We start from the raw sequence: 270,222 nt of genomic DNA on the forward strand, positions 1-270,222 counted from the left end.
ATGAGCATTTATTCCAATAATGCTGGCAATATAGGAAAGCAGCAGGTCATTCACAAAAATCTGCTCTGCACCCCTCCAGAAGCCAGCTGCTAATATTGGGACGAAGATTACATGGGGAAGTAGGCAAAAGAGTATGCCAAATGGGCAGTTTACAGGTAATGTGGGCTAGGATTTGCAAAGGCCTGCAGTTTTACAAAGGGCTGGGGGCCTTCAAAGGACTGGTGGCTCTGGTTTCTGCAAGGTTGTTAATCTTTCCATGGTAATAAGCAGCTTCCAGGTGTGGAGGATGGGCCACATTTCCAGTTGAGCTCCCAGGTCCCATGTGCAACTCCCAGCCAGGTTGGAATGTGCTTTCTTTACTCAGAACAAAATAATCACAGTTAACAAAGCATGTTTAATATTTATTTTATTTTTTTTTAAATATATTTTATTGATTTTACACAGAGAGGAATTGAGAGAGACAGAGAGTTAGAAACATCGATGAGAGAGAATCATCGATCAGCTGCCTCTTGCACACCCCCCACTGGGGATGTGCCCGCAACCAACGTACATGCCCTTGACCGGAATCGAACCCGGGACCTTTTAGTCCGCAGGCCGACGCTCTATCCACTGAGCTAAATCGGTCCCGGCTAATATTTCTTTTAATTAAAGCTGGTCCCCAATATTCTATTTCTGTCCCTAATAGAATCAGAGGCTTTATTTACATCTATTTTCTTCTGCCAATCATCCTTCATGGTAGCCAAATTTCAAGATGTTACTTGAGTGGAGTTAAATTGGAATAGCTTACACTATCTGATTAATTAGAGTTGGCTTTGACTACAGTGACTAATAGGTCCAATCCTGTTAGAGTAATATTCTGTCCATCAGGCTGTGGTTATGTAACACTGTGAAGGCCTGTTAGAGACTGTTGGTCTGTTTGTTACAGGAAAGCCACCAAGTCAGAGGGATCTCTCCCCACCTCAGCTCTTGTCACACTTGAGAGAAAGAAGTTAGACAAGTGACAGAAAGCAGTGTTGAAGCAAAGCAAGGGAATTTATTAAGAATAGACTTGGCATAAAGCATATGTAGGCAACTTAGCTAGTCCAAGTGCCCTGCCTGGTCGGGGTTCAAAGGTTTTATACTCCTCCTGTCCCCCATAGGTTTCAAGGTTCCCCTTTTATATTGCTGCAGCTTTTCCTAGAATTTATGAGAACATCCAGGAATTTTATATTGGCAAGTCCCAATATAAATGCTGACTTCTTTGTTCATTGGGTGAGATAAATTCCCCTTTTTTTTCCCTTCCCTTCCTCCTGCCCTTGCAGCTATCTTTCCTGTCTAACACATTTGTTCCCAGATAGCAAGTAATTAAATTTAATATTGTTTTAAAAATATTAGGAGGACAACACAATGGAATATTATTCAGCCATGAAAAGAAACTAAGTACTGATATATCCTACAATATGGATGAACCTTGAAACACTGACAAGTGAAAAGAAGCCAAATACAAAAGGTCATATCAATTGATGCAGAAAAAACATTTGATAAAATCCAACATCCTTTCTTGATAAAAATTCTTAGTAAAGTGGGAATGGAAGGATCATCCCTCAACATAATAAAAGCCTTATATGACAAACCTATAGTCAACATCATACTCAATGGGCAAATTCTAAAACCATTTCCCCTAAGAACAGTAACAAGACAGGGATGCCCACTTTCACCACTCCTGTTTGGCATAGTACTGGAAGTGCTAGCCATAGCAATCAGACAAGAAGAAGAAATAAAAGGCATCCAAATTGGAAAAGAAGTAAAACTGTCATTATTCTCAAATGACATGATAGAAAAATCCTAAATAATCCACCAAAAAAACTGTTAGACTGAATAAATGAATTTGGCAATGTAACAGGATATAAAATGAACACCCAGAAATCAATGGCTTTTTTTGTACACCAACAATGACTCACAGAAGGAGAAACTAAAAATACAATCCCATTTACCATTGCTACAAAAAAAATTAAGATACCTAGGAATAAACTTAACTAACGAGGTAAAAGACCTGAATTTGGAAAATTACAGAATGATGAAAAAAGCAATAGAAGACATAAACAAATGAAAGAATATACCATGCTCATGGATTGATAGAATCAACATCATTAAAATATCTATACTACCCAAAGCAGTCTATAGATTCAATGCACTCCCCATTAAAATACCAATGGCATATTTCACAGATCTAGAAAAAACTCTCTGAAAATTCATATGGAATAAAAAAAAAATTTTTTTAAATCCCTGAATAACCGCAGCAATCCTAAAAAGAAGAACAAAGTTAGAAGAGTCACAATACCAGATATCAAGCTGTATTACAAAGCCACTGTTCTCAAAACTTCCTCGTACTGACACAAAAACAGACATATAGACCAATGGAAGAGAACAAAAAACAAAAACCTAGAAATCAACCCAAGCCATTATGCATAATTAATATTTGACAAAGGAGGCAAGAGCATACAGTGGAGTCAAGACAGTCTCTTCAAAAAATGGTGTTAGGGAAATTAGGTCAGATACATGCAAAAAAAAAAAAAATGAAACTAGAACTCCAACTTACACCATTCACAAAAATAAACTCAAAATGGAAAAGGACTTAAACGTAAGACAGAAAACCATAAAAATCTTAGAAGAATCCATAGGCAGCAAAATATCAGACATATGTCGTAGCACTATTTTTACTAATACAGCTCCAAGGACAATGGAAACTAAGGAGAAAATAAACAAATGGGACTACATCTGGTGTACAAAATAAAAAGCTTCTGCACAGCAAAAGAAACCATCAACAAAACAACAAGAAAGCCCACTGCATGGGAGAACATATTTGCCAATGTTATCTCCAATAAGGGTTTAATCTCCAAAATTTACAGGGAACTCATACAACTTAACAAAAGGCAGATAAACAATCCAATAAAAAAAAAAAAAATGGGCATGCCAAAACCAGTTTGGCTCACTAGTAGAGCATCAGTCTTCGGACTGAAAGGTCCCAGGTTCGATTCCGGTCAAGGGCATGTACATTGGTTGTGGGCACATCCCCAGTAGGGGGTGTGCAAGAGGCAGCTGGTCGATGTTTCTCTCTCATCGACATTTCTAGCTCTCTATCTCTCTCTCTTCCTTCTCTCTGTAAAATATCAATAAAATATTTTTTTTAAATGGGCAAAGGACCTAAATAGACCCCTTATGAAAGAAGATATACAGAAGGTTAAGAGACATATTAAAACATGTCAAAGTCACTAGTCATCCAAAGATGCAAATCAAAACAACAATGAGGAACCATCTCACACCTGTCAGAATGGCTATCATCAACATATCAACAAATGACAAGTGCTGGAGAGGATGCGGAGAAAAAGGAACCCTCTTGTACTGCTGGTGGGAATGCAGACTGGTACAGCTACTGAGGAGAACAGTATGGAGTTTCCTAAAAAAAAATAAAAATGGAACTCCCATTTGATCCAGTAATCCCACTTCTAGGAATATATTCCAAGAAATCAGAAACATCAATCAGAAAAGATATTTGCACCCCTATGTTCATAGCAGCACAATATACAATAGTTAAGATTGAAAACAGCCTAAGTGCCCATCAGCAGACAAATGGATAAAGAAGATGTGGTACAGCTACACAATGGAATACTATGCTGCTGCAAAAAAGAAGGAACTCTTACCATTTGCAGCAGCATGGATGGAACTGTAGTGCATTATGCTAAGCAAAATATACCAGTCAGAAAAAGACAAATATCATGAGATCTCACTCATATCTATAATAATAAAAGTGCGATATGTTAATTAGACTGAACAGCCAGATGACCTTCTGGATGAAGCTGTGGCTGCAAGGGCAGAGGCAAGCCGCCACAGCTTCGAGAGCTGAGCCCCGAATTTCATGCATTGGGCCTCTAGTGTAGAATATAAGGAACAACATAAACTAATGAACTAAAATAGATCCAGAGATATAGAAGCATTGAACATTCCATCCAACCTCCGAGGAAAGGTAGGGTTGGGGGGTCTGGGGGTTGAGAAATCAACTAACGGTCTTGGATGCATGCATATAAGCATAACCCATGGACACGGTCAGTAGCGGGGGTGAGGGCATGGGATGCGGGGGGTGGGGTAGGGAGGGGAATGAGAGGAGAAAGGTCAATGGGGAAAAAAGATTCATATGTAATACTTCAAACAATAAAATTTTTTTTTAAAGTTTAACATTGAGTTACCATATGACCCGAAATTCCATTCCAAAAGAAACAAAACACAAAAAGCTGTAAAGGAATGTTCACAACAGCATTATTCATAATAGCTAACAGGTGGGAATAGCACAAGTGTTCATTAACTGATGTATGAATGAACAAAATGAGGTACATACAGACAATGCAGTATTTGTCAGCCATAAAAGGGACTGAGTACTGATTCATACTACAACATGGATGAACCCTAAAAACTGTATTCTAAGTAAAAGAAGCCAGACACACTGATCACATGTCGTCTTATTCCTTTTATAGAACATATCTAGAACAGGTAAAGCTCTATAGACAGAAAGTAGATAATGCTGAGGGAGAAGCAAACGGAGAGTAACTACTAGTAGACATGGAGTTTATTTTGGGGTGATGAAAACGTTCTGGAATTAGATAGTGGTAATGGTTGCACAATTTTGGAATATACTTAAAAAGCACATTAAAGGGGTGAATTTTATGATATATGTATTGTATCTTTAAAAAAATCTTAAGGTATAAATAACCTTTATCAGCTTCTGAGAGTAAATATTAACCGAGAGGAGAGTAAAGTTGAAAGAGCAAGAAGTCACAGGAGGCCCAAGTGGCAGTGCCGACAGGCCCCGACAGGAGCGTTAGGGCACCTTGCCCTAAACTCCTCTCCCTCTCTGTTTATGAGCTGTTTAACCTGCCTACCTTCCTTCTCCCGCTGTAGAAGGAAAGTAACCTCAACCACAGGAGGGAAAGGCACCAAAGTCAACATTCTTTGCCTTACAAGTTGTTTTGTTACCAAAAACGGTTCAAGTAACTTTCAAAAAGTGCAATCAAAATACATGTAGGTACTTTTTTTTTTTTCACAGCTAAGTCAGGGAAAGGATAATAAGGAATCCTGGCTTAACAAAGTGCTTCCTCTCCAAAAGATTTATCAAACACAGTGGTCCCAACTCAAAGCCGGGATCTATAGACACGGCTCAGGATGGTGGAGTGAGCTGTGCACGTTTACCTAAAACAGGTTCCTCTGAGCCCAGCAGATGCTGGTGCCTCCAAGAGGAGCAATCAGATAGCGGCTTAGTGGCACAGCACTGCCCCTTGGAAAGGTGACTTGGGAGGTTAGTGCTTCAGGATCATCCTCAGGAAAGTCCACCTTGGATCAGGTGTCTGAACCTGGTCCAACAAACTACACACCTTTCACAACAAAAGGAGATACCCATTAGGTAACCCTAGAGGAGGATCTGCCTTTTAAATTGTTAACAGACTTTAGACCAAGGAGGAAAAAGCAAGCATCCTTTGGGAGACTTTTGAGGTAGGCTAGATACTTTCCTGAAAGAGTCCTAGTCTAATTAAACTTCCGCCAACTTCCTTCCTACACAGCCATCTGGAGCAACCACTAGAGAAAGGCTGAGTGAAGGTCTTTGACCTACGATTCGGGTTCATGGTACATGAACTGATAAAGAACCACATGGATCATAAAATGATTTCACAGAGGCATGTGAGAGGCAGTATTTCTGAGCAGGCTAGGAGGAACTAAATATTTCAAGTTTGTTGCCTTTTCTGGCTGGGGGAGGAAAGCTGGCCCAAGGAGGAGACAGATGGGGGAGTTGGGACGGGGAGAGAAGAGAATGTCAGCACGCAGCCACCGTTGGGCACCAAAGAATTAGAATGAGACAGCAGCCAAAACGGTCTCTTGCTGAAGAGCTTGAGAAGTAGTTGCTGTTCATATACCTGATTTTTAAATTAAAAAAAAAATCGCCTAACACTTAATAGCCTCAACCAATAGTTATCCAGGAGCAGATAAACACAAGACAAAACTAGAATTGAAAGCAAGAATAAAAACAAAACAATACCAGCACCTGGCCTCGCCAATTTGGGGGGGAGGAGGTTTAGAGAAATGCTGAGAGTGGTCATCAACATTCAACAAGTTTTTAATCCTAACGTATTGTCATTAAGCCTCTTCCTGGACAAGTTCTATTCTGAGATCTAATAATTCACCTTGTATTCTTTTTCAATATTTCCCCTTTAACTTTTTCATGACTTTTCAAGTTCCATTTGGGGCTCCTTCCAGGGCACAGATTCGCTGAGCCCCAGCCATCCTCTTGAGATGTAGTTAATTCAAACTGGGATATAGGCCGTATTTAAAATATTTAGTAACTAGGGGCCCATTGCACAAGTTTGTGCTCCTTCAAAGGAACTGTGGGCCATGAGGCTGTGGTGGGCACAGCGGTGGGTCTTGGCCCATCCTCTGCGCACCCACCCAGCCCCTCCCACTGCAACCTCGGTCCCCTCTCTGCTGGCAGCCCCACTCCCATTGCCACCACTCCCACACACTGATGGTGCCAGCCCCACTCACCCCCCCGCACCCACTGATGGCATGGAGCAATTGGGGCCAGCACCAGCAGCGGGTGTGAGAAGCAGCAGCCGGCCCAGATCACACCTCAGGAGCAGGGGGAGTGGAGATCAGGGCTGGCAGCCGCCGCTGGCACCTGCTGATGGCACTGAGCAATCAGGGCCCGTGCGAGCAGCAGCTCCGGTGCTGGCAGCAGGTGTGAGTGCCAGGTGGGACCGCGGCATACATGAGCAAAGAATTTTCAGTAACCACCAGAGGCTTGCCCTAATGACGGCAACCATTGCCCCGCCTTGGTCTAGCTCCCCCGCTCACTTCCTCCACCATCCTGCTGTGACCTATGCCCGCCATGTCTCTGCTGCCTACTGCTGATGCCCCCCATGTTCCGTGTGTGCCACCTGGTGGTCAGCATGTGTCATAGCGACCAGTTGTTTGGTTGTTCCGCTTTTTGTTTGGTCTATTTGCATATTGGGGTTATATATATATATACACACACACACACACACACACACATATACAGATAAATATGTTTTTTTAAAATGTTTTAAATATCAGTTATACATTTAAATGACACCATTTGAGGTATATTGGGCTCAATAAATTATTAATTTAATCTGTTCCCTTTTTTGCTTTAATGTGGCTGCTAGACAATTTAAAATTGCATCTGTAGTTTGCATTATATTTCTATGGGATAGAGGTACACTGAGCTTTTAATACACAAAAGCACCTTATGACTAAGAAGAGACTGTAGTAGGCCTGCTTTCCAAACACATACAACCACACAATCATTTTACACATAACATCTTTTTTTATTATTGATTATGGTCTCACATAATTGTCCTTATTCCCCCATTCCCATCCCAAACTCGTCCCCCCGAATCCCCGTTTATACATAACATCTTGCTCTAGTTATATACTCTGTCACCTTTGTGGGTCCAAACTCAGAAGCCAGTCCACTAATTCCTTCAGCTGCCTGGAGTCTGTTTGGTGCTTGGCAGTCGTTTCGGTGCTCTGGCGAGAAGCATGCCTCCCAAAGAGACCAATTCATGGAAACAAAGCAGCTGAGGCCCTTTGAGGATGTACCTCATTATTCCGGCAGCTCCAACATGGTCAAGATCAGCAGGAGCAATGTCCGTGTAGGTGTTCAATGTGTGAGCAGTCTTAGCAAACAACAAAACGAAAGTACATTTTATCATTTCACCAAATCTCAAAGAATCACAGAATTGACATTTGGAAGGTATCTAATTCAATACCCTAGGTCGTATTCCAGATTAGAGGCCAAACATCCAGCTGCTGATAATTCACCAAATATTTATTCAGTGTCCACTGAGCGTTAGGCACTCACTTCATCCTCACCAACAAGCTTACCAGGTATTGGTATGGCCAGTCCCATTTCATAGGTGCCGGGAAATCAGAGAGGTTGGACCACTTCTCTGATGTTACACACAGGGCGGGGCTGGTATACTTCACTTACTCTGCTTCCTCTGGCAAGTGGAGAGACAAAGTGTTGCAGAAACTGGTTTGACTCAGTGGATAGAGCATCAGCCTTTGGACTGAAAGGTCCCAGGTTCGATCCCGGTCAAGGGCATGTACCTTGGTTGCGGGCACATCCCCAGTAGGAGATGGTACATCCCAAGAGGCAGCTGATCGATGTTTCTAACTCTATCCCTTTCTCTTCCTCTCTGTAAAAAAAAAAAAAAAAAACTCCTACAGGTGGGAGTTTGCTGCCATATTTATTACAGTTACACACACTGACTTACTGGAGATCTATCAGGCATCTTTCCCTAACCTAGATTTCATGTCTCTTTTGAATTTACATACTAGAGTTTCTATTTGCAGGAATGGGAACAAGACTTGCCTGGAGAAAGCTTTGAGCTTTTCAGATTTCAGGCCCCAGTCAGAGCACAGCCCAGTCAGAGAATGGTGTTCTGTTCAGCTGTGCTTTCTGCAGTGGTGCTGGCACACACCCTCCCCGCCCCCCACCCCCACCCCTGAGAAGTTAGTGCTTGAAGATGTTAGGCTTTTAGTTAATTCTTACCTTTTTCAGGATAAAGAGAAGGAAACAGGCGCAGAACTGATGAGCAGGACTCCTTCCTGGCCCAGAGCTGACTCTAGCAAGGATCCTGACTCACTCAGAGCATTAGGTTCTGCTGCCTCCTGCTGGCCAGAGTGAGACTTTGCACAAAACCCACAGGCAGGAAAATTAATTCCGTGCTTCTCAACTTGATTAATACACGGACTCTTTTTAGAGGGAGAAAAAAAACCCTCTTAAATAGATGTGCAATCCCCAAATTGAAAAACACCATTCTAAATCCTGAAAATAGCAACCAAGCCTCACATTCTAAGAGGTGCTTTAAATGCCTGTGGGAGATCCTGCAGGGCCCAGAGGTTACCCATCCTCAGAATTAGGTACCCATGTAGTTCCCACAAACCTTGCAGTAATGTCGACCCTTCGTCAGGGCACCTCTCTACTTAATTTTGGTGTTTATAACTCCATTTTTACAGAAACATACTTTTCTCTTAGTTTCTGTGAAACTACTTCTTTCTCTTCCTTGCCTTATATGCATTTGTCTCCCCAGCCCTCTCCCCAAAGACAGGGATGTTTCTGCCTGCCATCCCAGCATTCTGTCCTTGGATGCTCCTTGTTATGAGTTATCCTTACTCCACAGCTTCCAGGATCACCTTATTCGAAAACTCCTCCGCCTCCACCCTTCCACCTCTTCACAAGCAAACTCCGCCCTTTCTCCTCCAGGTGACCACCATCACCCTGTCCTTAGCTTGATAGCTGCTGTCACCTTCATACCATAGGTGTCTGTCTCAACCACCAGACCTCCAGCAATTTAAAAACAGAGGTCAGGTCTTAGACATTTTTAAGTAATACACTTGTTTGTATCAGTTGAATTTGAAAATATGCTCAGCATTGACTAAGGTGTTTGAATCAGAGCTTTATGAGTTAATAAAACATAGACATACACAACTGGAACACAAGACACAATGGGAGAGATAAATGACAGGTTACGGAGCTGATAAATCCACAAAACACAAAGAAACAGAAAGAAGCAGTTGCCTCTCCCAAGAAGAGGAAGTAGAGTTTGAGAATGATCTGAAATGATGTTATATGTATACTTGGGACTGGAGGGAGGCGGCTGTCATATATGGAAACTATTCCAGAGAGAAGAAATCCAAATAAGATAATATACATGCCTTGAGGCAGAGTGTATTTTCTCTGAGCTAGGAGAAGTGCTATTTTTTCCAGAGTCCAAGGTGCTTTTAGGGAAGAGAGAAAGACAGACGGTTAGGTCACTGAGGGCCTTAAAGGCCAAATAAGAAGATTGTCTGATGTTCTGACTAGGCAGAGACTGGGTGGAGTGTCTGTGGGCCAGCAGAGCACAGGCTCCCTGCATCCAGGTATCCTGCTGAATCCCCCTCTTCCATGAGAGCTGTAGTACTTCTGGGGGAAAGACATTCTGTTCCTCTCTTACCCTTTGAGACAGCATGGAGAGACCTGGAGAGAATGATGCTAACTGAAATAAGCCAGGCAGAGAAAGACAAGAATCACATGACCTCTCACATGTGGAATCTTATGAACAAAATAAATCCAGAGGCATGGATACAGGGAGCAGACTGACAGAAGTCAGAGGGGAGGGAGGATGGGGGACTGGATGCAAGAAAGTGAAGAGATTGGCCAACGAACATATATGCATAGCTCATGGACACAGACAACAGAGGAGTGACGGCCAGGGGAAGGGTGAGGGGGCTGGGTGGAGGTGAGCAAAGGGGGTGGAAATGAGGGGCACCTGTAATAGTGTCAACAATAACTGTTCCTGGAGTTGGGACATACACAGACATGGTCTTGGTGGGCAGCTTTGAGGGAGGGTCCATGGAGCTGAGCCTACTTGGTAAACCAGGCAGAGCCCCAAGATTGTGCATGAGAGGGGCTCCACGCGCCCCAGGACAACATGCACCCCAACAGGACCCACTGTGAGGTGGCATGTGCAGCCATGATGGAAGTGCTGCACACAGGATTCCAAAGAGCATTCTCTTCCCTCTGGACACTTCAAGAAACAGAAAACTTTTGGAGGGACACCCCTCCCCACCCCACCTTGGACTGGGTGTAGGGAGGAGGCAGCATTCTCTTTTCCATAAGAGCAGCGGTTCCCAAATGTGAGAGTGTACCCAAATCACCTGGAGGGCTTGTCACACAGATTGTCCCAACCCAATAGTGTCTAAGTTTAACAGGTCTGGGGTGGGGCCCCAACTTTTGCATTTCCACCAAGTTACTGGGTGAGGCTGATACCTGATGTGCTGGCCCAAGGACCACCTCTGAAAACTATTATACAGGAACATCAATGAGAGGAAAATGCTAGTAGAACCCATGCCTGTTCTGTTCCTCATAGATTCCCCAGCACTTCCCAAAGGACCCGAGACTGAGACAGCTCCCAGAAACATATGGGTATTTAAAAACAACTGCACACAGAGAGCATATGACTATAGATAAAGTCCCACATTACATGCATTCACAGGAGATTGTTCCAGACTAGTGTAGCAAACACCTATTTTGTTTTAAGATTTTATTATTTTTATTATTTTTTTTAATTGATTTCAGAGAGGAAGGGAGGAGAGATAGAAACATCAAGGATGAGAGGGAATCATTGATTGGCTGCCTCCTGTATGCCCCACACTGGGAATTCAGCCAGGAACCTGGGCATGTGCCCTGATTGGGAACTGAACCATGACCTCCTGGTTCATAGGTTGGATGTTCCATCACTGAGCAACACCGGCTGGGCTGGTTTAACATTTTAATGAATTTTTTTAGATTTATTTTTAAACAAGAAACTGTCATAGAGTTAAACCAAAGCTTCACCTCAGACAGTCCTCCTCTCCCGCCCAGAAGTCAGCATGTCTTGCATTTGGTGTGATTCCTTCTCATTCTTTTTTTTTTTTTTTTAATATATTTTATTGATTTTGTACAGAGAGGAAGGGAGAGAGATAGAGAGTTAGAAACATTGATGAGAGAGAGTCATCGATCAGCTGCCTCTTGCACACCCCCTACTGGGGATATGCCCGCAACCAAGGTACATGCCCTTGACCGGAATCGAACCCGGGACCCTTCAGTCCCCAAGCCGACGCTCTATCCATTGAGACTAACCCGTCTCGGCTCCTTCTCATTCTTGTCTTTTTATATTAACATATATATATATATATATATATATATATATATATATATATATATATATATGTGTGTGTGTGTGTGTGTGTGTGTGTGTGTGTGTGTGTGTGTGTGTATAGTGTGTAGAAATATTATTTAATGTTTGTAACTATTATGTGTACTTATTCTGTTTAATATGGATTTATTGTGGTAAAATATACATAAAATTTATCATTTTAACCATATATATATATAACTTCCCTTCCCTCCCCCCAACTGCCCTTCCCTACAGGCCTGGTCCCCCCACAACTGCCCTCCCCTGCACACCTGGGTCTCCTCCCTAACTGTCCTCCCCTGCAGGCCTGGTCATCCCCAACTGCCCTCCCCTGCAGGCCATCTTGTGACAGCCACCTTTGACCACATGGGGCAGCCATCTTTTGTGTTGGAGTGATGGTCAATTTGCATATTACATCTTTATTTTATAGGAATACTTTCTATTCCTGAAACACAAAAACCTCAATATTTCTAACATTTGGTCTCACTGAACTTTTATTTTGGCCAATCTAGTAGACAGGTTGAGCATCAACATATGAACCAGGAGATCATGGTTCAATTCTCGATCAGGGCACAAGTATGGGTTGCAGGCTTGCTCCCCAATGGGGAGTTGTGCAGGATGTAGCCATTCAGTTTCTATCTCTCCCTTGAGCTCTCCCTTCCTCTCTGAAATCAATAAGTATATATATTTTTAAATGACCTCTTGTTTTAATTTTAATTTTCCTGACTACCGGTAAGTTGAACATCCTCTCCTTTATTTATAAGCAACTCAGAGGTCTTATTTTGTGAATTCCTGTTCAGTTCTTTCCCCTGTTTTCTATTGGAATGGTTTTATTGTAGTTTTTTACATATTCTAGAGAACATTCCTTTGTTGATTATGAGTTACAAATATCTATTCCCAGTCTGTGGCTTGTCTTTTTTTATTTTTGTGGTTATTGCTAATCCTTACCTGAGGATATTTTTCTCCATTGATTAGAGCAGTGTTTTTCAACCTTTTTTGGGCAAAGGCACACTTGTTTCATGAAAAAAATCACGAGGCACACCACCATTAGAAAATGTTAAAAAAAATTTAACTCTGTGCCTATATTGACTATATATAAAGTAATTCTCTTGAATAGGAATCAAATAAACACAAAGAAAGTATTTTATAATCACTTTATTATGAAATATTAAGTAAACAAAATAGTCAAAAATTATAAAATTCTTGTCTTGTCTGCACCTACGGCACACCAGGCAACATCTCGCGGCACACTAGTGTGCCGCGGAACAGCGGTTGAAAAACGCTGGATTAGAGAAAGTGGAATGGAAGGTGGGAGCGGATGAGAGAGAAACATCAATTTAATCCCTACCAACTGGGGCTGGGAATTGAACCTGAAACGTAGGAATGTGCCCTTGACTGAAATCAAACCTGCCACCCTTTGGTACTTGGGCTGATGCTCCAAACACTGAGCCACTGGCCAGGGCAGTGGCTTGTCTTTTGACTTGGTTTACATGCACTTTTTATTACACAGAAGTTTTAATATAGCCCAATTGGTAATTTCCTTTTTTATTTGTGCTTTTTGCATTGTTTAAAGAAATCCTTTTTGTTCTGAGGATATAAATATACTCCTATACTTTATTTTATGAATATATTTACTTTTCCTCTATAAAACCTGCCGTTATCTCATAACTAGCACAATTATATCACATTGATATTTGAATGTGAAAATTATTTTTCTAATTCATACACTTTAATTATCCCATTTCTATTTATAATTTTTGGCATTTCTAATTTTTTAACTTAAAGCTCAAAGAATGTAAGATACACTGGTCAATCTTGACCTCAATGGGTCACTGACACTCACTTTTCACACCCAAGAGTGAGGACAAGTATCTGGCACTGTCTGTGTAATGGGAACAGTTTGATAACTAGGCTTGATTTGGGAGACATTTAAGACCTTGGACATATGCAGGAGCTTCAGAGAGGGAGACACTGCAAAGGGCAGGATTTTCTTTTATTGGCCAGCTGGGGTCTTGGAATATTGATACTGGCTATTAATAATAATGGGCTAATGAGTGCTTTACCACTGGTCAAGCATGGCCACTTGGGTTAAAAGATGTGTGCCTTGGCTCCATAGGCAGTGAGGGACCCTCAGGTTTGCAGGCAGGCTGGGGTGTGTTCCGGATGGATGTTGGGGGATATGTATAGAGGTGTGAGAGGGTTGGGACAAAACTGGATATAGAGAAATTAGAGACTGTCTTAGTCAGCTCAGGCTGCTATAACAAAATACCAGAGTCCTAGCAGATTTGGTTCAGTGGATAGAGCACTGAACTATGGACCAAAGGGTCCCAGGTTTGATTCTGGTCAAGGGCACATACCTTGGTTGCAGGCTCCTCTCCAGCCTGGGCCCTGATTAGGGTGCATGCAGGAGGCAACCAGTCAGTGTGCTTCTCTCACATCATTATTTCTCTTTCCCTCTCTCTTCCACTCTCTCTAAAAATCAATCAAAAAATATCCTCGGGTGAGGATTAAAAATAATAATAATAATAAAATACCGTAGACCAGTGGCTTAAACAAATATTTACTTCTCTAGGTTCTGGAGGCTCAAAGTCCAAGATGAAGGTGCTGGCAGATTTGGTGTCTAGTAAAAACCTTCTTCTTACTTATAGATGGCCACCTTCTTGCTGCATCCTCACATGGCAGAGAATGCACGAGCTCTGGTCTCTTCCTTCTGCATAGTGACACTCATCCCATCATGGGATGGGATGGGTTCAAGACCTCAGCTGAATCTAATCACCTTTAAAGTTCCATCTCCTAATATCCTCACATTGGGAACTTATGTTTTAACATATTAATTTTAGGGAGTCACAAACATTTAGTCCAGAGCAGAGATCATTGTGAGTAGAGATCATTGCAAGCCATTCAGGCAAATGAAATGTGAACTTAGGAAGAACCAGTGGAGGACCAAAGTGGATGAATGTGAGCAATATCCAGAAAAGTAAAATCAACTGAAAAACCAGACTGAGCAGAGGAAATTGTCACCAACAAATTGTCAGGTGTCCCTCCCCTCAAATGAATCCCAGAATCTTCAGGCGGAAAAGAATCCATGTGTTGCTTGCAGCTGTCTGCCAAGCATGGAAATGGAAATAGTCCTGCTCATTCTCAGAGTCCCAAGGACAGAGGATTGGCTGTAGGCAGAGGAATTTGAGCCAAGGAGCACCTAACCTGAACAAGACCAGAGATGTCCTGTGTTCCAGATGTCTGTGCTCTGAGTTAAAATAAGCCCTGTTTTTTGCCTCTGCATTTTTTCTTATTCCTCATTGTGTATCCTGTCTCTGGTTTTGAGTCTAGATGCTGAGGTTGGTCACTCCTAAACCATTCTCAGCATATGCCGAGCACCATGCTAACGCAGAACCAGTTCCAGACAAGGACAGCACCATTGGATAGGATGAACTCAATTTATCATCCTTCTCTAAGTGGCCTCTGACCAGAGGAGAAAATTAAGAAATATGGTGTATTTTGGGAACAAAGGGATTGAGAATTGAGAACAAAGACTGAATAAATAGCTGCTACTTTGCTTGGAGAACAGTAAACTCTAGTTAACTTAGGGCTAGTTCTGGAACCACTTTTATTTAACAAATTAGAGGCCCAGTGCATGAAATTCATGCAGGGTGGTGGGGGAAGGGGGAGTCCCTAAGCCCGGCCTGCACCCTCTTGCAATCTGGGATCCTTCAGGGGATGCCGGCAGTTGGACATCCCTCTCAAAATCCAGGACTGCTGATTCCAAACCGCTTGCCTGCCTGCCTGATCACCCTTAGCAATTCTGCCTGCCTGCCTGCCTGATCGCTCCTAATCCCTCTTCCTACCTGATTACCCCTAACTACTCGCCTGCCTGCCTGATCGCCCCCAACTGCTCACCTGCCTGCCTGATGGCTCCTACCCACTTCTGCTTGCCTGCCTGCCTGATCGCCTCTAACCATTCTGTCTGCCTGCCTGATGCCCCTAAACACTCTGCCTGCCTGATGCTCCTAACCACTTCTGCCTCGGCCCCCACACCCGGGACCCAGGATTCCCTCCTCCGGCCAGCTGCAGGCAACTGAGACCTGGGCTTCCCTCCCTCTGGCTGGCTGTAGGCACCTGGGACCCCTGGCCAGCTATGCCCAGGCCCTGGCTTTGTCAGGAAGGATGTCTGGAATGGCATCTAATCTATCTGGTCTAATTAGCATATTACCCTTTTATTAGTATAGATTCTTTTCTGAAACCACTTTTATTTAATGAATTCTTAGAGCAAGAAATAGTCACTAAGCCTGAAACATACAACCACACATACATGTCTCCTCAACTTACCTTTTCTGTATCTCTCCCTTCCTCATTCCCGTCTCTTTTTTCCTCCCCTCACTAAATGCTAGGGAGAATTTGCTTCTAACAATCATGATTCATTCATTACAATGTGACCATGTGCAGAGGGTCTTAAACACTGGGGGACAGGGAGCCAGTTACATGTAATTCAGAAAAAATGTAAAGAATGTACCAGAACCAAGGTACTCAAGACTCTTCATTTATTATATTGTAGAATTCATGAAGGACGGGCAGCTGGACACAGTTGGGATAGGATCTCCGGCTACAAGGCAAGAACAGCTTTTCTGAAGAGAGGAGGACATGGAATGTAATTGTGAAGAACTGGATAAATAATCAGGAGTGAATGGATATCAAGGTCTCAGGATTTGGGAGGGGGTAGTGTTCATATTTTTTTTTTTAATTATGTGCAAAACTTCACTCATTTTAATCAGTAGAGATAAGAAGAGTAAGAAATGTGAAAATGCAATAAGAAAATAAACCAGGTTTTTCCCCTTAATATATCAAAAAGGTAAAGAAAGCCCTGGCCATTGTGGCTCAGTTGGTTGGAGCATCGTCCCTTGCACTGAAAGGTCATCAGTTCAATTCCCTGTCAGGGCACATCCCCAGGTTGCAGATTCAATCCCTGGTCAGGGTGCATGCAGGTTGCAACAAATAGATGTTTCTCTTTCTCTCCCTCTCCCTTTCTCTCTCTCAAGAAAATCAATAAAAAACATAAAAGACAAAAAAAAAAAAAAAAAAGACAAAGGGAAATACTAATGTTGTAGCCTTTGATACTCTCTGGCTGCAAACAATGAAATCTTCAATGAAATTAATAACTTTTGTGTAAAAAAAAAAAAAAAGTGGGGATTTACCAGGGAAAACACTACAGTATGGTGGGATCTTGTGAAATGTAGCTACGTTTTGAGAGGTACAGAGCCAGAATTGTGGTCAGCAGCTCATTGTTAATTGTATTTCAATGAAGAATATCCCCTCAACTGGCAAGGGAGAGAGCGTCTGTCCATCTTCATCAGCACAGATGACCCCTTGGTGTTAGTGCTTTGACTGAGTTGGAACCCTTCATCCTGCCGCCAACCTCAGAGCCACACTTGGGGGATGCTGCAAGAAGCAGGTCTCAGAGGGAGCCTAGATTTGGTGGGGAAGAGGAACACTCTTGGAGAGACCTGGAGGGGACTTTTTAACTACTGTAGACTCCAGTAAGTGTCCTTCATTCAGAAAAATCAGTTTGATGCCATTGTAACTAGGAAAGGAGCAAAAGGGAGGCCAGACGTTATAGGCATGTCCTTTGGGCAGCATCACCAGGAAGCTGCAACTCTGCACTCCCTGGGGAGCCACCAGTCCGTTAACCGCAGAGCACAGGGGGAAGACGGGCACATGAGCAATGAGTCAGAGTGATACAGAAAAAGTGCCTCAGTCAAGCCTTGGCTAGAGTAGGCAGGGCCACTGCAAGCCTGTAAAAAAATGGGAATACCTAATCCCCTAGACAAAGGAGCTTTCTCTCTTGGCTCTGGTTCCTTTGGTTTTGCTCTTGCTTCCTTGCATTCCCACATGTTCCCTCCGTGGCCATGTGACCATGTGGACCCCACACACAATGGACTAATGGACTGCAGCTGGGAACACAAGCTAAGCTAGCCTGGTGCTGAATTAGACTGTGTCCCAACATGGAACAGAAACTCTGGACACTGGCTTTGATTTTAGTTCTGCTGAAAGCAAAATTGGACTTCTATGACAGGACTGAGGGAAATGGGACCTTGGAAACTCAGAGGTTTGATTCCACACAAATAAAGCTTCCTACAATGTCTCATCCTCCCGGGGAGTCTCAGAAAGTTCCTTTTCTCGGGATCTTGTAAGAAGCCCACAACCACGAGCAACCAGGGGAGCCGAAGATTTCTCCCAACTGAAACAAACTCACCCCTTCCAAAATCAAACACGGAAGTGCCAAAGCCACAACTTGAGTTTCTTGTAACCTTTTTTCCTTTCTAAAAACTATGGTTTTTATCCAAGGTTATAAAACACCACTAATAAAAGCGACTAATTATTGAAATTACTGAAGCATTAATAAATTAATGGAATAATAATGTACTCCCTGTATTTCAAATTTCTCTTCCAAATTCAAATTCTGTTCTCATACAGCATTTGCCATTGTATCTATCACTGACTCTGGGGTCACAGAACCCCATTGAGGAGCTGGTGAAACCTAGGAACTCTCTTCCCAGAACATACAAGTAGACACAATTTTGCACATGACTTTAGAAGGTTCATAGACACTCCTCATCTTCTAAAGAAAAAAAAAAGAAAAGAAAGAAAAAAAAAAATCTCTAAGACCTTGACCTTGCACTTGGTATTATACCAATTTCCTTTCAGTGATTGGATTTTTTACCCGTTTACATGGCCCCTATACTAAGCACAGTACCAACAAACTATAGATGCTCAAAGGTAAGGTTTGCTGTTGACCCAACTTTTTAGGCGACATTGGTGGCATGAAGAAAATGATACTTAGAAGTAGGGAGAAAGTGTGTTTATGTTGTTCAAGAAAAAAAAAAAAAAAAAAAAAATTTTAAAAAGGCCTTTCCAGCTGTTTCCTTTTTTTTTTTTTTTTTTTTTTTTTTTAAATGCTTTCCTAAGGATATGTTTTTATTGATTTTTAGAGAGATGAAAGAAGATACATTAATGTGAGAGACATCAATCGGCTGCCCCAATGGGGGATTAGACCAGCAACCTAGGTATCCAGTGCCCTGACTAGGAATCAAACCTGCAACCTTTTTAGTGTATGGGATGATGCTCCAACCAAATGAGCCACCCAGTCAGGGCCAGCTGTTTCCATTTTTACTGGCATATGGATCAGTTGGAGATTTCACAGCATGAAAATAGAAAAGTTTCTCTTGTAGGAACAAAATCCCTAATGCAATCTTAGGCTGCATCTAAATCACTTGGGGCACTCTCTATTTTTCCTCTAAGGTTATTCTTGTAGCCACACATCTTTTCCAAAAACTAAGGTTCCAGTAGACAGCTACTCTTTCATATATATATATATATATATATATATATATATATATATATACACACACACACACACATACCTTAACACATCTGCAAAGTCCCTTTCGCCAAGTAAGGTAACACTTTCACAGGTGATTAGGATGTGGGTGTCTTTGGGAGCCATTATTCTGGCTACCACAGATGGGTGGTTGTTTGCTCCCAGAGCAAAGAATTTTTCAGAGAGAATACTTTTTAAAAATTGATTTGCTGCCCTGACTGCTTTGGCTCAGAGAATAGAGCATCGGCCTGCGGACTCAGGGGTCCCAGGTTCGATTCCGGTCAAGGGCACGTACCTTGGTTGTGGACGCAACCCCAGTGGGGAGTGTGCAGGAGGCAACCGATCGATGTTTCTCTCTCATCGATGTTTCTAACTCTCTATCCCTCTCCCTTCCTCTCTATAAGAAATAAATAAAATAAAAATAAATGAAAAATAAAAATAAATAAATAAATAAATAAATAAAAGTTGATTTGCTTTCTTTTTTATTATTGATTTTTGGAGAGAGAGAGAAAGGAGTAAGAAACATTGATGTGAACGGGAAATAACAGGCTGCCTCCTGCACGAGCCTCCCAGGGATTGAACCTGCAGCCTGAGCTTGTGCCCTGACCAGGAATGGATCCTGCAAAGTTTGGGTGCACAGGACAACGTCCAGCTGAGCCACACAGCCAGGACTGGCTGAAGAGAAGTGACCTGACCCGCGGGGCAACAACGGGGGTACGCAGGAACCACCTAAGAGAATGAAACAAACAAGGAACGTGGAAGAATGGAGGCAAGACAAGGTTCTGATCAAGCCTCAACTTTATTCTTTGAAATGGCAGTATATATACAGCAGAAACAAAGGGGGGCAGGGTTGCCTACGCAGAGGGGTCTTTGGCAGTGTATAATTGGTTTAGGCACTGAGTGGCAAGGTGGTAAGGTATCTGGCAACACAGGATTGGCTAACTGCCAGGGCGGCGTAACATTCCAAGGTGTAACATTCCAAGGCTGGGCTATCTATCGGGGAGGATCAGGAAGGGGAAGTTTGCAAAGATGCTAACTGGCAGGTTAATCTTATCTTCTGCCCAAACCCTCAGGGCACCGCATAACTTCTGCTAGAAGGAACTTAATTCTATTTCCTTAAGACGGAGTTGCTTGTCTCAACTCTGATGGCTCCCAACAGAGAAGACTCTTTAAAATATATACATAGGCCGAGACCAGTTTAGCTCAATGGATAGAGCATTGGCCTGTGGACTGAAAGGTCCCAGGTTCAATTCCAGTCAAGAGCATGTACTTTGGCTGCAGGCACATCCCCAGTGGGGGGTGTTCAAGAGGCAGCTGATCGATGATTCTCTCTCATTGATGTTTCTGACTCTCTATCCCTCTCTCTTCCTCTCTGTAAAAAACCAATAAAATATATATATTTTTTAAAATCCTTTTAAAAAAAATACACACACACACACACACACACACACACACATAGATAGGGTTCCTGGGCCTGGCCTGCAGGGATCGGGCCAAAACTGGCTCTCCAACATCCCCCAAGGGGTCCCAGATTGTGAGAGGGCAGTTCTCGGGTGATGCACCCCAGAATCAGGCTCCCTCCTCTCTGGCTCTGGGTGTGTCACCCAAGAACTGCAGCTGCCAAGTCATCACAGCTCGGCAGCTCCTGCATTGAGCATCTGCTCCCTAGTGGTCATTGCATGTCATAGCTACCAGACCATCCACCAATCGCTTAGGCTTTTATATCTATAGATATACTAGAGGCCCAGTGCACGAAATTCATGCACTTGGGGGGTCCCTCGGCCTGGCCTGCACCCTCTCAGTCTGAAAGCCTTCGGGGGATGTCCTACTGATGGGCCTAAACTGTCAGTCGGACATCCTTAGTGCTGCTGCAGAGGTGGGAAAGCTCCTGCCACCGCCCTGCGCTCACCAGCCGTGAACCCAGCTCAGGGCTTCTGGCTGAGTGACGCTCTCCCAATGGGAGCGCACTGACCACCAGGGGGCAGCTCCCACATTGAGCGTCTGTCCCCTGGTGTGTGGCATAGTGACTAGTCATTCCACTGTTCGGTCGGTTTGCATATTAGCCTGTTATTATATAGGATATTTATTGATTTTTGGAGAGGAAAAGAGAGGGAGATAGAAACATCAATGATGAGAATCATTGATCAGATGCTTCCTGCACACCCAATACTTAGGATCAAGCCTGCAACCCAGGCATATACCCTGACTGAGAATTAAACTATGACTGCCTGGTTCATAGGTTGATGCTCAAACACTAGGCCACACCAGCCAGGCTGACGAGAAGACTCTCAATTGGAGTCTTAAATAGGTTTACTTATAATTTCCCAGAAACAGCGTTAAAGTGGTACAAGCAAAGGAATTGTGCTTGCAGAGCTGCTAAGCAGAAAAACAGGTGAGCCTGGAAATCTGTAAGTAGCTCAGTATGGCTTTATGGCTAATGATTAGAAAGAGGGCACTTTCTAGAGATTAAATCAGAGAGAAAAAGTAGAAACTGGATCATGAAAGTTTATTTTTTTCAAACCATATTAAGAAGTCTGAAATTTATTTACTTGACCTATGCTATAACTTTAGCTCGTGCTACTGTTTCTTTAAAATTTTGACTCACTTTTTGTCCAACAGAATATTATTGATTAAATCACAGGTCTAAGATGTTAGTTAAATCTTTATGATTTGTGTTGAAATGAACACATAAGTATCAAAATAAAATGTTCTTCCATGGACTCCTTAAAGTCACCTGTGCATAACCATAAGTGTATGCCATATTTTGAGAAACAGAATCAGAAGCAATGAAAGCCACGTAAAGATTTTAAGCAGCCAAAGAACTCCATCAGGTTTGCCTTGGATAGACATTTTGGCAGTTAATTACTTTGGACTGAATGGAAACAAGTCAACATCACACAAAAGAAGACCACAAACTAGGATACTTCCACAACTGTCAAGGTGAGCAATGGGACAAGGAACAAAGACAGGAACAGGGGGAGGGAGAGGAGGGTCTGATAGAAAAACATGCAGGGAGATACAACTTATGATAATGACTGGGAAAAGGAAGGAATTGGGGACAAACTCCAGGGTTCTAGAATGGACAGTGCAGCAGATAACTGTGTATGCACCAGGACAGTAAATGGAGAGAGAGTCGATGGGGAGAGCAGGACAGAGTTGAAAGGAAAATGATTATTTTGGTCTGCAACATGCTGCATTTGAAGTGTTTGTGGAACACTCATGGAAGTGCTTGAATGCCTGAGTGTAGGGTTTGGGGCATCTCTAGAGCAGTGCTGCCCAGTAGCAATATACAGTGAGCCACCATGTACAATAAATGTTCAAGTGGACATGTTTAACAAAGGTTAAAATGATGTGGATGGAAAAAAAAAAAAAAGACAAATGAAATCTATAATGTATTTTATATAATCCAACATATATAAAATATTACACTTCAAGATGAATCAATATAAATGCTATTGATTTTTTTTTTTTAGGTCTTCATAATCCAGTGCATTTTTTCCCACTGAGAGAACATCTCAGTTGACATTCTGAGCATTTGGTAGCCACCAGTGGGGAGTGGCTTACCGTATTTATTGGACAGCATGGCTCCAGAAGGAAGAGCATGAGAAAGTCAAAGACAACCTGATGAACATCAGTGCTGGGGTGGGTGAATAGGAGTGAGACACTTAAAGAGGACATATCAAAACAGATTAAGATGTAGCCTAAAGGTCTACAGAGAGAGAAGAGCTAACATCAAACCGGAGAATTTCACAAAGAGGGACACAGAATGGCCTCGAGTGTTGCAGGGAAGTCCTCTGGGTTAGGCACCTGGGCTCCAAGGAGACTTAGCCCCGTTTAAATCCTGGCTTGGCTGCTTTCAGCTGGGTGCTGAGGCAGAGGCTGATGCCTGGTCCACCTATAAGTTCACCTGAAGCTATGGGAACCAGTTCCAGCCCACTGACAGCATCCCACTTCCACCAACTGCCTTTCTGGCATTCGGGGCTGCTCCATTGGCCAGGAAGTCCTGTGAGAGACAGGGGCAATCCTCTGCCACAGAAGGATGGGTCAATGGATAAACACCTCCACCTCCTTGTCTGCCAATGGTACCATTTTAAGGGAGTGTACATGCTCTGTTGCTGCTGTGAAAAATTACCACACACTCTGGTTTGAAACAACACACATTTATGATCTGACAGTTTTGTGAACCCAAAGACTGATATGGACTTCACTCAGCTACATCAGGATGCCAGCAGGGTGCATTCCTTTCTGGAAGCTCTAGAAGAAAATCTTGTTTTCTTACTTTTTCCAGCTTCCAGAAGGCTCCTGTTTCCCCTGATTTGTGGCCCCATCTTCAGAGCCAGCAACATTGGGCTGAATTCTTCTCACACCACCATCTCTCTGGTTCTCTCTCGACCCCATCTTTCACTAAGAAGGACCCTTGTGATTACATTGGGTCCTCCCAGATATTCTAGGACGGTGGTTGGCAAACTCACTAGTCAACAGAGCCAAATATCAACAGTACAACAACTGAAATTTTTTTTGAGAGCCAAGTTTTTTAAACTTAAACTTCTTCAAAATAGACTTGCCCAGGCCGTGGTATTTTGTGGAAGAGCCACATTCAAGGGGCTGCAGTTTGCCGACCATGGTTCTAGGATAATCTCTTTTAATCAAATAATTAGCAAACTTAATTGCATATGCAACCTGAATTCCTCTTTTCTTTGAAGATAACATGTTCACAGGTTCCAGAAATTGGGACAGACACCTTTGGGGTGAGAATGGGAGGGTGGGGATGGAGTGTGGTTCCATTATTCTGCCCATCAAAGGGGGTTCCATACAGTATCTCAGAAGTGCCAACTGAACCTGCTGCCCCTAGAAGAAACCCACTCACTTACATTCTCTCTGGCTTTCTCCCTCCTGGTCTCATTTTGTCCACTTCTTTTTTCTTTTTAATATATTTTATTGATTTTTTTTATAGAGAGGAAGACAGAGGAATAGAGAGTTAGAAACATGGATGAGAGAGAAACATCGATCAGCTGCCTCTTGCACACCCCCTACTGGGGATGTGTCCGCAACCAAGGTACATGCCCTTGACCAGAATTGAACCCGGGACCCCTCAGTCCACAGGCCGAAGCTCTATCCACTGAGCCAAACCGGTTTCGTGACTTGTGCTTCCTGAGAACTCCTCCCAAATAAACTCTCTTCCCCCAAAACCTCATCTCAAGATGTACCTTGGAGGGACCCAAAGAGTAACATTGGGTAAGTTAGTCAGTCTAAGCCTCAGTTCCCTCCACTACGAAAGTAAAAAGCATAATAGTATTTTATCTTATCCTGATGCTGTTGGGAGGATTCTGAGATGACCATAAAACACTGTGGGGTGCATCGTAAGTCAGGAAGTCAGCTATTGTTGGAGGGGTGGCCGCTGGAGCACAGCAGGCACCAGACTTGCACAGACAGAGGTGGCCCTCCCTCCAGGACACTGGCCCTGATGACCAGAGGGCTGGGCTGGGGCCAGGGTGGGAGAACTGGAGGGTTTCCTCTGAGACCATCCATTTTCTACTCGAAGTGCATCTGCTACTGAGGGCAGTCAAGTGTGGTACAGACTTTGGGAGAATAAGGAACACTAGGAATACGTACCTAAAGATTTTTGAGCTTCCAGAAAAGTCCAGTGGGCCTGAAGGCTGACGGGGGCAAGGACTGAGAGGAGCTCTCGGGAATGAGCATTTTCCGATGATGCTAGCCTCTGACTCAGCAGGGACCAGCTTCCAGCTCATCCAGCTATTCCATTTGTGGAATCTCCGCTGGGTTCCATCCAAGGTCTCACTGTCTCCTCCTCCCCTCCACCCCCACTCCCCACTGGTTAATCTCACCTTTTTCCAGGCAGCAAAATACATTTACATGTTGATGGACCTACATTTGCATCTCAAATACAGAGCACACCCCCACCCTATTTTACCGATTGCCTTATGCTTAGACTATCTGGCAGGCACCTGAAACATTTCCAAAGCTGAACTCACCCCAAAACTCGTTTGCCTTCCAACAGTTTCTGTTTCAATTCATAGCATCAATAACCACCCAGTCTTCGAAAAATAGAAACCTAAGGATCATCTTCTGCTCCATCCTCCAACTACACATGCAATCCCTTCAAATCCCCTCCCTTTTCTGCATTCCTGCTGCTTCAGTGCAAATACCCTGGACTGCATGTTTGACTAGTAAGTACCATTACCTCCTCATTAGAGATGTGGCCCCATTTTTCCCTCTGGGAGAGGGCATCCCCCCAGATGTGATACAACCTCCTTATAAATTAAACTTGTAAAATAGAAACTGACAAACTCTGCTGACTGCAGCCTAAAAACCGAACTCCTCAGCATGCCACATGCACCTTCACACGGGGCCCTAGTCACCTCTGCAGCCACCCCCTCCCCTAAGCCCAGATTCCTGTTTTTCTAGTGTGACTTTTGTTGTTGTTGTTGTCCATTTTTCTTAAATTTTATTTATTTATTTATTTTGCTAAAAAACAAACAGAACTAAAACCCCACAATACCCCACAAAATCAATTTTGAAAGGGAGGGACCAGGGAAGAAAGATGCCTGATTCTGGAGTGGTGCCTGGGGACTGTATATCTGAGACTTCACGGTGATCCCGGTTTGCCAACCACAAATCACATCCAAGAACCCAGAGAAAGGACACAAAACAGAGGAGCCTGTTTCTCATCTTGTCATCCGCATCACTTCTGCATCCTCACCTAGACGAAAACCCTAATTGTCAAAGCAATTTTAAGAATGAAAAGGGCACCAAAACCGGTTTGGCTCAGTGGATGGAGCGTCAGCCTGCGGACTGAGAGGGTCCCAGGTTCGATTCAGACCAGGGACACATCCCCAGTTGGGGGGAGGGGGGGGGTGTGCAGGAGGCAGCTGATCCGTTTCTCTCATCGATGTTTCTAGCTCGCTATCCCTCTCCTTCCTCTCTGTAGAAAATCAATAAAATGTATTTTAAAAAGAGAATGAAAAGGGCATCCATCTGTAATACCTTAATCAATAAAGAAAAAAAGAAAAGGGCACCTGCATAGCCTACAAACCTGACTGGCAGCCTAAAGCACCTATCAGCATCTTTCTGGTACCCTACACACTCCTGCCCCAAATACATTCGGAAAATGCTGAACCAGCTACTCCAGAAGTCTGGTTCTCCGCACTCCTTGGTTTCAGGGGAAGCCCTAAAATACATAGTCTGAGCCCACTGCGCTTGGTGCTTGGTTTTAGTCAGCAATGCAACAGAAAGTCGAAAACGTGGAGAAGTTAACTTCACAACCTGAAGCTCTCGTACCGCTGTTAGCTCACACACACACCATCAGCCTGCCGTGTGTACTTGGATGTGTGAAGAGCAGACAATATAACTGGGGAGCCTTAAGCTCGGATTCCCTCCCACCCCATCACAAGTTCAGGAAACTTGGCGGGACGCTTCCGTGTTCACTGAGGCTCACACTAACACCTGAGACGGGCTAAACAATACAAGGGAGAGCCGCTGAGGTCGGTGATTGTAAGCGACTCTTGGCTCTGCAGAGGCACCTTCTCCTCTGCTCCCACGTTTTTCAAAGTGTCTCCGCAGTCATTGTCTTCCCGCGCCACGCGACGTGCCGCGCGGGGAGCAGCCCGGGCGCCCCGCACCGCGCCGCGCGGCCGAGCCCTCCCCGCGGGTCTAAGACAAGTCCGTGGCCTGGGCGCCAAAGGCTGCTGCCGATGCAAGTCGCAACTTTTGAAGCCAATCCCCTTTGCATCATGCAACGGATGCCACCGCTCCTCGCCTCTGCAACCCCCCACCCCTCCCCCGAGACCAATCATTGCCGCGCTCCGGCCTGCACGGCGCCCCCGCCCCCTTCCCGGGCCGCACGCCGCCACGGAGCCGCTCCGGCCGCGGCCCGCCGCCCCTTAAAGGGAGGGAGACGGCCCTTCGAGGCCGCCGGGGGCGGCGCACGGCGGAGCGCGGCGGCCCGTTTCCCGCAGGGGGCCCGCGGCGCCGGGCCGAGCCTCCGCGGCGCCCAGCGCGGCCCGGGCTCTCCCGCCCTCCGCCCTCCGCCGGGAGCGGCATTTCTATTCAGGCGACGCTTAAGGGAGCCCGGCGCGCCCGGTGCATTGTGGGAGCGGCGGCGGCCCGTTCTCGGGAGGAGGCGGAGGGCGCGAAGCGCACCGGTGAGTGCCCGGCTCGGGGAGGGGGGGCGCGACGCCAGGCTTAAAGGGGAATATCGGCCCGCAGGCCCCGGGCGGCCGTGCGGATCCCCCTCCGGGCCGCCCGGGCCGCCGGGAGCCGTGCACGGCGGCGCGCGCGAGCGCTGCCTGCAGAGGGGCCGCGCCGGGGCTTGGTGGGGCCGCTTTAAAAAAGAAGCGCCGCCCGCGCCGCCGCCGCCGCGCGGGCCGGGGAAGGAGGGAGGGAGAGGGCGGGGGAGGAGTGGAGGGGGAGGGCGGCGGCGGCGACGCAGGGGTTAATTTTTTCGCCCGCCGACATTTTTGTGCGGCGGCGGCCCGCGCGCGCGGCGGGAGAGCCTAGGCCGGTCCCCCGGCGCGGCGCCTCCCCGCCCCCCCTCCTCCCGCGTGCGCCCTCCGGCCCGCGGCCGCCGGCCTAACCTGGGCGCCCCGGCCGGGCGCGGGCGGCCCGCCGGGCGGGGTCCCGCCGCGCGCGCTCCGCCGTGGCCAGTGGGCCGCGCGGTGCCCGCCGTCGCCGCGGCCGGGAGGACGGGGTGTGGGCATGGCCCCGCCAGCGGCACCGCGCCGCCAGCCCCGGCCGCGGCCAGCCCGCCGCGCCGCACAAAGAGCCCGGGCCCGGCCGGCCTTGCAGAGCAGCAGCCTGAGGTCCGAGGCGCCCCGGGGTTCCGCGCCCCGTGCTCCGGCGGCTTCCCTGTGTGCTTCGTGGCGAGCGCCCGGCCGGGGCGCCCCCGTCGCCGCGCCCCCTCCGTTGTCGGGGTCCCGGGCGTAGGCCTGCAGGTAGGTGGGCGCCGGGCAGGGCCGCACCCTCTCCCCGCCCTGCCGCGGCCCCTCAGCCCGCTGCCCGCCTCGCCGTCTGGTTGGGAGAAGTGTAGACGTGGCCCGGGAAGGGAAGAGTTAACCGTTACTTTAAATATTCATGTTATTGTTTTAAAGGTGTAAACAGGCGGCTTTGGGACTGGAGCTGACTGACGGCGATTTTGCACGTGTGCACAGCCCCTCTCCCCCGGCCTCCATTAATGGCTTATTTTCCCAAGCAGCCCGCCTCCCTCAGGCCCTCCCCACCGTGCAAGACTGTGTCTCTTTAAGGTTCTGATGTGGGTGTGATTGGAGTCCCTAAGTGCCAAATTTAAAACTCCTGAGTGCCTTATGTTTTAGACTTTTTCACTTTAAAAATATTGCAAGGTATAAGTCATGTTGTAAAGGAACTTGGGTCCCCCAAATTCCAAATTCCTCTCCCCGCCTGTTTTTTTTCTTTTTTCTTTTTTTTTCTATTCTTCTTTGAATAGGGATTAGAGTAGGAAAATAACTGGATGTCTCGTGAGTTGGTTTTTGTTGTTCTTGGTAGGCGTGAGGCGGTGTTACATGCGAGGCATTTTGAGAGGAAAGGACTTGTTTTTGTTCCAGACTCTTTTCCAAGTCCACGTGCTGTTGGACTTTTCTAACTCAGATGGCTTCAAAATTCCATCTCCGTCACTTGCTTTTTGCTCTCCTGCCGGCTGCCTTTTGGACAGGTTGTGTTCTTGGAAAGTTGCACAGTTGTAGCTTTTCAAACCACACTTCTTGCTCCCCCAAATGTTTTTTGTAGAGATGGTTTGGATTACTGCCCAAACTCGGGCTTTGTGAGATTTATTTAAATGTGATGTCCTTCCCAGGGGGTTGAAAACTCTTATAAATGGGAATTGTGTTCTTGATCATACATTTTATAAGGGAAACTGACCCTATAACTTTGGATGTCTGTAATTCTATGCCCAATAAAATATCAGTCGGGAGGTTTCAAACTTGGAAGTGCTTGTTCCAGAAACTTCCAATGGTACCGAATAACTAGTGATTTAGTACAGCATAAGTTATCATTTTAGTTCTGCAGTGAAAATATGCAGTAGCATATTTTGTCAATGATGTGTGTGTACAAGTTAGTTGAGCAGATGTTTGCTTTCTAGGAACTAGCACTGCAGTAAAACTTTACGCCACTCTTCAACCCTGTTGTGTTAAACAGCCATTCCAGTTTTCAAGTTGTGTTCTTTAGTGAGATTACCTGTTAGTTTTGTATACTTCTGGCTCAGTTTTCTAAAATTGAATTTACCATCATGAAGAATTTCATCAAATGCCTTTTCATCAGTGTCCTTTTCCTGCAAAGTATTTAGTAGGTACTTTATTTTTCTATGTGATATAGCAAAGATATCAGAAAAGTCACTTTAACAGAACATCTAATTTCTAAATCACAGTGCTTCTGGGTTGACAGATGAAGTGACTAGATGTTTTCTCATAATGCTTCCCACTAGAAGCATTTGTGACTTTTCAAGATGGCACTGTCATGTTAACCAGCTGCCCCGTAGTTCCATCTTCAGAAGGACTAGAGGCCCAGTGCTTGAAATTCGTGTGCGGGTGTGTGTGTGTGTGTGTGTGTGTGTGTTGTCCCTCAACCCAGCCTGCACCCTCTTCAATCTGGGATCCTTCTCACAATCCAGGACTGCTTGCCTGCCTGCCTTCTTGATTGCCCCTAACCACTTCTGCCTGCCAGCCAGATCACCCCCTAACCACTCCCCTGCTGGTCTGATTGATGCCTGACTGCTCTCCTGCCAGCCTGTTTGCCCCTAACTGCCCTCCCCTATAGGTAGGCCTGGTCACCCCTAACTGCCCTCTCCTGCAGATCCCCCCGAACTACTCTTCCCAGCTGCCCTTCCCTGCAGGCCTTGTTCCCCCCAGCTTCCTCCTTTGCTGCCCTGGTCACCCTCTAACTGCCCTCCCCTGCAGGCCTGGTCCCTCCCAACTGCCCTCCCCTGCTGTCCATCTTGTGTGTTGGAATAATGGTCAATCTGCATTTTACTCCTTTATTAGATAGGAGAGAGGCCTGGTGCATGGGTGGGGGCCGGCTGGTTTGCCCTGCAGGTTGTCCCAGATCAAGGTGGGGGTTCCCTTGGGGCATGGGGCGGCCTGAACAAGGGACCTATGGGGGTTTGCAGGCCAGTCACACCCCCCTCTCGCGCGCCCCCCCCCCCCCCCGCGACCCAAGCGGAGGCCCTGGTATTTGGGGTTTATTTATTCTACAATTAAAACTTTAGTCTGGAGCAGAGCCAAGCTTTCTGCTTGCTCCATGGCGGCAGCCATTTCTGTTGGGATTTCTTTATCTTCTGTAATTGAAACTTTGTAGCCTTAAGCAGAGGCCTGGGCTGGCCAGGGTTTGTGGAAAACTTGGCTTCCTCCATCGCGGGGGCAACCCTAGCCTCCTGCTCTCTTTATCCGTGGCTGCCACCATTTCTGTTGGGATTTATCTTCTATAATTAAATGTTGTAGCCTTGAGTGGAGGCCTCAGCCAGCCAGGGTGTGTGGAAAGTTTGGCTTTCTCCATCTCCAGGGAAACCCAAGCCTCTCTCCTGCTCGCTCAGTGGCTGTAGCCATCTTGGTTAGGGTTAATTTGCATAATCACTCCTGATTGCACAGTGGGTGTGGCTGGTGGCCTTGGCTTGTGGGTGTAGTGGAGTGATGGTTAATTTGCATATTACTCTTTTATTAGACAGGATGCTTGTGATGGTATAGTCACTTAAAAAAATAAGTTTATGCCTCACTGTGACTGAACTGTTATAGCCTCAGATCATCATTTCCCAGTGGTCTTATTGATTTCAGTCCTTTTCACATTTACTTTTCACTTTCATGTATTCATTTGATTCTTGGCAGATACTAGTGAGAAACCTTTTAATGGTGTCTTTGTGTTTTGATGATACTCAGGTCTATCTGTGAAGAAACCAGTGGACTAAGAGAGGAAGGAGAGGAAGCCCAGCTGTGAGGTGTGTACACCTAAGAATCATGTCTACACGGGAGTCTTTTAACCCGGAAAGTTACGAATTGGATAAGAGCTTCCGATTAACGAGGTTTACTGAACTGAAGGGCACTGGCTGCAAAGTGCCCCAAGATGTCCTGCAGAAATTGCTGGAATCCTTACAAGAGAACCACTTCCAAGAAGATGAGCAGTTCCTGGGAGCAGTTATGCCAAGGCTTGGTATGTGAACCATTGTTTCTCTGTTTCTGTGAGTAAAGCATCTTGGCTGCAATATAGTCAGAGTGAAAAACCAGACATCTCTTCTTTCATGTTGCCTTTAAAATAATTTTAAGAAAGTTTCAGAGGCCCTAGCTGGTTTGGCTAAATGGATAGATAGAGCATCAGCCTGCAGACTGAAGGGTCCCAGGTTTGACTCTAGACATGGGCCCATGCCCAGGTTGTGGGCTTGATCCCTAGTAGGGCATGCAGGAGGCAGCCAGTCAATGATTCTCTTTTACTGATGTTCCTCCCTTTCTCTCTCTCTCCCTCTCTCTGTCTCTCCTCCTCCTGAAATAAAAAAATAATAATTAAAAAAAAGAAAGATTCAAAGGATGAAGCAATGATACTTACGTTATTATAATTTTTAGAGGAGTAAGTACTTGAAAATCATCAAGAAATGTGCCTTAACCATTTATAAACTATTAAATACACGATTGAGACATATTACAGTAAAAGCATTTTTTATTAAATTGATTTTACTGGTTAGCTGAGTACGGTATTAAGCAGAAACTCCTTGAGAGTTTTGACTGGATTGAGGAGGGTGGGTTAGGGTATTTCTCCTCAGTGTGCATTGCTTAAAAAGTCCCTGCAGGCAGGAGGGAGAAGAAAGCTGTCCCAGACACAGAAGGGAAGAAGACAGGCCTGAATCTTTACTTGTCCCCAGATGTCATCTGGAATTGAGAGCCATGTTGTTTCTTTATTGAATTCCCAATGTCATCAGTGGTTTGCCTTTCCCAAACGTAGGTATTAAAAAGAAATTCTGAGTTATTGAGGTATTGTTTGTTAGCTTTTGTTGTGTGGTTTGTCAGTACCACACAAAGTGATGCAAGACTGATCACTTTGCTATTTGAATGTTTGGTGTATATTCTAGGAATCTGGATGTTTTGTAGTTCTAGTGTGTGACTTGATCCGCTTTCTTATTTTCTTATCATATTTATTTGTTTTATTTATTTTGTTAATCCTCATCTGAGGATATTTTTTCCTTTGGTTTTTCAGAGCATGAAAGAGAGGGAGAGAGAAACATTGATGTGAGCAAGAGGCATATCGATTTATTGCCTCTGGCACTTGCCCTGGGGACGGGGAGCAAACCACAATTTGGGTACTTGCACTTGACTGGAATCAAACCTGAGGTCTGCTGCTCTAACCACTGACAAACACTGGGCCAGCTTTCTTTTTTATTTTATTTATTTTTTTAAAGCTGCTGAGAGCCCAAGTAAAATGAAGTCTTGAAGAGAGATATTTGCCAGTGTTTTTACTGCATTTTACATATCTTTATTGATTTTGACAGATGGGGGGAAGAGGAGAGAGAGAAATCGATGCGAGAGCAACACATCAACCAGCTGCCTCTTGCATGTACCCTACTGAGGATCGAGCATGCAACCGGCAGGTGCCCTCACCGGGAATCGAATTGGTCATCCAACCAACTGAGCCACAACGGCCAGGGCTGATCAGCTTTCTTGCATAAGGTCGTGTGTGTGTGTGTTTTAGATATATTTTTATTGATTTCCGAGAGGAAGGGGGAGAGAGAGAGAGAGAGAAATATCAATGACAAGAGAAAACCATCATTCACCTGCCCCGTGCACGCCTCCCCACTGGGGTTCGAGCCCATAACCCGAGCATGCGTTCTTGACCAAAATCACACCCAGAACCCTCCAGTCCACAGGCCGACACTGTCCACTGAGAAACCCAGCCAGGGCCTTAAATAAGGTTTTTATTTCACCTATTATCATATTGTGAGTACAACATTGGTTTCAACCGAGGGTACTCCTTTCTTCCCTAATATACAAAGTAGATAAAAGCAGAGTGACTTAGATTAGGAGAGGAAAGCTCACAGCCCAAACTCTAGGGACCTCAGGACTCCCAGGAGCTCAATTTGAAACATCCTCAACTAGCTGATGTCTGAGTGTGTAGAAATACCACATGAGTGAATTGGATTGGATAATAGTTTACTTTACAAGAAGTAAGAATACAAATAGTTCCTGATTTATGATGGTTCATTTCATGACTTTTTATTTTATGATGGTACAAAAGCAGTACACGTTCAAGTAGAAACTGTACTTGGAATTTAAATCTTTTCAAAACCAGGCTAGCAATGTGCTGTATGATGCTCTCGTGATGCTAGGCAGTGAGCCACAGTCACAGTCAGCCAAGATATCACACAGGGACACAACTGATACTCTACATTGTATTCATTGTGTATGTTCTAAGCATATTTAAGGTAGGCTAGACTAAGCTATGATGTTCTGCATTTTTGACAGGATGTTTTCAAGTTACAATGGGTTTATTGGGATGTAGCAACATCATAAATTGAGAAGCATCTGTATACTGAAAAAACTCTTAAATAACTTTGTCAAGAAAAACAAGTTGCTGAATGGGGCAAAAACAATGCAATTAAAAACCTTGTGGATAAAGTAATAATTTCTTCTTATAACTTCCCTCTGTTGATAAGTGCTTTGATAATGAGTAGGGGTAGGATCATTTGCTCTGTTCAGCAGCCTCATGATGCTTGGCCACGGTCCAGATCCGAAATCCACATCTTCCCATTCCCCTGCCCTCTGTCATCTGGTTTCTAAGTCCAAACGTGTTCAAAGTGGGCAGAGGAGCTGCACCATCTATAATCCTTAGCAGAGGCAAAAGGGGACAGATGACACCAGCAAGGGAAGGGGCAGGGAAAAGAACACAAAGGCGATGAGCTTTGGTCACATAGGGATTTTGAGAAGTAAATGAAAGCTATCCCCTTCCCAGAAAAATGCACAATCACAAAATTTGCCTTTATGGCATTTGGTAGGTGTAGCTGTGGGCCCTAGGTTACAAGCAAATAGATGCTAAAGGAAGCATAGTATTAAAATTGAGTATATCTTGTGGTATATCTTGATGGCATAACTTTCCTTTGGAATCATATCTAGATTTATATCCTGACACAGTCACTTAATAGTCACTAATGTTACTCTGCATGTTTTTAATCCTCCTGATGCCTCAGTTTCCTGATCTATACATTGGGATAATAAATTACTGTACCAGAACTTGTTTGTACATGCACCATGTATTTTATATATATATATATATATATATATATATATATATTTATGTATGTATGTTTGTTTATAATTTCATGCATGTATGAATGTTTGTCCATAAGTTCATCCACACAAATGTGCCTGTTTGTTTTTAAATTTTTTCCTAAAAGTGGTCATATTTCCTGTATTCTAAGATGCTATTAATTGAAGGACAAACCATACATTGTTGTTAAATGTATGCATGTTAAATGTATTCTAACTAAAGAAATGTTAAAGTAAGTGTATCTGAGAACCTGGTACATCTATTGTCTGGTACTTAAGAGATGTCAAATATTCATTCTTGGTGACGGTAGGATGATTTGGGTTTTCTTGATGGATGTTTTCAGACTTACTGAAAAACTAGAGTTCCCTGTTCCCCACTGATAATTGAACATACACTGCTCAGATTGGTACTTGAGAAGCTTCCTCCACTCCTGGCATTTCCCTTTGTCCCCACTTGCCCTCATCCTGAATTGTCCCTCTCTCTTTCACCTTGATATTCTATCTAGTTCTTTCAGGCTCACACTTTCTTCCTTCCTAGAATTTGATAGGTGGTTTGTAAACCAGTTACTGTCCGAAAGAAACATGTAAATGTAAACTATATGTGTAATTTTAAATTCTCTAGTAGTCACATTAAAAAAAAAAAAAACAGAATTAGGTGAAATTCATTTTGATATATTTCATTTAATCATATAAAAATACTATTTCAACAATTAATATAAAACATGAGATTTTGGGTTTTTGATACTAAGTGTGTAAAATCTGATAAGTATGTTACACTTACTATGCAACTCTTATTTAGAATAAACACATTTCACATGCACCATGACCACATGCAGTTAGTAGCTTATGAAAGAAGAAATGGGGATAATGTGAACTTCTATTCAACTCTCAGAAAATGCTCATGAGTCATCAGTTAAAATGTTCTGATGCTAGTTATAAATAGGAATTTAAAACTTTACAAATTAAATATATATGTAATTCAAATTTAAGATTACTGAAATTAGAAACATTTAAAGCTAACATTCAGCGACTTTTTATAAAAGAATGTAAATTCTGTAATGCTTTGAATAAATTATATCTTTATTTTCTGTGAGGTTTTTTTTTTTTTTTAATTTATTGATTTTTTACAGAGAGGAAGGGAGAGAGATAGAGAGCTAGAAACATCGATGAGAGAGAAACATCGACCAGCTGCCCCTTGTACACCCCCTACCGGGGACAGGCCGGCAGCCAAAGTACATGCCCTTGACCGGAATCGAACCTGGGACCCTTCAGTCCGCAGACCGACGCTCTACCGCTGAGCCAAACCGATTTCGGCTGTGAGGGTTTTTTTAAATACATTTTTATTGAGTTCGGGGGGGGGGGGGGGGGGATCAGTCTGTCTTCAGTGTTTGTGACTTTTTAATAAAATTTATTTTATTTTTGCATTAGTAATGATGGACCAAGATCTCGGGGGGGGAATGTGCTCCTCTATCCTGCGCTCTGTTAGGTATATTGCTGTGGTGATGCTGAAATAGTTGTGCTTCAGCATTTTATTTATGCAAAATATGAATGGTACAGAAGTCCTGGTTTCATTTGGTTCAGTGTGAGTTATTCTTGTTTCCTTCGGAATTCTGAGTGGAGAGGCTGGCATCCCCTTGCTACCTTTTGTCCTTCATCCTGCCTTTTTCTCTGCCTTTGGTTGGTGGGCTTCATCCTGCCTTTTTCTCTGCCTTTGGTTGGTGGGCTTCATCCTGCCTTTTTCTCTGCCTTTGGTTGGTGGGCTTCATCCTGCCTTTTTCTCTGCCTTTGGTTGATGGGCTTCATCCTGCCTTTTTCTCTGCCTTTGGTTGGTGGGCTTCATCCTGCCTTTTTCTCTGCCTTTGGTTGGTGGACTTCATCCTGCCTTTTTCTCTGCCTTTGGTTGGTGGGCTTCATCCTGCCTTTTTCTCTGCCTTTGGTTGGTGGGCTGCACAGGCGAAGTCAGAGCAGGCAGTATCCTTTTGAGAGAGGTGTAGGAAAGTTCTGTTCAGCCTTCTTGGTGGGAAGGCCAAATTGAATTTGTAAAATGCCTGCATTACAGATGATTTTTAAAGAAATATAACTTATAGGAGCTGGTCTTGGTGGTTTCTAAACTAATTTCAGGAAAAGAGAATTATACCTTAGCCTATCAGTTATTTATATTTTATTCTAAATGTTTAGCAACAATTTTAATAAATTGAAATACTTCCGACAGGCTTTTTAGCGCACACACCCCTCCCCCTTCATATTATAAATTAATAGAAGTGACATATGTAAGGTTTCCTCTTTAACCCTACCAGACCGCTGTACTGATTTTTCAGTAATTTCTGAATCTACTGCTATACTGCTGTACCTAATTTTCTGTACTTTGCCCAGTACGTGAAAAAAATGCATCACAAACTAAATATAACCAACCAATCGTGGTCAAACCTCATGGTTAGCCATTGCAAATGTCTGCCCCCGTGTGTTTAAATTGACTTTGTGTGGTTTGACATGAAAAAATTCTGAAAATTCACAATGAAACGAGCGGCTGATGAACCAAGCACTTCAACAAGAAAGCGAAGTAGGTCTAGGTTTATCACCGTCCAATAAGTGATCAATACTTTGGTTGATTCAGACTCTGAGGAGTCAGAATTTCATCAAGAATATGTTTCCAGTTCAAGTGACACAGACAGTGAGAGCTTGAATCTTGAACCTGATAGATCTAGAGCTAGATTGATAGTAAGAGAAGGGGGCGTGTCCCTCAAACTGCTGATGGGGGAGATCTAGGTGGTGATGAAGGTTGGACAAGGAATTTTGTATCACCAAATGCAGATCTGAATTTCATTGAGGATGGAAAAGGCCCAGTGAACATTCCTGGATCTATCACAGAGGAGAGTGAATCAATTGACTTTTTATCCTTGTTTTTGGATGATACTTTCTGGCAAAATTTGACAGAAAACCAGCTTCCGGGCCCACCAATTGCATATAGCAAAGCTCAACTCCAAAAATTTCAAGGATGCTACATTAGAAGAAATGAAGGCTTTTCTTGGACTGAGGATCTATATGGAATACTCATGTATAAGGCCCAGCTATCAGGGTTATTGGACAAATGAGGGCTCTGTCTTCCTTGGGTTTACTCCCGGATTTTGAAATGTTATGACTTGAGACAGGTTCTTGGCCCTTTGGAGTTTTTTACACATAATTGATGAGGAAGACAAAGATATCGATAAGACAGATAGAATATATAAAGTTAGGCCTTTCTTGCAAAGTCTGCTCCCCAAGTTTCTCCACTTCTATCTGCCACAGCAACATTTGAGCCTAGATGAGGGGATGGTCCCGACAACTGCTTGGCCATCAAGCAGTATATCAAGGATAAGCCCACAAAGTGGGGCATCAAGTCTTTCCTTCTCTGTGAAGGTGAGACTGGCTACATTTTGAATGCAGAAATCTACACTGGTGCTGCACCAATGCCTATGAAAGACTTGGGCCCAGTAGAAATACAGTCATTCATCTCCTGACCTCATGTGCAATGGAAAATAAATCGCATGTGCTTGTCATGCACCGGTTCTACAGCTCTGTAACCCTTGCTAAATATGCACTGTCAGAATTACACACAGGAATTGTGGGAACCCTGCAGCAAAACAGGAAAAGTTTCCTAAGACGCTGAAAAGTGTAAAAAAAAAACTTGCTAGGGGTGACAGTCACTATCTATGTCAAGAAAGTGTAACATGTTCAGTTTTGCAGGATAGAAAGCCCATCACATTTATTTCGAACTATCACGATCCAGCCCAAATGTAGTAATAAACAGAAGAAATAAAGATGGCAGTGTGCAAGAAATACAGATGCCACAGCTGGTGAAGGACTATCATAAATATATGGGTGGCTGTGACAAAAATGACCAGATGATCCGCCTTCACCGGTCTCGTCATTACTGCTGGCCCCGGTGGCTTTTCATAAAATATTTTATGTGGGCCAGTTATAATTCTTATATTCTTCAAAGCAGCAAGCTGCTTCAAAAAAAAGCCAGTTTATTTCACCAAATATATTCAGAAACTGTGCCGGCAACTTATTGGTGGATACTTGACATCAGCCCCCTGCCACCCACAAAAGGAACCCTGCCCTCAATGGATTTCCCAGGCAATCATTTTCCAGAGATTCTCCCTGGGATATCGTCTGATCATATCTGTGTTGTGTGCATGGCAAAGCACTCCAGGTACAACAAGCAAAATCCTGGAGTGTCTTACAAAGACAATCCATGCAAGAAGGTGAAGAGCAACATCTGGTGCTCACTTTGCAAGAAGTACCTCTGCGTGAAACAAGGCTCATCCTGCTGTGTGGATTGGCACACAAAGGTGGAATATTGGCGCTAGATGGAAGGTAGACCTATTTTCTACAATGTCTCCAAGTTCCATCTTATTCTAACCACTTGTTTGCTTATAACTAACATTTTTCTATATCATGTTGATTTTTCTCTTTAATGCTCAGGAGCCCAGGTTAGGTTCAGGGCCTCAGGTCTGGTAAGGTTAAACATGCTTTTAGGTGCTGCAGTGTTTACCTACTTGCTTGGTTGGAAATGATGGATTCCTATTCTGGCTTTGTCTTCCTTTTTTCTAATTGTTTTCATGCTTGACTAAAATGGGGAAGTAATATTTTATGTGGGTAATATATTTTACCGATTTTCTGTTGGGAAAACAATAAAGCCTAAACTAAAATCAACTATAGATAAAACAACCCAAGCTCCATTTATGCTATTCGAATCTTTAAAGAAATTCTATATGGTGCCTGTCACATGATATAGTAATACAAAGGAAAGAGTCTGTTCAAGGCACAGTTCAGGGCTAAAATTAGAGCATATTGAACGTGAGTCTTCAAGTCTAACAAATTTTACTCTTCTATCTTTAGCTAGTTATGTTTCACATTAGTTTCAGTTATCCTTCTTGATAGGAAACACATTGCTGTATTGGCAGCATGCTGTAAGTATCTCATACAAAACTCTCCTATTCAGAACACTGATGGCATAAGATGAAATGGCGTTTCCTATTGACGTGTGGATTATAATGACTTCCATCTTTGCAGGCATTGGGATGGATACTTGTGTCATTCCTTTGAGGCATGGTGGACTTTCCTTGGTGCAAACCACAGATTACATTTATCCTATCGTCGATGACCCTTACATGATGGTAAGTTTGACCTAATATGTTTTTACATCTCGAACTGCTGTTCAATTTGTTTTGGGTTGTGGCTGGGGTTCTCTCTCTCTCTCTCTCTCTCTCTCTCTCTGTGTGTGTGTGTGTGTGTGTGTGTGTGTGTGTGTGTGTGTTCTTATTTTTGTTAAAATCAAATTGTTCTTATCCCACCACTGATGTGACTCCTGCAGTTGCAACCATTTGATCTATTTCCTGTTCACCCTTTGTACTGCACATGAGCAATTAGGCAGAAATCCCTCTGCTGCTTTTGTGCAAGAACACCTGCTGTCTACTAACAGTGTCTATTGACTGGCAATGTTTGTAATTTTTTTCTTTCTTTGATATTTGTAAACCCCTCATTCCTGTGTTTCAGGCCAGAGATGTGCCATACCCTGTATAGGTCTAATCCTAGATGTTTCCATCCAGAATAGAGCTCATCACAATTTAACTTCTTGACTATTTATTTTGATTCTAGGCATTCTCCTCACCCCCAATTGTGTTTTATACTCACTGTGTAGATTTGTCTGAACTGCTGGATCCAAGTTCCTGTGTGCCAAGGGCACTGGGATCAAGCTGCACACATAGAGACTTGGGCCATGAGGCAGCTAAAAGTGGGTGGGGATGTGGTGCCAGTGACAGGCACACAGGTTAATAGAAACCTGTTTTCCCTCCACACATCCATCTGTTCTCTCCTCTAAAGCAGTGTTCCTGAGAGACTGAGGTATGCCACAGCCCAGGTGTCCCACCTGACCAGATGGCAAAAGTAGTTAGAACCAGAATTCATCCCATTTCCCGCATCTGCTAAAAGCATCTGAGAGAACCCAGAACAGAAGGGGCAGTAAGTCACTGTAGCCCTAACCAGCACTTGGCACCCAAGCTGTAAACCACTTGTTGCCTCAGTTAAAAGAAGGTACAAAAATTTCTCCATCCAAGTGTATAGAAATTATCTTCTCTATAATCAGTAAAGTTCACTTTTCTTTAGGATAAGTGGCTGTTTCCAAGTTTTCTTTCAGGCACTTGTTTTTACTCCACAGTTCTTCCTCCCAGATTGTCCCTCCAACCTTGCTCCCCCTGACATCTTCCCACTCCCTGTTTTCCATCTAAATAAACTGTAGGCTTCTCCCAGTATTTAGAATGGAAAGTGTCTGAAAAAGAAAGGTGGGAACTTGAATAACTTGGAAAAATGAATGGCTTAGCCGAAACTGGTTTGGCTCAGTGGATAGAGTGTCGGCTTGCGGACTGAAAGGTCCCAGGTTCCATTCTGGTCAAGGGCATGTACCTTGGTTGCGGGCACATCTACGGTGGGGTGGGGTGGGGTGGGGTGAGTGTGCAGGAGGCAGCTAATCGATGTTTCTCATCAATGTTTCTAACTCTATTCCTCTTCCTTCCTCTCTGTAAAAAATCAATTAAAAATATATTTTTTAAAAATGAATGGCATAGTTGTTCTATAATTGAGGATAGTAACCGGACTGCAAGTCACAGAAACAGGACCCCATACCAATAGCTGCTATTCCTGGAAAGTACCTGGGTTCTCTTGGGAAGTATTCCTTCCGTAGCTCCCTTTGTTTCAGCAAATGGAAAGTCCCCGTCCTCCTCTTGCCCTTTTTCATGTTTCTGCTTTCTTCCAGGGCAGGATAGCCTGTGCCAATGTACTCAGTGACCTCTATGCAATGGGAGTCACAGAATGTGACAATATGCTGATGCTCCTTGGAATCAGTAATAAAATGACCGATAGGGTAAGTAGGAGATGGGCCAGCTGCTTATTCTCTGTTGTCTTGGTCACTTCGCTTGGGTGGTCAGCCCTTCTTTTCCCATCTGTAAAGTGAAAAGCCCAGGCTGCATGGCTTCCATATTTCATCCTGTTCTCCACTTTTTGGCAGTTATTAGTAAATTAAAGTAGTCTGGCCTATTCATATTTTCATTTCCACCACCTGCTTCCCTTCTGGGTAAACTAAAGCCAAGACATTTAGGTTTGTTTTAAAATCTAGGCCACAGTAATAGCACCTTCATGCCAGGCCTGTAGACTGGACCAGCTTTATAGAGCCAGGGCATGCGGCCCCCCAGGGGCCAGGCCCTTTGGTTGCTAGTTGGGCATTGATGTAAGACAGTGAAGGGGCTAAGGTGTCACGTGTGTTCCCGTGCTTACCTGGCAGTATCTATAGCCTTGCTACCTGTACCTGTTCTCTAACCCAGAGATGAATTCTCTCAGATTATTTTTGAAAGGTACTTGATTTTGTCCCCCAAAAGAAGTTTGTCCTGCCTCTTAGAGAGTTTTCTGTAGGCCCTTTTCTGCCAGCACAAATGTGCATTTGAGCCATTGTTTGCACACACCCCTCTGGGGGTGGGTGGTGGGTACATATTAAAATGAGTCTTGGAGTTCTTAAGGACCATTTAAAGAGTTGGCTTAGATTTTGGGTAGCCCTGTTGCACCCAGTCACATTCCAGTTTTTATTTCTCTGTTGTCCAGGCTTCATTCACATTGTAATCTAGAATATCTTCCAGCTCTTGATAAAACGGCTAGTGTAAACTATTCCATCTCCCTTATTCCCTGTATAGTCTGTGAACTTTAAGAACATCCATTAGGGTTTTATGATCCTCTTTATAACTACAGTGTACTCTTTTCTTGGTTTTGAACTGAATTATGTGACTTTTACTTTGTGTCCTTTTAAACCCTAGGAAAGGGATAAAGTGATGCCCCTAATTATACAGGGTTTTAAAGATGCAGCAGAGGAGGCAGGAACATCTGTAACGGGCGGACAAACAGTGTTAAACCCTTGGATTGTTTTGGGAGGAGTGGCTACAACTGTCTGCCAGCCCAATGAATTCATCATGTAAGTTGGTTTTGTTCCATGTCACCTGACCTGGTTCTCTTTCTTTTCTTAAGATAGATTCATTGAGATATAATTTGCATGCTATAAAATTCACCCATTTCAAAATATAGTTCAATGGTCTTTGGTAATATTCACAGTTTTCCAACCAACACCAGAGATTTTAGAACATTTTCATCACCCCAACGGGAAACCCCTGTCCTGGCTTCTTTTACTTTACATAATGTAAGCATAATATTTTTAAGGTTCATCCATTTTGTGGCATGTATCAGTACTGTGTTTCTGTTTTTGAAAGTTATTAGTATTTTTAATTGAAATATACATATAGCAAAATTTTATATAATATAAAACCCAATATTTTAAAGTATAGAATTCATTTTTGTGTGTGTATGTGTGTTCACAAGATTGTGCAACCATTATCACTATCCAATTCCAGAATATACCAATCAATTTTCCCCCCCAACCCCATAAAGAAAATCCCATATCCATAAGCAGTCTCTCCCAATTCCCTCCTTCCTCCATTCTCTGGAACCACTAATCTACTTCTTGTCTTTGCGTTTGTCTATTCTAGGCATTTCATATAGATAGAATCATATAACATGTAGTGTTTTGTGTCTGGCTTCTTTAGGCATACATGTTTTCAAGTTTCATCTATGTTTTAGTATATATCAGTATTTCATCCATTTTTATGGCTGAACTAGAGGCCTGGTGCACAAAATTCGTGCATAGGAGGGGGTGTTCCTCAGCCTGGCCTGCACCGTCTCCAATCTGGGACCCCTCGGGGGTGTCCCTGCGAGATTGGGCTTAAACTGGCAGTCTGACATCCCTCTCACAATCCAGGACCACTGGCTCCTAACCACTCGCTTGCCTGTCTGCCTGATCACCCCTAACCACTTCTGCCAGCATGATTGCCACATAACTGCTCCCCTGCTGGCCTGAGAGCCCCTAACTGCCCTGCCCTGCCCATCTGATGCCCCCAACTGCCTTCCCCTGCCGGCCTCATGGCCCCCAACTGCCCTCCCCTGCCAGCCTGATTGCCCCTACCCACCTCTGCCTCAGACCCCACCACCGTGGCTTTGTCCAGAGGAAGGAAGTCAGACATCTGGAAGATGACCACATCTGGTCATCTGATCTAATTAGCATATTACCCTTTTATAAGTATAGATAATGTTCCATTGTATGGACATACCACAGTTTATTCATAGGTGATAGATCTTTGGGTTATTTCTACTTATAAATGATGCTGCTATGAATATATATATATATATATATATATATATATATATATAAAATATATTTTATTGATTTTTTTACAGAGAGGAAGGGAGAGAAATAGAGAGCCAGAAACATCGATGAGAGAGAAACATCGACCAGCTGCCTCCTGCACATCCCCTACTGGGGATGTGCCCGCAACCAATGTACATGCCCTTGACCGGAATCGAACCCGGGACACTTCAGTCCGCAGACCGAAGCTCTACCACTGAGCCAAACCAGTTTTGGCTATGAACATATATTTTGATTCTCTTCGGTATATATACCTAAGAATTACTAGGTCATGTGGCAACTGTTTAACTTAAGCAACCATCAAACTGGTTCCCAGCAGCAATGTAGGAGGATTCCAATGTCTCTACATTCTCTCCAGTATTTGTTGCTATTTTTATTTTATTTTTTAATAATAGTTATCCTAGTGGGTTGAGGTGATACCCACGGTGGTTTGATTTGCATTTCCCTGGTGGTTAATGATTTTGAGCACCTTTTAATGTGTTTTTTAGGCATTTCTAGGTCTTTGGAGAAGTTTCTCTTTTTTTTTTTTTTTTTTTTTTTTTTTATAAATATATTTTATTGATTTTTTACAGAGAGGAAGAGAGAGAGAGAGAGAGAGAGAGAGAGAGAGAGTGTTAGAAACATCAATGAGAGAGAAACATCGATCAGCTGGCTCCTGCACACCCCCTACTGGGGATGTGCCCGCAACCAAGGTACATACCCTTGACCGGAATCGAACCTGGGACCTTTCAGTCCGCCGGCTGACACTCTATCCACTGAGCCAAACTGGTTTCGGCGGAGAAGTTTCTCTTAACACCAGTCATCACTTCCCATATTTCATGTTCTTGTTAAGAAAAGCCACCCTATTCTATTTTCTGAAGGAAGTACAAACTCCGTTTGTTTCTCTGATTTTGTGAATAGGTACTGTGTTCACATGGCTCAGAATTCAAAAGGTATAAAAGGCTTTACATGTAGTACCTCACTCATCTGGCATCACCAGTTTCCTTTCCTGGAGACAACCATTTGACCAATCTTCAGTAATCTGAGTGCCACGTATGAAACTTACTACTTGTCAGTCTGAGTTTGAAACTTTGATGCTGAAATCACCATAACATTAGACTCACAATTTGAGCCAAATCCCTCACCCTGAGAAACAATCTGTTTCTGAAGTCTTTTTTTTTATTATTATTATTTTTTTAATACACATTTTATTGATTTTTTACAGAGGTAGGGGGGAGAGATAGAGAGTTAGAAACATAGATGAGAGAGAAACATCGACCAGCTGCCTCTTGCACATCCCCTACCGGGGATGTGCCCACAACCAACGTACATGCCCTTGACCGGAATCGAACCCGGGACCTTTCAGTCCCGCAGACCGATGCTCTACCACTGAGCCAAACCGGTTTCAGCATGTTTCTGAAGTCTTATTGCCTCTGAAGCATGGGTCTGTATTGAAAATTTCACAGCAGCATGGCTGAATCAGGCCCTGATCAGGCCTTTTGCCTTTGAAGGCTAAGTGATTTGCTTCTTTATATATTTTTTGGAGGGCTGGATCTAATATATAATTGGCAGACTCTTCTATTCTCTTTCAATGTTTTTGTTCCCAAAGTAGTAGTAGCTTCAGAAGCAAGTTGCAAGGCTGCAACACTTGGTTGTGGTGGCTTAAATGTAAGTGCTTGCAAATGTACTGTTTTTTTTACCAGCCTTTTCTTGCTCCTTTTTAACTGATGATGAGTTTACCTCCTTGGTTAATTTGGCCATACCATGCCCTTGTTCTTTTTTTCAGGCCAGATAACGCAGTGCCTGGGGACGTGCTGGTTCTGACCAAACCCCTGGGGACTCAAGTGGCCGTGGCTGTGCACCAGTGGTTGGATATTGTGAGTAGCCATTCCTGCAGGGGGCGAGGGGAGCTGAATATAAGTTTTTGGGATTGTGGTAGTTTTCCTTGTGGGATTTGGAGAAAAGGGTTTTCATTTGCATTCAGATCAGGTGTCTCTTTTAAGATGTATCTGCTCCTGGAGTAAGTGTCACTTCTTATCCATACAGGAAGCCCTTGTTTCAGGTCTAGCGCTTCTAAATGTCACCAGTTTGTCGTCTAAAAAGGAACTCCTTTAGTGTCACTACCAGGGAGTTTGGTATCAGTCACGCCCTTATGGAAATACTAGGAATTGTCCATGGTTTTGTTTTTTATTAAATCAGAGTATCGTGTACTGAATACTTAAAGGAGGTAAGCCCCAGCTTGGGGCTTTAACGAAGCTTCATAAAAAGAATTTGTGAGACAGAGTTTAGTTTATTTGGTGCTGAAATAGTAACTCAGAACATTAATAAATAATTATCTTGTAGAGAGAACATCTAGAATACATAGATATTTATCTTGAGTCACTTTTCCACTGAGCTAGAATCATACTTCATTTAATATTTTTCCCATTGTGATTACAACTCAAAAATTAATATGATTTGTGGTATATCTCACATATCTTGGTGCTTTTAATTTCTACAACTATCATCTGAAATTACCAGTCCTTGTAAACAGTTAAAAAAGAAAAATAATTTTATGTTATTCATAACTAAGTATATGTTGGGTTGATAGGAAGAATAGAGAAAATCTCGAAGGCTGCCACCGTCCAGTCATTTTTCTGTTCTCATCCAGTGATGATGGGGAGATTTCCCATCAAGTATGATCACCTGTAAATCTAATTGGAAGGCCATTACAGGGCAGTGACCCACAGAGTTGCTTTGCAATTCAACTACTCAGTAACTCAGCAAAGCAATCAGAAACAGGTGTGGCAGAAGGGCATAAAAAATGAGGGGTTTGGGATTTCACCCCCAACTGACACCTCCTTTGCTTTTATACCTTGTTTTTTTTTCAATTTTGAGCATTAAAAAAAGGTTCCAAAGACTATGTATCGGCACAATACCCTTTTCATAAAAATCGGAAGCAACCAAAGAGCATATTGTAGGCTTCTGTATGTATGAGAATACTATTTTTTGAAAGAAAGGGGAATGACGAGTATAAAATTTATAATAGTTGTTACCTCTGAGGAAGAGTTGAGGAGCAGTGGGATTGGGGAACAACACATAAATAGACTTGTTACTGCATTTAGTGGTAGATTGTTGGGTATCATTAAAAATAAATGAATGCATGCATGAATTATGTCCATTAATGGACCACCATGACAATCTATCAAGAACCCGTAATCATGCCCTTGCCAATTTGGGTCAGTGATTGGAGTATCGGCCCACGGGCCTAAGGATCAAAGGTTCAATTCCTGGTCTAGGGCACGTACCTTGGTTGCGAGTTCTCCAGCCCTGGTAGGGACGTGTGTGGGAGGCAACCAATCTATGTATCTCTCTTATGTTGATGTTTTTCTCTCTCCCGCTTCTCCCTTCCTTTTTCTCTAAAAAATCAATGGGGGGAAAAAAGCCTCTGGTGAAGATTAAAAAAAAAAAAAAAAAAAAAAGAATCCATAATCATGATGCTGACTTCTTTGTAAATCAACTGGAAAAAGGGAACGCCATTTTCTCCTTCCTTTTATGATCTATCCTTTGTGGTCACGACAACTGTCTTTAGTGCTAATGCAGTCGAAGTTGCTTTCCCTATTCATTTGTCTATAAGATGCCTTGATCCAGAATTAGGTAAAGTCAACAACAGGATAATTACATGAAAAATAAAGCCATCAGATTTATAAGAGAGATGGAGAGGCAAATCAAAGGGCATTCAAAGCTATTCATGTGAGATCTACACCCTACCACAGAGAACCTGCCCATGCAATACCTTTTATTGCATGTGTACTGCAGCCATATGTCCTACTGCTTTTACTAGCTAATAAATTGCAGTATAGTATTTGACTAGAGAAATGTGGGTCAAGAACACAAAAGATACCTCAATGATATGGCTATTGGACACCTAAAATAGTAGTTATTGGGGGGTTGGGGGGGACTGTTAGAAAATTTAATTTTGCACACAAAATTAGAAAAATAAAATTCCCTATAGGTTGACTAGAGAAAAATGGGCTTTTTCTTTCAGTCCTTAGAAGTAAAGGTTAATCACATTCTTCTGCCCCCCTCTTTTCTCCCTCACCTATGTTCCTATATTAGCCTGAAAAGTGGAATAAAATTAAACTAGTGGTAACTCAAGAAGATGTGGAGTTGGCATACCAGGAGGCGATGATGAATATGGCAAGGCTCAACAGAACAGGTATTGGGGCGGAAGGTTGTCTGTTGCAGGGGTTGGCAAGTTTTCAGAACAGAGTCAAGATGGGAAATATTTAGGCTTTACAGGCCACATACAGTCTCAGAAGACCATTCTTAGCTGGAGGAACAGATAATGGTCTAGATTGGGCCAGTTACTGCAAATCCTCCTGTGTTGGTGCCTGGTTTTTGACACATTTGGGTTTGAGAGTAGGTTATATGTGTTTGAGTTTGAGTGTTTGTTATATGTGTTTCCTTTCAGCCAAAGGGGTAAGACAGGATCCTATTCAGAGGATTATTAAAAAGAAAAAATGTCAATGAAGTATCAAAAAGAGTGACTAGCATGTGGTGTACAAAGTTCACTCAATTTCTATTTCATGAGTACCTATAATGTGTCCTTCACTCCTCCTAGTGCTAGGGAGACTGCAATGAACAGACAGACAAAAGTCGCTGCTGTCTTAGAGCTTACATTCTAAAGGCTGGTTTGAGCCTGGCCGGTGTGGCTCAGTTGGTTAAATGTCCCATGCACCAAGAGGTTGCTAGTTTGCCCTAGCTGATGTGGCTCAATTTCTGGAGCATCAGCCTCCACACTGAAGGGTTGCAGGTTCGAATCCTGGTCAATGGCATGTACCTGGGTTGCGGGTTTGATCACTGCTACCTCCAGGGGCAACCAATCCTTGTGTCTCTTACATCAATGTTTCTCTTTATCTTCTCGCCCCCCCCCCCCCTTTCACTTTCATCATTTCTACAAAGCAATGGGAAAAAAATATCAGATGTGGACTAACCAGAAAAGGTTGCCAGTTTGATTTCCGGTCAGGGTACATGCCTGAGTTTCTCTCTCATCAATGTTCCTGTCTTCCTCTCACTTCCTCTCTCCCTAAAAAAAGCAATAAAACATTAAATTTAATTTTTTATTTTAAATATGTTTTGTTTATTTGAGAGAAAGGAAAGGAGAGGGTGGGGAGAGATAGAAACATTGATGAGAGAAAAACTGATAGGCTTCCTCCTGCATGCCCACTACTGGGTGTGGAGCCTGCAACCCCAGCATGTGCCCTGATCGGGAATCAAACCAGTGACTGCCTGGTGCATGGATTGATGCTCAACCATTGAGCCACACTGGTTGGGCTCAATAAAACATTAAAAAAACATTTTTTAAGGCTGGTTTGTTTCCTAATTATCTGCACAGAGCAACCCACACATGTGTTTCTCTGAGAGTAAAATATGCTTAAGGAACAGTAATGTAATACCCATGTGCCCACCCTCTCATATGAGAAACACAGTGTGGCCTTGGAAGCCCATAGGTGCCCCTCACATCCAGTTTGTAGGTTCCTGCTTAGGGGTAACCACTGTTCTGAATCTAATGTTTATTCTCATCCGTTTAAAGTTTTTATCACATAGACTTGTATTCTTAAGCAATATATTAGTTTTGCATTTTTTGCTTCATTGAATCATACCTGTATCTGTTTTTCTTGCGTTCAATGTTTAATGTGCCTGAGCATCATTCTTGGTGTGTATACCTGTATTTCCTTCATTTTCCCACTGTGTAGTTTTCCACTCTGGCTTGGCTCTGCTCCAGGCTACAAAGTTTCAATTATAGAAGGTAAATAAATCCCAGATACCAGAACCTCCGCTCAGGTTGTCGGGGGCATGGCCGGCCTGCAAACCATCACAGGCCCCTCACCCAGGCTGCCCCACACCCCAGGGGAACTCCCACCCTGATCCAGGACACCCTTCAGGGCAAACCAGCTGGCCTCCACCCATGCACCAGGCCTCTATCCTATCTAATAAAAGAGTAATATGCAGATTGACCATCACTCCAACACAAGATGGCTGTCCCCATATGGTCAAATATCCTGTCCCCATGTGGACACAAGATGATCAGCAGGGGAGGGCAGTTGGGGGCAAACAGGCTGGCAGGGGAGCAGTTAAACATCAATCAGGTTGGCAGGCAGAAGCAGTTAGGAGAAATCAGGAAGGCAGGCAGGCAAGCAGTTGGGAGCCAGCAGTCCTGGATTGTGAGAAGGATGTCCCAGATTGGAGAGAGTACAGGCTGGGCTGAGGGACACCTCTCCCATCCCCTGCACAAATTTTGTGCACTGGGCCTCTAGTTGTTTTGTAAGTGTGACTGAAATTTTTTATGTGATTTTCTATAGGTTAGAAATTTTAACTAGAAGAAGAGTACATCTTACAAATCCAAACCACTTCTTTTATATAAGTCGCCTAATATATATATATATATATATATATATATCAACTTAATGACAAAACCACATGGAGAGGAATTATATGAGAGAATCTAAGTAAAAACTATAATCTTTAATTTGGAATTATCAGTATAAACTCAGCATTCTTTCCCCCTTTAAAACGCTTATTGCTCTAGCTCAGTGGTCAGCACACTACGGTTCGAGAGCCACATGTGGTACTTTGGCCCCTTGAGTGTGGCTCTTCCATAAAATACCACGTGTGGGTGTGCATGTACAGTGCAATTGAAACTTCATGGCCCATGTGCAGAAGTAGGTTTTCGGCTCTCAAAAGAAATTTCAATCATTGTACTGTTGTATTTGGCTCTGTTGACTGATTTGCCGACCACTGCCCTAGCTGGTTTGGCTCAATGGATAGAGTATCAACCTGGGGACTGAAGGGTTCTGTGTTTGATCCCAGTTAAGGGCACGTACCTCGATGGCAGGCTCAATCCTAAGGCCTGGTCAGGACTGGTGCTGGAGGCAACCAATCGATGTGTCTCTCTCACATCAATGTTTCTCTGTCTCTCCGCCTCCCTTCTGCTCTTTCAGAGTCAATGGAAAAATATTCTTGGGGTAAGGATTAACCAAAACAAGCAAACAAACAAAAACAACAACTTATTTCCAAGTCTTATCAAAAAGGACTAAAGTGATGATAACCCATTAGTAATGAATACCTACTGCTATCATTCTGATCTGAAAATTATCATTTCCCCTAAAAAATGCCAGGACTCCTTGGGGAAATGGCTGATTCTAATGGAAGTACAAAAGATAAGCCTAGGGCAGCATTTTTCAACCGCTGTTCCACGGCACACTAGTGTGCCACGAGATGTTGCCTGGTGTGCTAGGTGCAGACAAGACAAGAATTTTATAATTTTTCACTATTTTGTTTACTTAATATTTCATAATAAAGTAATTATAAAATACTTTCTTTGTGTTTATTTGATTCCTATTCAAGAGAATTACTTTATACATAATCAATATAGGCACAGAGTTAAATTTTTTAACATTTTCTAATGGTGGTGTGCCTCGTGATTTTTTTCATGAAACAAGTGTGCCTTTGCCCAAAAAAGGTTGAAAAACACTGGCCTAGGGCATCCTGTGCCTGGAAGTAATAGTGTTATCAACAGCTGTTGTTATCATGTCACTTCACATAACTCAAAGAGGCTCCACCAATCAAATTGGAGGGGCTGGACAATGAGTATTAAGAAGAGTGACATAGTTAAGTATATCAAGGATCTAAAAATCAATGCCAGCCAAAACCGGCTTGGCTCAGTGGTAGAACGTCGGTTTGCGGACTGAAGGGTCCCAGGTTCGATTCCGGTCAAGGGCATGTACATTGGTTGCGTGCAACCCTGGTAGGGAGTGTGTAAGAGGCAGCTGGTTGATGTTTCTCTTTCATCAATGTTTCTAGCTCTCTATCTCTCTCCCTTCCTCCTCTCTGTAAAATATCAATAAAATAAATAATAAATAAGTAAATAAATAAATATCAATGCCATAGAGATGAAAATGTTTTTGGTCACATTTGGGCACCAACTTGTTCTGAAAACAAAAGGAATCAACAACACATTTTACTGTTCTTGTATAGGCTGTGCTTTGGGGAAAAGCAAATACATTTTTTTAAAAAATTCTTTATAGAAGATTCACATCTAATAAGTGCAAGAAGAATGATTGAATTACATATTTGCTTTTTTGTTGTTGTTGTTATCCCTTTGATGTGTTAAACATCAGTGGCAGCTAAAACTGCAGTCATCAAGACAGTGTGATATTGGTGAAAGAACAGAAAAACATATCTAGCCCTAGCTGGTTTGGCTCAGTGGATAGAGTGATGGCTTTTGGACCAAAGAGACTTGGGTTCGAGTCTGGTCAAAGCCACGTTCCTTGGTTGCAGGCTCTTCCCTGGCTGGGCCCCTGGTCAGCGTGCGTTCAGGAGGCAGCCAATTAATACGTTTCTCCCACATCGATATTTCTCTTTCCTCTTTCTTCCACACTCTCTAAAAATGGAAAAATATCCTCAGGTGAGGATTAAAACACACACACACACACACACACACACATATATATATAATCTATAGAACAGACTAGAGTCCAGAAATAGACTTCCATAAGTATAGTTAACTAATCCTTGACAAAAGAGCAAAGGTAATTCAATGGAGAAAGGATCATCTTTTCAACAAATGGTGCTGAAACAATTGGACATCTACAGGCAAAAAATGATTATAGACACTGGATTATAGACCTAAATGTAAAATGCAAAACTGTTGAACTCCTAGAAGATAAGAAAACCTGGGGTTTGATGATGCCTTTTAGATACAACACCAAAAGTACTATTTATAAAAGAAAAAAACTGAAGTTGAATTTCATTCATACTAAGAACTTCTGCTCTGTGAATGACACTAAGAGAATAAAAAGACAATCCACAGACTAGAAGAAAATCTTTGCAAAACATAATTCTGACAAAGGACTGGTATTCTTTGTCATTGGGGAAATTGCAGTTTAAAACAATACTACTACGTGCCTACTTAAAAGTCTAACACTGACAATACCAAATCTGACAGCGATATGGAGCAATAGAAACTCTTATTCCTTGCTGATGGGAATGCAAAGTGAAGTAGCCAGTTTGGTGGTTTGTTACAAAGCTAAATATACTATTATCCAGTAGTTGTGCTCCTTAGTATTTACCCAAATGAATGGAAAATTTCCACTCAGAAATCTGCACAAGTTGTCTGTCACAGCTTTATTTATAATTATTAAAACTTTGCCCTTGTGGGTTTGGCTCAGTGACTAGCCTAGTCACTAGAGTGTCGGCCTGCGAACTGAAAGATCCCAGGTTCGATTTCAGTCAAGGACACATGCCTGGGCTGCGATCTCAATCCCCAGTGGGTGACTCGCAGGAGGCAGCCAATCTATGATTCTCTCTCATCAAGGATGTTTCTATCCCTCTTCCTTCCTCTCTAAAAATAATTAAAAATAAAATGAAATCTTGAAAGCAGATCCTTCATTAAGTGAAGGGATAAACTGGCGCATCCAAAAAATGGAATATTATTGATAGCTAAAAAGAAATGAGCTGTTACATCATGAAAAGATTTGGAAGAACCCTACGCGTATTACTAAATGATAGAAGACAATCTGAAAAGACCAAGCACCATAGTTTCAACTAGATGCCATTCTGGAAAAGGTAAAACTACAGACAGTAACAAGATCAATGGTTAGCAAGAGTAAGAGAGGGATGAACAGGTGGAACACAGGATTTTTAGGGCAGTGAAACTTCTCTAAATGATAATATAATGATGTATGCAGTTTATATATGCATTTATCAACACCTGTAGACATCAAGAGAACCCCAGTGTGAACTATGAACTTTAGTGAATGTATTAGTATTGGCTCATCACATAGCAAATTTATCACACTAAAGGTGAATATTAATAATAGAAGAAAGGGGATATATGGAAACTTCCTGCACTTTCCACTCAATTTCCTATAAACCTAAAACTCCAAAAACAGAATTTTTTTAAATTAAAAAAAAAATTTTAAAAATTGGCCTGGCTGCTGTGGCTCAGTTGGTTGGGCATTGTCCTGTGCACCAAAAGGTTGCCTGTCTGATTCCTGGGTTGCTGGGTTGATCCCCAGTAGGAGGCATGCAAGAGGCAGTTGATTGATGTACTCTTGCACCAATGTTTCTTTCTCTCTCTAAAAATTAATTGTGCTTTTAAAAAGTCCTCTTCTTTGATTTTAGGGTGGCTTAGACGGGCTTACCTTTTGTTGTGATTGTAATTTTTCCGTACAGATTTTTTAGCTTACTAAGAAGTTACTGTTAATTGAAGCAGCTGCCAGTCCTAAGTGGTTGAAATTGAAATAAACTAGCTTTCACAGTTTCACTGTGGGTTTTGTTGCTATTTAAAAATTACATTTTTATTTTGATATACCATCTTCCTGACAAGAATTTTGAGGTCAAAGTGTATTTAAGATTTTTCAATTGAGGAATGGTAGAGTGATTTTTGTTGTTTGCTTGTTTTCTCAGAAAGTCTCCATTTATTACACCAGATAATAAATTTCTTTTCTGGTCTCTTAGCTGCTGGACTCATGCACACGTTCAATGCCCATGCTGCCACTGACATCACTGGCTTTGGAATTCTGGGCCACGCACAGAATCTGGCTAAGCAGCAGAGGAACGAAGTGTCCTTTGTAATTCACAACCTCCCTGTCCTGGCCAAGATGGCTGCTGTGAGCAAGGCCTGCGGGAACATGTTTGGCCTCATGCATGGGACCTGCCCGGAGACATCAGGTACAAGGATCCTGGGCCCAAATCTGAGGATAAACTAGTGAGGCTAGTGGAAAGTTTCATGAAAAAGAAGAAGCCAAATACATGAGCATGACCCTATTTTGTGTGAGGTCAGTGCTGATTACCTTGGTGGTCTTGGCAACAAATGTTCTCAGCCCCTTTGGGCTGTGTGTCTGTACGTTACCAGTCTCTGCCATCCGGGGTGTGGTGGAGCAGTCTTGTTTACGTCCATTGTTTCCTGTGTTTGGTGACAGAAAGTCACTATTCAATTTTCATTGGAAACCTAGCATTTACAATAACATTTATAACAATCATAGGTTACACTGAGCAGGCTGTTTTTTTTCCTTGGGGGGGAAAAAGTCTAAAATTGCTTTAACAGTGAAATAGTATAGTATGTTTCCACAATGCCATTTTTCTTTGACCCATTTTCCCCCCTTTCCCTTTCACTCTTGTATTTTATTCTTTAAGTCATCCTTTTTTTTTCCCCAGTCTCCTGTTTTTATTTTCTTTCCTTGATAATAGTAAAGTAGGTTTTCTAAATGCATGTGTTAAAAATTGACAAATTTTAGTTTACCTGTTTTTACAGATTTTTGTAATTAAAAGTATATATGTAAAGTTTAACATCAAAGTTTTCTATATGTATTACAGTAATTTTTAATTTGTACTATGTCTAGTGAACATATACATTGACCAGTCACTGCGAGTAAACAAATGCTCATGGCTGGAGCATATCTTAGCACACGTGGGAACGTTGGCTCCAACATGTTAAAACTGTCGGGCTGCATAAATGAGTCAGGAGTTCACAGTTTGCTTCCAGGTCAGGGCGCATAGGTTGTAGGCTCGATCTCCCGTAGGGAGGTATACAGATGGCAGCCATTTGATGATTATCTCTGAACATTGATGTTTCTATCCCTTTTTTTCTCTCTAAAAATTAATAAAACCATATATTTTAAAAACTGCGGTATAAAGTCATGCTACGTGCTATGCAGTGTGATCACATGCTAATCATTCACCAAGTGTTTATGAACTATGACTCTTGGATTTCAATATGTAGACTATAGTTGTAGACATGTAATATTTATGTTAGTGTTTTTCCAACATAAGACCTCACAAAAATGTGTTTAAAATAGATAATAGTGAATTGCCCTAGATGGCTTAGCTCAGTGGATAGATCATAGGCCTGAGGACTGAAGGGTCCAGGGTACCATTATGGTCAAGGGCACATGCCCGGGCTGCAAGCTTCGATCCCCAATAGGGGGCATGCAGGAGGCAGCCGATCAGTGATTCTCTCTCATCATTAATGTTTCCCTCTCTCCCTTTCAAAATATTTTTAAAAATGAAATAAAATAATAGTGAATAACACACACACACAAATGTTAACTTAGTTATAAGCAAATCTTGGTTTTAAAGCATTTTAAAGTTAACAGAATGTTAATTTTCACTTTTGATATATGGACCAGAAATTTTGTCCCTTAAATCCAAAGTCTGTTAAGTCAAGGTCTACAAAATGGAGGGTTTATTATACCTCAGTAATTTCCCTCTCCTGGCAAGAGTTGAATTATTCTAGGGATTGCGTGTGCCCAGCCATAGCTGGTGTGGCTCAGTTTGTTAGAGCATCATCCCATTTACCAAAGGTGGCGAGTTCGATTCCAGATCAGGGTCCTTACCCAGTTTGTGGATTCCATTCCCCAGTCAGGGCAGATGTAGGAGGCAGCCAGTTAGTATTTTTTACTTTGGTGTCTCTCTGTCTCCCCCCACTCTTTCTCCCTCTTCGACTCTCTCCCTCCCCACCTTTCTAAAATCACTTTTAAAAAATTAAAATATGCCGAAACCGGTTTGGCTCAATGGATAGAGCGTCGGCTTGGGGACTGAAGGGTCCCGGGTTCGATTCCGGTCAAGGGCATGTACCTTGGTTGCGGGCACATCCCCAGTAGGGGGTGTGCAAGAGGTAGCTGATCGATGACTCTCTCTTATCGATGTTTCTAAGTCGCTCTCTCTCTCCCTTCCTCTCTATACAAAATCAATAAAACATATATTTTTTTAAAATTAAAATATTGATGCATACCTAGAACCAATCCCTAGGAAACCCAGTTCAGTCAGATAGGGGTGGGCCTGGTCATCAATAATTATAACAGCTTCTCAAAAGATTCTGGAGTGCAGCCAGAGGCAATGACCACAAAGTCCTACTCACACGTCAGTCCTGTAGAAGAGTTGTGGTTCTCTGGTAAGTCTCTCAGCTGAATAGAAGATCCTGTCTTAAAGAAAAAAGCAAAGTCTGCCTCTTCCCATAAGTGGCCTAAGGTGACCTCTAAAAATGGTTCACTATCCACTTCTCCCAGAAAAACCCACAAAGTCATGCAAATTAAGAGATTCGAATCTTCATGTTCACTTTCCATAAAGAGTGCTGAATTTTTGCCACACATACTTGAAAGTGCAGAGAGTAATGCTGAACTTAACGGGTGTAGATGTGGATTCCAGATGAACAAAACTCGCAAGGTGGGGTGCAGAGCTTACAGAGCAGATGGTTCCCAAACCGGAAGAGGAGGGTGCACGGGAGGAAAGATATCCCATAATATCTGAGGAGACAAAGAGTTAGGGCCCGGCCCTGGCTGGATGGCTAACATGGTTGGATCAGAGTTCCGTACACCAAAAGGTGGTGGGTTCAACTCTGGGGAAGGCACACACCTAGGTTGTGGGTTCCATTCCCAGTCATACCGAAGGTAACATTGATGTTTCTCCCTCCCTCTCTAAAAGACAGTAAAACATACTCAAGTGAGGACTTTTTTTTTTTTTTAAATATATATTTCATTGATTTTTTACAGAGAGGAGGAGAGAGGGATAGAGAGCTAGAAACGTCAATGAGAGAGAAACATCGACGAGCTGCCTCTTGCACACCCCCTACTGGGGATGTGCCTGCAACCAATGTACATGCCCTTGACCAGAATCGAACCCGGGACCTTTCAGTCCGCAGACTGACGCTCTACCACTGAGCCAAACTGGTTTCGGCAGGATTTTTTTTTTTTTAAAGGAAACTTGTTTTTAATACATTTTTATTGATTTCTGAGAAGAAGAAAGGAGGAGAGAGAAATACAAGCATCAATGATGACAGAATCATGCATCAGCTACCTCCTGCACACCTCCTACTGAGGATTGAGCCCGCAGCCTGGGCATGTGCCCTGACCTGGAGTTGAACCGTGACCGCTTGGTTCCACCGGCCAGGTGGAAGCTTATGTTTTTAAATATTTCTTTCTATGTGGTAGGAAAAAATAGCTACCACATAATATGTTATTGAGGCCTCAAACACCTACTCCTACACAGCAGTGGTTCACAAGTGATTTTTACAATGTTTGTTATTGTGTATATCTTTTTTACTATAGTAGAAGTTTTCCAAGAAATGGTTTAATTACAGTTTAATCTGGAATAGATGAAGGCAGAACTGTACAGGCTTCATTGGAAGGGGCAACTTGAAGATAGAAGTTCTTGGTTGAGCATAGATCTGTGCAAGTTTTTTTTTAGAAAGATAGTGACGGAGAAACTGCCCACAGAGCATCACAACTAATGATAATCATTTTTTCTTTGCCAGGAGGCCTTCTAATCTGTTTACCACGTGAGCAAGCAGCTCGGTTCTGTGCAGAGATAAAGTCTCCCAAATATGGTGAAGGTCACCAAGCATGGATTATTGGGATCGTAGAGAAGGGCAACCGTACAGCCAGAATCATAGACAAACCCCGGATCATCGAAGTCGCACCACAGGTGGCCACTCAAAATGTGAATCCCACACCTGGTGCCACCTCTTAATCTAGACCGAAATAGCTATTTGGTTTTGTTTTTAAATAGATCTATTTCCTTTATCATCATTTCAATTAAAGACTATAAACAACGACAAAAAAATCTCATTGTGTCTACACATCTGGTGACCTGAGGTCTCTTTGTGAATGGATGCAATTAATAAGATAAAATCCATTGCCTTTTTTTCCTGTTACATTAACTGAAGATGCACCTAATCGTGAGGCAGCTTCTGAGTTGAGAATTATATTGTTATCCAATACTGTTGATTCATTTTGAATCTTTAGACACTTCTCTTGCCGCATAGGCTCTTTTTAAAGGTGCTTTCCCATAGCACAGGCATTACCAGTCGTGGTGTCAAACTGCAGTTTGTGTCTTTGATTTCGTGTATATTTATCATCAGTTTGATCTTTTTTAAGTGTCTTGAAAGGTATTTGGGAAGATGGAATTGGTGGCACAGTGGTATCCCAGTAGGAAGAAGGTTGCATGATTCCTTTGAGTTTTTGATTTGTAAAGCCTCGTCTCCTAATTCAAGAGCATCTCTTTGACCCAGGATATTTCCCAATATGTATTCAGTGAATCAAGGCGGGTGCTTGCCTCTGCATGGAAAGCACTTAGAAGATAAAAAGGAAATTGTTTTTCTTTTTTCTTTTTTGTAGCCTTCCTAATATTTACAGTAATATCACTAACTGCATTCTTTATCAATAGCAAAAACGGGATACTTTTTGCAATGTAATTAGATGTTCTATAGTGCAGCAAGAAATTGCCTTCTAAAAGGGGGGAGGGTTCCTGTATAATATTCATTTACAATTCAATATATAATTACACAAATAATTTTTAAATAGAATCAATAATAAAGACTGTTCTGTGGATGGTAGTGCTTAATACATTTTATATTTTGTATAGTGATTTCAGGCCTCTTGTTTTCTTAAAATCAGCAGCTATTTAACCTAATTCTGAGCATTACTTTGTCCTTTGCGCCAGAACTATTTGTGCACGCTTTTTGTGATCTGTTAAAAATCTGCATTGCCAACATTGCAGCTCGAACTTAAACTTGTTATTCAAGTAAATATTTAATTTTTGTAATTGCTCTTGTATAATCAGATTCCCCTTTTAGTATTATTTTAGAAGCATTGGGAGGGTTTTGGCTAAAGTACAATTTATTGGGGAAAACTAGATTTTAGTTTTATAAAACTTTTAAGTCTTTCATGGGACCTATATTTTCTTGAATTAAATTTTGTAGTTCTAGAAAAAATAGGCAACCTAAAAAGGTGTTTATCTGTGTTACCTAGAAGCATAGGCTTCCTTATATTGTAACCTACTAAGCGATCTGGAGGGATTCCTGTCATTAAGCACAAGTGCACTGACCCCTCAAGTGTCTGCATAAGAGAACAAGCACCACATCACTGCAAGTTTCCAAATGCTTCCTACATACAGGCCCCAGAGCCCTGGAACCCATCAACTTCTTGCCAAAGGAAACCGCCACTGGGGAGAGAAAGCCTGGAAGAGGCTTCACCATGGACACTCCCCCCTTTCGGGAGCCCAAGAGCAGCCTGGCTGGCATGTGTCGCTGGAGCTCAAGCCATAGAACGGTGTGCAGTACCTGAGAGGCTGCTACAGAACTGAAGTTAATTGGACATTTTATAGGGATTTATACAGATGTTGGTCCTCAAAAACTACAAACCAGTAGTCTGCAAAATAAAATGTGTTGGGAACCTCTGAGATGAACATGCTGTCGATTTTTTTTTTTTTAATTACACTAGTGATGCCTAAGTCTGAACAACTGTCAATGTAGATGATGATTTCCTTGATGGCAGGCCTGCTGAAATCAAGATATGCTTGAGGAAATCATCTTTGAGAAGATTTACATATATATATAATAAAATGTTGGGTACTTAGAGGTTGGTGTCATTCACCTGTGTTAGAATCACTTGGGATTCTTGTCAAAGGCAAAATCTTGGGCTCCACCCCAGATCTGCAATCAATATGGGGAGCATGAGACTAGGGACTCTCTTAAGCACCCCAAGTGGCTATGTGCACTAAAATTAGAACCACAGGACTAACGGAATGGTGCAGAGGGCTGGGAAAGGCAAGGGAAGGAAGGAAAGTGAACTTGTTCTTAAAATAACTTCCAGGAATTTTTCTTTTTCATCTTGACCATTTTGTTTGCTGACATCTGGGCCCAACAAAACTAAAAAGCCCAAGTGTCTTAAAAGATCTTTGAAGAATCAGGTGATTGTCATTGAGTATTTGTGGTCATAGTATTTGATAAAATCTATGTAGAATATCTTTACGTTAAGTGAGCTATTAATCAATAGATAATTATCTGGCTTCCTGGATGCACTTTTACACTTTACATTGAGATGTGTTTATCTTGGTGTAGAGATAGATTTCCTTTAAGCTCCATGATAGTTGCATCTAAAAGTACAGTTTGGCCGAAACCGGTTTGGCTCAGTGGATAGAGCGTCGGCCTGTGGACTGAAAGGTCCCAGGTTCGATTCTGGTCAAGGGCATGTACCTTGGTGTGGGCACATCCCCGGTGAGGAGTGTGCAGGAGGCAGCTGGTCGATGATTCTCATCGATGTTTCTAGCTCTCTATCCCTCTCCCTTCCTCTCTGTAAAAAAATCAATAAAATATATTAACAAAAAAAAAAAAAAGTTCAGTTTGTTAGAATGCAGAGAATAAGTGAATGCAGCCTGAAGAGGCTGGGCCCTGGTAAGGTCAATTTCTTAGGCAACAGGAGTTATTTACCAAGGAACATCAAAGTTAAACTTATTTGCTATGTAAGAGCATTTATTGTGATTCATTTCAGGAAAAGAAACAAATACTGTACAAGCAATATGTATTTTTTCTTATTTTTTTTATCCTTGGGAGAGTTTATGTTTATTGGTTTTTGTTTGTTTTTTAGAGAGAGTAAAGGAGAGAGGAACATCAGTTAATTGCCTCCAGTATGTTCCCCGAACCAGCAACCTGGGTATATGACCTAATCAGGAATTGAACCTGCCATCTCTATGTGTATGGTAATACACTCCAAACCATAGCCACACCAGCCAGGGCAGCCCAAGAGCATAATTGGCTAAAACTTTAAAATAGATCAAATCCACAGTTTTCTTAACAATGCTCATGATTATTGTCAAGTGGTTGAAAAACAATTTAAAAAATTAAGTTAACTGTATCTGTAAATGGAGAGTAGAGATAGTTGCCATTGGCTGGGGTTGGGGGGAAAATAAATGTTGGTCAAAGGCTATAAACTTTATTGTAAAAGATGAGTAAATTCGGTACAGCATGGCAACTGTAATAACAACTTATACTTGAAATTTGCTAAGGGGGTGGATCTTAAAGAGTTCTCACCACACAGTTAACAGATGGCATGTTAATGTGATTATAATTTTACAATGCATACATATGTCAAATTATCCCCTTGTACACTTTATATATAATTTTGGCAATTACACCTCAGTAAAGCTAGGGAGGAGAAGATATATATATATAGCCTACTACTCAGAAAATTGTGTTTTTGAAGAATATTAATGGTAAAATTCTTATGCTATAATACAAGGCAAAAAAAAGATACCAATTTTATAAAATATATATATCTGTGTATTCCAATTATATATGAATGGAGAAAAATACATGAAAATTTAAATTTTTCCTAGAGACTAGGAGCATGAGTGAATTTGTTAAAATTCTGTATTTTGTTTTTCCACAACATATGTATTGTTTGATCACAAAACACTGAGCCATTTAAATATTGGTTATATATTTAAATATATTAATATGATTAATGGAAAAATGAAATATACATGAAGGGCCATGGAAGCACAAAATTTTCTTGGGAGACTGATAGGTCCCTTCCTTCATTCTTGGGCAGTTTAGCTTTAGGACAGAAAGCCTTCTTTCCCCAGCAGGGTCCCTGGTTCCACCTCCCTCCCCTCTGTGCACACACTGCCTGTGGAGGAATTCTTTGTGCAGATTGTTAAGCTCTCACCAGCTACTTACTGCCTTTCTCCAACTAGCTGTGAACCCTCTGCTACCACGAATGCTTGCCTGCACCCCCTCTATTTTCCCTGGTAGACAGCCTTGCACAAATTAGGTCCTTAAGAAGCATCTAAGGTTTGTTGGTTGACTTCATGTGGTGCTAGATAATTTACCTGAGTCCTCTTGACATTTCTCAATCCGGACAATTCATTTTATCTTTTCATCTCTCATATTCATACATATCTCTTAGTTCCTAGTTCAGGCTGAAAGATTAAAAGTCTTTTTGTACCATACATTATCTCAGATTTCCACCTTTGTTTTAATTATGGCTGACACCAGATAGGGGCTTGGAGAAAATAAGCTTTCATCTCTTTGAAAATAATTTACGTAAAGTTTGTCTAATAGCTACAACATACAGCTTATAATTGCGTCCTTATATCCTGCTTTTCTTAAATTATTTTCATTAGAGACTGATCTTTATGGGACATTCTAAATTCTAATTCAGATATAAAGAAATGATAGTGGAGTGCACACTGTGTGTGTGTGATTTTTTTTATTGTTTCCATTACCACAAAATACCAGAAATGGGGGTTGTCGGAGGATGAGAGTGGAGTTAGTGATATGTCAAAGTCACCTGGAAAAACTTCATTGGGGTTAGTTCTCACCTGGGTAATCTAGAATGAGCTCATCTAGAGATTCTTAATCATATCTATCAATACCCTTTTTCAAAACGGGGTCACACCCTTTCCAAGGGCTAGGACATGGACATATCTTTTTTTTAGGATAGGACATGCTCGTTAGGGGGAAAGATCAGGAATTTTTGTTTTGAGATGTCTGTTAGAAATCCAGAAATCCTAATGACAATGTGAAGAAGGCAGCTGGATGCAAACAGTCTGGAGTTTATTGGATAGTAAGGGCAGATACAGATTTGGGATACAGTTTACAGAAAGAACTTAGAGTCATGACACTGGAGGAGATTCCGAGGAAAGTAGTGTTTATAGAGTTATCAAAGTACTGAATTAGGAGCCCCGTGAATAAGGAAGCACCAGCAAATGAGGCTGAAAAGAAGCAGAAAGTGAAGTTGTTTCATTGTTTCACTAAGTCAACTAAGTTTTTTTTATAATATTTTATTGATTTTTTTTTAATTTATTGATATTTTACAGAGAGGAGGAAGGGAGAGAGAGAGCTAGAAATGTCGATGAGAGAGAAACATCGACCAGCTGCCTCTTGCACACCCCCTACCGGGGATGTGACCACAACCAATGTACATGCCCTTGACCGGAATTGAACCTGGGACCTTTCAGTCCGCAGACCGATGCTCTACCACAGCCAAATGGGTTTCGGCTATTTTATTGATTTTTTACAGAGAGAGGGAGGGAGGGAGGGAGAGAGTGCTAGAAATATCCATCAGCCACCCGAAACCAAGGTATATGCCCTTGACTGGAATCGAACCTGGGACCTTTCAGCCCACAGGCCAACGCTCTATCCCCTAAGCCAATCCGGTTTTGGCAAGTTTTGAAATGAGAATCAGCCATTGGATGCTCGACATGGTGGTCACTGGTGAATTTGATGAAAACAGTTGCAATGAAATGATGAGTGTAAAATATTGACTGACAAAATTAGAGGAGAAAAAATGGAGACTGAGTTTATGCAAATGTTTTCAAGTTTTGCTGCAAAAAGATGGATAAATGTGAGTGATAATTAGAAAAAATTGAATCAATAGGAGGCTTATATGAGACAGGAAATAACAGCATGCTTGTATGTTGATTGTAGGTAGGGCATAACCAACTTAGAGAAGAATTGCTGAAACAAGGTTCGCCAACAGTCCAGGCAGGGGATGGGAGTTAATGCCGTACAGGAGGCCTGGCTTTCCTCGGAGCAATGAATGGTCCTGTAGTTGCAGAGAACACTGAGAATGGGCAGAGTTGCAGGAAGATGGCAAGTATGCTTGCTTCTTTTTGGTGTATGAATGGATTAAATGAACTTTAAAACCTGCTACCAAATTACTTGACCTACAGTCATATCTACTCTTCTTAGGAGGGAATGAATGGCATTTGGGGGCAGGGAGGAGTGAGGGTGCATTTTTCAATCTGGAATTGATGACAATTTCTCATTTTTTTTCTTTTTTTTTTAATAAATTTTTATTGTTCATATTATTACAAGTGTTCCTTTCCCCCCCCCTTCCCACCCCACCCTCTGCCCTTTCCCCACTCCCCATTGTCCTCATCCATAGGTGCACAGTTTATGTTCAGTCTCTTCCCACACCCCCCTCTCCTCTTTTCCCCAAGAATCATCAGTTCACTCCCCTTCCATACCTCTGATTCTATTATATTCCACAGTTAATATTGTTCATCAGATTTTTTTTTTAATTTCCTTGGTTTTTAGATTCACTTGTTGATAGTTACATATTTGTTGTTCATAATTTTTATCTTTATTTACTTTCTCTTCTGAAAGAACCCCCTTCAGCAATTCATATAATTCTGGTTTGGTGGTGATGAACTCCTTTAGCTTTTTTTTATTAGTAAAGCTCTTTATCTGACCTTCGATTCTGAGTGATAGCTTTGCTGGGTAGAGTATTTTTGGCTGTAGGTTCTTGCTATTCATCACCTTGAATATTTCTTGCCATTCCCGTCATATGATGACATTTTCTTAAGTGTGAACAATACTTGAACAATTTCATCCAAGGTTTTCTTAGCTCATACTCCTTTTTCATAGCTGCTCAAATACGGCTATTTTAAAAAATTATTTTCTGCCCGGCCAGCATGACTCAGTGGTTGAGTGTTGACCTATGAACCAGGAGGTCACAGGTTTGGGCTGGATCCCCTACATGAAGTATGCAGGAGGCAGCTGGTTAATGATTCTCATCATTGATGTTTCTATCTCTCCCTCTCCCTTCCAATCTGAAATCAATAAAAATATATTTTGGTGGGGGTGGGGGGGTCATTTTCTTTAACTTACACGTTTGGGGGAAACTTGAAAATTCTGTTTCAACATCTTCAAGGTCACTTTCAATATTTAGATAAACTAAGCACATTACTTGAAGAGGTAAATTTGAAACAATATTCAAAATTCCAACTTTAATAAGAAATGAGTAAATACCAAACTCTGAAGGAGAAATGATCATTCTTGTGATAATGTTTACATTCCATTAATAATTCTGTTTCAATAGTTCTAAAAATATTTTTATATTCACACAATTACTAAATATAACTACTTAAGGCATTTCCAAATCCTAATTGCTATTTAAAAAACCTATTAAAATTCATCAAATTGCCTCTTTACCTAAGAAAAAATTACTGTTTTAATTCCCCATGGGATCTTAAATAAAAAAATCTTAAACCAATTTTAAAAACGCAGATAACAATTGGAAGTATTCAAGGATTTCCTTCATCTCTTTTAATAATCATAAACTTAAACACATCCTTTGTATAAATGCCTTAAGGTAGGGAGGGCAGGGATTTTCACACACTTGTGAAATGAGGGTATTTTAAGGGAACATTAAAATTACAGGTGTAGACCCGCCAGCTCAGCTCAGTGGTTGAGTGTTGACCAGGAGGTCACCTTTCAATTCCTGGTCAAGGCATGTGCCCAGTTTGCTGGCTCAATCCCCAGTGTGGGGCGTGCAGATGGCAGCCAATCAATGATTTTCTTTTAGCATTGATGTTTTTATCTTTTCCCTTTCCCTTCCTCTATGAAATCAGTAAAAATATATATATATTTTTTAAATTACAGATGTAGATAGCTTCATCTCGCTTGTATTTCTCATTGGTCAGGAAGGCCATAACTTTCAGGGCCTGTGAGGATAAACGTCCAGATTTTTAAATGATTCAGGTAGGTGTGAATTGAATTTACATTTTTAGTTTTTATATTTCTCCCAGCACTCCCCACTTTTACCAGGTGGGGGCAGTAAGGAGACACCTAATGGTCTGTTCCCAGTACCTTTAGGATTTTTCCTCAGAAGCAGTCTATTTCCTATACCTGCCCAAGGCCAGATACCTCATTTTAAACCTAAGGGCTTCTCCTTGTCCTGTTGACAAGTTCAGGGTCAGGTTCAGCCAAGGGATGATCAGTCTGGGGACATGAAGTTAAAGGCTAATAAGAGAAGGCCCCGGGCATTTAAGGAATCTGGGAGTGTGGCAGGGAGGAATCATGGAAAAAGAATCAAGAACCCAAAGGTGAAGGCCAAAGGACAGGACTTGCTCAGATGCTGACTTTCCCCTTTCTGCCTTAGAAAACAGGCAGTAGCTAATAATTCAGAGCTCTGGACTGCTTCTCTCCTTAACTATGGCAGTTTCATCATATTGGATAAGCTCACCACTTAAGAAATGATGACATGTTTATGAGGAGGAACATTCTGGAAGTAACTCTTTAAGCTAAAGAAACAATGGGGGGAAAAGAAACAATGAGATTCTGAGTGCAACATCTGTAGATACTGGAGGAAAAGGGATCTCAAAGAAAGAACTTACAGTTCTTACAGCTACTATGGAAAACAGTATGAAGGTTTCTCAAAAATTTTAAAAATAGAACTGCCATATGATCCAGCAATCCCACTTCTGGGTATTTATCCAAAGATAGTGAAATCAGGATCTCAAAGACATATCTGCACTCCCATATAATAGCCAAGCTACGCAAATAACCTACATGTCTATTGACAGATGAATGGGTAAAGAAAACGTGGTATATACACAAAATGGAATGTTTTTCAGCTTTAGTAAAGAGGGAGGGCCCTGGCATGGCAGGTCAGCTCAGTTGGTTAAAGCGTCATCCTGATAACCCAGGTGTGATCCCTGGTCAGGACACAAACAGGAATCAACTAATGAGTGCGTAAGTAAGAAACAACAAATCAATGTTTTTCTCCCTCCCTTTCTCTCTAAAATCAATAGAAGTAGTAGTAGTAGTAGTAATAATAGGGGCGAGAGGTAAGAGAGCAACCAAAGGACTTGTATGCATGCATATAAGCATGACCCATGGACACAGATAGTAACGGGGTGAGGGCATGTGCTGGGGGGGGGGGGGAGGAATAGCCGGGAGAGATCAATGGGGGGGGAAAAGGAAACGTATGTAATACTTTAAACAATAAAGAATTAAAAAAATAAATAAAGGGGGAAATCCTGCAATTGCCTCAACATGGATGGATCTTGAGGACTTTATGCTAAGTGAGAAAAACTAGTCACAAAAGGACACATACTAGTTATCTGTGGAATCTAAGAGTCAAACTCATTGAAGCAAAGAGTGAAGTGGTGTTTGCCAGGGGCCGTTGGGAGGGGAAAATGGAGAGGTGTTAATCCAAGGGTACAAAGTTTCAGTTATGCAAGATGAATAGTTCTAGATATCTACAATGCAGTCTAGTGCTGAAAATTTGCTGAGAGTAGATTGTATCTATTACCATAAGCACAAAAATGATGATAAAGCATGTGAGGAAAATTTGAGAGATCTCCTCTCACATGGATGTTCATGGCCTTGATGGTCTGGATGAGTTTCACCAGTGTATATGTACTTATCCCCAAATCAGAATTGAAAAAAAAAAAATTCTAGTTCTTTTTAAAAATATATATTTTATTGATTTTTTTTTACAGAAAATAAGGGAGAAGGATAAGAGAGTTAGAAACATCAATCAGCTGCCTCCTGCACACTCCCCACTGGGAATGTGCCTGCAACTAAGGTATATGCCCTTGACCAGAATCAAACCTTCAGTGGACGCTCTATCCACTGAGCCAAACCACCCAGGGCAAAAAATTCTAGTTCTTTAGGAAATTTAAAATTATACTAGACTGTGTGGATCAGACATTTCAGTGTGTCATTTATTTCATGCTCTTCCTTTTTAAGGACCAGGTTCTAACATTTGGGACTGGACCCCCCCCCCAAAAAAAAAAAATTAAATGCGTTCTTAACAGCATGTTACTTGTAGAGCTGAACATACACATTTTTATTCTTTCAGCAGCTTAGTGGAAGGAGCAGTCACGTGGAACAACATATCCGAAACTACGCAGTTAAGAATGTGGGTCACGTTGCGGTTCACTTTCTTACTGGGTGACCTTGGTCCCGTAGCCCTCCAAGCGGAGGAGGCGGGGCCCGCACAGGCCACGCCCCTCATGGCGGGGCGGGGCAGGGGCGGGGCCGCTCGCAGGACCAAGTAGCGGCGCGCCCGGCCGCCGTCCTTCCCTCTGCCGCCATGGACGGGGCCCGCGCCGCCTCCCGCCTGCGCGTCGTGCTGGGCCACCTCGGCTGCCCCTCGGCCGGGGCCGTCGTATCCTTTGGGCTGCGCGGGGCGCGGGCTGGGAGGGTGGGGGCCTCAGGGCGATCGCAGATCCGCCGCGGAGGTTCTCCCCCTCCCTCCGCGCCCGGTCCGTGAGATGGGCACTGCCCTTCCGGCGCGAGGGGCCGGGGAAGGGCGCACCCCCAGGCGCCGTGCCCGCTGCCGGGGGCGACGGGGCGTCCCTCCGGCCTCCCGCGCGTGGCCGCGGTCCCCTGCTGGCCACCTGGGGGGGTTCTCTGGGTGGACCTCCGCGGCGCCCGGACACCACACGTCCCCGCGCAGCGCCCGGGGCCGGCGCACAGCGGCTGGAGGAGGCGGGCGGCAGGGCCTCCGCGGGGACCCCTGCCCTCCGCGCTGGGGAGGGAGCTGCCTGTCGGTCGCGCCCTCAGCTCTTCCCGCCGAGCTCCGGGCTGGACCCCCAGGCCAGGCGCTCTCACTGCCCCCAGGAAGGACTTGGCCTCTGGACTCGGCTTCGGGAGGAACCCGGGAGGGAATGGGGCGCAGCAGGGTTGGGTCCGGAAAGCTGTCCTACAGCATACCGCACGCAAATCAAACCCCGTTTTAGAGCTGTACCTGCTGCTCAGATGAAGCGTTCTCTTTCGGGGCGCACTTTCGGAAGCTCCCTGTAAAACTCTGCCTGGGGCTGCTCCCTAAGACCGCCTGGACACGGGATCCTGAAACCTCATGACTGGACCAGCTGTTTCTTTTACTTTCATTCTTGCTTTCCAGCTGAGTGCCAAGCGGCGATGCATCCGAGCCCCTTTGCATTTACTATCGCGTCCATAGCCGGGTGAAGGGAAGCAGGGTATTACATAATCTCGTTTTCCAGGTGAGAAAGTTGAAGCTGGGCGACATGAAAACTCTGGACCAAGGTCGTTTAACTAACGCAGTGTTTGACAGCGTGTGGTCCTGGGACATCAACACTCCATGGAAGCTGGTTAGAAGTGTAGATTTTCAAGCTCATCTCAGACCTAGGGAATCAAAATCCTTGCCGTTTCTGACACATGCTCAACTGAGAGAATCACTGCTGTGTTGAGACTAGATATAATCAATTGAGGTTCCTCTCCACTCTGTAACTACTTTGAAATTTGATATCCTGATCTTGCTGTTTCTTGCTATAATTGCGTCAAGGTCAGAACTCAGTGTTTTCACATTAATTCCTTTTTTTTTTTTTTTTTTTGGCACTGGAATGTTGACCTTTGAACTGTCCTGGCAATCATGTTTGTTTGTTTGTTTGTTTTCCCTGAGAATAGTTGACAAAGGTCATGAACTCTGCCACATGAAAAACAGTAGCTAGTAATTCTGACTCCTGACCTGTCTTTCTTTTGGACTATAACATTGTTCCAGTTATATAAGATGTCATTTAAAAATAACATGTTTACGAGAAGGGGCATTCTGAAAATAACTCTTTAAACTAAAGATATGATTTTTTAAAATGAAGAAAAGCAACAATAGATGCTAAATCAACAATCTATAGTTACTGGAGAAAAAAAATTAGAACAAATTACTAGTCCTTTAAAATTATATTTGACTGCGTGGATTATACTTTTCTTGGAATCATTGTTTATTTTATAGGTTTTTTAATTGACCAGCCAAATTGTTTCTAATACTTTGGCCTGGACTCCAAGTAAATTAAATACCTCTTTTGACTAGCACGTGTTTCTCCTTCTAGAATTGACCCTTTAATTTTTATTCACTCAGTTTAGTGGAAGGAATAGTCATGTGGAATAAAATAGATGGAAGCTATGAAGGAAAGGTTGTGGGTCAAGTCTTGGCTCAGCCACTTTCTGTTGGGTGACCTTGGACCAGCTGCTGAGCCCTTCAGGCCGAGGTTTCCTGCTCTGAGTGGCAGGACTGATCTCAGCTTCCGGCTCCCTCCTCAGTGGGTGGGAGTGAAATGAAGAGAGGAAGCAGCAGTATGTAACAGTCAGAGGTTCTCTGCATAAACAGTTTGCTTGATATCTGTTTGGGATCAGTCTTCCCATGTGAGAGCCAATCCAGTTTTTCTAGAAACTCGTTTCTAGAAAAGTCTGACGCCTACATTTTTATTTGCCTTAATTCGCATCCTAGATAGCTCACCCCACTGCAGGAGCTGTTTCTTCTGCCAGTTTCCATCCTCAATTCCAGTAAGTAGATCTAATTTTAATTTTTAACCATACAATGCATATAAAGGCTCTTCTAGTGGTAACTAGGACATAAAACCCAATATATCCTGTTGCCTGGTAACAATTCATTCTGCAAAGCCTCCATTTCCAGGACTTGTTCTAATTAGAACACTTGTGGAAATTTGTGAGGATCCTGACTTTAATTTTCTATATTTGTATTTTAAAATTCAGAAAGGAAAAAAATATCAGAAAAGGCACAATCTGGTGTTTAAAATTCAGGCATGCTATATCGTATTTAAATTCACCTGTCATATGCTCATAGGATACATCAGCTAACATCTTTAGTTTATCTCAAGTTACCTTTAAAGAAAAAAAATCTGATCTCCAGGAGTATTCTCACAAAGCCACAATTCCAACTAGAGGAATGGACTGGGTGATTTGAGTGTGTGTGTATGCTGTACACATATGTGCATTTTTAAAAATATATATATATTTTATTGATTTTTTACAGAGAGGAAGGGCGATAGAGAGTTAGAAACATTGATGAGAGAGAATCATCGATCAGCTGCCTCTTGCACACCCCCTACTGGGGATTTGCCCAGAGTCAAGGTACATGCCCTTGACTGGAATGGAACCTGGGACCTTTCAGTACGCAGGACGACACTCTATCCACTGAGCCAAATCGGTTTGGGTCATATGTGCATTTTTTTTATTTGATTTCTTTGGAGAATCCATGCACTAGACAATTAAAAATATAAAATCTGCCCTGGCCACAGTTGCTCAGTGGTCAGAGCATAGGCCTGCACACTGGAGGGTCTCGGGTTTGATTCCCCATCCAGGACAAGTACCTGAGTTGCAGGTCCCATCCCTCCCCAAGTCCCCCGGTTGGGACTCATGTGGGAGGCAACCAATCAATGTTTCTCTCTCCTACACTTCCTCCTCCCTTCCATTCTTTCTAACAATCAATCGGAAAAAGTATCCTCACTCCTTGGGTGAAGATTAAATATAATATATATAACCAGATTGTGCTCTTTTTGATATTTTTTTCTCCTTTCTGAATATATATGTGTGTGTGTGTGTGTGTGTGTGTGTGTGTGTATGTATTTCCAATCTTTTCATTACAAAACAAAATTTAAAGTCAGAGAAATAGAATCTTAAAAATCATATACATGTCAAAACCAGTTTGGCTCAGTGGATAGAGCGTCGGTCTGCGGACTGAAAGGTCCCAGGTTCCGGTCACAGGCATGTACATTGGTTGTGGGCACATCCCCAGTAGGGGGTGTGCAGGAGGCAGCTGGTCGATGATTCTCTCTCATCCACGTTTCTAACTCTCTATCCCTCTCCCTTCCTCTCTGTAAAAAATCAATAAAATATATCAAAAAAATTTTAACTCTTAAAAAAAAAATACAATTTCATTACATAAAGGTGTAGTCACTGTTAAAATTATTTTTGTACTTTTTAATAAATAGTAGCTTTATAAATTATAATAATATTTTATTATAATAAGCATTGTCCCTGCTATTTTATGCTGCTATTTTTAATGCCTGAGTCATATCCCATTGAATGGAGATATAATTCATTAATTCTTTCATTTCTTTGTGACAGTAGTTAATGCTTTGGACTTAAAGCTTTTTTTTTTTTTTTTTTTTCATATTACTTCCTTAAAGTCTTGGAAATAGAAATGCTGGATGGAAGGGTATCAGCATTTCTTGGGTTCTTGATACATATTGTTAGGTTGTGATTTGTGATTATTTAAGATGCATTTTTCTCCTTTAGGTATACTCTGGATAATAATGTTCTAAGCCTAGAACAGAGAAAATTTTATGAAGAAAATGGGTTTCTTGTCATTAAAAATTTGGTTTCTGATGCTGATATCGAACGCTTTAGGTATGGTAACTATTTGTTATTTTACAGAAGTGTATGTTTTATGCATGTGATGGGAATGTAATAAGATTAGCTTGTGCTCGTTTGGTGATTTGGCTCCTTAGGAAACTGGGCTCTGGAGCCAGACTGGCTGGCTTTAATATTAGCCTTACCAGGTAACGTTGTGTGTCCTGGGCATTTGCTCACCGTTCCCATAGTCTCTGTTCCCACATCTGTAAAATGGGGATAGTTATGTACTTATGACCTAGAGTTGTTGTTAAGGTAAACATATTGAGAGAGGACTTGGAACAGGGCCTGAAGTGCTGCTAGTGCTACAGAGGTGTTTGCTGTTCTTCAGGTGTAACCAAGTCACATGGATGTCCTCAGATGGGCTTCTAAGCTAAGGAGTATGTGAATTCTGGTAGTGAATTCCAGCCTCACAGTTAGGAGGCAGGGACTTCTGGCCATTTTCTCCTCCTTTGCTTCAGAATCATTCAACCTGGGGCTGGAGGCCAACTTAGTGCAGAGGCAATGCCCCCACCCACGCTGTGGATTTTTCCCAGAACAAGGTCAGGCAGGTGCTTGGAGCCAGCAGTGAGGACATTATTTGCCAACTTAATTTTCTAGGAATGAGTTTGAAAGACTCTGCAGACAAGAGGTAAAACCAGCTGGATTGATGTTAATGAAAGATGTGACCATTGCGAAGACAGACCTTGCTCCAAGTGAAAGAGTGATTACCAAGGCCCAAGATTTCCAGGAAGATGAGGAACTCTTCAGATACTGCACTCTCCCTGAGGTTCAAGACCTTGAATATTTTTTCCTCTGAGCTAACAGCCCATTTGCATGCTTGCCTCCGAAATCTGTTCTTTTTACTTCACTTAGCTCCTTTCTGCTGTGGTCCTAGAACAGTGGTTCTCCATGAGAGATGAGGGTATTTGCAATGTCTGGAGACATGCTTGGCCGTCACACATGGACAAGGAGGGATGGTGTGCTGCTGGCTTCTAAGGTGTAGAACCCAGGATGATGCTAATGGGGCTCCAGGATCCTATGCACAAAACAACCCCCTCCCCGAGGCAAATGATTATTCAGTCCCAGCTGTCAGTAATGCCCTGATTGAGAAACCGCACTGTAGAGTTTGTTAATTACCTTTGGTTGAGAAGGGAAGGAATTCTGTGTTAAAGAGAGAGTCTTTCTTACACTTGGTACAAGCGTATCAAAGGGTGAAATTGCTGAAGCTATTCAGTGTAAAGCCATTTCTTTTTTGTTTGGTTTTGTTTTATGAGTCTGGTCAGCTGAACTGTGAGTTTGATTTTAAATTTAGTTTTTAAAATAATTATTATTCTTTAAGAGCAATTCATGCTTATGAAAATATCCAGGTAGTCCAGAGGGGCATAAAGTGAAAAGTAAAGTCTCCCACCCATAGCCTTCTTCACTGCTCAGCTTTTATGTACTCATCTGGAATTATTTTGTGTATATGCCCCCACCTTGTACCATGGGAACATACTGGTTGTCACCCTGTTTTTTCCATTTCTGGGAGATCTTAGATATCTTTCCATTAGTATCTCTGGATCTACTTACATTTTTAAAACTACTGTGCCTTATTCCACTGCACACGTGTACCACAGTTCATGAACCACCCATTTAGAATGGTTTTAAAGGAGACATTACATATAGTACAATACTTATTAGAAATTATAACCCAAGGGCTGTTAGAGAATTTGACTCATAAAGAAAGACCGTACAGGTCTGTGGGGTCCAGCCCTAGGCATTGGTGGCTGAGGGGAAGTGGTCCTTCTGGACCATCCACTCATCTCAACCTCATGTTATGTGATGGACGTGGTAGCTCTGTGGGTGGTTCAGGGATGAGAAGCTCGAGATTGGAGGCCACGTGTGGTACATGAATTATCGGGATTTTCAGGTTTCCTACATTTCTAAAGTATGAACCATGTCTCTGGTGGTTCATGCAATAATGTTTAGAAGTTATGCAATATTTTAATAGCTATCTAGTTTAATGTGTATTGAAAACTAACCAGCACATCTAACCCATGATCTCAAGGATATTATTAATCAGGATAAGGCTAAGTTAAAACGAGTTAAAGAATCGTTAGCTAACTATATTGGAAAGTATGGCAAAAATGATGAGATGGCTTTTGAATGATTGAGGTTTAGGAAATACTGACCTAAGTGAAAAATAAACAAAAATGACAGGCTTTATAAAAAGCAACTATCAGGCCTGACTCCTCAGGCTTATTCCTCATACTCAAAATAATTCCAAATGAGTACAAAATTTGTGCACAGGTGACTAGGCCTGGCTGGCGATCATGAACGATCAGGTTCCCCACCTTCCTGCCTCCTCACCTCCTTCCCTTGCTGCCTGTGTTCTCCACCACCCACCCCCAGTTCCCAAGCCCCCAGCTCAGGCCCGGCCCTGATGGGGCATAATCGGGACCTGCCAGCCAGGGGGGTGACTGGGAGGCTGGCTGGCAGGCCCCAATCTTGATCAGGGCCTGCTGGGCCAAGGGGAGGGGCCATTGTGGTGGGCAGTCAGTGGGGAGGGACAGGGGAAGGGACCCAGGAGCTTGGCCACTGGCCATGAGGCGGGAATTAGCCCTCGGCCCCCCTGGGAAAGGGCCGCATCCACCGCCACCCACCCCTGGTTCCCCAGCCCAGCCCAGGGGCTTGGCCCTGACTGGGTGATTGGGGCCTGCCGCTGGGAATAGGAACCAGGAAGTTGGCCCACAAGCCCCACTGGTGATGGGGCCTGTGGCTGGGGGCAGCTCCTGCATTGAGCGTCTTCCCCCTGGTGGGCAGTGTATGCCATAGCGACCAGTTGTTCTGTTATAAAGGTTGTATAGGCTTTTTTATATATAGATTGCTTATACCCAAGATACCAAATAGCGAGAAAGCAGTAAAATGTGCTTCATTTTTTGGAGTCAGAATTGGAGTTTGAATATCAACTTTTTCATGTAGTTGACTCTGCCAGCTTGGGCAATTTATCGGCCTCAGACTTATTCATGGGGAATATTTGTTTTAAAGGGACATTAATTTTCAGGGATTACTCTGAGACTTAATTGGGCTGATTTCATAAAGCCCTGACAAGTAGTAGGCATTCAATGTTGAGTCCTTTCTGTACTTCACACTTCCCCAGGGGGATAGGTGCTGGAGGCAACACCCCAGCTGCTGGAGCCTGTGACCAATTCAGCCCGCCCTGTCACATGCTCTCATTGCGGCTTATTCTTCAACACCCTTCTTCCCACCAGACTGTGATGTAAACTCTGTGGGGTGTCCCGTTTCCTGTCCCTCTGCCTGGCTCACAGACCTCAGTAAAGAGCCGAGTGAACGGTCACACTGACTGTGCGGGTCCTCTGAGCTGCTGTTCCCCTTCCTTCGGGCTCCTCATGACAGCTGCGTGTGGGTTGGGTCCTGTCATGGTCCCTCCCCATGAGCAGTCTCCATGGAGGAGGAGGAAGCTAGCTTCTCACTGGGCAGCTGTCGTCAGCTCTGATTGAAAGAAGGGAATACCTGTCCTTCCCAGTCGGTCTCTCATAGAAACTTCTATCTCTCTTGTAGAAAAAGTGGTTAAGTTTCCAATAGGCTCTGAAAAGCCTATTAATTCAGAGTGTTAGAAATTTCCAATTCTTTCCAGGTCTCACTTTTTCAGGCTTTGTTGGCAATGTTGTGAGACTGGCTTTTTTAAACTGTTTGTCATCTTGGTTCTCATAAAGATATTTGTACTTTGTGCCACTTGCTTGTGCATCTGATTTCTCATGAACTCTCCCCCTCCCCCACCTTTCCTTTAGATTCTGAAATATGTGGAGTGCTTCACTGGACCCAACATCATGGCCATGCATACCATGCTGATAAACAAACCTCCCGACTCTGGTAAAGGCCTCTTATTTGTTCAGGGGAAGGAAAGCATGTTTTATTAAATACATCAGGTTGATGTTCTCACTATAGCCATGTCTGTAATAAGTGCTACACTTTGCATAAGTGAGCATGTGTACTGTTAAAAGAGCGACATCAGGCCTAAAATGCAATCCCTTGTGCTCGCCCACTCAGCACGCTGAGCCTTAATACCCAACCACGTTGCATTTCAGTTCCTCCCAGGAATGAAATCTTAACCAGTCAGTCTGGGTTTTCCCGGTCAGCACTAATGAGGTCATCTGCCCACCGGTCCCCCGCCCCTCCCCTAAAGGGACTGCCTGAACAGTCCTCTGGTCTAGTAACTTCCTTCTCCTCCACCATCCGCCTACCAAAGCCTTCCATTTGGCACAGCTCCTCCTGTCTGCTGCATTGAATGCTGCTCAATGCGGAAGTCATTCAATACAGCCAATTTAAATTTACCCACTTGAATTCTGTGTTTTACAGTACTTTAATTCAAAATAGCTTACATCATAACAACAGTTAGTATACGTAATAGTGATTTCATATATTAACTAGGGTTATTACTGCTGGATTTTCAGATGACAAGGTTCTTAAAAATTCAAGTTAAACAACAGTTTATATCACATAAGCTCCTATTATTCAACATCTCTAAGCTTTATTAACCATCCTCACCTGTGATAGTGTGAATTCTGCCTTTATTATTGTCATTAACAAAATTTAAACTATTTTTATAAATCATATACTACAGTTGTTCTTAAAATTTATTTTGCTTTCTAAAATATAGCTTCTGAAACCCTACTTCCTGAGAAACTAATTTGGATGGTAGTACTCAGGAATCTGCATTTTATTTACCGTCCCCTGATAATCTTATGCAGATGGCGGTAGGGCCACGCGGAGAAATGTTGCTATACCAGCGGTAGTAAATTTGCCATCAGAGTTCTTTTCATCTTTTCCACTTTTTCTTCCTCGAGAGCCAGGAGAGGCTTATGTGGCAGGCCTGTAGCTCAACATCACCAAGTCTCTCTCCCTGGATGACTGTTTGTCATCTTGGTTCTCATAAAGATAGTTGCAAGAGCCTGGAGAGATCAGGGGGCCTGGGAGTCAGAATCAGAGAGCAAAACCAGGGCGAAATGTAAATGTAAATGTGGTCGTGGCATCTCTGACTCTGCACAGTGATTATATACCAAATGCTTCTAGCTTGGTGAGGAAACCTCTTAGGGGCTTTTTTATTTATTAGGTAATTTAAAAAATTTTGCAGACTATCAGGAGACCTCAAAGTTGACCACTCTCTTCTATGTAATTAATTAAACTTTGTTTTTTAACACTAGGCCCTGTGCCTAACCTAGAGTCAGAAAGGAATAAAGCACAATAGAGATGATGACATATGTATGACTTGCTAGAAAAAGTGTGAGTACTCGGCTACCCGAAACCCAGAAAAAAATAGAGGATCCGGAGTCCCTGTGTTGATTTGATATTCCAATTTAGTGCTTATCACCTGAGGCAGATTTTCTAGAATCTAGAGCATTGTTTTATTTGATTGGCTTTTGCGGGGACTGGTCATTCTGTTTTTTTCAGGCGAAAGAGAAGGATTCTGAGCGTCTTTTAACAGCAGCTTCTCTTTCAGGCAAGAAGACATCCCGCCACCCCCTGCACCAGGACCTGCACTACTTCCCCTTCAGGCCCAGCAACAGCATCGTCTGTGCTTGGACGGCCATGGAGCACATTGACCGGAACAACGGCTGCCTGGTGGTGCTCCCCGGCACACACAAAGGCACCCTGAAGCCGCACGATTATCCCCAGTGGGAGGTGGGTCTGCTTACAGCGGAGTCTTGCTCAGACTCTTCCGTTGTTTTGATTTCCCATCCGTCTACATAAAGAGCCGTACCCATGGGATGGCATTTCCTTTCACAGCCGAACATTGGTCTAGGATTTGGAATCCTCATCAGGGAAAATTCAAGGATGTTAGATAAAGTACTCATTTTTGAACTTTCAACAAGGGTTTGAAAGCCAATCAACACAGGGAACTTTGGTGGGATAGGAGATTATAGAGCCTAATTTGCAAAGGTAAGACATACACATTGCACAGCCAGATGCATGCAAAGGTAAGACATACACATTGCACAGCCAGAAGGTGCCAAGTAATTGTTACACAGTGATTGATGGCTCCTGGAGTGAAAAGAGGGCGGGCTCATCTTCCCGCCGGAGAGAGCGGCAGAAGCTCTGGGAGGATGGAGCAGTATTCCACTGCGTGGCTGTCCCACGGCTGATTCAGCTGTTAATGCTGAAGAAGTGATGAGACCAATCTGGTTCTTCAAGACCAATTATCTTGGGTGTGGCACAGGATGTATTGAAGATGTAGGAGTCCAGAGGCGGGGAAACCAGAGTGGAGACTTTGTGCTTTAGGTGTAAGGCAGTACATCTTGCAGCCCCATAATGATGGTCAGAATGGGAAGAGCACCTGTTATTAAGGCAGAAAGAATGAATGTGGTCCTGTAGGAAGTAAAGGGAATATAGCTTTAAAGACTTCTGTCTTTTTTTAAAAAATATGTTTTACTGATTTTTTACAGAGAGGAAGGGAGAGGGATAGAGAGTTAGAAATATCGATGAGAGAGAAACATCAATCAGCTGCCTCCTGCATAATTCCTACTGAGGATGTGCTTGCAACCAAGGTACATGCCCTTGACCGGAATCGAACCTGGGGCATTTCAGTCCGCAGACTGACGCTCTATTCACTGAGCCAAACCGGTTAGGGCTAAAGACTTCTGTCTTAGTGAGACTTGGTGTGCTGATGAATAGTGCTAAGTAAAAAAAAAAAAAGAGAGAGAGAGAGAGAGACTGGATTTTGACATAAAATCTGAAATTGTGAGATTTGTCAATTAAGGTGAGGTTTAGGGAAGGTTTGGTGCAGACAAAAGGGAGTGCTTTTGGAGAGCCGCAGGTCTTGCTCAGTCCCTGGAAGGCTGGCTAGGCCTGATGTATTATAGCTCGGTGGGAAGAATGGGTTGGGGCACTTGATGTGGGCAGTTGAACCCTGACTGTGTCTGGTCTCTTCCATCCTCTGCTCAGATTTGAATCTGAGTGGCCGAAATGGGGGGGTCAGTTTGGCTTAGCTTGGGGCATATTCCCCATGGCCAGGAGAGAAGTGCACTGGACCAAAGTCCTAACAGAGTTCAGGCTTAGGAGGGGAGATGGGATACTGCCTCTACCCCGGGACAGCAGCCCCCACCCCCTCATAAAGGCTTGTAAGCTTTAAATCACTTCTCACTGTAGTTTTTAATAAAGACATAGCCTTTCCCTAAAGCAATAGCTAACTTTGGAAGCAGTTATAAACAAACAGTGTTATAATTTGTGATTCTTCTTTCTTTTACTCTGGACGAGACATGAGCTCAGAAAATTGAACATTCCCCCCCCCTAGTTTTGGAGAATAGTTTCTCAGGGATACTCTTGAATCACAGGAGAATGATTTATGTGAAGTTCCAGGTGAGGAGACTACCATGCTGAGAAAGAATGATCATGGGTTCGGGCTGGAAAGTTCTGCATTAACCGGAAAATGCAAAGCTGACCTAGAGCTTCATTTATTATTCAGTAACAAAGGGTAGGAAGAAATTCCAAAGTTTTTATTTGTTAAAAAAAAATCTGTGATTTTAATATCAACAGGTGACTTTTAAAAGCCAGACATCAGACAAGCTTTTGTATAGTTACATTTTTTAAAAGAATCTCCTCTTGGAAGAACTTAAAGTACCTTTGCTTTACCTGATGATCTATAAAGTTTGTAATTACTGGCGTCCTCAAATACAGACTTGGCTCTCTTTTGTGTGCTAGGGGGGAGTTAACATCATGTTCCACGGGATCCAGGACTATGATGAAAACAATGCCCGGGTTCACCTTGTGATGGAGAAGGGAGACACCGTTTTCTTCCATCCTTTGCTCATCCATGGATCTGGTCAGAACAGAACTCAAGGATTCCGGAAGGTATGCATTAATATAACAGCACTTTTCAAAGATGAATGCTCAAACACAAAAATGCCAAGATTATTGAAATTTAAAAGATTTGACACTTTTGCTATAGCCGGTATCTCAGTAGTTAGAGCATTGACCTGTGCACCAGAGGATCACAGGTTCCATTCCCAGTCAAGGTCAGATACTTGGGTTGCAAGTTTGATCCCTGGCATGTGTGGGAGGCAATCAATCCATGTGTCTCTCTCAACAACAATGACGTGTGTGTGTCTCTCCATCTCTCTAGCTCTCTCTGTCCTCTCATCCCTTCCTCCCCTTCACTCTCTCTCTCTCAAAAAAAAAAGAAAAAATCACTGGAAAAAATATCCTTGAGTGAGGATTAACAACAACAACAATAAAAAAGATTTGTGACTTTTAACTAAACTAACCTTTAGTCCAATTTAATTGCCAGGAAATACATTTCATGCTTTTTTTGCTCAGATCAGTAAGAAGCCAGGAGACCTCAGGATCCCATTCATGATTTGCTTCAGAGCCAGAGCTTTCTTGGGAGCTGACAGCCTGTGCTTTGGAGGCAAAAACCATTGCTACATACTAAAATAATAAAGTTTTGAATGTGGTATATAGCTCATAGAAACCTTATAACAGAAAAGTTTATAGTATCATTGCTATTGAAAAAAATATTGATCATATTCAAAAAATAGTTTCTGAATTGGCTGTCCAGAAATTAGATTTAGCAAGCAGTCATTGTTTTCACCCCTCAGTGTTAGAGAATTTTTTTAAAAAAATATATTTTTTATTGATTTCAAAGAGGAAGGGAGAGGGAGAGAGAGAAACATCAATGAGAGAGAGAATCATTGATTGGCTGGGGATTGAGCCTGCAACCCAGACATGTGCTCTTTTTTTTTTTTTTTTTTAAACATTTTTTAAAATATATTTTATTGATATTTTACAGAGAGGAAGGGAGAGAGATAGAGAGCTAGAAACGTTGATGAGAGAGAAACATCGACCAGCTGCCTCTTGCACAACCCCTACCGAGGATGTGCCTGCAACCAACATACATGCCCTTGACCAGAATCGAACCTGGGACCTTTCAGTCCACAGACCGATGCTCTACCGCTGAGCCAAACTGGCTTCGGCGAGACATGTGCTCTTGACAGGAATTGAACTTGGGACCCTTTAGTCTGCAGGCCGAAGCTCTATCCAGTGAGCCAAACCAGCCAGGATTTCGAGATTCTAAACTTAATGATTTCATTGCTTACATTAAAACTTGACAAATTTCTCATAAATTCGCAATTTCTCATTTCTCTAAAATTCAGCACATCTGGCAGAACTGTGGTGTGGACTCACCTGTCCCCCCTGATAACATGACTGTCATACTAACTATTGGGGGCTTCTCTGGGCTCAGTGAGGCTGTTCGGTTGTTATGACAACCCCAGTTGTCTCCCTGAAGCAGAGAGTTCGTTGCCAGGTCTCACCTTGCATTCATTCATATTTCCACCGGGCTCAGCGGGGCCAGGATGAGGGTGAGGTGAGAAGGCACTCTCTTCAGGGGCAGAATTTAAGGGGCAGCGACTAAAAAAACTAAAGAATCCAGTTAAACAATATTTGTTACAATATTTCAAAATCACTGCAAAAAAAAATCCATAATGAGCACAGTGCCAACAATTTGAATCTGAGTGGCTGCAGTGGGAGATTCTTCACCGGATCAGGCGGTTTCCTAGCATAGACCTCAGCCCTGCCAAGCGGGGTAGAGACCACAGTACAAAACATGAGGAGTTTAATATGCTGATTTAGCATCTTTTCAATATTTTTTTCAACTACTTAAGACCTCTGACTTAATGGAATTATATTCCCTGCCCTATAAATGCCTTTTGAAAATAAATACCACAGCTAGTTAAAAAAAATCTCTTGCAATTTCTCAAGCAGCCTTTAGCTGAGAGAAGGAAAAACTACTGAGCCACAAGGAGACGGATTTAAGGCACCATGGAAGAGCTTTCAATCTAGAAATCAAATGCTGAGTGAAATAACCGACTTTCTAAAAGAAACGTTGCTTGGTTGCTGGTGTTGATGTGATTTTACCCGTTAATATTAATTGGTTCACTTTGCCCAGGCAATTTCCTGCCATTTTGCCAGTGCCAACTGCCACTACATCGATGTGAAGGGCACCAGTCAAGAAAACATTGAGAACGAAATTGTGTCGTTAGCAGAAAAGCTGTACGGAGTGAAAGATGGTGTCTCCCTGAAGGTAAGTGCATGAAATGACAAGGGAAAGGTCTCGGTTTTTGTCTTTTCTTCAGGTGCTTACGAATCCTCCTCGTTGATTTAACGTGAGGGTGGAAGTGCTTGTGGTGGGAGCTCGCTGCAGGGACGTGGCTGAGACCCACGGAGAATGCCCGTGGATCTCAGTTTGCACGGCTTCCCGGTGCGGGAGCTGAGGGCGCGCTGGCGTCTCTGTGAACTCGGGCTGTCCTGGCGAAGGCAGGCTACCTTGGTCCAGGACAGTCAGACAGGATAGAAAATAGGAAACATATTCGAGGTCAGGAAATGAAGGATGACAGACTACCTCCGGAATGAACATAAGGAAAGTTAAAGGTTTGGACTAGCAATCATAGTCCTCCTTTATTTGTAGAGAATAGAAATTTATACATTTGGAAATCCAATAAGACTCCCAGGAAGCAATTCTTAGGCAAGTGTTTGTTTGCATGCACAGAGATAGATCGCTAACGCTTATCAATAAGAGCTGTGAGATACTTCATATGCTTTCCTCATTCATACACATCACTTGTAAATTATTTGCTTTTAATTAGGGAACATTCAGTGCTGATGAGGATCAATAGAAAAATTATCAGTCAAGGCAATAGACATATTTGCTTTGTAGACTATGTATACCTTAGCCTGGGAGCCAAGAAGCTGATCAGTTTTTAAATTTACATTAGGTAGTCATAAATGAATGCATTTCCTCTGGGGCGACAGGACCCTCGCACAGATGGAGCTTTCCAGTTCTGTGAAGAGCACTGAACGGGAATCATTTTCTGAACACCTCCCCAGCTCAAGAATCTTATTTTGCCCTTTACTCCTTTCTCCCCGTAGAATCTATGAATGTACCCCATCTCTGAAAATGCTCTGATCTCACATTTGCAGATTCTAGAAAATATCATCTTTCTCCCTTTGTCCAATATGTAAAATGGCTTACAAAGGCAATGTAGTTTATCAACACAGTTGTGGTTTCCGTCCAACACCCTGAATTTTAAGGCAGGGAAAAAGTATACATTCAGTTTGAGGTTTGTCATTATTATTTTTTTTAATATATTTTATTGATTTTGTACAAAGACGAAGGGAGAGAGATAGAGAGTTAGAAACATTGATGAGAGAGAGTCATCAATCAGCTGCCTCTTGCACACCCCCTACTGGGGATGTGCCCACAACCAAGGTACATGTCCTTGACCGGAATCAAATCCGGGACCCTTCAGTCCCCAAGCCGATGCTCTATCCATTGAGCCAAACCGGTCTCGGTGTGAGGTTTGTCATTATTACACTAAATGCATTACCCCCTGTATTTATTTTAGTTACCTTCAAAGTTACAGTTTATCAATTTTACTTACAATAGCAATACAAAATTTAGCTCTATAGTTCTTTTAAGGTACAAACAAGAGCATTTTCATACTCTTTTTCTTATTTTCTTCACCAAAATCTAATGCAGCAGTCATTAGAGCTGCATGCTCCTAATGAGAAAATCGTCCAAGAGGTGGGCCTGTTACGTGACAAAAGCTAGACTTCAGAATCAGGTTGAATTCCAAAATCGTTCTCTCTATACCTTGCTGGTTGCCCAAAAATAAAAAAGAAATAAGAAATAAATTTAAAAGTCTGAATTGTTTTATGAAGAACAAAGAAAAAGCAAATAAACCAGTAACTTATAGCATCATTGGCATGATTATGACCTAATCAGGAGCAGAGGACTCAAAATGACCAAACTGAAGGCAGGAAGTTGGGTAGTATACTGTGTGTACTGAGACCGAGCGTCATAATCAGCCAGCTGCGGACCGGTGACCAACACGGGGGCCCAGTGCAACAGGGCTGACAGCTGGGGGGCTCCCTGCCTTAGATTGTTGACCATGATGTTAGATGTTGGCAAGTAAATCGGAGCCTCAGAATATGGTGTATCTGACAGGACTATTGTGGAGGTTTCCACATCCCGTTTCCCCTCCCCTCCATTTAACCATTTGTAGATGCTAGAAATTTGCTTTCTTTTATGGTGAAGAGACAAACTGAACTCCTTTTGTTTGGCATTATTTCCAGGATGTTTGGAGATTTCGAGGACGGCTTGTGAAAGGACAAAGAGTCAGCCTTTGAAACAGCTCTTTGCTATAACTCTTTTTTAAAAAATCAAAATGAAATGAGGTTTCTAAAAAATATTTTCTTAATGAGATGACACAATCTTTCTTTCACTTGTTAACAAATCAGAATGCATATATCAGGTACCTAATTGCATGTGGGCAATTTTGCAGTGCAGTGGTGTTGCTTTTATAAATGTAAAAGTGAAATAGTATTAATTTTAAGAAAAATGAAGTTAGGGTTGCAACCAAATAAAGGTAATTCTGCATAATTTAAGTGTGTTAAATCCGTTTGTTTATTTTTTTCATTCAATTTGCTCTTTTAAAAAATTTATTTATTAAATTGATTGGGGCCAATTAGCTCTTTACCCAGACAGAAATAAATGCTTTGAAATTCAGGTTGGGCTGAGTTTTATATTCCTCTCCTGGAAAACATACCACCTACTTACATCATGTCACGAGAGACTTCTTTTCACATATAGGACAGTGTATAGCGCAGGCACACTGATTGGCGGGCAGGAGACGGGCGTCCTGGAGGCGGATGCTAGTGCTCTGACCAGGATGCCTCACCAGCCACCCTCCCGAGGAAAACGGACTGTCCAGGTCTTTCCAAAGGAGGAAGACAAGGGTAACATCTGCTCTTCCTTCTTGGGCAGGGCAGCCGAAACCCTTCAGGATTTATGGTCAGGGGAAAAAAGGTGTGTTAGGTGAGGCAAGGGCAGGGAAGAGAGGCGATAAGAGAAAGTACAGGACAGTTTGTTCATTAGGCAACACATCTCTATAAAAAATACACTGATACTGTGCCTACCTATCAGAAACAAAACCAAACAGGACCAGTTCTCTTCAGGTGCGTGTCTCGGTTGCCGAAGTGTTGTTCTGTGCATTACAAGGCTGCAGGTTCAATTCCTGGTCAGGGCACATACCTGGGTTGCGGGTTGGGTACTCCTCCCCTCCCCCCACACACCCCACACCCTTGGTAGGGCTCATATGGGAAGAAGCTGATCAATGCTTCTCTTCTCTCTCTCTCTCTCTCTCTCTCTCTCTCTCTCTCTCTCTCTCTCTCTCTCTCTCTCATTTCTAATCAATGAACATATCCTTGGGTGAAGATTAAAGGGAAATGGAAAAATAAATACAATGATCCAATCAGCAATTCTTCTGAGTAGTTACCTAAAATAATTGAAAGTGGTCTCAAAGAGATATGTGTACACTATGTTCATAGCGGCATTACTTACAGTAGCTGAAAGGTGAAAGCAACCCCCGAGTTCATGAAAGGATGAGTGGATAAACTAAATGTGGCCTCTACATACAATGGAATATTATTCAGCGTTAAAAAGGAAGAAAATGCCAACACATGCTATAGTGTGGATGAACTGTGAGGATGTTATGCTAATACTCCAATAAGAAAAGGACAGATGTTGTATCGTTCTGCCTGTTTGAGGTACCCAGAGTAATCACATTTATAGGATAGAAAGCAGAATGGTGGCTGCTATGGGCTGGGGGTGGGAGGTGAGTGTTTAATGGACAGTTTGGGAAGATGAAAAAGAGTTCTGGAGATGGACGGTTGCACAACAAGGGGAAGGTAGTTAATGCCATTGAACCATAGACTTAAAAAATGGTTAAGATGATAACTTTTATGTTATGTGTACTTTTACCAAAGTTAAAACAAATAAAACAAAAATAATTTAATCGTTGATAAAGAAAACACATCCAAATTTCATAAGATGCTAGGAAGAAGTATACACTCACCTTTGGCAACCTTATGGAAAAGGCTATGCCCCACTTAGGAAGACTCGGAAAGGGGCACAGGAGTCCAGCCCACCTTCGGCTGGGCCCCTGACTGACTGGGTCAGCCCCAACAGAGCTGGGCTAGTCCTTCCTGCACTCAGTCAGCACTGGTGCCTGGGCTTCCTGGCTCGGCCCTGGGGGTCTGGTCATGGCTGAGGGGGCTCGCCTCTGAAGAAACATCTTTCTCCTCTTCAGATCCCTGAGCAGTCTCCTCTCGGTCCTGAACTTGCCTGCGCTGGTCTGTGGGCATTTCCAAGACCAGTGAGAGAGCCAAAGAAACAAAAACAAAACAGGGCCAGTTCTCCTCGGTGTCCCTTAAGAATCCTCCTCAGACAGGCCGGAGGTGCAATCCCAGCTCCATTGTTTGCTCTTTGTGCAAATCACTTAACATCTCTAGACCTCAGCTTCTTCATTTATAAGTCAGGGCTTCATGGGTTGGCCTTAGGGATTAAATAAGAGTGTTGGGGCTCCGGTTATAGACTCAATCCCCATTTGGGGGCTTGCAGGAGGCAGCTGATCAATGATTCTCTCTCATCATTGCTATTTATCTCTCTCCCTCTCCCTTCCTCTCTGAAATCAATTTTAAAAAATGTTTAAAGAGTGTTGGGTATATTTCTTTTCTGTTCTTATTGTTTGTTGAAGAGTCTTCAGACTTATCTTGGTAAAGTTATCATCTTCAGAATTCTCTTGGTAAAGAAGATCTTTAAAAATGAGGTCTATGTTACCAATAAAAACAAAGAACCACTCCCAGAACAGTAACAATTATGCCTAGGATGTTGCTAGAACCTTGCAAGGAAGAGAGGTGCCTCAAACCAGCTTCAGTTAGGATGACCTCTGGCCATAATTTTGTGTTGGTCCCTGGTGGCTCTGAAGGAATCAAGCATCTTCCTCCAAAACAAAAAACAACACAAAGCACCCACATTTCTTCCATCATGCAATAGTTGGGAGGCTTTCAAATTGTTTCCATTCAGTCGTCATAATTAAAAATAAATTATTTAACACCAGGAGGATGTATATATATTGTATATACATCCCCCTGGTGTTAAATTATATATATATATATATATATATATATATATATATATATATATATACACACATACATACATACATACATATACACATATATATATATATGATGATCTGCTCATTATCAAGAAATTTATCTCATTAAATTCAGGTCACTTGAAAGGGATGTGGAAAAATTTGGGCAGGGTGAGTGGAAATGAAAATTTTATTAGAGAGTTGGAAAGTAGGACTGCATAGATGGCAAAGACAGATTTAGCAAAAAATATTAGGCTAACCAAAATTTTGAGTAATCTGAAAATGTTTTATATCTTCCTTTCACATTTCAGAATTTCACTCCCAGTCACACAAACTCCCTTTCATACATCCCTACACAGAAGGCTTCACTCACACAAGCCCACATTCACCACTTGTTAACACCTGTCCTGTTCACACAGATACTCTTTCATAAATTCCCACAACAGAGGAACCCAGACACCAGTTAAGGCGTGTGTATGTACACACACACACACACACACACACACACACACACTCACACACACACACACACACACTCACACACACACTCACACTGTATACCAACATTCCAGATCTCAGTCACTCAGATTCACCTGACCACTGTTCCTGCTTCTCTCAGCTTTCACCCAAGGTTTCCACATAAATCCCCTTCCACAGAACTTATTGAGGGACCATGGTCAGGTGCTGTCGTGACCCCAGGGGCAATAGAACCAAGCAAGGAACTGGTCTTTTGCTCTCAAGGAGCAGCTAGTTTTCTTGAGAAAGGGGTTGGGGAGGGAGGGAAATCATGTAAAAGTCTAAATGTGGGGTAAGGAAGGCCCTAAAATTGAAGTAGAGCAAAAGGAAAGTGAGGGCAAAGGGGAAAGAAGGGGAAGGGGAGACACAAGGAAGAGGTCTCTTCTACCAGGAGAGGTCAGGAAACAGATGTAATGAAGAGAAGGAAGTGCTTGAGAGTAATCTTGAAGACTTAGAAAGACATTGCCAGGTGAGCAATAAGGACAAGGTTGTTCACCAGAGAGAGAATGTGAAGAAAGGGAGAGCCCCATGGCATGACAGGGTGTGATATGCCAGAACTCAGAGGGGAAGCAGAGGAGATGGGGGTGGAGAGGTAAACGGGGACAGATAATGAAAATCTTTCTATGCCACGCAGAGTAATCTGGAATCTATTCAATATTCAGGGGTAAGTCACTCAGGATGTTTTTTGTTTGTTTTTGTCACTCAGGTGGAGATTTAACTAATAAGCAAAATGGATCAACTCGTATAACTGGAAGCCCATAGGAGAGGCACACTATGCTCAGTGTCATTTCCACCTGTTTCCTACTCCATCCTCATCATGTTTACTCTTCTCATGATCACAAAATGGCAGCAGTGGCCTCAGACACTGCATCCTCACACAGCAATATCCAGAGGCAGAAAATAATTACCTCTTTTTATGTGTGTGTGTTTCCTTTTGAAGATTCAGAATCCTATCCTTGTGTCTCTTTTTAAAAAACTAGGATCCTTTCCCAGAATCTCCCATACTACAGCTTTCTCTCATCCCTAAAGTTCATGTGCCCTTTCCTAAGTCAATGTTTACCAAGGAGATTTACTTGATTGGTTGACTAATCAAGATCCTGTATATGGAGTCCAGGGCTCTCTGAAACCCAGAGCTGACAGAGAACTGGACAAATCTTGGCTCAGTTGGTAGAGAATGGGGTGGCAGCTGCCATCACTGTGTTGTGCTTCCTTGGAGGGTTTTAGGTGGTGATGTGGTATAATCAAATTTGCACTGTAGAAAGATGACTGACAATAGTTCACAGGATAGGGAAGAATGAGACTAGTGGCAGGAAAGCCAGCATCAGAGGGTTTGAAATGATTGCCTATATTAGAGAAAATGCATTCAGGGAAAGAGGGACAAAACTGGATGATATTAAGACATGGAAATGATAGAAGTTAGATACAATGATGAGGGAGAAGGAGGAGTTCATATGACCCTTGGTTTCTTGGGGGTACTCCTGTTTCCCTCTGCCAAATTCACCTGAGAGACCCCAGCAAAGCCACTTTGGGATTCTTTAAAAGAAGGGCTTCCAAAACCTTAGAGATTCCACTGAGAATGAGTGCCATGTGTATGTGGTTCCTTCTGCCACCAACTCATCTTCTTTTTGAATGTTCTAACCTTTCAACAGCTCAGTCACCTTTGCTGGTTTCGTGCCCCTGATCTCCAAATCTTTGCTTGCCTCAGATCTTCTCTCCTCTCTTTCTGCTCATCCTCAAGGTCGAGAACTCCAGATGGGGTTTCTAGGTGTGTGGGCCACAGAGGGTTTTAAGGTGATCAAGACTTAGCTCACAGCTCTCAGATGTCTTCTTTAAAAACTGTCTAAGAATATGCCTGGATGGAGGTGTGAATTCTCTGCTCCCCTTTCCACTTTAAACACACACACACACACACACACAACTATTATTGAGAGAATTACAGATGTCCTCATCTCCCCCACTCCATTGTCCCCTCAACCCAGTTCCCACCCTGCCCCAGGCTTTCACCACCCTACTACTGTTTGTGCCCATAGGTAAGAACTTTAGTTAATCTCTTCCCGCCTCCCCTTCCCTCTGAGATTTGTCAATCTGTTCCACGTTTCCATGTCTCTGATTCTATTTTATCCACCAGTTTATTTTGTTCATTAGATTTCTTGCTCATTTATTTTGATTTTTAGATCAATTGTTGATAGATATGTATATATTGTCTTCTTCTTCTTCTTCTTCTTCTTCTTCTTCTTCTTCTTTTAATATTTTTATTGATTTTTTACAGAGAGGAAGAGAGAGAGAGAGAGCTAGAAACGTCGATGAGAGAGAAACATCGACCACTGCCTCCTGCACACCCCCTACCAGGGATGTGCCCGCAACCAACGTACATGCCCCTGACGGGAATCGAACCTGGGACCTTTCAGTCTGCAGACCGAAGCTCTACCACTGAGCCAAACCGGTTTTGGCTTTTTCTTCTTCTCCTTCTCCTTCTCCTTCTCCTTCCCCTTCCCCTTCCCCTTCCCTTTCCCCTTCCCCTTCCCCTTCCCCTTCCCCTTCCCCTTCCCCTTCCCCTTCTTCTTCTTCTTCTTCTTCTTCTTCTTCTTCTTCTTCTTCTTCTTCTTCTTCTTCTTCTTCTTCCTCCTCCTCCTCCTCCTCCTCCTCCTCCTCCTCCTCCTCCTCCTCCTCTTCCTCCTCTTCTTCTTCTTCTTCTTCTTCTTCTTCTTCTTCTTCTTCTTCTTCTTCTTCTTCTTCTTCTTCTTCTTCTTCTTCCTCTTTTCTTCTTCTTCCTCTTCTTAAAGAATACCCTTCAAAATTTCATGTAATACTGGTTTAGTGATAATTTGTTTCTTTAGCTTTTTCTGGTTTGCGAAGCTCTAAATATGACCCTCAATTCTAAATTAGAGCTTTGCTGGGTAGAGTAATCTTGGTTGTAGGTCCTTGTGATTCATCACTTTGAATATTTATTGCCACTCCCTTCTGGACTGCAAACTTTCTGTTGAGAAATCAGCTGATAGTTGTATGGGCACTCCCTTGAAGGTAACTAAATGCTTTTCTCTTTATGCTTTTAAGAGTCTCTCTTTGTATTTAACCCTTGGCATTTTTAATTATGATGTATCTTGGTGTGTGCCTCTTTGGGTTTCTCTTGTTTGGGACTCTCTGTGCTTCCTGGACTTGTAAGTCTATTTCTTTCACCATGTAGGGGAAGATTTCTGTCATTATTTTTTCAAATAGGTTTTCAGTATCTTGCTCTCTCTCTTCTTCTGGCACCCTCATAATTCTGATGTTGGTACACTTGAAGTTGTCCAAGAGGTTCCTTACACTATCTTCATACTTTTGGATTCTTTTTTCTTTTTGCTTTTCCAGTTGAGTGTTTTAAAAAATTCTTACTTTGTTGTTGGTATTTGCCAATTTAATTATATTGTGCCTTGGTGTCAGTCTTTTGGGGTTCATTTTGCTTGGGACTCTATGAGCTTCTTGGATTTGCTGGTTGTTTTTTTGCTTCTTTGTATTTCAAATATTTGACTTGATTCTTGTGATCCTCTAGTCTGCTGTTATATCTCTATATTTTTTATTTCAGTTAGTGTATGCTTAATTTCTAGTTGGTCCTTTTTCATATCCTTGAGGATCTCACTAAATTTATTGTTCTTTTCTAGACAATTCTTGAAAAACATTATAACTGTGGTTTTGAACTCTATATTCATTAGTTTGCTTTCCTCCATTTCTGTCATTTGTGACCTGTTTCTTTGTCTCTGCATTTTGGCTGCTTCCCTGAATTGATAGAGTGGCTTTGTGTGGTTGGTGTCCTTTAGGGCCCAGTAGCTCAGCCTCCCTGGTTATCTGAGGTGGACTCTCTTGGTGCACCCTTTGTGGGCTGTGTGCACAGTCTTGTAGTTAAGCCTTGATTGTTGTTGGTATCACTGAGAGGAATTGACCTCCAGGCCAATTGGCTATGAGGATCAGCTGTGTCTGTGCTGGAAGAACTTCTGTGCTGGAGACACTCTTATGGGAGAAGAGTTGCAAAAGTCTCTGTGCTCAGCTTGAAAGGGGTGGAGTCTCAGGAAGACAACATTGGTTTCCCATCAGCTCTGCCCTAATAGGCTCCTGTGTTTTGGTGTCTGGTGATAATCTCTGCAAGCATCTCTGAGAGAAAGCCACCCTTGAGTTCTGTCCGCTGTCAGACAGTCCAGATTCTCCCCAAATGAGTCTGGGTCCCCAGAGTCTCGCCCAGAACTGGAGTTCAGTGCAGTCAGGAGCTTTTGTTTCCCTCCTGCTTGAGAAAGACAGCTGCGCACTCAGTTGCCAGTCCTCTCCACGTGTGCATCTCGGTACCTCTGCCTCCTGCAGCTCCTCTGAGTCTCAGTGTGCTTTTCTCTTTCCTTCTAGTTATAGAATTTCCACTCAGCCAGCCTTCCTGTGGTTTTGGATGATGTCCATTTTGTCTTTTAGTTGTAGCTTTTTTACAATATATATATTTTATTGATTTTTTTTACAGAGAGGAAGGGAGAGGGATAGAGAGTTAGAAACATCAATGAGAGAGACATTGATTCAGCTGCCTCCTGCACACTTCTCCTGGGGATGTGCCCATAATCAATGTATATGCCCTTGACCAGAATTGAACTTGGAACCTTTCAGTCCACAGGCTGATGCTCTATCCACTGAGCTAAACCAGTAAGGGCTTTTAGTTGTAGTTTTGAAATTGTTGTGCGAAGCAACATATTAGCTGTTTACCTATGCTGCCATCTTGGTTTCTGCCTTCCATTGCTTTTTAGAGAGTGGACGGGAGGAAGGAAGAGGGGGAGAGAGAGAAAGAGAGAAAGGGGCTGTTCCCACCCTCTCATGCCACAGGACAGCTAGTCTCTGCTTCTCTCTCTCTCCCTAGCTATAATACTTCCGGAAGGTTGAGAGTCTCAGAGATCAGTACCTGCCTCCCTCCCACCCAGACTTCCAGCTGATGCTTCTCTGCCTGTCCATCATTAGCTGCTTTCCTGGAATTGCTTGTGTCAGAAAGTGCACATGGCAGAGATCTGGGAGGCTTTTTTTTTTCTTTTTTAATTACAATTTCACCAGAATTGACAATGCATGCTGTTAAGGCACTGTAAGATCCTGGAGTAGCCACTTCCTTGCTATACTTCAGTGAAAACAAAAAAAACAAATAAAATAAAAATTTCCTGAGCTAGAAGGCAGCAGCCTTTCTTGGGAATTGGCAGAGAACTGGCACGGAAGGTGCCCTGGCAACAGAGATTGCCACTCTCTAGCAGAGATGTCAGGAGAACTGATGACATGAAGGATGCTCTTTTGCCACAAGGTGCCAAGGGCTACTGTGGGGTTTTTTAATTGTCACCCAAGGATATGTTTTTAAATTGATGAGAGAGAGAGAGAGAGAGAGAGAGAGAGAGAGAGAGAGAGAGAGAGAGAGAGAGAGAGAGAGAACATTGATGAGAAAAACATAGAATGGTTGCCTCTTGTATGCACCCCAATTAGGGACTGAACCTGCAACCTATGCATGTGCCCTGATCGAGAATTGAACCTGTGCTTTTTGGAGTATGGGACAAAGCTCCAACCAATTGAGCCATGCCAGCCAGGGCAGGACTACTGACACCTCTTGAGTCTGCATAGACCTCTACACCCCGGCTCAGGCAGCTGACTCCTGCACAAGGAATGAGCTCCAAGGGTGGGGTCACAGGGAGTCCAGAGAGTGGGCTATTGCTTCCTCCCCAGCTGATGCTGCATGGAGGGGAGTGCTTTAACGAAGAAAGATGGTGTCTGTGGTGGGAGAGGGACTCAGCCCAGGGATTTTGGCTGCTGTTCCTTCAGCTCTCTCCCCAAGCCATAAACCCTAATCTCTCTTCACACACCTCTAGTCTTCTCTGCTCTAACTCCACTGGAGCCCAGGGTGAGTGGCTTCAAGTGAGATTTTATGTGTTGGCCCTTTAAAAGGGCACCTCTGTCGCCAGGACCGGTTGGCTCAGTGGATAGAGCATCGGCCTGCGGACTGAAGGGTCCCAGGTTCGATTCCTGTCAAGGGCATGTACCTTGGTTGCGAGCACATCCCCAGTGGGGGTGTGCAAGAGGCAGCTGGTCGATGTTTCTCTCTCATCGACGTTTCTAACTCTCTGCCCCTCTCAATTCCTCTCTTTGTAAAATCAATAAAATATATTTTAAAAAGGGGGGGAGCACCTCTCTCTCTAGCTGATTCTGGTCTCTTGATGGCAGAGAATCCCTGTTGGTTTTCACAGCCAGATGTTTTATGGGTGCCTCTATAGCTCTGACATGGAATTGAGGCCCGACATTCCTCAGGGGGAACTTTTGCAGCAGAGTTATTCCTCTGATTCTCAGATACTATCCATGAAACTGGGCAAGCCTTTTCATATCTCCATTCTTCCTACCAGTCTTCATGCGGCTTATTCTGTAAACCCTTGGTTATAAGGTTTCTGTTCAGCGAGTCTTTGGTTGGTTATTCAGATTGATTGCTCTATATTTTAGTTGTAATTCCAGTTGTGTTCTGGGGGAAGGTGAGTATAATTTCCACCTACTCTGCCACCATCTTCAGACCCCATGGTGAGACAAGTTTAGAATGCCTGCCTTGCTCCCCCTCCCAAAGCACCTGTGTTCGCCCTCTGAAAATTCATGTCTTCCTTTACATAGGGGCTTTCTTAGACGCTTTTCTGCCTGCACTGACCTTTCCAAGAGAATTCTTTGTTTTTATCTATGCCTTTGGTGCACACAATTTATGCTGCCATAAAACACACACACACACACACACACACACACACACACACACACACACAACGTTTCCAGTGTATATGTCTTCCAGGTTGGACTGTACACTATTGAGGGCAGGGATCCAATTGTGTAATACTTATTAATTGTTCCTGACAAAAACCATTCTAGATATAGACTCTCATCACTAAATGACCAGTTCAGATGTCCCCAAAGTGGTCCATAGAGTGTTAATAAGTCCTTAATGAATAAAGATGGTGTGGTCAATTCTATTTGGGTAATGCTACACAAAAACAGATTTTCCAGCCCTTTCATCTTGGAGCATCTTGGAGCACTAGTGTGCCTAAACTTTGGGGAACCTATGCCTTAATATATCCCCAGTGCTGTAGGATGATGCTCTTGTACCTTAATATATCCCCCAGTGCTGTAGGATGATGCTCTGTAAGACGCATTTTGGCATCTAGTAGGAGGAAGAGGGCCAGGGATCACACCTGCCATTTTCCAATCCTGTGGTTCCCCAGGCCTGTTGTGTAAGGCTTAGCCCAGCTGAAACCCCACACAGGCTTGCCTTCAAAAGCATCCCCAGGAGGATGGAAGGATGGGGGCCTGTGTGCCTTTTTCCTTTGCCATGGCTCAGCCTCTGCCCAGGGTTCCTGAGGTGACTCAGTTCCTCTCTTCTCTGGGCCTGCCTCAAGCGGTGCCTACACACAGCTGTCTGTCTGGCCGAGTACTGGCCCAGCTGCCCAGAACCATGGCAGACCCAGAATACAAGCCATACATTCACTGGATTTCTGGACAGCCAGGGACCCCAGCCAGTGAGGCCCATATTTCTTATCCCATAGACCTCATTTATATGTTCTTCCAGGGGCTTTGCCAATGCAGCCTTTCCTTTCCTTTTGCCTAGATAGCCCATCCTGAAAGAAGGCAGCTGTTTCATCTGAACGAGAGAGAGCCCTTTGCTCAAAGACATAGCCAACTCTCCAGGTGCTAGCTCAGGCCCAGCTTATCAATAATGCCTCTGTCTCTGCAAAGGTGTGCAGGATCCTGCCCTCCAGGAACTCTCTGACTAGGAAAGTGCCTGATACCAACATGGTACAAGAGCAAGCATCTGCTGGTCTCTGTGAGGTGCTGGATGCACCGGACTGACCACAGGCTGGGAGGAAGTCAGAGCAGGAGACAGCTGGATGATGGTGTGGCTACAGAATGGCTCAGAGAAAGATGAGCAGAATCTAGGCAGATTGGTAAAAAAAAATTGTTTTAATAGCATCTTCAGCTTTCTTTCTCTCTCTCTCTGGATTATAAAATGATTACATGATCACTGTCCAAAACTTGAAAAATACAAAAACTCTAAAAATCAATAAATAAATAAACAAATAAACAAATAAATAGACTACTAATATTGTAACTTTTTCTCAGTGCACATATATGTATTTTTAATACAAAATTGGATGAGTCTGTGAATGCTTGTGTGTGTGTGTGTGTGTGTGTGTGTATGTATACAGGGTATCCCCCAAAATGTATACACACTGTGAGTAATTATTAATTCCAAAGGATTAAAAAGACATTAAAATTAATAATTATTCAAAGTGTGTATACATTTTGGGGACATATATATATATATGCACATGCACATATACTTATATATAATCAGAATAAACATACCAGGTACGTTCGGCAGTGGTTCTCAACCTTAACTGTTCATTACAATCACCTCAAATCTTTGTTAAAAAAAAAAAAAAAGATACTGTTGCCCAGACCCCAGACTAATAGAATAAGAACCTTAGAAGTTGGAGTGATGGATATGTTAAGTAGCTTGATTGTGATGATTATTTCAAGGCATTAATTTGTACACCTTAAATATATACAATTTGCATTTGTTCATGATGCCTTAATAAAGCTGGAAAAATTAAATGATTCAGGGACTTTTTAATTAGCACTTGCTTATTAAAAAAACATTAATTTTTCAAATTACACACACAGAGAGAGAACTATAAGGGTTGAGATCCAGGTATTGGTATTTTAAAGCACCAGGGAGATTGGAATGTGCAGTCAGGTCTGAGAAGCACATCCCCAGACCCTCTAGACCAGAGGTTCCCAAACTTGTTTGTGCCGTAGACCCCTTGCCATGTTTTTCGGTTTTGGGTAGACCCCCTACTTACCTGATATTGATTTTTTTGTAAATTTCTAACTGTAGTGAAGTTTAGTGTTAAAATTTAATAAAAAATAATGTACCTACTTTTCTCCGGCATTCTCAAACAAAATAACACTGATTCACTATAATTTGTATGATAAACTACCAGTTTATATTTTTTAAAATATTTTCTCAGCACTTTCCTATTCAAGATTCAGGAAACGAATGAACGTATTTTTCTCACATTCATATTTATAAAGTGACGAATTGAACAAGTCGGTGCAAGTTCGCGAAGCTTTGAGACAAAAATTGGCAAGAATGTTTACTGCGCGTATGCTTGTAACAAGATGATACTGGTATATCATTATGTGCAGGTTTTTATCCTACAACTTACACAATTTTATAAACATATATAATAAATTTTTTACTTCATAGGTACTTTTATAAATAATTTATATGTTTTTATATTATAAGATAATATGATGTAAGTAAATAGGTACTATCAGTGTATGTTGAGATCCACTATCGTGGACCCCCATTTTAATTTCATGGACCCCCAAATTTTTTTTTCGCTGATGTAGACCCCTTGCAGGTTGTCATAGACCCCTGGGGGTCGATATAGACCACTTTGGGAATCACTGCTCTAGACCCTACAGTATAGAGTAAAGCTAAGGCACCACCACCCATCCAGAGAGGGAGAGAACTCAGCCTCCCCATCTGAAGGCAACAGCAGAATCCAGAAGCTGAGCCTCTTCTGCTGTTCGCAGGGATCTGTGGGCAGCCGTACAGCCTGCCTCAGTGGCATCTTGGGAGGCTGACCTGGGACAATGGCTGGATGCGACTGGGGTTTGTGCTGGACCGGCCTCGGTGACCTGTGTCCAAGTCAGCACCGGGGTCAGTCTTTAGTTCCTGAACGGGCTGCACCTGGAACCTGTCATCTTCTAGAGCGGTGACGCCTTGGGTGTGGGCCTCTCACCCTCAAGTGTCATCCTCGGAAGAGGGGCTCGGAGCCAACCTGACCGAATGCTCTTCAGAGTCCTGAGAGGTCAACCTCCAAGCGATGGAGGTTAAGGGAGGTGCACCAACCACCCCAGACCCCAGTGCCACTCCCACAGCTGGGGCGCTCAGGAAATGAGCTGTGGGGCAGTGTCTTAGGGCAAAAGGCAGGAGAGTGCAGAGGAAGCAAGAGGGTGTTGGTCAGCTCAGGCTCCCGGAGAGGCCCCAGGCCCGTGCTGGCACAGCGGCCCCAGGGGTGGAGGCTGGATGGTGGAGACCCAGGGCTCTGCTCTAGCTGCTGCCCAGGAAGGAAGGGCCTTCCCTTCATTTCTCTGGGAGAGAGGAGTGCCAGGACACTCAGTCTGGGGTCTCAAGGCCAAGGTCTGACGAATCTCAGCAATCTTCAAGGTCAGCTCTTTCTGTTCCACAGACAAAATGCCCAAGGAATGCTGGGTCAGGTCCTCCCCAAAGTCCCTATCTCTGACCTGAACCAACTCTTCACCTCACCTCTTCCTTCATTACCCCTCCTTCCCCTCCCATAAGACCTGACAAGGTGATTCATTTTCAGAACAATGAAGATATATCTATTCAAGGTTATCTTCTTTCAGAAAGATAATCCTTCCCTTCTATCACTTGCTTACTCTATCCTACTCTAAAGCGATTCTTCAGTTAACCAAGAGGACTTGCTCTAGTAGGATACCTTTCTGGTAGAGCATTCACTACCTACACACTCTTGTAGCTTCCTCTTGTCATACTATTATGATATTATTCTGTTCCCATGTCTTTCAAAACATTTCTGATAGATAAAAACTTCTCTCACACATGCACCATAATGTGTGCCCTGCTGTTTTATTTAGATTGTTTTCAACTTTTCACTTTTGCAATAACTATATTTTAAATTCCCTTGTATATAAATCTTTGTACATGAACTAATAAATATGGGATTTTTGATGGGGGTTGGGGATTGTACTTTAGTATGAGAAACAGTACAGAGGTGGCAAAAAGAGGTGGAATAAATGTAAGACAAATTTAGGGGACTAGGGAATTATAAAAAAAACCCTTGAATTCAGAGTGATGTTAAAAATGTTTAACTGGCACAGGATTAACACTGACCATTCTGAATCAAGGCTAGCTGTGAGAGCAGAGACCAGGTTCTCAAGGTTCCCTGTTGGGCCAAACGTCACCCCTTTAGATAATGGATTATGGAAAGTGGGGGTTCTAGAGGAAAGCCTGGGGCACCGGGGTGATAGAGGGCATTAGGAAGATGGCTCTGAAAGCAGCTATTGATCAAAAGCTAATGAAGTATTGTGATATTTTCTTTTATTTACTCTATTAGATCTTTATTGTTGAAAGTATTGCATATGTCCCACCCCTGCGCCCACCCATTGACCACTTCTAGCCTGCCCCTGTTCCTGCCCCAGGTTTGCACCACCCTACTGTCTGTGCCCATGGCTATGCATATGTATACAGATTCTTCGATTGATCTCTTCCCACCCACCTCCCCCACTTTCCCTCTGAGATTCATCAGTCTGTTCCATACTTCTGTGTTTCTTCATCTATTTTGTTCAACAGTTTATTTTTATATTTAGCACCTTGCCATAGCAGTGCTTGCATGCAGAATATCAGCTCCTGTATGGATGATCTCATGGCAGTACTCCACGCAGCTGTGGAATGTCCCATGCCTTTTTCAAAGCTTTTCTCAGCTAGCACATCATCCGTCCTAATGGCGATGGTCGAGGGCAAATGTTTCTTGGCTTCCTTGTGGAGATACAAGAAAAGCGAGACACAGAGAAGGGCTTATAAATGTCTCTATAGACTCAAGGAAGTCATTGGTCACGCTGGGAATAGAACACGAGGCTAGTGAGGCAGGTTCGCTCTGAATGGAGACAGCTCCTGACAGGCAATTTCACTGGGAGGCTTCTAGCCAGTTTCCATCAGGACCGATAATATTTCCATGACACACCAGGGAAAAAGCCATAAAGAAGCTCATGACGCTCTGGCTAGGTCTTAGAGAAATGAATGTATTTCATAGGAAAGTACAAAACCAGAAAGGTTTTAGAAATGTCATTTCCCACACTGTGTCAAAATAATCAGCTCTTCAAATGAGTAAACTTTTTTGCAAACTGTCACTCTCTTGTTCAATAAACAAGCCTTCAGCCGAAACCAGTTTGGCTGAGTGGTAGAGCGTCGGTCTGTGGACTGAAGGGTCCCCGGTTCGATTCCGGTCAGGGGCATGTATGTTGGCTGCGGGCACATCCCCGGTAGGGGATGTGAGGGAGGCGGCTGGTCGATGTTCCTCTCTCATCGATGTTTCTGGCTCTCTATCTCTCTCCCTTCCTCTCTGTAAAAAATCAATAAAATATATTTAAAAAAATAATTAAAATAAATAAATAAATAAACAAACAAGCCTTCATATTTACGTCTAAGGTGTTTCCTTCGCACTGCTCCTGAGGCGTGAGGAGGTGGGAGGAAAGGTGCTCATCTATGTTCTTCATGGGGCTCCTAAGGACGCTGAGTTCGGGGATCCCCTGGTTTCAAGGGTCCTGAGTCTCCTTCTTGGAACAATCTTTAATTCACCCAATCAAATGGGCGGTGGTGCAGGGTGGGGCTCAGGAGCATAATTAGTCCATTGAAAAGAAAGTGAAATAAAGTAACATGTTACAGTCTTAACATTAGGTATAGGCAATGGGCCTTTATTTATTTACTAGAGGCCCTTTGTACGATATTCATGCAAGAATAGGCCTTCCTTCCCCTGGCTTCACCCCCAGCCACCCGGGAGCCAGCACGTCCCCATTCCTACTGGCCAACAGGAGCCAGAAAGTCCTCACTTCTGTCTGGAGCACCACTACAATAGCTTCCTCTGCTGCCCCCCACCCCTTCATAACAGGCTTCACACCACTCCTCACTTGTATATGCAAATTAATCTCCATATTTGTTGGGTTAATTTGCATACTCACTCTGATTGGCTGTGGGCGTAGCAGAATGGTGGTTAATTTGCATGTTTCTCTTTTATTAGGTAAGATTTCGGGATAGAACTTACTGTTGGGCTATGGCATCTGATGATCTCACTTGCATAGAAACCCTCTCACCAAAGATTATTTCCACCTACAATTATGATGGATCAGGTGATATGTTGAGTTGCTGCCCTTTTCAAAGTTAAAATTCCACTGACAAAGTTAACAGGGAAGGAGGACTTTATTCCAGACTATTTCAATAGAATAGAGAGAAGAGCTGGGGTGGGGGGAATAGCAGGACACCTGTGCTTGCTAGTTGGCCTTCACAATTGGAGTAAGGAACCCACCAAAGTCAGGCATGTACCCTTCTACAGAGACTGAAAGGAAGGGGTGTTGTCGCCTCCAATGTTTTCATTTCAAAAAGAGGGTTCTCTGGTCCTGGGGAAATAAAATTTCTGGGTTGCAAAACTAGCAAGAAGCTGGGAGAAGGTTTGTATATACACTGAGTGACCAGATTATTATGATCTCTGAATGCATAATAATCTGGCCACTCAATATATATATTCATGCTCAGGCCTGGTGCATGAATTCCTGCATGGGTGAGGCCCGGCCAGTCTGGCCAGGGGGAGGGGACTTGAGCGGTTGGCCAGCCTGCCTGCTGGTCAAACTCCTGGTCGAGGGGACAATTTGCATATTAGCCTTTTATTATATAGGATATACACTGAGTGGCCAGATTATTATGCGTTCAGAGATCATAATAATCTGGCCACTCAGTGTATTTCAAAAGGACAGAATAATTGTAAGTTATTACTTAATTGCAATTTTCTAAAGTAAATGCTCTAAATAAAGAAAGGTCAGGGCCATTGTCAGGGAAAAAAACCTGTCTAAAGTTTAGTCATGGTGAAGAGAATGTTAAGGCTGTCTTGCTCATAAATTAATTACTTCTGATTGAGGAGAACCCTTAACCTAATGATACACAAACTTGGACATCTGAAGTCCCTGTACAGGTACCTTCTACTGAATAGCCCATTGAAATGAACTCATAAATGCTTCCTTTTAATGCCTTTAACTAAGAGTGTTTTCAATGATTAAGTCAACAAACATTTATGGAGTATCTATTCTGTGCCAGACGCCATTTCAGGTATGAATAAGGTGGAAACTTCTTCTAAAAGAGACCTCACAGAAGTAAAGGAGGTAGAGGAGTAAATGAACATTTAACATATAGTGTGAAAGTTCCTCAGAAAAGTTAACATGACCCAACAATTCCATTCTTAGGGATCTACCCAACAGAAAGGAGAACATCTGTCTACACAAAAACTTCCTCAAGAATGTTCAGAACAGCATTACTCATAATAACCAAATGGTAGAAACAGCCCAGATGTTCTGTAACTGGTGAATGGATAAATATGGTCTATCTCCACAGTAGACTATTACTCAGCAGTAAGAAGGAATGAGGTATTGATACACACTATAAAATGGAGGAACCCCTGAACAGTGTTATGAAAGAAGCCAGTCACAGCAGGTCACTTGTTGTATGATTCCATTTAGATGGTTTGTCTAGAAAAGGCAAATCCATAGAGACAGAAAGCAGATCAGTGGTAATCTAGGGCTTTGGGGGTTGAGGGGGTAGGGGGAGTGACTGCTAATGGGTTTGAAGTTTCTTTTGGTGGTGATGAAAGAGCTTCAAAATTGACGGGTGGGTGATGGTTTGATATAGTCACAAAATTATGGTTATGGGAAAATGAAAAGAGCCCTGGATTTGACCTCAGAAGACCTGGTTTGAATCCTAAAGTATTGTAGGCTTGATTTTTCCAATGACATGTCCTTTGAGCTTTCAGCTTTCTCTTCTTTCTGTTTTCTCCGCCTCACTGAATGATCTCACCACCCATCTACCCAGTCACCAAACTAGAAACTCGGGAGCCATCTGAAATGCACACCTCCAAACCTCTCACTGCCCCTAGATCAGTGTTTCCCAAACTTTTGACATATGTGTACCCCTTCTATAATTTTAGTAACACTGAGCACCCCTCGTACTCATGGGAACGTAGAATTAGGCGCAGCTAAGCACGGTGCAGTGAATATCCCCACCAAACTCCGGTGCAACGCGTACCCCCACCAAACTCTTCCCGTACCCCTGGGGGTACACGTACCACACTTTGGGAAATACTGCTAGATGATCAGTCATCAAGTCCTACTAATCATATTTCTTCAACCTTTTTAAACGCTCTTTCTTCTCCATTCCCGCTTTCTCCTGCCTTTTGCCAATTTCATCTCTCACCTGTACTATTGCAAAAGCCTCCTCTCAGTCTCACCACTTGAGTCTAATCTCTCTCATTCTCCAGATGGCTGGGAGGGTGGTGTTTATAAAAGAAACTTCATGTCGCTTCCTTGTTCAGAATCATTCAATGGTCATTACTGTCCTGAGAGCAAACATGTATACAAAGCTAAGAATTTCGGATGCATTAACTGGAAGGCTCACATCAATCCATTGAGAGAGGAAGGAATGGGGCAGAGAGGGGTAAAATGACTTGCTCAAGGCCAAGCAGCTGCTTAAGTCTAAAGCTATGATTGAACCCAGGGAACCTGGCCCCGGGTCTGTGCTTATAGTCACAACGCACTGCCTCACCAAGGGGGAGGCCAACATCATCTCTGTGACCCAGGCCCGCCTGCCGCCGGCCCCTCTGTGGCGCCTGAGCCCTGGCATACTGCACTGCCTGCAGGTCCTCAGAGCGGCCTCGCTCCTCTGTGATTGAAATAAATGGAACTAAAAAAGGCAGCGAGAGGAATTAGGGCATCAAGGATGTCACAGGTATTTCCCGTACCCCTTTTTCACCCAGGAGTCCCGTCAGTATCACTCTGTCCCTCCCAGGGACTTCTAGTCAATCTGACAAATAAGTCCTTGTCGTGTCCTCAGGCACATCGCCCTCCTGGGTGGACCATGCAGAGCCCACCCCATAGGTGGGTCAGCCCTGTGGGCAGGGAGCCCTGCGTATGCTGCCAGCCCCCAGGGGCTTGGACAGGTGTCTGTGGCACTTTCCTCCACTGGAAACCAACCCATTTATTTTGTTTACTCTGCCAGTTACTGGTATTTTCCTGCCGTTCACATTCTTTTCCTGGCCAATGGTCTAAGTACACAGGGACGTTACCATGCAAGCCTGATGCAAGGGGAGTTTTGGGTGGGTGTGTCGGTTGTGTCCTAGTCAAGTGGTGAGCACCATTAGGGGAATTCTAAACAAGGCCCAAACCAACCCTTTAGCTGGTAAAAAAAAGAACTGAGGATGGCTCATGACAGATGACATCTCCAAAGGACTGTGCTCCCGTGACCCCGCAGAGTGAGGTGACCAGACGTCCCACTTTTGGTGGGACAGTTCCAATTTTTAACAATTTGTCCAGTGTCCCACGGCATTTTAAAAAAGTCCAAAAGATTTAAAAGAATCTTTCCAAAAATCGGGGCTTTTTTAAAACGCCGCGGGACACGGGACAAATTGTTAAAAATTGGAACTGTCCCGCCAAAAGTGGGACGTCTGGTCACCTTACCATAGAGCTCTGATTCCACTGGCACCCCCAGTTCTGGAGCTCATCTCCTCCCCTGCGTGGGCTTTCTCTTTGTCTCCTTCCACAGAGGTATGCCCAGGTAGGGGTGGGGGTGGGGGGTCCTCTGTCTACGTGGTGACTCTCCCTCTACAGAGGAAGGCTGACTGCCTCTCTGCCTTAATGTCTTGAAAGGCTATGGGACTGAAGCTCCCTGCTTTGCTTGACAGTGAGCATCAGCTGGGGTGTCAAAGTGAGGGGTACTCTGATGACCATCAGGATGGCCCACCTGTCCATGCAAATGTCACTCTGATGGGTGGTCTTCCTGCCTTCTTGGTCTCTCTTTGCTTGACTTCTGAGTGGAAGTCCCCCTGGGTCCCCTCTTTGTCCCTGCCACAGGCTGCAGTCCCCACCTCCCCTGCAGCAGATGCAGGAGCGCTTTAAACTTGCCCTTGGTCTCTAGAATCCTGACTCTGAGGCTGAGCAATCCAACAGCAACTCCTTGGGCGAGGATCTTGGAAAGGCCACTTCAAAACTGTCTCAGCTCAGGCCCCAAGGACAGGCTCTGCTTCTGTGAGGTTTGCAAGGTGCCAAAAACATCTCCGGTGCTCAGGCTGGAGCAGCCAATGGAAGCCATGACCCAGACCCCTCCCACTGCCTCCTCAGTGGCATCGCAGCCTCCGGAGTCTCTCCTCCCTCTCCCAGAAGGTCTGACACTGAAGTGAGGACCCAGAGGTCTCGGTCTGCAGAACCCTCTCCACCTGCCCTGTGGTTCCAGACGGAGCCTCATCCTCTCCAGAGATGGCCTGGAGACAGCTGCTCCTTCTCACCTGTTTCTCAGCCACGATGCTCCTGTGCAGTGAGTAAGGGGGGGCTCCCAGATGGACTGGGGTTGGGGGAGGCTGGCCCAGAGAGAGGCAGGTGCTTATCTGTAAGATGTGTGTGTGTGTGTGTGTGTGTGTGTGTGTGTGTGTGTGTGTGAGTGTGTGTAACACAACACAGCACAGAGAAAACCGTTTGCTTCGTGGTGTCTTGGGGCTGGTGTGTGTGTGACCCAGGACCCCCTGTGGGGGGCCTGGCAACCACTGTCCTGGGAAGGACTGGCCTTGCCTGGTGGGGGTGAGGGTCCCTCTGGTGTGCTGCTGCCCTCACTCTGTGCTCGTGCCCACAGTGCTGCAGGAGGGGACCGGCGCATCCGTGGGCACCGGGCAGGGGCCTGGACAGGAGGCCCGGAAAGGTGAGTGCAGGGGCCGCCCAGGGGTGCAGGGCGGCGGCCAGCCCCTGCGGTTGCCCTGGGCAGCCGTGCGGGTTGTGACTGGCCTCCTCTGGGTTCCAGGTGTGGAACAGAAGGTTTTCGTGCAGGAATCGGACGCCTCGAATTTCCTCAAGAAGCGTGGCAAGCGGTCCCCCAAGTCCCGAGAGGAGGTCACCGGTAAGGATGCTGACCACCTGCCTTCTGCCGGCCCCTCTGGCTCCTTCTCGCTCCCGGTCAGCTGGGCTGTGGGGACCAGCTCCACGGGCATCACAGGCCTGCAGCTCTTAGTTAGACCCCACGTCTCCTGGATCGCAGGTCACATCTGTTTCGACTGACTGTTGTCAGGTGCGAAACAAAGAGATGATGAGATACATCCCGATTCCAGAAAGTTAGAAACACACAAGGGAAAATCTGAGTTCGAGTTGGGACAGAGACACTATCTCAGTGTGTGCTTTTCTATATGCAAGAGCAATAGCATTACGAGCAGGGAGAGGGCCCATGGTACCCCAAGCCAGGATTGTGGGTTTGGTGACAGCTTTACTGCTAAGTGGCCTTGGCCACTTCCTCTCCCGGGGCGCACGTTTCCTTATTTACAAGCCCCTGAAAGTGTGGTGTTCAGCCAGCAGTGGTTTGTGTGTGTGTGTGTGTGTGTGTGTGTGTTTTTAAAGTTTTAATTTCCAATGCATTTGGGAGGCTTTTGAGCTCAGAGGCATGTCTCCTTTCAGCCTGAAGTAGCCCCTGGTAACCCATGCCGAGCAGGGACCCTCATTTCCATGACCTGTCGAACCTCAAAGGCATTTGTGTTTTCTGCCCTTGAACTAGATTCTTCCAAGGGCTGTGGGTGCTAACTGTCTCCCAGGCTGGGGCTGGATTCATTGCTTGAGTGTGTGTCTGAATAAACTCTTTGTGTCGCTCAGCAAAGTAACTTGCTCTGTAAAAATAACAGGAGTGTTTTCAAATGATGGGGAAGAGGAGAGTGGAAAATGCTGGGAGATAAAATTCCTTTTTTAAAAAAGAAAACCTGGATAAATATTAACCAAACTGGGAAAATTTCCAGGCCTCATACAAGCTGAGATTTAAAAGCTTGCAAACGTCAAGAAACACTGAAAAGACTGGTAGACTCTGGCCAGTTCTTGATAGAAATCAGAGAAGCAACCGCTGGCTGACTCCCAGTGGGGAGCAGGTGCGAATTTTAGGGCAAATAGTTTCCATCCTTGGAAGCTGAACAGAACAATGAGGCTCACGGCTAAGCCAGAGGTTCTTCACCTCAAACAGAAGCTCAGGGTGTTGGTGGTGGGGAGCCCAGGGCGGCCGGGAGAATAATAGGGTGCACCTGAATTCATGTCTTGTCCCTTGTCAATTTCAGTGGGTAAACAGGAGATCCGAGCCCAACTCTGTCTCCGGTTGGGTAAAAGGCAAGTGATAAACTTGAATTGGGAACCAGGGGACAGGCATCTTACACCTCTAACGATGCAGCTCACTTTAGGGTGAAAGGAGGAACTAATCCGAAAAAGTGCATGTTTTTGAGAAGAGATGTACACAACGCCCAGTGTAAAAACAGCATCTTGTTCCAAGAATTAGTTTTTATTAGTCAAAGGTCCAATGTGGCACCTCCAAAAGAGCCCTTTGGGAAGATCGTTGCTTTTCTGGCATACACAGGGATGGAAAATGCTTCTTTAGGAAGTGGCCTGGCTCATTAATCACCTGCTTAGAGTCTAAACCCCTGCCTCCCACCCTGCCCCCACCCCCAGCAGCTTTCTGGTAGCTGTAGCATCGTTGGAGCTTGTGGTGGGTTGTAAGGTTCTGCCCCGCAGTGTGTTCTGTCCAGTGGTGGTGTGGGTGCCTGGAGCTCAGGCCCCAGTCCCAGCCCGGCTTGACCAGCTGTGTGGCCTTGATTAAATCACTTCACCTCTCTGACTGAATTGCCTCCTAAGAAATGTGTGGATGTGGGACGAGAGGTGAGGCATGGGGTTGAACTGGAGTACCAATTCCTCTGCCAAAGTGAAGATTCCTGCAATTAGTAAGTAAAGGCACAAGTGTGGGGAAACATGGGACTTACCGAAGGAATCTGCACTGGGACCAATTCAAGTAACTTGATTTTTCACCTGAGTTAGTTAAACAATATAAACCTGATATAGATAACTAGTATTTAATTAATTTACTTATTCTTGTAAGTTCCTTACTTTCAAGAAGGGCTTGAGATGGTTTCTGGTCTTCCCATCACAAAGAAATACTACTTGTTTCTCCAGCCTTCCCGTACTGGGGGTGGGGCGCACAGCGATGGCTTTCCTGCTTCCATCATAAACCCCCACCTCCTCTTGCACATCCACCTCAGCCTCCCCCTTTGACGGGAGGGAAGTCACACCTCACCTCCGAGGAGGGGTGAGCGTTATGAGGCAGAGTTTCTCCTGCACCGGACACAGCCTCCGTCCCAGATGAGGCCCAGAAGAAAGAAATGTCCTGAAACCAAGAGCGCTTCAAATCATTGCCACATTCCATTTCCACAGCTCTCACACCAAACAGGTCAATGTGCAGATTTGAGGACAGAAATGGATGAACTTGGAATCTAATTTATTTTAGGTCTAAAATGTAGAGGTTTTATTTTTCGACTAAATTCCAGCAGGTGAGAAACAGCTGCACCTGCTAATGAGGGGGGATGAGGTCGTTCAGGTGAGATTCCCTTCGGGCTCAAGGTAGTGCTGGCGAGTTTCATTGTTCAATTGCCAAGGAATGATCACCATCTTCCTGTGCTCTCAGTGACAGTTTTCAGCTTTTACTGGGTGTATTTCTCCCTCCTGTAGAAGTGTACTTCCAATTTTGTAGTGGAGCTCGGATTCCTGATAAAAAGGTTCACAGCCAACTCTACTGGAATGCATTGTCTTACACAATAAGGGATGCCTGCAGTCAGTGTTTCCATCGGGAAGTTTGACTGACCACCCACATCCTGTACTAGTTATCTATTGCTGTATAACCAACAATCCCCAACCTGGCAGCTTGAACAAATTACCTCCACATTTAGCAGCGTAAAATGTTTGTTGTCTCACATTTGCTAGGGTCAGACATCTGGGGCTAATGAGCTGGTAGCCTCCAGGTCAGGTTTCTCAGCTGCAGTTATCTGTGAGGAGATTCCTTTTCAAGTTCACTTACCTGGTGTTGGCGAGCCTGAGGTCCTTGCTGTGGGTCAGGGACACCAGTGTCTGGCCATGAGTGGGCCTCTTCACAAGACAGCTTACAGCATGGCAGCTGGCTTCTCTGAGTGGAGCAAAACGGAGAAAGAGGCCAATCAACCCAAGACAGAAGCCACAGTCTTGTTTGTAATCTACTCGTATGTGGAAAGTCTATTCCACAACTTTTACCATATTCTGTTCATTAGCAGCGAATCACTAGACCAGTCCTACACAAGGCATGGGAATTAGCACTGCTAGGGGCATGAGTATCAGGATCATCTTACATTTCTATCAGCAGCCATAATGCCCCTTAGTAGAGGGACAGAATCTCTCTTACTTGCCTCTTTAACCCCAGGGTGTATCATACATTCTGACCATGATAGATGCTATAAGATGTTGAATGAATGTGAAGATATTAATGAATGTGAAATGAACTTTAAGTTGGATGACTCCTTCTTATAATTCATTAGTGACCTGTAGTGAGAAATCGCAAGAGACCTGGGACCCCTCCCTACTTCTCCCCCCCCCCCCCCCCAGCACTATGGGACAGCCCCAAGTCCTGGAGTGGCACCCTGCGTGGCCAGCGTGCCTTAGGACAGGCCCTGAGTCCTGGAGTGCTGCCCCAATGCCCCGCCCTAAGGCACACACTTGGGGCCTAGGAAACCCCAGCAGAAGTTGTGAGGAGCGGCTGCTGGCTCTGTCCCCACTGCCCCGGCCCTGATGTGCATGTTGCCATCTTGTGATGTGTTATGGCATGAGGGTCAATTTGCATATTACCTCTTTATTATATAGGATTTCTTTCTTTTAAATATATATATATATATATATATATATATATATATATATATATATTATTTGAGAGAGAGAGAGAGAGAGAGAGAGAGAGAGAGAGAGAGAGAGAGATCTAAAATGAGAAAAACTCAGCTGAAACTAGTTTGGCTCAGTGGATAGAGCATCAGCCTGCAGACTGAGGGGTCCCAGGTTCAATTCCAGTCAAGCATATGTACCTTGGTTGTGGGCACATCCCCAGGGGGGTGAGGGTGGGGAGGAGGAGCGTGCAGGAGGCAGCTGATCGATGCTTCTCTCTCATCGATGTTTCTAACTCTCTATCCTTCTCCTTCCTCTCTGTAAAAAATCAATAAAATATATTAAAATAAATGAATAAAATAAAATGAGAAATAATCATTGATTGGCTGCCTCTTGCATGTCTCCTACTGGGGATCGAGCCTGCAACCCAGGCATGTGCCCTGATCAGAAGTCCAATGGTTACCTTCCAACGGTTACCTTCTGTTCATAGGTCAACACTCAACCATTGAGTCACACCGACTGGGCTATCATTAATTTCTGATCACTGGACTTCTAGTTTCTAAGTGGCCTAATATATCTGGATATACTGCTAATTTTATGATTGAAACTAAATTGCTTCATCCTAGTCCTTCAAGTTTGAAAGTCTTTGTCAGGCGTACACCATTTCAATGAAGCCCCCATCCTTAGCCCTCCCAAACAAGCCCATCCCAACCAGATTACATTTCTCAGGCAAACTATCAGTAATGGGTGTTCCCCTAAATGTGTGCAGATACCCCAACTCTCACCTCTTACCCTTCCACAGCGGAGAACAGGCAGAAGCTGCGGGCTGACGAGCTACGAAGGGAATATCACGAGGAACAACGGAACGAGTTTGAGAACTTTGTGGAGGAGCAAAACGATGGTAAGAGCTCTGCAGCCAGTGCCTCCCGGGAAGTGGGCTTTGCTGGAAAACCACGAGTTGTCTCTACTTCTCCTCACATTCCAGAGGAGAAGGGAAGCTCTACTTTCATGTCTATGGGGGTATTGAAAAGAAGGGAGAAGGTCATAAATGGACATAGAACTTGAAAGGGACTGAAAAGGATCGCACCCTCGGTTCCCATGGGCTCAGGGACAGTGGGGCTAACTGCCTTTTCTCCTGCGTGGGGATCCCTGTGGTGGGCTGTGCTCTCTGTGTCGGTGAACCTGGCACTGGTAGGGTTGGATTGGGAGCTTTCAGACTCAGTTTTAAGTGTCTTAGACTCACATCAATGTAATGGCTTTAGGAACTTCCCATCCTAGAAAACCAAGGCCTCCCTTTACGTATTCACTACGATCAGCATCTTATCTGACGGGTGGAGGTAAACCGGTGCCCTGCCTTTACCTTCCCCACCTCCAACACCAACACCCACAGGTGACACGAAGGCTCCAACACACGCATAACATTGGGCATCGGCATGCTTCCATGTGGTTTGCTGTGCCCTTACCTCACCTTTGCCTCAGTGTCTTGCTAGGCAATCGGCACCTTTCATTTGTGCCCTCAACCCCTGGGCAGACAGGGCTCCTGCTTCCCCGAGGAAATGCCGCTTTCACCAAGGCCTCAGGGAGGCAGCTGGGGGTGGGGGTGGGCGAGGGAAAAGGGAGGCTCTGACTTTGAACCACACAGCCTTCTACCGAGTTGTATTTGACCTTGAATCTACTGAGTATCCTCCAGTAAAAATCCTTTGGTACATTTATTTATTTTTATTTTTATTTTAAAATATATTTTATTGATTTTTTACACTGAGGAAGGGAGAAGGATAGAGAGAAATATCGATCAGCTGCCTCCTGCATGACCCCCCCTAGGGATGTGCCTGCAACCAAGGTACATGCCCTTGACCGGAATTGAACCTGGGACCCTTAAGTCCCCAAGCTGACGCTCTATCCACTGAGCCAAACCAGTCAGGGCTCTTTGGTGCATTCAATAGTGATCAGTCCAGCAGGCCCGTGTGTGTGTGCATGATCCTCTTTGGTCTTTCAAGACTGCAATGTTCGTGAACAAGCTTTGGGCTGCATGTGAGCTCAGACATAGGCCCCGTTTAGGTCCCCTTCGTTAGAGAAGGTCAGCAGTTTCCGTGGTGATGCTGTCATCTCCTGGCTTGTTTGCTCTGGTGGGCCTGAGAGATAACGCCCTCTTAGGGCACCCGGTAGTGAAGAGGACAGGACCATAGATACGGAGGGCTGCAGGCCAAGCCCTTTGCCCTGCGGCGGCACCTGGCTGGGCCTGCAGCAGGTGTCGGCTTGGATCCCCGCAAACCAGTTTTCCGGGAACAACTCGGGCGTCATAACTCAGAGGCCAGCACGTCTGTTTACCTTGGAGGACAGCTTGGGGAGAGGCATTTTAAAGTGAGAATGTGGCCTCCAAAATTCCTTCAGCGGTTTTGTTTTTCCCCCTCATAGCATGAATAACAGCATTTTATTTTGTGCCTTTTTAAATGTTTCAAGTCCAAATCCTTGGCATCGGCGTAGAAGAATTCACTGTTTTCCTTTTCATGATGAAATTAGAATGAGAGGGCAGGTGCCTTGGGGATGACGAATCCTCCACTAAGAGCCAGAGCGGACTAAGACCAGGGACCTCAGGCCTCGCCACAAAGATGCAGACACCGCAGGGCAGGCACAGGCCGTCCGGGCCGGCAGTGCAGCCAAGGTCATTGCCGAGCACCTGCTCCGTCAGGCAGTGGGCGGAACCGCCCAATCCTCCCCACCAGCCTCTGAGGCCTTGCAATCACCATTTTACAGTTTCAAACCTCATCCTGAGATGGGATACATGACTATCCAAGATGGCATTGCTGGTGAGGGGTCTGAACCAAGCCAGCAAACTCGTGTTGTTGTAAGTGAAGGATAATCAACTGTGTAAGGTCTGGAGATATTTGCTGCAGGGACTGGCCGTGAGGATGGAGTGAGGAGGGCAAAGCAGAGGCCCAGAGAGAGTCTCCCCAGAGCGGCATGAGGGAGGCAAACAGGTGGGGCAGGCCCGGCAGGCCTGAGGATACAAGTGCACTTTTCTCCCCTCCCCTGAGTCATGCGCAATGGCCAGGCTGCTGGAAACCTGCACCCTGGCCTGCTCGGAGCCCTTCCCTGAGGCCCCCACGTCCACAGCTCCCCCAGCCCCCCACCCCACCAGGACTCTGGTCTCAGTTAGCTGTCTTCATCTGACAGTCACGGGTTCTCAGAATAGTAGAGAGCAGTAGGATGTTCCCCCTCTCCCTTCATAAAAGCGAGTGCTGAGGCATTCCCTTGGGGAATCAGGAGGATTCCAATTTCCAGTGGAGGAGCTGTAGGCAGCGGTCTGGAGGGTGTTTCTGGGCACAGTGGCCTTCCTGAGGACCTGAAAACCCCGCCCCACAGGCCTATCAACCTACCCAGGCTCCGGTTCCGGTTCCGGTTTGGGGAAAGTGGGCGGGAAAGTTCAGCGCCTCTCTCAGCTCTGCCATGGCTCCTCAAAACCACAGCGTCACAGGCAGCAGTAACAGGCCTGCCTCTGGAGCTCCCACCTCTGAGACACCGCGGCCCCGTGGGCTCCACCTTCAGAGCCGAGGCCCGTCAGGCCATCTGGGGATTCTGCCTAACAAAGGATCCCGGCCTTTACCAGGGAGGCCCTTCCCTCTGTCTAAGTAAAATGGTCTAAGAAGAGTCTGGCATGGTCTGCAGCAGTGGTTGGCAAACTCATTAATCAACAGAGCCAAATATATCCACAGTGCAACAATTGAAATATCTTTTAAGAGCCAAATTTTTTAAACTTAAACTTCTTCTAACGCCGCTTCTTCAAAATAGACTTGCCCAGGCCGTGGTATTTTGTGGAAGAGCCACACTCAAGGGGCCCAAGAGCCGCATGAGGCTCTTGAGCCGCAGTTTGCCAACCATGGGTCTGGGGGGAATCATGCTCCCAAGATGGGCAAAGTGTGGCTGGTCTACGCAGCCTGAGAAAGGTCTGGACAGTGTCAGCTAACACCGAAAGCTGACATCCAGTCTGGGCCTGACTGTAGCCTCAAGTCTGTCTCTGGGGGCCAAGTCCCTAAGTGGAATTTTAGCACCAAGGGCTCATTTATTTATTTAAAATATTTTATTGATTTTTCACAGAGAGGAAGGGAGAGGGATAGAGAGCTAGAAACATCCATGAGATACATCCACCAGCTGCCTCCTGCACACCCCCTCTGGGGATGTGTCCACAACCAAGGTACATGCCCTTGACCGGAATCGAACCCGGGACCTTTCAGTCTGCAGACCTATGCTCTATCCACTGAGTCAAACTGGTCTCGGCGCCAAGGGCTCACTTAGGAAGGAAACATTCCCAGCAGCCACCCGGCCCAAGCACCCATGGGTGACGAGGCCCTCCTGCCGAGGCCGCCTGGCTCTCCCAGGTGCTGAGGGCTCTCTCCACACGCAGAGACCGCAGGCCGCGCTGAGAGCCGGTGTCACGGGAGGCGCTGCACGGGCACTGAGTCAGGTTCACAGGCTTCCTGATCCTCCATGCTGCCTTCCTTCCTTAGGACTTCCCATCCTCACAACAACATTTTCCAAAAATACTTTTAAAAATTGTGACAAAATATACATAACATAAAATTTGTCACCTTATCGAATTTAAAGTGCATAATTCAGTGGCATTTAGTGTATTCACAGTGTTGCACAACCGTCACTATTCCCAAACCCTTTAATTACCTCAATCAGAAACTCTGTACCCATTATGCAAAGCCATTGGCACAGCCTGGTGACTGCCAGTTCATGTTCCGTCTCTGAATTTGCCTATGCTAGCTATTTCACAGAAGTGGACTTACACAATATCTGTCTTTTTTGTGACTGGCACATTTCACTTAGCATGTTTCAAGGTTCCTTTATATTATAGCACGTATCAGAAGGTCATCTTTTTCATCCCGGAATAATACATACGTACATACATGTAAACATATATCTCACATTCAAAAAATGTTTTTGTTGATTTTGGAGAGAGAAAGGGATAGAAACATCAATGATGAGAGAAAACCATCGATTGGCTGCTTCTGTATGCCAGACCCCTCCCCCCCCCCGGGGATTGAGCTTCAACCCAGGCTTGTGCCCTGACCAGGAACTGAACTGTGGCCTCCTTCCTGAATTGACACTCCACCACTGAGTTGCGCTGGCTGAGCTAAAGACATTATTTTTAAAGCTTAGAAAACAGAACAGTATGGAGATAACAATTACTCATAATCCCATTATTCCAAATTGACGATTTTTTGGAATGGTATGGCTTAGAGTCTATTTTTATTACTATTTTGCTACTTTTGCATTTTGTGTCTTAGGTATCATAACTTTGAGCCAGTTTCTGTATAAGGCTCGCCCCCCATTCGCTGGCTGTGCAGAGAGCACTGAACTGGAGAGCCAGACCCTGGTCTCAGCTCCCCTGGCAACCAGCTCTGTGACCTTCACCTGTCTCATAAAATAAGACCTTTGGATTCGGTGTTTCCCAGGCCCTGCCAGCTCTACCCTGTGATGTCTGTCACCAGTGCACACAGGTGACATGGTTCATGGCACCGCAGGTGGGAGGTTTGGGTTGACAGCTCCAAGAGAGCTTGGTGGCTGCCTTCAGATCAGAGGCCTCTTTATCCTAACTTGATTCCATCTCTCCCCCCAGAACAGGAAGAGAGGAACCGGGAGGCTATTGAGCAGTGGCGCCAGTGGCATTACGATGGCCTGTACCCACCATATCTCTATAACCGCCACCACATCTGACCTCGTCCTGATGAACCTGGAAGATGGAGCTTGAAATGCACGTACTCACCCAGTGTTCCACCCCAGGTGTGGAGAAGCTCTCTCCCACACAAACAGGCCCTTAAACACGTAAGGCCTTTCATTCCGATGGATAAAATGCCCTGGCTTTCGCTTCTTTGCAGATGAATTCTGAGGCGAGCCTATGAGGCCGCCTAGCACCAAACCTACAGTTTCCTCTGCTTAGCCATTATTCCCAAAGCAAGAGTCTCATTCCATAGAACAACGAAAGAATCACAGTAAAGAGAGACGATTACATGTTTGCTTACAGCTTACAAATAAAAATGCTGAGTCAACAATAAATTATCTCTCTTTTTAAATTCTCATGCTGAGAGAGGGAGAGAGAGAGAGAGAGAGAGAGAGAGAGAGAGGGAGAGGAGAGAGAAACAATGGCATAAGAGAGAAGCATCGATTGGTTGTCTCCTCTTCACACCCCAACCGAGGATTGGACCTGTGACCCAAGCATGTGCCTGGCCCGGGAATTGAACCGGCAACCCTTTGGTGGACGACACTCAACCAATGGAGCCACGCTGGCCAGGCATGAGTTATCTTCTCAAATCCCAAACTGAGGGGTGTGACCTACCACCCCTGAGTGACAGTTACCCACACTGACTTGGGTGTTTGAAAGCTTGAACTCAGGAGTTCTGTTCACTATTTCCTCAGCATGTTTCAGTAGTCACATGAAAAACAATTGTTTTGGCAAAACCATTCTCGGAGCCCAGGTGCTCCTCTGAAAAGAGTGTTAAGGTAGGTCCAACTGTGGTTTTTTTAATTGCACCAATCAGAAGCCAGGGTTACAGCAAGGCCAGTTGTAACCCAAAGTGGAAAACAGATAAAATTGAGTTTTGGTGTCATCTGCTTTTTCTTCATAATGCCTTTATTAGTTGTTAGAGCTGCCATATCAAAGTACCATAAACTGGTTGGCTTAAAATGATGCACATTTATTCTCTCACAGTTCCAGAGGCTAGAAATCTGAAGTCAAGGTGTTGACTGGGCCACACTCGCTCCCAAGGCTCTCGAAGAGGGTCTTCCTAGCCTCCAGCTCCTGGCAACCCGGCTTCCCTGGCTCATGGCAGACCCCTCCATTGTCACAGGGCTTTCTTTTCTCCCATGCCTTTGCATCACCTTCTCTCTTTCTGTGTTTCTCCTCATCTTATCAGTCATCAGTCATATTGAATTAAGAGTCCATCCTACTAACCTCATTTAAACTGATTATATCTTCAAGGACTCTATTTCCAAATAAGGTCACATTCACAGGTTCCAAAGGTTAGGACTTCAGCAAATCTTTGGGGGAGGGGGACACAACTCAGTGCTAGCAGTGGCCCCTTCCTTTTCTCCCAACCACTGTGCTTTCCTGCGCCAGACTCAGCATCTCTCCTACTTCTGCCCTCGCTCTCCACCCCCTCCAGGAATTCCACACTAACAGAAATTCCACACTAAGAATGCAGAATAATGCACGTCGGCGTCTCTGCAGAGCCACAGCCCTCGGGAGGATAAAGAAGACCCCGAGTGGAAAATAAGCATCCGCCCTGGACCTCTCCCTGTCCCCACCCCTGGGCCCTCTTCCTCCACGGCCTGCTAGTCCAGCTGCTTTAGAGGCGGAGCTTCCTGCGAACTACAGGGCAACTTTCCTTTGAGGAAAAGCTGCCCATTGTGGTACAATACTCCACACCAGAGGCGGGGCTATTTATTAGCTCAGGATACTTTACAATAAATGCATGTGTTTTAAAGTAATTTTTAAAGATTGTTAAAACCTTTAAAAACATTCTGGTAATGAAGCGATTATGCATTTTCCAAACCACCTTCTATATGGTCAGCACTGTAGGTTGGTAACCCCAACTTAGGAGCGGGTATCTGTTTTCACACACCCATTGGGCAATAAAAGGAAGGCAAAGCATTGCTCTCCCCTCTGCCAGGAAACAGGAGCCAGTCTGGTCTGTTGTAGGTAGCGTTGGCACATCCACATGCCCTCTGGCAAGGCCAGCAAGCAGGTGGATGATGGCTAAAGCATTCTCAGAGCAGTCCCCTCAGCCAGTGTCTCAAAAGGCCTGCCCTGGCCACAGGCAGAAACATAGGGGGCGGGGAGGCACACACAGATGTCAAAAACCAAGAATGGTCTGGGTGTGGGGCCAATTTAAAAGAACAAAACAGCCTGTCCTTGTCTCTCTAATGTCCACACTTGGAGTGCTGGCTCTAGATAAACAACTCTGGCACAAATGGGCCCCCTTATTTCTGGCAAAAATAAGAATTCTATTACCTCATTTTACCCGTCCTTAACAAGGACCCTATTATACTTCAGGGTTTTCAAATTCCACCCAGAATTCCTTCACTAAAGCCAATCAGTCATTTCCTGGGCAGGGGGAAGCATGCCAAAGGTAACAGGACCTGGAATCCGGGCAGCCACATTCAATAGGAAGTTAGTAATGGAGCGACCTGTAATTTTAGAGACTGGCCTTGTCAAAAGTGTGGTCTTTGGGACATTCTACCCCCTAGTTCTTTAGGGGTTTCAGGTTAAGCGGCTGAAACAAAGCCTTCAAAGGCTGGACTGGTGAAAACTCATTTTTTTCACAACCTTCTTTTTTTAGTATGTGTACTTCAGGGAAGATACTGCAACTGATTGGATCACGTGCCTTTAGATTTTTGGGGATGTGGTCATTTTCATGAACCTGAATTACTTTAAAAATTTTAAAAACTTGTTATAAACTTTTTATCAGTTTCATTTGGTTGGGTTAATTTCTAATTCATTTTCAACCATGTTCTAATTCTTCGGTAAGGTTTTCATAATTTGAAAATTCTTAAGGGATTTGTCTCAAAGCAAATTGGTTAAATATGGAGGATCTCGTTCACAGAGTAAGTCTGCTACACTCTGTGATCTTATGTTCTTAGTCTGCCTCCTGCTCGACCCCTACTGGGCATCAAGCCTGCAACCCAGGGAATGTGCCATTGATGGAATCAAACCTGGGACACTTCTCTATCCACTGAGCCAAACTAGCTAGGACTGTTCTAACACTTTTTAAAGGTTTGTCCACTTTCCACATTTTGATTTTTTTTTTAATTAAAAATATTTTGAATGTATACAAAGTTAAAAAAAAAATGTAAAGGATGAAAAGTGTCTCTTCTGTCTCCCAAACCAGTTATTCCCGAGTCTTGAGTATTCTTCAAGTTGATCTGTGCACATCTAGGTATCTAGCTATACTTTTTCCATTTTTATTTTTTAAACTTCAAAATTCATTTTTGACAATAATGCCTACTTTACCTATTAAACAATTTTTTTACCATTAAAAAATATGTATAATTAATTTATATTTAAAGTTTACAAAAAGCTTTCTCAGATAAAAAGCTTCCTACAGGAATGGTAATGTTTGAGGGGAAGTGCCTAACAAAAGTACTTATTTAACGTGTAAAACAACAGTGAAAATTATTTAGGGAAGTTCTAATTTTCACACTCTAATAATGCAAATTAAATTACAATTTCAAATTACCATGCACCTATCAGGATATTTAAAATTAAAATACCTATAAAATACCAGTGAGAATGTGGAGAAATGGAACTCTCATACATTACCAGGGGGTATGGAAATGGGACAATTACTTTGGAATAGTTTACCAGTTTCTTACAAATCTAAACATACACTTAGCAGCTGACTCAGAAATCCCGCTCCTACTTACAGGAGAAATGAAAAACACAGCCACAGAAAGACCTGACATTGGCGGCAGCTTTACTCATCATACCTGCCCCACGGGGGAAACAATCCAACCCGAACACATTCATTGGGGGCATATCCACAGTGAAACACTCAACAATAAAGAACGAATTGCTGATACACTCAAGAACGTGGATGTACTTCAAAAATACTATGCTAGTCTGGCTGGTGTGGTGCAGTGGTTGAGCATCGTTATGAACCAGGTCACGGTTCAATTCCTGGTCAGGGTACATGCCCAGGTTGCAGGCTTGACCCCAGTAGGAGGCATGCAGGAGGCAGCTGATCCATGATTCTTTTTCATCATTGTTGTTTCTAACCCTCTCTCTGAAATCAATTAAAAAAATACTAAGTGCAAAAAGTCAGCTATAATTTTAATTTATATGAAACTCCAGAAGACAGATCTAAATTATAATGACAACAGACCAGTGATGGCCAGGGACATGGAGTGTGGACTGGGAAGTGGCACGAGCCAACCTTTTGGGGTGATGGAAATTTCTATCTTGCTTATGGCAATGGTTACATGGTAAACCTATTTGTCAAAATTTATTGAACTATACATTTAAGATGCATGTCTTTTACTGTATGAAATTCAGACTTTAATAGTTAATTTTAAAAAGTACCAACAGAGAAGTCTGCTTGAGCAACATTACTATAAACTTGGTTCCAATCTTAGTTTCAACCCATAATTTTCAAATTACTTAACCAATTTCCTAATCTGCAAAATGGGGATACTCCTATCTTACCTAATTGCTGCATTTATTTGTAACTCCAAAATCAGTACTTATGGTGCTTCTGTGGTCACTGATGGACACATACGTGTGCAGAGCAATAAGAATTTTGACTTGCCTAACACACGATCCCAGCTGAGGTCAAACAAAGCATCATTCTTGTTCAGCTACCTTAAACAAGTATCCCTTTTGTGATGTTCCTCACATTTCTGTGCTTTTGCTGTTTCAAATGGCCCCCAAGCATAGTGCTGAAAAGTGCTATCTAGTGTACTGCAGCTTTTTCAAACTGCTGTCAACTTGAATGAACTGATTTCTTCCTTTTTGTGTATTATGTGCTTCAGGTGTCTTGTCTTCTTTCCTCAATAATGGCAAATATAGAATTTCACTTTTTGAGCCACCTATCCTTCTTGAGAGTGGTATAGTTTCCAAATCTCCACTCATGAGATCAGAGATGTCTGAATTACTTATAGATGGCTGCTATCTGTGACACAGGCATATTCTCATTTTAAAAAAAGTAACATTATCACAAATCTAATATTATAAACATCAAACTTTACTTGTATCATCAATTTCTACACAAAAGTCCAATTTAGGAACTATAAACTTTGTTGTACACATCAGCCAACATGAAATGATTTTAAAAGTTGAAAACCTGAAAAGTTTTAAAATTTGAGACTTTTGTTTTCAGTTCTCTTTGGGGCAGATTCCACACCAATCATTACTATTCCATATCATTGTTTTCCTTTTGTGTTCAGAAGAGAAAATGTATTTCATTTATTTCTACAAAACTCAAAAGATGATTTTCTTTAAAAAGCCACTTATTTCCTCCAAACGGGAAAAGACAAAAAAGAAAAATAATCTATCGTGAAAGTCAGTACATTCTCCATGATTCTCCATATAGGACACAGCCAGTTTTGTATACTGAACATGTTTAGATGGCCCATGATTATATGCAATAAGCCCTACATTGCCAATGACAAGAAAAATTAAACACACACTTTGGTTTTATATAAAAGCATTTATTACCTGCTGATAAAGAGGGTAGGATTAAAAGATTGATCTCACTGATTAACTTTATTTTCAATGCAAACAAGTCGCCCTAGCAGCCCGTGCGCGCGCGCGCACACACACACACACACACACACACACACACACACACACACACAGCAAATGAAAACTCCCCAAGATCTAGAATAAACTGAGTAGTCATTCAATTCAATTAGAGGAAGAAGAGAGATAGAAACATCAATGAGAGAATCATTGGTAGGCTGCCTCCTGCATACCCCCTACTGGGGATCGAGCTCACAACTGGGGCATATGCCCTTGACTGGAATTGAACCCCAGACCCTGCAGTCCACAGGCTGATGCTCTATCCACTGAACAAACCAGCTAGGGAGTCATTATTATATTTTTAAATCATATTTATATTTTAAAATCATTTAAATATTTAAATCAAACTTAGAAAAGGAAAGTATCAGATTCAGCTCACCATCTGTCTTTATAAGAATATTACACTACTCACATACAAGATTCAAGTGAATACGGACTCAGATGCCCTTGTTTCAAACATGAACATGTTCTCACGTTGGAAGGGAATTTCTCAACGAGCAACCTGGAGTTCAAGTTCTAGACAGCTGCTCAGTTGTGACCTACTTCAATACATTCTCTGTTTTAAGTTTATGGGACAAATAATCTCCTCTAAGCGAGCCATTAAAAATACCAGTTTCAAATGGGTTTAGTTCTAATTAAGAATTAGGCACTTTATTGTTAGTTAAAACTGAAAACCCAATACCTTCTGGAAATAAAATACTCCTAAAAATACAGTTATTAGGGTATGACCTTAGGGGAATCCCAAAGGCAGACACAGCACCTTTTACTCAGAGTCTGATGAAATCTAAGGCAAGTAAATTTTATTTCACTCTTATATACCTAAATCACCTCCTGTAATTGTCATGTTCCTACCATACCACCATCTTGGGAAAACCTAACCTACTTTGACCGAGAGCTCAAATTCCAATACAGTAATCCTACCAATTTACCTGATCTTTAAGTGATATTAGCATTCATTTGGGTCAAATGGTATTTGGAAAGCCAAGTTGCACAGGTAGAGAAATCTCCTAAATGGGATTTTCTGATGATAATTTGCTGGAGCTTGAACTATAATTCTTAATGTATATAATAAAGTATATGTGCAAATCCCAAACTCCATTCTTTATGGAATGCTTCTGTTTTTTCAGTCATGCTTTAGTTTCTTAAACGTTGCATTCATTTTGGTTAAAAGTTCCTTAAATGGTATTTTAAAATGAGATTTTTAGGTATTTGCATTCAAAGCTCCACAATATTGTATGGGCAGAGAACCAAACAGATAGAACTTGAAATGCCTGTGGTTCAGTGACTTAAATCAATTAAAAACAAACAAACTAAAAAACCAAAACAGAGATAATAGAACAAAAAAGAACCTGGCTTATAATATCAGTATATCAAAACTATATTGCTGTATCAAGGGCAATGATCATAATTATCTAGATGAAAAAAAGATATTTATAGAATATGAAAGCTAAAAGACACATTTCAAGATCAGTCAGTCCAACTTTCCTCCTTTTACAGGTAAGAAAACTGAAGCCCAGAATTTAAGCGACTTGTCTGGGGTAAGCTAAGTTAATTCTTTTGCCTCTGTGTCCATATAAAAACCAGAACTTTATTGCGATAAAGAAGTAATACTGCACACTCTATAACCCAAGAGATAAAGAAACACAGAATCTCAATTTACCTTCCAGTTTTTGGGCAAAGAATTTGTATGAATGTGGCCATCAGTACTGAGAACACAGAAGATAAAAAATATCTTGACTTTCCACTTACAGGTTAATGTTAAATTTGGTGTTCAATCAACACGGTGAAGGGGAGTATGTAGGCAAAGCTTGTAGGCTTAACCAGCACGACTGTGTCAGTCGGGAGCCTGGGCCAGAGAACCAACTCTTGCTTTCCCAGACCCACAGGAAGCAACGCAGGTTGTGGGCATCTGTCAGAAGTCAGGGCTATTTCAGGCTGTTCAGGAATTTGGCATGTTCTTCTCCTCTTGGTAACAGAGTTTCTCCTCCTATTTTTGGACCTGTTTTTTCCTAGAAAAATGAAAATAGTTTCATAAGAAATGGGGCAACATTTGCATGGGTCACTAAAATCAGTCATCTTATAAATGCCATACCTACCTTTAGCATTCTGTCCCGCTCCCATTTGAAGAGGCCACAATTACTGAAACAGAAAAGTTGAGATTTACTCAGCAGTCAGATATGGACCCACACACGTACACATCAAGCAGAAGCTGATCAAGGTGACACTCATATTACAGGCTATGGTCAAATGGTACTGACAACACACACTCCAGTGATTTCAGAAATGGTCTTTAACTCTGTAATAAGCCAGATACATCAGAAATGGAATTTCTAATGATAGAATGGCAGACTTGTGCACATGGTAGGTGATGAATGCAACCCTGATTCCTACTGACAATCACTAAGATGACACTGGGATTTAGGAAGCTAGCCTAAGGCTTACCTGACCTCTTTTTCTGGAACTAAAAGATTGTGATAAAAAAAAAAAAAAAAATTAATTTTGCCCAGCAAGCATGGCTCAGTGGTTGAGCATCAACCTATGAACCAGGAGGTCATGGTTCGATTCCTGGTCAGGGTACATGCCTGGGTTATAGGCTTGATCCCATGTGGGGTGTGCAGGAGTCAGCCCATCAGTGATTCTCTCTCATCATTAATGTTTCTATTTCTCTCTCCCTCTCCCTTCCTCTCTGAAATCAATGATAATAATAATAATAATAATAATAATGATAGGATTAATCTTTTTCTGGTCTGAATCATCTTTCCTCCTTTTTCATAACCCAAACAGGGTCACTCTCTATTTGTTCAAGTGGCCTAAAGATGCTTTTCTCCCTTTTTAACTTGGTGGATGAGTCCCAACCCTGAGAAGGGATGTGACTACTATGGGGAAAGTTTATCTTCTGTAGAATTTACTCTGGGAAAGAAAGAGAGGAACAGAAAAGAAATACAGAGAAAACATAGAGCTATGTCTTACACTTGGGTCCGGAGCATCGGGGACTGCCATATCTGTCTCATTCTTCTTCCCTATCCAGTTTTGTAGAGGAAGCCCTGGCATTTGTCTTTTCTTTTCTTTTTATAATACAAGTGCTTGACTTAAGCTTTGATTGCTATTTCAAAGAGGCAACTACTTCAAAGATGGCTAACTCAACAAACACATTGCCAGCCGAGCTGCCTGCCTCCCCACATTGATATTCCTTTGTTTTAGAGATCTAATTTAAAAAAAACTGACCATTTGGGCTACTTGTTTCTCTTCCTGTGCTTTAAATTCCCCCTCACGTTTTAAATTCACCAATAGTGAGCCTTGGAAACCCCAGGCCCCAACCTTAACCCCGATAAAAGCAGGACCCCAGACCAGTGTGCTCTGTCTCCAGGCTTTCCACAGGACCTCGCTGTGTGGCCCAGGTGTGCTGTGAAATATTTAGATCTCATAAGTAACAAACCTGTATCTTTTCAGAGTTCCCTGATGGTTACTGCTGAAGGGCATCTTGCAATCATAGTAAGAACTACTAGGGCTGGTCCAGCCACAACATTGGTTATTGATAGGTTCGGACCAATACAAAACAAAGTTAGATGATAGTACTAGTATTACTAAAAAAAAGAAAATCACTGTTCTAGTCAGGGGTCAGCAAAAAATTTCAACCCATGGGCCAAATCCAGCCTGTACTTGTTTTTATAAATAAAGTTTGATTTGAACAGAGCCAAAATAGCAAAGCTGAGTAGTTGTGAAACAGTCCATGTGGCCTCTTTGCACAGCGTAATATATTTACTATCTGGCCTTTTACAGAAAGTGTCTGCCCACTTCTGCTCTACATCTAGAATTGACAAGAGAAGACCAGCGAAAGCAGCTACTCTTACAAAAATAACAGTGCCACCTGGAGGCCAGAAAGGCATCGTGTGCTTCTATTTGTGAGCTGTACTTAACTGCTTATCCTTAATGAACAGAGTTAATTTATTTTGATGTTCAAATATTTTGGAGAAAGTCAAGTAATATATACATAGCTACTTAAAACCATTATCTAGAATGAACAATTCACAAATCAGCTCCAGACAAGGTGATGAACTAGTATGAAGTTCAGTTCAAGTCCCCTTCCTCCCAAATCAGACCTGGGGTAACCTGAAGTGAGAGCGAAGCATCGGTTTCAGAAACAAACAAGCAAACAAAAAGGTAGTATGATACTCTTGGAAAGACTAAAGGTGATCCCGAAATTGCCTCAAATTCCAAAGGATCAATATCATACAAATTATGTCTTTTAAGAACCATGTAATAAAGTTAGAAATTAATGACAATAAAATCAATCCTACATATTTAGGAATTAAACATTACTAACTCTTGAGTCCAAAAGGCAATCATCAAGGACAGTAAGAAGTATATTTAACTACCCTTTAGACTGCTAGAGCAGGACTACTAAGGGAAATGACTGGCAGCGCAGGTCTGTTTACAATCAGCATCACCACAAACACAGGAGGACATGGCTACAGCATTATGACAGATACCATGTCATGATTAATACCCGATTGATTATGCAGCACATGTAACGGTACATACATAAGGAGAGCACCAAATGAACCAGTGATGGTGTACTACAAGCTGCGTGTGATCAGCCACCCTGAATTCCGGGGGCTGTGGTTCACAGTGTGTTCTATGTGAATAACACTCAACACAATAGCTGTATCTATATCTGAAGTCCCCCTGGAAAATAAAAATAAAACTCCTTAAGAGTAGAGGGAAATAATCCCATCTCCTAGCCCTCAGCAAACACATATTCCCCAACCCACCTTATCCATATTTCATTTATTTAATCAACAAACGTTTCTGAGGACCTACTCGAGGAGCGGTCATCAACTTTTCGGACCTAACGGACCACCAGTTGGCGACCGCTGTACTAGAGTCAGGCAATGCGTATTGGGGATAAAGCAGTGAAGAGGGCAGGATCCCTTCTCTGCAGGAGCTGTAAGAAGGCAAAGAGATAAGGCTTGACTCTCACAAAGGATTGTCCAGTGTTTCAACGGGACAGCATCATGTGGGAATTGAAAAAAAGGGTTCAAAAAGTCCAGATGGGACAAGAAATTCCAGGCAGTTCTCATACCTGCAATGCTTTTTGGGGAGCCTGTCCAGGGAGATGCATCTGTTTCCACAGGGACACTTGAAAAACCTTTTGATGCCGTCGTGCCAATGGTAGTCGTGTTGCTCACTGATGCAGGTCTCCAAAGGCTTGAAGTGGGTATAGGCACACTGCGTAAAACCAACACATGCCGTCAAGAGCACTCAGTACACAATAATCTTCTCTGACATTAAGGCAATAGCCTGGACAGGGCTGTCCTGGACTCACTGCAGTTCCTGGTTGCAGGACTCTGAGGCATGGGGCCCACTGAGGAAGTGGGTCAGCAGCTCGCCCACTTTCTCTGACAAGGCCTCTGAAAGGATATAAGCTTACTAATCCTATTTTTTTTTAAAGTAGCAAAACCAAGACAGATATTAGATAATTCACTTAATTTTGATTCTCAAAAGGACTGAAGAGAATAAGAAATGGTGGCTGAAGCTCGAAAAAAAGATGCTAAGTTAGTACAATGTTAATTTCTGCTAATTACATTGGGTCTAGATAAATAATTCCAGACTTTGTCAACCTCAACAAGTGCAGAGTAGCCCTGGCTCAGTTGGTTGGAGTGGGGTCTCGTGAAGGTTGCAGGATCGATTCCTAGTTAGGGCACATATCCACATACCTAGGTCGCAGGTTTGACCCCTGTTTGGGGTGTGCATGGGAGGCAACGGATTGATGTTTCTCTCTCTTTTTAAGAAAAAGAAAAACAACAGTGCAGAGCAGAGTGATATGCCAGCTGTTGTAGTCAGAATAATGCTCACGCCCACACAAAGATGTACACACCTATTAGGTGATTTTAAGATAGGGAGGTTATCCTGGTTTATGTAGGTGAGCCCAAAGAAATCATAAGATGTTCTTAAAAGTGGAAGTGAGACAAAGAAAAGGAGGTTTGAGTGATGCCATGAGAGGGTCCAACCTGCCATTGCTGGCTTTGAAGGAAGAGGCCACAAACCAAGGAATATGGGTGGGATCTCAGCCACGAAAGGCGAGGAAATGGTTTCTCCCCTAGAGTCTCCAGAAAGGAACACAGCCCTGGACTTTAGCCCTTTTAAACCCACGCAGACGCCTGACCTACAGAACTGTATGGTAATACATTTGTGTGATTGCACACTCCCCATTGGGAATGTGCCTGCAACCAAGGTACATGTCCTTGACCAGAATGGAACCTGAACCTTTTAGTCCACAGGCTGACGTTCTATCCACTGAGCCAAGCTGGTCAGGGCTGGTAGTCAGTTTAACAAAAAAATATATATATATTTTTTTTGTGTGTGTTTTTGGGGGAGAGAGAGAGAAAGAAAGAGAAACATTGACTTGTTGTTCCAACTATTCATGCATTTTTTGGTTGATTCTTATATGTGCCCTGATTGGGGATTGACCCTGCAACCTTGGCTTCTGGGAACAATGCTCTAAGCCACCTGGCCAGGATGGGGTTGGGGGCTCATTTTTACATTAATGTTGAGGAATAGGGAATTTATTTTCTCAGACTTAGGATAAAAATTCTGCAAACATAGACAATAATACAATTCACACTACCCTAGGATTCAATTTAGTAGGTTAAGTCCTGAGTAAAAGAGACAACAGTAATTGGTCATATCATGATATCCCAGATCAAGTCGTTCAACCAAGGCTCCAGGAGCTGTGAACTGAGGATGTATGGGAAACTTGAGAAAGACGTAATAACTTGCGTCCAATGGACAAAGGGGAAGAGACATTAAAGGCTCGTTTGCAGAACTGGAGCTGAGATCAAATGAGGAAAACCTCACAACAAACACTCCCCCTTATCAGAGCTCACTGGACAGTTGGCATAAAGCCAGCTCCTGAGCTGTCATAACAGTTTTGTTTTTAGTGTAAATAAATGGCTTAAGCAAGACTCTGGTCACAAGATATGGCCCCACCTCCCAGAGTCACCGTGTTCTGCTGAGTCACAACAGCACAACATAGGGCCCGGTCAGACCGTCTTCCTGCACTCACCGTCTTGCATGTCACCACTCGACATTTCACTTCTTTGATGTTTCTCATCTTTTCTTCCATTTGTTCTTTTTTCACCAGTAGCTCAAAATAGAGTTCTTGAAGCTCAGCCTCAGCCTGAAATGGCAAGGCATACAGGAGACCTTTATCAAATCCAACATATACTCAGACAACAGTTCAATAATAGAATGGAACAAACTTCCTGTCAACGAGGGCCACTTGATAATAGCCTGGCAAATGCAACCAAAAGATGATCATAAGTAGACACAAGTTCTTGACATGCAAAAAAAGGGTACAAGAGCATGTGATTTAAAAATTTTTTTTTTTCTTTTTATTAATGTCAGAGAGGAAGGGAGAGGGAGAGAGAGATAGAAACATCAATGATGAGAGAGAATCATTGGTTGGATGCCTCCTGAACGCCCCCTACTGAAGATCAAGCCTGCAACCCAGGCATGTGCCCTTGACCGGAATCAAACCCAGAACCCTTCAGTCCACAGGTTGACATTCTATCCACTGAGCCAAACCAGCTAACGCAAGCATATGATTTTTAAAAGACTAAATACAAACTTAAAATACTACCATTACTAACAGTGTCACCATGTCAAGTGTGCACCAGGGGGAACTAGTCCTACTATCCCAATACAGACTCCAACTATGGAAGGTACTCAATGCCTCCCCAGCAATGACAGCCCATTCTATTCTACACTCTTCTCCAGACCAAGCACTGGTAGGAGCAATCCTTCCCGTCTGGGACAGCAGGGAGGAGATATGAGGGCAGTGAGATATTGATAGCAGAATGTGGTCACAGGTCTGGAGTTAGTGCAGCTAAGACATAAAGTCCCAGGGTCTTTGGTGGCCACAACAGGAAAGAAGTTCAGTTCCAGTCATTTGAGCATCTTTCCTGATTTCAAGTCCAGTAAAAAGATATGATATATAATCTTCTCATTAGTCATTTGCTAAACAAAAGAATGGCAGATCATTCAGAGTACTGGCACTAAATGGGGGTGATTAGTGCCCCCAGGAGGACATTTGAAAATCTGTGGGCCTTACCCAGTTTGGCTCAGTGGACAGAACCGTGGTCAGCAGACTGCGACTCTGACCCTCATGCGGCTCTTTGGCCCCTTGAGTGTGGCTCTTCCACAAAATACTAGGGCCTAGGCGAGTATATTTTGAAGAAGTGGCGTTAGAAGATGTTTAAGTTCAAAAGAAATTTCAATTGTTGTACTGTTGATATTTGGCTCTGTTGACTAATGAGTTCGCTGACCACTGGGATAGAGCATCGGCCCGCAGACTGGGGAGGGTTTCGGGTTCGATTCCTGTCAAGGCATGGACCTTGGTTACTGGCTTGATCCCCAATAAGGGGTGTGCCAGAGGCAGCTGATCAATGTTTTACTCTCATCGATGTTCCTAGCTCTCTATCCCTCTCCCTTTCTCTCTGTAAAAATCAATAAAATATATTAAAAAAAAAAATTTGTGGGAGCACTTTTTTGTTACCTCTGTAATGCCACCCTTACTATTGGCAGGGGCCAAGGTTGCTACGCCATCTACAATGCACAGAACAGCCCCTCATACAACAAAGGGTTTTCCTGAATGCTCTTTGGGACATGTGGATAAAAAATCTGATTATCACCATTGAACCTAACTGCTTTATATAAAACCCTACAATATGTGTGCATGGTTTTAATATACACTGAATATTCTAAGAGTGCATTTAGGCAACTCTTATGTATATGGAGGGACAACTGCACATTGGTGTCTTCAAAAGTTTCCCAAGATCATTCACCATTAAAAAGTCGCATTTTGAAAGAAATAGGCCCATGGTATTTAAGTTACTAAGAAAACATATCTCTATGAGTCTTCCTTAATATCTGTCTCAAATATTTACAACACTTATAAATCTAACACTCTACTTCATACTTCAATATTTTTTCTAGGGTGTTGTGCCCATGTACTTACATAATAAAATACATATTTTTAATATAAACATTTCTCTTTTTCTTTTTTAGATTACATTTAAGATATTAACATTTCAATAAAATTCAACTAGTTAGGTGATAACATCATCATAAATGTTATTTCACGATAATAAGGGAACAATACAAAATACTTATTGTTAAAAAGGGGCACTGGGAGTGTTGGGTTGTTAGCTGCTGGTTTAGAGCATTTGAAATGCCAATATAAAAATATTGGAATGGAAAAATCCCTTTCACATTGCAAGGCAGAAAACAGTAGATAATGGTGATCTATTAAAAAAAAAAAGTTAAGTTCACAAACTGACATGCAGCTACATCCTGGTTAAGGTAAAAGAAACAAATTCTTAGTCCCACAACAAATCACTGCGAGTCTGAATGACAGCTCTACCATCTTTAATCTTTTGAGCTCTTACCTCCTTTAGGATCCCTGTGTGCTTCGATTTTGCTTTTAGAATTTTCTGAAATTCTTCAGATTCCAGGTAGGCAAGCTGTTCTTTCCTTTTTTTCCTGGCAGGCTCTAATTCATCCTCATCTAGAGCAGAAAGAAAAAGCAGCTTGTATAGCCCACCTACTGTCATAAAACAGTGGGCCTCATCCACTCAGTTTCCTTCATTCTCTGTCTCTGCCCTTCAAACTTAATTCAACTCACTAGCTAGCAGCAAAGGAAGGCTCTTAAAAAGAGAGCTGAGACACAGAAACTAGAATATGAGAGGCAGCAAATTTGACCACTGACTTAAAATATTTTTCACCTTAAAACAGGTACACTGACATTGATGATAAAATGACGTTGCCAACTTCAGTTTTAAAAATAAAAACAGGGCAGCCCTAGTAGATTTGGCTCAGTGGATAGAGCGTCCCTCACCTACAGAATGAAGTTGTCTCCGGTTTGATTCTGGTCAAGGGCACACAGCTTGGTTGCAGCTTGATCGAGTATGGGAGGCAACCAATCTATGTTCCTCTCTCTCTCCATACCTTCTTCCCTCCCTTCCACTCTGTCTAAAAATCAATAGAAAAAATATCCTTGGATGAGGATTAAAAATAAAATAAAAATAGGGCAATTCTAAACAAAGGAATTCTACTTCTTTCAAAGTAAACCTTTATATTTATACATACACTGATAAGAACAGATACTACACTTGATCTTATACATACAAAGATCCAATGAGTAATCCTTTATTCAAGTTTTCAAATTGTGTGTAATTTCAATTTAATATGATTATAAAAAACGAATAGTTCCAGTTGTGGAAATTCTATTTAGGTATTCTACTTAGAGGTAAACTGAAGTAAAATAATAACTTGGTATCAGAAATGATGGTTATGGCTTAAACACTCCCTTCTCTTTTACTGTGAACTCTGAAATCTGCAGTACCTTGCAGAGAGAATGTGGTATTCTTTTCTACACGTGCCTTCACTTCCAGGACATCTTCGGGGTAGTTTCTCTTCTTTTTTACACTGTTTGGGTCTGTTTTTGAAAGAATTTGGCCTTTTGCCCTTAATTTGGTTATAGCAGCTAACTAGAAAAGAGAGAAGAGAGGGAGATAAAAATCTAAACAATGAGATAAGCATTTGTAGCTCCATACCCCTTTCCAGTTATTAACCAATGAATTCTGGCAGCTCTCAAATATAAATTGGCAAAATATATCTTCATTTTTTAAACATTATTAAAATTTAAAAGCATGGGATACAAGTCTTATAACTTAATAAATTAAGTCTCAGCTTATTTAAATACAGACTCATCAGCTAGTCTATAGGCTTCTAGACCCCTAGAGAAACCGCATAAACACTTTGGAAATTTGTTTTAGAATCAGACAGAATTAGGATAGAATCCCAGCTCAGTCGCTTACTGGATTGTAATTGTTCAGCTTCAGTTCCTACATTTCTAAAACAGGGATGACAGCACTTCCCTATCTTTGAGGGTTGTGTGAATGAAATGTGTTAAACACACACTTGGACACAAAAAATAGCATTGGCACATCTATCACAGGGACAGTAACAGTGATGAAGACATGCAGTTATTATTATTACTGTAGGTAGAGCTTTGGCTTCCAGCTCGTCTTTGTCTTCCATGTTGTTATTGCTGCTACTACAGCAAAGAGAAGACAGGGTGACTCAGGAAGGGGAGTGGTGGAACGTGCTGAGCAGTGGGGTGTTGAGCACTCCCACCCCTACTGCAATCAGAGCAGCTCAGTTATTATGTCTACAGACGAGGCTTCTGTGTAAGATTTCTTTTAAAGAATTCTTTAAACCACTATTTTACCATCTTGCCTCAATAATTTCAGAAATTTCTTTCCCTAATGCCAGTGTCTCCAATTATAAAACAGTACCTAGGCTATCTATGTCAGCCTGACAAAAAAGTGTTGAGATAATGGCTAATTTTTTTGGACTAAATTAATGGCATTATGTTGACATCATTATCATTTAAAATTTCATTGACTCTAACAATCATGATCAATAAGTAGCTACTGCGTGGCTGTTGTTTCTGATCATAGATATATAAAGTAAGAAACTCCAGCCATTTCTATGAAAAGCAAATTCAAACGTTGAAGAAAACAAATACCAGTTACCTTTTTGGCTTCTGCTAACGCACTCAGTTTTGGTTTTGGAGGTGGTGACACACCAAAAAAGAGAACGTCATCTCCTTCTGAGATGCCTCGCCCCAGCTTGGGCACCGGTGTGGGTGGAGTTGCTTCTAGCCTGGGGAACTCAGCCCCTGTTGGTGGAGACCGAGGAGGGGGCTGTCGAGAAGACGATGGCACAGCTGGGCTCGAGACCTCATTTGAGCTTTGCAAAAATCTTTAAAGAAATATGTAATCACAAACTTTGCAAGCACAAAGTAACAGACTGAGAGACTACAGGTAGGCCACCAGCTGATGAGTATTGTCAGTAAAATTTCCCTTTCTTGGTTAATAATTCAGATTAGCATGCTATTAAGAAGAATGTATTTCATTAACTCTTCACTCCTCAGTTGTTGATTTTTCATTGAAAAAGCTCTAATTGTTTTACCAATTTAGAACTGATTACTATCAGGTTTTAAAAAAAAATATATTTTATTGATATTTTATATAGAGGAGGACGGGAGAGAGATAAAGAGCTAGAAACGTCGGTGAGAGAGAAACATCGACCAGCTGCCTCTTGCACCGCCCTCCCCCTCCCTCCCCACCGGGGATGTGCCCGCAACCTGTTTTGGCTACTTTACATAGTTTTAAAAGCTATTTAAAAAACAAAAATCAGAAGTCATCTAGTCCAAACCTCTCACCATATATATAAAGAAATTGAGGCCCAAGACCCATTTGCTCATAGCAACAGGCTCAGGATTAGTACAAGGTACTCCCAGGCCAGTATTCTTTTCTTTTTTTAAAATATATTTTATTGCCGAAACCGGTTTGGCTCAGTGGTAGAGTGTTGGCCTGCGGACTGGAGGGTCCTGGGTTCGATTCCGGTCAAGGGCATGTACATTGGTTGCGGGCACATCCCTGGTGGGTGGTGTGCAGGAGGCAGCTGGTCGATGTTTCTCTCTCATTGACGTTTCTAGCTCTCTGTCTCTCTCCCTTCCTCTCTGTAAAAAAAATCAATATATTTAAAAAAAAATATATTTTTTTATGTCCCTTACATATATTTTTATGTCCATATTTACACTACACACACACACACACACACACTTATGTCATCTGTTAACACATGACGAATACCTCTACAGATATCTCATCTGCACATCACCTATTATTGTAAGGAACAGATGAGACACTGTAACACAGTGCTCAAGGTACATGTTAAGCACCTGTGATAGCTCTTATTACTATTCAGATAATTTGAGCTAAAGTATCTTTGGGATAATCAGTAAGTTACATAATGTTTAAACACTGGATTGTACACTTGAAACTAATATATGTCAACTGTAATTGAAAAATAAAAATTTATTTTAAAAAAAAAGGATCTTTAATTTACCTTCCATATTCATGCCCACTTGATTTTGTCACTAAAATGACTTCATTTTCAATGCCTCATTTTTATCATTTACCTCAACAACTGCAAAATCTACTCATTGTTCAGCCTGTAATTAAAAACCTAATTGTGGCAAACTAAGAAACAAGAGTCAAATAAGACAATACATACTTTCCCCTTTCCCAGACCCTTTTTAGATGTCATTTCTTTCTTTTCCACAGAAAGATAACAGAAGGGTTTGACCAGGAACATGATATTAATTACTATAACCTGTATCACTCAGTCAGGACTCACTAACATAAGTCAGAAATATATAACTTTAAATGCTATCTATTTAGGTTATGTCAAAATTATTTTAACACTTTTAAAAGTTAAAAAGATATCCGACCATCCAAAATGTAAAGTATATTTTTGAAGTCTCTGAAGACATTTTGAGAATTCCTGAATGAGTTATCCAAGAAGGGATATTAAATGTTACTCTTACCGTTTCTCGATTTCTTCTGATTTCTTTTTCCTCATCTCCAACATAAGCTGCTTCTGTTGCTTCAGGAGGGCTGATGCCGAGATAGACTGGAAAGCAGGTTTTGGGCTTCCCATGATCCCTAAAACACAAGTCATAGATTGAGGGGATTCTGAGGGGCAGCAGGAACTCAGTTATGAATGCTAAGCAGGTTCAAGCTGACTCTACCTGATGATTTGGCTTTGGCTAAATGTTGTTTCAAGTTTCTGGCTCCAAATGTGGGCAAATCCATCAATTCTCTGAATTCCTCGGAGCAAGACAAGCTCTTCTGGGCTATTCCTGGAATATACAAACATCAGCTTTAGAGGATCTGAAATTTAAACCATTCCATGTTATGTGACATTACTTGTATTTTTTTTTTAAATGTTTTAAGTATATTTTTATTGACTTCAGAAAAGGGAGAGAGAGATTGAAACATCAATGATGAGAATCACTGATCGGCTGCCTCCTGCATGCCCCTACTGGGGATCGAGCCCACAATCCAGGCATGTGCCCTTGACCGGAATCGAACCCAGGCTGATGCTCTATCCACTAAGCCAAACCAGCCAAGGCCAACATTACTTTTAAACTCTGCCTTCAAACTTAAGTCATTTTTAAATGAATTAAATGGAATGCCAGGAGAAAAAAAGGATTCTTAACCTCTAGTCAGGCTAGTAGGACAGGGGGATGGCAAATATAACTTATTTTGAGTAATGATTAGAATACTCATATCTGAGGGGTCACATCATACACTATTTCTGGAATATGCACTATGGATAAGGGTCCACACTAGGCCCTGACTGCTGTTATATGAATAAAGCCCCAAGTATAGGGAGAAGGCAGCATTTTCTGATATAGACCTGTTTTAATGAAAGATAACAGAAGGGTTTGACCAGGAACACGATACTAATGATTCTAATACTGGACATTAAGAGTTAGACCTAGATACATCAAGAAATTTAAAAAAGCATACTAAGCTAAGACACAGCCAAGATGAATATGCTGTTTTCTCTTAAGATGCTTCCAACAAAACTTGATTCCTTCAGCTTAGGCCATATTACTAAGATAGTGAGGAGTGTATACTCCTAATTTAGATTACAAAATGTGACCGCTTTAAATTGTAAAGACTACACATTTAAGCAACAGAAAGAAATGTAGTTATGAGAAAAAAAGTTACCGAGTTTTTGTTGAGTTTCCTGAATGATCAAATCTGTGCCCTTCACAACCAGATTAGATAGAGTGGTTTGAATCTTCTTTTTAGGAGCTCCAGCTGCTGCACTGTAAAGGAAAATCACTGAACTTCAGTGTTCTGATGAAGTGAAGATGGCACAGAAGTACGCATATTACAAACTGTCAAAGTTTCTCAAAACAGCACATAACTAGACTCTTCATATCATGATCCTACAGCATAACTGGTGAAAGCATTATATCACAGATGTGAAAAACAGCAACCTGCAAATTTGCTTGAGGCCATGTGGAAGGAAAATTTGACAAAAGAAATAAAAAATATGCCAACACTTTAACTAAGAAATCTAGGAATTTATCATAAAATAACTAACGACCACGCAAAAAACAGGATATTAACAAAAGCTTTATAACATTAAAAATCAGAAACACCATTAAGGTTTAACCATAAGAAATTGTTTAAATTATTGCAGAATCACGTAAAAGACTACTATGTAGCCACTAAAAATAATGCCACAAGTAAATATTTGATAAAGAAAACATTATTTTGTTAAAAAAATTGTAAACTATAGATACAGTATGATTTTATTTTAAATTACTAAAAATTTATATATACGGAAAAAGAAAAACCACCTAGAAGCAGCTATAACTAGGAGCTAACATATACATACATACTAAGTATTTTAAAATAATGTTTATTGCTTTTTTTGCAGTTTGGAAAATCACAGAAATTATTTCTAATTTAAAATGAGTTTGATATTACAAAATAGGCAGGAAGTGAGAGTCCTCTTGCCTAATTTCTGTTGGACATGGGACAAAAATCTACGCTTTGTTCTTGGACCAACTATAGCTCCCTGTGCCAAGTCCCCAGACATCATGTACCCAGATGTGGTTTTCACAATAAGGGACACGGTCATCGATCACCTAGTCAGGGACTCGGGAGAGGCTGATCCCCAGAAAAGAGGCCACAAACGCTTGCCTTCCATGCCCCTTTGTGAAGCTGCATATTCATTCACTGAATTAAATATGGATTTCAAGAGGTTTGCAACTTTACTCTAATCATACATAATAAGGGGAATGATTTAAAGGATGTCAACACAATGATTAACAGTCTTTTAACTATCAAACAATCAGCCCCTGACAAAGCTCCACTATTCACATTAGAACCCAAACAGGAAGCATGGCTTTTTGTTAAAGACCACTGTGACATGGCTCAATTTCTCCCTGTTCTGTGGCTTTTCTCTCTACCTGGGAATAAAAAAGGCCCTCATCTACCTGGTTCTAGACAGTGAGCTATTAAAGATAAAACCTGCAGAACTCTTCTAGGACCATTACAGAAATGTACAATCACTAGGTTTATTCTTATCAGATAAGCAAGATCCTGGTCTCAAAAGCAGCTCAAGAATGTCTTACACTGAGGCGGCATATGATGCTGAAGAAACCCCTCCATAGTAAAAACCATCCTGACACAGCCGTTCTCTCAGACCAATGCCTTTGCTGGCAAACTTCTTTGGAATTCGCCCTCCGGAGAAGGTGGACTGCAAGTCAGCTCGCTTGGCACTGAGCTTCTTATACTGGGCCTGGATGTGATACTGACAGTACTCGCAGTCCTTCTGCAAAAAGAATAAAGGCTGCCTCAGGATTAGGGGAACAGAACAGGAAACAATATACACCCACAGGGTCCCTTTCCTCAGCTTTGTGAGACACCATTCCGTGTGCACAGCCCTCCCTACTGACCTCCAAGGCCATTTGCAAAGTGTAGGCATGAAGTGACCAGGGGAAAGAAGTTCACTTAAATTCTAATTAAAGCACTAGTTAGGTAAAAAAGTGATATAGTTCACTCCCTTTGTACTCTGTCTACAATCAAAATAACACCAAGTGAAAGAAGTCAGACACAAAAGGTCACATAATATATTGTATGCTTCCTCATATGTCACATATCTGGAGCAGGCAAATCCAGAAACAGGAAGCAGGTTAGAGATCACCAGGAGATGTAGGTAAGAGGTACGAGAAATGTTTTTATGGGGTGATGAAAAAGTTTTGAAACTAGAGAATTGGTGGTTATACAACAGTGAATATACTAAATAACACTGAAGTGTACATTTAAAATGGTTAATTGTATGTTATATGAATTTTACCTCAATAAAAATTAATTTAAAAAATAAGACAAAATCAGCTTCTAGTGAGATTTTTCTATTTTTCTGGTTGACTCTTGGACAAATGTTCCTTCAGTGAAAGAAACAAGAGAAACAGGATACTATTATTCTACTGGGTGAGCTCTTAGATATGGTGACAATGCTCACTAGTTCATCTGTGAAGCAGGAATGAGGGGAAAAAACCGAGATGAAACCAAAATCTGGCATTTAATCCTTTCAAAGAGCTCTATGACATACCCTTCATACCCACTAAGATGACTGTAATCAAAGACAGACAGTAGCAAGTGTTGGCTGGATGTGGAGAAGCTGCAAAGCAAGCATACTGCTGGTGAGAATGTAAAAGCCACTTTGGAAACCACTCTGGCAGTTCTTTAAAATCCTAAACAGAGTCACCGTACAACCTAGAAATTCCACTCCTAGTATATATCCAAGGGAACTGAAACATACATCGATACAACAAAACCTGTATATGACTGTTTACGGCAGCATTATGTATAATAACCAAAAAGTAGAAGCAACCCAAATGTCTACTTACTGATGAATACATGTGGTATGTCCAAACAATGTATTCAACCATAAAAAGGACTGATGAATTGTACACCATGAATGAATCTTGAAAACATTATGCCAAGTGAATGAAGCCAGACACAAAAGGCCACGTGCCCAATTCCACAGAATTTTAAAACATGCAATACCTGACAATTTAGTCAAGGGCACTGTAATCTTTTCTCTTAGACTGTCAAACTAAAAAATGACTTGCAACAGCATGGATGGACCTGGAGAGCATTATGTTAAATGAAATAAGCCAGTCAGAGAAAGACATGTACCATATGATCTCAGTCATATGTGGAATTTAACAGGATGAACTAAGAAATATTATAGATGGAGAGCAGGTTGACAGCTGTTGGGGGAAGGGCAGGGTAGGGATTTGGGAGGCTGGAGTTGGTGGTAGAGGGACTGAGCAAAAAAGAAAAGGAAAAAAAAAAGAAAAAAACCTCATGGACATGGAGAATAGTGTGGTGATTACCAGAGGCAATGGGGGGCTTGGGAAAGGTAGAAGAGGGTAAGGTGGGATAAATGGTGATAGAAGGAAACTTGACTTGGGGTGGTGAACACACAGTGTAATATACAGATGATATACTACAGAATTGTACATTTAAAACCTATATTAACAAATGTCACCCCAATAAATTAAAAAAAAAAAAAAAGAGAGAGAAAAAGACATCAGCCAACGTAATTATAACAATCAGGTGTGAATTAATCTAAATTATACCTTTTTTCTTTTTAAGATTGAGAAAAAAATATATTTTCTGGTGTGCCATAGAATTTTAGTAATTAGTTTATGTGCCATGAGATAAAAAAGGTTGAAAATCGCTGCACTATATGAAATGTCCAGAACAGGCAAATTCAAAGAGATAGAGGGTAGATTAGAGCTTACCAGGGGCTGGAAGAAAAGAATGGGGAGTGGCTGCTAATGCATATGGGTGGGGGTTTTTTTTGGGGGGGGGAGAGGGATTAATTGAAAATGTTCTGAAATTACATAGTGATGAAGGTTGCACAACTCTGAATACATTAAAAATAATTAAATTGTACACTTTTAAAAAGTGAATTGTATGGTAGGTGAATTGTATCTCAATGAAGTTATTTTTTTAAATTCTAAGAGGAGGTATAGTAAGCATAGACTAAACTAAGGTGTACAGTGTATTGCATCAGTGTTTGATCTCTGGCCCTACAAAGAATGGATTAAAGAATAGTGTAAGTTTAGAATTGGGGGTGAACTAAAATTCTATTTCTTATACTTCCTACTCAGCTAGCAATAAAATATCACTTTCCTAAGAGGTGAAATCCTTCCCTACTCTCAGCTTTTCAAATTGGCAATTATTAACCACATGTTCAATTTTCTCACTTTGATGCTTCCTGTTATGTAGGAAACTCAGTTCCAGAGTGGTTGTTACGACTAAAGTACCTATAATTTATTTATTCCTATGAATTCCTCTCTTTAGTAGAAAACATCCGAACAAGGCTGAAACCAACCAAATTAACAGTCTGTGTACATGGTTCTCCATTCTTCTTCTTTGCTTTACAGGTTCCCAGGTCAAGAGCTTCACCCATAATTAAGATCTTTTGAGGATGATCAATAGATAAGCACACCTGTAGAAAAGAAGTGGAATGGGAGTTAAAAGCAGTCGAAAATATGATCTTATCAGCTAGAATGGATAAAAGAATGGTTGGTGTGAGTTTAAGAAGTCAGTCTCAAGGGAGTTGAAGTCAGTGCCCTATAAAATAGTTTTAGAAATGGGAGGTGTAGAAGACATATTTAGCTCTCTATCAATATCCATCCTTTCCTGTGTCTTTGCTATCAAAATCTTGATTTTATTTTGGTTGGCAAAGACTGAGCGTAATGAATCCTATGCCCAGTTTTTCCAACACTCCTTACATATAGCAATGGTCATGTTACTATACTCTTTCCAACCAACAAGACCAAAGCTGGGATTGGTACAGAAGCTATTGGGAAAGCTTTTGCTTTACTGATAAAAGCCAACAGAGGAGGTTGGCTCAGTTCCTGCCTTGAATGGAAAGGTGATGGCAAGAGCTTCAAAGCCATCTTGTGACCAAGAGGAAAAGGCTGAGAGACTGGCAGACTTTGGTCCTGTTATCACTACAGTGCCTCTGTCTAGGTTTATTTATTTATTTTTCACTTATGTGAGAAAAACAAACCCCACTGTTTACTGTAAAAAGAAATTATACTGAAGTTTTCCTGTTACTTGTAGCCAAACACATTGGAACCAATAGGCGAAGATTTGTTGCTATTCTCTGGTGAAAATAAGAAATGAAAAAACTGTGTCTCACTACTCCTGATAATAATAGTCTGTCTACAATAAACTTTAAAGTATAGCTTCTTGCTGGGTCAGATGAAGAAATGGTATGTCCCCAATCACACCATATTAAGGTTTACAATTTACTAGAGAATCAGTGGGTAGTACCAAAACTCTAATGATGCTTAAGAAGATAAAAACTAACTATGATTCAAAGTTGCAACTATGGCTGTACTAATCAATGGAGCAAAGTCCTCTCAACTATCAAACTGTAAGACCTTGCCATCTTGATATACCATGGAAATTTATGAAGGAGAGCTAAGAGTTAAAAAACTCCAGGAACTTTGGAACTAATTAAAAAAGATATAATGAAAGAAGTTGATACAAAACAATTTAGAGCAGGGGGAAAATTCAGAATACTGGTGGCAAGGAAATGAACAAGCAAGCAAAAAAACAGATTCATAGAGATAATATTTCAAAAGCATGATTATCTGAAAGTAGACCACTACAAATCTTGTTGACCGAATTTGACTAAGTTGCAAAGGCATTTCCCTCAAATAATCACAGAAACAGATTCTTACCTCATCTGAACCATCCTTGGGCTTCATGGGGTTAGCGTTGAGTAGCCCTATGACCATACCCTGTTCAGTTTTCCAGAGTTCTCTGTGAACTTCTCCAAATAAGAACAATGACACATACCGTGTCAGGTCACGAAGATCATTTAGTCGCCAGATGCTAAATGTTTTCCCCTGGAACAAATATTTATTCTTAATTTTAATTATTTTTTTAAATTATTTTTTTAAAATATATTTTTATTGAATTTTTTACAAAGAGGAAGGGAGAGAGACAGAGAGCTAGAAACGTTGATGAGAGAGAAACTCCGACCAGCTGCCTCTTGCACACCCCCTACCGGGGATGTGCCCGCAACCAACGTACATGCCCCTGACTGGAATCGAACTTGGAACCTTTCAGTCCGCAGACCGACGCTCTACCACTGATCCAAACCAGTTTCGGCAATTTTAATTACTTTTTTTTAATAATGGGGTAGACTGTCTCCATTTACGGTTCAAGTGCTCTATTGTGGAAAAATACATAACAATAATCTACCCTCAATATATAATCATCAGAATTTCTGTTAATTATAAATTAATCCTTTCTCTAGGGTTAGTACTACCCTTCATTTTAGAGATGAAGGTAAAGTTAAGGCAAGCCAGTAGCAAACTTGTTACTAGAATCTCTAATTCTCAGGTCTAAGTAGTCAATGGGATAGCAGCACTGCCTTTCTAATCTCTCTCACTTGAACATTCAAACACACACACTCATGTGCATACCATACTGATATATATTTGGTAACCTTATCACTGATTAATTAAATTAAAACTACAATAAGATATCACCTCACACCTGCCAAAATTGCTACCATCAGGAAATCAACGAACAAATGCTGAAAAGGATGTGGAGAAAAAGGAACCCTATGCCCCGCTGATGGGAATGCAGACTGGTGCAGGCACTTGGAAAACAGTGTGGAGTATTCTAAAAATATTAAAAATGGAACTGCCATTTGACCCAGTGATCCCACTTCTGGGAATATATCCTAAGAATCCCAAAACACCAATTAGAAAGATATATGCACCCTATGTTCACAGCAGTGTTATTTAAAATACCTATAATCTGGAAATAGTCCTAGTGCCCATCGAAAGACGAGTAGATAAAATAGCCATGAGACCTTTACACAATGGAATACTATGTGGCTGTAAGAATAAGAAGGGTCTCTTATCCTATGCAACAGCATGGTTGGACCTGGAGAGTGTTATGCTAAGTGAAATAAGCTAGTCAGAGAAAGACAAATACCCCACGATCTCACTTATGTGGAATCCACTGAACAAAATAAACTGATAAACAAAATAGGTCCAGAAGTATGGATGCATGGAATGGAATGACAGATCTGAGGGGAGAGGGGTCAGGGAGATGGAAAAAGATTATTCCAAAAACACATATATGCAAAACCCAGGATACAGACAATAGTGCAGTGCAGGCAGGGTGGAAGGGAGCAAAAAGGGAGAGATATGGGGGATATCTGTAATAATGTTAATAATAATAATAGTAATAATAAAAGAAATAAAATGGCTCACACTGTTAGAGCTCTGTGGAGTGACTTTCTTCAATATAACCCCAAACGTTACCCAGTCTACTTCTTCTAGCTTTTCACTTGCCATCTTTTCCTTAAGCTGAGACAGTCTGATCAATTTTCGACCTGTCATTTTCTTGTTCATTTCTGTAGAGGACACCCGAGGCCGTCTGCATCAAGAAATCAGCAATTAGTAGACCAACTATATATATAAAACCCTAATATGCAAATACAACAGCAGAACAACCGAACAATCGGTTGCTATGACGTGTGCTGACCAGGGGGCACACCCGACACATGGCAGGTGTCAGCCATGGTGGGATGGTGAAGCAGGTGAGCACTAGACCAAGGTGCCAGTTGCTGTCATCGGGGCAAGCCTCTGGTGGCTACTAAAAATTCTTTGCTCCCTCATGCCACAGTCCCACCCAGCACTCGAGGGGTCACCACTTGCACCCACTGCAAGTGCTGGCCCCACTTGCACCTGCTGCTGGCATCAGCCCAAATAGCTCCATGCTGTCAGTGGTTGCGAGTGGGGCCCTAGCCATCAGCACATGGGAGTGGTGGTGGCAGGATAGGGAACCTGGGGCCACAGTGGAAGGGGCTGGGAAGGAGCAGAGAGAATGGGCCAAGACCTGCCCCTGTGCCCACCGCAGCCTTACGGCCCACAGTTCCTTTCTAGGTGCACAAATTTGTACACTGGGCTCCTAGTCTATATATATAAAAGCCTAAGTGACTGAACTTCTGATCAGTAGCTATGATGTCACTGACCACCAGGGGGCAGATGCTCAATGCACAAGCATGGAAGCATGGAACAGACTGATGAATCTCAGAGGGAAGGGGGGGCAGTAGGGCAGGAAGAGATTAACCAAAGATTTTATATGCATATTAGTGGCCCCCGGTGCAGAAGTAGGGGTCCCTCAGCCTAGCATGTGGGGGGATTGGGCTGAAACCAGCAGTCCGATATCCCCCCAGGAGTCCTGGATTCCGAAAAGGAGCAGGCCAGGCCAAAGGACCCTAACAGTGCATAAATCCGTGCACCGGGCTTCTAGTAGTAAATCCTGGGATTTATTTTTTAATTTTTTAATTTAATTTTATTTTTTTAATCCTGGGATTTAATCCTATTTTGATTGAATATCTTAGTTTTTCCACATAACAGATGCAAAGAATATAAATTTACCTTAAAAGTTATTAGGAAAAAAAAGAGCACAGCTATTTTCTTAACATCAATTACAAGATACTATTATCCTGGTTAAATTGTATGTATCTTTATGTATTTAAAAATAGTCTATCACTGCTTCTTTTTGTCAGTTTGATTAAATATAATTTCACATCTATCTATTTACCTATCTATCCATCCATTCAAACAAAGGTCTCCCTTAAATACTTCATATGCAAATGTACTGAATCACAACCAGTGCTCAATGCCAAGTTTTGTCAAGTTCCTGAGTTATTGGTTTTATGTAGATCTGCTGTACAAACACACTATTTCTAAAAGGCTCAGCCCTCAGTCAGGAGGACAAGGTATCTAGTGGGGCATGTGATCAGTGAGGGGCTGTCAGTTACTGACCTGAGCCTCAGGCCAGAGAAGGCTTCCACAGAGACTGGCTGAGCTGTGTCCCCAGAATTCCTGGCAGCCTCCACACCCTGATCTCTAGTCATCCAACTAGGTTTGTTCCCAGGAGTCATTCGGAGTGGCTGGGAAGGTGCACATACCATCTCTGAAGGTGAGCTTTTGTGCTCTAGAAAATTAACATAAAAATTAAGTGAAAAGAAAACCACACTGATAACTACAACATTTTTAAGAGTTGTTCTTTTTCTTATCCACCATACAATAATCAAATATTGAGAACAAAGGAAGCCTACAAGATCATTTCTGTACTACCCTCAAATCTTTGTAATGATGAAAATGTTTGATACTGGTGCTGTCTAATATGGCAGCCACTGATTACTTATAACTGACTGTTATTTCTAAGGAAATGAATGTCTAACTTAATTTAATAAAATTTAAATTTAAATAGTGACACGTAGCTAGTGACTGCTATATTAGTGCCAATTCCCAAACACTGTTCCTGACCTGGCCAGTGTGGCTCAGTTGTTAAGCATTGACCTATGAACCAGGATGTCAGTTTGATTCCTGGTCAGGACACATGCCTAGGCTGCAGACTCGATCCCTGGTAGGGATTGTGCAGGAGGCAGCCAAACAATGATTCTCTTTCATCATTGATGTTTCTATGTCTCTCCTCTCCTTTACTCTCTGAAATTAATATGTGTGTGTGTGTGTGTGTGTATATATATATATATATATATATATATATATATATACACACACACACACACACACAAAAATTAATATATATATAATTAATATATATAATTAATATATATATACACAAACCCAAAACACCTTTCTTCTACAAAGACATTTATTGAGTATTCACCACATATGGAGCACTGTGGTAGATTTTATGAGGGAGCAAGAGCCCTTCTACAGAATTCCACAATTAGTGGATATTTGTGCACAGATCAAATTCCACCTGAAGAAAACCCGAAGTTCTCTTTCCTTGTTTGTTTCACTTCATTTCAATCCATTCAATTTTGTTCGTGGGGTAAGGGGAATTGGGGAAGATCAAAGTATTATACTGACAAGGCTACTTTTCCTATTTTAGAAGTATTTTATAGTGCTCCTGAAGGTCAGAAAGTTTGAGTTTTTTCCTTAATAAAATATCACTTTCTCTTCAACCAGATTTTTATTTACCCTCAGAGAGACTTTGGATCACTGCTTCCAAACCAGGGCTAGGGCAACCCTGAACTTTAGAATCTCTAGAAATCATGTCCATGTCCCACCCCTCAAAACTGAATTCTGGAAGCTACCTAATGAAATACCTTAGTAATGCCAAAGGTCCTAAAGGGATGGACACTACTCATAAATAGATATGTAAAGCATAAATTTGTTGTCAAATAAATATGAACACTCAGAGGCTGCAACTATTCTTTACTATTGTCCCATATATCCATGCTATTCAAAAAGGGCCTTTTTAATCTCCTGTGGTCAAAAAAGTACTGCTTTCTCTCAGTTATGTTATCTACAGGCCATTTTATCTTCCAAAAAATAATCACTTTGGGCAAACTGAGGCAATACAAAATCAATAGAGAGCTTATAAACCACTTTCATTTTATTTTATTTATTTTTTTTTATTTTTTATTTTTTCTAAAATACACATAACATAAAATTTACTATGTTAACTATTTTTTTTTTTTTTAATATATTTTATTGATTTTTTTTTTTTTACCCCCTCCCTCCCTCCCACACATCCCCTCCCTCCCCAGAGTTTTGTGTCCATTGGTTGCACTTATATGCATGTATACAAGTCCTTCGGTTGATCTATTATCTCCCCCAGATCTTCCTCCCGTCCCCACTGTAACTTGACAGTCTACTTGTTGATATACTGTCTCTATATCTATCTTATGGTTCACCAGTTTATAATGTTCTTTATTATCCACAAATGAGTGAGGTCATGTGGTGTTTCTCTTTCATTGATTGGCTTATTTCACTCAGCATGATGTTCTCCAATTCCATCCAGGATGCTGCAAATGATGAGAAATCCTTCTTTTTTATGGCAGCATAGTATTCCATTGTGTAGATGTACCATAGTTTTTGGATCCAATCATCTGCTGACGGACACTTAGGCTGTTTCCAAATTCTGGCTATTGTAGATTGTGCTGCTATGAACATAGGGGTGCATATATCCTTTCTGATTGGTGTTTCAAGTTTCTTGGGATATATTCCTAGAAGTGGGATTACTGGGTCAAATGGGAGTTCCATTTTCAGTTTTTTGAGGAAACTCCACACTGTTCTCCACAGTGGTTGCACCAGTCTACATTCCCACCAGCAGTGCGCGAGGGTTCCCTTTTCTCCGCAACCTCGCCAACACTTGTCGTTTGTTGATTTGTTGATGTTGGCCATTCTGACAGGTGTGAGATGGTACCGCATTGTTGTTTTGATTTGCATCTCTCGGATAATTAGTGACTTTGAGCATGTTTTCATGTGCTTTTTGGCCTTCCTTCTGTCTTCTTTTGAAAATATTCTATTTAGGTCCATTGCCCATTTTTTAATTGGATCATTCATCTTCCTTTTATTTAGTTGTATAAGCTGTTTGTAGATGTTGGAGATTAAACCTTTATCAGTGGTAACATTTGCAAATATGTTCTCCCACACAGTGGGCTTTCTTGTTGTTTTGTTGATGGTTTCTTTTGCTGTAAAAAAGCTTTTTATTTTGATGTAGTCCCATTTGTTTATTTTCTCTTTAGCTTCCATTGCACTAGGGGTAGTATCAGTGAAGAAGTTTTTTTGGCATACGTCTGAGATTTTGTTGCCTGTGGATGCTTCAAGTATTTTTATGGTTTCCCGTCTGATGTTTAAGTCCTGTATCCATTTTGAGTTTATTTTTGTGTATGGTGTAAGTTGGTGATCTAGTTTCATTCTTTTGCATGTATCTGTCCAATTTTCCCAACACCATTTATTGAAGAGACTGTCTTGACTCCATTGTATATTAGTGCCTCCTTTGTCAAATATTAATTGAGCATATTGATTTGGGTTGATATCTGGGTTCTCGATTTGATTCCATTGATCTATATGTCTGTTTTTGTGCCAGTACCAGGCTGTTTTGAGAACAGTGGCTTTGTAATACAGTTTGAAGTCTGGTATTGAGATACCTCCTACTTTACTCTTCTTTCTCAGGATTGCTGTGGCTATTCGGGGTCTTTTATTGTTCCAAATGAACTTTTGGAGAGTTCTTTCTAGGTCAGTGAAATATGCCGTTAGTATTTTAATGGGGAGTGCATTGAACTTATAGATTGCTTTAGGAAGTATGGACATTTTGATGATGTTGATTCTACCAATCCATGAACATGGTATGTTCTTCCATCTGTTTACATCTTCCTCTATTTCTTTTTTCAGTGTCGTGTAGTTTTCCGCAAATAGGTCCTTTACTTCCTTAGTTAAGTTTATTCCTAGGTATCTTAATTTTTTTGGTGCGATCGTAAATGGAATTGCTTTTTTAGTCTCTGTTTCTATAAACTCACTGTTGGTGTATAGAAATGCCATAGATTTCTTGGTGTTAATTTTGTATCCTGCTACATTGCCAAATTCATTTATTAAGCCAATTAGTTTTTTAATGGAGTCTTTTGGGTTTTTTATATACAATATCATGTCGTCTGCAAATAAGGATAACTTTACTTCTTCTTTTCCAATTTGGATGCCTTTTATTTCCTCCTCTTGTCTAATTGCAATGGCTAGTACTTCCAGTACTATGTCAAAGAGGAGTGGCGATAGTGGGCATCCCTGTCTTGTTCCTGTTCTTAGAGGGAATGGTTTTAGTTTTTGCCCATTGAGTATGATGTTGGCTGTGGGTTTATTATATATAGCTTTTATTACGTTGAGGTATGATCCTTGTACTCCCACCTTGTTAAGAGTTTTTATCAGGAAAGGGTGTTGGATTTTATCAAATGCTTTTTCTGCATCAATTGATATGACTATATGATTTTTATCTTTCAACTTGTTTATGTGATGTATCACGTTTATTGATTTGCGGATATTGTACCAACCTTGCATTCCTGGTATAAATCCTACTTGGTCATGGTGTATGATCTTTGTGATGCTCTGCTGGAGCCGATTTGCTAGAATTTTGTTGAGGATTTTGGCATCTATGTTCATGAGGGATATTGGCCTGTAATTCTCTTTCATTGAGTTGTCTTTATCGGGTTTTGGTATTAGGGTGATGCTGGCTTCATAGAAGGAGTTTGGAAGTGTTCCTTCCTCTTGAATTTTTTGGAATAGTCTGAGGAGGATAGGTTTTAGTTCTTCCTTGAATGTTTGGTAAAACTCTCCTGTGAAGCCATCTGGCCCTGGGCTTTTGTTTGCTGGAAGCTTTTTGATGACTGTTTCAATTTCTTCCCAAGTCACTGGTCTATTGAGATTTTTAGATTCTTCCTGATTGAGTTTTGGAAGTTTGTATTTTTCTAGGAATATGTCCATTTCCTCCAGGTTGTTCAGTTTGTTGGAATAGAGTTGTTCGTAGTATTTTGTAACAATCCGTTGTATTTTGGTGGGGTCTGTTGTTATTTCACCTCTTTCATTTCTGATTTTGTTTATTTGGGTCCTCTCTCTTTGTTTCTTGGTTAGCCTGGCTAGAGGTCCATCTATCTTGTTTATTCTTTCAAAGAACCAGCTCTTGGTTTTGTTGATCTTATGTATTGTTTTTTTGGTCTCTATGTCGTTTATCTCTGCTCTGATTTTTGTTATTTCCTTCCTTCTGCTTACACTGGGTTTTTCTTGTTGCTCCTTTTCTAACTCTTTGAGTTGTAGAGTTAGATCATCTGTTACTGTTTTTTCTAGTTTTTTGCAATAGGCTTGTAAGGATATGAACTTCCCTCTCAAAACTGCTTTTGCTGTGTCCCAAAGATTTTGGATTGTTGTGCTTTCATTGTCATTTGTTTCCAGGATGTTTTTAATTTCTTCCTTGATTTCTCTGGTAACCCAGTCCTTGTTTAATAGCAAGCTGTTTAGTCTCCATGTGTTTGATTTCATTGGATTATTTTTATTGTAGTTAATTTCCAGTTTTATGCCATTATGGTCTGAGATAAACCACTTTCATTTTATTGTGTGTGTGTATATATATGTGTGTGTGTGCGCTGAAATAGGCTTTGATTTGAATACTATTCCAAACTACTGGCAAAGAAAATTTTTCTAAAGAAGGACCTTCTAATTTAATACAACCTAACTTTAAATAAAACCTGATTACTTTATAATAGAACCTGACAAGTCAATCTGACAAGTCAAAATACTAAATCTCTAGATTGCTAGCATGAGATCCAGTGGTTAATTTTTAGTATCAACTATAAGATTACAGAGTTAAAAAAAAAAAAAAAAATTCAACCAGGAAGTGTTTAGTACTTACCTACTCTCTACCTAAAAAATTTCTAAGCACTTTGATATGTGGAGAAATAGTACATAATAGAGCATATGGTTCCAATTTCCAAGAAACTTTTCTCAGGGGGCAGATGAAGCAGACACACACACACACACACACACACACACACACACACACGTGTCAAAATATATTTTCAACAGAATCAGAGTAGTGAGAAACCAGGAGGCCTTAAGTACTTCACCTGCAGGTGAAACTTTTGGTGTCCGAGCCACTCTCTTGGTTTTTGGTAGAGGAGGGACATCAAGCTCTGCAGAAAAGCATGTCGACTCCTGAATTCTCCGAACTTTCTTCTCCTTAAGAGGGGGGCGTGGAGACTTCTCTACTTGATTAAAAGTAAAAGAAATTAGTAATGAAAGTTTAGAAAGGGGCTCAGGAGCAGTTTTACCAGGAATTGGATGCAGAAATGCTTTAATTTCTTAATATAAGAAATGCATACTATTATTAGAATTACAGTCTGATTACCAGATTTCTGTGGACAGGCTGGACTTGTAGGCTGTTTAATTGTTGCCATTTTTAGCTGCTCTTGTAAGGACTTCATTTGCTCTTGCAACTTCCTTAACTCATCTAGGGGGAAAAAATAATGACTTAAGAAGCAAACCAGAAGAAATATTATACATGACAAAAGTCCTGGAATTATTTTTGGTGTCCACCCATCTTCCTCCCAAACCTCGAGACCCACAATATAATAATCACATACTAAGAACTCAATTAACTTTTACACTTCGAAGGGGTCCCTTGAGAGAAATAAACTTATTTCCAGTAATTAAGCCTCTAATACCAAAGCTACTTATGAATTTACACTACTGACAGATATCATAGATAACTATCTACAGTTAAGTTTTTAGGAATCAAAACATTAATATCACAGAATATCATAATACAACAAATGCTTGGTCCTGTATCAGAAGAAACTGCCAACCACAAAATTTTATTATAATTTTAAAATATATGAGAAGATGCCAGAAATAAGAAAAATACACTCCTCTAAGCTTCTGTTCAGAAATGGTCTCCTGCTTAAATAGAATGTGCAATAGCTTTTATAGTCTGTGTCTGCACTATTTGCATATAAATTCCAAAGTAATTTTTTCGTAATAAGTATAAAAAGTGTTAGAGTCACCCTGTGAAGGACCAACTATAGCTGGCTGTCCCTGATACCTATAACCGTTGTTGGTTGGCTATCACTACTTTGTGTGCTGAAATGCTAGCCTTAAATGTTTGATATAATAATTCAGACAATTGTTTTTACAAAGTCATTTATCTCCACTCTTGACTCAACAGTTATCTTAATGAAAACTGTCAGACTGGTGGTCTTCTAGTCTAGAGAAAGCAAGTAGTTAGGGCACCTTGTAACTCTTGGTTAGTTTTCCCTTGATTGGAAGTAGGAGCAGGGAGGGCTTTGTTTTCAATTGATTGTAATACAGGAACTTCTTCATCTGATAAGTCCTCCATATCTCCAAAGAGAGTAGCCAAATTCTCTTTTTGGTCTTGAGTCTTTTCCACTTCACCATCATCCACCTCCTCTGTGTAAGATTCACCGTCACCGTCAGCATCGAAGAGCTCATCAAATGTATCAGGTTTACCATCATCCTGGGTGGAAGGGTGGCTCTCTTCTGAATGATAATCCAAGGCTGACTCATTCTCTTCCAGTAGTGAGGTCAGCAGAGACAATTCATCTTCACCCACTAGGGGAAAAAGAAGAAAAAGGAGAGAAAATAAGCCTACCTGAGAAGAACTGCTAATGAAAACATAGTTAATTAAAACATTTAACATTCATAATGCAATTAAAATGACTATAAATTTAACCAATTGTCCTGGTATAATCACTAGTCTTATCTTCGCCTTCTCTCTTCCTAAGGGCTTCTTGGAGGGCTCTGGGCTAAGGAAGAAGGGGTTAATATCTGCTTAATAATCACATTGGGCCAGTCACTAGGCTAGATCTTTCCCCCTACACGACATCAGCTAAGGAGACAACTTCCTGCTATCAACTTCAACCCACAAGGGTGTAACTGAAAAACACACTAAATGTACACTGAGTGGCCAGATTATTATGATCTCTGAATGCATAATAATCTGGCCACTCAGTGTGAGTGTGTGTGTGTGTGTGTGTGTGTATATGTGTGTGTGTATTAGAGGCCTGGTACATGAATTCATGCATGGGTGGGGTCTGGCCAGCCTGGTCAGGGGGAGGGGACATGGGTGGTTGGCTGACCTGCATGCTGGTTGAACTCCTGGTTGAGGGGACAATTTGCATTTTAGCCTTTTCTTATATAGGATATACAATGACTTACCAGATTATTATGTGTTCAGAGATCATAATAATCTAGCCAGTCAGGGTATACTACCAAGAACAAATAGGCACTCAGTAGTGCTTAAAAATCCCCACATTTTCCTAATAATTGCTTTGCTAGTTTCTAACCACTCAGCCTCTTCTCAAACCTCTGATGTCCATCCTCCATCTTTACTTTTAGCTGATCTTGTCTCACACTTAAAAAGAAAGAAAAGGAAGCAATCAGATTCCATCATCTTTCACTATTAAACCTGAACATATATTCTCTGCTTTTCCTCCTATGAAAATGGATGAAGTGTCTAGTCCTATTTATGGCCAGTTCCTTCATTTATTAACTAGAATCCATTATTCCCAGCTTTCCAAGAACTGTCTCCCACATCACCAATTTTTCCATTTTCTGGAGCATTTCTTTCAGCATACAAACTCATTCCAGTCTCCCATACTATCAACTACTAGATATTTTTCTACTTGCTTGTTTGTTATCTTGTTCTCTCTACTAGAATGTAACTAGGAATGTTGTTCAGGAAACTCTAGTACCAGGAAACATTTTGATTTCATTTACACTGGATCAAACTGTGAGGCCATGCCAACCAAATGAGATTTTATTAGCTACAATGACTTCTTAGAGATAGCATATCCATTCACCACTTATTTTCCTGACCTTCTCATAGCAAAAAAAAATACTCTGTATTACATAAATGCCCTGTAGGTAATTTGATGATTTTAGGAAATAAGAAACGATTATACTAATGGTGCAATCAATTTCACATAATATCACAGTGTGAATTTCAACAACACTGAGTTATACTTAAAAAAAAGACAATGTATAATAAACTTGGATTTAAAAAAATACAGTTTCAGACAATGAGCTCAATTATACAACTAGAAAAAGAATGAATTTTATTTGTTACTAGAGGCCCGCTGCAAGAATTCGTACATGGGTAAGGTCTGGATGGCCTGCCCCGAATCAGGCTGGGCTGGGCTGGCCAGGGGGAAGGGCCTCGGGTGGCTGGCTGGCCGTCCCTGTCCCCTGGTCAAACTCCCGGTTGAGGGGACAATTTGCACATTAGCCTTTTATGTAAGATCACCTCTTCACACATTCCTGCAAAATACAAAACCAGAAAGGACTATAATAATTTAAGACAGAGCTAGACTAAAACCACATCAACAGATTTCTTTTACTTATAGATTTTAGAGACAGAGGGCAGAAGAGAAGGAGGGAAGGAGAGAGACTGGGAGAGGGAGAGGGAGGAGCGATGGAAAGAGAGAGAGAAGAAAAACACATTAATTTGTCGATCTATTATTTATGCATTGATTGGTTGATTCTTCTATGTGCCTCTGCCCGGGGATCAAACCTGTAATCTTAGTGTATGAGATTGACACTCTAACCAAGTGAACGACCCAGCCAGGGCTCGACAGACTTCAATATTAAATGTGAACTCTGAGACTGCCTGGGTTCAAATCCCTGCTCTGACATTGGTCTTTCTGTTTCTAAAACACAGTTCCTATGAAGATTATGTTAGTTAATATAATTAAGGATCCTTTAGCAGAACTTGGCACATTGTAAGTGCATGCCTGCTATCAGTAATAAACCCTGCCTGATTAAAACAAGTAACATTCAGCCGAGACCGGTTTGGCTCAATGGATAGAGTGTCGGCTTGGGGACTGAAGGGACCCGGGTTCGATTCCGGTCAATGGCATGTACTTTGGTTGCGGGCATATCCCCAGTAGGGGGTGTGCAAGAGGCAGCTGATCGATGACTCTCTCTCATCAATGTTTCTAACTCTCTATCTCTCTCACTTCCTCTCTGTACAAAATCAATAAAATATATTTAAAAAAACCAAAAAAAAACCAAAAAAAAAAAAAGTAACATTCAGTGACTAAAGTGATCCCCTCAAGACAACATTTGAGGGTGGGGAGCTATTTTCACTATTTTGTGAGTAGGGTAAATAACAAATCCACAAAGGACGATTTGCTAAAAACAAAAGAAAATTAAGAAAACTGCCAGGACTTACCTTCCATGTTGCCTAGGGAACAGTGGTGACAGTGAACTTCAAAGGCGGACCAGGTGCTCAGGAAATGACAGTAATGCAGAATCGTGGCTCTGTGAAACCATTATTAGATAAGTCACCCTTGGTTCTCTCTTGCACACACTGCCCATCTAAAAAGTTCAGAATCCTACAATTCCTAGGGACTCTAATCCTAGAATTCATTGGGAATCTGACCATTTCTCCCCTCTACCGCCAACACCATCTTCCTCCTAGTATGGAAGAAGTCTCCTTTTTGTCTTTTTTTGCAAACTATGATTGTAGAAATTCAGGTGAGGTACAGAGGAGTGTGATACTAGATCACATGGATGAAACAAATTGTAAACAGTATTATTGTGCTACCTATTGGAAAATCTGCTGGATTGCACGCTCCTTGAGAGTTTAGAAAGCGGAAACTATCTTCTTCATTTCTATAACCAACCACCCTTTGCACCCAAACCCATGCCATTTCCTCACCCTCCTATCTAGGACCATCTGACAAGTGCTATGGTTCTTATCCCCACAATATGGCTCAAATTTTCCCCTTCTCCCAAATTTTACTGCCAAAAGCCTAGTCCAAGCTACTAGCAATCTTTTGCCCCAATTACTGCATTAGTGTCCTGAATTGGTCTCTTTAGCCTTCTGTAATCTAGTTTTGATACAATAGAAATAGTAACCCTTTCTTTCCTTATAAATCTTTTAGAAACCTAAGTCTAATAGTGGTATTCCTTTAATAAAAAGCCTACCTAATAAAAGAGTAATATGCAAATTAACCATCATTCCGCTACACCCACAAGCCATGCCCACCACCAATCAAAGCAAGTATGCAAATTAACCCCAACCAAGATGGCTGTGGCCACAGAGAGCAGAAGAGAGGCTTGGGTTTCCCCAGCAATAGAGGAAGCCAAGCTTCTGCAGCCCTGGTGGGCTTAGGCCTCCACTCAAGGCTACAAAGTTTCAATTATAGAAGGTAAACAAATCCAAACAGAAATGGTGGCAGCCACAGAGTGAGCAGGGGGCTTGGCTCCACTCCAGGCTACAAAGTTTCAATTGTAGAAGGTAAATAAACCCCAGATACAAGGGGCTCTGCTTGGGTTGCAAGGGGGCATGGCCAGCCTGCAAACCACCACAGGCCCCTTGCCCACGCCACCCCACACCCAAAGGAACCCTCACTCTGATCTGGGACACCCTTCAGGGCAAACCAGCTGGCCCACACACATGCACCAGGTCTATCCTATCTAATAAAAGAGTAATATGCAGATTGACCATCACTCCAACACACAAGCTGGCTGCCCTCATGTGGTCAAAGATCTGCCCCCATGTGGACACAAGATGGCCACCATAAGATGGCCAGCAGGGGAGGGCAGTTGGGAGGCACCAGGCCTTCAAGAGAGGGCAGTTGAGAGGGACCAGGTCTGTAAGGGAGGGCAGTTAGAGGTGATTAACCCTGCAGGGGAGGGCACTTAGGGGAGACCAGGTAGGCAGAGGAGGGAAGTTGGGGGCAAACGGGCTGGCAGGGGAGCAGTTAGACATCAATTAGGCTGGCATGGGAGTGGTTAGGAGGTGATCAGGCTGGCAGGCAGAAGTGGTTAGGGGCAATCAGGAAGGCAGGCAGGCGAGCAGTTGGGAGCCAGTAGTCCTGGATTGTGAGAGGGATGTCCGACTGCTCATTTAGACCCGATTTCAGTAGGATTGGGTTAAACAGGCCCTTGAGGGGTCCCAGTTGGAGAGGGTGCAGGCTGGGCTGAGGGACACCCTCTCCCCACCCTGAGCACGAATTTCATGCACCGGGCCTCTAGTTCTTTAATAACCTTCCACTGCTCTTAGAAAAAATTTTACAAAGCCAGTGAGGCAATGAATACTCTCTACTACTTCCTCCTCTTTTCTGCGGGTCCACTGCACTCCACACTACCCACCCCAAACCTGTGCCAGCAAGACTCGCCTGCATTGGACCTCTTGAACACAAATGTGCTCTCAGGCCCGGGCCCTAGGGAAAGTTCTCCCCTCGCTCCTTCACAACTGCAGCTCAACTACCCAGTTTTCTAAGCCTTCCCACCACCCTCTCAGCAACCCTTCTCCTGACTGCACTGCTCTACCGTGTACTTGCTTTATCCTCTGTAGACTGCAGGCGTCACGGGGCGTGAGTCATGAGTGTTTGGAGCTCCGTACCTGGTACGTACTCAACATTTACTATTATGACTTTTAAGAATGAACAAATAAGAGAAGTCCAAACGGCATGCACCTGGCAAGCGTTTTAAAGGTTACTTGAAAGAAAGAAAACACTGGTCCCTTAACTAAGGTGACCAGGCGTCCCGATTTTTAACAATTTATCCCGTGGCGTTTTAAAGCAGTTCCTATTTGATTCTTTCCCAAAATCGGGACTGTTTTAAAACGCCGAGAGACAAACTGTTAAAAATCGCGACTGTCCCGCCAAAGGCGTTCGTCTGGTCACCTTACTAAAGTCAATGGCACCTCGGACGTGCTCCGCAAAGGCTCAGGCCCGGACCTCCCGGTCGCGCCCTCCCGCGGCCGCCGCCGCCGCCGCCGCCGCCGCCCCCAACACCCGAGCGCCCGCGGGCTCCGCGCTCGCGCTCCCGGAGCTCTCACCTCCAGCACAGGCGCGCGTGGCGGGACGTCTCTCCCGCCGCCCGAGAGCCACTCACACGCCCAGGCCGGGCAGCCCACCCGGTCCGGTCCGTGCCCCTTCCCTTCCCACAGCCGGGCCCGCCAAAATTCTAACTCGGCTCCACCCGGTCTCTGACGTCAGACGCACGCCGCCGAGAGGTGAGCTGATTGGCTGCGTCAGAGCCCTTGGAGGAAACGACTGGGGAGGAGGGGCCAAGGGGTGGGAGGAAACGGTCCGTACGTAGAGCGGCCTGATTGGTTCACGTGACCTGCGTCCTCTTTGTTGGGGGCAAGGAACTTCCGGTCGGTCAAGTCCTGGGCACCTTTAGGTAAAACAAAGTGTTTACCTAAAGGTGCCCAGGACTTGAAGTGTAAGTATTTTCGGGTGGTATTTTTACATGAGGTCAGAACTCGGTTCCTAACACTCCCCGGGCTTGTGTGTCATCCAATGCTGAGCCTCATCTTCTCTTTCTATTGCTTCAGGTATAGAAAGTGTTGGACAAAGACGTGATCCATATTCTAGGAGTTTACAGTCTAATTTGGTAGATATGATATATGGGTAATTAACATAAAGCGATTAATGAGTACCAATCTTGCGGAAGAGGAGGCAACAAAGGAGACGAGCGAGAAACATTAAAATAAGTATGTAAAACGAATAATGTGGATGATAAACTCCAGGTCAAGAATTTTTTTAAATTTATTTTTATAAAAAGACCGTGTTTGAGCAGGGAGAGGAGCAGTTAGATGTATAGGGAAAAGGGGTGGCTACCTGCTTAGACTCTAGTCAATTAAGACTAAGATTTTTAACTGCCACATACTAACTGCAACCTTGGGTAAATTAACCTCTCAGAACCTCAACTTAATCATCAGCGAAGTGAATTAGTAATAGATATTTTATAGGGCATTGTGAGGATTGAGAAAATTTTGAAAATACACATACAGTATTCTTATACTTTATTTTGTTTTCTTGTTAATCCTCACCTGAGGATATTTTTTTCCATTGCTTTTTAGAGAGTGGAAGGATAGGAGAAGGGAAGGAGGCGGGGGGGGGGGGGGGGGGGGACAGAGAAGAGAAGAGAAGAGAAGAGAGAGAGAGAGATTGGGATCCATGTGAGAGAGACTTTGATTGGTTGCCTCCCACAGGCATCCCAGGTTTCCCAACTGGGGCAGGGATGGGACCTGCACGCAGTTACAGTGCCCTTGACCAGGAATCAAACCTGCAGTGCCTGGGACCAGGCATCATTCACTTTGCAACACTGGCTAGGGCATTAGTACTTTATAGGCTTTGCTAAGGTAGACTGAGCTAACAGACAGGTACCCGGGAACTGGATGACCAGAAACTGAAGGCAGAGAAGCACATTAGAAAATTGCCCTAGTCCCAGACTATAAGAGTTGAAGGGGAGGGACAAATAGGAAACGTTATGAAGGAAAACCTGTCTGCTTTAGTAACTGACCAAAGGGAAGTTACTTTTGGCAGGAAAAGGAGAGAACAGTGGCCATGTTGGCAATACCCAGGAGAAACTGGCAGAGTTATAGAAATGGACTAGAAGTCTAAAGGAATTTATCTCTTCCCCTTGTTTTGGACAGGGGAAAAGATGATAAATTTAGATGGTGGAGATGTTCTGGAGATTTCAGCAAGTGCCTTTAGATTTGTGATTAAGCCAGAGGGACATAGGGCTTCAAGTATAGGGTTTGGGATGGTTTAGTGAATACAGTTGAGTTATCTAAAGTAGAGTTCTCTAAAGCAGAATATCTGAGAATGTTTACTGGGTTAATGTACCAGATACTTAAATCAATTCTTCCACTCTTAGGCCCAGTAGAAGGCAATGCTATTCAAAATCAGAAAATCAGACCTTCTATTGGGAGAAATATCCACTTTTCACAGCTCCACCTTCCCACCTCCCTGTAGAAATCAGTTTACATTTGCCTTCACATCTGCCAAGCTGTATGGTGCAGAACTCTCTAGAGACTCATCCCAAACTTGAATTTGTCCAACACACTGACAAAGACCCTGTACTGAGAAAAATGTTACCCTTGATCAGAGACAACCCTCTACTTAGAGATGAATGCCCCTACTAAGAAAGGGGAAAACCCAAGCTACTTAATATTCATAATAGAATATTGTCTTTGCTACTCAAATAAATGTCTACTGATTTCAACCAATCTAGAGGTTACTTTAAACAGCAGAGTATGATATTTTACAAAGGAAAGCCAATAAAAAACACTATCCTTGGTTGTTTCAATGAGCTCATTAAAATGTTCAACTCTTCTTGGTTGTGTTGGATTAATAACTACAATATATATTTTACATATGTGAAATACCTATACAAGATTATAGCTCCATATATTTAAAGAACAAAATTGCTACATAAATCTCTCTGTTCATTGAGAGCTTCTTAATTAATATTTTGTATTATACTTTACATCTTTGCAATTACTTAGCTAGAAAAAAGTAACACTCAGCAATGACCAAATTTTCATAGCAAGAGTATGTAATTTCAATAATTTTTAAATGACGTACTATGTAAGTCAAAGGATGCCAAAGAGTGTTAAATTATTTCTACGTTTTATTTGCCTTTCGTAGCAAAGTAGTTTGGGTACCTTTTGTTGCTCCATTAAAATATTTGAATATCAGTTCATATCTTGATTTCTGATGATGGCAAAATAAATTTGACATTTCATTAAAGGCAATTCCAAGTTAGCCCTTTTATTATAGGTCAGATGGAAGTGTTAGCCAGTCTTCACAAGATTTTATGATGCATACAATATATTTTATTGTATCTGTGTTCATATTAAATAATCAGTTCAAAGTTATTTTTCTCATTTTTTACAAAATAATGCTTTATTTTTTTTTTAGAACAATTATAGGATTACAGAAAAATTGAGTGGAAAGAATATAGAGAGTTCTCATATCGTCCCTTCAACACATAATTTCCCATTATTAACATCTTGTATTAGTATGGGACATTTATTATAATTGTACATTATTACAATATTGATACATTATTATTAACCTAAGTTCATAGTTTACATTAGGGCCCACTCTGTATGTTATACATTCATGCAGAATAGTTTAACTGCCCTAAAACTCTTTTGTGCTCTTACCTATTCACCCCTTCTTCCCAACCCCCAATGTTTGACAACCACTAATCCTTTTACTGTCTCTATAGTTTAGCCTTTTCAAGAATGTTATATAGTTGGAATCATACAGTATGTAACCTCTTCAGATTGGCTTCTTTCACTTAGCAATATGCATTTAAGGTTCCTCCTTAAACTATGTCTTTCCATGGTTTCATAGCTCATTTCTTTTTAGCACTGAATAATATTCCATTGTCTGGATGTACCACAGTTTATCCTTTTACCTATTGAAAGGCATCTTGGTTGCTTTCAAGTTTTGGCAATTATGAGAAAAGCTATTATAAACATTAATGTGCAAGTTTTGTGTGGAAATAACTTTTCAGTTCATTTAGGTAAATGCCAAGGATTGCATGCCTGGTTCCCCAAGAAAATGCCAAACTGTCTTCCAAAGTACTATTTTACATTTCCACCAACAATAAATGAGTTCCTGTTGTTCCATATCCTTGCCAGCACTTGGTGTTGTTATTGTTTTGTATTTTAGCCATTTAATAAGTGTGTGGTAGTATCTTGTTTTAAACTGCAATTCCCTAATAACATATAATATTGAGCATCTTTTCATATGCTTATTAGCCTTCTGTATATTTTCTTTGGTGAGGTAACTGCTTTTTTCCCCCCCATTTAAAAAATTGGGTTGTTTTATTACTTATGAGTCTTGAGAGTTCTTTGTATATTTTGGAAAATAGTCCTTCATCAGATATCTGTTTTATAAAGATCTATTCCCAGTCTGTGGCTTAAGTTAGTTTTTGTAGAAGGTGTAAGTCTGTATAGATTCATTTTTTTTTTCTTTTGCACACAGTTGTGCCAGCACCATTTGTTAAAAATACTATCCTTTCTCCATAAATTTGCTTTTTCTTCTCTGTTAAAGACTAGTGATCTCTCTGCATCTATTACTGGGCTTGCTATTCTGTTCCTTTGATATATTTGTCTATTCTTTCACCAATATCATGCTTCTTGATTGTTATAGCTTTATACTATTTCTTGAACTCTGGTAGTGTCCTCCAATTTTATTCTCCTGCGTTGGCCATTCTGAGTCTTTTGCCTCTGTATAAATTTTATAATCAGCTTGTTGATATCTACAAGATAACTCATTGAAATTTTGATTGGGATCATGTGGAATCTATAGATCAGGGTGGGAAGAACTGACATCTCAATACTGAGTCTCCCTTTATGTGAACGTGGAATATCTTTCTACTTAGTTCTTTGAGTTTTTTCATCAGATCTTGTACATATTTTATTATATTTATACCTATCTCACGTTTTGGTGCTAATATAAATGTTATTCTGCTTTTTAATTTCAAGTTTCAAGTGTTCATTCCTGGTGATATTAGTAATTTATGTCTTATATTTTCAGTTAACCTGCCTAGAGGTTTGCCAATTTTATAGATAATTTCAGATAACCAGTTTTTGGTCTTACTGATTTTTCTCTATTGATTTTCTGGTTTCAATTTAACTGATTTTTGCCCTAATTTTTTAAAATTTATTTTCTTCTGCCCCCCCCCCTTTTTTTTGAGTTTAATTTACCATTCTTTTTCTAGTTAAAGTGGAAGCTTAGATTATTGATTTTAGATCTTTCCTCTTTTCTATATAGGCATTCGATGCTATAGGTTTCCTGCTAAGCATTGCTTTTGCTTCATTCCTCAAATATTTTAATATTTCATTCTTCAAATATTTTAATTTTATTTGTCTAATTTTCTTTTGAGACTTCCTCAACCCGTGTTCTATATACAGGTGTGTTATTGAATCTCCAGGTGTTTAGAGGATTTCTAGGTATGAGTTGTGACCAACTTAATATTTTATTTGAACAAAGTAAAAGAATATCCCCCAAAATTTAAATGTAAAACCATTTGGTTTGCTTTCCTATTTAAAATAATATAGAAATCTATTTTCTGCAGTATAAAATTGTAGGGGAAAAATTAAACTAGAAGCCTTAAGCAAGAAATTAAAAGTAAAATTTTCATAGTTAATTTTAGAAATGTTTTTAAACAAACATTCTCCCTGGGATGAAGTGGGATTATCTTTTAATCTAAATTGCTATTGAATTTGTACAGTGTGCTCTTTTGGCATGAAGACATAATAAACTATTTTGATTTCTCTTTGATTTCCTGTTTGATTCCATATGTGTGGGTATTTATGTGGATTAAATCAAGTTTGTTTAGGAGAGATTCTTATGACAAAGTCAAACAGAGGATATATTTTAATTTTCTCTTAAATGTTATAGGCTCTAAATACATAGGTATTGTTTACTTTTATGGCAGGCCCAGTATTAGTTAATAACTGTAGGTTCACAAAATATGGCACATCCCTATATTTTCACCTCCTTAGCTAGAACACTTTCTAATTCATACAACACATACTGGTCTCTAGTAAAGGGATTTGCTTATATTTATAGAATTAGCAAAACAGATCTGAATCAAGCAATAAGCTTATATGAAGCTGAATCTAGAAAATGCATCCTATGAAATTAGCTAATCACATTCGAACAATGTGAAAGATGCATAAGCAAAATTTTATTTTCCAATAACTTTTTTGTGATTGTGATTATATAGCCTAATCGAGAATGAAGAAATAGTGGTTCTTTTTAGAAATGAATAAACTTTCTACTGTACAAGTCCATATACCTGCAGCACAATGAAAGGATAAAGATGACTTCCTTGCACTGTGATTATATCAAATCCAGTGAACCTAAAGTATTCACTTCATCTAGGCCAAAAAACTTCCTTTTATCCTGATGACCAAGTAAAAGCTCACAGTGCTTATATGAAAAAAGCCACATTTTAACTTTGGTACAACTGTGGCTGCAATAAAACTACAACATACACATATATACACAACCCAAATTGGTTTGTCTTAAATGGACGAAGAAATGTAATAATTTATTTCACAAATACTTCAGAGATATTTTTCTTGAAGAAATCTGTGACCACTTCTTTTTCCTGCCTATTTAAAAGGTACTTAAAGTTTATCAGTAATACTTCTTCCATATAATTACATTTAACTATGTCCCATGATGTCATACCCTCATTAACTAGATCAGGGGGTCTTCAAACTTTTTAAAGTGGGGGCCAGATCACGGTCCCTCAGAGAGCTGGAGGGCCGGACTATATGAACTACTAATCCCTACTGTAACACCTTGGCTGCGCTCACTGCCCAAAAAACCTGGCGGGCAGGATCAGACTCCCCTGGGGGCTGCATGTGGCCTGCGGGCCGTAGTTTGAAGACCCCTGAACTAGATGAACAAATAGTTCAGTGCTCACCTAAACTGAACATTTAAAGAAATGACTCTATTATCAGAAGAATGGTATGTTAAGAATTCTATCTTGAGATTTTATGGAAATCCTCACAAAAAATGTCCTATATGGAACATACTGGTTTTCTTTCTCCTAAAACAAACATAATGAGCCAAAATATTTGAGTGAAAACAAATAACACAAAAGTAGAACTCTTGGAGGAAAGAAATCTGACATTTACCAGCGGTTTGGGGGGAGGTGAAATGTCAACACTTAGATGATGCAGTCCATGACATGAATTTGTAATGTATCTATGTCAGGCAGGACTTCTCCACACTTGGGGCAAGAATGAATTGGTATATTTTGCTGCTGCTGTTGCTGCCAGTTCCTATCATCAGCTCCTGAGAATAAACATTAAGTGAAATATTATTCCATTCCTTCCATGTTACAAGCAGTCTTATTTGATGGATTTTAAGAACAGATGATTAATTTTAACATCAGTTGAACATTATAATCTGTACCTAGTAGGAAGTGAATCCAGGTCATTTTTGTGTTTTACTGAAGTAATCTACACACACACACACACACACACACACACACACACAAAATCTCCAAAAGTAGTACCTGCTTTCTATTATTTTAAGATTTAGGGTTTATTCTGGGTTTTAGGTACATGAAAATACATGGTTTTATTTCTAGATGCCAGGAAATAGGTGCTGTAGTAAAAACGGGAATGTTTGAGAGAAGAAAGAGATAGATGAGGATATAAGCTGAAGAGATGTGGAGAAAATGATGAGAGCATGGAGAGGTGGCATCCTAGAACAGTATGTATCTTCTTAGAAGCAAAGACAGTAATTGTGTTCATCCAGCAGATGCTTTTGAGTACCGTGTGATATGGAAGAGAAGGATACAGATATGAAGGGGGTGAGACAAGAAAAGTGACAGCGTGGCATGGGAGGGGGGTGCCGTGGCTGTGTCATGCACGAGGCAGTTTAGTGGGAAGACCAAGGCACCTGGCTCAGAATGCTCTGCGCACAGGCCACCCCAGTGAGGTGATCCTACTTGAGAGGAGGCCTAAGGATGAATAAGGGTTACCCAGGTAAAGTAAGTGAGGAGAAAGAATTGAAGAATTATTTCCCCCAATTTTAGAATGGGTCTGAGATTCGAGCCTAAATCAAAGAATGCTTGAAATCAGCATTCACTCTAGGTAGGTACCACATGAGTAAACTGTGATCAGTGCTAGAAATGATTTCTGGCTCCCGGGGCATCTCCTTCATCTGACCTTTCTGGACAAATGCAAACCATTTTGGTTTTGTTGCGTCTCCACACAGATCTCCAGAATTCATTCAATTTCTCAAGTATTTGTTTTTTTTTGGAGGATAACAGTGGAGGTAACCTTTAACATGGCTTTTTGCTTCTGAGCATACTTGAATTGAATAACTTGAGACAATTATTATATGTAGTTTGTGTTTAGCAAACTTTAGAATTACACTTGAATAGAAATATTGATTCTAAGACATGATTTCTAAAGCAGGAAGATTTCTCCCCCTTTTATTGAATTTATTGGATGACACTGGTCAACAAAATCATATAGGTTTCAGATGCACAATTCCACAACACACCATCTGTACACTATATGGTGTGTCCAGCAGCCCTCTCACCCTCAAAACTCTTCCCCTGCCACTTCTACACCCCACTCTGGCAATCCCCACACTGTTGTCCCTGTAACAGGGAGCTTTCTGATGGTATCATTGTCCTACATTAGGGAATCAGTAAACTTTTTATCTAAAGGGCCAGAGAATAAATACAGGGTGGGGCAAAAGTAAGTTTATACTTGTTCAAATGGAAAATAATACAATAATTAAGAAATAATAATACAAGAATAAATTGTTTCACATACAACTATAAACCTACTTTTGTTCCACCCTATATTTTAGACTTTGCATATGATATAATTTCTGTCCTAGCTACTCAACTCTGTTGCCATAGACAGTAAGTCAACAAAAATGCATGACTATGTTCCAATAAAACTTTATTTATTAAAACAGGGCAGATTTGGCCTGTGAACTGCAGTTTGTCAAACCCTGCTCTAGAGAGCAACTAGCCAATCTCAGGGACTGTTGACTTTTCATTTAAAGCTCCATTGCATTGAAGTGTGCCTTTTTTTTTTTTTTTTTTTTTTTTTTTTGACCGGCCTATGTTTAAAGACTCAGACTTGGGATTATGGGTTCCCTCTACCTCCTGGCTCTTCACTGTAAAATAAGCTTAGTCAGTTTTCATTATTCACACATTACACCCATTTCAGCCTTTGCCCTTTCATTCTCATACTGAACTTATCTAAATCCTAGCTTAAAGGTCAAGCTTATAGTCACATCTTTCAAAGCCTATCTCAACTTGTCCCGCCCTAAGTGATCATCCTTTCTTCTTATCTTTAGCAGTATTATTTCTATTACTGAAGTATTATCTTGTATTATGCATTCATCTTTCTATGCGCACATCCTGTCTCTCCAACTAGACCATGAGCCCTCACGGATCTGAAAATGACTTATGCCTATTTGTTTCCTTGTGTTCAGACAGTGACCTAGACCAGAATAGACACTTAAATGGCTGCTGCTGCTGCTGAAATATACTGAGCGGGGCTCCATTTAAGGCAGCTTTGTTAGAAAATGAAAAAGAAAAAAAAATCCTAAGACATCTTATCTCTGGAATATTGTTTTTTATAAAACAAAATAAATTTTATTAGGAATAAATTTACACTTTGTGATGATTTTTAGATTATACATGTAAACCAAAGAGTGACCAATTCTTGTTTCAATTATTTTTCTTTTTAATGTAAATAAGCATTTGTCTTATATAGTTACGATGAATGGAAATCATCCCTTAAAAATCCAGGAGCAAGAGATCACCCTTTTTGACTCAAAGCAAGTGTGTAGATACTTCTGGATATGAGGTATATTGATGTTACTAGGATATTTAAAATTAGGTTAGAGAAAATGCATAGCAGTGCTCAAGTGGGTAGATGCAGCTTTCAGAGACGAACATAACTTTACACACTGATGCTAAAAATGCCTGAGGCTATTATTTATGCCAGTTCACCTGATGCTACCTCTGCCCCATTAGCCTATTTTTTTTTCTTGTAAAAGAATTTTGGTGGTGGTGGTAGGGGGACTAGGAGGAGATGGAGGGTAAAAGGGGTACTCAGAGACCCTTCCCCAAGATTTAACATTTAACTATACATACTAATATTACTTCCTTGCTGCTAATAACATTGTGATCTAGATCCATTTCAATAGTGAAAGGAACAGACTTATCCAGCGTTAAGAAAGAATTTAAAGAAATTTCACAGTTTTATGTGAAATTTATGATGACATCCTAAACCCAGAGTGTTCTTACTGGCATTATATTAACTTTTCTTCTTGTCATGTAAGTCTTTGATCCTTTGTTTTTTGTTTTTTTTAAAAAAATATATATTTTATTGATATTTTACAGAGAGGAAGGGAGAGGAATAGAGAGCTAGAAACATTGATGAGAAAGAAACATCGACCAGTCACCTCCTGCACAATCCCCACTGGGGATGCGCCTGCAACCACGGTACATGCCCTTGACCGGAATCGAACCTGGGACCGTTCAGTCCACAGGCCAACGCTTTATCCACTGAGCCAAACCGATTTTGGCAGTCTTTGATCCTTTGAGTGTTATTTTTACTAGTGTATTAAAACCATATAATAAACATAGCCTCTTTTAATAAGTTCCATGATCAATTTCATTCAGGAAATTAAAATCTGGATGTAGTATATAATTAACGACAATATTTCATGCAGTACCATGTAGGGTTATGAGACAGATAACCTTGGATTCCATGAGGCTCACATAGCCTTTGGTTCGATGGTCCAGTTCTGCCCCTAATTCACCTTGTGATCCTGAATAATTTAACCTTGCCTTCTGTACGGTAGTGATGATCTATATCTGATAGAAATTTGTGAGGGTTACATGAAATAATGTATATGAATGAAAAGATCAGCACAGGGACTACTCATAGAAAACTCTCAATAAATGGTAATAGGTGGTGGTGAAGATATAAATTTTGAGAGAACTCCCTTGCAGACCTGGTCCTTCTCAAATGCCCTCCCCTGCTGGCCATTTGTGGTGGCCATCTTGTGTCCACTTAGGGGCAGGATCTTTGACCACATGGGGGCTGCCAGCTTGTGTGTTGGAGTGATGGTCAATCTGCATATTACTCTTTTATTAGATAGGATAGAGATCTGGTACATGGCGGGGGGTGGAGGGGGAGGGAGGGGACTGGCTGGTTTGCCCTGAAGGGTGTCCTGGATCAGGGTGTTCTGGATCAGGGTGGGGGTTTCCTTGGGGTGTGGGGTGGACTGGGCGAGGGGCCTGTGGTAGTTTGCAGGCTGGTGACCCAAGCTGAAGGCCCTGGTATCTGGAATTTATTTACCTTCTACAATTGAAACATTGTAGCCTTGAGTGGAGGCCTAGGCCCGCTAGGGTGTATAGAAAGCTTGGCTTCTGTTGCCAGAGAAACCCAAGCCTCTCTCAACTGCTCTCTGTGGCTGCAGCCATCTTGGTTGGTGTTAATTTACATACTTACTCTGATTGGCTGGTGGGCGTGGCTGGTGGGTGTGGCTTGAGCGGAGTAATGGTTAATTTCCATATTACTCTTTTATTAGGTAGAATTATTATAGATAACAGGTAAGTCCTAAAACAGGTATAAAGTACTTTGGAAATTAAGGAGGGAGAGGTCACTTTTTGTTGGTATCATAAAGCTGACAGTTGAAATGGTTTTTTTACCCTTTGCTCTCCGCTGTCCCCTCTCAGGGGACATCGGAATTCTAGCATATCACTCGGATGTCCCCTCTCAGGGGACATTGCAGTTTATTAGTGATTACGGGGAATTGAGTTAATTCAACGCACGTTTCCGCCGTTAGCGTCGAGTACCTGGTAGCCAATGTCCAGAATGGTTCGGAATGCAAAGGGTTAAGTTGGGATAAGAGTTCACTGGAGAGACTGGAGGAATACAAGGATACGAGGAGAGGGCATCTACATGAAGAACACTTTATAAACAAGTATATGTAGGTATACAAGTTTATGGCAAGTTCAAGGAACAAGGAATGATTTAGTTGGCTAATTTCTGTAGGGCACTGGTTGGCAAACTCATTAGTCAACAGAGCCAAATATCAACAGTACAACGATTGAAATTTCTTTTGAGAGACCAATTTTTTAAAATTAAACTTCTTCTAATGCCAATTCTTCAAAATAGACTCGCCCGGGCCATGGTATTTTGTGGAAGAGTCATACTCAAGGGGCCAAAGAGCTGCATGTGGCTCTCGAGCAGCAGTTTGCTGGCCATGGCTGTAGGGGAATGCAGTGAGAGAAGGCTTAAAAGTCTGGCTATGCTAGGCCTTAACTGTAGGCTTGAAGAGTCTGGTCTGGATTCAATGGGTAATGGGTAGAGAGAAGAATACTATGGAAATAGGCTGATGTGTACTATATTTTTTGGTAGCTTGATTTGAAATCCATTATATATGATGAAGAGGAACTTTTTTTTTTTTCAAGTATCTTCTTTAAGGATAGTTATTCCCTGGTTTCCTGAAAGCTTAGAATCACACATGACTCACCTCTTTGAACAAGGTAGTCCTGTTGGTCAGGGTCACTGGTTCTGGCTCCATGACGGTTCTGCATTTCCATCAAGGACTGCCTACTGGGATTAAAAGCAATACTCTATGATATGTTCTAAAATCCTGAAACATGACAACATTAAGAACACATTTAGTAGAAGTATGAGAAAAAAAAAGAGCTGAACTGTATACAATGCCAAGGTGCATAGAAACCAGAACTTAAGACTAACTTGAGTTGTAGATATTGTTGGTACTAGGACATGATGTAGTAAAAGTAAATAACAAGATTAAAAAAAATCAATTAGGAAATAACCAAACTCTTAAATGTAAGGGAATGTATTAGAAAAAAGTGGCAATTAAAGAGAATTAATTAAATCTGCACAAATACACGCATTCAAAAAATCACAATGTTATGTAAAGCAAGTTGCAAAACTATTTATAGTGATCATTTTGTAGCTTAAGCATAGAGAAATTAGTATTATTTTAAGATGTATAGATGTGTATATATATAAAAATATAAAACAGTTGGGGATGCTACCCACAAAATTCCAGGCAGTATGGGGAAAGGGAGAGAAATACAATGCAGGCTGGGAAACAACAAGAGCGTCAGCCTGCAGACTGAAGGGTTTTCTAGTCAAGGACATGTACCTTGGTTACAGGCACATCCCCAGTAACAGATGTGTAGGAGACAGCTGATCAATGTTTCTCTTTCATCAATGTTTCTGACTCTCTATTCCTCTCCCTTCCTCTCTGTAAAAAATCAATAAAATATATTTAAAAATAAAAAAAATATATTACAGAATTATTTTAAGTGTTAGGACTATTTCATCTATAACAATGGCAAGATATGACTTTGAAACACAATGTCATGTTTTTATAGCTAAAAGCAAAGAACTTGAACAGGTTTCCACAAAACACTGCCAAGTCTTGTAAGTCAAACTAAGCACAGGAGCCCAAATGAAGTGTAGCCAGAGATTCTTACAGCTCAAATTAGGGACCAGCTTTAACAAGTCCCATGTTGAAATGTGCTCTAACTCCTCCCCTCACCTTACCTGCCTCCATCTTCAAAAACATCACTACTGTCTTTCAGCAAAATTGCCAGCTGCAATGCCAGTTGCTCCTTTTCTTCATGCATCTTCTCTCTTGCTGCTCTTTCAGCATGAAAGTCCGAGCAGTAAACCTCCATCTATTAGAGGAAGAAAGAGACAGCAGTTACTGTCTAGATGAGGTGGATTCTCTATAGTTCACCTGTTGAGGTGAAAAGGCAGTGCTGCAGCTGTGGCAGGTCTATCACAGGTACATGTTCCTGCTAGAAACAAATACAGTGACCAGGACGTTCCAGCTACCATCAAGTAGAAGACACAAGTTGTGTATGTGTGTGCACTTTAAACAATTATAATAGAACTCAGCAATTACATTGATATAGGTGGTTTAAGTACTGTATATAGCAGCAATTCAGTAAAATTCTTTGGCCTCTTTAAAAATTAATATACAGGATTAGCTTAATTTAGTAAACTAGAGGCCCAGCGCACGAAATTGTGCTGGTAGGGTCCCTAAGCCTAGCCTGCAATCAGGGCCATCTTCTGCCCGTTTGCCATCCCCAGGTCAAACGCTGCCTCCGCCACTGGGGCAGGTAGGCTGCCCCGCAGCTTCCGACAGCACCACAAGCCCCGCCGGCAGCAGTGGCATTGGTGTCCACGGGAGCGGCCCCAAATGGGCAGCATGTTCCATAAGCGGCCGGCCTGACCCACGCACATGGAGGTGAAGTCGCAAGAGCCCACTTTCCCGCCAGCTTGAGCCCCCAAGCAGCCATGCACGAATGAAGGTGAAACTTCCAGTGCCTGCTTTCCTGCAGGCCTGAGCCCCCAACCAGCTGAGGATGAGCTGGGGATCCGAACAGCCTGATCGCCAGTCCAGCCAGTCCAGTCCTCCTGCCACCCACCCATCCCCCACCCCGCTTCACCATTGCTGATCCATCGGAGCCTGTGGGCCAGGGGGAGGGACTAAAAGATCAGCTGTTCTGCCTGCTCGCCAGTCCCAGTTTCACCCCGCCACTACCCACCCACTTCCCCATGGTTCCCTGTTGGCCTGCGGGTGGAGGATGTAGGGTGGAGGGCGGGGGGGGGGGGGGGGGGGGGGAGGGGAGGTAATGAGAGGTGGTCAGTGCATCTCATGGCGACTGGTCAAGTGATGGTTCCAGACATTATGTTTATGGTCCCTGGCCTTTTATTATATATGACGGTTTATTTACTTTGTCAAGCATGTTTATGAAGGCTGGCCTTAAGTTAAATTTAAAATAATAAATAGATGCTATTTATTGAATTCTAAACACATGTGAAGTCCTATGTTGACTATCTTATTTCAGTTTATCAAAAATCCTAGGAATGTAAAATTGCTATGCTCACTTCATATCACAAGTTCAAAAGCTCTTAATCTTTGGGAGATTATTTAAGAGGTCAAGTCTGCATTTGAACTCAGATTGAGCCCATATACCATGGACTCTTCCATATACCACGTGACTTCCCATAAAAGGAGGCAGCCTCCGAGATTGCACTAGTGATCCTCACCTGCTGGTATTTATAACCTCATGTATTTCCCTCCCACAGTGAATAGGGCTTACCTGTGCAACCACTAGGATACTGCAGAAGCGATGGTGTGTGGCTTCTGAGACTAGGTCATAAAAGACACTATGGCTTCTGCCTTATTCTCTCCTGGATCACTTGCTCTGGGGGAAGCTAGCTGCCTTCTTGAAGTGCTGAAGAAGCATATAGAGAGGCCTACAGGTGAGGAACTGAGGCCTTCCACCCACAGCCTGGTGAGTGAGACATCTTGGAAATTAATCTTCCTTCATAAGAAACCCTAAGCCAGAATCACCCTGCTAAGCTGCTCCTGATTCTTGGCCCACAGAAAGTGTGTGAGATAAAAAGTGCCTCTTGTTTTAGCTGCTAAGTTTGGAGAGCAATTTGTTATCTAGAAATAGATAAATATTATATCATGATAGCAATTTCTTAAATTATAAAATTATGAAGTAAAAAGGAACTACTTAATAGTGAGTTTAGCATTATTCTAATACCAGTTTTTAACTTGCTATATTTAAAATTAGGTGTTTTTTTTTTTAATTTTCAAATTTAGTAGGAGTTCTAGGATATAAATTTTAACATATTACTTTTAAAAGTAAAATTAATAAAATTTTAAATATTCCATCACAATTATAGTTCAAAAAGAATGCATGTAATAAAGAGATCTTTGTAAGGAAGTTCCTGCCATTTGTGCATAATCCCACATTTTATGTTATCATTGATGGATCATAGGCTTTTTTGAGTCAGACCTAAATTTGAGTTCATGTCTTCAATTCAGATTTGATCCACTAAGAATTGGGTCTTTGTTTTGTCCATTCCTATATCCCCAGCAGCGAGAACAGTGCCTGACATATTATAGGTGCTCAAAAAGAGACTTATTTAGGGGTCTTCAAACTACGGCCCTGGGGCCACATGCGGCCCGCAGAGGAGTCTGATCCGGCCCGCCAGGTTTTTTGGGCAGTGAGTGCAGCCGAGGTGTTACAGTAGGAATTAGTAGTTCATATAGTCTGGCCCTCCAGCTCTCTGAGGGACCGTGATCTGGCCCCCACTTTAAAAAGTTTGAGGACCCCTGGAATAAATGAACAAGAATACTCATCAAAACAAATGTCTGCATATAGAATATGGCATAAGTACATGACTACAGTATTATGAGGTGCTCAAACAAAGGAAATACTATAAAGAGCTCAGGTTGAGATTCTGTTCCTATACAAATACATTAAAGCCCTAAGTCCATTTACCCCCCCCCCCCCCGCCCCCTCCATACTTCACTGAGTCAGCCACTCTGGGCAGCTGGTAATGAGTATATAGGGACTAGAGGGCCCGATGCACGAAGATTCATGCAAGAATGGGCCTTTCTCCCCCTGGCTGCCAACATGGCCTTTGCTGGCTGGAGCCATCCTTCCACTCAGGCCTGCAGGTGCCTTTCTGCTGTGCAGAGGCCCAGAGCAGCCGGGGTGGTGTGGAACGCTGCTTGGCACCTGTGTATGCAAATCAACTGCCATCGTTGTTGGGTTAATTTGCATATTTCTGATTGGCTGGTGTGTGTCTTGAAGATATGGTCAATTAGCATGTTACTCTTTTATTAGGTGTTTAATAAACTGTTAACATTGTTATATTGAAAATTAGAGGCCTGGTACACAAAATCCTTAGGCCTTGCCGGTGATCGGTGATTGAAGTGCAAGCATCTGGTGTGGAAGGGCAGGTCCCAGCTGATCTCTGGGTCCTGGGAAGCACCTGGGGCTGTGGGACTCTACACGGCCCCCTCTGCCCGAGTCACAGCACCTGAGTCTGCATGTGGAGATGCAGTGAGCGCGGCCAGATGCCATAGGCCGGGGTGCAGCATGGGCCTCTGGGCCACCCAGTGGCACTGCATAGAAGTTTGGCAGGCAGCATGCTCTCTCCCAGCCGGCCTGGAAAACTGGCTCCTGCGTGAACCCACAGGGAGCCCCATCAGCCCCTGTGGTCCCAGCAACTGCAGCCTGGCTCACCCGGAAGAGTCTGTGCGGGTACAGGCCAGGCTCCTAGTGGGTGCCCGGCACCTGAGCACAAGGGGCTTCCCTGGCACGTGACCAATGGTGTCCCAGGGGAGGGTAGCAGGGGGGTCAGAGCGAGCTCAGTGGATACCTCACATTCTCACTGCGCCTCCATCCCCGCCACCCCTGCCCCCACAGGTAGCTGGCATGAGGTTACAGCGCAACACCCACCATGTTCTGCACCACCCCCGGAGCTCAGTGCACGTCATAGCAAGTGGTCAAACTCCTGTTCGAGGGGGAAATTTGCATATTTGGATTTTATTATATAGGATAATGTGTTTACCAGGTTGGGAAACATTTTACTTTTGGTGAAGGAATAATCTTGGATGTGCTTTTCTGAAAAACAATTTGGTAAGATATACCGAGTAAAAATATTATAGAACAATAAGTACAGATAGTGTAATCTCATTTTTAAAAAATATATTTTTATTTCAGAGAGGAAGGAAGAGCGAGAGAGAGAAACATCAATGATGAGACTCATTGATTGGCTGCCTTCTGCACGCTTCCCACTGGGGTTCAAGCCTGCAACCCAGGTATGTATGTGCCCTTAACTGGAATTGAACTCAGGATCCCATAGTCTGCAGGCCAGTGCTCTGTACATTAAGCCAAACTGGCTAGGGTGTGTAATCCCATTTTTATTTTGTTTTGTTTTTAATATATTTTATTGATTTTTTACAGAGAGGAAGAGAGAGGGATAGAGAGTTAGAAACATCGATGAGAGAGAATCATCGATCAGCTGCCTCTTGCACACCCCTACTGGGGATGTGCCTGCAACCAAGTATATGCCCTTGACCGGAACCGAACCCGGGACCTTTCAGTCTGCAGGCCGATGCTCTATCCATTGAGCCAAACCAGTTTCGGCTGTAATCCCATTTTTAATTAAGCAAACAAATAAAATAAAAACAGAAGAAATATACACTCACCAAAATGGTATTTGGGACAGTTGGATTTCCACTTTCTACTTTATACATTTCTCTATAGTCTAAAAATTGTATTTTATAATGAATAGTTATTGTTTATATAATGAAAAAAAATACTTTATTATCATATAACCCTAAAACCACCTCTGAAATAGATCTCTAGTTACTGAGAAAGAACAAGTTATTTCCCACTTTTACATGATTTTTAAATCTCAGGCAGAATGTATTCTCACTCACAAACTCTCCTCCAAGTACTTCACCAACCAGAAACCAGAGTAGGCCAAAACAGTCACAAGCCAACTGTACACAAATTCTTCCAGACAATAAAAGAAGAAATGTGTCTTAACTTGGTTTTATAAAGCCAGTAGAAACTTGATATCAAAACCTGACAAGTACATTAGCAAAAGGAAAATTCTAGGCCAACCTTCCTTAAGAATATAGATTAAAAAATCCTAATATATATAGAGAGAATTCAAGAAATGCAGTTTGCTTAATATTTAAGAAATCAATTTGTCTCACCACATTACCTAACTATATCCTATCTAATAAAATAGTAATATGCAAATTAACCATCACTCCACTACACCCACCAGCCAAACCCACCAAACAATTGAGCAAATATGCAAATAAACCCAACCAAGATGGCTACGGCCACAGAGAGCAGGAGGGAGGCTTGTGTTTCCCTGGCAATGGAGGAAGCCAAGCATTCCGCCTGCCCTTGACAGCCTAAGCCACCACGCAAAGTTTACGTATCTTCAACGATAGAAGATACATAAATCCAAACAGAAATGGCGGCAGCCATGGAGCTGGAAAGAGAGGAGGCTAGGGTTTCCCCAGGTGATGGAGGAAGCTAAGCTTTCCACACACCATGGCGGGCCCAGTCCTCCACTTAAGGCTACAAAGTTTCAATTATAGAAGATACATAAATCCCAACAGAAGCGGCTATGGCCACAGAGCAAGCAGAAGGCTTGGCTCCGCTCCAGGCTACAAAGTTTCAATTGTAGAAGATAAATAAACTCAGGCCTGCAGGGGAGAACGTTGGCAGGGACCAGGCCTGCAGGGGAGGGCATTTAGGGGTGACCAGGCCTGCAGGGGAGGGCAGTTAGGGGCAAACAGGCTGGCAGGGGAGCAGTTAGACATCAATCAGGTTGGCAGGGGAGTGGTTAGGGGGTGATCAGGTTGGCAGGCAGAAGCAGTTAGAGGCAATCAGGAAGGCAGGCAGGTGAGCAGTTGGGAGCCAATAGTCCTGGATTGTGAGAGATATGTCCTACTGGGATTGGGCCTAAACAGGCAGTCGGACATCCCTCAAAGGGTCTCAGATTGGAGACGATGCAGGCTGGGCTGAGGGACACTCCCCCCCCGCCCCTTCACAAATTTTGTGCACTGGGCCTCTAGTCATTATATAAAGAAAAAAAATTTCTTACATAAAATCCAGCATCATTCAAAATAAACATTTTTGGCAAACAAGGATAGAAGGAAATTTCTTAAGTTTGATGATTGATATCTATTGTACAAGAAGCCCACACTTAATAGTGAAATGCTGAAAGCATAGTCTCTGAGATGAGAGTGAGGCAAGATGTCTGTCATCTCTATAGTTATACTAGAGGCCTAATGCACGAAATTTGCACAAGGGGCTTGGCCCTTATAGCTGCAGTAGCTTGCCTCGGCCCTCACAGCAGGAGTGGCTTGCCTTGGCAACTTGCCTCAGCTCTTGCAGCCTCAGTGGATTAATTGCCTTGGCCCTCACAGCCCCAGCTTCGTCTGGAAAGTCATTTGGCTGTCTGGTCTAATTATGCATATTATGCTTTTATTATCCTATCTAATAAAAGAGTAATATGCAAATTAACCATCACTCCACTTCACCAGCCATGTCCACCAGCCGATCAGAACATGTATGCAAATTAACCCCAACCAAGATGGCTGTGGCCACAGAGGCGTAGGTTTCTCTGGCAACAGAAGAAGCCAAGCTTACCGCCTGCCATAGCAGGCCTAAGCCTCCATTCCAGGCTACAAAGTTTCAATTATAGAGGATACATAAGTCCCAAACAGAAATGGCTGCCGCCATGGATCAAGCAGGGGGCTTGGCTCTGCTCCAGGCTACAAAGTTTCAATTGTAGAAGATAAATAAACCCCAGATACTAGGGCCTCTGCTTGGGTGGCTGGGGGGCATGGCCAGCCTGCAAACCACCACAGACCCCTCGCCCAGGCCACCCCAAACCCCAAGGGAACCCCTACCCTGATCCAGGACACCCTTCAGGGCAAACCAGCCGGCCCCCATCCGTGTATCAGGCCTCTATCCTATCTAATAAAAGAGTAATATGCAGATTGACTATCACTCCGACACACAAGCTGGCTGTCACAGATCCTGCCCCCATGTGGACACAAGATGGCCACCACAAGATGGCCAGCAGGAGAGGGCAGTTGGGAGGCACCAGGCCTGCAAGGGTGGGCAGGTGGGAGGGACTAGGCCTGCAAGGGAGGCCAGTTGAAGACGATCAACCCTGCAGGGGAGGGCAGTTAGGGGTGACCAGGCAGGCAGAGGAGGGAAGTTGGGGGCAGTTAGGGGGAGCAGGTGGGGGAGCAGTTAGACATCAATCAAGCTGGCATGGGAGTGGTTATGGGGTGATCAGGCTGGCAGGCAGAAGTGGTTAGGGGCAATCAGGAAGGCAGGCAGATGAGCAATTGGGAGTGAGCAGTCCTGAATTGTGAGAGGGATTTCCAATTGCCTGTTTAGGACTGATACGGGGATTGGGCCTAAACAGTCAGTCAGACATCCCTCAAGGAGTCCCAGATTGGAGAGAGTGCAGGCTGAGCTGAGAGACAATGACCCCTCCCCTGCCCCCATGCACGAATTTTGTGCACCAGGCCTCTAGTGATAGAGGCCCTGGGCATGACAATTGTGCAATGGTAGGGTCCGTAGTGGCTGCCTGCCAGGGGGAGCCTCCCTTCCCCTGGCCGCCTGCTACTGCCAGCAGCCATGTTCCACACTGCACCCTGGTGGTCAGCGCATATCTACCTCCTGGTAAGTCAAACTTACGCCCCTAGGGACAATTTGCATATTAGCCTTTTATTATATAGGATACTGGGGTCCCAGCCAGTGCAACAAGGCAAGATAAATAAAAAGACAGGAAAGGGGGGGGGAAAACAAACCCTGTCATTCAAATGATATAATTAGTCTAAAAAAATTCAGAAATATTAGAATTACAATGTGAGTTGAGCAAGTTTATTGCAAAGTCAATATATGAAAATCAAGTTTTTCTATATAACAGCAATCCTTAGAAAGTGGAGTTTTAAAAAAGATGCTATTTATAATAGTATCATCAAAATATAAAATATCTAGGAATCCTATATAATAAAAGCATACTATGCAAATTAACTGAATGGTGGAATGACCTGTCACTATGATCCGTACTGACCACCAGGGGGCAGACACTTTAAAGCAGGAGCTGCCCCTGGTGGTCAGTAAGATCCCATATGGGGAGTGCCGCTCAGCCAGAAGCTGGGCTCACAGCTGGTGAGCCCAGCAGCAGTGGCGGGAGCCTCTTTCGCCTCCACTGCAGGCGGGCGGTAAGGAGCCAGGGGTCCAGGACTGCGAGAGGGATATCTGCCTGCTGGCTTAGGGAGATCAGGTCTAAGCCAGCAGGCAGACATCCCCCAAGGGGTTCCAGACTGTGAGAGGGTGCTGACCAGGCTTAGGGACTCCCCCTTACTCGAGGCACGAATCTCATGCACTGGGCCTCTAGTAATCTAATAAAAGAACAAAATCTTTACCAAGAAGATTATAAAAATACATCCCCCGCCCCATGCATGAAATTCATGCATGAGGCAGGGGATGTCCCTCAGCTGAGCCTGCACCCACTCCAATCTGGGACCCCTTGAGGGATGTCCGACTGCCCATTGGGATCAGGCCTAAACGGGCTATTGGATATCCCTCTCACAATCCAGGACTGCTGGCTCCCAACTGCCCTCCCCTGCAGGTCTGGTCCTCCCAACTACCCTCCCCTGCTGGCCTGATCCCTCCCAATTGCCCTCCCCTGCAGGCCTGGGTCACCCCCACCTGTTCTCCCATGTAGGCCTGGTCCCCCTCAACTGCTCTCCCCTGCAGGCCTGGCCCCCCAAAAAAACTGCCATCCCCTGCTGGCCTGGTCTCCCTCAACTGCCCTCCTCTGCTGGCCGGTCACTCCTAACTGTCTTCCCTGCTGGCATGATTGCCTACAACTGCCGTCCCCTGCAGGCCTGGTCCCACTCAACTGCCCTTCCCTGCAGGCCTGGTCCTCTCCAACTGCCCTCCCCTGAAGGCCTGGGTCCCCTACAACTGTCCTCCACTGCAGGCCTGGGTCTCCCTAAACTGTCCTCCACTGCAGGCCTGGTACTCCCTTCCCCCCCCCCCCCAACTGCCCTCTCCTACCAGCCCGGTTCCCCCCAACTGCCCTCCCCTGCTGGCCTGGTCTCCCCCAACTGCCCTTCTCTGCCAGCTTGGTCACCCTTAACTGCCCTCCCTGCTTGCCTGATTGCCCATAACTGCCCTCCCCTGCCAGCCTGGTTCCCCACAACTGCCCTCCCCTGCCAGCCTGGTCCCCCCCAAACTGTCCTCCTCTGCTGGCCTGGTCACCCCTAACTTCTCCCAACTGCCCTCCCCTGCAGGCCATCTTGTGTCCACATGGCAGCAACCATCTTGTGTCTTGATGTGATGGTCAATTTGCATATCACCCTTTTATTAGAAAGGAGTAGTGGCCCAGTGCATGGATTCATGCATTGGTTTATGTGTGTGTGTGTGTGTGTGTGTGTGTGTGAGATCCCTCAGCCTAGCCTGTGCCCTCTCGCTATCTGGGATCCCTTGGTTTAGATCTGATTCCCGCAGGCCAGGGGATCTAGCCTAAAGCAGCAGTCAGACATCCCCCAAGGGATATAGCAGTGTGCCAAGCGGCAGGCAGCCAGGGAGGAGCCTGAGCTGGGACTGGGCGCTGTGCCACTCATGCTCATCCTGGCCTGCTGTGCCTGCTGCCGCTGCTTGGTAACACTGCTGTGGAGCTGAGAGAAGCTCCCGCCACTGAAGCTGCGCTCACCAGCCATGAGCCTGGCTTCTGGTTGAGCGGTGCTCTCCCTATGGGTGCACATGGATCACCAGGGTACAGCTCCTGTGTTGAGCATCTGCCCCCTGGTGTTCAGTGCACATTCTAGTGACTGGTCAACCAGTCATCCCAGTCATTTGGCATAATGGTTGCTTAGGCTTTTATATATATAGATTATTGAGTAGAATTAAAGAAGATATGCCATATTCATGGATTGAGTCAATGTTATAAAGATGTCAGTTATCTCCACATTGATTGATAAAAAGCCAACTGGGTTTTGATTGGAATTATATTAAATATTAATATAATTCCAATCAAAACCCAGTTGGCTTTTTCTGTGTGAGTGAAAAATATCAAGTGGTTTCTAAAATTTATATGAAAATGAAAAAGAGAAGAAAGACCTTAAGTCTTCTTAAAGAATATCACTGAGGTAGGAAGACTTATTCTACCAGATTCAAAACTTTTGATGCTTTATAAGAAAGATAGTATGATACCAGAGCAAGGATATATAAATAGTCCAATGGAACAGTACAGAGTCCAGAAAGAGACTCATAGGTACATAGATACAATATGTGACAAAGAAGGCAGCAGAGTACTTGAGAAAAGACGCCCCTTTTAATAAGTAGTGCATGTCAACAGCATATTCATATAGGAAAAAAATATTCATCTTTATCTCCATATAGAAAAGTTAATTCCAGGGGGTTTCTAGATCCTAATGTAAAAGGAAAAACAATAAAACTTTAGAAGACACTATAGGAGAAATCTTCATGGCTTCAAGATAGTGAAAGTTTTTTAAACAGGCCACAAAAAGTATTAATCATAAATGAAAAACTGATAAATTGGACTTTAATATAAAATGAACTTTTGTCCATCAAAAGATATCTTTATAATAGTGAAAAAGCAAGTCAGAGTAAAAAAATCTGCAATGAATATAAAGAACTCCTATAAAAATTAAGAAAAATCCAGAAAATCAGAAGAAAAGTGAGACCTGATCAGGTACTTCACAACAGGAGATAACTAGGTGGCCAGTAAACATTTGAAAAAGTACTCAATCTTATAAGCCAGTGGTTGCCAACCTTTTGTACCTCATGGACCACCAGTGGTCCATGGACCGCTGGTTGGGAACCACTGTTATAAGCCATTAAGGAAATGCAAAGTAAATGAGACATCATTATATACCTACCAGAATGCTCAAAAATAAGTGAAAATACAGATATACAAACATGAGTACTGATAATACTATTGATTGGCATGAAAATGGGTACAATCACTGTGGAAAACTGTTTGACATCATCTATTAAAACTCAGTATGCAACCCAAGTGCCCATCAGTAGATGAGTGGATAAAAAAGCTGAGGTACATTTATACCAAGGGATACTATGCAGCAGTAAAAAAGAAGAATCTTACCCTTTGAGACAGCATGGAGGGACCTGGAGAGTATCATGCTAAGTAAAGTGAAAGACAAGTATCACATGATCACACTCATTTGTGGAATCTAAGTAACAAAATAAACTGATGAACAGAGTGGATCCAGACATGGAAGCATGGAACAGTGCAGAATCTCAGAGGGAAGGTGGGGGAGGGTGGGAAGGTGGGGGAAGGTGGGAGGATGGGAGGTAATCAATCAAAGACCTTGAATGCATGTATGCATAACACATGGACACAGACAACAAGGGTGCTGAAGGCCTGGAGGGGGGTGGCTGGAGGGGGCCAATGGAAGAAAAAGGAGGACATGTAATGTTTTCAACAAGAAAGAATTATTAAATAAAAAATTTTTTTCATAAAAAACAACACTCAGTATGTGCACACTCTATGAACATGCAATTCCACTCCTAGTTATGTAGCCAACAGGAAAAAATGTGTAGGTAAACAAAGAGACACGCACAAAAATGTCACAGTAACATTAATCACAATTCGGCAAACTGGAAATAATTCAACTATCAACTGTAGAATGGAAAACTTCATTGAGCTCTACACTTAAAAGTTTGGTACACTTTCCACATGTGATATACTTCAATTAAAATTTTTAAAAAAATATTAATGGAAATAATATAAAATAAAATAAAAACATATTTTAAACATCATCACTTTCCTATTGAGAATATAAGTAGGGTTAGCTTCACTCGGCTCATATTTCAAAACGTAGCTCACCTGCGCCCTCAGAACGGTCATGGTTTCCAGGTCCTCCTCCTGCTTGGCGATGGTCTGCTTCATCTCATCCATTTGCAGCTGCTTGGAAGCCAGCGCCTTCTCTGCCAGTTCCAGCTTTTCATTTAGCTCCTGCAGCACCTCCTTATCTACTTTTTCTGACTGTAAAAGACAAGTTTATTTTAGAAATGGTTTTCAAACAATTCAATCTATTTTAGTAAAAGACTAGCTAAAGGATTATTTTATTTTTTTAATGATTGGCTCTACACGGTATTGTTAATTAGCAATGATAACTTACTTGGATATTCATTTAACTTATGGCTTACAAATAATAATTTTCTAATTTAAAACAATAAAAAAAGAAAACACTAAAATAAGGGAAATTATAACTAACCTCGATCTCAATGAGGTTGTAACTTGCTAATATGGCTACTTTTTCATTCACATTATTCTTACTTTGTAAAGTCAGTGGAAAGATGAAAAATGTTTACATTAAAAATGTATACCCTAGACCTAGACGGTTTGACTCAGTGCATAGAGCATCGGACTGTGGACTGAATGGTCCCGGGTTTGATTCCAGTCAAGGGCACATGCCTAGGTTGTGGGCTCGATCCCCAGTAGGGGGCATTCGATCAATGATTCTCTCTCATCATCAATGTCTCTATTTCTCCCTCTCTGAAATCAATAAAAATATATATATTTAAAATGTAATAGGTCCTAGAGAGGAACAATAATCTATTAAAAAATAAATGAAAAACAAAAAGTATATTTATAAGGATATAAGCCCAAAGACTCCATCTAATTCAAAGCTTCCATCATCTTTATTTATTCCAGTTTTATTGAGGTAAAATGGACAAATAAAATTATAAAATTATATTTAAATTGTACAATGTGATCATTTGATGTATGTATACATTGTGAAAGGACTCCTCCCATTAGGTTAATTAACACTTTGTCACCTCACATACCTATCCATGGTGATAAAATGATCACATCATGCTGGGCATTATTACTAATTTAAGTTGCAGCCCAGTAAGTCCATGGTCTTAGGTTCACTGATAGCAGACAGGTTAGCCTTGTAATAGTTCCACTCAGTAGATGTCCTCTCCAGCCCCAGCCGGCAATCTCACTGTGCACCACTCACAGAGGAGCCCACACTCTCAGCCCTCCTACAAACCCACCCACTGTGAGAAATGCTAAAAGTTTACTCCCTGACTATGGGACATTAGCACCACCTTCGTACACAAAGCACGTTACACAGGCATACCTCATTTTATTGCACTTGGGCTTTATTGTGCTTTGCAGTTACTGTGTTTATTACAAATTTGCCCTCCACCAGCAAAGAGATTAAACTTGCCACAGGCTCAGATGATGGTTAGCATTTTTATCAATAATTTTTAAAAATTAAGATATGTACATTTTTTTTTCACCGAAACCAGTTTGGCTCAGGGGATAGAGCGTAGGCCTGTGGACTAGAAGGTCCCAGGTTCGATTCCAGTCAAGGGCATGTACTTTGGCTGCGGGCACATCCCCAGTGGGGAGTAGGCAAGAGGCAGCTGATGGATGATTCTCTCTCATCGATGTTTCTAACTCTCTATCCCTCTCTCTTCCTCTCTGTGAAAAATCAATAAAATATATATTTTTTAAAAAGATATGTACATTTTTTAGACACAAAACTATTGTAATCTTAATAAACTATAGTGTAGTGAAACAATTTCTATATACGCTCAGAAACAAAAAAATTCAAGTGACTTGCTTTATTGCAGTGGTCTGGAACTAAACCCGCACTATCTCTAAGGTATGCCTATACATACATGGAACATCAGAAGTTATAAGCACTTAAGACACAAGAAATCCTACCTTATATAATAAAAGTGCAATATGTAAATCGACCGAACCGTAGAATGACTGGTCGCTATGATACACACTGACCACCAGGGGGCAGACGCTTAACACAGGAGCTACTCCCTGATGGTCAGTCAGTGCGCTCCCACAAGGGGAGCGCTGCTCAGCCAGAGCCAGGCTCATGGCTGGCAAGTGCAGGCAGGCAGTAAGGAGCGAGAGGTCCGGATTGTGTGAGCCCTGGACTGTGAAAGGGATGTCCCAGAATATGAGGACTCAGGCTGAGCTGAGGGCCCCCCCACTCTGTGCACAAATCTTGTGCACCAGGCCTTTAGTCAATTATAAACTGAAAAATAACCTTTGAAACCAGACTAGGTTAAGATCAGTGCAACTACTATACATATAAAATGTTCAATACTTTCCATCCCTTACTAGGCTAGCTAGCAAAGTAATTTTTTTCTATGAGTACCTCTTTCCGTTTTAATTCTTCAACTGTTTTCAATGCATTACTGAATTCTTGAAGAAGTTTGTTGTATGTCAGCTGCAGAGTGGCTAATTTGGACCTGTTTAAAAAGAAATCGAGAAATGGAATCTCGGGGGAAAATATCATGGAAACTTACATTCTTGTCTCCCAACTTTCTGAACACTCAAGGAGCAAAATCATTTTTCCTACTTAAAAAAAAAAAGTACTTATTTATTTATTATCATGGAAACTTATATTCTTGTCTCCCAACTTTCTGAACACTCAAGGAGCAAAATCGTTTTTCCTACTTAAAAAAAAAAAAGTAATTATTTATTTATTTATTTATTTATTTATTAGAGAGAGAAACATTGATTGGGTTGTCTGGGGACCAAGCCCACAACCTGGCCATGTGCCCTGACTGGGAATCAAATTGGCGACCTTTCAGTGTATGGGACAATGCTCAACCAACTGAGCCACACCAGCCAGGGCTCTTTTCTCCTACTTTTACCATCCCACTACCTTCAAGCATTTTCTTACTCTCAAAGAATTTTCCCCCCCAAAAAATCAAAATAAGATTACAAATAATTTTTATGTTTGTTATAAAACTTCTATTTTATCACCTCAGGAAAAAAAAAGTCTCCTAGTACTCCTTCAAATAAAAGAAAAAAATGTAAATATATTTTCAAATCCTAATTTCAATCTGTATAAAAGAGCTATTTTATCTTCTTTGTGCAACTAGCCATTCAATCACAGCATACTCACTTTTCCTCTTCTGTTTTTGCTTGCTCCATTTTAATTTCTGATTGCATGCTTTCCACTTGTAGCTCTAACTTTTTGTTATTATAAACAAGCTCTTGTTTTTCATTCAGCTCTGATGGGGTTGCAGAATTTTTCCTTTCAAGGGCCTGACATCTAAGCAAGATAAAAATAACATGAATATATACAATTCTCCTTCATTCTCTGTGGTTTTTAAACAAATTCAAAGATTATGTAGCAAATACAAAGGATTTTGGGATTGCGTTTTTCAAGGATTTAACAGTTCAAAATAAAATATTCTATCCCCCTTACTTTTTCACTAGAAGCAAGTAGTTTTTCTGAACCCCTGTGCCTACACATAAAAAAAAAAAAAAAAATATTTTTTTTTTTTGTAAAAAAAAAAAAAAAAAAGTACATATTTTTGAACCCTTATGCCTAACATAAAAAAGCATACATGTGCTGAAACCGGTTTGGCTCAGTGGATAGAGCTTTGGCCTGTGGACCAAAAGGTGCCGGGTTTGATTCCAGTCAAGGGCATGTACCTTGGCTGCGGACACATCCTCAGTAGGAGGTGTGCAGGAGGCAGCTGATCAATCTTTCTCTCTCGATGTTTCTAACTATCTATCCCTCTCCCTCTCCCTTCCTCTCTTTATGTGATCTGTTAAGCACAAAGACTATGACTTCTGACAAAGGTTCAACAGGGGAAAGGAAGTCACCTTTAAGATAAAAAGAAAGAATTTCAGTGTAATAGCAGCAAATATGAACCAGTGATAGTTATGTGCAAGGCATCAATGCCACGCATCTTAAACATGATCTCACTTTATACATTATGATGTAGAAATTATGACACAAATTTTACAAACAATAAAACAGGCTCAGAGAGGTTAAATAAATAACTTGCCCAAGGTTAATACCACAAATAAATTGTAGATCCATATTTCAACCTAGGTCTGTTTGGCCAAATTCTTAGCTGTGACTGCCATGTTGGAAATTACAGCCTTGGAAAATGTAATTTGAAGCAAACCTGTTTGTATGTTATGCTGGTAATATTTCTAAACAAATCTCACTCAAGTTCTTTTCGATATTTACAGCTTTCTTTTATGTTTGTTCACATGTCAGCTCATGTAAGTCACAAAAGGTCCACTTCACTGCTTTCTACATGTCCTCAGATAGGCTAGTATGCTTAACAAATGTCCCCAAACAGCAGAATCAGAGTCCCCAGGGCCCCAACCCCCCATTTCACTATAAGTATTTCATGTTTATATATTAACCTGAACATTAGTGTTTTCTAATTCCTATTTTAATTAATTAGATCTCTATTTTTGTTTTGGTCAGTAACACAGTAACAAAACTATGTTTTTATACAGTAATATATTTTATAAAAATGTACATTTTATGAAGGAAGATAAAATTCATCGTTCATTCTTACTTTTCTTGAAGTCTCTTCTTCATTAGCTCAGCTTCACTGAGTTTCATATGAGCCTCCTGAAGCTCCTTAAACAGGTTTGTCACCTGAAGGTTCAAGGCTTCCACTTCACTTCCAACCTGTCGTACAGGAAATCCCAATAATAATTTGCATCACAGATTAAAAGTACCTCTTTGTGGGGAAACAGTGTGAACCATTAGTGTCCAGTTAATACTGACTGGTGATAGGATTAAACTTTTGACAATGTATGCCCCAAATATCTTGTATAAAAAAAAAAGTTTTGGATACAACTGTTCCCTCATAGAGTATTAATACAGCAATTGGGATGTACTTGTGATAATAACTTTGCCATAATTAAAATTAATCCTGATCATAGTTCAGGGGATCACAGATCACAGTGGTGTCAAAGCACAATCTAATTTATCCAGTTAGCAACTCAAACCCATATTCCTGTCTGGTTTACCACTCAGCTCTTTTCTTTCAGCTCTCTAGCCCCTTTCTCCTGGAAGCTCTAGAATTTTCATCAGTGACTTTTATGGTGCCTTGGAAGTCTCAGTACTTCTTTATTATTGGTTGTTGAATAGTTTTAGTCAACAGGGTACTATTACTCACGGGTTGTCTCTTCACCTCAGTTTTTTAAATGTTCTACATTTTCTAGAAAGTAGGGTGTCTTTCAATATGTATTTGTTAAATGAATTAGCTACATTGTATAGGCTATTGTGGCTCTTACAACTTCCTGGTTTCATCAACATTACCTAGGTTTTCAGACTCCAAAACAGTCAATGAGTAGCCAATGAACAATGAATTTTTCTCATTGAAACTATTTTACTCAAACCAGTAGTGGGATAGAACCGATATCTTTCACTTCTATTCAAGTTTCTGAGCCATATCCTCAAATGATCTTATTATAAAGTAGCCAGCATTCCTTTCTCATCTACAAGGCCTTTTCACTCAGGAATTCAGGAAAGGAAAGCAGTCAAGAGGAAGAAGAGTGAATACATCTCACTACAATTTACAATGAATGAAATTTAAATCAGGACAAGGAAATATGACAGAAGAAGAAGATATTCAATGTTAAAATTAGTTCTAAATTTCTGAAGCTAATAACACATCACAAGACTCAACTCCAGGTTCTGTACTACTGTTATGTCCATTATGGGTATGAGAAGAACCTTACAAATGTAGTACCTACAGTTTCTGTGTCTTTCTCCTCTTCATCCTCTTTTTCTGTGTTCTCCTCTGTCTGAGTCTCCATCTCAGAACGATTATTGGCTTTCTTTTCAAAATCTGAAATTCTAAAAAAATTACAGAATATAGAAAAATTACTCTATCTTTTATTTCAAAAGGAATAACAATTGCAGAAGCTCCAAAAAGAACACTGTTCAAATTTTGGATAAAGGATTAGGGGTTTTAAAAAATATTTTTGCATTCAATGTATTATCCTTGGTTTAGCTTTCATCCTAAAATTGGCTAGAACTGATTGAAGAGATGAATGCACACAGAGGTAAAAGGTATAATTCACCCTAAGACTGAAAAACACCGCCTCTTTCATGTCACTGACATAAACACAAATATTTTTAAAATTTGTGTGTATACACATGTGCATGCTTATATGTTACATGAGTGTGTATGTCCTTTATAAGCATTTAGCAGAGAAGGAAATACTTTTTTTTCCTCAACCCATCTAAGTTTATAAGTCCCTAAAAACAAATAAATGTAGCAACATTCTTCCACTGAATCATAATCAATGAAAGCCTCAATAAAAATGAAAGAGATTTGTGGCTAATGATGGTAGATTGATTATATGCAATTTTCTCCCTACCTCAAATAACTTAAAAAGCCATATACTACAAGAGCAAAGAGAAAGAAAGAAGAAATAATAAGATTTGGGAAGCATAGATGTTCAGTGGGAACTGACTTGGCAGCTCCAGAAGTCTGGATCTGAAGAGAACACAGCCAAGATGTAACTCAATTTGAACCCAAAAGGCTCAGGGGTTGGTGACAATAGGTTCCTCTGGATAAAGGAAGGGTATGTTTAAGGAGGACTAGAAGATAACAAAATAAAGGTACCTTTCATTAGTCAAAGTTGAGGGCTAGGATTTCCTGCTGAAAACCAGGGAGCTTACACACAGAATACTGAGAACCTCAGTCTTCTACTAATCTCAAAAATCCTGGCCTCTAGAAAAGTACCCTCCAGGAAGGAAACTGGAAGTTTCCTCTGGAGTATGTGACCAGGAGGATGGAAAAGATTCAATGTTTCTGACATGGGGTTCCTAAGGAAATCTCCAAGCCAGATCTCCCTACATGTGACACAGTTAGTTGTTAGCTTCTAATTCCCCCTCTTACATTTGATCAGACACTTGAGGAAAATCTTAAACGGAAACAGAAAAAAGTAAACAACAAAAGCAATTTACTGAAATTAGAATATGCTGGAGTGGGGGTTGGAACTTCCAAAAAACTATCATTGATATCCTTAAAGATATAGGAGACATTACAACCAAAACAAAATGCAACATTATAAAAAATGAACATTCAAAGGACCCCACCCTTCCTCCAAAAAGGAAGACGAAAGTTGATCAAATGTATCAGAAAGGAGAAGAAAGAGAGAAAGCAGAGAAAGAGAGTTAAGAAAATCAGAGGATTTGACCAGGAGGTCCAATTCATAATGAGTAGTGTTAGAGAGAACAGGGAAAAAATGAGGATAAGAGATATACCTAAATTAATTCAAGACAGTTTTTTAAGAACTGAAGGACACAAGTTTGTAAAATAAAAGCCCAAGTGTCCAGAACAAGTGCATGAAAAGGAGGCTCACACCAAAGCACATGAGAAATTCCATTCCAGAAGATTAAGAATCAGATTATAATGGATTTCTTAACAGTAAGTAATATCAGAAGTTATAATACAACTAAGTAATGCATTCAAAATTCAGGGAAATTATGTCCAACATAGAATTTTATATCTAGCCTAACTGTCCATAAAGTATGAAAATAGAGAAATTTTCAGATATGCAGATCTTAGAAAATATACTCACCATATATTATATATTTTTTTAGTAAATTAGAGATGTCATGAGCCCATAAGAAAAACATTGGATTCAGGGAACAGGTGATCTAACACAGGAGAGCTGAAGGAATTCCACAGGATGATGGGAAAGGTATATTCCAAGATAACTGAAATACAGCAGGTCCAATAAAGCAACCAGACCAGACACCAGGAATAAAGTTGTCAAGAAGAAACTACTACTGGATAGTACTAACCTGTCTGAATTAATTGACAGATTTCCCCAATTGGAAAGGGGGAAAATAAGCAAAAATTTGAAAGGTAATTATGCAAACTGGTAAAAAAAAAAAAAAAAATATATATATATATATATATATATATATATACACACACACACACACACACACACACACACACAGAAGGAAAGCTGGTCAAGACATAGAGTTCAGCTTAACTGAGAACTGTGTGTATATGCATAATAAAAACACTGATTCGTGATTTAACTAAGTTTCAATGTATTATAATCAATCAGAGTTGGGCTAGGAGGGGAAGAAGGGTCCAGAAGCATATGCGTGTGCTGGTGATGATGTGGGTGAAAGAAAGTTAAATCTTCATTCTTCACAGTGAGAGGCCAATAGATTATGTTTAATAAAGAGGAAAACTTTTAGGTAGCCATTTAAGCCTGATATATCAAAGAAGGTAAATATGTTGAAAATGGTTGTCTGGGAAGCAGGAAAAGAAAGCGAGGGGTTTGGTCAAGGAGCTGCTATTTTCCCACAAGAAACTATATAACAATCAATTCTTTAAACTATATTAATGCAAAACTTATTTTTTAAAAAGGAACTTAATGGTAATAAAAAATAAAACAAACAATATTGGTATCTGTTGCAAATTGCCAAATCTAATTGGTGCACAGACACTGTTCCCAGCTAAACAGATAAGGGTTAAGAGCTAATTGGAGCAGGGTTGAAGGAGAGCCTTTATCATACCATTCACGTATACTTCGGCAGCATTTTGACCTACATTTGAATCACAGCTTATCAATTTTCTAGGGCAAATTTTCCATCTTGGGCTGAGTTTCCCCTGCTACTTCTCAATTCTTGTGGGCCACACTTCCTACACATTTACCCTCTCTTTACTGGCTGTCAGTTTAAATTTGCTTAGAAAACAAAAATTAACTTATTAATGTTCGTAAATAATGAAAGAAAAACATAGTTACTGTCCCTCCTGCCCAAAAATCACCTAAAATTTTTCAAAATAAATTTCAGCTGTGTATATCCCTGTTTTTAGTGATGAATGAAAATGGTTAAGACTGGCTTATTTATTTGAGAAAAAAGACTATCCTTTCCTATCCTCTCCTATCCTATCCTATCCTATATAATGTGTAAATCAAGCCAGGTTATTAAAGTATCAGTGATTTATTTCTAGATTTCATTCCTACCTTAGCTAGGGGGAATCATAATACTGATATCCACATAGAGAATATTAATGCTGGCAACTAATCACTGAGTTTCTAATTGTTAAATACAGAGGGAAGGCTGGCTCACAAAGTATAATTTTAATCCAATTGAGAAAGAGACTCTTTACTGGTAAAACATCATCTCAAAGCAGGTCTGACTTCCTAGCTACCATCTGAAGAGCTATGCCTCTTAGCCTCCAGACATAAAGCTTTAATTATTTTGAAAGTAGGAAAAGTAGGAAATACACACACATACATACATATATATGTATATTAAAGGTCCAGTGCACGAATATGTGCACGGGTGGGGTCTGGCCAGCCTGGACCCAATAGGGGCAGATCAGGGCTGGGCCTGTCAGGAGGAGGAGATGGTGGGAGATTGGCTGGCTGGCCTGCCCTGATAGAGGCCACTCAGGGCCAGGCTGGCTGGAGGAAGGGGCTGCGGGCAATTGGCCAGCATGCCCGCTCCCAATTGGGGTTGAGGGGCTGATTGGTGGAGGGGCTGGCCATAGGAAGGGGTTGTGGGCGGTGGGCCAGCCAGCCCTGCCCCCAAATGGGGTAGGGAGGTGTGGGCAGGGGCGGGTCAGCTGGGGAGAGGGGCTGTCAACCTATTGTGGTGGGGTGAGCTGGTCAGGGGCGGGGCTGGGAAGGGGGAGGAGGGAGGAGGTGTTTGGCCAGCCAGCCAGCTCTTGATTGGGTGGGAGAGTCCAATCAGGGCCAGGCCAGCAAAGGGGAGGGGCTGTGAGGTTGGTTGGCCAGCCCCACCCCGATTGGGTGGTTCGCTGGCTACAGTGGGCGTCATTGTGACTGGCCCTTACAGTTGCTGGCTTTATATATATTATATATGGAAAAAATCAGGGTGTATAATTAGCACGCTCCTACGTTTACTTTTTGTTGTTAATCTTCACCAAAGATATTTTTCTATTGCTTTTAAGAGAAAGAGAGGAAGGGAGGGAGGGTGTGTGGAGGTTGTGGGAGAGAGAGAGGGAGGGAGGGAGAGAGAAACATAGATGTGAGAGAGATACATCAACTGGTTGCTTCCCATATGCACCCTGACTGGGGCCAGGGATCCAACTGGCAACCCAAATATGTACTCTTAACCAGGAATCGAACCTGGGACCTTTTGGTGTGTGGGCCAACATACCAACCACTAAGCCACACCGACCAGGGCCTACGTTTACACTTTTATTATTAAAGCTAATCATATTGTCTAAGTAAGGATGAATTACTGGCTAGAGTTGACACTTAGAATGGTGTACAGAACTTAGGAGAGGAAACATGCCTGTAATAAATTAACACACTGATTACTCATAACTATTAAAGCACTAGAGGCCTGGTGCATGAAATTTTTGCATGGGTAGAGTCCCTAGGCCTGGCTGGTAATCAGGGCTAATCTGAGGGGTGACTGGCACCTACTTTGGCTGGCTTGGGGCCTGCAGGCTGGGGGAAGCTCCTGTGTTGAACGTCTGCCCCCTGGTGGTCAGTGCATGTCATATGGACCGTTTGTTCCACCAGTTGTTCTGTTAATTTGCATATTAGGCTTTTATTATATAGGAAAATATTTTACCTTTAAAATCAGCTATAATAAGATGGCAGAATAGGTAAATGCAATACTCACATCCTCCCACAACCACAGAATAACCATCATTCAGAACGGCATGAAGTCCTATAATTAAGGATAGAAAGGAGCCACATTGAGACTGGTAGGAGGGGTGGAATGCAGAATTGGCTGGTCCCATTCCCACATGTCGCAGATAAAAATAAGGAGAGATAGCTAGGTTTCAGAGGTCCCTTGAGAGGAGCGAGGGGTCCCAGCCCTACATCAGGCCCTCCAGCTCAGGATTTCAGTGCCAAGAAGAGAAGTCTCAAGTAACATCTGGCTGTAAAAACTAGAAGACTCACTCACTCTGAGCTCCAGTGCTGGGGCAGTAGCTCAAAAGGCACAGGGACATATGGGGAGGAACTAAAGTGTCTGGTATCAGGGCAAGAGCTGGAGGGGCAGCTTTTTCCAAGGCAGAAAGATTGGTAGAGGCTATTGCTTCTTTTTGAGTCCTCCTTACACAGAGCCAGCAGGCAGGCACCATATCTGCGTCTCCATCATCCTGTTTGCCCCATCCTGGTGATTCTCTGAGACCCCACCTCATCCAACTTGTGGGCTCAACAAAGCTGTTTGCAGTGGCTTTTCCATACAATTGGCCTGTCTTGGCTCATTCTTCAGACTGTCCTAAAATCTTTCAAACAAGCAGGTTCTGTCCTAGTATGCCCTGTACCTCTGGCACTAATGGCAGCTGGCCTTGGTTTGCAGCTTGGCCTCTTCTGGGCACCTACAAGCCCAACATAGGTAACAGCCACCTGCAGACGGCTTTGTAGCTCATGCCAGACTGCTTTGTAGCTCATGCACAAAAATGGGCAGAACACTGATGGCAGCTGACCTTGACCTGTACTTCCTGGAGGTCCCAGAGCCAGCGCACCTGGTGGATAGCTTCAGAACATTTTCAGAGTACCACCAACCACCTCCATAAGCGACACAATCAAGGGGCAGACTCATCAGGCACCAGAGTCCCACTGTATTAAGTCGGGCTCCATGGGGTCAGCCCCTGCACTGCAGATCCTATAGGGTGGTTGCAGCCATTCCTAGCAGCCAATTGGCCTTGCACCTCCCATTGACATGCCAACAGCAATTGGCAATCAAGGCTCAACTACAACAGGAGCATATAACACCTGGAGGGACACACCTTGAGTGCCCAGCTCTGGTGAATGGGGAAGCTAAGCCACTGAACCCTATAGGAAACCTACTACCTAAGGCCACTGTGCCAAGCCATGGAGATAAACATAGGGAGGCTGTCAAAATGAGGAGACAAAGAAATATGGACCAAATGAAAGAACAAAACAAAATTCCAGAGAAAGAACTAAACAAAATGGAGACAAGCAATTTACTAGATGTAGAGTTTAAAATACATGGTTATAAGGATGATTAATGAACTTAGGGGTATAGTAGATGAACTTAGTGAGAACTTCAAAAAGAGATAGAAACAAAAATGGAACTAGAAAACATAAATAAGAATTCAGAATTGAAGACTATATTACAGCTATCAACAGTGGAGTAGATGAAGCAGAGGATTAATTCAGAGATTCTGATGGCAAGGAAGCAGAAAACACCCAATCAGATCAGCAAAAAGAAAAAATAATCCAAACAATTAAGGACAGTATAAGGAGCCTCTGGGACAACTACAAGCATACCAACATTTGTGTCATGGAGGTGGCAGGAGAAGAGAGAGCAAGAAATTGAAAACCTACATAAGAAAATAATGATGGAAAATGTCCCTAACTTGGTGAAGGAAATAGACATACAAGTCCAGGAAGTGCTGGGGAGTCCCAAACAACATAAACCCAAAGAGGCCCACATCATAATTAAAATGCAAAAGGTTAAAGACAAAGAGAGAATCATAAGAGCAGCAAGAGAAAAGCAGTTATCTATAAGGGTGCTCCATATGACTGTCAGCTGATTTCTCAACAGAAACTTTGCAGGTCAGAAGGGACTGGCAAGAAATATTCAAAGTGATGAAAAGGAAGGACCTATAACCAAGATTACTAGGCAAAGCTATCATTTAGAATTAGAGGACATATAAACAGCTTCAGAGACAAGAAAAAGCTAAAGAAGTTCATCACCACCAAACCAGTATTATATGAAATATTAAAGGTTCTTCCTTAAGAAGAAAAAAGATAAAAATGTGAATAATAATAATATAGCAATAAATACATATCTATCAACAACTGAATCTAAAAAAACAGACTCATAGTACAGAGAATATTTTGATGGTTGCCAGGTGGGAGGGCTTTGGAGAGATAGTTGAAAAAGGTGAAAGGATTAATAAATACAAATTGGTAACTGCAGTCATAGGGATGTAAAGTACAGCATATAGTCAATAATATTATAATTATGTATGGCATCAGATAGGTGTGAGATTTTTTGGGGTGATCACTTAATAAGTTATATGATGTCCCAAACAACATAAACCCAATGAGCCCACATCATAATTAAAATGCAAAAGGTTAAAGACAAGAGAGAATCAAAAGAGCAGCAAGAGAAAAGCAGTTGTACACCCAAAACTACTATAATATTGTATGTCAACTGTAGTTGAAAAATAAAAGAACAGTTTAAAGTAAAAATAAATAAAATCAGCTGTAATAATTAAGACATAAAAAGAATGCTTTTATTTATGTGTTTATCTGTGCATCATTTCTATGTTTGGGGATTTATCAAAAAGGCAGGACAAATATTTTACTCCATTAGAATAGACAGTACTAGCCTCCTAGAGGTCAACCGCTGTACTTTTCTAAGCAGTAGGATAAGGGGTAAAAAGCTAGGATTTAGAGCCACAGTACCTTTTTCACCTTACAAAATAGCTGACAGTCAAATAAGTCATTGGAAAAATGCTGTTGTATCTTGCAGGTTAACCTCATTCTGAATAAATAACTTATGTGTCATATTTTAAGAACAGATATTCCTATAGTTAAAAATTTAAACTGCTTCAGTTAGAAAGTGCTTTTTTTAAAAAATTTATTTTATTTTTTAATATATTTTATTGATTTTTTTTTGCCCCCCTCCCTTCCTCCCGTACATACCCTCCCTCCCCAGAGTTTTATGTCCATTGGTTGTACTTATATGGATGTACACAAGTCCTTCGGTTGATCTATTATCTCCTCCAGATCTTCCTCCCCTCCCCACTGTAATTTGACAGTCTGCCTGTTGTTTTACTGTCTCTATATCTGTCTTTTGGTTCATCAATTTATAATGTTCTTTATCATCCACAAATGAGTGAGGTCATGTGGTGTTTCTCTTTCATTGACTGGCTTATTTCACTCAGCATGATGTTCTCCAATTCCATCCAGGTTGCTGCAAATGATGAGAATTCCTTCTTTTTTATGGCAGCATAGTATTCCATTGTGTAGATGTACCATGGTTTTTGGATCCAATCATCTGCTGACGGGCACCTAGGCTGTTTCAAAATTCTGGCTATTGTAGATTGTGCTGCTATGAACATAGGGGTGCATATATCCTTTCTGATTGGTGTTTCTAGTTTCTTGGGATATATTCCTAGAAGTGGGATTACTGGGTCAAATGGGAGTTCCATTTTCAGTTTTTTGAGGAAACTCCACACTGTTCTCCACAGTGGTTGCACCAGTCTGCATTCCCACCAGCAGTGCACGAGGGTTCCTTTTTCTCCACAACCTCGCCAACACTTGTCGTTTGTTGATTTGTTGATGTTGGCCATTCTGACAGGTGTGAGATGGTACCGCATTGTTGTTTTGATTTGCACCTCTCGGACAATTAGTGACTTTGAGCATGTTTTCATATGCCTTTTGGCCTTCCTTCTGTCTTCTTTTGAAAATATTCTATTTAGGTCCATTGCCCATTTTTTAATTGGATCATCCATCTTCCTTTTATTTAGTTGTATAAGCTGTCTGTAAATGTTGGAGATTAAACCTTTATCAGTGGTATTATTTGCAAATATGTTCTCCTTTTATTTAGTTGTATAAGCTGTCTGTAAATGTTGGAGATTAAACCTTTATCAGTGGTATTATTTGCAAATATGTTCTCCCACACCGTAGGCCTTCTTGTTGTTTTGTTGATGGTTTCTTTTGCCGTAAAAAAGCTTTTTATTTTGATGTAGTCCCATTTGTTTATTTTCTCTTTAGCTTCCATTGCTCTAGGGGCAGTATCTAAACCATTCCCTCTACGAACAGGAACAAGACAGGGATGCCCATTCTCGCCACTCCTATTTGACATAGTACTGGAAGTACTAGCCATTGCAATTAGACAAGAGGAGGAAATAAAAGGCATCAAAATTGGAAAAGAAGAAGTAAAGTTATCCTTATTTGCAGATGACATGATATTGTACATAAAAAACCCAAAAGACTCCATTAAAAAACTAATTGACTTAATAAATGAATTTGGCAATGTAGCAGGATACAAAATTAATGCCAAAAGATCCTGCCAAAAGATCCATGGCATTTCTATACACCAACAGTGAAACTACAGAAACAGAGGCTAAAAAAGCAATTCCATTTACCATCACACCAAAAAAATTAAGATACCTAGGAATAAATTTAACTAAGGAAGTAAAGGACCTATTTGCGGAAAACTACACGACACTGAAAAAAGAGATAGAGGAAGATGTAAGGAGATGGAAGAACATACCATGTTCATGGATTGGTAGAATCAACATCATCAAAATGTCCATACTTCCTAAAGCAATCTATAGGTTCAATGCACTCCCCATTAAAATACCAACAGCATACTTCACTGACCTAGAAAGAACTCTCCAAAAGTTTATTTGGAACAATAAAAGACCCTGAATAGCCACAGCAATCCTGAGAAAGAAGAGTAAAGTAGGAGGGATCTCAATACCAGACTTCAAACTATATTACAAAGCCACTGTTCTCAAAACAGCCTGGTACTGGCACAAGAACAGACATATAGATCAATGGAATAGAATCGAGAACCCAGACATCAACCCAAATCAATATGCTCAATTAATATTTGACAAAGGAGGCACGAATATACAATGGAGTCAAGACAGTCTCTTCAATAAATGGTGTTGGGAAAATTGGACAGACACATGCAAAAGAATGAAACTAGATCACCAACTTACACCATTCACCAAAATAAACTCAAAATGGATACAGGACTTAAACATCAGACGGGAAACCATAAAAATACTAGAAGCATCCACAGGCAGCAAAATCTCAGACGTATGCCAAAAGAAAGTGCTTCTTATAATGCTACTAGAGGCCCACGGCAGGAAACTGTGTGCAGGTAGGGTCCCTAGGCCTAGCCTGCGGTCAGGGCCATCTTCTGCCCATTCACCAGTCTCCAGTCCTGCCCCGCCACCACCACCGCCACCCATCCCGGTTCCCCGTGGCCCCCTGTTTGCCATTCAGCAATCAGAGCCTGCTGGCTGGGGGGAGGAGAGGAGGGACCAAGAGGTGGTGTCTAATAAAAATGTTTTATTAGAACATTTCTTACATACTGTTATATTGGGCTGGGCCACAAAAATATGTGTTGTGGCCACGAGTTTGACATGCTTGGTCTAGCACTTTGCATTTCTAAAAAGTGCATTCACATATAGACATTCATTGGCTTCACAACTCTGTAAGATATATTTACCCCAAACTGTGCGTGTGTGTTTGTGTGCAGTGTGTGTATACCAATGTCTGCAAGGGAAATATTTCCCTTATACCAAAACCAGACACAGATATCACAAGAACAGAAAACTATAGACTAAGATTGCTTATGAATATAGATGCAAAATCCTTAACAAAATACTAACAATCCAAACCAGTAACATATAAAAATGATTATACATCATAATCAAGCAGGATTTATCCAGGATGAAAGGTTGGTTTAACATCTGAAAACCAATCAACAAACATCATATTAATGAAGGCTTAAAAACACACACCATATAGTCATCTCCAGAGACACATAAAAATTTAACAAAATCCAAAAGCCTTTTCAAATAAAAATTGCAATAAACTAGAAATAGAAGGGAGTTTCCCAACCTGAAAGAAGATTCTGTGAAAAACCTACAGGTGAATAGTTATCATAGTTAATGGTGAAAGTCTAAAAGCTTTCCCCTAAGGTTAGGAACAAGAGAAGATGTCTCCTCTTTCCACTTTATTTAACACTAGTGGCCCAGTGCACGGATTCATGAACCTTGAAAGGAAATTAATTAGAAGAAAGATTTGTGGGGTAATTATGTTACTTCAAATAATTACGAGTCAAAATCTATCTACCTACCTACCTATCTATCTATCTATCTATCTATCTAAAATGGAGGAATATGCAAATCTGTCCAGGATGCTATCATGTCACCTTTCACAGGGTGGGTGTGGCTGCAGCGCCAAAGGGTGGCACGCTGGGTCTAAGCGCCATTTTGTCCTGCCCAGGCAGGCTCTCCTGCTACCCACAGCTGAATTCCAAGGCCGACCTGGGGTTTACTAAGCTTTACTGAAGCTGTTCCCCACACCCCCACCTTCTGCCCCAGGACCGCACTGCCTGCACCAGGGTGCCAGGCAGCGTCCTGACAGGCAGGCAGCCTGGGAGGGTCAAGTGGAGTGGGGCCTGCAGGGAGCCATGGAGGAGTGGGGCTGCTGGAGCCAAGCTCCTGGGGGTCTGAGGAGAGCACCTGAAGGACGAGGAAGCTTGGGCAAAGTGGCTGGCCAAAAGGCAGGCAGCCCAAGGGGCACAGAACAGCGCCGAGGTGGGGTGCACTGGAGGGGGCTCGGGCCAGGGCAGGGGGCTGTTGGGTGGGGATCTGCCTTGCCCATGGAGAGTGAGGTTCTGCAGTGGCCCCAAGACGTGGGAAACAAGGGGTGATGTCTGCCAGCATGGAAGGATGCTTGGGTGGAGTGGCATGGACCCGCAGCCCTGAGGTGGGGGTTGAGGGGCAATGCCACCTCAGTGGAGGTGCACTGCACTGCCGAGTTTGGTGAAGCTCCTGGTGCTAATCGGGCCTCGCCATGGCCTGTGCCCATGAGAGGCCGTGATGCCTGCTCCCACCTCGAACCAAAAGCAAGCCCGTGCCCGCCCCACCCCGCCCCACTGCAGCATGCACCTGCATGGTGAGTGCAAAGCCTACCACCTGCTCCCCAGAAAGGGGGGGGGGGCAGTAACGAATTGGGGCAGAAGGTGGGGGAGAGAAAAGAATGTGTAGCGTCCACAATGAGCCAGAACGAGGTTTGTTCTGCCCCCCCCCCCCGCCCCGCCCCGTGGTTGTCCCTTAGGAAGGGCAGAGAGCACAGCTGTGAGGGCTCACTGTGCACTGAGTCCAGTTCCACAGCCAACTGGAAGTGGCCTCAGTTTCCTGGTCTGTAAAATGGATTAGGCGTGTCCCAGTGCTTTCATTGAGCTTTGAGGGCCAATTGAGATACTATATAAAGAAAATGAGGGAAGAAGTGAGAAAGAAAAGGAAGGGCGAGCAACACAAAAGAAAGACTGGAAGGAACCTGTAAACCCATTGTCACTTAAATAGGAAATATAGTCAATGTGTGGTAATGATGGTATGATGTCAGGTGGGTACTGGAAATATCGGAATACTTTGTAAAGTACAATATATGATTGTCTAACCACTATTCTGTAACTAGTATAAAACCTGAAATGAATACAAAATAATATTGAATGTAAAGAAAAGAAAATAGAAATGAAATTTTTATAAATTTCAAAGTTTAAATAAAGGCTAAAAAGGAAGGAAGGGGGACATTAAAAATAGTGTTTTTCATTTTACCACTTTATTGTCTTTCCTTTACATGAAAAAGACTTTATATGGTGCTTTTATACTTTTCTTCTTTTTTTAAAAAATATATTTCATTGATTTTTTTACAGAGAGGAAGGGAGAGAGATAGAGAGTTGAAGCATCGATGAGAGAGAAACATCAATAAGCTGCCTCCAGCACACCCCCCACCAGGGATGTGCCTGCAACTAAGGTACATGCCCTTGACCAGAATCAAACCTGGGACCTTTCAGTCCGCAGGCTGACGCTCTATCCACTGAGCCAAACCGTTTTTAGCAGTGCTTTTATACTTTTTAAAGTCATATCTCATTTGATGTTCAGGGCATCTTAAAGATAAGATAATTATTCCCTCCACTATTCAAAGAAAGAAAATCTTACTGTCTGGCCCCAATGATTCAATTGTCAAGCCCTTATTGTAAAAAAGGGTTAGTGAAATTTTCTGTGTAAGGTTAAATCTATACTAATAAAAACCTTGAAGGTGATCAGGCCAGCAGGAAAGGGCAGTTGGGGGTAATCAGGCTGGCAGGGGAGCAGTTAGTTGTCAATCAGGCCAGCAGGGGAGCGGTTAGGGAACAATCAGGCTGGTAGGCAGAGTCGTTAGGGACAATCAAGCAGGCAGGCAGGTGAATGATTAGGAGCCAGCGGTCCGGATTGTGCTTCCCTCGCAGCCCCAGCTTCATCCAGAAGGTCATCTGGTCTAATTAGCATTTTATGCTTTTATTATTATAGATTGTACTGGAAGTTGTAGCCACTGCCATCAGGCAAGAAGAAAATATCCTGGTTGGTAAGGAAGAAGCAAAACTATATTTGTAGATGACATGATTTTTGTATGTAGAAAATATTAAGGAACTCCTTAAAAATTATTAGTGCTAATTAACTGTGTTCAGCAAAGTTGCAGGCTACAAAATCAATATACAAAAATAAGTTGTATTTCTATAACTAGCAATGAATAATCCAAAATGAAATTAAGAGAACAATTTCATATGTAGTAACACCGAAACACTAGAATGTATAGGAATAAGTTTTGAAAAAGAAGTGTAAGACCTGTTTTATTGTGAAAAGTATAAAACATCACTGAAAGAGATTAAAGATGACCTAAATACCCCAGGTCCATGAATCAGAAGACTTAATATTATAAAGATGGCAGTGCTCCCTAAGTTTATCTCTAGAATCATTGCAAACCCTAACAAAATCCAAGCTAGCTTTGCCCCACCAGAAATTAACATACTTACCCTAAGTTTATATAGAAATACAAGGAACTCTGAATAGCCAAAACTATCTTTTAAAAATAGAAAAGAATTGGATGACTCACACACTTCCCAACTTCAAAATTTACAACAAAACTACAGTATTTGTGACAGTGTAGTACTGGCATAAGGATAGTTAAATAGATCAATGGAACAAAATTGGAGGTTGAGAAATTAATTTTTGCCTGTGGTCAACTGATTTACCCCAAGGGTACCAAGACACTTCAGTGTGGGAAAGAATAATCTTTTCAACAAACAGTGTTAGGACAACTAGATACCTGTATACCAAAGAATGAAGTTGGACCCTACCTCACACCATAAAGAATGAACTAAAAATAGATCATAGACTTAAATGTAAGCATTAAAGCTATAAAACTGCCGAAACCGATTTGGCTCAGTGGATAGAGCGTCAGCCTGTGGACTGAAAGGTCCCGAGTTCGATTCTGGTCAAGGGCATGTACCTTGGTTGTCAGCTCAATCCCCAGGAGTGGGTGTGCAGGAGGCAGCTGATCGATGATTCTCTCTCATTATTGATGTTTCTATCTCTCTCCCTCTCCCTTCTTCTCTGAAATCAATAAAAAAAAAAAAAATACTTTTTAAAAAGTGTGCTACAAATGATACCACCAAAGAGATGAAAAGATAATCCAAAGAATGGGAGAAAATATTTGCAAATAAAAAGTCTCATAAAGGACTTGTATCCAGAATATATAATAAGCTCATAATAAGAATACTGCAATGTTTTTTAAATAGGCAAAGGATTTGAATAGATATTTTTTCAAAGAAGATGTATAAAATGATCAACATGGAAAGATACTCAACATTATTAGTCATTAGGGAAACAAAATCAAAATCACAAGTGAGAGACCACTTCACATCCATGAGGATGGCCATAATCAGGAAGACAGACAATAACCAGTGTTGTTGAGGATGTAGAGAAATTGGAACCCTCCTACATTGCTGGTGGGAATATAAAATGATGCAGCCACTATGGACAAAAGTTTGGTAGTTTCTGAAACTACTGAATATAAAATAACCACATGAACCAGCAATTCTACTCCTTAGTATATACCAAAAATAATTAAAAAAAAAATTCACACAAGAAATTGTGCATGAATGTTCACAGCTAATGTTCATAATAGGCAAAAAGTGAAAACAACAAAAATGTTCATCATCAACAGAAACCATGCAGGCCAGACGGGAATGGCAAAAAATATTCAAGGTGATTAATAGCAAGAACCTACAGCCAAAAATACTCTACCCAGCAAAGCTATCACTCAGAATAGAAGGCCAGATAAAGAGCTTCACAAATAAAAAAAAGCTAAAGGAATTCATCACCACCAAACCAGAATTATATGAATTGCTGAAGGGGGTTCTTTAGGAAGAGGAAGAAAATAAAGATAAAAATTATGAATAACAAATACGTAACTATCAACAAGTGAATCTAAAAACCAATGGAATAAAAAAATCTGATGAACAATATTAATTGTTGAATATAATAGAATCAGAGGTATGGAAGGGGAGTGGACTGACGATTCTCGGGGAAAAGGGGAGTGGGGGTGCGGGAAGAGACTGAACATAAACTGTGCACCTATGGATGAGGACAATGCGGGGTGGGGAAAAGGCAGAGGGTGGGGTGGGAACCTGGTGGAGGGGAGTAATGGAGGGGGGAAAAATGAGGAACATTTGTAATAATATGAACAATAAAAATTTATTTTAAAAAATTTTCATCAACTGATGAATAAAGAAAATGTTGTTTAGTCATACAATGGAATATTATTCAGCAACAACAAAAAAAAGAAAAAACTAATACATGCTATATCATAGATAAACTTTGAAAACGTTACCCTAGGGCAATCACAAAAGACCACATATTATATGACTCTAATTATATGAAATGTCCATAATAGGTAAATCTACAAAGAGGAAGTAGATTACTGAGAGGAATGAACAACGCTAATGGCTACTGGTTTTCTTATTTGGGGGGGAAACCTTCTAAAATTATAAAGTGCTAATGGTTATATAACTCTGTGAATATTCTAAAAATCATTGAGATGTATACTTTATTTTATTTTATTTTTTTAAATATATATTTTATTGATTTTTTTACAGGGAGGAAGAGAGAGGGATAAGAGTTAGAAACATTGATGAGAGAGAACCATCGATCAGCTGCCTCTTGCACACCCGCTCCTGGGGATGTGCCCACAACCAAGGTACATGCCCTTGACCGGAATCGAACCCGGGACCTTTCAGTCCGCAGGCTGATGCTCTATCCACTGAGCCAAACCGGTTTCGGCGAGATGTATACTTTAAAGGGATGAATTAGATGGTATCTTAATGCTATCTCAAAAAAGCTGTTAAAAAAGCAACATATGTAAATTCTTTAGTTAATCTCTCTGTACCCCTCAGTCCCCCACCCATTACCTTCCCTCTGAGATTTGTCAGTCTATTCCATGCTTCTATATCCTGGATCTATTTTGTTCCTCACTTTATTTTGCTCATTAGATTCCACATATAAGTGAGATCATGTGATACGTGTCTTTCTCTGACTGGCTTATTTTGCTTAGCATAATACTTTCCAGGTCCTTCCTTGCTGTCTCAAAGGGTAAGAGATCCTTCTTTTTCACAGCTGCATAGTATTCCATGGTATAAATGTTCCACAGATTTTTATCCACTCAATTACTGATGGACACTTGGGCTGTTTCCAGATCTTAGCTATTATAAATAGCACTGCTATGAACAAAGGAGTGCATACATTCTTTCTGACTGGTGTTTCAGAATATATATGCTTACTAGAGGCCCGATGCACGAAATTCATGAAAGGGGCTCTGCCCTCGCAGCCCCGGCTTCATTTAGAAGGTCATTCAGCTGTCCAGTCTAATTAGCATACTGCCCTTTTATTATTATAGATATGCATAACCCATGGACACAGGGAATAGTGTGGTAAAGGTCTGGATGGGGGCAGTGTGGAGGGGATCAATGGGAAAAAAAAAAAAGAAACATCTGCAATACTTTCAACAATAAAGATAAATTTTAAAAACTTATAATTTAAAAAAAAAGAAGTACATGCATATTTCAAGTTGCCTATTTCCTACCTTCCTTTGGCTTCTTTCAGTGCCTTTTCAAGCCTTTCCACATTCTTGGTCTCTTCCCTCAGGCAAAACAGGAGCTGGCGCACAGTTAATTCTTCAGATTCCAAACAACTCCTGGCACCTTCTGCAGATCTGCTCCTACATCAAGGCGGTATAGGGTTAGAAAACAAAAATGTCAGAGTCTAAAAATATAATTGGAACAAACTTAAAGGAACTGCTCTCCATAATACTCTCCAGTTAATTCTCATTTACTGACAAGCAGTGCTGGCCCTCTGACCCCCATGCTACAGGCCTCCATACTTTCCAGGGAAAGCGTGGAGCCTAATGAGTAGGCTTCCCTTACACTGCACGTGCTCACAACGCAGCCCACAGGACCCACGCACACAGCGGAGCTGGGGTAGCCCTGGTTTCCGGTGCCCAGCTTTCCTGGAAAACTAGTCTCAAGAGAACCACAGTCAAAGTGCACAGCACACCGGCCTTTCCCCATGTTGACAAAAGCATCACATTCTCGAGCCAGAAAAAAAATCAAATAATTAGAGCAGAGAAATGTAGGCATTATTGGTATGTCAAATATTTTTCTTGATTTCAAAACATGATTAAATCAAGAGGCAGTTCAATGACAAGCAAACAAAACCACGACCATCACTCCAACAAAGCATTCCAGGTGACACTGCTGATGCTACTGGCAGCTGCCCTTCCAATAGTCTCCTCAGATTCACCATCTAGTAAGCAGCCAGGAGTGAATTCTGGTTCCCAACTCCTAAGCTCAAACTGCAAACCTAGAAATCAATATCTGGTTCCTTAATATAGTCTCAAACAGGGCAACGAAGCTGCAATAGAAAACAGCTCTGTGGCTGGAAAGAGGAAGTGGTCTGTGCCCATGGATCTAAATGAGTAGGAAGTGGGTTAGCAATTTCAAACAGGGCTTCCTTCTTTCTCACCATTTCCAGTAAAGTCTTCTGATATTAAAAAAGAAAGTAAACTAGACAAAAAATGAGGAATTTCTAACTAAAAATGGGAATAACTGTCATTTATGCCAACTGCTCTCCTTGAAGGAAGGGTGTTACTTAATAACTTATTTTCTTCCTTATACAAGGGCATGGGAGCATAACAGAAAAAACAACAAATCCATTTTCATGTTTTATAAATACATTCATCAAGTTATAGAGAAAAGATATTAAAAATCTAGGGGATGGCCGAAACCGGTTTGGCTCAATGGATAGAGCGTCGGCTTGGTGACTGAAAGGTCCCGGGTTTGATTCTGGTCAAGGGCATGTACCTTGGTTTCGGGCATATCCCCAGTAGGGGGTGTGCAAGAGGCACCTGATCGATGATTCTCTCTCATCGATGTTTCTAACTCTCTATCTCTCTCCCATCCTCTCTGTACAAAATCAATAAAATATATTAAAAAAAAAAATCTAGGGGGTGGGGAATTGGGTCATCTGTAATACCCTAACAATAAAGATAAATACTTTTTTTTTTTAAGTCGACGAGGGAAGAGATCCTTAGAGAAACTTTCAGACAGCTGTCTGTTGCTTGTAGACTGAAACAGCAGTAAGAGGATGAGCCAACAGCCTCATCTGGGGAATGCTACCTGCAAGTCTCAGGGGCCCAGGCCTTCTACCATCCCCTCGAAGTACCCCCATCAATTACAAGGCTTACTTCCTAATAAGTACTTAGGAGGGGTTGACTCAAGACTGCACAGGTAAAATACCTGGTCACTTCCAAGAAACACCCAGAGATTCTGCACAGTAGAGTCTTCCATTGCTATTGAAGATTACCCATTAGTATCAGTCACAGTGGCTTGTACTAAGGAATGAACAGGGCAGAGGAAATGGAAATATCCCACTTATCAAGCTGGGCAGCCCGGTCCAGCTCAACCTGCACTGGTATGCAAATTAGGAAGCAGAGTCTTTCACTTTTTATCTGGAGAGGAAACACCCTGAGTGGTGAGGGTTACCGTATTTTTCGGACCATAAGACGCACTTTTTTCCCCCCAGAAGTGGGGGGAAAAAGTCCCTGCGTCTTATGGTCCAAATATAGCCTACACATATACTGTAAAAAAAAAGTTTTTTTACTTGCCCGGCTCTGTGTGGTCTCTGTGTGCTTGCCCGGCTCTAAAATGGTTCTAAATGCTGCTGTTTACTTTACAGGGTTGATTACATGTGTTTATGACTGTGATGTTGGGTTTTAATGCACATAAAATATTTTAGGACACTATTTGTTTCAGAATCTTTTTTTCTTCATTTCCCTTCTCTAAAAACTGGTGTGTCTTATGGTCCGGTGCGTCTTATGGTCCGAAAAATACGGTAGTTAGCCTGAAAAGGCATGAAACATTGTTTTTATTCTCTGCCAGTTTTACTGCAACATTAAACAGCACTTAAACATTCTTGAGAGGTCCTGATTGGTATAAATTAAAAATAAGTGACTTTACAGCCCATGCTGGACCTCTCAGTGGGGACCTGGAAGTGACAAGACTGTCCAGTAAGCCTGTCCAACAGCCCTAGTCTTTCTTCACATACGTGTCAATGGAGTCAATTCTCGTCTTGATTTCTTTCACTGCCACATGTGCTTCTCCTTCCTGTAGAACCAGAAGGGAAAAGGATATAACACAATACGTCTACAAGATGAATGTTATCAAAGATAAAAAGGCAAAAAAAGAAAAAGTAAAAAAATCAAGAATTTTCATGACATGCAACCTAAGGAGCCTACCAAACATTTAAATATGAGGTGTTTAAATTGGGTCACTCAAATGGAACGGAAATGTACCCTTCCCTCACCCCACATGCCCTGCCAGGATTATAAATATCCACACGAAGGTTGGTCTCCTCTCATTCAGCACAGTCAGTCTGACCCCATAACATGAAAGCTTATCTCCTGCTCTCTCTGGCAGTTCCCTCCTTTCCTAGGTTAAGGTCACATGGAGCTAGTGACAACTCCACACACCTTTCCTGTACAGTCCTTTAAAACGCAAAATGCTAGAATTTCCTGAAGCGAAGTTGAAAAAGAGGCAGTTTTCTGTGAACAAGGCTCACAAAACACAAAGTCAGCTCCTATTAGAAACCCTATGCATCTTGGGCCATTTAGGAAACCAGAGGATTAAGACCACTTCAATGACTTAAAGGGCAATTCTAATGAGGTAGCGGGATAATCTTCCAAAAATGCACAATGATGTTCTGGATAGTTCTGGATGTGTGCATTCTTCCTAAAATTTGGGCAGTGCTATCCAGTTCACAGAAGCAAGGCCAAGAAAAACAGGTTTTCACTAAAAATAACTGTCATTCATCGGTGAGGGAACATACCATGCTCACCACGCGCCCCGGAGGCAGGAGCCTTTTGGAAACTCCTGATAGGCTCGCTGGGCTTCCTGGATGTTATCAGTTACTTGCAGAAGGTTAAAGCTCTGATCAAACTTGTGTTTCATAATCTTTAGTCACTTGCAGAGAGAGTATTCTGGCAAAGTGTGCTTTCAAGTGGTACTTTAATTTTCTTAATTTCAGCCACTTTTAATGCATCTAAGATTTACTAGGGGGCATGGATGACAAAGTTATTAAGAGCCATTCTCCAACTCTATCAATCTTTAGTGCAGCATAGGAATCAGGAAGTAAAGGAAGTCACACTAATATTTCAGACACATCTGTGGTTTAGCTTTTTGCAAACTGCCCTTTCAACTCCTTCATCTGTCCTCCCATCATTTTTCTCTTTCAGAGACACAATCTCTTTTCCTTTACCAGACATGCACTTTGATAAAGCTACAATGACAGTGTGTATGACAGAGGATTGGACTTTTGCATGTTTCCCCCCTCTGTGGTTCATCCACTATTTTAGTAGGACTGAGACACAGCCATGATGGGCGCCGCACACAGGCTAGGACATGCCATCTCTCTTAACTCACTTCATTGTGGTGGCACATAAATGGGAGTTTGGTAGCATCAGCTTCAAACTCTGTTCTCGGGTTCCTGAGTAGCTGCTGGTAGAGAAGCTGAGACAGTCCCTCCACCTACAACCAGCGGAGCTCTGCTCCTTTTCTTCACTTATTTCTAACAAACCGTGGTTCCTCACAAGACCTTGTTTGAAAAGAGGGTTCTAATATTAAAAAATGTTTTTAAAATATTTATTGCATCTGATCATGATTCTGCTCACCTAAGTGAAATGCTGAACACTGCTTTGAGACTTGGTCTGAAAAGGATTATGCTTTTTTTTGCCTTTTAGGTCAGTCACATAAATGTCTGATTTGTGAGGACGAAAAAAAAAGGACTAGCTGTTTTGTCATAAGAGGTAATAGATGTTTTTCCATTTCAGCTATGATAACCCTCACAAGCATTGTGTTACACTTAAAAAAAAAAAAAAAAAAAAAAAAAAAAAATAAATAAATAAATAAGAGAGCCAATTTACCTTTACTACTGAAATTTCCCCACTAAGTAGCTTCCCTGTTTTGAGAAAGAAATGGTGGTATTTGTGTCAACTGCCCAGGTGAGGTTTTGGAATTTGCTTAACACAAAACCAAAATACTTACAGTCATCCTTATTTCAACAAAGGAGTCTTCCGAGGGGCCTCCGGAGCTCAGCTTGACTTGTAATTCAGACACAATGCCCAGCAGATCTGCCTTTTCAGCTTGAAGTCGTGCCACTTGGGTCTTCAGCTGTTCCACTTCCTGTTCTGCCTCAGGGACCTTGGGGTCCCCAGTGGGGTCCTAGAAATGACCAAGAGGGAAGCACATTAATGAATTACACCAAGGCTCCAGAATCCAACCACTGCCCCATGCCCACTGACAAGGCAGTTTCTCAACAACTGCATCCCCTGGACTTTACTGTAAAAAATTCTTACATTTCCTTGGCAATTTATTTTGACATAACATTTAAAATAAACATTTTAATATCATTTCATTGTATACAAATAATAAAAAATATTTTTAACCTCATGACAAGAAAGACGTGCTTCCTCAGCATGCTGGAATAATCTGGTATCATAATAACAGCCAACTAGAATGGAGACTTGACTTGGGGTGGTGAACACACAATACAGTGTTCATATGATGTGTTGTAGACTTGTGCACCTAAAGCCTGTATAATTTTGTTAATCCAAATAAATTAAATAAAAAAGATAGTGCTTCTGAAGTAACTTTTTAATGCTTTATTTTTATTATTTTAAAATTAATTTTAGAGGAAGAGGAAGAGAAAGAAGAGAGGGAAGGAGGGAGAGAGGGAAGGAAGGAGAGAGGGACAGAGGGAGAGAGAGGGAGGGAGACAGGGAGAGGGAGCAGGAGCGAGAGAAAGAGAGAAAGCGAGAGAGAGAAAGCGAGAAAGCGAGAGAGAGAGAGAGAGAGAGAGAGAGAGAGAGAGAGAGAGAGAGAGAGAGAGAGAGAAACTGTGATGTGAAAGAAAGAGTAATCGCCCTGACTGGGGATCAAACCTGGAACCTGGGCATATGCCCTGACCAGGAATGGAATTTTGGGGTACAGAATGATGCTCCAATCAACCAAACTACACCACCAGGGGGCTTTTGCAGTATGTTAAAAAAAAAAAGAAAAATGAAAAGCAACTAAATTTTGCCAATGGCAGAAATGTAAGTTATAGTCCCAAAATACTAGAAAATAAGGATAGAAAGCTATCACAGTTCAACCTCTTGCTCCCCATTCCCCGCACACACAAATGTATAGCCACCATCACTCTCCCCATACCTGTCATATCTACTCAGAAGGCAAAGCACCAAAGATATCACCTGGTACAGTACTGGCAAAAACACAACGAAAGGTTCAAAATTCTCCCAGGAATGCAGTCTGGGTCCTATAAAACTTTGTGTTGTTTTAAGCTTGTTAAGCCTAAGTCTGGTAAGAAATAAGCAAACTGACAATTCAGAGGCTGGTAACAAAATGAAAAAAAAAAAAAAATTCAGCCTCTATAAACATTAACAATAAATGTTAATATTTCACTAATGTCAAACACATGTTGTGTTCCTGCTATTGCAATTACTGAATATGTCAAAGTCAGAAGAGCAAGACCCTGTTTAGCTGCAGTGATTTGCTTGTGAGAATAGACTCCAGTCCACACTCTGCTAATCAGTGCATGTGTTGCCTTGAGTAGATTCACTTCATGTTTCGGCCTCAGTGTATTTCCAGCTGTGACCTTCTCATCCTCTCTGATTTCCTCCTCAGGAAACCTTCACTGCTCTTGGCACCACCAGAAATACATGCACTTGTGATTATCAGATGACACAACACATTAGAAAATTGACCCCTACACACACATTTACCCTCTGTGATAGATTTCCTAAGGAATGGTAAACAGGTCCAAAGGCTCGCAGTGGAACCAAAAAGTATCAGAAGGGCATGTGCCTGGACCATAAACCAGCCTGTCAATGAAATATTAAAAAGTGTAGCAGGGAAGTGCCCCTCCCACCATCAACAAGATCATGCTTGTCTTGATTTGCAGCCAGGAATCTACCATAGGCCTTTGAGAAAAGCAACTCATTGTGAAACCAAGTCAGGTGGGCAAAGAAAGGTTCCAAGCTTATGCTACCTCCCAGTAATGACTCACACCGTGGAACATACAAGTGAAAGAATGAAAAGATACAAGGAAAGACTCTGCTCGGCCTGGAATCATCTGCTCAGCCTGGAATCAGGAAGTAAGCAGGTAAAGGCAAGACTATGCCTCATTAGGAATCTTCACATTTATCTACCTGACCTCTCGGGGGGCATTGTATAAATGGATTTTTTAAAACTACCTTGGCATAGCCCTAGCTGGTTTTGCTCAGTGGTTAGAGCATTGGTCCTCAGAATGAAGGGTCCCACGTTCGATTCTGGTCAGGACACATACTCAAAGCAACCAATTGATGTGTCTCTCTCACATCGATGTTCCTCTCTCTGTCTCTCCCCCTCCCTTCCACTCTCTCTACAAATCAATGGAAAAATATCCTCAGGTGAGGATTAACAAAAAACAAACAAACAAAAACAAAACAAAACAAAAAAAACACTACCTTTATTTTATTATTTTAAAGGGGCCTTGCGAGCTTTATTTGAATTTTCTGCCTCCTTATGAAAGTATGTTCCTGGAAAGAGAGTTTTAAACAAGAGTCTGAGGACCAGTGATATGAGGCCATGACACTAGAATCTCAGACTGTAGGTTAATTGTCTTTTTCCACACTTGTGAGAATCTCTTAATTATCCTTGAGAAATTATGAATCTAATTATTTGTCCATAAGCACCCTGTAGAATAACACTTTAAGTTCCTCTCCATTTTAACACTGGGAGTCTTTTCCCTGCCTTCTGGGAACCACAGAACTCTTATGATTTATTCTCCCAAATCTCAACCCCCACTCCACTAGTTGTTACACTATCATCACTTTTGAGCACTTACCATTGACCTTATGGAACACAGCAACTTCCGGTCTTTCTGTATATTTGTCTAATGTCTCTATCCAACTGTCCTGGCAATGTGTGTAGGTTGATATGCCATTTAAAAAAAATATTTTATTGATTTTTTACCGAGAGGAAGGGAGAGAGATAGAGAGCTAGAAACATCGATGAGAGAGAAACATCGACCAACTGCCTCCTTCACACCCCCTACTGGGGATGTGCCCACAACCAAGGTACATGCCCTTGACCAGAATCGAACCCGGGACCTTTCAGTCCGCAGACCAATGCTCTACCACTGAGCTAAACCAGTTTCAGCTGATATGCCATTTTTATAATCTGAGAAGAAAAGTCTATCTAATGACCTTTGCCTAAGTAATCTGCAATTAAGAATTAAAAAGTATTCCTTAGAAGAATTAATGTATAATTCAGTGACACTGGTCAGACCATTAATGCCTCAGCCTCACCCTGAGGATCAGAAGGCAGCTCTCTAAAGGAAATTCCAACTCCCTGGCCTGGAGTGGCACAGAGGCATGAGAAGCCCTGGTGGCTGGGGGCATTTCCCGTAGAAACAGTGCAAAGATGGGTCAGCATGAATGAGAGAAGCCCAAGGCCTTAAAACCTTTCCTAAACCAGGAAAATGAGGACCTAAATTAAAAAAAATAACCTCAAATGACCCTTGAAACAAAAGTTAAGGAAGAGGCAAGGAGACAGGTGTGGGCCTAGGAGGCACAGTTTGGGGGAGAAAGCTGATGACCAAGGGTCTTAAAGAGCTATAAGTGTCTCTTTGTCCCAAGGACTCATTTCTGAATCCTTCTTGTAGCTCAAACTTTAACTTATCATCTGGATTGAAAGAAGCTGTGTAGAGTTTTAGCTTCTGATCTCAACTTCTTGCAAAACCTACAGGCAGACTATCTCAGATAGACAAACTGCTTCTAGAAGCTTCCTTTTTAGCTTTAATGGCTGAAGCGAACTGTTAGCTCACATCCCAAAAGGCAAGGGAAATACCTTGTAAGGTATTTCATTCCAGAGAACAGAAAGTTACTCATGTATTCCAGGTGATCATTTCTTCAGAGTACTGTACCTCAAAAATATTTGGTCAATGAGAGATTTCCCCAAGAAAAGTGACTTAATGCTCTTGGAACTGTAAGACACATCGAAGCATCAGAGATGATAAACTCTGTCAACAGTGAAACATTTCCAATACAAATATAAATGTATTAAAGCTGAATGTTTTCACTGTCCCATGAGCATGAGTTGATGAGCAGGTCATTGATATAAACTATGATCTTTTTCTAAAAAACTTTTCATTTGTTAGATTATTCAGTATCATCCCTTTTTCATTATTTTCTTTCCATTTTATTTGTCTGTATTCTTTACTCATTTAAGAAATTACAGATCTGCAAAGTTCAAAGTAAAGTCTCAAGGAAAATCACTGATATCCAGGATTACATCCTCCTTCAGTTAACCCAGGGCTCCATCTTCCAAAGGGTTATTAAGTTGCAGGCTTGGACAGATGTCCATATAAACAAATAATTCGCAGTGAGTTTTAGCGTATGGGCAGAGGCTTCATCTGTTTTCTGATTTGCTTTTTTTCATTAACATCTTTGACACCTACTCTTGGTTGTGAGCACATTTCCTAGATTCTTTAGGTCAATGAAAACATGGCGACCTTATATAACCTCCTATCACAACAAGACATTTGTCAAACCATTTTTCAAAAGTAAACGTAAAACTTAAAGCAAAGAATTTGTTTTAGACTGAGAAAAGACAAGGTCAATAAGTAAAAATTCTGAGTAATAGTAAATTTTATTTTATTTATTTATTTATTTATTTATCCTCACCTGAGAATATTTTCCCATTGATTTTGAGAGAGAGTGGAAAAGAGAGGGAAAGACAGAGAGAAATATCAATGTGAGAGAAACACATCATTTGGTTGCCATCTGTATGTGCCCCGGCTAGGGCTGGGGAGGAGCCTGCAACTGAGGTACGAGCCCCTGACTTGAATCAAACCTAGGCCCCTTTGGTCCGCAGGCCTATGCTCTATCCACAGAGCTAAACTGATTAGGACAGTAAATTTAAAAAAAAATGCAATTTGATATCAAAGACTTGCATCTAAAAGTAACACTTGTCGGTTCTAAGCAGAGGTCCTTCTGCTCTGTCTATAATGAGTACAAAATAGTGATTTATAATAACCTCAACATTCTTCTGATTAAAATCATTATGGTCAAAGCTTTACAAATTTCTTTCTCCCAATAAGAGATTATTCATGACCCTTAAAATCGCAACCAATCTTCTCAGCAAGAACATTTCTTTCAAGATAACGCAAAACACCCATGTAACCTAAACCATAAACGGTTTGATCTAGAAGTCTAGACAAATAAGATTCCACTATAAATATTAATAAAATAAAATCACAACTAATTTGTCTGCTCACCTCTAATGACCTTTCTGCTTTCCCTTTTAGTTTTCCAAGTTCTTCCTTTAATTTTTCATTTTCCTGACTCAGAGCCATTAGACGCTCTTTGGCTTCTTTGCTCTGGATCTCAAAAAAATGGCGTTCCTCCTTCTGTTTCTCTGTCCAGGCTGAGAGCTCCTGAAATCGCCCTTTCATAGCTTGGTTATTTAGCTTCATGGCTTCTGTATGGGGTTCAGAGTAAAGGGTCACACAACAAGGGGGTTACACAAACTGGACTTGATTTAATGAATCAAACAGCCCCTCAAGCCACTTCAACCTGAGGCTCTGAATCTAAAGATGCCATGTTGCGTCTGGGCCCAAGAGTCAGCCAGAAAAAGGAAGATTAGCAAGATGAGTGGTTTTTGCTTCCAGACAGGACTAGCAGGTCTAATGTCTCAAAAGTGTCAATAAAGTAAAACTGATTTGGGTACCTCCATATAGCACAAAATACCTATGAATAACTAACTAGATAGACTAACATCTGTGACTCTTAGATTCAAACTCTGGACCTGCCAAAAGCCATGGCTTGAAATGAGAAACCTTCCTCTTAACAAGGCAGTATTTAGAACTAAAGGAAATAATAGCAGCCTTTCTTTTTCCTTTTAATTGGGCTAAATGTGTTTTTATTCTGACCTGTACCCAAAGGTAAGTAATGAGAACAGTTTTAGCCTTACTAAAAGCTGAATTCTGTACTCTTTCCGCCCCCAGGGAAGCATCAGAGAATAGGGAGCTCACCTACAAGCCTTATTACAAAGGGTTAGGCTCCGGAAGGCCTGGGATGAATGGAGGAACAAGGGGCCCGGAGCCAGGTGCTGCTTACCTTTCAGCTGATGGTTCTCCGTCAGGAGCTCCTTCATCTGCTGCAGCAGCTCCTCTGGCGTAAACGTGTTCAGGTTTGGGTGAGGCAGATTGGGGGGTCCATTTCCTGTGGCTTCATTTGGGCTGTCCCCCTTTTCAGTCAGGCAGTTAAGTGGTTGGTAAGACATGGCAGCAGTTCCTATGAAAAAGTTACAAACTGAAAAATAGCTGTCCCCCCTCTGCAAGGGGTCCCCAAGGGTCCCCCAAATCTATTAGTAATTGCTAGTAAGTACCCCAAGAGTTGCCTACTTTCTCTCCAAATAAAATTGAACATTTATGATTCTATCTTTTAAACAAAAAAAGGTATATCCTGGCTTCAGTGTGTGCATGTGTATGTCTGTGTATATAGGTGCAGCGAGGAGCTGAAATATGGAGGAGGAAGAGGGCATATCATGATGATCAGGTATCCTAACACAGGTCATTCAAGATATACATCTGTATATACATGGGCAAAGTATCATTAAATTGATTTTCCCACGCAAATCTTTAAATATTTTGGGTGAATTATATCTCAATAAAATTGCTCATAATCTTCATATTTTAGGCTAAGAAAAAAGGGGAACTAACGTATTTTTGATGCTTAGTTACCGTGCCACATGTCAGTTTCTAATCCTCACTGAAACTCAACATACACCTGTTTGGGGACAAAGCTGAGTTCACTGAGGTTTCATAGCTCGCCCAAGGTCACTTAACAACAGGCGCAACCAAATACGAATTGTGATTCCAAACCAGACCTGTAATATGACAAAGGAACAACTGAATATTTAGGCCTTGGTATTCGATATTTTGCAAAGCCCACTTAAAAGACTAGAAAATATTGCCTAATTATTGCATATTCTGAGAATGTCTCAATACCATTTTATTTTTTAGAGGGGTCAAAGTGGACATAAATAAGGGAAAGTATATTCCAACTTTACTTCTGTATGGCCTACCACCTGGGCAAACATAGAAATCTCTTCTAATAACTGGCTACATGTTATAGGAAAACATTTAAAAATATATATTTTTATTGATTTGAGAGAGAGGAAGGGAGAGGGAAATATAAACATTAATGATGAGAGAGAATCATTGATTGGCTGCCTCAAGCACGCCCCACGCTGGGGATCAAGCCTGCAACTGGGGCAAGTGCCCTGACTGGGAATCGAATCATGACCTTCTGGTTCATAGGTCAACACTCAACCACTGAGCCACACTGGCCGGCCTAGGCAAACATTTTCTTTTTCACACTTCATGAAGAACTGCAGAGTCAGTGAATCAGTCACTGGAAGCTGAGGAGAGAGACATGCACTAACTGATCTGTCACTATATTGTAACATCTATGAGCACTCTCTCTGTGTCCATGTCATAAAATGTAGCTACACACTGACTGCAGGCGGTGCTCCTTCCCAACCCAACAGGAGGTGATACCTGGGCTCTCTGGAGGTTCCCTGGAACTGAGAGGCTGGCGACCTGCCTTTGGTCTGAAGGAGCTTGTAGGTAATCAGAGATGGTGCTACTATTGATGGGACAGCAGGCCCCACGACACTGTCACCTTCGTGACTTCTCTCTAAGACAGCTAACACAGAGGAAGGCATTCTCATCGAATTCTGTAATTAGGATGGCAATTTCAGGAGGTAAAAAAAACACTAATAAAGAATAATATTCAACTGTGAGCCTTTTGAAGGCATCCATCCTAATTCATTTAGAAAAGAGGAATAATGCTGAAGTGTGCTCTCTCAGCATCAGGTGACTAGATGGACTGCTTTTGTTTTCCCAAGTAAAATAATCTACGTTATCTTGCATGAAATAATTTGGATAAAAATAATTTGAATGACACCAGTTTTTCTGGCTTTCTATAAAATTCACTTTTGCACAGAATGATGTTGGTGCTAACATTTCATAAAAATGGGCTTTTACTGCTTTGACCAGGTGACTCAGTTGGTTGGGCATTGTCCTGTGCACCAAAAGGTTGCTGGTTTGATTCCTGGTCAGGGCACATGCTTGGTTGGCAGGCTCGATCCCCGGCAGGGGGCATGCAGGAGGCAGCCAATTGATGTTTCCCTCACATAGATATTTATCTCCTTTCCCTTCCTCTCTCTCTAAGAAATTAATAAAAATATTTTAATTTTTTTTTTTTTTTTTAAGAGGAAGGGAGAGGGAGAGAAACATTGTGAGAGAGAAACATCCTATATGCATCCTGGCCCAGGACAAACCTGCAACTTGGGCATGTGTCCTGACTGAGAATCGACTGGCAACCTTTCAGTGCATGGGATGATGCTCAAACAACTGAGCCACACCAGTCAGGGCAATAAAAAAAAAAAAAAAAAAAAATATATATATATATATATATATATATATATATATATATATTTTATATAATTTTTATATAATTAAAAAAATATATATTTTAAGTGTCTAAGATGTCTGTAGATGGGTTAGGTTTCATTGTATTATATGCCCACATTTCTTCTTAATGTTTTTTTCAAGAGAGGGTTACGAGAAAAAAAGAGAGAGGAGAGGGGAGGGAAGGAGAGGAGAGAGGAGAGGAGAGGAGTTGAAAGAAGGAGAGAGAAAAAAGACAGAGATTTTCCTTTAAAAAATTGGGCAGGTATTTTCCTTCTTTCCTTTCCTTTATACCTCTACCAAGCTTTAGGACATAACCATAATACAGTTAAAGTGGTTCTAGTGGTTACACTGATGCTTCTCACGTTTTCAGGACACCAAGAAAAAAAGGCAGGGTTATACCAAGGAGACAGTAGTAAAAATACCAGGTGCCACTAACCAGATGTGTGACCTTTAGAAGTCACCTGGCCTCTTGCTATGGTTTATTGTCTTGTCTAGCAAATGATAATCATTATAGTTGGTTTCAGCTCAAAAAGTATTCTAAACCATATAGCAAGACCACAGTTCAACCCACACTGTTCAGCACACCCTAACACTCTCATGGCTGTGACACCCCTCTCACTAATCCTATATATAAAAGCGGAGTATGCAAATTGTCCCTTCGACTGGGAGTCGGCCAGTCCAGGAGTTCGACCAGCGGGAGGGGCTGGCCAGGGAAAGGGAGGAAGGCCCTGGCCAGCAGCAGGTAGCTGGGGGAAAGGAGGGAGGCCCTGGCTGGTGGTGATGGTGGCAGATGACTGAGGGAAAAGAGGGAGTACCCAGCTAGCAGCTGGCAGCCACTAGGGACCCTACCAGTGCACAACATTGGTGCACTGGGCCTCTAGTAATATATATGCCTGTCCTAGTTAAACTTTTCATTACCCAGCATTGTTAGGAAAATTTATTTGGTAATGCAAATGTCATAGTAAATGAAGAGTTACTACATATGCTGAACATAAGCATGTAAAAACCAAAATTACAAGCATGTAATTTATTATCAAATTTTTACTAAAAGCAATTTCATCAGTTTTGGTGATTCAAAGGGCACCTTATGGTTTTAGAATATTTGGAGGGCCTCATTAGGAGTTATCACAGTGCAGTGCATATGGGAAATGTCTATTGGTAGAGGATGCCGAACTCTCTGTTTTTAACATTACCTGGAGCTACTTTCAATTAAGCAAATACAGAGATGCATCAGAAATCCTTGCACACATCTTCAAAGGTTATGGAAATGTGAACTAACCCATTTATTCCAAGATTCTATCTAATAACAGAAATTTTCATAAAAAGCCATATAATCTGGATCTGAAATTGAGCACCTGAAATCGTGTCATTTGTAAGCAAAGGTGATATTTAACTACGAAAAGGTGAATTAATTTAAGACAGGATTTGTCAAGATTTTGCCAATGAGAAAGAATGAGAACTAGTTGGAAAAGTGTAAGATCCAAAGCAAAATCTCTTAGATTTAATTCCCAGATCTGCTATTTGAATTCCTGATTATATATTTTTATCGTTCTTAATTCCAGAGGTCAAGTAATTATAGCAATGACTTGACTTTGTAGGCATGAGCTTAAATCTCATTCCTGAGGTGGCCTTAAAAATGATCCAGTCCAACTCCTTTATTCAGTGCAAGAATGTCTTGACCAGGCTTGAATGATTTCAATGATAGAAAAAAAAGAGCAATGACATTAGCAGGAAACTGCTCATTCTATTACAGGATAACTCTAATTATCAGAAAGTCATTTTGAAATCTGCTTTATACCAACTTCCACCCACTGGACATTGGACCAAGACACATATACAGAATAATCCCAGGCTTCAACCCTGGTGTGGCTGATTCTCCAGATTTGCTGATTAAGTATTCATAGGTTCAATCTCCAAGTGATTAACTTAGTTTTTTTTTTTCCTTTACATTGAATTTATTGGGGTGATACTGGTTAACCAAATTATATAGATTCCAGGTGCACAATTTCACAACACACCATCTGTACATGTACTGCGTGTTCACTACCCCAAATCGAGTCTCCTTCCATCACCATTTATCCCCCATACCCTCCTCCACTTCCCCTCCCCCTCCCCTCCTGCGGAAATCATCACAGTTATCCATGTCCATGAGTTTTCTCTCTCTTTTTTTCTTTTTTGCTTACTCCCTACACCCCCAGTCTGTTCTCTATGAGTCTGTCATCAAGAGGATAAATTAGTTTTAAAGAATAAAAATGTACTTGTTGATTGGAGACCCATAACTGGCTATGGGCAAATTCTGGTTTGGATTCACAAGGAGGCCGAGTAAGATTCCAAGATGAGATCAACTAAACCCATCACCATCCTGGAAAAAGAGAAACTGTATCCTACTAATGAGGGTAAAAAAAGCCTCACTTTCTGTGACAGAACTGGTATTCTCATTTTGTAGTTTGCTGACATACAGAAAATGGAAATAGATTTTACCTTATCGTCCCAGGCAGGAACCTAGGAATTAGGATTGATTCTTCCCATTCTCTCTCCCCCAAAGTCTAACACAGGGGTCCTCAAACTTTTTAAAGTGGGGGCCAGATCACGGTCCCTCAGAGAGCTGGAGGGCCGGACTATATGAACTACTAATTCCTACTGTAACACCTCGGCTGCGCTCACTACCCAAAAAACCTGGCGGGCCGGATCAGACTCCTCTGCGGGCCGCATGTGGCCCGCGGGCCGTAGTTTGAAGACCCCTGGATATTAGTGCTGTCACTTCCACCCTCCCTCCCTCCATCCCACCAGCTTAACTCAGGCCCTTCTTGTCTTGTCTGGACTACAACAACATTGCACTCCACAGAGTACAGGGTTTTTGCCTATTTTGTCCATTGCGGTGTCCACCACACCTAGAACACAACTTGACACATTTGGGGATTCAACAAATTAATTGCTGAATGAATTTTCATAGCCTCCTACAAGGTGACTCTCATCTCTTTTCACCTCAGCCTCATTTCCTCCATGGTTTCTTTTCTAGTATGTCCTCAGCTAACTACTTAAAATCCTTCCCATACCAGAGTTCCAGCCCTGAGCAAGATAAATACAGGCTTTCAGGGACAATTCCCTGTACTCTTTTGCTTCTGTACCCTTGTATGTGTCCTGCCCTCTGCCTGAAATACTGGCCCCCCTTTGCCCTGGCAAACACCCACTGGACAGTTCAATATTCAGCTCAAATAGATGTTCTTTCCTCTGAGCACCCAATAGCACTTAAGTGTTCCATCTCCTCGGCCCTTTTCTGCAAAGCAAAGATGCTAGTCCATCTCTCAGTCAAACATAAGCCAAGATCTCTATTTTATTCTTCCTAGAGACTGGTACACAGCAGGCTCTCAGTAAATGTTTGTTGAAATGAAATGAAAATACAGTTTAATAAGATATTTTAAAGTCTAACACTAGTAAAACACTTCCTGCTGTGTAGATGACAACCTGGCATTCTAGTATTATGAGTTTCTCTACAGTTCTATGGCACTCATTTCCAGATTTTTAAACTCAACTTTTAAAAGTTACTTTGAAAATTAGTGCTGTTTTTTTTTTTTTTTTAATATCACTACAAAAGTACTTGGATGTCATTTCATAACACATATTCTATTATTCAATCCTCATACACACATCAAAGTGAAAACAATGAAAACTTATAATAAAACTTATTTTCTTTCCGTTTGAAATAGATTTTATTTTCAAAAAACAAAGTTTAATTTATTTTCGTTTTCTTTGGATTTACTATTCTATAGATTCCAAAGAATAATTTGAGCCCTAACCGGTTTGGCTCAGTGGATAGAGCGTTGGTCTGCGGACTGAGGGGCTCCTTGATTCCAGTCAAGGACATGTACCGTGGTTGTGGGCACATCCCAGTGGGGGGTGTGCAGGAGGCAGCTGATCGATGTTTCTCTCTCATTGATGCTTCTAACTCTTTATCCCTCTCCCTTCCTCTCTATAAAAAAAATCAATAAAATATATTAAAAAAAAGAATATATCGAACAGCTCAAATCTCTATAAAATTCACAAAAAAGCAGGGCTTGGAGAAGAGAGTACCCATTTGTTAGTTCTACTTAAAAGAGGTGGGAGGGGGTTCCATGGGCAGATAATACAGTGACAAATTCCTTTCAAGAATTAGTTTAGTTGGATTTCATAGCATAAGATGCAACCTGAGGTCAATTACAAAAAAAGATACTATTTTATAAAGTTATTCACAATACATAAAGAATAGTTAAACTGGCCCAGTAGGAAAACAGATGGATCACCCCAAAGACTCCGATGATTGTTCTTTCTCTATGGGTTACATTTAAACTTTACTTGCCTAGTCCATTCCGGAGCAGACTCTGACCTTGGCCTCTGCCCTGGATCTCTCCACTCCACTCCACACTGGGCCCATCCTGGGGGTTGGCCAGCCCCCCTGCCCCCTCAGGCAAAGAGCAAGGTGGTTCTTGGAAGTGCCACTTGCTCAGATCTGAGGCTCTTGATGCCCTACCATCACTACAGTTTTGGTTTCTATTTCATTTTTAAACAGCTCTGTGGCATACATTTCATACAACAGTCTTCTTGGTGGAGATAGCAAACCAGAATCTGGGTTTCATTTTCTTAGGGATGTTTACTGCCTCCAGCTTACACACTTAAGACAGTAAAAACAATTCCTGTCTCATCAAATATTCTCTCTCTCTCTCTGAAGATTTACGGTTTATGAAGGCTCCTTTGAGCTGTTCAGTATCCCACTACCTTAGGGAGAGGTCACTGGTTCTATAGTGTTCTGGGCTATCTCATGAAGCTAGAGTACATTTTAGTTTTTACGTCTTCCAAAGGGGTACCCTTAACCACTTCCCGTATAACGAGGAACTGGCTGCTTAATGATTCCCAGCCTGAGGGAGTCAACCTTTACCACCTTCCCGACCTGCAGAGTAAGCCCCGCAGCTCGCCAGGCCAGGAGAAGGGGGGAAGGGCGCTCTGGGACTCCCGCCCGCTGCCCTTTCCCACCAGGTCAGGACCCGCCAGGACTGGGCACCTTCCCACCGGAGGGGCACCCACCCCTAACCCCCGCACCCCTCCGGGCTCCGGGCGGCCGGGAAGGCGGCCGCGGGGAGAGCTTCCTGGGCAGAGGCGGAGCCACCGCCTCACCCAACCCGGCCCCCCGCCCCGCTCACCGGCGCCGCTCTCGCCCCGCTCCTCACGGCTTCCTCGGCATAGTGCCCGCGGGGGAGGGCTCCAGGCGGGATGCAGACCGGCGGCGGCGGCACTCGGGGAGCCTCGAGCCGACGGGAACCCTTTCGACTCCGCCCAGCGGCGCTCAGCTGACTGCCCGTCGCGCGGGCGCCGGTCTCCACCGGGGAATTTCCAAGCCCTGCCCGGCCTCAGGCCCCGCCCCCGCCCTGGCGTAGGCCCCGCCCCCGCCCTGGAATAGGCTCCGCCAGAGGCCCCGCCCCGGAGTCCCCGCCCCTCCATAGGCCCCGCCCCCTGAAGTGACCTCACCCTAAGCCCCTCTCAGGGTCAGGGCGAGGACCCAGAGCCACCGCCTAGGTGTCAGTGTGACCGCGACGGATGAAGTTAATTAAAATAAATTATTAATTAAACCAAACATGCGGACTGGGTCTTCCCCGCGGGGGGGTGAGGGGGTGAGGTCCTGTGAAAGAGGATGGTCCCAGGCATCTTTGGAAAAACTTCCATCTCTGTTAAGTCTTCCATCTGGACATAGTTAACTGAGCATGCGTGGCTTTCCACCTAATTTTGACCTTAAAATAGACCTTTAATTAAAAACAAAAAGCTTACAGGATGCTGTTTGGGCACTTGCTCCTTGGGAGCAGGCCAACTTTGACACCCGTATGCTGCAGCTGCCCCAGGGAGAGGGGTTACCTGACTGACCTGGATTGATCTACTAGACAGGAGCGGGGAGATTTAAAAGGGAGGAAACAAGACGAGAAGGAAGGAGGGGAAGTGCCCTAGATTGCATCCTAAGCACCGCCAGCAGGGATGAATGAGCAAGGATGAGGACAAGGGGCACAGAAGGCATCTGATCACGGTGTGTGTGTGTGTGTGTGTGTGTGTGTGTGTGTGTGTGTGTGTTTGTGTGTGTGTGTGAAGGTCTTGGCCAAGGCAGCACAACCTGTGCATCCGCAGGCAACAGAATCTCAAACAAGACAAGAAAACAGAAATCAGAGCGAGTCCCAGGTGGTCTGAGAGCCAGTTTGTGCTAAAGTCTAAGAAGGACAGGACATCTTACCAGGAAGAACTTGATTTATGAATGAAGGGCTGATGCTGCTGAACTCAGTGGGAATAAGCAGTTAATGGTGGCATGTCTATGCTGCTCACTGGTTGGAAGGACACAGAAGGCGGGGCTTTGGGGTTGGATCCTAATGCAAAGGAGAAAAGACAGATTCCTTTTCCTGGCATCCCGTGGGATTCAGCTTCCTGCTATCTAGACTGCCTACTCCAGGGCGACTCGCCTTCACACCACCCTGAAGTTAACCCGGAACAGGGTAGGGTGGCTAACACGTTTTACCTGCTCCCAGATCCAATTCCCGAGGGTCCCCCCCTTGGCTTGTAAGAGGCGCCTGGGCGAGTCACATTCCACTGGGCTTTTTGCTATTTTAAACCATATTAAGGTGAGATAAAATGAATATTAGAGAAGCTGGGGAATAGGGTGAGGAGGGTGGAAGGTCATACACAAGGCTGGCTACCACAGCTGTAGAGGGGGGAAGGTTGGAAGTGAGTTTCTGCTAGAGAAAGTGCTCAAAGTATTTTTCTCCTCAACAACTTGCTCCATAGCCTTAAGGCCCCATCACTTCTTAGCTATGTGACCTTGGACAAATTACCTACCTATCTACGCTGTCCCTCATTCTCTATCTGTTAAATGAAAGCTATAATACAGGTCTAAAATCCAAACAGTTCCGGAACTAAAGCCTTTATTAATTCATTTGAAGGCAAAACTTGACCTAAACTAATATAGACCTTATACAGTCTTTAAATCTTGTGATTATCTGTTTCACTGAAGGCACATTAATTAGTTTGTATGAGGGTGCTTCAGACCCTCTTGGGAAGTTAAGTTGTACAGTTACATGCATGCGTTGCCTTGCTAAAATCCAAACAATTCTGAATCTGAGCTTGCCCCAAAGGCTTTAAATAAGGGATATGGATCTACAGCACTTACTACCTAAAGTCATTGCAGGGATTAAAGGAATAATGGTACCAGCATAATAACTAGTTATTAATATTAATAATGGGAAGAGAGCAAAGGGGAGGTCAAACATTGTAAGCATGATCATCTGGGCCGCTTCACCAGGAAGCTGCAACTTTACAGTCCTCAGGGAAGCACAGGCCCATTGCCTGCCAATCACCGGGGGAAGAGAAATGGGAGCATGCCCAGTGACATCAGGATGACGCAGGGAAGATGCTTGCTTGTCAGTGTAACATGGGAACAAAGATCATTGGCCAGGAGAGTGGACCCCAATGCAAGCGTACGAAAATTACAAATACATAAGCTACAGACAGAAGGGTTTTCTCTCTTGTTCCTCTTGCTTCGCTCCTGCTTCCTTTCACTCACTTGTTCCATGACCCATATTAGCCTTGCCATATGGCACTAGAAGCTTCATGGCCATGACCTCACACACACAACGGACTGCAGCTAGGAACACAAGTGAAGCTAGCCAGATGCCGGACTGGACTGTGCTTCAATATGGAAAGAAAAATCTGGACAGTGGCTTTAATCCTAGATCTGCTGAAGACAAAAATGGGGCTTCTTCCCTGATGGGACGGAGGGAGATAGGACCTTGAAACTCAGGGGTTTAATTCTACAGAAATAAGGCTTTCCACGACACCTCATCCTCCTGTGGGGGCCTCTGGAAATTCTTGTTCCCACAGCGCTGAAGAGCTCACTTCCACCAGCAACAGGTGGGGGACATGGAGGACACACCACCAATAACAATAATATGTGTAAAATGCTCAGAACAATGGCTGGTGCATACTGTTAGTTGCTAGAGTTAGAGCCAGCTCTATTTCTAGCCTGAATAGCCTACGGCAGTGTCTCCTTCCTCTCACACTTCTGTGAGTACATGGACTCTAAGTGCAGCTAAGAAAACTGCAATTATAAATGCTTTTAGCTGTCTACCCATGTGGCTTTGTGGTAATTGAATACAAAGCAGTGTGGTAGAGTATTTAGTGAGATATTTGTTTCATGATCTCTGTGTTCCTCCCACTCCCTAACTCCCCGTGTTTGGAGAGAACAGCTCAAAAACATTTTCAGGATTCTTAGAAGACCAAGCTTTCTTACGGTCTTCAGAGCGAGCCACCCTTACTAAATAAATCATCTATCCCAGTTGTCCTAGGGAAAGAGAGGAGAGAGGCAGGATGAGGTGGGGGCTTTCACAGCAGTAGAAGGGACAAGGGACTCCTCCAGAGTGGAAGGGTTAGGAGTTGGTGGTCTCCTGAGCATCAGGGACTCAAGCCTCAGCCCCTATAACACCAAGACTCATGGCAAGCTCTCATCATCACTCAGCTCTGTGATGTGTCCATTGGACCTTGGAAACCTGGTCCCACAGCTTTGGCAGATACAGGCTTGTCATTGGAAATAACAGAGCAAGCTGCCTTCTCCTTTGAAGAACCTGAATGTTGAGTAATGATGATATCAGCATTAAAGTTAATTGGCTAAAGAATAAACAGCTCTGATTCCAAATGGCACCACAAGCCCTCCTGGATTCTCACGTGAGCCTAGCGAAGGAGAGCCTCCACACCAAGCCCCAGTGAGGCCTGACAATGGATTTCCCTGCACTCCTCCATGGGCTGGGCAGAGACAAAGATATTAATATTTTTCATGAACATTTGAGCTAGTAAATTCATATTCACATTTGGGACACCAGATCCAAAAGATCTACCTATAGTATAGATCTGCCTATACTGTGATTCCATAGAGAGGAAATGTTTTGGAAAATGGAAACAGAGAGAGAGACAGAAAGCAGACCGGTGGTTGCCTGGGGCTGGGAGTGTTTTTGACTACAAATGAACTCAAGGATATTTTGGGGGTGATGAAAATATTCTAAAACTGGATTGTAATGATGATTGCACAACTCTATTGCGTAATTAAAAATCACTGATTTGTACACTTACAATGGGTGAATTTTTTGGCATGCAAAGTATATACTTCAATAGAATTGCAATAACACCAAAAAGAAAACTAGAGCAGGCAGTAAATAATCGTATTGTCTTCTAAAGGGTATGCTCCTTCCTCTGTTGGGCCTCTGTAGCTGAGTTGGGTCTGGGCTTTCTTTGAATTTTAGTTAGATTCAGTTTACCATGGATTCCACATATTCTGAGGATTGGTTCCTCAAAAAGGAACCACATGTCCCAGCAATTCGGTTCCTGTGTATATACCTACCCAAATTGGAAACAGGTGTTAGTAGAGGGGAGAGGGTCTCATCTCCTCCAGTTGCCAGTGGGAGTGGAATTCGTGTGATATCCTGAAAAAAAAAAAAGAATCTTCTGAAACTTGCACAGGAGACTGAGTGATTTTTATTTCTGTGGAATTACAACCCTGAGTTTCCGAGGTCCCATTTTTCTTTGTCCAGTCACTGAGGAAGTGTAGCTGAGGCTTCAGTAGAGCTAAAATCAGAGGCAAATGTCCAGAGTTTCCTGTCCATGTTGGAGTAGTCTCTAGTCAGCATCAGGCTAGGTCAGCTGATGTTTTCTGCTGCAGTCCATTAGTCCACCATGGGTGGGGTCACAGGGCCACATGGCTATAAAGGAAACATGGGGAATGCAAGGAAGCCAAGAATGAGCCACAAGCCAATAGACACAGAGCAACAAGAGAGAGGACTTTTTTTTTGTTTAGGAGATGATATATTACCAAATTTTTGCATACTTGCAGTGGCCAAGCCATTCTGGCCAACCGTCTCTGTCCCTGGGTTTGACTGACAGGCAAGTACCTTCCCAACGTCACCCCAACTTTACTGGCCTGTGTCTGTCGTCCTTTGGTTGGGCCCCTTCACCCAGTGCTTAGCAGGAAATAGGCTGGCGGTTCCTGAGGGAGTGCAGAGTTGAGACTTCCTGGCAGGCCTGTAATGTTTGGCTTTCCCCTTTGTGCCTTTCCTATTATTAATAACTAGATCATTACAGTGGAACTCAGACTAGAGCATGCACAGGGTGGCCCATAAATCACTTTCCCATTTAAAAATTTAATAACATTTTTGGCACTAACTTTTTTTTTAAATTTATTTTTTCCCCAGATTTTGAAAATTTGTTCCCTGGAAATTTAGTATGGAAAACTTCACAATGAAGCGACACATAAAGATCATTGAATTTTATTTTGAGGATCAGCACTCCATTGTTCTAAAGCAGAGAACGCTCTATTTCCATGTCAGAAATCCACCCACAAAGCCAGCAATAAGTCACCTGGTTCAATGTTCCAGTAATAGGGGTCTATAAGTTAGCAATAGGGGTCTGTAAGGTTAGCTGGAGATCAAGTTAGTACATGTCCAGGAAAAGACTGAGTGTGTGCAGCAGAGCATTCAGGAAGAACCAGGAAAGTCCACTCAGAAGATAGTCTCCTGAGCTGGGAATCTCACGGACTTTGTTCCAGTGCATGCAAACACATGAACCCATATAAAATGCAGTTGGTGCATGAATTAAAGCCCAGGCTTATCCAGCAGCCTAAGGACAACATTCGGGAAGAAACTCAAGTGCTGGAGCCAGAAAGAATGAGAGGCACCGCGGAAAATGCCATAGAAAGAGCCTGCGCTTGCGAAGCAGAAAATGGAGGTCACCTTCATCACATTTTTCATACACAGTTTAAAAAGTCTCCTTTTCTGTACTTTATATTATAAAAAAATAAATAGGAGAAATTACCAAACAAAAATTTATTCAATTTTTAAATGATAAAAGTGACTTATGGGCTACCTGTATAAGCTCTAACAGGACACTTTGCTCTTACAGATATCTGGCCTCTGCTTGTGTGAGAAGTGAGGAGTGTAGTAAAGGCTTCCACCAGAAAGCCTCTGGCTTAGGGTCTAACCTGCCACCAATTTGCAGTCTCAGCAAAGTATCTTGTGGTGGAGGAACAATACTCTGCTTTATGAAAAATCAGAGCACAACGTGTGTGCAGTGTGTGTGTGTGTGGTGTGTGTTTGTGTGTGTGTGTGTGTGTGTGTGTGTGTGTGTGTGTGTGTTGGGGGTGGGAGTGGTAATCTTCCTTCTTCTCCTTTGTCTCACGTCTTTAAATTGTGAGACAGTAAACTCACTGGGAAAAAGTCCAGTGTTTATCCTTTAGGTGATGTTTTGTCCTCTGTGAATATTAAATACAGATAACATATTACTACTTCTTATTAATTACTTCCTACTCCTTTTCCATTATATATACACAGAAGCTTAGTCCCTGCCACTGTTTCTACCAAGTCAAAACAGAGCATAGCTTACACATTAAGTCCTTGTTTCCTTGCTTTGCTGTAAAAGTATTAAAAGTTCCTGGAGCAAATTTTTCTGATAAGCATTAATTAGCCAGAACCAGTGATTTGGGAAAATAATCACTTAAGACACTACCACACTTTGTCTTGGTCTGAAAAGCATTATCATTATCTTCTCTGTGTGCTTAAGGAGTGAAAATAGCCTGGGTGCCTCATTTTCTACATATTTCTTGCTTCTGATTAAGTAATTTATCTGTCAGTGTTGACACATGTGATTTGTCTTTTTTCCATCTCAGTTTCTGCTCCAAATGAGGTGTCTCACTTTGCAGAAGTGCATGATGGAGTGGAGGACACAGGCCTGTGTGTCAGGCTACCTGGGCTCAACCTGGAAGGAAGAGACAGATTATCCTGGGCTTGACCTCTTCACCAATGAAGTAAAGAGGCCAGGACAAATGATCTCTTAGCTTCCCTCCAGGTTGAAAAAATAGGAATTCCTTTTGGTTCATTATACTTGGTATCCTATTTTAATAGGTGCCAAATTATCTTAATTTCAGACATCTTTACTTTTGTATTAATCAGGATTCTTCAGAGAAACAGAACCAATAGAGTATATATGTATACTATAAACTATATACTATATTATAGATAACTAGAGGCCGAAGCACGGATTTGTACACCGGTAGGTTCCCTCAGCCTGGCCTGCGGGAATCAGGCCAAAACCAGCTTTCCATCACCCCCCAAGTGGTTCCAGCTTATGAGAGGGTGGTTCTCGGGTGATTCACCCCAGAATCAGGCTCCCTCCTCTCTGGTTCCAGGTGCATCACCTGAGAACCGCAGCTGCCTAGTCACCACAGCTGGGCAGCTCCTGCATTGAGCATCTGCCCTCTGGTGGTCAGTGTGCATTATAGCTACCAGCTGGTGGGCCAGTTGCTTAGGCTTTTATATAATAGACTAGAGGCCTGGTGCACAGATTCATACACTGGTGGGGTCCCTTGGCCTGGCCTGCACCCTCTTGAAATCCAGAACCCTTTGGGGGATGTCAAAGAGCCGGTTTCAGCTGTAGCCCCAGAGGCCAGGCTGAGGGACTGCACCAGTGCATGAATCCATGCACTGGGCCTCTAATATGCATATAAGATCTTTGGTTAATCTCTTTGCACCCTTCCCTCTGAGATTCATCAGTCTGTTCCATATTTTCATGCCTGTGGTTTCTGCTCCTGCACTGAGCCTGCTGGTGGTCATTGCGTGTCATAGCTACAGGCTGGTGGGTTGGTGGGCTGGTCTGCCAGTCACTTAGGCTTTTATATATGTACTGGAGGCCTGGTGCACAGGATTCATACACTGGTGGTGGTGGTGGGGGGGAGTGGCCTGCGGGTATTGGCCTGCTGCAGGAGCAGCCACTCATTTTGGGAGTGCACTGACCACTAGGGGGCAGCTCCTGCATTGAGTGTCTGCCCCTTGGTGGTCAGTTTGCATCATAGCAACTAGTCAACTGGTCGTTCTGATATTCCGCTGTGTGAAATCTAATGAACAAAATAGATACAGAGACTTAGAAGCATGGAACAGATTAATGAACTTTAGAGGGAAGGTGGGGGTGGGGAGGTGGATGAGGAAAGATTAACCTCGGAACTTATATGCGTACATACGTAGCCCATGGACACAGGCAATAGTGTGGTGAAGGCATGGAAGGAGTGGGTGAGAGGTGGAGGGGGCAATGGAAAAAAAGAAACAAACAAACAAACAAACAGACAGACATCTGTAATACTTTCAGCAATGTAGGTAAATTTATTAAAAATAAAAATAAAAATAAAAATAACCCATTACTTAGTAAGGCCTCTTTTAGTAAGGTTCCACTTTTCTCATTACAACCACTTTTTCTAGTTCATTTTCTTTGAGCCCAAACATCTTTAAGTGACATTTGACCCTCTGACTTTCCAATGTTTTATGGTGTGGATGAAAAATGGCCACATGCTAACCCTGGCAAGCTCACCGGAGGCCTGCATGGGGGGCCTTACAAACTCAGAGACCTAAAGTAACCACATAGGATGGTCTGAACATAAAACTTCCTAACTGAAAGTGAGCCATGGCAGGTAATCACATCCTACTCACACCCTTGGAATGCCAGCACAATCCCCTTTTTTAAAGACCTCCTCAGGGCACAATCTCCCACCATAGGATGACCACAGAACCCCTCATTGTTATCTTGTTCCCAGAATACCGTATCCGTGTGCTGTAAAGGTTCAGTAACTCTATACTCACCAATGTAAAAGAAGTCTCTCCACTTAACTCTGTTCAACCTCAAAGGTTTCCCAGATTTGCTTTCCCCTGCTCCCTTAATCTACCACCAGTGACTTTCATGTAACTCCCGTTTTATGTCTCCTCCTTTGCGTCTAATCCTATATAATGCAAGGATAATATGCAAATTGACCCTAATGGCAGAACAACCAGAACGACTGCTTGACCAGTCACTATGAGGCATATTGACCACCTCTTGGTCTCTTTCCCTGGCCAGCTGGCAGGGTTTGATCACCTGATGGTGAATGGGGACATGAGTTGGCACCAAGCCAAGGCCCCTGCCCTGCCAGTCGACCCACACATAGTGTCGACCTGTGGCAGGCAGGGATGGGGCCAGCGAGTGGGCAGGAATGGTGGACCTCTCAGTCCCTCTCCCCGGCCATCAGGCTCCCATCACCTGATAGTGAATGGGGAACTGGGGTGGGTGGGTGGCAGCGGGGGAAGGGGAGAGGGGGGCGGGTCCAGCTGCAGACAGCCGGGGAAGACAGCCCTGATAGCAGACCAGGTCTAGGGACCGTACCTGCACACGAATTTCCTGTGCCAGGCCTCTTGTGTATAAAATAAGATCCAAAACTGCCATTCTCTGGAACATTTCTCAATCTGTTGAGATTTTGCTTCCTGGCAGTTTTTATCAGTCTGGCTCAAACTTATAAAAATTCTCTATAGGTTTGGACGTTCCTTAGTTGGCAATGTGAAACTCATAGGTTTTTGGCCTGAAAAGGTCAAAAAGTCTCTGTTAGACAAAATTTTGAAGATTTATTTGTCTCCTTTAATATGCTGTCTTAAATTATTCACATGCAGTTCAGCACTTTTTGTTTTTTGACCAGCTGCTAAATGAAATGGACGGGCCATTGGAATGGACGGTTTGAGTTCCAGAGCTTTAAGGTTTTGTGGGTGAGTGGTCACTAGCATCCTTATTAATATTCTCTTGGTAAGAGCTGTGACGCTGGCTTAAGGCAGACTCAACAACTTGACCCAAATCTAAAGGAAGCCAAAGAGCTTTGGTGATGGAGAGGGGATATTGGCATTTCAATCCTTTCTCTTTGTTTTGTTAGAGTCTTTGAGGGGGCTCAGAAAATAGCCCTCTACTTCCCTGCCTGGCTTCTGAAACTGAGAAACAAGAAAAAAAGAGAAAGGCTGGTGGTAGCTTTCCATTTTCCTTTATGAGGGATAAGGGCTTGGTTGGAAGGTGTTGCTAATGGTGAACTCCCGCGTTTTACAGACCTATACCCCCAGGCAGGGTCCCACTCCCAGCTCCCACCCCCCTGGGCTCTGAAGAAGCAAAGTGGAGCTTGTGCTCTTTGGGCAGCTCATTCCCAACAGGAAAAACTCAGGGGATGGAGGTAGGGGTGGAGATAATGTGCCATTTACTTTCCCCAAATTTACCAATCAGGTAAGTCAAGTCACATGGTGGGTAGCTCCCAAGTTCAAGTAAATAAATGGGCAGAGAGATCCAGGAGGTTGGCACTATGAGCCTGCCTATCCTCCTTCTGGTGTGCAGGAAGATGTCCCCCTAAAATTTTTTAACATGACTAAGGAAGCAGGTAGACCTAGACCTGTGGTCGGAAAACTATGTCTTGCGAGCCACATGTAGCTCTTTGGCCCCTTGAGTGTGGCTCTTCCACAAAATACCATGGCCTGGGCAAGTCTGTTTTGAAGAAGTGGTGTTAGAAGAAGTTTAAGTTGAAAAAATTTGGCTCTCAAAAGAAATTTCAATTGTTGTACTGTGGATATTTGGCTCTGTTGACTAATGGGTTTGCTGACCACTGACCTAGGCTGTTACTAGTAAAGATATGCATTATCTATGGATATAGACAATAAAGTGTTGAAGATCTGGGGCCAGTTGGTAATTGGATGGAAGGGGGCACTGGTGGGGAAAAAGGGAGACATCTGAAATACTATAAAAATAAAAAATTTTAAAAATATTCTTTAGCTTCTGATATATTTATTAGAAGTTGAACACATTTGTTATAAAATGAAATATAGCATTGTTCCAGCAGGAAACAGTTCAGAGCACTTCCAGGTATGTAGTGATGCTCATTGTCAAATTTGATTTTCCCAGTCTGTGACTGTGTCCACTAGATGGCGCCAAAGGACGCTCTGCAGCTAAAATGCACTGGCTTCTATTCAGAAAACATAAAATGTATAAATGTATTTATGTAAGACCAGCATCTTAAATAAAGCACTCATCCTGTCTGAAATTCTTCCTTTTTCTACATGTGAGTGTGACATGTAGATAAAAAAAAGTGGGCAAGGGAATGGTTTTCTCTTATGGAATGTGGCATATTGTAGAGCAGTGTTTCCCAAACTTCTCTCATGATGAGAATCACCTGGTGGAGTTGTTAAAACACAGATTCCTGAATCCCAACTAAGAAGTGCTAAACTAGAATTTTTGGGAACATATAGGTAAAATTGTATACTTAACTAGTGCTCTAAGACAGATTTTATATACAGAGCACTAAGTTAGGTATGCAATTTTACCTATATGTTCCCAAAAATTCTAGTTTAGCACTTCTTAGTTGGGATTCAGGAATCTGTGTTTTAACAACTCCACCAGGTGATTCTCATCATGAGAGAAGTTTGGGAAACACTGTTGTAGAGTAATGGAAATCTAGGTCAAACACAGAGACAGCCCAGTAAAAAGACACTCAGACTCAGAGTTGACAAGGGGAACTCTCCGTGTGTGTGTGTTGTGTACTCATGCTTCTGAGATTAAACAGTCAAGAATGGAAGTGATGAGAAAAATGTCTAAAAAAAAAGGTAAAAAGAAAATATTGTAGAAAAACCTATATATCGAAAGACAAAAAGCTGGAGAATATGAGAGAGAGTCCTTAGGTGAGCAGAAGACTAGGAGCTTCGTTTAAAACTATTAATATAGAAATTCCAGAAGAAAGGTTACTTGAATTTCAATGAACTTTATGTAAGTGGAAGCTTAGGAAAAAAGACACCACATCATCTAGAACTAATTTAATTGAATTTCTTCTTTTCAGGGGAATGTAACTTATTGTTCACAAAGAGTAGGAATGATCCAAAGTATAGTATAGGCAGTACCTGCTGGGGAAGCTTTAGGTTCCGAAAGAGAAAGCGCCTTACTGTGGAAAAAGAGAAAAGAGAAAAGCGAAGTTGAGTGGGAGTGGCAGACCTAATGAGTTCACTTTCTCTTTGGCAGGCTTTTAAAATCTCCCACTGAAAGAACAAGGTGAAGGGTGGGAAGTGGGGGCAATTCCTGCTGCAGTGGAAGGATTCATTGCTCAGTTTAGAAGCTGCTTCTAGAGCAGGACCTTGGATTAGTTTGGAAAATGATTCCCTGTCTGTGTCCTATGTCACCTATCTGGTAACATTTCAAAAAGAGCATCGGTGAGAGATTCCCAGGAGCGCACACAGGTGACACTTGAGGACAGGGCTAAGAAGCTGCCCTCCACAAAATGCTTCTCTTAGGATTTCCTGCAAGTTATATAACTCCCAAGTGCAATGATTCTATAGGAATAATACATAATGCATAAGTAGTGTTATGAGATTTGCAATTTACCACAATTGCAATTAATTTACAAGATTGGATGCTCAAAAAAAAAAAAAAAAGTACTCTGCTCCAGAAGAGCTGATTTCTTACACAAAAATACCTAGGCTGTTCCCAGTTTGAGCTGAATTACACAATCTATGGAGGGGAGTGGTGTTTAACCCAGATTTTTCCAATTAATTATTAAAAATGTATTCTAAACACATTCTGATAAGCCAGTGGCTCTTAAATTTCTGTGCTAATGAATCACATAAAGAATCACCTGAGCTGCTTATTAAGATGCACATTCCTGGACCCAACTTCAGACATTCTGGTTACAGGGATTGGAGGGAAAGCCTAGGAATTTGAAGTGTATTTTATTTTAAAAATCTTTTTGTTGTTGTTAATCCTCACCTGAGTTTATTTTTCCATTGAATTTTAGAGGGAGTGGAAGGGAGGGAGTGAGACACACAGAGAGAAACTTAGGGCAGAATTTGCATTTTATTTTCTTAATTAAAATTTTAAAATTTATTTTTAAATCTTTATTATTGAGAGTATTACAGATGCTCCCTCTTTCCCCCCTCCATTAACCCCTTCCACCTGGTTCCTGTCCTGCCTCAGTACTTCAACATCCTATTGTTTGTGTCCATAAGTAATGCATATAATATCTTTGGTTAATTTCTTCCCACTCCCCCCTCACCCTTTCTGTCTGAGATTCACCAGTCTGTTCCATGTTTCCAGTCTCTGATTCTATTTTATTCACCAGTTTATTTTGTTCTTTAGATTTCTTGTTTATTTTGATTTTTAGGTTTAGTTGTTGATAAATATATTATATATTCTTTGCCATTTTATTGTTCATATTTTTATCTCTTCTTGTTCTTCTTCTTGTTCTTCTTATTCTTGTTATTCTTCTCCTCCTCCTCTTCCTTCTCCTCCTTTTCCTCCTCTTCCTCCTCCTCTTTCTCCTCCACCTCCTTTTTCTTCTCCTTCCTTCTCTCCTCCTTTTCTTCTTCTTCTTCTTCTTCTTCTTCTTCTTCTTCTTCTTCTTCTTCTTCTTCTTCTTCTTCTTCCTCCTCCTCCTTCCTCCTCCTCCTCCTCCTCCTCCTCCTCCTCCTCCTCCTCCTCCTCCTCCTCCTCCTCTTAAAGAATATCCTTCAACATTTTATGTAATACTGGTTTGGTGGTGATGAACTCCTTTAGCTTTTTGTTGTCTATAAAGCTCTTTATCTGATCTTCAATTTTAAATGAGAGCTTTGCTGGGTAGAGTAATCTTGGTTATAGGTGTTTGCTATTCATCACTTTAAATATTTCTTGCCACTCCCTTCTGGCCTGCATAGTTTCTGTTGAGAAATCAGCTGACAGTTGTACGGACACTCCTTTGTAGGTAACTAACTGCTCTTCTCTTGATGCTTTTAAGATTCTCTCTTTGTCATTAACCCTTGGCATTCTAATTATGATTTGTCTTGGTGTGGGCTTCTTTGGGTTCTTCTTGTTTGGAACTCTACAATTCTTGGACTTGTAAATCTATTTCTTTCACCAGGTAAAGGTAAAGGAGTTTTCTGTCATTATTTTTTCAATATCTTCCTCTCTCTTTTCTCCTTCTGGCACCCTCATAATGTGATTGTTGGTACGCTTGAAGTTGTCCCAGAGGCTCCTTATACTAACCTTCATATTTTTGGGCTATTTTTTAATTTTTTGTCCTTCTGATTGGGTGTTTTTTCTTCCTCACATTACAAATTCTCGGAATCCTCTACTCTACTGTTGAATTCTTGTAAATTATTTTTTATGTCAGTTACTGTATGCTTAATTTCTGACTGGTCCTTTTTCATGTCTTTGACATTCTCACTAAGATACTTGAAAGTCTCATTAAGCCCCTTGAAGCTCTCATTAAAATCCTTGAGTAACCTTATAATCATGATTTTCAACTCTGTATCCAGTAGTTTGCTTGCTTCCATTTCTTTCATTTGTGACATATTTCTTTGTCTCTGTATTTGTTTCTATGTATTAGGTAAATGTGTTATCTCTCCTGGAGTTGGTAGGGTGGGCTTGTGTATTAGATATCCTTTTAAATAGAAGCATGTCAGGTGATTCTGATGCAGAAGATTAAAAGAGATCTCTTAGAGAAACATTTCCCTAAGCCAGTGGTCGGTAAACCGTGGCTTGCTAGCCACATGTGACTCTTTGGCCCCTTGAGTGTGGCTCTTCCACAAAATACCACATGCGGGCACACACATACAGTGCGATAGAAACTTTGTGGCACATGCGCAGAAGTCGGTTTTCGGCTTGGGCAAGTCTATTTTGAAGAAGTGGCCAAAGAACACTCAAGTGCCCAAAGAGCCACATGTGGCTCATGAGCCTCGGTTTGCCGACCACTGCCCTAAGCAAAAGCAGGATTGGTTAATCAGAAAGGCCTTCAATGTGGCTCAGTGGTTGAGCATTGACCTATGAACCAAGAGGTCACTGTTCGATTCCCAGTCAGGGCACATGTCTGGGTTGTAGGCTTGATCCCCAGTAGGTGTTATGCAGGAGGCAGCCCATCAATGATTCTCACTATTGATGAGTCTCTCTCTCTCTCTCTCTCTCTCTCTCTCTCTCTCTCTCTCTCTCTCTCTTTCTCTCTCCCTCTCTCTCTCTCTCTCTCCTTTCTCTCTGAAATAAAATATATATATATATATATATATATATATATATATATATATATATATATTTTAAAAAAGGCCTCTAAACTCACGTCTCCATTCATTCATTTATTTTTTTATTTATTCTTTTTCACTCTCCTAAAGACATCAATTCAACAAACATTTCTGGTGACTTAACATTGTACTTGGTGATGTGGGACATAGTAAATATAAAGAGATTCAGTTCCTGCTTGAAGGGAACTTAGATATCTATCTCAGGCATTAGATTTATATACATATCTCAGATTGATATTATATATATATCTATAAGGAATTAGATAGATAATACATGTATGTGTTTATTGACATTAGAAAAACATGTACATATGGGTCAGGCATTAATCTAATATAGTATGTCCTCCAAAAATATATATACCACTTTGAATAATTATATAGGCAGTGATTATTAAAATACATTTCATTTTCAAAATTGAGCTATTAACTGTTAAAATATGTATACATTTTTGGGGGACATCTTGTATATCTAATGCCTGATGTATATATATGAATGGCAATGTCAGGTGGTAAGTTTTGAATTTGTAGAAGTGATGCAAAAGAGTGTTTTTAGAAGGAAGCCATGTCAGTGTGACATAGTGTGATTGGGAAAGGAGGAGCTGCCTCTGTAGAGGAGGTGGGATACTGCCTAAGGCTGAATGATGAGAAGTGAGTGGGATATTTGAGAGGAAGTAAACGTATTAGCTTTCTATTATATTTATTAAGCAAGAATGTTATTAATATCTCTAAGCCTATATGAAAGATAGCAGGGTGGAAAAGCATGACCAGGGATTAAAGCTACAATATAATCTTGTAACTACATTCAAAGGAGAAAAAAGGATGAGAGAAGCCAGAAGTTCTTGAATCAGCAACACCATCTTCAATACTCTGATGCCAACTGGATCATTTTTTTGGTTTAATAAATTGATAAATAATAGAAATGCTTGAAATGACATGTTTATATTATATTGGGTCGGCAGCTAAGTAATTGCGGGTTTTACACATATATGGCTTCAGTTGAATTTTTAGTTTGCAGACATAGTACAAATGTAAAACACATTTTGTTATTTGATAGTTGGCTATTCAGCTGTTAATCAGTAAAAAAAGTTTTTTGATCTGTTTTGTAGTTTTCGTTTGGCGTTAGTTGAAAAATGGAAAATCAAAAGGAACATTTTCGTCATATTTTGCTTTTTTATTTCCGCAAAGGGAAAACGCATCGCAAGCTCATAAAAAGTTATGTGCTGTTTATGGTGACGAAGCCTTAAAAGAACGGCAGTGTCAAAATTGGTTTGCCAAATTTCGTTCTGGTGATTTTTCACTCAAAGATGAAAAACGCTCTGGTCGTCCAGTTGAAGTTGATGACGCCCTAATCAAAGCAATAATCAATTCAGACTGTCACAGTACAACACGTGAGATTGCAGAGAAGCTTCATGTATCACATACATGCATTGAAAATCACTTAAAACAACTTGGCTATGTTCAAAAACTCGATACATGGGTTCCTCATGAACTGAAAGAATCACAGTTAACGCAACGCATTAGCAGCTGCGATTTGCTAAAGAAACGTAATGAAAATGACCCATTTTTAAAACGACTGATAACTGGCGATGAAAAATGGGTTGTTTACAACAATATCAAGCGGAAAAGATCGTGGAGCAGGCCAGGTGAACCAACTCAAACAACATCAAAAGCTGATATTCATCAAAAGAAGTTTTTGTTATCAGTTTGGTGGGATTACAAAGGAATTGTCTACTTTGAACTCTTACCACCCAACCGAATGATCAATTCTGATGTCTACATTGAACAACTAACGAAATTAAACAATGCAGTTGAAGAAAAGCGGCCCGAATTGACAAATCGAAAAGGTGTTGTATTCCATCATGACAATGCAAGGCCACACACATCTTTGGTCACTCGGCAAAAATTAATGGAGCTTGGTTGGGATGTTTTGCCACATCTACCATATAGTCCTGACCTTGCACCATCTGATTACTTTTTGTTTCGATCTTTACAAAACTCCTTGAATGGTAAAAATTTCAATAATGATGATGATGTCAAATCGTACCTGATTCAGTTTTTTGCTAATAAAAACCAGAAGTTTTTGAACGTGGGATTATCATGCTGACTGAAAGATGGCAAAAGGTCATTGATCAAAATAGGCAATACATTACAGAATAAAGTTATTTAGTTCCATGAAAAAATTGTCTTTGATTTTCTTTAAAAAATCCGCAATTACTTAGTTGCCGACCCAATACTAGAGGCTCAGTGCATGAAATTCATGCACCTGTAGGGTTCCTAGTGGCTGCAGGTTGCCAGCTGCCAGCTGGGCCCTTTCTTTGTTCCATGCTGCCCCCTGGTGGTCATTGCACATCATAGTGGACAATCAAACTCTCAGTTGGTCGAATTCCCAAGGGGACACTTTGCTTATTAGGCTTTTGTATATCTACTAGTGACCTGGTGCATGGATTCGTACACATTGAAAAGAAATTAATTAGAAGGTGATCAGTGAGACAGGCCAGACACATTCTGGAGCCAAACTCCCTCAGTCCCTCTCTGGCATCTGCAGAGTGAGTGGGATCCCTCTTGCAGGTGGGGTACCTTGGCCTGGTCTGTGGGGATTGTGCTGAAACCAGATCTCCAACATCCCTTGAGAGGTCCCGGAGTGTGAGAAGACAGAATACAAAGTTGCTGTTGTACAGGGTGTGGAACACAAAATCAAGTTTGCAGTAAACTAGATTTGGGGCCAACAGTAGCCCAGCAACAACATAACCCATGACCAAAGTAATCACATGGCCCCATGAGGAATCAAGGTCCCTCGTCTCTGGTTTTGGGGTGCATCACCCAAGAACTGTCACTTCTAAGTCACTGCAGCTTGGAAGCTTCTATGTTGAGTGTCTGCTCCCTGGTGGTCAGTGCATATCATAGCAATTGGTTGGATGGTCAGACACTTAGTATAATATATAAAAAAAAAAAAAAAAAAAAAAAAAAAAATATATATATATATATATATATATATATATATATATATATATATATATATATATATAAAAGCCCAGTGACTGATATAGTGAAATGACCAGAATGACTGGTGGCTATGATGTGCACTGCAGCAGCAACTAGCCTGATCCAGGCTCCAATTGCCCTACACCCAACTGGCTGGCCCAGGGGTGGGGCCAGCTGGCCAACCACCTGCAGCCCCTCCCCCCCACCAGCTGGGCCCAGTGGGCCCCCATTGGGGTGGGACAGCTGAACCCCTACCTATGCACGAATTTGTGCACTGGGCCTCTAGTATAGATGTATTTTTTTAATTTCTTTATTGATTATGGTATCATACTCATCCCCCCATTCCCATCCCAAACCCCTTCCCACGTATGCCCCCACCTCCCCACTGTCCATGACCACTGGTTAGGCCTATATTCATGCACACAAGTCCCTTGGTTGATCTCTCCTTGCTACCCACACCCTCCTTTACCTTCCCTCCAAGGCCCTACAGTCTGATCGCTGCTTCTCTGTTTCTGGGTTTGTTTTTGCTCATCAGTTTATGTTATTCATCATTTCTCCCAGATGCGTGAGATCATGTGATACAAGAAATACCCTTATAAAAACCAAAACTGAGACAGGCCATAATGGTTATGCTGAAAGGCATATGAATCAGTCTATATTGAGTTCCTTTCTGGGCCAACAGTTCTTTTGAGTCCCAATTTCAATGTCAAACAGTTCCTTACATGTACATTTCAGCCATGATATTTCAGTTCTGGTTGGTGGACAAATGGTGGTGATGCAGGTCCGACCATCTCTGGTTTGGTCCTGGGCATCCTTCAGTGACACACAGTTGCTGTCTGCTAGTATGGCAAGGTGTTGTCAGCGTCTTCCATCTCTGGACTGATTCTCTTCTGTCTTCATGGCTGGAGCACTCCTGTCAATTCCTCTCTGTTGCAGGAATCCACATGGTCTCAGAATTGTTTTCTGAAAAATATACAAACATATTCTTGACCAAAAGTTAATAAAGGGATATTTTCTATAAATTTGACTTGGGATCTTTTTTCATTTTATTTTGCCCAAATGATTTTCCTCTGGCTTGTTTTGACACCATGTGTGTTTTTCATGTGTATATAGATGTATTTTTGTTTTTCTCATAGATTTATATCTATTTCATCCAGCTGTTTTCAAAAGTTAAAACTATGATTATAAGACACATGAAGTGTAAAAACAATTTGCACCTTATGATTGTTTGAGACTGAGGGAGAAAGATTAATCTAATTAAAAATTAATAAAGAGATCTTTATTCCTTAAATTTATACTATATTTTGCCTATCTCATTACATGAAAGAAATTTAATCTAGCTATCTTGTTCTCTGTCTCTAGTTCTTCTTGCTAACATCCTACAAAGCATAAAAAACAAAATATCTAAGAATTTGTCTGAGTTTTCTCTGAGCATTGCTAGGTCTGATCAAATCATTTAATTGATATTCCCTCCCCTGGGATACTAGCCTTTAGAATAGATCATTTCCCAACCAACATTCCCTTTTACTTAGGCCATGTTCCATTTGCTAAGACCTTCTGGTTTCCAGATGACTTAATCCTATATAATAAAACCCTAATATATAAATTGACTGAATGGAGGAATGACTGGTTGCTATGATGCTCACTGACCACGAGGGAGCAGACACTCAGCGCAGGACCTGCCCCCTGGTGGTTAGTGACCTCCCAAAGGGGAGCACCGCTCAGCCAGAAGCAGGGCTCATGGCTGGCAAGCGGAGGGGTGGTGGCAGGAGCCTTTCCGGCTGTCTCTGCTGCAGGCAGGTGGTAAGGAGTGAGGAGTCCCAGACTGCGAGGGCCCCAGACTGCAAGAGGGATGTCTGACTGACAGCTTAGGCCCGATCCCCACTTGTGCACAAATTTGTGCACTGCATCTCTAGTAAATTTATAATTTCTTACCACTTTTAGCCTCACACATTCCTCCTTCAATGACCCTAACAAGCATGTAGACAGATGGTATTACTATATCACCATGCCAGATGGGAAAGGACCAGGCTCGAGCCAGACAATTGGGTTTTTAATCTTACATATATCACTTACTCTTTTTGTGGTTTTGGTAAAGTTATTTAACCTTTATGCACCTTGGTTTCCTTATATATAAAGTGGACATAAATAAAAGTTCTTAAGATGATTAAACAGATCCGTACATATAATGCACTTGAAATAGCCAAGCCTATAGTAAGGGATTAGTCCATGTTAGCTATTGTTATGAATTCTGAGGTTGAGAAAGGCACACAAGTGCAAGTTTTATGAGGTTATAGGTAGACTGAGAGGTATTATGTTAATATATATTTATACATTATAAGAGTACTATTAATTCATATTAATATAACTAATTTAAGCAAATATTTTATATTTATACAGTTTTATAATTTATAAATAAATTATATTAATATAAAAAGTATTCAACCACCAAGAATGTATAATATACAATCATATGGCATAGGTATTAAATATGAGACTAGCAAGGTAGGGACATAAAAAAGAACTGGAGAAGAATCTAGTACAAAAATGTATCCATTGTCTCTTATGTATATGCAAAGGGTGAATCACACATTTGCCTCTAAGGTTTCTACATTGCAAAAAGGGAAACCTGATAAAAAAAAAGGCCAGTTGTTCAGGAGAAACATAATTACTCACACAATTAATTCACAATTAAGACCAGAGGATACTCCTACAGTCATCTATCAGATGAGGTTGTGTAATATATTATAATAAAAGACATTTTCAACAAATGAGCCAGAGGGTTTCACAGGGCTGCTCCCCTAACATTCTTCAAATCGTCATCCAAGTGCATGTCAGCAAAAGCACTTCTATAAGGAATGGAATTGTGACACATGTGCCCAGCTCTCTGTTGATTCTATTTTATGGAGAAGAGGATTTTGGAATGCCTGGAACACCCATAACTTTAAACTCATTCCTAGTTGCTTGGTTTCTTAAAACACATATGACTGTCCTCTCATTTAATCTTCAGAATTAAACCTATTTTACAGATAAAGAAACTGAACCTGAGAATGGTTGGACAACGAGGAAACTTGGGGGGGAGGATTTGACCTGCTGACTCCCAACCTTTCCTCTGCTTGGCTATTCATTTCCAGACTTCTTAGAACCCTGTTCCCTCTGCCTTACGTCCCATTCATTTTTATAACCAATTATAATCTGGTTTTTATTTCTGCAACTCCATTGAAATTTCTCTGGCAAAAGTTCTCATATATATATATCTCCATTCATCTGAGGATATGCTCATTGATTTTACAGAAAGAAGCAGGAGGGAGGAAAGAAAGAGAGAGAGAGAGAGAGAGAGAGAGAGAGAGAGAGAGAGAGAGAGAGAGAGAGAGAGAGAGAGAGAGAGAGAGAGAGAGAGAGAGAGAGAGAGAGAGAGAGAGAGAGAGAGAGAGAGAAAGAGAGAGAGAGAGAGAGAGTTATTAATGAATTGGTTGCCTCCCATATACACCAAGACTGGGGATTGAACCAGCAACCTAGGTATTTGGTCTGACCTGGAATTAAACTCTCAACCTTTTGGTGTATGGGACAACGGACAGCCAACTGAGCTGCCCAATCAGGGTGTGGATGATATTTTTATTGTCAAATTGGTGATCCCTTTTCTCAACGTTTTTTGGGTGGTTGTTTAGTTTGAAACAATTGTTCAGTTTTTGGCATTCTGACTTCTTTGGCTTTTGGAGCACTCATTGCTCCTCCTCCTCCTCCTGCTTCTTGTTTCCCTTTGGCCCTCTCCTCTCTCACTCTGTGCATTCCCTCAGGAGACTCAGATCTCTCTCATGAAGTCAGCTGCTATCTTGAAAACACTAATTCCCAAACTTATTCAGTAGGGTCACATTTTGCTCAATCTCGGGTGGCTGAACGCCACTTGTCCCTCTAAGAAGTTGGGGGGGGGGGTCACATTTTGTATGAGGTTGAGTTCTAAGGTCAGAGTGTGAGATAAAGATAACATTTTATCAACGTAAAACTTGCTCATTGTTTTTTCAGTTGAATAAGAGATAAGACAGCAGGCTCAACTTGGGAGCCATTATATAGAAAAAAAGATTTCTTTAAAGATCAGAATTATATTCAGAGTGTTGATATGTTCATACTGTGAGGACAGATAAGGGAAATGAGACCATTTGGAGGAAGAACAGGTTCACACATCCCATTTCCTAGTCAGTTTAGAGTCTACAGCCATGGGGTGAATTGGCAGAAAGAAAAAAATTTAAATAATTCTTCCCCTCTCTCCATTTGTTTATTTACTTAAGACTAAGTACACACAGCTTAATTTATACATGTTAAGATGACTCCATGTGTCCCTACAAACTCTCACCATGTGCCTATTAGCCACTGTCATTTGGTTGTCCCATAAGATTTCAAACTCAACATGGTTAATATTTAATTTATTGTGTTTATATTACACTGTTTTAATATAAGTAGCAAGATATCCACTATTGTTCCTATAACAGAGATACTCTCAAGTTTTAGTGGTTTAACCAATAAAATTTTGTTTCTCATCTGTGTAATAGCCCAGAGTAGGTTTTCTGGGCCAGGAGGTAGGGGTGGGGGTAATGAAATGGCTTTCTGGTCCCGGAGGTGAGGGGGTGAAATGGAACACAGGAGGTCCTCTCCACAGGTCACTCACACTCTAACCTTCCTCCCCATTTGTTCTTCCACCAGTATTTTGTGTCTCAGTTTCCTCTTTTGTGAAATGGGCCAACATTAGTATTCTTCGAAGTGGTTATTGTGAAAATTGAGGTAATCTATGCAAAGCAATTAGAATGTGCCTGACTTAGTGTTGGTGCTCAAAAGTTGGTTAACTATTGCCTGGCTAGTGTGGCTTTGTGGTTGAGCCTCTACCTATTAACCAGGAGATCACAGTTCGATTCCTAGACAGAGCATATGCCAGGGTTTTGGGGTGATCCCCAGTGTGGGAGGTGCAGGAGGCAGCCAATCAATGATTCTCTCTCATCATTGCTGTTTCTCTCGCTCTCTCTCCCCCTCTCTGAAATCAATAAAAAATATATTTAAAATAGAAAATAAAATAAATTGGTTAACTACTATTGCTCTTAATTGTGGGATTTCATCAGCCACCAAATTGCACTATGGTAGAGAAACTCTCTTCTCTCATCACTGACTCCCATAAACATACATATTTATGTTTCTTTAAATGCAAGGAATAGGTTTCTGATATGGAAACCAAAGCAGTTGGATTTGGATTTTTTTTTTTTAAAGAAAGCAAAAGCCACTTGCCCTGGGGATCCAATGTGCCATATTAGAACTCTCAGCTGAAAGGATCCAGAAAAGTTTTCTTGTTTCTTCATTTATTTTAATTAAATTAATTAATTAATTAATTAATTTTTGTTCCTTCATTTTAAAACAGAGGAAACTACAGCCCAAGTAATGACAGAGCTGAGATTCAGTTCTAGATTGCGGCTTCTGCTTCTGCTTCTTCTTCTTCTTCTTCTTCTTCTTCTTCTTCTTCTTCTTCTTCTTCTTTTTCTTCTTCTTCTGCTGCTTCTTCTTCTTCTTCTTCTTCTTCTTCTTCTTCTTCTTCTTCTTCTTCTTCTTCTTCTTTTTTTACTGCAATCAAATGACTCCTTCCAAAATAAACACCTTCACATAGTCTTCTTGATTTTCACCTCTTGTTTAATTTCACAGATAAGCAAACTAAGCCAAAACCAACCAAACCAAACAACTCTTCTCTTCATCCTCACAGTATTTGGTTTGTGTCTATTAAATGAAGATGCAGCTGTATGAATTTCCCCCTTATCTCCTATGGTTATTAAAGCTGTTAAGTTTCCAGAGTATTTACTAAATTCTGATTCTTCTAGCCTGGTTACTTGGATCCCCAGGCTCAGTGCCATCTCCTTTCCTGATTTTTACTCTCAGCAGCAGATGGCACTGTGAGCAAGTCTGGAAGATGTTTTCCATCTTCAGGGAAAGTTGAGGGAAAATGTGCTTGATTTTACAGGCATGCTCACCCTCCTTTTTCTGGGTCAGAGTGCTCACAATGAGTGTGAGCTGTGTACTAACAAGAATAGGTAATACTGTGTGTATAATTTATATGGTCTGGGATGCTGTGGCTTCTAATTCATCATTGAACTTGCTTTCACTCCTTCCTGGGCACACAGGTGGACTATGTTTCCTGGTGTCTGTTGTAGTTGGATTTGGCCATGTGACTGAGACATTACCAATGGAATTGATCTGCACCATTTCCAGGCCTGGCTTACAAAAATCTCCAGTGCTTTTCTTCTTTACTAGCAGGATGTCAATGGCCCAGGGAGACCTTGGAAGTCATGGGCAAATGGTGGCAGAGTTTCCACTCTGCCAGGATCTTGAATGACTGCATGGAGCCAAGTACCCATTAACTTGGACCCACGTGGGGGTGTTACATGAGTAAAAATTAAATTAAAATGTTAAGTCACTGGAATTGGGGCTTTGTTGTTGCAGTGATTAACCTGCCTTTACTGATATAAAATTAACTCACTAAACTCCCCTGCTCCATGTGATGCTCTTGGGGAAAATGTTTAATTATATTTTATCAGAAGCATCCAAGTTTCTGCACAATAGGGTGTCTTTTTTCCACATTAGACTCCTTTGGGAAGTGATTGCTCTTTGTCAAAGAGGATCTTAATAGCTCCCACCCTCAATTGTTTCAGTAAAACAAAGAGCTTGATCTGCAGACTGGAAGGCAGGCAGCTACCGTGTTTCCCCGAAAATAAGATATCCTCCGAAAATAAGACCTACTTACAGGTTTCCTTCTGAGTGAAATATAAGGCATCCCCCCCTAAAATAAGGCCCCCCTACGCTAAACATGAGAGATTTGATCCACTGATTCTGAAAGAAATGGAATCACAAGAAATTCACCAGGAAATTCAGGAATTGGATTGTTATGATGATGTTCCAGAAGATGATGACATGATTGTCATTGAATAAATGAGTAAATTCTTGATACTGTAGGATTCACAGTTTGTCTGGTTTGTGTTGACAACTACCGTACCATATACAGGTAATAAATTTCCTTTATTTTCATTTAACAATAAATGTGTACCGTATTCTTCTTTATGGAAAAATAAGACATCCCCTGAAAATGAGACCTAGCCCATCTTTGGGAGCAAAAATTAATATAAGACACTGTCTTATTTTCGGGGAAACAGGGTAGCAGGGAGAATGTAGATTAGCTCAGGATAAAGACAGACTGAGCCTATATCACGTGGTCAAGTTTGTTTCTAAGTAAATCAGGTACTTAACAAGTTGCCAAGCACATCGGAATGAAGTAAGTCCTTCAGTATAAAAAAAGGCACTGTCATAACTACTCAGGTGGAGAGATTGTCTTTAATGCTGGCCCCCAGCAATTTCTCCCTTCCCTCTACACACAAGCTTCTCCTACATCAAGAGGTAGATTCTGTCTCTCCTCCTGTTGAGTCTGGGCTGGCCTCGTGACTTGCTTTGATGTGGTGCACAGGAGCTTCCACACTTTTGGAACTCAGCTGCCATGCTGTGAGGAAGCCCATCTGTACTGTGGAGGAAGAGGGCTGAGTGGGGCTCAGAGGCTCCAGCCAATGCCCAACACCAACTAACTGCCTGTCATCTGAGTGAAGTCTTCTTGGCTGTTCTGGCTCAGCTAAGCGTTCAAGCCAAATGCAGCGGCATAGATGATCACCATCTATACCACGTGGAACAGAAGAATTGTTGATGCAAGTTCAGCCAACCCATAGAATCATGAAAAATACTACGTCATGCTGTCAGGCACAAAGTTCTGGGGTGGTTTATCATGTGGCAATGGATAACCAGAGTACAGGATAAATGCTCTTCAGCAAAAGGTGGATGCTGAGGACATGATAGGAAGTAGAACACGGTGGGACAGAAAAGATAAGCATTTAGCAATCAGTAACTGTCTGCTAATAACAGTTTGTTAGGCGAGGGCATCCAAAGACCACTGAGATGCTATCACTGCTCTCATGGCGCTCTTAACAAAGCTGAGGGAGACTTTCCACATTTAATAAATATAAATAAATAAATAAAAAGCTGAAGTAGGGGGCAGGCTCAAAGGGGTCGATGGGAGAAAAAACGGACATATGTTATTAATTCAACAATGAAGATTTTTTTTTTTTTTTACTAGTAAAAAGCTGAGGGACACAGAAATGCAAACAGCTAATTATTGGAATTGTATTGAGTGGGGGACCAAAAGAAATGGAAGCAATCCAGTTTTATTTTGTTTATTAAAAATTTAAAAAACATGCATTTTTTATTGATTTCAGAAAAGACAGGAGAGGAAGAAAGGATGAAACATCAATGATGAGAATCACTGATTGGCTTCCTCCTGCATGTCTCCTATTGGAGGTCAAGCCCACAATCTAGGCATGTACCCTTGTCTGGGAATTGAACAGTGGCCTCCTGGTTCATAGGCTGATGAACACACCAGTGTTTCATTGTTGTTTATTTTATTTCTTATTAGCAATCCATTTCTTAAAAAGTATTTTTTATTGATTTCAGAGAGGCAGGGAGAGGAAGAGAAAGATAGAAACATCAATTATGAGAGAGAATCATTGATTGGCTGCCTCCTGCACTCTCCCTACTGGGGATCAAGCCCACTACCCAGGCATGTGCCCTGACTGGGTATCAAACTCACCATACTTTGGTATGGGACAATGCTCAACCAACTGAGCCATACTGGCCAGGGCTTTTGACAAGTTTTTAAGTGCATAATGCAACATAATTAACTATAGACGCAATGTTGTACAGATCACGTAGTGCTTGCTTTTTATCTAAGCCATGCTTCATATGTTATCAGTACAGATGAATAACTTACAAATAAAAAAATATATATGGAAAGCACCTGAGCAAATCAGGTAGCAGTCAACAAAGTTTGAAGAGTATATCGTCCTAGTAGTTTGCACCTTCCACGGCACTCCTGAACTCCCATAATTGGGGCCCACCTAGCCTTCCCCTCAGGTGAGCAGCTTCACACCTTCCTCAGGAGGAACCTGGCAAATGAGGCCCTCTTGTCGCGTTCCCCAGCACACTCCTTGGCTCCAGTCCACTTCTGCTTGGTCTTATCTAAGCAGAACTTTTTAGCTCTGAAGTCTGCTCCTCCCCAGTTAAGAATTTTCTGTCTAGTCTGACGATATCCTCATTTCCCTTCCACTATCCTTCCCACCCACCCCTTTGAATTTGGGGGCCTGCCCCAGGACACAACCTCCTCTAGCACTCAGCCTGGCCTCCAGATATCTGTAATTCATCCTCAACAGGCCAGTGCCCTCTTTGGGGACAGCATCTCTCTGGTTTGGGAGGAACAGTGATAATGCAGCAGTACCAGCAGTGACAGCTCCCTCTTGGGTGGCTGCTGGGTGCCTGTGTAATCTTCCACTCTCTGAAAAAATCATTGGAAAAAATATCTTCCGTTGAGGATTAACAACAAAAATCTAATTTGCAGTCTATTTGTAGATAGGTAGAAAAATAGATAAAATAAATTATTTGCGAATACTTGAGGTTTATTTGGGGATGAGTCAGAATTAAAAAAAAAAAAGAAAAAGAAACTCCAATGTAGAGCGTTGTCTAATTCCATATTACTAACATCACTCTTCCCAGAGCCCCGAGCTGAGAAATGACCAGAGGTCCCGCTCTCTTACAGATATTGCTTATTTAAGCATTTAAGTACCAACATCAGCCCTGGCGGTAGCTCAGTTGGTTGGAGTGTTGTCCAACGCGCCAAGATTGTGGGTGTGATCCCTGGGCAGGACCCATACAGGGAGCAACCAATAAATGCATGAGTAGGTGGAACAGCAGATCCATGTTTCTCTTTCAAACTGACCAGGGAGGCGATGGGGTGCAGTACTGCACTGGCCTGTGGGCCGCCCTTTGTCTGTCCTTAAATAGGACTTCCAGTGCACAGCCACATTCACAGGCTGCACACAGGCTCCCCACCTCCACCCCCAGGCACGTCACAGCCATGACCATCACCAAGAATGTTCCCCTCCACCTTGCCTCACAGCCAAGGCCACACCTGGGCCCATTTCACATTTCCACCTTTCAGGTTTGCGGTTGCCTGTGCAGCAGAATCAAAATGACAGATTTATGCAAGGCTGCGGTTTGGATCAGAGAGAGCCCCTGAGCCACAGGCTTATTCTGTGCTCCTCACCCTTAGCAGCTACCTGGACGAGCTCATGGGAAGGAAAACATTGTTATTGTTTTTTCAAACCCACTACAGCTGTTCTCCACACCTGGATACATTTAATTTTTTTTAAAAAATATATTTTATTGATTTTGTACAGAGAGGAAGGGAGAGAGATAGAGAGTTAGAAACATCGATGAGAGTCATCGATCAGCTGCCTCTTGCACATCCCCCACTGGGGATATGCCCGCAACCAAGGTACATGCCCTTGACCGGAATCGAACCCGGGACCCTTCAGTCCCCAAGCCGACGCTCTATCCATTGAGCCAAACAGGTCTTGGCACCTGGATACATTTAATCAACCTCGAAATCAGGGCTGGGAGTCCTGGCTGGCCCATTTCCCTGAAACAGGACAGGTCAGATTGGTGATTGCAGGTTAGAAAACCATTTCCCCTCGAGATGAGCATCCAGATGAGGATCTGGCTGTGAGTCACTAATTGCTGGGCTCTGCAGGGCGGCTTTCTCTGAATGACAGCCTCCAGACCCCGAGCCCCTGGCACTGAGAGCTCTTGTCTGTATCACACTTTGCTGCTCACCCCCTCACACTGCTGGCAAACCATTCGACTTCTGCGATCTTTGTCTTCCCATAAAAGGGGAAGGAGACATATGCACTACTATTTATAATACTTTAAACAAACAGAAAAACAAACAACAACAAAAAACAACTAGAAAAAAATGTTAACAACAACAACAACAACAACAACAACAACAACAAAAAAGAAGTATCTCTTACCTTTTGAGACGGCATGGAGGGATCTGGAGATTATGCTAAGTGATATAAGCCAGTCAGAGAAAGACAAGTATCACATGATCTCACTTATATGTGGAAACTAATGAACAAAATAATCTGACAAACAAAATAGATCCAGAGACGTGAAAGCATGTAACAGACTGAGGATTTTCAGGAGGAGGGGGGATATAACCAAAGAACTTATATCCATTGTGTTAATTACTACAGTTTAAAAATATATATATATATATTTATTTATTTCAGAGAGGAAGGAAGAGGGAGAGAGATAGAAACATCAATGATGAGAGAGAATCATCTACCCCCTACTGGGGATAGAGCCCATAACACAGGCATGTGTCCTTGACAGGAATCAATCCCATGACTCCTCAGTCAACAGGCCAACACTCACTCTACTGAGCCAAACTGGCTAGGGCTGTGCTACAGCTTTTTTATCCACTCATCTACTGATGGGCACTTAGGCTATGCACAGATCTTAGCTATTGTAAATAACACTGCTAGGAACTAGGAATACATACATTCTTTCTCATTGGTGTTTCTGGCTTCTTAGGATATATTCCTAGAAGTGGATCACTGGACAAAGCAAACCAATTGGGATCTCCTGAGTCTGGGTGGCCCACTTCTCAGCTCTGGGGTTTCCTCTGGCATCTCCTTCAAGACTGTCTACTAGACAGCAAAACAGAAATCAATACATTCACATGCTTAACTCAGCACAAGATATGGTATGGAGCCAAGATCAGATGAGTTATAAACAAACATTCACATAAAAATGTGCAAGATTTGCCATGGCTGGTGTTTTAGTCTGTATTGTAGATGTACTACAAATAAGACTTGGTCAGATGTCAAAATACCAATTATCTCACTTTAGTTTTGATTTTTAATTAAAGACAAAGACTTCCAACTTACCTCAAAGGGCCCAAATTAATGGGTATTTCTGGCTGAAAAAGTTAACTTTCTGCTTTTGATGTTATTTTTGAAACATTTGAGAGTGGTGTGTGTGTGTGTGTGTGTGTGTGTGAGAGAGAGAGAGAGAGAGAGAGAGAGAGAGAGAGAGAGAGAGAGACAGAGAGAGAGAGACAGAGAGAGAGACAGGGAGATACAGACAGAGAAAGTGTATGTGTTTTAGTGCATTCAGGTTGCTAGACATACGTTTTGGAAAAAATTACTCCATTTTGGGGACATGGTTTTTCACTGAGGATGAGCCCTTAAGAACATTAAAAGTGACTAGGATTCTCTAGGTCTTAAAGGAGTAAATCGGTAGATGAAAAACATAGTGAATGACTTCAGGCCACATGGTGCACAAGGAAATATTTTACTAAAAGAAGGACAACTGGACTCAATATATCCCCATCATACTCATGAGTAGGGGTCAGATCACCTGAATGAAGAACCTCATCTCTGTGACGGAACTTTCAGAGGCTGATATGCATTGACTATCACAATGAGAAGGAAGTTAGAGGTCACTTACTAGTGTAAACAATCATCCATGGTGCTACTGGCATTTGGGGCAGGAAAATCTTTTTCTGTGAAACTTTCTTGTGCAGGGAAAATAGCATCTTGGTCCCTACATGTCAATAATGAATCCGCTAGCTACTGTGACAACTGAAAATCGCCTCTCCCATGGTCCCACATATTGGAGGAGAGAAGAAAAACACACTTTCAGCTGACACTGCTGTTTGCAGGGAGGACACCTGGGTCCCTGGAGGGAGAGTGGCTGCCTGAGTTCATAATGCTAATTGGTAATGAAGTCAGAATTTTACTCTGAAGAACAGACTGCTGGTTACCAGAGAAGAGAGGGTTTGGGGGACTAGTTGAAAAAGGTAAAAGGATTGAGAAGTACAGATTGATAGTTACACAATAGGTGTGGGATATAAAGTACAGCATAGGGAATATTTTCAATAATATTGTAATAACTATGTATGGTACCTGTTGGGTACTACCCTGTTTCCCCGAAAATAAGACAGTGTCTTATATTAATTTTTGCTCCCAAAGATGCGCTAGGTCTCATTTTCAGGGGATGTCTTATTTTTCCATGAAGAAGAATACGGTACACATTTATTGTTAAATGAAAATAAAGGAAATTTATTACCTGTATACGGTATGGTAGTAAGGTAGTTGTCAACACAAACCAGACAAACTGTGAATCCTACAGTATCAAGAATTTACTCATTTATTCAATGACAATCATGTCATCATTTTCTGGAACATCATCATAACAATCCAATTCCTGAATTTCCTAGTGAATTTCTTGTGACTCCATTTTTTTCAGAATCAGTGGACCAAACCTCTCATGTTTAGCCTGGGGGGTCCTTATTTTCAGAGGGATGCCTTATATTTCACTCAGAAGGAAACCTGTAAGTGGTCTTATTTTCGGAGGATGTCTTATTTTTGGGGAAACACGGTAGAAATATCAGGGGGGACACTTTGTAAAGTATATGATTATCTAACCAAAATACTATAAACCTGAAACTAATGCAAAATAATATTGAATGTAAACTGTAATTGAAAAAAAATTAATATTAAAAAATTAAAAATAAAAAGTATTTTATTCTGAGGTATCTTCTTTTATATATTTAATTATTTTTTAAAATATGTTTTTATTGATTTCAGAGAGAAAGGAAGAAGGAGAGAGAATTAGAAACATCAATGATGAGAGAGAATCATGGATCGGCTGCCTTCTGCACCTTCCCCTCCTTCACTGGAGATTGAGCCCACAACCCTGGGGCATATACCCTGACCTGGAATGGAACTGTGACCTCCTGGTTCATGCGTCAATGCTCAACCACTGAGCCACACCGACCAGCCTCTGAAGTCTCTTGAATCATTCTTCTGCTACTATCCACATATAAAGTAGGAATTACTTTATTAATTTCTAAATTAATAATTTAGGAATTACTAATTAATTTACTATTCATGGCCAGTATTTGTGAAATGTGTTAAAGTCCTATACAAAGGACACTAAATAACTACTGCAAATTACTTATGTATTTATAGCGCAAAGAACCATCAGCAGGAGTATAAATTTCAAAATAATAATTTGAAGTGTAACCCATTCTGAAAGTACTTTTTGTAAAACGACAGATCAGGAATGGCTAGAAGAATGCAACTGTGCTGAGACTGACAGTCCCAGAGGGCAGGTCTAGAATATTCTCTTGACACAACAGTGCTGAGCACCAAGCCTGGCTCAGAGCTGACAGCCGGCCAGTGTTTGTTCATCTGCACTGAGGCTGATACCTCTTTGCATTTGAGCTGCTCTCCCAGAAAGTTTGCCAAAAGGTGTCCCTTGGAGTTTCCTTTCTGATTACTGGGGGGGCTCCTGTTCAGCCCCCCCCTGGATTGAGGTGAGGAAATTGGACCCTCAAAATAGCCCAGATGGAACGGGTACATGTGCGGGATGTGGCCTAACCATGCCATCGGTGCTGCTGGGTGGGGTGTGTAGAACAGGCCTGCTTGCCAGCTCATGAATCCCTCCCTCCCAGAAGCTCTAGCCGTGTGAGCAAGATGCTGCCTGCCAAGCGCTTTGAGCTGCCTGGAACAAGGTGTGGAACAAATAGCCTTATTATTGTTACTAATCCGCAGATCCCGGGCTCTGGGTCTGGAAATACAAAGAAAGGAATGGGGCTGGGTAGACAGAAGCAAATGTATCTGAGCACCCCAGGCTGCTGTCTGCTCTGTGCCTTTCCGTTAAGAGACATTAAGCCTCTGCTTCTAAGCCTTGGCAAATCCTATGCATTTGTCTGAGAGGAGCTTCCTCTTCTGGAACATAAATGCTATATTTTTTTTAATGAAACAATCAACTTTTGTTCCTTCCCAGCAGACCTCCTACCCAGCCCCAGGCTGCTTTTCCTAACTTAATTGTGGTAACGTTATTCTCTCCTCCAGCTCTGTCTCAAATCTGTTAGAGACCTCCCTGGAGAAAAGCTGTTTCTTAGGGTTCTAAGTTGTTAGTTGCATTCCTCCAACTGGATCCAGGGCAGAGATAGGGCAGTATAGGCACTCAGGTATAGGCGCCCCAGTTTCACTAAATGTTGCAATGCAGAGTGTCCCCAAGATCCAAGGATGCTCCTTTGGAAGTCTTAGCTGCCAGGGAGTTCAAAGCTTAGAATGGCTTTGCAATCATTTTGTAAGCTCATGCCTGCCAATGGCTCTGCCTGCCAGCTTGCTGATAGATCAGGTCACTGGCCTTTGCAGTTTAGTTTTCAAGTTTGACAGAAGCATAACTAATATTGAAGCAGCATTTATTAGTATAGGTCTTTTAACAAATGGCCAAGATTGCCATAGAAACTAGAGGCAAAATGACAAAACTCCGAGGTGGGGGTGGGCATCCTTTGTTTAATTGCTTATGAAGGTATGTGAAAGGAACCAATCAAGCCTGGTAAAATGATTGATCTTTTCAAGAGGAGGAAGTGAAAGAATAGGTAGCACACCCTTCGGGAGGCCCAGACCAGCACTATTGAAATCATTGGCTCTGTGGAATGTGTTTCTTTAAAAAAAAAATATTATTATAGTCTTCATTTTTATCTCCCATATTTTTTTCCTTTAGTTTGTCCTCATCCGAGGATATTTTCCGTTGATTTTTTTACCCATTGATTTTTTTTTGGAGAGAGTGGAAAGGAGAGGGAGAGACAGATAGAGAGAAACATCGATGTGAGAGATAAACATTGATTGGTTGCCTCCTGCGTGCACCCTGACCAGGGCTGGGGAACCTGCAACCAAGGTATGTGCCCTTGATGGTAATTGAACCCAGGACCCTTCAGTCTGAAGGCCGACATTCTATCCAATGAGCCAAAGTGGCTAGGGTTGGAATTGTCTTGATTATAGAGTTTTAGTTACATACCTCTAAGATTTATACTGGGATAACAACAACAACAAAAGGCTGTTTTTGTTTTTCTTAAAATTTTTTTTATCAAAAGGCTATGTTACATTGACTATTATGTGGTTAAATAGAATAGCTGAGGAGAAAAACAAATACTGGCATATATGCTTCTTGGCTAGATTTTAAATCCTGTTAAAAAATAGCACCTGTAGTTTAATCAAGGATTAAATAAAAATGTAGAGTGTTCCCTAGTTTCAGTGAATTCAGCCACTTCACATTTTTTTTCTGTCACTATATAGAGAAGACATATCTCAGGTATTCTTTTAAAAAATATGTTTTTTTATTGATTTTGGAGAGGAAGGGGGAGGGAGAGATAGAAACATCAGTGATGAGAGAGAAACATCTTTTGGCTGCCTCCTGCACTCCCCTCACTGGGGATCGAGCCACAACTCAGGCAGGTGCCCTGATAGTGAATTGAACCATGACCGTCTGTTTAATAGGTTGATGCCCAACTACTGAGCCACACCTGCCAATATCCCGGGTATTCTAAGGGTAGACTACATAGTGTTATAAAACATGAGGTCCTCTCATTCTTTAAAGTTTTATTTAAAACTTAAACATGTAGGAGAGAACAAAATTAAACCTCTATTTGAAAAGTGTACCTTTGTTCCATAATGCTCTTTGTGAAGATTATAGGCTTTTCAGAACTAATTTCTATAGATCTCTAATACAGAAGCAGTTTGAAAAAGCTGTAGGTTATTAAGGCTTCACGAGGAAAGTACTATTGCATATAATTTTAAGCCACACCTAGTTATCAGTGTATAGTTAGAATGCTGGTGGAAAATGGCCATTTAACTATTCTTTATGAATAAAGTAAAAAAAATAAAGATATATCAGGATGAGGGATGATGTTTTGGTTCTATTAAGATAGTACTATTTTCAGGTGCTATTTCAGATTTAAAGCAGAATTCAGAAGTACTAAAAATGAGCTAGAACTTGTGGGTTGATAATAAAATTGTTTTTCATCTCCAGTTTCTTCAAGAAAATAATTAACTAAGTAAATTTTCTCAAATTTTCTCTTTTATCTTCTTAGCTTTGGTTTGAAGATAAAAGCCAGGGTTCTAGGAGTAAAATATGACCTCAGGGTCAAGGTCACTGTTAAGGCATCAGAAACATTTAAGGGGTATCTCAAAGATCCTCTCAGCTATACAAGAGGACCTCTAAGAATCTTAAGATTATCTTCCTCATAGTACTCTGATTTGCAGCCCCAAAAGGAGAGACTACTGTCTTAAAGATATTTGTGAGTGTCGTTTTTGTCTAACAAAGTGGATAATAATTTCTTTCTTTCTTTTAATCCTCACCTGAGGATATGCTTTTTTATTTGCTTGAGAGAGAGAGAGAGAGAGAGAGAGAGAGAGAGAGAGAGAGAGAGACATTGATCAGTTGCCTCCCATACACACCCTGACATCCTGACCAGGGCTTGAACCCACAACTGGGTATGTGTCCTGATTTGGAATAAAACTCATGACCTTTCAGTGAAAAGGACAACACTGCGACCAACTGAGCCACATCAGCCAAGACAAGTGGACAATCCTTTGAGACATTGAAAACTACAAATTTTGTAATAGAATTATAATAATGTACATTTAAAGAATAGAGACAATTCAAAATGAAAAGATGTCTCAAACCCCCCAAACATTTATGGAGAGGAAGCAAGCTGAGAAGGAAACTCATCTACAAACCTGGGTCATTTCTTTTAGGGAAAAATATATTACAGAGAACAGAACTTAGAGCACAGAGGGTAGAGGTAAGAGCCACAGAGAATCTCTAGGAAATAGAAATGAGCCATAGTCATAAACTGGCTTCATGTAACTGGCTGTATTTCAAAATTGCTGTGGGCCAGGAAGTGTTGTGTGCCTTTCATTTTCAACCTTTTCAAGTGGGAGTTTGTATTGCAGTTTTCCTGTTCTTTCCTCCTATTGTATGTGGGGTGTGTGAAGAATAAAAAACTTGTCGTTTTTTTGCTCACAATACTTCCAATTAAGAGCAGCTGCACCCAAGAGACCTTGGTTGCATTTGGACCTGATTTGGATGATAAGGTTCTCTACCTGATGCCATAATAGGATAAGACTTCGGGAGTTTTGAAGGGGGTAAGTATATTTTGCATGTGCGAAAGACATGATCAATTAGAGGCCAGACAGTACTTTTGTGAGCCTTCAGTGAACCTCATCTCCTGGTTTCCAGACCTTTGCAAGGTTCTCTCCCTCACTGACTCTGGGTTTGGCCATGTGACTATGGACAATGGGACTTTAACTACAACTGGAGATTTGATAAACACATGAATTTGGGGGCTTTTTCTCTTGGAAGAGTACTCCTTGAAAGCTAGACACTGAGCTATGTGAAAGCCCAAGCATCATGTGGAGAAAAACTGAGGCCCCAGAAAACACTTCAAACTAAGCCCCCAGCCAATGGCCAACGCCAACTCTTACTCATGTGAATGAGACCACGGTGGACTTCCTGTTATTCTATCATCCAAGCCAATAACATATGGAGCAGAAGAACTGTGAGATCAAACAATAGAATTGTGCAAAATGTTAGTATTATTGTTTAAAATCATTAAATGTATGGGTGGTTTATTGTAAAGTAATGGATAAGCCAGAAAGGAGGATAATAATTTTTTGATAAAATTACATAATATCTTTTATCTCATATATGACTTCTGCCATACAATCACAAAAAGGGCTGTTATGTAAAAATATTCAAGAGTTTATTTAATTTTTCCAAAGTGTTTTGTTAATCCTTTGATGTTTGAATCTCCTTATTTCTAAGTATCTTTTATCTAATCATTCTTGTTTATTTTCTCTTCTTGAATTGTTAACTGGCCAAATTGTGCTCTTATCATTGGCTTGGCATCTATTTATTTTTTTAAATTAAAAAAAATTATTGATTTTTGAGAGAGAGAGAGAGGGAGAGAGAGAGAGAGGGAGAGAGAGAGAGAGAGAGAGAGAGAGAGAGAGAGAGAGAAAGGGAAAGAGAAATAGAGATAGAAAGATAGAGAAAAACATTGATTTCTTATTCCACTTATTTATGAAATTATTGGTGGGTTCTTGTGTGTGCCCTGACTGGGGAGTGAATCCACAACTTTGGCATGTTGGGATGATGCTCTAACCAACTGATCTACCTGGCCAGGGCCAGGCTTGGCATCTTTCTCAAGAAATTCTGAAATATTTTTTCAACTTCCTGAAATCCTGCATCTTTGAAATATTTACAATCTCTTTTCACAGTGACTTCTATTATATTAGAATTTATTATCTGCTATAATGTTGGTGGGATATATACTAATGTCTTAAAAGGAAAGTTATTTGGGGATTAATTTTATAAGTGGTCAGTTTATTAATAAATAGTTGTGCTTTATGATGACTTTGCTTCTCTTAAACAATGAAAATAATGAATACTTAGATAGTGAGGGGCCCCCGTGTAATACTCTACTTATAGCTGAGAATGCCCCAGTAACAGACAATGCTGAGATTTCTAGCAAAAGCTGAGTTGAAATATGTGATTTAGGCTTATGGTCTAAGAGAAGCTTCCTACTCTTCACCCTGAATCTAACTCTTGGTACAACCCCATCAGATCTGACTTGAAAGGAAAGAACTAGGAAGAAGTCTAGACCTCAGGCCTATCCTAGCATGCCATTATAAGTGTGGAAGAGGTAGAAAGCAAAGACAAATGCTCTGAGAATTCAGTTTCTGCATAGTCTGCAAGAGGAGGCTTACGGGAGCAGTCTGTCCACCTGTGTTGTCCTAAAAGGCACCGTTAGTCAATGTGACCTAGTGAGTGTCCTGGGCTCTCATCAATAAGATTAGTAAATGTTCACCTCTTATGGGAGGGAGATGGAGAAAGAAGAAAGTAGAAATATTTAGGAGTAGGAAAAAAGGACTGAAGATTCCCATTTGTGTATGATATACATTTTATTTGGGAGAACCTACCCATTTAGTGATGGGAGGTTGGGAAGTCATAAAGCAGAAAAAGGAGGTAGGTGTTATGTTATGAGGCAGGTCACTCTATATTTCTTTCTTCCTTCTGCCCAGGGGAAAGGAGAAAAGAGGTTTGAGCAAAGGAACCACACCCTAGGCAGAATTGCTTTAGCAACAGACAAAGGATGAGCTCTTGTCCAAGTTGAAGTTCTCAGAAATTATTGCTGGGGGGGGGGGGGGGGGGGGGAAAGTTGCATGATTTTTTAAAGCCAAGTTTTACTAAAGTCTGAATTAGGAGGGAGCTACTTTTAAAAGATAATTGAAGTGGAGAAGAAGCTCTGTGTGACAATCTGGAGATCAGTGCAAGATGTGGTTGTGATTGAGAAGAGCAGAAAGATGAAGTGATGGTACCTCAAATTAGTTTATTCAAAAAAAATTATTCCAAAAGGGTTATTTAATTTTATTGGCAATTATTATTCTTAGTTATTTCCACAAATAGAATTTTTACAGCTGTATTATGTTAAAGTCATAATCTACTTCTCAAAGCCCACACTTTTCAGTTTGGACACATGAATTAAATATATGATAAGAGAACATTTAAACTGAATAAGCAGTTTTAGTGCTGAATAAACTGGAAAAAATACCTGAAAGCTGAAGTTGTACATTTTTATGTATAAGATATATAATTTCATTTATTCACTCATTCAACAACTATAGAATGTCTTCTCAATGCCAATCATCATATCTAGTGTTCATTTATTAATGCAGGTTGGAAAACTTACATTTAAAATATGTAAAGTGGGGTTATGGCACTAAATCATAATATTTTTAAATGAAACAAGGTCAGTAATGGAAAATTTAGGCAAAGCATAAATTCTACAAAGAACTTCAGCTTTAGGTATAGAATTGCTGAAATATTGACCACATTAAGCCTTTGCACTGACAGCACAGATAGAAAGATTAATAAATGCAGAGCGAGTGAAAAATCATTTAGAGAAAAAAATACTCTAGTTGTGATGCCTTTGTGGTTTTGCTATAAATGAACCATTTGGACTCTTTCTTGAAGCAAAAAACAAGGGCTACAATCAGCACCAATTTTATTTACATTTCAAAGCAGTCTTTATTAACCCTTTTAATGCAATACTTTTATTATACATATGAGAATATTCAAACTTCTTCCTCACTTTCTGTTCGTTTCTTAACAGTCATCACAATATCCCACTAAGCTGAAAATCCTGGGCGATCTTTCCTCAGGAATAAGAGGCGATTCCTCCAGCACGCTTTTCAACAGGGTTTTAACTTTTCTATGCAGCTGGCAAGAATATTGCACTAGCAAACTGAAAACACACAGTGGTATGTATGCTTGGTGTGTTTATAAACTTTCCCATTCGTGCTATTCTATTAGCTTCACACATTCCCTTTGCGGATTCTGATGAGCTGAGCTATCAGGCAAGTGCTCAGAGGTGCAAATTGGTCTGGTGTGCACAGTTTGTGAATTTCTAGTCTACTGACTATGCCTCGCTGTGGGTCTCCCCTTCAGCTGGAAGGGTCTTGCCTTCTAAGAACTGTGTTCCACTCCACTTGGTATGGCTTCTATCATCTCCCTAGGAGACTCCATTTCCTGTGAGAAAGAGCCACTTACTGACATGTCAGGGACACTCAGAGCAGCTTCATGATAATCACATGTATTTCCTCTCCCACTCCTCTCCAACTGTGGCTTCTTTCTTTGTTCTTTCATTTCTTTACAAGGAAATGGATGCATAAAGAAGATCAATGAAACCCACCTTGCTCTCAGTCTGAGGGTCGGTTCTGCTCTAACATGTAAAGGGGATGCTTGAGACCCGGGACCTTGTGCTTAATCTTAACTTTGTCAGCTACACATTGAAATGAAGGTGTTCAGAGGATAGTGAACAAGATTTTCAAGCCATTATTTCCCAAGTATAAGTTTCATCTCCAAAGGCAAATTTTTCTCTTCCCGATTTATTAACTGTAGCAACTTGAGTATTGATGGGTGTGTACTCCAAGAAGACATTCATTGCTGTAAACCCAGGGTGTAGAACAGTGTCCAACACATAGTAGTTGAAGATTAAATGCTGAAAGTGATTTGTTAAAATGTAAATGTTGAATGATGACTACAGAGGGTCAAAATGCTCAATTATGCCTAGTATTTCCATGTAGTATCTAAAAAATTATGCAAGAGGATGTTGGAAATTTGGTTTGATAGTCTTAAAATTACATCAAGGATTCTTAGTCTCATCTTGGTTACTTGAAAAAAATCAACTAGTCCCCCTATTTCCATTTTTCCAACTATGCAAGGGGCTATTGACAGTGTCTTCATCATGACAGTCTAGTGAGGAAGTAAGCATAGTGCTTAACCAATGTGCTCATAACCTAACAAAGATGGAACCATTTCAATGGGACATTTGTCAATCCCAAACTTAGCTCATTCTTTTTCTGAAATGCAGATGATTAAAATGACATAGTTTAAGATATATATCAAGAGTTAGGTCCCTGGTGTCTGTCCTCATCTGACAGGACAGAAGTGCCATGGACGCACGGTCATTGGAAAAGTCATTTAAGGTAAATATTGGCTTTTATATTGGGTTAATTTGTAACTATCATAGACAATGGCTACAAGTCATAAATCTGATTCTGAACATGTAGCAAGTATGAAAGTGCAGGGGAAGAAAAATGCAGTTGTCTCTCAGCAGCCCCAGAACATTTCTTTTATAGGACAAGACTCCAACAGAGTTTTAACATACAAAGTTATCTCATAAGAAGGAGGCCCCATTTGGGAGCCAGATGATCCCAGGCAGGGATTCCTAACCCTAAGCCCTATTCCCAGCACTCCCAACAGCCTGCAGTTATGTGACCCTGGACAAGGCATTTAACCTCCTGGGACTGTAGCTTCTTTATCTATAAAATAACATTGGCTTCCTGCCTCCCAAGGATTCCAGAAGGAAGAACGAGTTAACATTTATATAGCACGTTGGGAGCTCCAAGAAAGGCACTGCATGAATAGTGAATGTGATAGATTAGGAAAATGTCTTTAATTTTTAATTTGCTGGTCTCTGGTCTGCATTTCTGGACCTATTCCCCTATTTATGCAATATTAAAATAGCAGACAAGCATAAAAGAAAGTTCTAAATGGAATTCAGGTTCAGATAAAGAAGCTAATTCAGGTAGGATAATGGAATCATAGGTGCTGGGCTTTTTGTTGTTGTTGGTTTGCTTGTTTGTTCATCATTTAACTTTGTAGAAAGGAGATGTGTGGGAGATAACTTGATTGCTACTTGGAGAAGTTTATGTCTTTGGACTGTATGTGTATTTAGACAACAGACAGGCACCCTTACTGGAGAACAGCAATAGGCATAGAAGAAGTGGTCAAAATTTGGAGTTCATCAGGATGGTCAACTCCTGGAGGGTAGGAATCATGTTTTATGTGTCTTATATCTCCAGCACCATTCCACTGCCTGACATACAGCTACTACTTAGTTTGTGTTTATCTGCAATGGTTTTCAACTGGTATGCCACAGAATTTTGAAAACATGCAATACCTGACTATTTATCTAGGGACACCGACCTCTTTTCCCTATATTTTTAAAAAACTGACAACAGCTAACACAGCAATAGCTGTTCGGTGTGAATGAATCAAAATTATACTTATTTTTTGTTAGATCAGCAAAAAATAATGTTTCTTAATTTTTTTATTGTTTAAAGTATTACATATAGTATTACATATGTTTCCTTTTCCCCCCATTGACTTCTCCCCAGCCACCCCCAACCCCCAGCACATGCCTTCAACACCCACTGACTGTGTCCATTGGTTATGCTTATGTGCATGCATACAAGTCCTTTGATTGATCTCCTACACCCCTTACCCCTGCCTTCGCTCTGAAGTTTGACGGTCTGTTCGGTGCTTCTCTGTCTCTGGATCTATTTTTGTTCATCAGTTTATATTCATTATATTCCACAAATGAATGAGATCATGTAATATTTATCTTTCTCTGATTGGCTTATTTCGCTTGGTATAATGCTCTCCATGTCCATCCAGGCTGCTGTGAATGGTAAGAGTTCTTTCTCTTTTACAGCAGCGTAGTATGCTATTGTGTAGATGTTTCACAGTTTTTTAATCCACTCATCTGCTGATGGGCACTTAGACTGTTCCAAATCTTAGCTACTGTAAATTGTGCTGCTATGAACATAGGGATGTATATGTCCTTTCGGATAGGTGTTTCTAATTTTTTAGTAACATGAGATGAAACAGCTTGAAAATTGTCAATCTAAATGAATAAATTGTCAAGGATCTAAATACAGTTTCATTCTGTGCCCCTTTTCCTTAAGTAAATTGGGAGTAATAACACCATCTTTACAGAACTGTTGCGAGGGGTAGATGAGTAATTTGTGTAAAGTGCCCGGCACACTGTCTGAAACCATTTTGGGACACACAGGCATAGTACTTGTTGTGATGACTTTTAGCCCTCTCACCACTAATGCTGGGGACACAGGGCAGTGTAATGGCCAAAGCATGGATAAGTCCACATCCTGGCCTTGGTATTTATAAGCTGGAGCGCAATGGTTTAACCTTTTGGAACTTGATTCCTCATCTGAATGAAAGGGTGATAAAATTTGATCTACTTAACAACCCAATGTCTAGTATGTAGATCAGGATGGTAAAGGATCCAGGATGTTTTTAAAGATCATACATAAAGAAAAAACATAAAGCACTTATGAAACATAGTGAATGACCCTTCAACTACAACCAAGGTCAAGACATGGACTATAGCCAGCACCTGAAGAGCCCAGCATGTGCCCACAGATCACTTATTTTTTTCATTTTTTCCCCACAGATCATTTGCACTATCCTGTGACTTAACATTATATCATCTACATGTCAGTTAGAATGTTTAAAAATAAGTTTAATTGTGATAAATTTTTCAAATATATGAATGGGCTACAATTTACAAACCACTCTGATGGTTAGCAGCTTGTGTTGCTCCTACATGCATTTTAAGTTCTTATAAATGCACATGTGTTTTGTCCTTCTGATATGCCTGTTGCTTCTTGTACAATGACCACACTGTTTTAAACATTTTAGGTATATACTATACTTTAATAACTGGAAGATAAAATTATTCCTGCCAATGTTCTTTTGAAAACTTGTCTATTCCACTTATTTATTAATTTTCTTCTCAATCTTATAGAAAAGTTACAGGTCCAGTTCCAATGAATTTTCTTCTGGAACCACTTGAGAACAAGTTACTCCATGATGCCCTATCACCTGGAAACACATTAGTGTGTATTTATTACAATCAAGGGCATAGGAATAAAAAATTAACACCCATTCAAATTGTGGCACTTGCCTCAATAATGTCCTTTATAGCAAAAGGATCTAGTTCAAGATCATGGATGGAACTTAGTTTTTTGGCATTCCCGCCCCCCCCCCCCCCCCCTTCAGTCTGTAAAAGTTGTTGGATCTTTTATTGATTTTTGTGAATTTCACACAAAGAGTATAGGTTATTTGTAGAATATTCTTCAATTTGTGTTTGTCTTATATTTCTTCATTTTTATATTTACACTAGAGGTTCAGTGCATGAAATTTATGCACAAGTATTAGGCCTGGTCAGCAATTAGGGCCGATCTGGATCTTCCTTCCCCCAGCTGCTGGTCAGGGCCTTCCTTTGTTCTGTGTTGCCTCCTGATGGTCAGCACATGTTACAGCAAATGGTCAAACTGCCCAGGGGACAATTTGCATGTTAGCCTTTTTTATATAGGACTAGAGGCCCGGTGCACGAAATTTGTGCATGGGGGTGGGGTGTTCCTCAGCCCAGCCTGCACCGTCTCCAATCTGGGATCCCTCTCACAATCCAGGACTGCTAGCTCCCAAATGTTCACCTGCCTGCCTTTAACAGCTTCTGCCTGCTGGCCTCATCACCCTCTAACCACTCCCCTGACAGCCTGATTGATGCCTAACTGCTCCCCTGCCAGCCTGGTCACCCCTAACTGGTCCACCCCAACTTCTCTCCCCTGCAGGCCTGGGTCCCCCCCACCCCCCAACTCCCTACTGGTCTGCCCACCCCTGCAGGACTGGTCCCCCCAACTGCTCTTCCCTGTAGGCCCAGTTGCCCCCAACTTTCCTCCTCTGTTAGCCTGGCACCTTTAACTGCCCTCCCCTGCAAACTTGATTGCCTCCAACTGCCCTCCTTTGCAGGCCTGGCCCCTCCCAACTGCCCTCCCCTGCTGGCCATCTTGTGGCAGACATCTTGTGTCCACATGAGGGTAGCCATCTTTGACCACATGGGGGCAGCCATCTTGTGTGTTAGAAAGATGGTCAATTTGCATATTACTCTTTTATTAGATACCGTGTTTCCCTGAAAATAAGACATCCTCTGAAAATAAGACCTAGCACATGGAAAGATAAGACATCCCCTGAAAATAAGAGCTAGTGCAACTTTGGGAGAAAAAATTAATATAAGACACTGTCTTATTTTCAGGGAAACAGGGTGGGATAAAGCCCTGGTACATGGATGAGGGTTAGCTGATTTGCCCTAAAGGCTGTCTTGAATCAAGGTGGGGGTTTCCTTAGGGCATGGGTGAGGGGCCTGTGGTGGTTTGCAGGCCAGCCATGCCCTCTGGCAACTAAAGTGAAGGCCCTGGTATTTGGGATTTATTTTTCTTCTATAGTTGAAACTTTGTAGCCTTGAGCAGAGACTAGGGCTGCAGCAAGCTTGGCTTCCTTCATTGGTGGGGAAACCAAGACTCCTGCTCACTCTGTGGCCAGCTGCCATCTTGGTTGGGTTAATTTGTATACTCGCTCCTGATTGGCTGGTGGATGTGGCTTGTGGATGTAGCAGAGTGATGGTTAATTTGCATGTTACTCTTTTATTAGATAGACTAGAGGCCTGGTGCACAAAATTCATGTACGGGGTATGTGTCTCTCAGCTCAGCCTGCATCCTCTCTAATCTTGGACTCCTTGTGGGATGTCTGACTGCCTGTTTAGGCCCGATCCTACCAGTAGGATTCAGGACTGCTGGCTCCCAACTGATCGCCTGCCTGCCTTCCTGATTTCCCATAACCACTTCTACCTGCCAGCCTGATTACCCTCTAACTACTCCCCTGCCAGCCTGATTGATGCCTAACTGCTCCCCTGCCAGCCCCTAACTGCCCTCCCCTACAAGATTGATTGCCCCCAACTGCCCTCCCTTGCAGACCTGGTCCCTCCCAACTCTCCCCCCTGCTGGCCATCTTGTGGCAGCCATCTTGTATCCACATGGTGGAAGCCATCATGTGTGTTGGAGTGATGGTCAATTTGCATATTACTCTTTTATTAGATAGGATTATACCTCTTCAGCAGGAATAGAAATGACACTGTGTTTTAATTGCATTATATCAGGTGGCACATGATTTCAATTTGTCCCATTACTCAGAGTGTTTCTTTGATTACAGTAGTACTTTCCAAGCTTCTCCAACTATAAAGTTGTCTTTTCCCCTTTGTAATATATAAATGTTTTGTTGTGAGCTATTTGTTACTATGTAAATATCTTTAAAGTTTCTCTCTATTTATTCATGTATTACTAGTGTGGATTCATTATTTCTTACTTTATTCTATAAAATAAGCAATTAAGCTTACAAGCAATTATTATCATTATTTTTTATTTTTATTTTTTAAAATATATTTTATTGATTTTTTACAGAGAGGAAGAGAGAGGGATAGAGAGTTAGAAACATCTATGAGAGAGAATCATCGATCAGCTGCCTCTTGCACACCCCCTACTGGGGATGTGCCCGCAACCAAGGTACATGCCCTTGACTGGAATCGAACCCGGGACCTTTCAGTCTGCAGGCCGACGCTCTATCCACTGAGCCAAACCAGTTTCAACTAATTATTATCATTATTAATTGTAATTGATCACAGGATCCCCTTCAGGGTTGTGTGTGTGTGTGTGTGTGTGTGTGTGTGTGTGTGAAAGTCTAAAAGAGTGACCACACCAGAAACCAACTCTGATAGCACTTTGATCTTGGACTTCCAGCCTCCAGAACTGTGAGAAAATAAATGTCTGTTGTTTATGCCTTGAGACCCTGGTATTTTGTTATGGTCATGCTAGCAAACTAAAACAATGACATTGAAATTTCTGAATTCACATATTAAATGAGCGACAAATGAGCAGTGCTAACAGTGTTTCATGTTATCCTTGAATACCAGTTACTGGTTGTATTCAGGTCTGGGGTCTGAGGGGGCAGGGTCTGGGCGTGTCACAGCAGGGATTCATATGCCATCAGAACTGCTGTCCTCTTGTTTCCCTCGAATAATTTTTTCAACAAAGTTTATCAAGGCCCTCAGCTGACCCACAGGTGAGCAGGGATTAGTTAGTTCCTGTGAGGAGCTCTCTCTGTTATGTTTTTCTGCTTTTAGATCCATCCCAGAGGATTTTGTAAGAATAAGAATTTGGTTGATTAAGTCACCAGATTCTAGACTAATGTGACCTATTGTCAGCTGTGGCCTTTTTCTGCACTAGCTGAACATCACTGCTGTGTTGTCAATGGAAATAGGGTGTCCACTGGTGAAGGTGGGGGATCCTTTTTCCTACTGGGTGCTGGGGAACGGGTGCTTATGATATCTTGAGAAAAATAATTTTCTAAGACTCGAACAGGAGAATGAGTGATTTTTATTTGCATGGAATTACATCCTTTGGTTGTAATATAAAAATATATAATCAATATGTTTTTATTATTGTAAATATAAAAATATATAACCAATATATTTTTATTGATTTCAGAGAGGAAAGGAGAGGGAGATAGAAATATTAATGATGGAGAGAATCATCAATTGACTGCCTCCTGCATGCTCCCTACTCGGGATTGAATCTGTAACCCAGACATGTACCCTTGCCAGGCATCAAACCATGACCTGGTTCTTAGGTCTACACCAGCTGGACCATTCCTCGGGTTCTTCAGTCCCATTTCCCTTAACATGTTAAACGCCCAGTCAGTCACCGGTGACTGACACTATACTTTCCGTCCAGAAGACAAAACAGGCTGGGTTAACGAGTTACTCCAGTCCTGAAAGAGGTGCAGCTGAGGATTCAGCAGAGCTAGAAGCAAGGCCAGTGTCCAAAGTTTCTGTTCCACAGTGGAGCTTGGTCCAGTGTAGCATTAGTCTAGTCACAGCCCACCAGTCCATTGTGTGAGCAAATGCAGGGGAGCATGGCCCCTGCAATAAGAGAGCCAGAGCCAAGTGGCACATGAGAGGGAACTCCTTTGTTCAGACACTTAAGTATCGAATCTTCCCCAGCTTGCAGTTGGCATGGCTATTGTTGCCAAGGACCTATTCCCAGGTGTGACTGACAGACAAGCACCCCTCGCCCCCTCCCATATCACTCAGACTTTATTGGGCTTGCGTCTAAATTGCAACTTCCCTTTGCTCTGTTTTGTTATTAATAACTGGGTTTATTAAAATATCAACTGGAGTCCTGATCATTCCACTTCTGGACTTATGTTGCCCGAAGCCCTTCCCCACATGTCTTCCAAATCCCCTTCCATGTCTTCTTCCTTCCGAGTCCCTGCCCCGAAGGGCTGGATCATACCCCAGAGTTGTCTTTCAAAACTTAGTTCATAACAAGCATGCATACATTTATTCATCTTAACTGACGTTTGAGAGATCTCAGAAAGGAGATTGGGGAGTCATGGGAGGTGAGGTCCAGCTTGGAATCTTTTCACCCACTTCTGTGGTCTCTTTTTTGCTTATTTTTCTTTCCAGAATTCCCCAAGAATTCTTTTCCCGCCAGTGCCTGGAAGAATTTATTTGGGTTCCAAGGCTCCAACTTGCAGAAACCTTAATTCATAAGCTGCTTGCAGAACAAAGAGACTTCAATTTTAAGGCAATTTTGCTTATACATTTATCATACATATATATTAGATATGATCTAACATAATAATAGAGTAATATGAAAATTAACCATCACTCTGCTATACAAGCTATTCCCACCAGCCAATCAGGGCCAGTATGCAAATTAACCCAACCAAGATGGCAGTTAATTTGCATATCAAGCTGCAGAGAAGGGAGGGAAGCAGGTGGGGCAGCCACCACAGCAGGAAGCCCTATTGCAGGAATCTTCCTGCAATGGGCTACTAGCATGCATGATATATGTACAGCAACATGAATATTATATGTGAATATTTATGTATAGTATACATACATATTATAAATATATTTATAAATAGCAAGCATCTCGTTTTTCTTCTATTCACTACGCTACAAACAATAAGGCAATTTGGAGATTAAAGGAACTGCTAAGTTTGGAGATAAAGAGAACTGTCAGAGTCTGGGTCTCCTCAAGATTCACCCATTGCCTTGTGAAAAGCTGTTTGGAATTGATCCCAAAATTTATTTCTTATGTTTAGGGTGTTGAGAATCTGGAAGTAGGAATTATGTACCTTTAGAAACATCAGGGTAAATGGCTTTTCTAAGATCATGATTAAATGAGAGAGAGAGAGAGAGAGAGAGAGAGGGAACTTTTATTAGTTCAATTGAATTTCCTAGTTTACCCATGTGAAGGTCAAGTCAGATTTGATTTCTATGTATTTTGACTCTAAACGAACTACATGGAAAACGTAAAAATGAACGAAGAGTAGTCATGCTGAGGAGCAGCGATTATTTTTAGGATGCCACGCGTTTGGAACACGCTTTATTTCTGGAAAGCTTTGCCCTAGTGTAGGGATGTCGAACTCAATCAGAGAAGGGGCCAAAATCTAAAATCCAGCCTAAATCGCGGGCCGAATGGTTTACTGAACAGTCATAAACTGACAATGTCATAAACTGACAGCGGAGTGCAGTGATGACAGCGCGGTGCGGGCCACATTGCAAGGCCTGGCGGGCTGGA

At 41.9% G+C, this 270,222-nt stretch overlaps 5 protein-coding genes and 1 long non-coding RNA gene across 12 annotated transcripts in view; 3 read left to right on the top strand and 3 right to left on the bottom strand.

The window, feature by feature from the left end:
• LOC311624246 overlaps positions 1–8,663 on the bottom strand; it is an 8,706-nt gene extending 43 nt beyond the window's left edge. Inside the window, exons 1-3 of the long non-coding RNA XR_014795273.1 lie at positions 8,597–8,663; positions 7,927–8,042; positions 1–354 (exon numbers count right to left, since the gene is read on the bottom strand). The exon at positions 1–354 is cut by the window's left edge and continues 43 nt beyond it. This is a non-coding gene — a long non-coding RNA (uncharacterized lncRNA). The remainder of the gene's footprint in view (positions 355–7,926; positions 8,043–8,596) is intronic.
• Positions 8,664–26,984: 18,321 nt separating this feature from the next.
• On the top strand, positions 26,985–59,877 carry SEPHS1 (selenophosphate synthetase 1). Of its 2 annotated transcripts, none has more exons than XM_084876219.1 (9): positions 26,985–27,296; positions 31,032–31,302; positions 39,456–39,559; positions 41,194–41,301; positions 42,242–42,396; positions 45,443–45,533; positions 47,755–47,854; positions 54,160–54,372; positions 57,953–59,877. In XM_084876219.1, exons 2-9 carry the CDS (start codon positions 31,110–31,112, stop codon positions 58,165–58,167), a joined length of 1,179 nt encoding a protein of 392 aa, XP_084732345.1. In that variant the 5' UTR covers positions 26,985–27,296; positions 31,032–31,109; the 3' UTR covers positions 58,168–59,877. The 2 variants fall into 2 exon arrangements, with proteins under 2 accessions (XP_084732345.1, XP_084732344.1); XM_084876218.1 differs by lacking the exon at positions 26,985–27,296 and adding an exon at positions 27,586–28,085.
• An 8,200-nt stretch (positions 59,878–68,077) lies between these two features.
• Positions 68,078–84,803, top strand: PHYH (phytanoyl-CoA 2-hydroxylase). The gene is made up of 9 exons (XM_084876304.1): positions 68,078–68,381; positions 70,461–70,516; positions 72,272–72,382; positions 72,986–73,154; positions 76,159–76,240; positions 77,868–78,049; positions 80,066–80,215; positions 82,311–82,445; positions 84,497–84,803. The coding sequence occupies exons 1-9, from the start codon at positions 68,307–68,309 to the stop codon at positions 84,548–84,550; spliced, it is 1,014 nt and encodes a 337-aa protein (XP_084732430.1). The 5' UTR covers positions 68,078–68,306; the 3' UTR covers positions 84,551–84,803.
• Positions 84,804–101,778: 16,975 nt separating this feature from the next.
• Positions 101,779–120,782, top strand: UCMA (upper zone of growth plate and cartilage matrix associated). Of its 3 annotated transcripts, none has more exons than XM_084876390.1 (6): positions 101,779–101,803; positions 104,899–105,052; positions 105,365–105,430; positions 105,530–105,625; positions 110,225–110,323; positions 115,046–120,782. In XM_084876390.1, exons 2-6 carry the CDS (start codon positions 104,995–104,997, stop codon positions 115,141–115,143), a joined length of 417 nt encoding a protein of 138 aa, XP_084732516.1. In that variant the 5' UTR covers positions 101,779–101,803; positions 104,899–104,994; the 3' UTR covers positions 115,144–120,782. The 3 variants fall into 3 exon arrangements, with proteins under 3 accessions (XP_084732516.1, XP_084732517.1, XP_084732515.1); XM_084876391.1 differs by having other exon boundaries at positions 101,786–101,803; positions 104,902–105,052; XM_084876389.1 differs by lacking the exon at positions 101,779–101,803 and adding an exon at positions 104,250–104,780 and having other exon boundaries at positions 104,902–105,052.
• Positions 120,783–122,289: 1,507 nt separating this feature from the next.
• Positions 122,290–156,544, bottom strand: MCM10 (minichromosome maintenance 10 replication initiation factor). 2 transcript variants are annotated; one of them, XM_084875838.1, is made up of 20 exons: positions 156,394–156,544; positions 153,775–153,863; positions 150,816–151,154; positions 149,935–150,036; positions 149,654–149,791; positions 144,051–144,222; positions 142,488–142,653; positions 140,937–141,104; positions 139,574–139,690; positions 136,797–136,996; positions 135,376–135,476; positions 134,388–134,498; positions 134,184–134,301; positions 132,322–132,550; positions 131,127–131,271; positions 130,171–130,289; positions 127,788–127,901; positions 125,805–125,950; positions 122,818–122,860; positions 122,290–122,730 (listed from the first exon to the last, which is right to left on the bottom strand). In XM_084875838.1, exons 2-20 carry the CDS (start codon positions 153,779–153,781, stop codon positions 122,647–122,649), a joined length of 2,619 nt encoding a protein of 872 aa, XP_084731964.1. In that variant the 5' UTR covers positions 153,782–153,863; positions 156,394–156,544; the 3' UTR covers positions 122,290–122,646. The 2 variants fall into 2 exon arrangements, with proteins under 2 accessions (XP_084731964.1, XP_084731963.1); XM_084875837.1 differs by having other exon boundaries at positions 149,654–149,794.
• Positions 156,545–159,222: 2,678 nt separating this feature from the next.
• OPTN (optineurin) lies at positions 159,223–222,187 on the bottom strand. Of its 3 annotated transcripts, XR_014794343.1 has the most exons (15): positions 221,906–222,187; positions 214,369–214,545; positions 213,528–213,730; positions 208,256–208,432; positions 206,262–206,320; positions 203,743–203,877; positions 186,841–186,943; positions 185,652–185,767; positions 184,229–184,378; positions 183,473–183,566; positions 181,165–181,323; positions 169,462–169,595; positions 168,410–168,492; positions 161,071–163,177; positions 159,223–160,737 (listed from the first exon to the last, which is right to left on the bottom strand). XR_014794343.1 is itself a non-coding variant. In XM_084876109.1 (14 exons), exons 2-14 carry the CDS (start codon positions 214,532–214,534, stop codon positions 163,050–163,052), a joined length of 1,704 nt encoding a protein of 567 aa, XP_084732235.1. In that variant the 5' UTR covers positions 214,535–214,545; positions 221,906–222,187; the 3' UTR covers positions 159,223–163,049. The 3 variants fall into 3 exon arrangements, 2 of the variants coding, with proteins under 2 accessions (XP_084732235.1, XP_084732236.1); XM_084876109.1 differs by having other exon boundaries at positions 159,223–163,177; positions 168,410–168,489; XM_084876110.1 differs by having other exon boundaries at positions 159,223–163,177; positions 221,906–222,103.
• Between the last annotated feature and the right edge of the window lie 48,035 nt (positions 222,188–270,222).

This window comes from Pipistrellus hanaki (assembly GCF_964339955.1).
Source record: "Pipistrellus hanaki genome assembly, chromosome: 1".
Taxonomy (NCBI): Eukaryota; Metazoa; Chordata; class Mammalia; order Chiroptera; family Vespertilionidae; genus Pipistrellus; species Pipistrellus hanaki.

Coding starts and splice junctions, on each gene's coding strand:
- SEPHS1 (XM_084876219.1), top strand. CDS start 31,110: ATGTCTACACGGGAGTCTTTTAACCCGGAAAGTTACGAATTGGATAAG. Junction 39,560..41,193: donor TCGATGACCCTTACATGATG/GTAAGTTTGACC, acceptor GCTTTCTTCCAG/GGCAGGATAGCCTGTGCCAA. Junction 54,373..57,952: donor GACCTGCCCGGAGACATCAG/GTACAAGGATCC, acceptor TTTCTTTGCCAG/GAGGCCTTCTAATCTGTTTA.
- PHYH (XM_084876304.1), top strand. CDS start 68,307: ATGGACGGGGCCCGCGCCGCCTCCCGCCTGCGCGTCGTGCTGGGCCAC. Junction 76,241..77,867: donor AAACAAACCTCCCGACTCTG/GTAAAGGCCTCT, acceptor CTTCTCTTTCAG/GCAAGAAGACATCCCGCCAC. Junction 78,050..80,065: donor ACGATTATCCCCAGTGGGAG/GTGGGTCTGCTT, acceptor TTTGTGTGCTAG/GGGGGAGTTAACATCATGTT.
- UCMA (XM_084876390.1), top strand. CDS start 104,995: ATGGCCTGGAGACAGCTGCTCCTTCTCACCTGTTTCTCAGCCACGATG. Junction 105,626..110,224: donor GTCCCGAGAGGAGGTCACCG/GTAAGGATGCTG, acceptor ACCCTTCCACAG/CGGAGAACAGGCAGAAGCTG. Junction 110,324..115,045: donor TGTGGAGGAGCAAAACGATG/GTAAGAGCTCTG, acceptor CTCTCCCCCCAG/AACAGGAAGAGAGGAACCGG.
- MCM10 (XM_084875837.1), bottom strand. Junction 150,037..150,815: donor AACTAACCAAGAGTTACAAG/GTGCCCTAACTA, acceptor TTTTCCCCCTAG/ATGAGTTAAGGAAGTTGCAA. Junction 125,951..127,787: donor GAGTGGTGACATGCAAGACG/GTGAGTGCAGGA, acceptor GGTTTTACGCAG/TGTGCCTATACCCACTTCAA.
- OPTN (XM_084876110.1), bottom strand. CDS start 214,534: ATGTCTTACCAACCACTTAACTGCCTGACTGAAAAGGGGGACAGCCCA. Junction 206,321..208,255: donor TTGTTGAAATAAGGATGACT/GTAAGTATTTTG, acceptor CTGGTTCTACAG/GAAGGAGAAGCACATGTGGC. Junction 183,567..184,228: donor GCAAAAACAGAAGAGGAAAA/GTGAGTATGCTG, acceptor CTTTTTAAACAG/GTCCAAATTAGCCACTCTGC.